The following is a 288358-nucleotide window of genomic DNA, read 5'->3' as shown; positions in this document are numbered from 1 at the left end:
AAATCCTACATCCATAACTAATGCGAGATATCTATATAATAACAGAATCTCATGATTTACAGCTACCGAAAATGTGATGATCATTTTTTACATTCCGAAGCCCTCTCCCGTATCTGCCTCGTCATTTATCACGGCCTAATGTCACGGTATTTTTGGACCATCCATTACATATTAGATCGTATTGACGAGAACTCCTATAGGTATCGTATACACATAGATACATCGTAATTACATACATCCGATAAAACATTTAAAATATTTATAAAAACAGCAATAAATATTCGATTTTTTTTACCGGTGATAGAAATTAATACAGTCCCGTTAGATATTCTACCGCTAAACAGCAATAATTTGTTTTATCCCAAGTTGAATGTTGAGTTAGTCAGTGTAATTACACAAGGCATATAATAATAATTTATAACCCGTTGTTGACGTCTGGCAACACATTGGCCTGGGGATTTTTTAATGATATAGCAAATTGGCCACCTGGTGGTAAGTGGTCACTACCGCCCATAGACTTTATCACTAATGCACCAGCAACCTTGGTAGCTAAGACGTTATGTCCCTCGTGCCTGTAGTTGCACTTTCTCACTTTCGCTTCGGTTTGAGGGGTGAGTGAGTGAGACAACAATAGTAGGTGTTTTTGTTTGCCGATAGAATATATGAATAGTGGGTGATACCTACCCAGACAGGCAAGTAAATATCTTAAAAATATAATTTTTTAATAATATAACTATTCTTTAATAACCAATGGGAAATGGGCTCCAATGAGTCAGGAAACTCTGAATTTTTGACGGACCATATGAGTTAAACGCCGTTGAACTATTTAGGGCTTCAAATGTTTCAACAAAATTAAGAGCAATATTGTTAATATTTCATTATTTAAAAGGAAAAATACAATTAATAAAATAAAAGTGATGAAATTATATTGTCATAGACAAAATTCATTTAAAGCAAACAGTAACGACTTTAACTGTGATACGTTCAACAATGTCATTTCTTTCGAATTACAAATCAGAGATGACATAAAGAGAACAATCATTAACATTGAATTCTTGGAGAAATAATCTGATCCCTCTTGGCACAAATAAAAGCCAGAAAAAAATACATGGCATTCGCGAAACAAAATCTATCAGTTTATCTAATTATTAATAATGTTGTTTTAGGTTACGGCTTTATAAAAAGTCTACTAATATGCCTTCAAAATTAAATTGAGAAAATAATCTGTGCCCTCTCAGCACAAATAAATGCCACAATATATAAATATATGTGTTAAGGCAAGGAAATATACTTTGATTGAGAAAACACTGTATACCGATAAGAGTCATCTATTTATTCGTGATCTACTTACTAAAATTCACCTCAAAATTAACTAGCACATACACCAAAAAGCAATGCTTTTGTTTCCCGGTTTAAAGGATATTTGAGCCAATGTAACTACAGGCACAAGGGACATAACATCTTAGTTCGCAAAGTCGGTGGCGCATAGTCGATATAGGAATTGGTGTCTGATGTCTATTGGTGATGGTGACCAGTTACCTAGTGGTAACCCATTTGGCAGTCGAATACCTAAAAAAAACCATAAAAATATGTTTCAAGATTTTTCGGGATAACATTTGGATACATTTACTCCATTTGAAAATTTTATAAAACGTCACTAAAACTAAATAAAATATAGAACTACATCCCAAGCTAAGCTAGTTCCTCGTTAAAAAAAACCCCACTCTATTACATTAGACCTTTCCCATTCACGAAACAGGCCGTTCTGAATAGACTGTGAAAATCTTTCAGCCTTAAATGGCGTCTATTCTTTAATGCGAGACTTAAAATGAATAGTACCCTTACAATATCATATGAAACGGGGTAATAATGAAATGTTACTTTAAAATAAAAGCGTAGACAACTATTCAAGGTTTATTTTCGGCTTTTTTATTTTAACTTTAACACTGACAATGTTATGTTTAAAATTTCGTGTGTACGCTTCGAATTCAGAATATTTTTTGTGATATAAATAAAAAGGAAAAATGTTTTTATATTTTTTATATAAATTTATTTTAGTTTCGTGTGAACTTAAGACCTGTAAAATAAAGAGTGAATCGCTATTTCGTTCGTTTGGAATGTGTATGTGGATAATTGCTTAAATATTACTTGGAAACTTAGGTTTTTTATAAGTTAAATAAAGAAAATATTGTTTACAAAAATACGTGTATGTTTGATATCAGCAGACTTCAATACAATTTAACCTATCTTCATTAAAATTGGCACGTATATGTATTTTTGATGGATAAGGTTATATTATGCACTTTGTTGTAACTCGGCACTAAATGGCGCTGTAGATTTACTTCTATACCGCTCAGCTGATCGCCATTATTTTTTATCTCGCTGGATAAATGCGTACGGATTTCCTCCCAACACCGGCTGCACCTGAATACCCATTCAGGTACTCCCTTCATCTTTCATGGGAACGTTACGAGATCGCTTGCGCATACTATTTTGCTACGACGACGATTGACCTGTTTTTTGACCTCCACTCGTAGAAAAGTCCTTGGGGTACACAGAACCCCATACTCCCGGCCAAGCTTACGGCGAGGAGAGAATGTGCCCATAAAGCCGACGCCTCTTCCCTGGTCAACTGATTGCCATGACAATTATATATAATGGCAGCCAAGAAAACGTTTACCAGGTTCTGCATCTGGTTGCATAATCTGAATCACTCTGGAATGCCATCAACCTCTGTCAAGTAGTTACCAAATTACTCAGACATAGTCGAGAACGCATTAATGTGTATAGTTATATATTTTAAAGATAATAAAATAACCCAAGCATTGTGTTAATATGAAACAATTTCTTTTGAGAAATTATTTGTAGCTTTATTTTTCTATTCTTTTTCCGAACTTCTTTCATTTAATTATCTTTAACATCATACGATTGGAAACAACCTCAAGAAAACGAGCCCCGAGGGTTACAATCTAAAACACGACTTTACAAAACAAATACTTCTGATGTAATTAATCTGCTTTTTATGAAAGTAGATTTTTATACAGCTAGTAAATTCGAACATTATACATCAGGGTGTGATTTGTGGAATGGGTATAGTAAAAAATTATCGATCGAAAATTGGGCAAAGACCTCCCCTTAAAAAGAAGAGTTGAAGCTAATTCGACCACGTTCCTAAAGTACTGCGAGTGCACGTGTGGTATATTAGCATTCGAGACACCTCCTCGAGGTGTAAATCCACATCTAATAAATTCGCCAACTGATAGTATGTGGTCACCACCGCACAAACACATTTGCTCCGTAAGAAATATTAACCATTCCTTATGTGGCCAATGCGCCACTGCCCTTGGGAACTAAAATGTTATGTTCCTTATTCGCAAGGACACACTGGCTCACTCGAACTTCAATCCGGAACACAACAATAGTATTTCTGTTTGGCGGTTGACTACGTCATGAGTGGATGGACTTAGTACACGCCTATCTAGGGTTTATCTAACCAGACAAGCGTACACAAACGCTTATCTGGCTAGGTAACCCAGACAGACGTGCACAAGTCAAGTAAATCTAAATGTATTTAAAATGAAAAACATTTCGTTCGTAGAACCCCCAACGAACAGTCCAACCAAATTAAGAATTGAATTGAATTTTTAAAAACGAAAATATGAAAAATAAAGTAAACATCATAATTTTGTTAAAATGAAACGTTGAATTGTTTTGTTTTGAAACGTGACGTTATCTAGCGTGACGCGTGTTGGGAGAGGGGCCAAGGAATACAGCAATATATCATTTATGGCGGCCAAATATGGGACAGCAGGTATCGGCTGCGGCTATATTTCTTCTGATATTAAATTGCTTTAAATCACTTTAAAGTTGCTGATAAAACAATTTTGTTCCGAGCGTCACGTGCGAGGGCTGTCGAATGTGCGAAAATGCAAGAACTTTGATAGAATATCTTCGAGTTTAAAACTGCATTACTGGACATTTGAAAATAGAACGTTGCATTTATTAGAAACAAACTAGCTTTATATATACGTAGTCTATTCCAATCGATGAAGGAACGAAAGTAAAAAACAACCTTAGATTTACGTATTCCATGCGATTCGCTAATAGCTTAGCTATATTTTACACTAGACTGTACAAGCAGTTCTTGATTAATATATCTTTATTTATAAAACAACATTATTCCACTTGACTACTTATACTGATTTAACTTTGCTTCCAAAGTTTGGTCGACGTATAAAACGCAATTTTTCGCAAATTCACATCACAGATTATTAAAGCTCACCAATGGTATCTTATCATTAGCATTAGCATTAGCAGCCTGTAAATTTTCCCACTGCTGGACTAAAGGCCTCCGCTCCCTTTGAGGAGAAGGTTTGGAGCATATTCCACCACGCTGCTCCAATGCTTGTCTACTGCGGGTTGGCGGAATACACATGTGGCAGAATTTCGTTGAAATTAGACACATGCAGGTTTCCTCACGATGTTTTCCTTCACCGCCGAGTACGAGATGAATTATAAGCACAAATTAAGCACATGAAAATTCAGTGGTGCCTGCCTGGGTTTGAACCCGAAATCATCGGTTAATATGCACGCGTTCTAACTACTGGGCCATCTCGGCTCATCTTATCTAGTCGGTGTTAAATGATGTTAATTTAGCTCTTGTCTTTTTCCGGTTGGAATAGACTATAGTTAAAAATACACCTTTCTTTTTTCAAATTCTAATATACATAAAAAAAAGATTGGATATTTTATGATATATTTTTATAAAATATATTTCAAACATCAGTTATCGTGTAACTCGCCGGAAACACATAAACACACTCTATTATTAAACGGATTTCAAACAAACATCAAAACACGAACTTTCGCATTTACGATATACAAAAGGTTTTAATTTTTCATTCGTGCAGTACACAATGGTCGTGACAGCTACCTCTCGTATTGGTCAGCGCTATTATATAATGTAATGTCTTATATTCTTACACTTTTCAATCCATAACTAGTAGTAATAGTAATATATTTATTGATATAACTAAATCTAAACACGACTTTTCTCGGCTAAAATAATTAAAACTTAACAAATATTTACATATATTTAATGTGGATAAATTTCCATTGGGTTTACCATACCCCTGCAAGAAATTATTATTTGGAATACACTGAACGCATCCGTAAACGTCAAACATGGCCGCCCGTTGAACTGTCATGTCATTGAATTTTATGGATTTAATATCGAAATATCTCGATTATACGAATTTCGCTTATATATTGTTGTCAACTTAATAATCATTATTTTTTAAAGATCTAACGATCTATTGAATTGTGGATAGGTTTCGATCGGCTCTATCGTCCTGCACGAAATTATTAATATAGATAAAGTTGAAGAGTTTGTATTTAATTAACGAGCTAATCTATGAAACTACAAGTCGGGTTTGAGAAATTCTTTTTGTATTTAATGTCCCAATTCTTGGTTGTTATAAGCTCTTTAACACAACGCTATGTCCCACGGGGGTGGAGCAGGAACCTATAAAGCGGGTTAAGCCGCGATGAGCAGCTATGTATATATGCATATATACCAACGTTTTTTTTTAGTTTTTAGTCGCGTATTTTACGCGCTCAAGTATAGTTAGTCCAATTTAAAAAAAAATTATATATATATATATATATATATATATATATATTTATTGTTCGCACATGCATTGTATCGGACATTTTGTTGCGGTAAAATAAACGGGAAATTTGGCTAGTATTTCAGGATTTTTTTTTAAATCTATCTCTAATAAAATAACATAATAACTGAAAAAGTATTGTATTGAATTTTTCTTTATTGGAACGCAAGCCATAAACATTGTTATGATATAACATTATATTGCAGCCATTAATGAAGTTTCTAATAAACTCGCCTTGATAAAATTTTTCATTCCAGGATATATTTCATCCTAAAAAAGGAGTTCTTAATCAAAACGTATTAACGTATTAAACGAACTCTTTGCACTTATAATTTATCGTAAAAACAAATACCAATATAGTAACTTCATACAATAATTACATTTTTATTGAGATAAAAGTTCCTGAACCGTAAGTTATCTGAGGACGGTGATAAAGCAGTTTAGTTCTCGGCGTCGTATGCAAAATTTGCTGTAAAAATGCAAAGACTATTCGATAGAATATCACGAAGTTATAATATACTATCTTGCCTTTTGCGTAGTCATTGGAAAACTTTTTTTTTTATTTATTTAAACTGACGATGACAAAAATATGTTAAAGTGCATTTTCACTAAAATGATGGGGGATTTTAGGGTTTGAAATTCATCAGAAAGTCACCACTTATTTTTCTGTTGACGTCAAAATTGAAAACACAATTCTCGACATTAGTGGTACGCCCATGATGGTAATTTTTTAAATTATGGATGGCAAAGATATCATAAAAGTCAAGAAATCTCAGATGTTATATAATCTAAAGTTCAAATCAATACAAATCTGAAAAAAATTGCTTAAAATCTGTTCTCGTGTTTCAATTGTTTTTCTGGAAACCATCGGAAATCCAAAATTAACAAAATAAACGACACATATAAATCTAAGGCGAGCGAACCAGACAGATGCAATTCTGATATGAATTTGAAAAAAATCATTAAAAAAAATGTGATCGCGATGAAATTCCGAACATCTTTGCTAATAAATAAGGAGTTTTCTGAAAAACATACTAACATCTAACACATACATTTTATACAAGAAGAATATTCAGAGCGTTTCAGAGAAGATTTAAGTAATTCTTTTTGTTAAAGTATAGTTAGGCGGACAAGTAAACGAGCCACCTAATGGTCACCATCGCCCATGGACAATGTCGCTGTGAGAGATATTAACCATTTCTTTCATCAGCAATGCGCCACCAACCTTGGGAACTATCTTATGTCCCTTGTGCCTGCTACGGTACACTGGCACACTCATCCTTCGTATCTGAGCACAATAATACTGAGAAAGATGAGTGTTAGGTACCTACCCAGATGAGCTTGCACGAAGCCCTATTATCAAGTATATATCAAGTTGTGCTTCGTTTTCAAACGCGTTAAATTTAATCTATTAAAAAACTTCAATTTCGTGTGTTTATTATACAACAAATGGATAACAACTACGAATATTTAAACGTACCATTCAATTCCTTTTTTTTTTTAAATATGCACTCAACAAAGTGACAAGGTAATAATATTATTCCACTTAAGTTACCTTCAATAGCATTAACTCTTCTATAAATATAATGTTTTCTTGTAAACGTTTGCATTTTTAAACACGGCTTTTACATTTAATACGATTACAACGTATATTTTAACATTAAAGTGAACTGGTTGAATTAATGAATGATAAAAGCTCACAAAGCCGTACAATCGGTGCGAGAACTTCAAACTAATAAAAATAACAAAAAAAAAACCTTGACGACTAATTGTGCAATGAAAAGGAAAACTTTTTTTTTTATTGGTAATTTAAATTATTCCAGTCGAAGGTATTTTATCCAAAAATGAATCTCAATGTCGTTCTTATTTTAAACACAAATTATTCTGTTTATTTTTAGCAGACTAAATCAATTTTCGTATCATCAAAACGTTTTTTCTTTTACGAAATAAATACATTTATTGACAATATGCTTGTCAAATGAATTCATTTCACTTATACTGTATTTCATAATAGTTTTAGTAAGAACAAGTTAGTAAGAACAAGATTAAACCGGTTAAATCTGCTTACATCTTGCTTCGTGGTAAGCATGACTTCGTTCGGTATGTTTGAATGGACTGTGTAATAAAAGTATTCTGGAAATTCTCTTTATTTTCAGAACCTGATAATAATATATGTAAAAATAAATAAACAACTAAACTCTTGAACTGATATGACGTCATGGGTTAAGATCTAAAATGATCTGTGGTTGATAAATAATGGGTTTTTAATGTCACTGATGTTTGGAACTTCGGAAGTAAGCTTAGAGAGAGTAATGTTGTATTATAAATAAAGATACATTAATAAAAAAAAACTATTTGTATATTATAGTCACGCTATTAGTACCATAAATTTAGTAAATCTAAGGTTTGTTATTGTTACTCCTTCTACCATTAAATAAAGTGTAGTTGATTCCTATTCTTATGGGGTAGTTAGGAAATTGGGCAAATAAGCTAAGTGGTATGGTGGATGGTGGAATTTTCATCATTATTTACATGACCAATGTTTGATAAACCTTGGAAACTAATGCCTCACTGACCCTTTACACCGGGACACAATAAAACCAAATATATTTGGATGTCATAACGAGTGATACTCAAAGCCCTGCAAAAACCAACCAATAAATTTATCGAACATTATCATCCTCCTGCCCTTATCCCAATTTTACTTGGGGTCGGCGCAGCATGTCTTCTTCTTCCATACTTCTCTGTCAGACGTCATTTCACAAGTAACATTCTTTCTAACCATATCGCCTTTCACACAATCCATCCATCGTTTCTTGGGTCGTCCCCTACCTCTATATCCATCCACATCCATACTCAAAACCTTTCTCAAACATGGTCCTCATACCTCCGCATAACATGCCCATACCAAGACAGCCGGTTTCCAGATAGCTTCTCGTTATTTTAACGAACATTAATCTTTTCAAATATATAATATATCATTTTATAAAAATAATAATTTAATAATTTTTGATGTACAAAATAAACCGTTGTCAATTATTTAAATATCGAATATTATCTGTTGAATTTGAAATCTATTGTTTAGTATAACGTAAATGTGCTTAAGGTTACATTTATAAAAACGAACAGCACACAAAATTGTATTTAAAGCTTGGAGCAATTTTAAATTTATTTTGTGTTTAGGCCTTATTTATCGCTTCAGTTGGAACTAAGTGTATCGTAAAGGGTTAGCTATGAGAACAGACGATTAAAATAAAAGTATATCCATACAAAATATCACGTCACAGATAATATTAAACATCATTTCAATTTTTATTATATTTTAAATGCTTTAAATAGTACAGTTCAAACAGCTTAACGTTTGTAAACAGCTTTATATTGTCATTTGTTATTTAATATTCTATTATTCATTCATTCATTCATTCACTATCGATATTTAAAAGTTTTTTTTTTGTATTCGACCAGCATTGCAAAACAAGGCAAGGCAAGGCAGTAAGCTATTGCTAATACCATATAGTTCAATGGTAACAGAAAATCTAGCTTATCAAAAGTTCTTTACGCTTAATAGGATCAATTCTCACGCGATTTTAGACCTAACGCATTAGCTTTATTGCAACGTGACTGATGTGATAAAGAAGTATATTTAGAAAAGAAAAAAAAAACAATTTGTACAGTTCACAAAAAAGTTTAAACATATAATAAAACTTTTTCAAGCATTAAATTGCGAGTTCGTAAGGAAATTGTCACGTCAGTCTGTCGTGAATCCGACATTCGCTCAAATGTCAACGGGTATTTATTTGTTCGACGAACTACGTATTTTTCCAGTATTTTAAAGATGTCCCTGCTGTATATTCGTAATAAAAAATACAGTCATTTCCTTTCAACCTTTCAACCGTTCAATTTCTATTAACCTTTTTTTTACTAATCAAAAACATATACACCTGAACAAAAAACTTAATTACGTTGAACAGAAGTTTTTAACAACAATAAATTAATTATAATTATTCTCGTGTAACCTAATTAATTAGTTCTGGAGTCATGCGATCTGATACGCGCTTTATATATTTACCGATGATAAAACTTCGTACAAGCAACAATACTTCGTTACAAACACAGACACAAGAAGAAGAACATCTCAATTACATGTTTGTTGGTTCATTGATGATGGAGTGTTTATCAAAAACAAAACATACTTTATTCAAGTAGGCTTTTACAAGGACTTTTGAGTCGTCATTTAACAAACTATATTAATTGAAGCTACCACCGGTTCGGAATGTAGATTCTACCGAGAAAACCGGCAAGTAACTCACTAGTTACTCTTTTTCAACATTTAAAAATACAGTCATGTTAATTAAATACAATTATATATGTATGTAATACTGTAATACAACAAGTATTAGCTCCACGCTTTTTTATCATCTATATAATCTCGTATTGAATAATATTCCTTCTTTACCAATGATTTTTTTACAAATGATCCATTCGTTCGTCCGTCTCGTAAAAATATAAGCGAAATACCACTGACTAAATCATCATAATGAACAGTCACAGCGACAATTCACTTATCGCTGTTTTATGGAACAAAACAAAAACAAACAACTAATTTTAACATTATTTATTTGTTATTTTTCTTTTATATTTTATTTTGTTATTATTGTATGGTTTTAAGTGCTGACAACGAATACAGTTGTACGGATAAATCCAATAGGGTTTTGTTACATCGTTCTTAATACAGTACAATAAAAATAAAATGTATATTCATTTAAAATAAAATAAATCACAAGATCTCCAAAACTCAAGGTCCTATGGACTTGAAAATTAAGCATAGTTACCATTTGTGACATAGACGCTTACTAAGAACGGATATTTTGAAGTATTAACCTCAAAGGAGAGAAGTCGGAGCGGAAACCAAGTATGAATTTTAGTCGTACGAAGTCAGGACGGACAATTTGTTATATATATTAACGGATGTTATTATCTGTTTGAGATAAATAAACTTCGATACGGTTTTCTCGATCACCGTAAAAGTTGGGACGTATATGTATTTTTTTTTGTTTTTCATGTCGTTGGTTTATATACTTTTCTTCCACTTTATTGTAACTCGCCGATAGATGGAGCTGCTCAACTGTACCGTTTAACCGATATGACAATTGGTAAATATACATACATGTGAGCCGCGTTTTATTAAGAATTTTATAAAATGACTTAAGTTATATAAGACGCTCAATTCAAATTAGATCTTATTAACATCACGCAACTATTCGAATATCGCATATTCGAACTTTTGATCTTATAACAAAAACAAATGAACAAAATGTTTCGAAGTAAAACCTCTTTTTGGTTCTCTTTGTGGTGATACTAATGTCTCATTTGAGTACACAGTTCTATACGTTTCTATCAGTTGCGCTCAAGCACAAGTGAATTGCCAACCTGCCCTGCCATAATGAGACGGCAAATTCCACACTACCAGAAAGAGTCCCGGGGATGGGGCAAAGGCTTTACATGCTTACCGAGACAGTGGAATGTAAGCACTACCAAATTCAAGACTCCTGGCTACCACTTAAAATTTCTCAATACAAAACTCCAATAACTCAATATCTGCGTCATTATAAGTGAAAGAACTTGCTTAACTCTGAAATAAATCGATGTTTCTTGCGTTTTCTTATATATAATTTTATATTCATTATAGTTAATGTTTTACACGACGCCCAATGAAATGTATCAAATAAATTTTTCCGCCATGACAAGTATCTGTCAGTATTTATGTTGCCAGATTAAAAAAAGACAATATTATAATTAGTTTTATACAAAGTGACAGTTACTTCTGATACCTCAGATAATAATAATAATTCGTATAATATTTTATATTAAGGATTACATGCTAATGGAGTCTTACGCTTACATAAGTTAATCAAAGCAATAAAACTATTATACAATAAATAATTATCATAGTTAAACTAATTCGGAACCAACCGATAAATAACGAAAGAGACTAAACGACATTTAAAAAAAAAACACTCCACTTTTCCCGACGGTACCCAAGACCGCACGCTTGGCACTCGTTAATGTAATCACGACTTTTCTAATCAGAAGATTAAAGCAATAGGATGCTTATATAACTTTGTAATCATTTCAAACCATACTGCTTTTGCTTGCGTTTTAGTTTTAGGGTTCAATATTTTAAGAACCCTCGTGTTACCGTGACGTATGAATGCATTTGCATTGAATAGCACGTAACACCAGGGACCAGATTTAATAAGATAAGACAGGCAAGGGTGGTTTAACCCACTCAAGAACCCACTGGAACTCGTAGTATTGTATATTCCTTCTGACGCTAAAACGTTTACTTATATGTGACATCTAATGTTTTTATATTTAAGTTTGTACGCGTAAATTTCATACAAAGTTAACCTCGGCTCTCAAACTTAAAGTTGAAATTAACATACTTTATACTATTATAGTTTTTCTCAATTAAAAATAGTTATACTTTGATTAATTTTTTAGTTTTAGTCAGGACAAATGATTTTACAATTACATTATATAGGTTAGCACAAATACTTTTTATAATTTACTCTTTGATTCCATATACAACGATTAAACTTCTATTACGATACGTCTAGCGTTTTCTGAGCGCTTTACTTTGCTTTCGTATTTTAGTATACTTATTAATATATATATTTGTGTAGTGTAGTTAGTTATGACTATAGGCTACCGAATATTAATCAAATACAGATAATCAAATAAAATGCTCAATTGATTCAATACCAAGTTAAACAAAATCATAGATAAAAAATACAATGTACATTTTTGAATATAGCCGATCGCAGACAGATCGGCGAAATTGTATAGTCATATTTATTAAAATTATTACTTCCAAAATCCCAAAAAAAATCACATGGGACTTGTTTACAATTAAAGGTATATTATGCCGGTATTCGCATTCGTAATGTCAGTTCATCGATTCATATTCAGAGATACACGCGTGTGATATGATTATTTGAAAAAAGAACGAGAATGCAATTAACATTTTTTTTTAAATTATATTTTTTTTATTTCCTTTATGACAAAAGAGGTTTTATTATTTTAGGTCCTTAAACAAAATATTAATAAGAGACCGAAGTAACTCGTCTGCGGATATTGCGTTTCAAGCAGTGATCGGATCATTACGTGCCCACCGCGTTACCGTTTTACCACAATAGGGCTTTTAATGTCGAGACCGTTTCTTTAAAAGGCCAAAAAACTTCATTGTTTACTTTCGCTTTTAACACGCCCTTTATATTACCTGAAATGAAATTAATGGATCTATACTATTTCCATTTCTTTATTTTCTCGATGACAGTTCTAATTTGATAGTTGTAGTGTTGTGACCAAATAAGTAATGATATCGATCGCATATATATATTATATTTTGAACAAAGACAAATACAACAAAAACATTCAATTTTTTTTTATTACCTGTCGTTATAAATGTTTCGTTTCATTGTCGAGTACCTGCCTATACCTACTTAGTTTACAACAGCTTCGAAAATTTTAAAGAAGTTAGCATTCATCAATCAAGAATTAATACGTGTAACATCTTGTAATGAAATATAATATTAGTAAATAAATTTGTACAAAGGTATCCGGCAGTAGTTTAGTTTATTATATTTTGTAAAAAAATATCGGGTCTGTTATCGTGTTACGTTTATCGATATAGATCCATCCCTATCAGTTTCTCCGACTCTGGTATAAACTTGTACCTGTGTAAACGTCATATTTTTATAAAAAAATGCATACATTATGTAAAAAAGACGCTCGTTCAAGTTTTCACAGGAGCTGTCATACAGAAAATAAAGAAATGGAAATAGTATAGTAATGAAATTACGTAAGACGTTAAATATCTAAGAATAGTTCATTTATATTGTATGACAATGCCGTGTTTCGCTGTGACAACCCACGAAGTGAGATCTAAAGAAAAAATTAGACCAGAAAATCCAAACAGCGAACACTTAAACCATACAACTATAAATTGTATTTTAAGCCACGCAAATCATTGCTTTGTGTTACATAGAATCGAATTCATTGACAGTTAAATTCATTTATTTAAATATATTATTAATTGACCTATCCTGTTAGCATATAAATTAAAAATATTCATTGGCTTTTTTATGTAATATTTAGGCGGACTAGCAAATGGGCCATCCATCAATAAGCCACTAAACTTGGGAACTAAGATGTCATGTACCTTGACCTGTAGCTACACTCAACTACCCACCACTCACCTACCCTTCAAACCGGAACAGAACAATACAAAGTTAGTGGTAGTGGTAGAATATATAATGAATTAGTGGTACCTTTTTAATAAATTTGCGGGTAAAACATGTGATTTAACCCAAGGTGGCAAGCTTTCTTGTGATTACCTCGAACCTTCATTCATCACTTCACTTCACATGAGAACAACGCGGTGAAATAAATGATATAAACTTTTCCAAAAGGATAGAATACCTGTGTTTAGCACTTTTTGGAGCACTTAACCAACTATTACTTGTGTCAGATTTTAAATCATATTGGGCATTATAAGCATTACGTCTTTATTAAGCTTAAGGTTGTTCAGACGTTCCTAAATCAGTACCATCAATTCTATCTGGTTAAGCACAGGGACAAGGGTCATTACATCTTAGATCCTGTTAGTGAAACCTTGTAGGAAGTGTTTCATATTCCAGTGACAGGTCTGTATGAGATAGTTACTTCATAAAACAAATCAAAAAAATGTTTAAATAAAGATTAATTACTGATACGTTGAATGAATTGATGTGAACGATACATAACACGCGATATGTTGACACACAAGGCGTGTTAGACAGACGGGAACTTGAAGGGTTTCTTTTCAACAGCTTCATTATTAATCCTTTAGAATTTAATAGACCCACTGGTTTAAACTATGTGTTCTCTTTCAGTCAATTTATGATTAATAAAGAGAGAGAGAGAGAGAGACATAATTATCTACTTTTTAAAACTCTATCACTGACTGTTATGGAACGCAGTGTGAACTGGGGTTAAAGAATCATATGATTTAAAAAAAAATCCATATAATACATTAACTTTGATTAAGTCTGATCACAAATAAATATATATTGTGTCAATATTTTTTTTTTTTTTAATGTTGTAATAGTAGACGAAAGTTTTTACGGAAAATAAAAATTAATTTTAACGTATATTTTTTAATTTAGTCAATCGTAAATCTTCAGACGGGGACCTTACTTATTGAACGAAGAAAAACAGAAGCGTTATTCTATAAGAAGAAACTCGAAATTCACCATCACAACATTATTGTAAAATATCAGAAAGTTATAATATGTGACATGAACTATAATTATAAAGGACAAATCAATAGCGTCGGTTTGATATTGTATACAAGAATAGCACTGTTTTACGCATTATCCATACTTACTATAATATTACTTTACTTTACTTAAATAGTTTTACTTTAAATATTTTGTTAAATGACGATTCAAAAGTGCTTGTAAAAACCTACTTGAATAAAGTATATTTTTATTTGATTTGATTTGATTATAAATGCGAAAATAAAATGAATGTCTGTCTGTCTATCTGTTGCCAATTCACGGCGGTTTCGTCGAACCGATTTAATAATTTAGTATAAAGCAACCTGATCGCCAAGGAAGGACATCGGCTACTTTTGATCCCTTACACCTGACGACCAACTCCTGAAACGCAAGTGAAGCCGCGGACTACAACTAGCTGTTAATATTATAGACAACTATGAACAAGATACAAGTATTTAAATACGAAAAACAAATTTTGATATTACGCCTAAAATTAGCCATAATTTCACGAAACCATTACGCAACCCCACACCTCCTCAAATTAAATGTTATGTGAAATTAAATCGTCCATAGCGATGCATTTGGCAACAATATGGCCGACATATTTTTACGTACAAAACTAACACTAGTTCGAGCACACTTGTAATATCTATCTTCCCCTGGTTTTACGAGGCCAAAAAGAGGTTATTTTTGCCGCGAAAATAAATACGCTTTATAAATTTTGCTTTATAAAAATTTCGACGATGCGCCGTGAGTTTGTCTTTCGTTGTTATAAAATGCAAAATCGGTTTACAGCTGTATTCTGGCCTATTTTGAAGTCAGTGCAGTTCGTAGTTTCGTTCGTTTGTTGTATGATGCTTATGTGACTAAGGTTTTTTTTTCCTTAAACTCGAATGGCGTATACGTTGTTTTTATTAGACACATCTTGTCAATACTTGCTATTTAAGGATAGGACATAACAGGACTTCTTAGCATTCCATGGATTCACCGTGTGAAGTGAGGGAGAAAATCTCAGCAGTTCCTTTAACTTTCGACTTGGGTGTTTTTTTATGATATCGGTAGGCGGACGAGTAAATTGGCCACCTTATGGTAAGTGGTCACTACCGCCCATAAACAATGGCGTTGTAAGAAATACAAACCATTCCTTACATCACCAATGCGCCACCAACCTTGGGAACCGAGATGTTACGTCCCTTGTGCCTGTAGTTACACTGGCTCAATCACCCTTCAAACTGGAACACAATAATACTGAGTACTGCTGTTTGGCGGTGTAGGTTTAAGGGTGCCCCATTTAGAATGAGCGTCAACACTCAGCTCAACTGTACGTGTTCCCCTCCCAGCTTGGGCAAATTTGGTAGAAAACTCATAGTGTATCGTTCTATACACTATATTAGATACTAAAACCATCTCCGAAACGCGTTGCAACTTCTTTTATAACATTTATTCACATAAGTTTAGTAATTTTTTTCTTTTAGGTTGACTACATACTTCTTTCACGACGCTAGACGACTTATACGCTAATGACGCTTATTAAGATGTATTCGTGGCCCACGATTAGTTATTCCTTGAATTTCAATATGTTAATACGTAACGGCTACCAGAAAACGTCTCGGTGATAGCATAAGTGTTTAGAAACTGTACTTCTTTTATTTCGAAGTGCAAAAAAATAAGGTCAGACCAGTTGAATGGCATCTTATTTCCATTGAAGTCTGGTTTAATGGCCACCTGACGCTATATATAGAGTATAAATGAAGACGCGACCCGCCCGAGGCATAGTGAACTTCACGTGATAAAATAATGTCAGCTGAGTTCTTTCTCGAGCAAACAAAGCCGAAACTAGTTTTTGGAAAAGTCGCTTTCTTCGTTTTTCAAGGAAATAAGGTTAATAGATTCTTAAAAACAAACAACTTTGTCTATGGTAATACGGGCGACATTTGACAGACGATTTGGCGCCATCGCGGATGACATTTACGGTCGCTGGACAGATTATGAATAATTTTAAATGTAGATAAAAAAGTTAATATGCAATCTTATTAAGAACCGGCAAATAGGACGAGATTTGGGGTATTTTGATACATATTATTATGCAAATGCCGTGCTTAACTAGTTTTAGATAGAAATCCTATTACGGTAAGCACGCACACGTATTTTGGATGTCAAGGCTAGGTCGCAGGTGACCAGTGAAATTTCAGCCTTTGCCACCTTCATAATGGTTGAAACGTGGGTTCTTTTTAAATTGACAAGGTTATAAAGGTGAACAACTAATATATATTTTTAAATACGTTCTCAATTTAACGCCTATGATATTAATACATTCAATAAATTCAGTATTATTCAAAACATTTATCAAGTGGAGAAAAAATTGAAGGATAATTTTTCTGACGTAATCCCTTAAAATATTGAATAGCTCGGGTTCCCAAATCAACTTTCCCGTCGCTTTATTCATACATCTCGCGGGATGAAAACTTTTCATATCTGTTCTAAAAATAGCCTTCAAGATTCTATATAAATCGTCTTTCACCACCCGAACTTTCTTCGTGAAATGTAATCAAATGATTAAAATACTTTACTGCCCTGAAAAAATGTTTCAAATTTTGAAATAATCGTCTTATTTAAGAAGTCACTTATCACAATTCAAATTTCGTAAGAACAATTGCTCATACTGTTAATAAAATTTTGTAATCACCATCTTGAGTCACTGCTTATTACAGGATAAAGGAATAAAAAAAAATATATAGCATTTTATTTTAATGACATTTATATCTCATAAAGAATATAAAAAATACTTAAAATGAGAAATTGTACAATAAATAAAATAGTTAAAAACTGTTAATAATACTTGTATAAAGTTGATAATTAATTTTTACACATTGTACACTTCTAGTACATCTTTATAACATAAAAAATAAATATAAAACCTTATTATAGTTACTGTATAATTCGTTTGGATGAAATTAAATACGAAAAGTGAATTTACACATGGCTGAATTCAATGTACTAACTGAAAAAGACTGAACTCAGACGAGTGTAAACGCATTTAGACTGTTAGACACACTAATTAGACAATCAGATTCTTTACTGCCGCTCTAAACCTGACGCTTTTTTTTAAATTAAGTGCACTGAATTAAGCATGTGTAATCTCCGCTTTTAAAAAACCTTTTTGGTATTATAAGCAAGTCAAATGAGCAAATTAATACGTGATAACAACGTCTTGCTACTTTTTTCAAACTCATTCTAAGTGTCTTATAATTTACGATGTGTTTTAACCTTTACCGTGGGGTCCAATCTATTAATAGTGTAAAACGAAGTCTCTTTCTATTCCTATCTATATCTCTCGCTCTCTTCTTCTAACCTTCCCAAAGGATTTTCATAGATATTTCACCAATAGAAAGACCAATATACGAGGAAAGTTTGTATACATAGCTGATAAATAATCAAAACTAAATAACTGAACTATGACGGTGTTTTTGAACACATCTCGTACTTGGAGATGAAGAAAAATATCATAAAATCATCAGCATTGGAGCAACGTGGTGGAAAAAGCCCCAAACATTAACCAAATGTAAGGAGGCGCAGCTCAATCAAAAGTCAAAGTCAAAGTCAAAAATCTTTATTCAATATAGAAGTGTTTGCACTTGCTTATTGATTGTCAAAAATCTACCACCGGTTCGGAATTTAGCACCTCGGACCTGAGAAGAACCGGCGAAAGAAACTCAGCGGGATATATTTTTTTTCATTTTTTTTAACCATTTTCCATGTAGGTACAATGATAAGTATATATTAGTTGTTTGAAACAGCCTGGAGGCGATCATTTCATTCCCAAGGTGTGCAGTCAACTAAAAAGTCATTAGTGTTGTAATATCCTTTAGCACACAAACGCTCTTTAACGACTCTTTTGAATTTTATAATTGAATAATTTTGAACGTTTTCTGGGATCCTGTTGTAAAAACGTATACATTGCCCCAAAAAAGAGTTACTAACCCTGTGTAATCGGGTACTTGGAGTAACAAGTTTATTCTTGTTCCTAGTGTTAATAGAATGTACGTCACAATTTCTGGGAAAATCATTTATGTTTTTGCGTACATACATAACATTATCAAAAACAAATTGAGAAGCGACAGTCATTATTTTAATTTCTTTAAATTTACCTCTTAACGAATCTTTTGGGACCAGGTTATAAATTGCACGAATAGCCCTCTTCTGCAGTACAAAAATAGTATTAATGTCAGCTGCATTACCCCAGAGTAGGATGCCATACGACATTATACTATGGAAATAACTGAAGTACACAAGGCGTGCCGTATCCACATCAGTCAAAAGTCTAATTTTTTTTACCGCATAGGCTGCAGAGCTAAGTCTATTCGCCAATTTATTTATATGGGGGCCCCATTGGAGCTTAGAGTCTATTGTCATACCAAGGAACTCTGTTGATTCTAAAACATCTAATGCTTCCCCGTTTAAACGTACACTCGTTTTGACACATCTTACATTGGGAGTAGTGAATTTAATACATTTAGTCTTTTTACTATTTAACATTAAATTATTAACACTAAACCAATTTACTATTTCAGAGAGAGTATTGTTCACATCGTCATATATTGAAAGACGTCTTTTTATTTTAAAAATTAAAGAAGTATCATCAGCAAACAATACTATCTCGAGTTTATCACCTAGGAGATGTGGCAGGTCATTTATATAAACAAGGAAGAGAAATGGTCCAAGAATTGATCCTTGAGGGACCCCCACAGTAACTGGAGACCCGGGAGATCTCTTTCCATTTATATCAACCCTCTGAATGCGATTGCTCAGATACGAAATCAGAAGACTGAGTGCAGTGTCCCTAATTCCATAATGACGTAGCTTCCTGACCAAAGTTTCGTGTTGCACACAATCAAAGGCCTTAGATAAATCACAAAATATCCCTAAGGCATCCTGTGACTCCTCCCAGGCCCTGTAAATATTTTTAACGAGCTCAACACCAGCGTCAGTTGTCGAGCGACCCCTTGTAAATCCAAATTGTTTCTTGTGTAGCAACTTGTTATTGTTAAAATGTACTAGCATTTGATTTAGTAATAACTTTTCAAAGATCTTGCTAAGAGTTGGTAGTACAGAGATGGGCCTATAGTTGTTGGGGTCTGATGTACTACCTGATTTAAATATTGGTAATACTCTACTATGTTTCATGAGGTCAGGAAACACGCCACTAAGGACACATTTATTAAATATAGTGACAAGGTAGGGTGCGATTACATCAATTATTGAATTGACTACCTTGACAGAGATCCCCCACAGATCGGCCGTTTTCTTAATATCTAGTGATCTGAAGGAACTTATTACATCACTTACACTTACTGTATTAAATTTAAAGCTAATATTACATTCTTCCACATGGTTTTTTAATAATGATTCAGCAACGGTAGGAGAGGAATTTAATGAGTTAGTTGTCGAAAATGGAATGTCAGCAAAAAATTTTCAAAAACAGTTGCAACATCCCGATCTGAGGAAAATAAATTGTTGTCAATAGATAAGCTAAAGTCGGAGATGTTATTTTTGACTCTTCCAGTTTCACAATTAATAATTTTCCATGTCATTTTAATTTTATCAGGTGCCTCAATCATTTTTTTTTTATATGCAATGATTTAGCTGTATGACATACACGTTTGAATAGTTTAGAGTAGGCACTAACATAACTGATAAATGAAAAAGACCGGTTGTATGATCTTTCACTATAAAGTTCATACAACCTCTGCCTACTCTTGTGAATTCCGACAGTCGCCCAATCATTAAATTTAAGAAAATTCCTAGAATAGACTGTCTTGGAAGTAAATATGGCATTAAATTCTGTTTTAATTAATTTAAAAAAATTGTTATAAAGCTCATTAGAATTATCATTTAATTGTAAATATGAGAGCTTTGCCATGATATTACTTCTGAACTTCTCAATTCGATACAAATTGATTGGAACAAATGTCTGTTTTAAATCCTTCGCATTGTTATTTATTTGCGAATTAAATGAAGCCAACTGTCCACAATGATCAGAACTTAACATATTTATAATACATTTATGATTAGGTACACAGTTGGTAAATATGTTGTCAATACATGTTCCAGTGGATTCAGTGATTCTAGTTGGCTCTAAGAATAAGTTAATGAGGTTATATGAATATAATAATGATCTGAATCTAATACTTGTGCTACAGTTTTCTAATAAATTTATGTTGAAGTCACCACAAATAAAAATATATTTAATTGATCCAGATAATTTCAATAATGCACTTTCCAATATTTTCTCAAATGCTTCATATAACCCGCTAGGAGGTCTGTATACGCATACAACAATGACATGCTCAAGCTCTGCACAGGCTATTTCAATAGTCTGCTCAATAGAAAGGCTCACAACATCCTTACGTTCTTTAAATTTTAGATTTTTGTTAATAAGTATTAATGAGCCACCACGTATAGCTTTTTTTCTATTGAACATACTAGCCATCTGGTGACCACTAAAGTTAAACATAAACTGATAATTTACAAGCCAATGTTCTGTTATACATAAAATATCAATGGCATTACTGTTTATGAATAACTCAATTTCTAAATCTTTTCCTGTCATTCCTTGAATGTTTTGGTGCACCAGGTTTACAAGTTTACTATTATTATTGTTTTGATTATTTCTAATTTTAAGATTTAGGAATTTATCCAAGGTTAAATTACTATTAGGTAAATTAATATTAGTATTAATAATACTTGAGCCAGAGACTATCTCTTTTGTCTTAAAATTCAATTTAAATTACTTTTATCAGTGTTAATATAAATTAAATTGTTATTTTTATTATGCATATGATCCTTGGTAACATTAGGCATAAAATAATTATTGATATTGTAAGCTATTAGGTTACCAATTTGTCTTCTCGATTTTATTGGTAGGTACATAGTACCCTCTGTCAACTTAAATCTATATATGAATTTATTAATGTCAAATAACATAAAATCATTGCTACAATGTCGGGTCAAATTGTATAAAGATACATTTAAGTCATAAATATGTAAATTCTGTGCATCTGTCAAGGTATGTGAATATGGAAATGTACTAATTATAAATTTGCATTTCTTTTGATTTTGAATTTCACATAATAATTTTATATCCTTAATTAGATTATTTTTGTTCAGAGACAAGCTGTCTCCATGCATTAAAATGCATGCAATTTATATGGTTATTTCTTTTATTACTTTAAATAAATAGAATATATTCTTGGACGACTGATATACACACATATAAAATACCATTAAGTAAAGATAAGGTCCAAAATCATTCTTGTCAGTGAAAAATCTAGATGAATAAACATCTCGAATCCAAACGAGTTCTTTGTTCGGTCCTATTGTGAAGTTACGCTAACAATAAGTTGGCGACGCTAAATCAATAACAATTGTTAAGGAGAATTGCGCCATATTGTCCATAATTTGTACTTTCGTTTCGGACATAACGACAAATTGACAGAACGCTTGACGTAAAATAAGTTTCGTGCGCAAAACTAGAGCCAAGAAGGCTTATAAGATTTAAAAATAAAATAACTGAAACTTCATAAATGTAACAAAACAGAGCTGTCGTGGTTTTAGTGGTCTTTTTAATAATTTGACTCAGGACGTGATTACTGAAACAATATCTATCTTCTTTTCTCAAAGCTCAAATCAATGAGTCAGTGAATGAGACGCAAAGTGACAGTTCATACCTATACATCGTGCGGGAAATATCATGATTCAAAGGAAATTTTATGTCGTCTAGAACCCAGGACGGACCACACATTACGCGTGGTGGATAAAATCTGTGTGTTGCACCAATCCGCAATAGAGCAGCGTAGTGGAATAAACTCCTTACCACATATTATTTGATATTCACAGGTTTTTACTTTTTGCTCTAGTTATTAAGCTATGTTCACAATTCAAGCTCAATATATTTCTCCTCAACAAGGCGACTGTTCAGTACCGATCATAGTAATATATTAACAAACAATTGGAATTTCATTTCCAAAATTTATTTCATTCAAGATTCCGTTTTCTACTTTTTGGTAAAAAAAAATAAAAAATTGAATCTCTTAATATTTTTTTTTTTAAGTAATGTGTGCCATTACATAGACAACGGGCATATGGACCTGATGGTATGTGGTCACCACCGCTAGACACTGTAAAAAATATTATCCATTCCTTACATTGTCAATGCGCTACCAATCTTGGGAACTAAGATGTTATCTCCCCTGTACCTGTAGTTACACTGTCTCACTCACCCTTCAATCCGGAATACAGCAATATTGCGTATTGCTGTTTAGCGGTAGAATATCTAATGGTATATTGGTACAATGGTATATGGTGGTAGGGCTTTGCCCAAGACCAGCTGGCACAAAGCCCTACCACCAAGTAAATCAGCTAAAATATCAACTTTATATCTTTAATCTATCTTTAGTCAGAAATATAATTATGTAATATTAGTTTGAGACGTTTCTTTTGTAATGTCTAATTGAAAAACTTACTAAAACAATTTGCATACAACTCATATCAGAAGATACAGGTTTAATAATATATACAAATTTCGAAACCTATGACAGGATTTGTTTTGATTTAATTTCGTTGTAAACTGACGACGTCTGTTCGCACGATTAACATTTGTTTTTTTTAAACAGACATAGCGCTGCTCTCTATATGGTCAGTAACTTTTTACGCTCTCTAAAATGAATTCTTTGTTTAATCATACCAATCTAATAAATTGCAATCAAGAATACTCTTTATTTTTCTGCACATCTACGGCTGGAGCTCTTCAAAATCAGACTATAGCCAATTTTTAATGTGCAGCTATCGTCCCATAATCACTGGGACAAAAATCGGCTTACGCTATTAGTATATAACATAACTGCGCTTCTTATTTTCATTCGCTTTAAATTTTGACAGTTGACGTGACATGTGTAAATTTCACATTATTATAGAAATATGAACAATGTAACATAATAATAATAATAGTTGTTATTATTATTTAATTTATGTAGTAACATGTGTGGTATACGAAACGAGCTAATATGTAGTACCTAGTCTACCATAGAACTAGTGAAGATTAAATTTACTCTCGCTACACGTCTCGTAGCACGTCTACGATTTCGTAGACGTTGACAGCGAGATAGATGTGAGAGGTTCGAGTGTTTAAACGTACATTAGGTCGGTGGCCCACATTCATACAAATATCCGTGAAAAATTTTCATGCAAACATTTTTAGACTACGGCTGAATCTTTGTTCTTTATTTGGTCGCTATGAAAACGTTAAAAATAACGGTATGGTAGCAAAAAATACATTTTAAATGTACCAACATTGTAACGAAAGTTTTTCTCTCTGACGAAATAATAGTTGATTTCTCATACATTTTAAATTTTAATCCTAACTATCATCATCAATGCGAAAGTGAGTTTGTTTGTTTTTTTTCAAAGCTCCTCTTACTCATGATATTTTGAATACACATCAGGGGTACTAAAATAGACATAGGGTATCAAATACTAGAAGGAATACTAGGAAACTAGTATACTATAAACGTAATGAAGTAATTACATATTTCGTTGGTTACAAAAAAGTCAAAAAACATCAAAAGTCATGCCCCAATTCGCTTTAATCAACAAAAACTTGAATTCGTTACCACCCGCCCATGCTGTTAATGGAAGTAAGGTAATTTAATTTGTAATTATTAGCGACTAGCCTACAACTGCTCATGTAAAAGTGCAACATTGTTTCGACAAAAAACTGTACATGTGTGTTTGTATAATGTAAAGCAAATTTATATTAAGATTCGAAACATTATTATACAGCATGGTCTTTAAATCTGTCACGTCACTTATTAAAATAATGATCAGTATCGCTAACGGCTAGTAAAATTATCTATGAGGCGCTTACAGAACACAAGGCAGATTATAATGAAACAAGAAAAGCGAGAACAAAATCAAAAGCTAAGAACAAATTCAAGACAGTGCGATGTGATTCGTCTTTATTGAATACGACAAAAATTCTGTCACTATATTATTAATCATTGAACTTTCTTTTGTTTTATAATGTAAGATGAGACTTAAATTATAAGCTACCATTGATTTGCAACTTACGGACCAGCAGGCGATTGTACTAATAACGGATAGTAAGTCAAACGCAAAAGCAGATATCAGGGTTTCAATTAACGTCAATTAGACAATTTGACTATCTGAAAGTAAATGGATTCCTTTTTAGAACATATTAATTTGGCTTTTGGTATGTGAATAAACTTTGCTCTGCAGATATTGTGTTAATTCTTTTGTACGAGAAAATATCTCTAACAAACTGCAAATCTAAGCTAAAAGTAATGAAATCGTGAAATATTAAAGTTGACAGTTAAATATTTAAGTTTAGTAGTTATACTAATGTTTATTTTTAACTAGCTAATCGTCCCGGATTCGCACGGGTATAATATATGTCTACACATTAGCAGCCCGTAAATGTCCCACTGCTGGGATAAAGGCCTCCTCTCCCTTTGAGGAGAAGGTTTGGAGCATATTCCACCACGCTGCTCCAATGCGGGTTGGCGGAATACACATGTGGCAGAATTTCGTTGAAATTAGACACATGCAGGTTTCCTCACGATGTTTTCCTTCACCGCCGAGCACGAGATGAATTATAAACACAAATTAAGCACTTGAAATTTCAGTGGTGCCTGCCTGGGTGAACCCGAAATCATCGGTTAAGATGCACGCGTTCTAGCCACTGGGCCATCTCGGATCACAAAAAACTTATATTGTAATAAATATAACTTTGCTTGTTTCGTTTTTGCCTGCGTCTAAGGGGACTGAGATATGCTGGTGCTAGGTACATTTTTAAGGAAGGAAGCGAGGGAAGGAATTAGTTTACGTTTTAGAATTTATCATGTTCAGATGGAAAGATGCGGTGGCTTAGTTTTATAATATAGTAAATCCAGGTCTATTTAACAGACTTTTGAACAGGAGGATGTTCTTAATTCGACTGAGTATATATAATTTATCTAGGATTTTTATTTTGATAATTGTTACGTTATTTACCAGTATAGCTCTATGGTGATCTCAATTTCATTTACATTGTTAATTTTTTGTATTGTAAGCTAATTCAAGTGGTAAATTTTTTGAAGCACTTTTTTTAATGTGATTTTAAACTTGACTTGTTTTTTTTTTAATACCTAATTATTTTTTTTAAATTGATGTTATTGACGGTTACAATTTCGAACCAAAAGTCTACCATAACTTCAACTTAATAACAAATGAGGTATTTAAAATCCATGCTCGTCGCTAGCCATATGTACGACCGCGTGCCAAAACCGTGTCTCTATCTTTTAGTACATGTAAGGTCCACTACAAACGGCTGACTGGAGAAAATATATATAATTTTTGTATTCACGGCAGACGATCGAAGACTCTTTGATTCTTCGCGATATTTTCCTTAAAGCCGATCATCATCCATAGGTTCTAAGATAACTAAGCGTTCTTAGTCATTGACTCTACCATTTTCCTTTAAATTAATAATTACGATCTTTACTTCTAAAAGCGAAGTGTTTTTGAGAACTGTCTCTCTCTTGCATCAAAGAACAGATATTAATTATCCCTTTGGTGTTGTGACTGCAAACATCCATTAAAGGCAATAAAAAATACTTTGATTTGCTGTCAAGGAATCCTGTGTTTACACAAACATTTGCACAATATAGTACATTACTATAGTAGGACCTAAGCTGTTGTTTAATCTCCTTTGTATGACTATCTTGACCAAAATTATTAAAAAAAAAAAACACATCACAGCGGACAAAATTAGAACGGTTCGTTGAATAACTTAAACACTAAGTTCCGTGTTATACATATTTCATAAATAAATAAATATTCAACTTCAATAGAATAAAGTATTCATTGTAGTTATCAATTCACATAGTTCAGAGTGGGTATAAATTTCACAACAATAAATCCAAGAGATGTTTTACATTTGGGAATAGTGACATCACTTCCTGCACTAACTTATTTTCTTCTTTGTACTTATATTATTCGTATTGTGACATCGTTTTATTCAAACGCACTCCGAAATCCATTCTATTAAGTCAAAAAAATATTTCCTTTTTTAAATTTAGATTGAGATTTTTTATCGAACTAACATAACAGCAAATCGATGAAGTAAATCATCATTTTAATCTCAGTAGCGGTTCAATTCACATACGAGTAGCTTACGTACATAAGACTCTGAATAATATAGATTTTCATATGAGACACGGGTGAAGATATAATGGTTATAGCACCTCCACATAAAACAGGACGGCAGCGGCTAATGAAAGATGTAACAAAAGGTTGACATTGAATTTTTATAATCTACCGCCTTGCAGTCACGATGTGCAAATTGTCTATTTTAATTCATTATAAAATTGTTCGCGCTTTTATAATGATTTAGTAACAGCCTGTATATAGGCCACTTTTGGGAAAGGCCTGCTTTAATCATGAGGAGGTGCTACGAGATATGTTTGTTTGGGGTTTTTACGTAATTTTAAAATTGGAATGTAAAATCTAGCGCCAAGAACAGTCAGACAAATAGAACATGAATGTGAATAATTAATATTGTATACAAATATATACACAATAAATATAGTGGTTTGTACGTGATATGCGAGATATCTATTTAGTTATATTATAATCTATATCGCGAGATTGTAAGCTATCGAAAAACTGTTAACCGTAACATTTGCTTACAGTGTAACGCAACATTTCGCGATATTCGGTAGATTATATATCTAAATGAATTCCAATTAAAATATACATAAAAAATCCTTAACTATTCTATAAAGTATCGAATTTTTTTACGTAGTCACTATTCCCCAAATTTTCCTATGACATAGATACAATCACCGTAACACAATCAAGGGAAAGGAATAATTATTCACTGAGTAATCGAGATAGATTTAAAATGAAGATATTGATTTCCCCCTGGCTAGTGTCCGTCAGGGAGACAGGCCATGTGCGGACATATTATAGACCACACATTTAAACGCAATGATATAAACTGTCTATCATTCATAAACCAATTGAACGCAACTCCGACTCAATCAAAAAGAGTTCAGACTTAGGACCGACGGTTCTACGTTCTTTCCGACGCTCTAGAATGTAAACACGACCCACTTCGAAACATCGACCTGGTACTGAGAATTATTGCCAGATAACTGCAATGTTTACTGAATTGTGATGATTGATACCAGGGTCTAAGCATCTGCAGCTTTCTAAGCTAGATACTAGACGGATAATTAGATATAACATCATCAGAAAGAGCTCTTTGTCAGGTTTACGTGTTTAACGTAAAATCTAATACGAATGACATAAATTAACCTCGGAATAAAATTCAGATGACTTCATTATTTATAATTTTATATTAGTTGAAGTTTCAAGTGTCCACTCGGACCGACGGCTAATCAATCTTTATAAGGTACAGACACAAATTTAAATACTAATGTCGGCGACACACTACTTGTCTCTACAGATATCATACTGTTTTCAATCCTTATTTTTCACTTGTATGAAAAGGTACTTCGTTATTTATAAAAATTAAATTGGCAAAAAAAGGAATTAATTTTTATCTCAACGTATACAACTTCGCCGTTACATCACTACAAGAATTTTATTACAGTTTGAAAGAAATATCATATCTGAAATATTCTATCTTTAAAAATATAATAAGTATAAATAAATCAGATATTAATAAATATCTAATCACCGTATTGCTTACTTATCCTGTATATTGTTTGAAATTTCATTTTATTTAAATAAATCTTATTTCGAACTTCGCAAATTAATATTTAAAGAAATTTCTTCAACTCTGAAAGAGTCTGAACTTCTTGAATATCGTGGCTAAGGTTTTCAATTAGACTATATGCTGCTGCCCCACTTGATAACATTTTCAAATATAATTTATGATCGAAATATTATTTTTACTTTTAATCTTTATAAATTTAATTATACCTTTCGTTTTTTCTTTAAATTTTAAATAACTTTTTCATATGTATAAATAACATATAAAGGTTTACTACATTAAATTTTTAAAATGTTTCATTGTAATATCTAATATTACTTAATATAAGTAAAATTTCTTTACAAATAGAGATGGTAAAGTGGGTTTAAATTGTCGTAAGACGTTTCACGCAAATTGTCTAACAGTGGTTAAAATTCGGCCATTTTTACTGACAAAATTTATTTTGTGTTCACCTCTGGCACATTCCCTTCCAATTATGTAGGTTTCATACCTACCCACATACTACATACACCCTACATACTAATAAAATAGAGGAAATATTCATTTTTATTTTCACATATTAATACAATTAATTTATAATGTAATAAATGAATTTGAAATTGCCAATTGAGGCATTCGAATCACTTTTTATTCGAACAAATAAAGTACTTCTAAAAAATTTATATGAATGAATCATATCACAAGTGAATGATTACAATCTGTCTAAGATTATGAATCTGTTAAAACAGATAACACAGCGTGTATCAAGATTTTTTTCTCTCGTTATTTATGTTCCGTTATCTTTATTTACTGATGTTTTTTGTGTGTGAACAGTATTTTTGTACGTTACTTTTTTATGACTCGAAAATAAAATAACAATTTTGATGTCTTGACATTATATAAGAACTTTTTACATATTTAATAAAATGGTATTCATTTTTAAAATAGATTTATAAACATTCGAAAAAAAAAATACATTTATGATTTAAAAAACATATTGTTTCACGTTAACTGTTACCGTTGACTGTTTATACTATTTCCATTATATATTTATACGCTATTTTGTTATAGAAGTCAGACATTTCCACAGCGTAACCTTTTCATACAGCTAAAGAGGTTACTGTAAAGAGATAAGCAGTTGATTTGATTAAAAGAGCCTCAGTCAGAGAGGGACGGAAAGATACCCACTTTACTGTTTCCATGTTAACAAAATATCACTGACTGTTTTTATGTGAATTTTATGATATCGAATAATCAATTGACAAACATTTCGAATTTCGAACGTGGAAATGATGACAGATAAAACAAGCCACACACACGTGGACCAAAAAATATTCTAATTTTAACGCATATCGATATTACTTCTTATGTTTCTTGTGATTTCATTTAGGAAAATAAATTCTCATTTATAAAAATACGAGGGTTTATTACACGAATGTGGAAAGCACGTCGACATATTGAAATTTCGAACACATTTCGTTTTATGTACATACCAGTTGTGATCGCGTGGCTGTCAGTGGCGTTGGCCGTTGTCCGCCATTACTTTTTAGAGCACGTGATGAGGAATTGATGTAAACAAATCGCATTAGTGATTATTGGTACGTATGGGGTTGGATCGCGGGGTGGAGGCGCGCGTGCAGGGCGCGGCGCGAGACGCGACTGCCAGATGTAGGGACGCCCGCCCATGACAGCCTTTATCGATTTCAGTACCGAATTAAATAACGATGTTGATGTTGATTAAATTTAATCGAGTTCTTATTTAATCGTTTTGGAAAATATATTGATATGTGTAAATGTAAGTTAAAATTAGTCATCAAAATAATAAATATAAAACTTGGAAAGTAATCAACATAGTAAATTGCGTTTAATATCATTATTAACACACAGTTTTACTGTTATTTTTCACTTTTTACAAACGAATTTAAAACATCAGAAACGTGAATACATCATATAGAGCGCGGCTTCAATATGTATGTAAAGATTATTACAGTACTTCTTGGGCTTCAAGATTCTACTGATAAGAAATCATATACTACATAAGATTTCTTATGGATATATGTTTAAACATAAAATTAGCCTCAGTAAATGTAGGATTTAAGTATTTTGTTTTAAATATAAATAAAAACCACATTGCAAAGATAAAAACTCAATAAAATTCACCTAAGATCACGTTCCGTGTTTTATCTAATCAAAATACAAAAAGTAAGCTATATACTTTATCGATACTCATAATCGAATACACAAATCTCGATTCCGAGTCGATTCAATATAATTCGCACCATGTCATCACTACTGGGCCGCCTGTGTTAACGCATGCGCCGGTCGATTCCACACTCGGTCACTGGGCCGGTGAGACTTTAAAAACAAACAGGCTTTGTCCCTTAGACGGCGAGGCGCCGGTGTGCAATCGGTTAAAAGAGTAATGAGTTTCACACCTGTGGAGTCAGGCTACCTACATGGTAAGACCCTGTGTCAACATGATCAGAAATGAAAACGAGAGTTGGTATTTTCACACCTGTGGATCTACTCGAGAGACAATTTCCGAATATTTGATGTCGGCTCCAAACAGTTGTTTGGGAATATATGAAAACATATGTCAAATATTAAGTATTTATTATTAATAAATTTGTTACGTAATTCATTATCAATTTACACAAACAACTTTGATAAAACGTTGAAATTAAAGACAAGTATTTAACAGACGAAGAAAAATCAACAATCGGTATTCGGCTAAGTTAGAATATTAAAAATTACCAAAATTCTTTTTATTTTAAAATAATCCGATGTAATGATAAAAACCAAATTGATTAAATTACATTTTTCTTTCTTATAAAAATGTAATGTAATGTTCCTAAAATGTAAGTCCTCATACGTTCAGAGAACTCTAGTCAGCTGGAGACTGCTAAATAAGTCGCCTTTAATCACCAGTCAAATTAAAATCCCTATTATCACTAGCTAAGTATCCAATTACCATAAAGACGTCAAGATTAAAAAAGGCGAAGCAAATTAGAACTCATAATATAACAAATCTTTTTTTATTAATTAATGCCAATCTACATTAAGAGACGTGTATAAATGAACAAGGCGGTCTAGCCGATGTAAGATACGTAGCCCGTGACCAACAGACTCAAGAATTGTTGTTCATACATGTTTTATGTGTTTTTAACAACGATTTAAGAGAAAAATAAAAATACATAGAATGAATTTGAAAATCAAACTGTAAAACCAAGCTTACACTAGTCGATAAATATTATTTTATGGAAGGACCTTGTTCAAGCCCGTTTAAGTCGGTACCACACACTCATCGGTTAATTTACCACCAAACAATAATAATATTGTTGTCTTCCGGTTTGATTGGTGAGTAAGACAACAAACTACAAGCACCAGCAATATAATATCTTAGTTCCTAAAGTTGAAGAAGTGTGTCTATAGGCGATGATGACTACTTACCAACAGCAGAGGGGCAATTAGCCCGTCCAAACCACACAATAAAAAAAAGATGTGTACTAAATTGTAATGACACCAACACAAAGAGTATATGTATACAAAATTTCAGCTCCATCTTATTTTTAAGGGTATAATAGGTTCAAGGTTTCCACACATGCATACAGTTCAAGTTACAAGCTTAGATAAATTAGAGATACACATACATTCATACAAAATTTAAGTGAAATATGGAAACATGAGGAACAATAATCTGAAAAAGAAGGGAGCACCAAGGAGAGTCTTGTTTCCAGCAGGATATCAGAAAGTCTACAAGTACAATATTTTTTATTTTTATGAATATTCTACACGTTTACATTGCTGAACTAATCCTATACGCTTGTAGTTTGTTGTGTCTTTGATTGGGTCCTTGAGTGGCTTAGTATAGACCGGGTAGGTGGCATGGTAATCAGAAAAATAATAGAATTATCATTTAACTTGGACAGAGCAGCTAATATATAAATAGGAACTAAGTTGTTCTTCGTGTCGTGTAATAATAAAATCCTCTTTTACATTTATCGCGTCCAAAGAATTCTTTTAACAACTTATAAAGTTATTTAAACCAGTAAGTATTGCCTAATGTCATCAATCGCTCATAGGCAGACAACAGGCTCATTGTAGCAAGGTATGAGAAAAATAAAAAGCCACTGCAGATGCTTTGTCAATGCTGATGTACTAATATTTGGCAAAAAATAAACAATTTTTATCCCTCCTAACAGTGTCCTTCAAAGTATAAATTCTCAGTAACAACCCGATGTTTGGAAGTTGAAAATGTAGACTCTCCAGCCTCGAAAAGCACGTTAAGCAGTCGATCCTGGGCCTGAACTATTTCCGGTCGTATCGGATATGCCGTCCGTCATATCAAAGTGCGGGATTAGAAAGTGCACCTGCTTGCTCTCACACTTGTAAACTATGATATATCCTGCGTAGTACGCTGGTCTCCCTTGAGATTGCCCGCCGTGGTTAAAATAATTATGTTCTAATCAAATCAAATCAAAATATACTTTATTCAAGTAGGCTTTTAGAAGCACTTTTGACCTTCCTAACCTAACATAATAAGATACTGGCAATCTCGTTTCTGTGGAAACCCGTCTGGATAGGTACCAACCACTCAACAGATATTCTACCCCCAAACAGTAGTACCCAGTATTGTTGTAGTCCGGTTTGAAAGTTAAGCTAGACATTTTAAAAAAATATACTAGTTAAAAGGGGGTTATGTCTGATCGTTATTATTTTTAAAAAAAAAATATACTTAAATTTTATGAGTGAATATTCAAATAAATCAACTTCATTGTATATAAACACCACTTGTTTATGTATAAGTATAGGGACTTCGGCTTATCGCTGTAAAGTAGCTGAGCTGATTTGACAACGTTGTAACTCGTGTCGCCTCAACTTCGGGCGTCGTTGAAATGAAAATCGCGGAACTTTGTCGCACCAACTGTAGTGTTTGCGAAAATTTCCCAACAAAAGTTTTATTCGCAAAGCCGGTTAGGTCTGGATTTTTGTATTCACTACTATTTAGTTTCAGTTCCCGATTTTAGTTTTCATCGTCTACAAGTTAGCTTTTATGTACTCGATGAGAGCTTAAATTTTTTGCAGTATAACAATCAATTTTGATACTCAGTTGGGCGTATATTTTGTCCAAGAAACATTAAAATATACTCAATCTTTTGTGCGTGTTGCGTTTACAAACTGATTATTTCTATATTATGATTTTAGTCCAAGTTAACTTACCAGAATCAAGTAAATTGTTAAATAGCCGCAATTGTAAGATAAGATCGACTATATGTACGTATGTACGAGTATACGCCGTCAGAGTAGAGCAACGAATATAAAATTTGAATAATATATATGTACATATAAAAAATTAAATATTTCTCACCAATACCGGTTGAGAAGACCATTAAAACTATGAGCCTTAGGATATATAAAGAAAAGTAAAGAAACTGATACTTGAAACCGGTTAAGAAGATTATTAAGGGTATGTTCCTCGAGATATGTAAAGCAAAGCCTGTCTGGTTGGAAGGCTTGGAGTGAATTCTACCACGCTGCTTCATTGCGGGTTGGTGGATACACACTATTAGACACATTTCAGCTTTCTCGGTTCATTTGCATTTCCAAATTTATCAATACAAGATCATATTACAATTTATACTATATTATGCAACCAACTGACTAAATTAGCCATTCAACGAAATGCCTAGCTAAGTTTAGGTAAATTTAAAAATCGCTCCACGGGTAAGACCGACCATATCACATATAATTAGAGAGTTTACATTAATAAAAAAACGATTTTAAAAAAATACATGCAAATTATCCTAATCTATAAACATAAGATGAATTGGCTAATGTCATTCAGACCGCTCTTTGAACGGCTTACTAAAATGAAAAGGCGTTTCATTGAATGGCTAATTTAACCAATTGACTGCGACACATATATAATAAAAATGCTCGTACTATCCACCCGCCACTATTGAGTGAGGAAAGCGATTTTTAACAATCTCGGCTTAAACAAACCTCAAGATCAAATAATCTGATATTTTACTCCACCTAAGTACCAGCTAAGAGCTACTTGAACAAACAATTAAACTAAAATCAATGCTATAAAGGAAGGTAAGTGAATCGCAGACGTAAAGACAGACTCCAAATAAGTCTATACCTAAAACTTAACAGGTGTTCGATCATCGATTTCATTGTACGATTGTTTAGTGATGAGCTATTAAAACATCGATGAATATTTATTTCTTATAATTTTATTTATATTATTATTGCTAGTGTATAAAATATAAATTACTTATAATGAGTAAATTCTTTAAGTGGGGTGAGATTAAAGGTCAGATCTACATGTACAATATTTTAAGGCTAATTTAAATTAAACGTTTGGAAATATAACGTGTCAGTAAATCGTTTCTGGAAAAGGGATACATGGAGTATTTTAATGCTTTTATAAATCTGTTTTTTTTTTATTTGGATTTTTCATGTTCATATAATGAAAGGGTAACACAAAAAACATTTTTAAAATTAAAAAAATCACCTTCAACCATTTTATACGAAATCTCTCTGGAAAACAGACAATATTAAATAATTTCCCTTACATCCAAATACACAAAGAGGACAAGGACTTCTATAGATATGTTAATATGAAAATCTGTTACATTGTGCCCAATAGCTCGTTAATTGATTCCTTATGTAAGTCACTATCGATATATTCGTTGTCTTGGCTCGCGCCCAACACTACTACCGTTTGTTAATACAAATCTCCATTGTATCTAAACGTCTTTTTTGACGGTCACCTGACCTAAACACCGTTTTAAACTTATTTATTAAAATAAAATTTAAATTTATTTATTTATTAAAATAAACCAATACTGTACAATAGTTGTTCTCCCGCGAAACTTCGCGTATATTAAAATTTTTTTTTAGGAATTCCGAAATCTATTACAGGTTTTGTTTTGATTTCATTTCATTGTAAACTACAAGTCACGAAACTACATTTGGTACCAAAACACCTCTTTTAAATAAAATGTTTTATGTCAAATAGTATATTTAGTACAGTTAGAATATTATCGTTTGTTTTTTCTTATACAGCCGTAGTACCGCTCTCTAACCTATTACCATAAATACGTATAGCTACCTGTGGTAACAAGTTTAAAACGACATATTTATAGCACACAAAACCGCAGATTTCTATGATTTAAAATCCTGATATCTGTTTTAGGAAAACGATTTTTTTTTACACAATAATGTTATCAATTATGTCTTAAATGTGGTTAATCTTATGACTTACCTACGAGACAATAGGTAACTAGTTGGGGGACAGATTATTTGAATCTTTACTGTATGTACGGAGTACAGACTTAGTTCATGCTGTGGGGACTTGTATACTTCCTAAACGACTCCAAACTATACTTCTTCATAGTCCAATGATCTTGAAACTTTTGATTACTATTATCTCTTCCGTTGCTTAAAGTTACTGGATAATTAATTGTTCATACATTATGTTAATAAGTAAATTCGGGGCAAAGCTTAAAAGTTAAAATTCTAAGAGTAAGACAACCAATAGACAATATTTTACAGATAGTTACAAGACTTCAAATATAGAATAGTTGTAAATCAAAAAATATATATTAACTCTCAATTTACAGCGAGCAAGCGTCAATGGAAACAGACTTCAAGACGATCTCGTCAGCCTCTGCCCCGGCCGAAGATTAAAACCGATGCCATTATTGTGGCTTGCAACATGATGGAATGTTGGCTTGCATATTTTTAGGGTCCCTTAAATTATGGACGCTGGCTTTTAATAAATGAAAAAATATTAAAAGAGAAAAAATGTTTTATATTCGGAAAACAACTGATAATTTTTGTTAAGTAAGATTTATTTATTAAATACTTCTACATCTATTTATTTATTTATTATTATCTATATTTGTATCTATTATTTTCTACTGCCTGATGACATAGCCGTGACAGCCGCTGCTCTCCCAAAACGGCGGCCAAAATAATAAAAAAGCATGAAACTCCGAATGGCTAATATACAAAACAACATACATCGCGAAAGAATACAATTTTAGGTAAATATTCGGAATATATTTTTTTTTTTTTATTCAACAAGAAGTAATTGGTTAACATGCCTAACTAACTTTCTTTCTACGCTTTGAATATAGAATTAAATTCATGAACAAAAAGCTAAAAAATATTTCGGTTAAAAAGTAAATCACACGCTACTAAAGTACGTTTACAAATAATATTTATAAAGCTATTGTTAGGAATATAACGATTTGTAAATTGTCTATGTCTAAGTATTTGTACAATAGAGCGCTGTGAGATTCTAGTCTATGGCGGAGGAATCTATAATAATTGTTAGTATATAGTGTAATTAGTAGTTAAACAAGACAATACTTCTAGAGTGATAATGAAAAGTTATAATATCAATTTCACTAAAATAGGTAACAATTGCAAATATAATTGCTTGCAATTCATCAGAATGTCATCAACAAGTATCATACAATTAGGAACATGCCTAACCATTTTTTATTAAAGAGTTAAGATAAATTCAGAAACTTTTATCAACTTGTATTGTTGCTAAACAGTTTCTAATTTAATTTTTGCGTAATGCTATATGTATGCCTTCAGAATATATTTATATATTGGCAATACCTTATCATTAATTGAATTTATGAAGTCAAGACGACAAAGCAATTTTATTTTAAGGTATTAAATATTATGTTTTATAAATTTAATATCAAATAATAACCTAACCTCAACGCGATGCTCAAATTAAACACAATCGATGAGAGAAAGATAGTTTTCCACGAGACTATCGTTAAAGGATACATTTAAAAAGAATAGTTTAAAATCGGCGAACTAAGTAAAACCTTATTGTTGATTTTCTTTTTTTAAACAAAGTCTGTTACGTAACGTAAGTCGTTATCCACCGAATACTTCAATACACAATAGCAATGTTATGAAGATCTTAGTCACCATAAAAGTTCGGTTAAAAATTGAACACTAGAACTGCCAAAAATGTCCGATAGCCCCCTGGAAGTGGTTCGTAGATAAAGCGAGCTAATAGCGTTCTAAATGGGTCCACTATTTTAAAATCGTGTTCGATCAATATAAGTTTTTACTTTTACATTTTCGATTTTATGGTATCCTTGCCAATAATGTTACTGGCGCTAATTCAATACTGGAAGTATTAAAAAAAATAAAAAACGATGTCGTGTGTCGTGGGAGATCTAGCTGGAACAAAGTTATTTTCTCTATATTAAATAACAGACATAATAAAACAAATTAACAACGTTTAAGAATAATTAAATGATAATAAATATAATTGTTATTAAAATATACATATACAATATGATAGAGAGAGAAAGAGATTGAGAGTAAACGCCTGAAGGGTGCATAACGCTTTGTCCTAATGTGATGATTTCTGCCACTGTAAGCCGTAACAGAACTTCGTTCCAAAAAACAAAGTTTTGCGTTAGAATATAACGTCAAACTTGCAACTTATGTTGCCTACTTTTATCCTATTTTATTTTACCGATTTTTACATGGTATAAATTTAAGTCTTGGAAAAAAAATTGTTGCTTTAACAAACCTAATTACGAATACTATTTTCAAAATCAGTTACGTTACGTCAGGTATTATATACAAACTCAAATGACTGAAAAAAGTCTTAACAAATTAACACTCAAATTTCGAATAAAAGTACTTAATTCGACGCATATTTTGGACCGTTACTGTCCATTTGAAAGCAGATTCGTGGTCAATATATAATGTATCCCATATACATAACAAAATTTACCAAATTAACCCATCTATTTTATCTTATCAGTGATCAAAATTTGCTTGCAGTGTTTTCTAGTCGTTTCATCTCTTATCTCTCAAACATTCCATCCAACATAATTTTTATCAGTTGTGAATATTGGAATAATGGAATTCTTGTCTGGAAGAAATGACTAAGCCACGAGACCGTCGCTACACAATTAATTAGTTTCCAGCATGTTTCTATTTATTTTCTTTATTATGGAATAATTAATGTCAAAATAAAATATTACTATTCTATAAGAATGTTTATTTATCAACAAATTATAGTTAAATGCTGAAACCGTGTAAAAGACGAGTGTCATGGAAATAACTACATCTTAACCGAAGATCCTAATTTTAAAGCCAGACAAACACCATTGAGGTTTCATATAATTTATTTGTGCTTATGTTTCATGTCGTGCTTGGGCGTAAAGGCTAATTTGGTGAATAAACTTACATGTAGCAAATTAAATTCCAAATGCCATTAATAGGTTAATGGCATTTTGGTTATGGAGCAGCTGGATACGAAACGTTAACATAAACCTACCAGGGATTTTTACCGGATGCTTCTTAATTTTTAATTTATTATTACTCATACTAGAATTAAATATCAATCAGGGAAGAAATAAAAACATAATGCTTATGATATTTTAGTCGTATTTATTAAAATATACATATACAATATGATAGAGAGAGAGAGATTTTTTTTACACTCATAATATGACTGTCACTTTGATGACTATACAATTCGCCAGTATTTACACTAAAATTCGTCGTATCCATCAAAAATCTATTTTATAACCGATAATAATGCACGCATATACTAAAATCTTTTCCGAAACACGCTGCCTGCTTTACCATTGGTAGGTATTTAAAAACAAACGTCTTCTTATGTATTAGTAAAGTAGTATTTCTTATTACCTTTATTGTTAGATATATATCATATTTTTAAATTAAAAATTGCAAATGTAATAAATCTAATATGTAAATATCACACACTAAATTATAAATAATTGAAAAATATTTTTTACGCTGTCGTGATCTATTTTCATCAACTGTTTTTTTTTTTCTAAGCTCGAGTTTAAAATAACTAAAGCATAATAGAAATAATCCACAGCTTTTTCGTAGAAAAACTCGGCGTCGTTGTCGGTATCAAGTGTCAGTTGGTGGTTCATATACTTTCGACGGTTTTTGTTTTTCATTTTCCTTTTCCTCTCGTTTTGTGTGAGAGTTTCGTTGGCGACAGATAAAAATAACATTTTCATTGTTTTTTTTTTTAACCAGGATTTTAAATATTATCTGTACCGACAGTTTATTTATAGATATTTTATTTTATAGGATTGTATATATGTATAACATTGGGTGACTATTATTTTTTATCGTTCGCGAGGGATCGTGTGAAGAGTTTAATTTTGTTTATCCCGTGGGAACTTATTAATGTCGAACCAGTATCTTTCGTGTAATCATTTAACAAACAAGAGGAACAATTAAATATTACCCAAATTTATATTTTTGGACTCTACATTAAAACGGACGTGTACATTTTTCATATTTTTTTATATTTAAAGTTAATACCAATCCATCATAAACATAGTAATTTTTTTTGGTAACTGCCAAGAATTTTACTTGAAAGACTCTAAGAATACTTAAATTAGTAAAAAAATTATCTCATTACATAGTCTATGTACTCTGTCTCAGAATAAATATCTGACAAAAACGCTTGGATTGAATAATTGATAAATCTCGTGTAGAATTTAACTGGTTGTTGTATATATAAATGAGCCTGAAGAATTATAGCTCCATATTATAGCATATCTCCGATCCCTTGGTTGTTTGCGTAAATATGGCGTAAGGATAGGCTTACAATTATTGGTTTTGTTTTTCGATTCGCCTATATCTGTAGACATGTTGTCCGTTTATTCTATGCATGTTTTTATAAATATATATAAAAAAATTTGGTTAAAATTTATCGCCATCCTAAAAAAAAGGTTAGGAATATATCCATATAGTAAGTATCAAAATTGTCTATGTCCAAATCTAAAATATTTTTCTATAATATTTGACAGTACGCCAGAAGGTTAAGTTAGGGTAGGGTTTATGCCGAAGGACACTAAAGTAATACAGTACAGTGTAAATAGTAAACCAAACATGATCAAGAACTCAATAATGACAAACAAACACATATACCAGAATATGCAGCGTGTATGGGTTCCGGTTTATAATACTATACAAAAAATAGAACGCTTCACAATTGAACCCGCTTTAAATTTAGACTATAAAGGTGACAAGCGTTTCATGTTCTTGTAAAAATAAAAACCATATAAAGAAATATAATTATTTCTACAGAACCTTTTAAATGATATCTTTTTTTTTCGATACATCGCGTAAAGTTTGTTCTTATCCAAATTCATCTGAAAACTCGTTACGCGAGATCAGCGGGCCTGGATTTGTTTTCCGGGCTAAGCCATTTCCTCAATATAATTCCTTATTGCTCCAAATTGAAATTGGTCGAGACTCGTTCAATTTGCTCGAAATTTTCGTAGGTAAAGTTTTGTTTAACTTGTGAAAATGATATGTAAACATACATACATATATAAAACTTTGTTTATAAATAAAACATGATCCTTCTGTTTATATAGAAGTATATTTCACACTGCTGGGCAAAGGTTCTTCTTCTAGTGAGAACATTTTCAAGAATATTCAACGACGCTCCATTATGGGTTAGTGGTAACACATGTGGAAAAATTTCATATGACTCATTTTTCCTCACGTTTTTTTCCTTCAGCGTTAAGTATATATATACCTATACAAGTTAAATAATTGATAGTTGAGGGAGAGCCCGCAGTCTTCGTATCCATTAATGTAAATCAAATCTATATAATAATCCTATATAAAAATAAATCTATATATAAATAAAAAAAAATGTAGATTTTATTCCACATCAATTATTGCTATATGGCAACCCACGATTATAAGTTTTATCCACTCTACCATCACAACTTCATCATCATGATTAATTTGTCTTTTGGAATTTGAGTTTGAATATTTTCCTAATAAAGTGAATTTATAGACATATTTAAAAACAAAGCTATACCTTAATGAACCACTATTTTGTTAATCAATATCGCTCAATACAATTGTGGGTATAAATTGTTTTTCATAACTGATATTACACTGGCTCACTCGTATCGGAATAAGCAATACAAAGCAAGCATTTCACAAGAGAAAAATAGGTAGGTACACATACGGGGATTATACTTAAAGCCACCAGTAAAAGTAAATAGTTTTCAATGGTACTTCGGCTATACGCCAACGAACGACGAACAAAAACGGAATGAAAACGTTTTAAAATAAAAGAAAAACCACCAAATTGTTTCTTTATCAATATAATTAAGCAACAGTAACTCTGGAGAACCCAGAAAACAGTACTGGAAAACCCGTCACACTTTGGAAACTCAGAGACATTCGACAGTCGAAATCCTTGAGCATCTATAAATATAGGCTTGAAAACCTATTATCGGGCAATTTCTAAAACAATATAACTATTTATATTTAATTTGATAGTCTATTATAATGTGTGTATTATTTAAACGTAGAGATATGTGTAGTTTATTATTATATTTAATATAAATGTTCTTATGTATAGCCTATTCCAATGGAAGTAGGAAAAAGGATAAACAAATCTTAGATTTACGTATTACATGCGATTCGCTAATAACTCAGCTATATTATGCACTACTAAGAGTTAATGATTAATATACCTTTATTTATAAAACAATCTGAACCACCTATTTCTAATTTAATTTTACTTGCTTTAAAATTCCGATAACAGTTTCGGCGACGTTCAAAACGCCACTTTTTCGCAAATCCATAGTGAATATCATAGATTAATCAAGCTCTCGACCAATGATATCGTGTCAATTTGCTGTCAAATTTTGTTTCTTTGGCTTTCTTCCTCTAATGGTTGGAATCCAGTATAATAGTTATTATCTCCTCTCTCATATTTAAATGCAATTACCAGGTCTCTTACAAAACTTCATTCACCAAAGATTGTCCGTGAGAGATCGCACCATTTGTTGATTTTTTTTGATCACCCTTATGTTATCAGCTATTTATACGTTGTGCAATAAAGTATTTAAATTAAATAAATAATTAAACTCAACGCGTTAATAAGGCAAAATTTTGATAGAGAAACGTAAGTATGAAAATACTGTACTTAAATTATGTCTGTTATAAATAAAAATGATAGAGCATTTGTAGAGCGATAAAAAACAATTATCGAAGGTTACGCTTATCAAACGACTTTTATACTAGAATGTATTTTTTAATGTAGTCTTTGACGGGCGGCGTAATTGTTGTCTGCGAGGGAAAATAATAAATTAACAACTCAAATTGTATAATTCGTCAAAACAATTTTACTCGAAAATAATTCGTAACATTTACGACGAATTGTATCCGAGATGAAAACGTTCATTTTCACTGTTCATTTTCAAAACGAAGTAACTTTGCTTAATTTTTTTTATAAAGAAAGGTAATTTACTCCGTTGTGAATAAAGTATTTTTAAGAAAACTAATGATTTGTTGACATAATTTTTTTTAAATTATACTTCCCACTTTCAGAACGTCGTTACTTAAACTTATAAAACACGAACAGAATTAATTATAATATCGTCCATACTTATACTATATAGGCATACTAAAATATCCTTCAGAAACCCTAGTTTATGTGTGTATGTATATCATGAGAGCGGATTGAATCAAAAACTTTAGTGCTTTGTAGAAATTACTTACAAATACTACGCAAATTGTTTTGCTAAAACAGTTTTTTAAAAATAATACATATTACATAAAAGAATCATCAAAAAATATTCTAATAAAAAAATCTTGATTGAATTAAATATTTATGTATAAATAAATAATTAATCAATAAATAAATAATTCTGTTGATGATCAATGACGAAGATAACGTAAATAATATTCTTAAAAACCTAAGGCGCGTATAATAATAGTCATAGAATATCTTTATTTAAAATTAAAAGAATTAAAAAGTTAAATATTGATATTTAAACCTCACCACAGATAAAACAGAACTTGAGATATAAATTAACGTAAGAAAAAAAAAATACGTAAAAGTGTCAACAAAATTTAAATACAAATTTCGTTCCTAATCCATTCATTCATTTTCAGCGGGAAAAAACATTTCGCGCTCTCCAGGCACGCGTAATAAAATTAGTCAAGATTTCGAGAGAATTTATGCGTGTTTACGAAGTAAAGTTGTGCTCTCCGGGGCCTGGTGTAACCCGAGCTGATTAATTATTTAGGGCGCGCGTGAAGTCTGTTTTTGTCTTAACTTCAAGTGTCGCAGCGCTGCTTTGTTGAACGAATGGAAACTTGTGCTTCGTTTGACACCGTTAAGATGGTTTTATTATTTCGTTTTGGTAATTAAGACGATGGAAGGCTTTTGTTTTAAAATATTTAAAGTTGAACTACTTTTATAATTATGTTTTTAGAATAATTAATCTATATTATATTTTATAAAATATCTTTAATATTTAGCTAATACTATTGAAAATTATATTTTCAATATAAAAAATGGTAAATGTACTACAAACTCTTTCGACGTTATTCTTTTTTTTTAAATATAATTATGGATAAATAATTAATAGAGATAGTATTTAAAAAATCTACTTCAAGTAATGACTATAATATCATGATGATAAAGGAATATCGATAAAATAATAATAAAACAAGACAATAGGTATAGTTTTAATAGAAAAAATTTACCAAAAAAAAAGTGAGAGTCGTGGTTTGTATCACAGGCAATGTTGTAAACGTCTGGAAACTGGATACAGTTACCATTTATGTTTGGTACATGAAAGGATCATGGACCACGTTGACCTTGAATGGTTTTAATGTTAATAAGTTTACGTCTGACTTTTCATTTGTTATATTTATAGTTTAATTTATTTTTTATTTTGAAAAAAAGATACACAAGTTGCAACAGAAATATTCGAAATCCAAATTATAAAATAAGATTTTTCCAACGATGAGATGTTTACAAACGAAATGTACCAAACATTAATAAATCGTTAAGTATATTACAAAAATACTAAAATCAGACAGAATAACGCCGCTATTGATAATATAAGAAATGTTGTTTATTTTTAATTTTTTTCATTTATTAGGTAGGTGGACGCAAACGCATGGTTAGGCTCACTCAACCTTTAACCGGAACACAACAATACTGAATATTGTGGCTTGTTGTTGTTTTAGTATTGACGGTATTGTTTAGTATTAGCCTATCCAGACGGGGTGCCAAAGCCCTACCACAGAGTAGATACGTGATATTTAAATGTATAAAAAAAATATTACCGATAAACCGATACGACTTAGTACCTTTAAGAAAGGAGCGTATTCCTTCTTTAAAGGCCGGCAATGCACCTGCAAACCCACCGGTGTTGCAGATGTCCATGATATGCGAGAAGTATTTTAGTTAGTGTAATCTTGAAACTATATTCTATAATAAATTTAATTAGATTGGTGCCGTGTAATTTTTCAAACACTCATCTAATGAGGCAAGTGTATAACTACATATAAGTTTTTGATATATATATATATTTTTAAATAATTATGTATTTTAATCCTTAACGGGAGAAAATCTTCGAGTAAGCTTCAAATACTTCTTCCTAACGAGAGAAAAGGTCTTTGTCTATCAGTAGGACTCTAAGGTCCGGCGCACACCTGGCGCAGCGCAGCACAAAGGATTATTTTTGCTAAATAATTATAACGTTAAGGCGAGTTGCATAAACTTTTAGCAATATTATAAACGTTTTATTATATAACTGTAGGTGACATAATAACATTGTTTGTTCATTCATTGAAATGAACTTATTGTCAAAATCAAATTGTACACCAAGACCCAAAGATTTGGTTTGAATGTACTTTTTTAAGAATCGATGTTTTGATTTCGATATTAAAAAATTATATATATAACTATTTCAAATATATAATTGACGTTAACATATTGTTGGGATACACTAATACAAAAATAATTCCATTTTTAATTAAAAAAAGCCGTATTTATTATTCAAATCGAAAACATTTGTACAATTGCAATATATAAAAACGTTTAAGAAATGACAAAATTTTCTATTAAGAATCTCCAACAGAAGTACTTTGAAATTATGTAAATTGTAAAACATTACGCGAAGGCATTTATTTAAAATTACATTTAAAAATATATAATCCCGCAATTAGAAAACTCATAACTGATATTAGTAAATTTGTCATCATTCAATCGTTGAATGATTGAAAAAAAAACACTTTCATTTATAATAAATATATAAATAAAATAAATTTCACCTTTATATAAACCATTATTAAACTTTTATATACATTCAAAAATATTGCAATAAAAAAAGTAAATATAAGTGGTGGTTTACAGCCGCACTTATTTAAGGAGGAGTAAATAACAATAATAATGACTTTTCTTTTAAATTAAAACCATAGTTAGAAATATACATACACTAAAATCATCAAAAATATTACATTTATAGAAAGAAAATAAAATTTAAAGAAATGTATGGTTCACACATCGTTTGTTTTTATGGTATAGGTGGCTAGATGCTACACCAATATTTTGAAAAATGATTACTTATATCGTCAACGATAGGAGGCACAATAGAATGAGTACTGCGTCTTCGTTTTTGCCAGAATGATGCCGTCCTTGCTCTGAGAATGGCAGACAATGATAAAGGAGGAATAAAGACAAATAAAAAACTATAACAATTAATTGTCATAGGCTTATTACGTAATTGGCGTAATGGTACGGGATCCCTTGTAATTTGTGTAATGGTACGGTTTTTTTTATGCCATTGGTTGGCGGACGAGCATATGGGCCACCTGATGGTAAGTGGTCACCACCTCCCATAGACAAAGGCGCTGTAAGAAATATTAACAATTCCTTACATCACCTATGCGCCACCAACCTTGGGAACTAAGGATAATATATTACTAATATTATAGGATGTTGTGTTAAATGACAATTATTACACTTTTTTGGAAATTTCCGAAATATATCTAGATAATAATAATATACATACTTATAGTAAATAATGTTTTAAAATTTATCACCGATATTTGGCAAACTTTTGCGTCTGTCTGACGCTAAAGCCCCATTGGAACGCATTTTCTAGTGGATTGTTTCCTCGCCACCTTACGGGTGAAGCATTTAAGTGTTCGATTGATAAATTAATGCGTTTAAAAAAAAAAAAAACAAATCGGCGCTCACGACACGCTACGTTTATAACTAAGGTTCATTCTATTAGACTTTCCTGCAACTGCAACATAATATATGTACATTTTTAATATACCACATTTTGATATTTAATAGAAAACCAAACCAATAGTTTTTATCACATGCCAAGGGAATTTCGCCGTAATTAAATATAAGAGAAATACGATTTTTATTTAATACCCACAGTAAAGCACTACAAGGACGCTTCGTGTACGATATCCTGTATCGTTTCAATTATTATAATTAGATACATAAGTACATACATAAATCACATCACATAGTAAACTTCAATTGTGTTTACTCAAAGGCATTTCTTATAGTTCACGGTCATAAGTACACGGTCCCTTAATTAATCATATTTATTATCAAGCTGAAAATACAGGAGTAGCTTCGTTTTGACGAGACGCCAAACTTTTCTCGCTACGAAAATTAATTTACGATAGTTGTAACTATAATTGTGAGTTGGTAAAGAAGATGCGGTGATTATCTTATCTAAATTGTATTTTTAACCGGCTAGTTTACAAATTAATCTTAAGATAATACAATAAAAAACAAGGAAATATATTTATCTTACAAAACAGATGGTATGGATCAGTGTCTCTTTGAACTTATTCAAATAACAATATCATATAATTTATTAGTAAGCGGCATTTTCTTTTATATATTTATTATTAAATATATTACGCATAATTTAATGGCCACAATGCAGTATACAAAATTGATGTATATCTCCGTCCTACGTTCGAATGCTGTCTGCTGGTGACTATTTTTTTACTATTTATTACACAACAATTATTACAAGCCAATTCTTCTTTTTTTTCTTTATGAAAAATTTGTTGGTACATATAAAAAACATATATTTTTATAATTAAATATTTCATTTAAATATATTTTTTTTAAATTAAGATGGTTATTTTTATTACTAACAGTATTTAAAACGGGATATTTACCATGTTTTTTATTTTTATTTGGTGGAGCTCGATATTTCGACATTATCTACGAATGTCTTGTTCACGAGACTGACGTTTGCGGGTAGATGTTGACGGCATTAGAAGTGTCCATATCGGACTACCTCCTTTCTCGTACGTTTGCTGCGTAAACACTGGTTACCACTACCACTGGTAGTAGTGTTCTACTGGTTACCACTACCACTGGTGATAATGTCGAAATATCGAGCTCCACCAAATAAAAATAAAAAACATGGTAAATATCCCGTTTTAAATACTGTTAGTAATAAATATAAATTTATTGTAAATTACTGTTTGCACAGTGGTTAGAACGTAAGCATCTTAATCGATGATTGAGGGTTAAGCCCAAGCAAACACCACTGAATTTTCATGTGCCTAATTTGTGTTTATAATTGATCTCCTGCTCGACGGTGAAGGAAAACAGCGTAAGGAAAAGCATACGTCTAATTTCAATGAAAATCTACCACATGTGTAGGGTTGACTGGGTACAGTTGAAACAAAGGACGGTTGAAACAGAGCGAATATATCGTAAACGATTACGCGGAGAGTGAAGGGTTCAAAGGGGAAACGGAGTGAACAGCAGGTCCAAACATGAAGTCAGTGCCAAGCCGGTTCCCACACGTTGTCGTTGTGTGCAGTATGCCACCTGGTTTATTATCACTCAAAAGTAAGGATTTGTATGCCATTTTGCTTTCTCTTGCACGTTGCCTATGGATTGGCGTTAAGCCAATCTCACAATAACACTCTACGCACACTCCCTATCTTTGGTTTTCTTTAGCTGTTGTTCTATGAATGATAGACGCCGAAAGTTCACTGATATCCACTTATTGTTATGTGTCTATTGTACGCATGACGTGTCTACATCATGAGAAATGTAATCATATGTATTTTTTGATTGTCATTTTGTTTTGTTGACCTTTGAACATAAAATAAAATAAGTGTCTAGTACCATGTACAAACTAAATACTCGAAAATACTTACCAACTCTCTGATATAGTCGACGTTTCCTTTTGTTATTATAAAATTTGTAGTTATAATAATAAAAATACGATTTACTACTTTCCTACCTGAATACTACTCTGATATCTACTGACAATCATTGCGTTCTTTCGACTTTTTAAGTCAAATCAAATTATACTTTACTCAAGCAGGCTTTTACAGGCACTATTGAATCATCATTTTGAAGAACTGTTTTAAACGTAAGCTACCAAACATTTATAACAGCGTGGGGTCTTGAAGTGGGAAGTGCGTGCACTTCCGTACCTCTTAAAGTACGTAAATTTTGAATATCCTGCGCCTGAAATCTTTCCGGTCGTGTCAGATTTGCCGTCCCATCAGAGTATGAGAGTGCAACTGTGTTTTCGCACACACATACACTGTAATATCTCCCGCGTAGATCTCCCTTGAGATTGGCCGACGTGACCATAATCTGGCAGAACGACATCATCACCTTCGTCATATAAGTGTTATTCTGGATTATCGTTATTGATGACGAACATTTATATAGTAGAAGATTATTATCTCGATAAGTTACTCATGTTTCATAATGTTAAGGACATTTTAAAAATAAAACAACAATAATATTTTAACCATATATTATACATTATTTTTGAACAATATACCATAAAAGCATTTCCTATACGCTTGCAGATAAAGTTCCGTACACACACTACAGAACAGATCACGTCCAAAACTTCGATTCTAATTCTATGAAAAAAAAAAAAACTGTCAAGTGACATTACAACATGAGAGTATATTACCTAAACAGGCTCAAGCGATATATTGATAAATTGTAAAAAAAAAAATTATAAGGCTGTTGTGGTTATTCCTTGCTTTTTTAAATTTGGAATAAAAAAAAAAAGTGCCTTGCAAGATTTTCTTATTTTACTTTAATCACAAAAAATACGAAATACTTTCACTTAACATAACCTCACAAAATTAATAAACGTTTCGAATTGGATATAAATGATAATTTAATAAGTCACTCGACATTTTTTTTTTTTAATTTACAACTACATAACATCAAAGTGATAGGTTCAAATGTATTATATTTGTAACATTACTTATCTACATTATGTACGAGGTGAATATATTATAGAATACTGGGCTTTTGTTTTAAAATCTCAAATTCATACATAATTACGATTTATATTCTAATAATAAACAAGCCCAGATCTAAAATTCTAAAGGAATGAATGTTACCGATTGACATAAAAGAACGAATGATATTTTCATTCAATGTTAAAATTAAACTTCTTAACGAATAACGAATATCCTAATATATTATAGTATTCTGCGTTTTAAATATTTATTGAATGACAAACTTTATCGATTTGTTAATAAAAATATAAGCTAATTATATTAAAATTGCATTTCTAATATAGCTGTTCGATACAATAAATACAAAAGTTTAAAAAAACAATTCGTCTATTTGGCTGATTTAAAATTGAATACTAAAACAAATTGAACGAATGAAAGAACGAATGGATATTCAATTAAAATCATATATAAAGTTATTGATATTTTTTACATTCTCCACTATTTTAAAATACAATATTCCAATGGCAGAAGTAGAGGCAAATTAAGTGAATTGTCATGACAATTTAGACGAATGGAATATGTGTATCTAAGGTTTGTTCATCTCATTCTTGTTGCCATTGAAATGGACTATTAATAGACGTTATGCAGAAAGTTTTATCGAAACATTACCGAATTTGAGATTCTCTTATATATATATATATAAACATTCATAAGCTTCATATCTATGGCCCCGCAAAAGATACTGATTTTATAAAATTAAACCGAATCAATTAATTAACTTGAGGAATATTAACTTTTGATGTAATTGTGTATTATATACAAAGTAATATATTATGTAACACGCCATTATTGATCTACAATATTCAAAACCACTTGATGAATCCTGAAACAAAATTAATTCATTATTTATCGCGTACTCGACATATATTTTACTAATACAGCAATAGTATTGTTGTGTTCCGGTTTGGAGCGTCTCAATTCCCAAAGTTGGTTGGTGCATCGGCTATGTAAGTAATGGATAATATTTCTTCAAACGCCAACGTTTTATAAATTATATTTTATTTTTAGTTACAAGCGCTGCCGTATGCATAAGAAAAAAGGAAGCCAGACAGTCTGGCGCCGTAACGCGTTACGTAACGAAGCGGTTTGAAATATAAGAAATTATCACTTCAAAAATGACTTAAGAAAGGACGTCAATGAGAAATAAGATATTATATCCCTTGTGCCTTTAATTATACTAGCTGTAGCTCACTCACTTATCAAATCGGAACACAACAACGCAAATAATTGCTGTTAAAATATTAGATTACATTTTATACCTTCCAACTCCCGCAGGTCTAGCAGCGCGTCTCGTACAAACCGGAACGACCAATATAGCGCACCCATTTGATCACGTCGTGGTCCGAATAGTTCAGTTTCGGTTCGAACACCTTCAAGTACCGCACCTGTGACCAAATAAGGGTATGAAATAAGGTTGTAACGGTACAATTGGCAAGTCAAATCACTTGTGTTAATGAAAAAGCAGAAGTAAGTGTTTGTTTGTTACGTTTTCAAGTAACTACTCTAATCAGGGACACAAAAAAGGACAGTCTTCCTAATAAATTGCAAACTTTGTTGATCACCACCAGGCTTTTTCGAAAATTGAAAATATATTTTTTGTTGTGAGAAAACAATAACTGTAAAATATGACATTTAAAAAAAATATCCCACTATTATATTATTTCCGTACTTATGTCTTTGAATACATGATCATAACATAACATAACATCACTTATAACCACTTAAATGCGGCAAACGTTTAAAAAATATATATATATATATATATTACCTTGAATCCCGAAGGAGCGAAGGGTACCTCGAAGCCCATGGAAATGGGAGGGCGAGTCCACTTCTTCTTAGTGTCGGTCTCCAGCAGTTCAATCTCAGCTGACAACTGAGTTTCTTTCATGCCCGCCATGCGTTTGATCCTGGAAGTTTTAGATGAATTTACAAATGACGCAACAATAATATGGATTTAGTTGTGAACAATCACTAATAGTATACTTATTTATCCGTATCAAATAACTTGACATACTTATTTTGCTCACTCACCAAAAAGATATATTTTAAATCAAATTAAATTCAATATTGTACGTTTGAGCACTGTGTATGTAACTCGGTGCTCAATTTTTTATTGTACCAACATATTAATGATAAAGAAAAGAAAGGATTGAGCAATAATTACATTTACTATCTGCCAGTTCTTAACTTTGTGAAAGTTAACCCATTCCCAAGTCTATAACTGTATTAAGCTGGAGTGTTTATAAGAAAGAATTAACCTTTGGCACTGCTAATCTAAAATATATGTATAATTATTGAGCAATCTTATTTATACAAATATTATAAAGTAAATCTGCCAAACTGATGATCTAATTCTTAATTCTTTTTCACAGTCAGAAAGTTACATTATTCCTGAGTGTTATAAGGTATAATATATTAATATTGAGTCTGGTCACTAGTTATGTAAGTAACCATTCTCGGGATCAATCACATCGTAATTCGCATGGTTGATAAATTGATGCTTTAATGAATCCATGTTAATGTCTATGGGAATTGGTGACCAGTGATCACTTATTAGAAGTTTCATATACTTTTATATTAGCTTTTTTATTATCAGCTTTTTATATTAAAAAGAAATCATGCATGAGGTATGCGCAGGTTAGGTCAAAGTTACCAAAATAATGTTTTCTTTTTAATTTTCGTTTGTCTGTCTGTTTGTTCCGGCTAATCTCCGGAACGGGTGGACTGATTTTGATGGGACTTGCACTGATAGATAGCTGATGTAATAAGGAGCAACTTAGGCTACAACAATAACTTTTTTGTTAAATTTAAACACAGACAAAAGCGCGGGCACCGCTAATCGATTATAAGAAAATTGCAGATAAATCATTGTTCCTTACTTCCAAACTATAGCATTCTCCGAAGCCTTATATTTGGCTTTTCCCTTCAAGCAAATGAGCTGAACTCCACTTGTATTCAGTGGCGTTGGGATCTTGACTTCGATCTTCTGACCCAGGAGGGAAGGTTTGAAGTTCGACTTGAGAACAACTTTGACCTCCATTTTAGTTCGTCCAACCTCTCTTACCAGAGGGATGACGCGGAATGGTAGAGAGATGTCTTTGGTGGTACGGTATCTGTAATAACAAATTTAATCATGAAACAGTTTTGTTTTATTTATATACAAATCTCATTGACTTTTAATCAACCTAGCGTTTGTATTAAAACAACAAGGTGGAATAAGCTCCAAAAACCTTTTTATCAAGATTCCTTCCTACTTAGCTATGATTTTTATATAACCAATACCTCTTACCTCATGAGCTCAAACTCTCCATCTGGTGGTATGAAAGAGATGGAATGCTCAGTCTCAAACTTGCTGAGCTTTACGCACTGGTGGAATTGACAGTCATCAATGACCACCACCGGCTTGCCCGAGCGAGCCGGGTCGCTATCCGTGTTGCCGGATATACCACCTGAAGAATAATAGTGAGAAAAGGAAAATGAGATACAAAAAGAATTTGAAGGGTAGTACTCAAGAGGGTTCATGTGTTCAAAATTTGAGGACAAGCATTTGTGATAGATATAATCGTTATAGTCAATGTTGAGGAACGACTCTATTAACTATTAGATTCATAGTACGATATGATATATATATATATATCAAAAGCGAAGCTAAAACTGTAAGGTAAAACATATATCCCAGTATCTGTCAAAGTAGTATTTTCCATTAAATCAGTGAACATTGGATATCATTGTAAATTTTGTATTAAAACAAAAGGATTATCTTTTATTATTATTTGAAAGGAATTTTGTAACTCTGCCTTTGTCATATAATTAATTTCACCCACTCCAAACTAGTATAGCAACATTTATAGACTAATACTTTATAGAGTACTCACCATTACCCTTTCCTTTAGCCTCCATCACAATCTTATCATTGATACCAAACTTGCATTCCGGCATACCCGACAAGTAAGACTTCATCACCACCTTACCAGCGACATGGGCAGAAAGGACTTGCCCTATGTAACAACAAAACAATGTACAATAAACATAGCATAATCATCTCCATCATGTTTTTTACAATATATACAAAAAAATAAGGTTTTCATGCTTGGTGATGCAACAATGGAGGAATGAGGACCATGTTGTGAGGAAGGTCTTAAGCTTGAAGCTCATAAATGTGGATGGATTTAGAGGTAGGGGGTGACCAAAGAAACGATGGAAGGCTTGTGGGAAAGACCCCGCCCAAATAAATCCCCAAATAAAATGTATGAGCTATGTAAATTCCTAATACAAGATAATATTTATTTTGATACATTATGAAATGCTAGATGAAGTACAAGCAAAATGACATTGAAGTACTATTTGATTGTTTTTAAGTATAAAAGGGCAATATACCTTGAGGTGACATTAGCAAATTAACATATTCCAGAACATCAAGGAAAAGTTCATTGCGTCTGTATTTTATGCCTTCACGACGCCAACCTATCTGCCCAGTGACCTGCAAATTGAGTAAACTTGTAATTAATACTCGTAAAATTAAATAAAACTCGCTAAAGCTACAGACTTTTAAATAAACTAGATAGAAAGGAAATTTTACACTGCCTCACTAAAATATATTTTGGAAAAAATTATCCAATGCATCCTCACACAACCTATTCTCCCAGCATCATAGTGTAAATTTCAACTGAATTAAATCACCAATGTGTTTATTAGTCTTTGAAGCATGTATGAACAAAAATGAACATTAATTAAACTAGTATTACTTACCTGTGAAGTAATCTGAGCTTGTTCCTCTTTGGAAGCAGACTTGATACCCTGCTGAGTGATGAAAGTTTTCAGAACACCAGTATCAGAGTTCTGAGGATAACCAAAGTCCAGAATTTCTGAAAAATGTAATATAATTTATATGTATTCTTTTATTTTTATATGAATCATAGTGAATATAGACAAAACATAGATAAGTGATTTATAAAGCTGGGTATTAAGTAACCCTGTGTTTCTGCAAATGCATGTGTTTCTATAAATTTATGTGCATTATTTTATTAATAAATAATGTTTAAATATATAAAAAATGTAAATATATCATGAGATATCAAAATTTGACAAGAAATCATTTATCATTTTATCTAATCAAGATTTGAATATAAAAATAAAGAGCCTTTTATATGTTATCGAATTACTTAAGTAACAAAAAGAAAGCAATATAACGGTTTATCATAGAATTTTGAAGTACCCTTAAGTTTAGTCTTAGCAGATGGAGTAGGGCACATGGAAGATGATCAAACATAGTTTAAAAGGCAACATTCGGTCCATACAGCTCATGATGATGCTCAGTATTTGGTGGAAAAGAAAACAGTATATGGCTAGGATCCCTATCTAGTAGATAGAAAAAAATTAAAAATATATTATTACCATCCAGAAGTTCATAGATGAGGACAAAATTATTTTTGATATTTTCTTCGGAGATTTTACCAAAGTAAGATTGCATTACATCTATGATCTTTAGCAGGAACTCAAACACCATAGCGGCATTAACATTTTGCTTAGTCACTGCAGCCAGCCAGATATTCGCTCTCTTAAAAAAAAAAGCAATATAATTGAATACATAATTTCATGGAAATAGCTTAAAAATTCCAAAGTAATAAAAAAAAAATGACTAGGCAAATACAACAATTTTATTACCACAAGAAAATGTCTTGGCATTGAAACTGATAACTGAGCCAAAAATTATGGTGTCCTTTGCCAAGTTAATAACACTGTATAGTTACTTTAAAATCAATTATATATAATGAAGTACAAATATGTTTATAAGCTTATTTTATATTACCTTGATATGAAAAAAGGACGTGCGAGCGATGTTCGTTACAGGAGAACGAACTTGCTGACGAGCATGGATCACGTTAACTCGGAATGCGTCTACGGCATTCCGCCCTATGTCATCCCTATACACCCTCGATATGAGCACCTCCCCTTTATGATTGTACACGAATAGGCCCCCGATCATATTGACGATAGCCTATTTACTGGAAGAAAGAAAACATATTCACCGTGAAACATATCCTAATTCCTAATTTCAATTGAACAAGCACTTGTGTACGGATAAGTTGATTGTTAATCAATAAAACAGGATATGACCAATAAAATAAAACCGATACAGTTAAAAATAATACTGTATCACTATTGGTAACTCACGTTTCGTTAGGAAGATACATTGATTCTTAAAATGGTTTTATTTTCGCAAAAAATCAGCGTAAGTATTTTAATAATTTCATTTTAGGGCAGTTTCGCAAAATGTTAAAGAATATTAGACGATACTATACCCGCCCCCAAAGTGAAACGTCAATAGCTAGATGCACAGATATTAAATACGTTATGCCAAATAAGACCGCTAAAGACCATTCTTAATAAATAACAAAAATAGAGTTGGGTAAAAATACAATTTATAATAACTTTTTTACAATTTGAAGAAGTTCTAATGCCTCTACGATATTAAAAAAAATGGGGCATAATCTTTGTTATAACACTGATTATTAAAACTTGTAATTTCCTGAACTTCTTTTTACATGACGTATCATTGTCACAAAGAATAAAAATTACGTCCACATCACTAAAACCATAGACAATTAATGAAAGGTAAGGAAAATGTAATTTTGTCAATGGTGTGAGATTTGGGTCGATTATGTCATGGCGGGTTAGATGTTTCGGCACTGGGTTTCGTTGAATTTGTTTTGAATTACGCTGTCAATGATCTCGTTTGGTCAATCGGTGTTTAACACTTACGGTATCTGTATACTGATAATCGTTTCGTAAACATTTCAAATGCTGAAACAATTGCAAATGGGCATTCGCGCGTTCATGCTAATCGCATCCAAAGTATGGAGTTGTTTTTGTTACATGTTTAGAAAGCAATATCGAGCGGTAAATATAAATTTTTAGCGGTTGTTTAGTGAAATTTAATGTATTTACAAGTTTTGTGTCTCACGTGGTGTTTGCTTTTCAGTTGGCTCAATATCAATCTGTCAAATATGAAATATATCCACTATCCCCTGTATCTCGACACAGGCTGAGTAAGTATCTTCAGATTTTATCAATGTCTATTAATAATATGGCCAATCATAGTATGATTTACATCCGTGCAATTTTATCAGGGACATGCTGGACACCTTATCGGTATAGATCCTTGTCTATTTATAGCACTATCTCAAACTCATCTATAATAAACAAAACGTTTTCATTATTGGAAATTTAACGTTTACATCTTAATTTAAACACATGGCCCGCAAATGTTTAACACATGTTTTGTTTAAATTAGTTTTGATGTCTTATAAGATTCATATTAATGCCTAACAACATTCTAGTACATTTCGTAACTCATAATGTTAATGTTCACTTGAATTATGAAAGTTGAAAGCATAAAATATATGTCTTAAATATTATATTTTGCATTGAATACTATACAAAGATAATAATAAATCAAATTGTCTTGTTTTATTTGTGGTGTGTTTTCTCTCATAAGTTAACTTTGACATCCTCAACAGGATATTATATATAATAAACTCCACCACTATAAAAAAAATGTAAGTCCACCTATATTAGATGTATTAAATGTAAATAAGATGTGGTCTACCACAAACGGCTTTGAAAAACCCAACATATGATATTATTATGGCTAATACAAAACATTGTCTTAATACTTTGAAAATAATAAATTATAAGGAAACATTCTTCTAATTTACCACAAAGTTACTTTAACTGTTAATACTAACTTTCAGCTTTGATAATCTGTTCAAAGTCAGATTAATTAATTTTTTATCTGAATGGTCATTGGTTGATCGGAGCCAACAATGCATTCGGGGACCAATGAGTGTCCAGTATTTACTCAGATTAGTCGATCTGCTTATAAAGTTAATCTATTAAATTAACTTAGTATGAAGCTTATAAATAAAAATATTGTTTATGTACTACTTTGGATTGGGCGCAGTGTTCTTGTAATTAAAAGAATCAATAAACCTGTGGATTGATGATCAAATAAACTGTTTATTGGCAAATGTTTAATTAATAATAAAATATTATTATATTCTTGACACTGTAATCTATTGTCAACCTGATATGTGCAGTTTAAACAAATATATATTATAAATTTAAACAAGCAAAGCAAATTATTTAGAATTCAAATATGTCTGTCTTATTTAAAAATATTTTATAAAACTTAATTGATGAAATTGTACTTGGTACTAAAAGGTTCTATGACTATATAAAAATACTCATTAAAATAAATTACACAGCTCAACAAAATATAAATATAACTTAAAATCTTGTTTTTAAAAACTATCTATAAGAATATATTCAACAGTTGATAAACAATTCCCGCTGGTCATTATTATATCTTATCTAAATAAATAACTTTAGATTGAATATGTTTATCAATCACATTGCAGCGTTTAAATTTCAAGATAAATTTCTCTTAACAAAAAACTGATTGTTGTATATGTATACTTTATTCAAAGTTGCAACCATCGTGAGATTACCGAGAAGTACTCGGAAAGTTTATAACAGTAAATTAATTATTGCTGGGTACCATGTGAAACCTAAAAGACACTAATTCAGTTCAAGATCAATCCAATCCAAAAAATGGAGAACTAATTTTTATTTTTCTATTAATATAATTAATTCCAGACTGAATTTAGGATGCTGTAGATAATCTTAACGAAAAGCATGTTTGCTCTCAAAGTCCAATGATAGAGCATTCTGACAATAGGAGAAAGAGATCTGCTTTACATGCTTGCACAGGCACCCGTTGTAGCACTATTAATCTCAAGCTTTTATTCAGAATACATTTTCTCTATCCTCTCATAACTGATTAAGGGATTTAGGGAAGGGAAGGGAGGGAAAGATAGCTTGTAAAGTGATAATGAACATCAATGACCAATAACGCTGTTTGAATCATGTATGTTATTCGCCTTTGCCGATTGTAAATCGATTTAATTAAAAAAAAAATATTTTGAACAGACTGTATAGTATCATGTGCATTAATAATAAATTTGATTGTATCTGGGATTGAAAAGAAAAGTGGGTATTTTGCTTTATTTGAATCTGGTTCTAGAGTCTATGTAAGGTTTCAATATGATTCGCGAAATTATTAAGTCGTCATCAGTTACCAGGTAACTTTTTTGCAAAAGTAACTCCGTCACAAAGAAAGTCTTTGAAATTACCCACTGTCTACAAAAATAAACATTTTTTTCTCTGTACAACTTTCTCCAGCTGGTTTCTGCGAGATTTGTCTACAGTTCCGAAACTTTATTACTTGTTCTCAATAGAAAAGTTTTCACAAATCCAATGTTTATAATATAACACTGTCGTGTCCTTCTTATTTCATAATTAATAATTGGTAGGACTATTTTTCATTTTTAAATTCCGAAGTATATAAGTCATTTGTTTGCAAATTAAATATATCTCCCTAAATTAATGAAAACATCTAATACAATTATAACAATATTTTACTATAAATAACAAGAAAATGCGTACTGCATAAATAAATTTGTATAATGTAATTTCCATGACTACATTACTAACGAGGCGGACACGAAATCGGATTATTTGTTTTGATATCCAACAGATATCGACTTAATATATTTTCTGAGTCGTATCTAGTGTTTCAAATGTTTTCTTGTCGTATTTTTAGGGTTCCGTACCCAAAGGTTCATTAAAAGTCCATTTTACGGACTCTATCACTAAGACTCCGCTGTCCGTCTGCCACCAGGCTGTATTTCGTAAACCCTGATAGTTAGATACTTGTCATTTTCACAAATGGTGTAATTCTGTTGCCGCTGTAATAACAAATACTAAAAAAACAGTATATAATAAATTTTGAAGGGGGCTTACAACAGAGATTATTTTTTTTGCGGTTTTATAGATAATGGCACAGAACCCTTCGTGCGCGAGTCCTACTCGCACTTGGCCGGTTTTTTATTTATTTTATAATAGGAAGGTTAACTGGAATATGAGCCACATAATGGTTTGTGGTCAACACCGCACATAAACATTGGGTAATGCACAGCAAATCTTTGAAACTAATAACTTATGTCCAAACACAAGGGACAATTACACTGACTCACTCACCTTTCAAACCGAAACACAACAATAATAAATATTGCTGTTTCGAGGTAAAATAATCGTTGACTTTATAACTATTATTTATATCAAAGTATAACAAATATTTATATCAATTCCAGGTCTAGTCAAAAGAAAAATGCTGGTCCTAGACTTAGACGAGACGCTCATACACTCGCACCACGACGCGATGTTGCGGCCGACGGTGAAGCCGGGCACGCCTCCGGACTTCGTGCTCAAAGTGACGATAGACAAACACCCAGTCAGATTTTTCGTACATAAACGGCCTCACGTTGATTATTTTTTGGATATAGTGAGTACAATTTATTATATTTCTTGAATATAAACTTACTCACTTACATTAAAGGTGTAAAAAAGTGTGTGATTATATGTTTAAATATGATGAAATAATTATTTATACAGTGGGATCAAGTACATAGAGTAAACGTGACTTGGTTAAGATACGAAACAATTGAATGCGATTAAAAAATTGTACACTCATGTTAACAAAAATACATTTTCGTAAAATAATGTTAATACAATTGATAACTAAAAAAAATTAACTTAGATTTAAATATATTAGATTATTGTAATTAATTACGTCGATTAGCATATTTCGAACAGTAATTAAATGAACATCCAAACTCGTTAGACTATATAGCTCTGCTATATTATGCATCAACAACATTTAATAATTAATCTTTATTTATAATACGACATTATTCCACTCAACCACATATATCCACTTTACATCCATAGCTCCGATAAAAACCTCATCGATATTCAAAAACTCAGTATTCTCACGAAATCACAGATAATATATATCGTGACCAACGATGTCCCCCTGTCATTGGAATCGACTATAAAGAATTATTTTATCATGCTTCAGGTGTCACAGTGGTACGAGTTGGTGGTTTTCACAGCGTCGATGGAGATATACGGTGCTGCGGTCGCGGACAAGCTGGACAATGGACGGGGGATCCTTAGGAGGAGGTTTTATAGGTATTGTGCTACTTCTGTCGTAATGGATTCTAATACAATTTATTTAGTTTCCAATAAGTATTTATCTTACTGTAAATTTATTTCGTCTATCTAAATAATCTTATTTTTATTTATGTATTTACGAATGTTAAAAGAATACGATTTATTTGCATATTAAAATTATTGAATAAATTAAGATACGGAATATTATGGTATGATTGTCTATGCTCATAGATAACGTGACCATACGTACCGTTTTAAGTAGGATAGTCCCGCTTTCTTTTTGGCCCACCTGTAATTGGTAGCCTACAAATATCGTTCACTTTGACAAAAAAGCCCAAAAGAGTTTTATACATACAACAGTTATTCTAATCTTGATTATTTTATCCAATATTATATATTGTAAAAAAATATTTATAATAATATGACATAATCATTTATTTTAAAATAATAATAAATAAAATATTTTTTATAATATGTGATTTTAAAAATAAATGTTAGAATATTATTTAAATAGACAATATCTATGCAACCTTAGAAGTTTTTTTATTGGTTGTAATGTCTGTATGTCTGTATTTACATAATAATATTGTTGAATAAAAAACCTTGTTACTGTAAATAAAATCATCATTTATTTTAAAACGTTTATCATTTACTAAAACGACGTTGAATTATTTAAATTTTCAGACAGCACTGTACGGCAGAACACGGGTCATATACAAAGAACCTGTCGTCGATATGTGACGATCTAAACAGGGTCTTTATCCTAGACAATTCTCCGGGAGCATACCGGGATTTCCCAGGTATAAAGCTTTATTCATGAAATTATTAAAAGTTTTATAGAATTTGAGAAGTTTTTATCTCAAGTACTATATATAACCTGAATATGGTGCCAAGAAGATCGAAGACTACTCACGGGTCGCCTGGTCGACGGGCACTTCGAATGGTCGTCATATCGCTGTAAAAAAAAAAAAATATATCAAACGAGTCGTCACGTCCTGTAGATTGATTTAACTTTCTGTCACCATATCCAGGTGTATATGTAACTAAATTCCCCCGCCCGCCTAACGCATGCCCGCCGCTGACGATGCGCGTGTTGCAGACAACGCCATCCCCATCAAGTCGTGGTTCTCGGACCCGCTGGACGTGGCGCTGCTCAACCTGCTGCCGGCGCTCGACGCGCTGCGCTTCACGCACGACGTGCGCTCCGTGCTGTCGCGCAACCTGCACCTGCACCGCCTGTGGTAGCGACCGCGGTACGTGGCCCCTCCCGTACTGTACTGTACCATTTTCATAAAAAAAGTTATGTCTAATAGTAACTTTTCTTTCTATTTCAGGCGAATACCGGCTTTTGTACAAATGAAGGAGGCCGTGGCGCTTCCGGATCCTATTTATTATTATTTTTTTCACTCGTTAGGTCCTTCAGCGCTTCTATTCAAATATACATATAGATTTAATATAGTTAAATAAAGTTTTTTTTTAAGTTTTGTTTTTAAAATGAAAAGTGATTAGTGTATAATATACCTAGACAGTGTATATTTTAAGTCGACCTACATGTGTGGGAGTGTGGGTAGTTTTTGAAACGCCCATTTATTATCTGTGGAACGCTATGGACTTGGACCTTCATGTGTCTCTTTCGCTCGTACCGTGTAGAGCGAGACGGCTGATTTCTATACCGGATTTTGTTTAAGTGTAGTATGTAGTTATCTTAAGAACCATTACACACGAATGGTTTGTGCTCTCCGTTACTTGAAAGGAATATTTTTTATTATATTTCCTTTCTATGCAAAATTTTATTGCAATCAGATTTTTTTTTTGTCATTTTGTATCAATATTTGTAAATTTTAATACAAAATTATATATTTTAAAACTCGGAGAGAATGTTTTATATAAAAGTTTCGATTGTGTTAAAATAAATAAATGTAATTTAGTTTTTCATAAATTGTATGAAATTTAATTGTTTCCATACAATGATTCGATGACTGTGTGATATTTTGTGAATCAACGTTAAGTACTCAAAAGCCCCACCTATGTTAACGAGTTACAACAGCTAGTGAAACTCACATTGCTATAATAAACATAGAACCAGAACGAAGTATAACTTAATACCTGATTACTTATTTGTTACCTTTTCACAACAAGCACTACTGTAAAATATTTACTAACTTAAAGACCTGTATCAAAACTATCAGATTTACATTCTATATTAGAATGTATTATGTATACTAATTACTTATATACACTTTAATTAACAATACAGTAACTATAATTGGAAATAGTAAAGCTCCTGTTACACTGGCAACAAATAAGAGCTCATTTTAAAGCATGGTACTTATATACGACGACGTTATGTATGTCAGCAATAAAAAATAATTTTGATGTCTTCGTCTATGAACTGTAAAGTATATTTTATGATATTTTTTTCTCATATCACCTGAAAAATAAAAAAAGCGTTTGATTTAGAGAGAATGCCTTAAAGCATATTAAGTATCGTTGGGCTCGAACTATACAGCCACGATTTTCTAAATTTATATGTTTTTTTTTTTTTAATATCTAATAATCATTATATTATATACTTGTGATCATGTTATAATGAACTTTTCAATGCAGTCTGTATTAGTTTTGATATACTATAGTTTACACAAAAGTAACGTTCAATACATCGATAATCTAATTATTATGTATTTTTAAATATAAAGCTATGACGATTGACATAAATTTTGGCGCCAAAAATTTTCAAATGTCGCAAGTGAAAAATATATTTTAAATGAATAATTCAGCTGTCTATGCTTTATTACGAAGTAACAGTACTTAAAAAAAAGCGATGTGAGTTTCAATATAAAAATACTAATACTAGACATCTTTCTCTTTTTATCATAAAAAGTTTCATACCAAACAATATTGAGATGTTACGTTAGTTTCTCATAAGCGAAATTATGAATGTTTGTCGTTTCCTAATTGGTGCAAAACTGAACTTTTTCTATAAATATTGTAAAAAAATATAAATTAATACGATTCGTTTGTATAAAGCAGTCCTATTAAAGGTTTTTTTTTTTAATATTTGGAAAGTAACAGATCATGTCATTGACTTAAGTTATTTTTAAGACAATAGCGCTGTGTAATGTAAAGCTTAGCGTCGCATTGACATGAAGTTTTTAATTTATAATCTGTAAGTCGCTACAATTCACAGGTCATTTTGTATTAAAGTTCCCGAATTCACTGTAATTTGTTCCTTTCATGTTTACTAATTTTCAAAACGTAATAAATGCTACATTTAAATATTTAAAAATATCATTCATCCTTTAATTTTATTAAATGATTTTGTAACTAGGAAATTTTAACGATTTTAATATGTTCGTAAATCAATGTCGCTATCGGCTGTTATTAGATTTTTTTAATGGATATTCAAAAAAAATCTCCCTGAATGTAAAAATAATGTTAAAAATAACAAATTTATTCACATTCAGACATCAATAAATTCGATTCGATTGCACCTACAATACTTTAATACTTTGTTTACTTTCTATCAAGTATCTTGATACTAAATATCTGAACACACGCAAACGTGCTAACTACTGTTCCAGGATTTACCTCAAACGGACGAACGATGTGCGTACAAACTTACATTTTTTTATAATGTACACACATACAAATAATATATGTAGAATTCAAATATCGAACATGCAGTTATTTCCCTTTGCTTTAAATTGAACTAAAATTGTATATATATTAAAACGTAAATGTCAGTGTGACGCTAACAATATGACAATAGTGTAATAATGTGACTTCTATGTACAAAAATACCGAAGCAGTTACAAATTGTATTTACTAATAAACGCTATTCAATATTGCTATTAAATTGCACCTTTATTTAATGCAATTATTATTATATAGTTAATATGATAAGCTATTTTCGACCTTATTTCGAAGGACATAGGGGTAATATTATTTAAGACAGGTTAAGTAAGTGTATGTATAGATTTTTTACAGCGATATTGAAAAGCGTTTTTAGTAAACGTTTAGATGTTTTATCCTTGTTATTTAAAAGCACGATTACGCTAGATTAATGGACTCTGGTTTTTATTGATTGGATTATGTAAAAAATTTATTATCTGTAATAACTGTAAACCGACTACGGATCAAAACAAAAAACTGAGAAACAAATGAGATGTTTTTATCACAATCCACCATATTGGTTTTTTGATGACGTCATGGTTCATAATATAACCGTTCATATACATAAGAAGTAAACATTACCTTACCATCAACAGCAAATATAATAAATAAGGTGAACATTACCGCCTTTCACGCCGTAGTCGGTCGAATATCATCGAAACAGTTTATCGTTGTATTTTGAACTTTAATGTCAAGGCAGAAGTTTCATTTTAAAAGTCCATGACAACTAAATTGTATGTTAAAAATTATGGTTTTCTACTGATCAAGAGGTTTGATACAATTTATAGACTCTGTTTTAATTATATTTGTTAAAATATAAAGAAAAATATTTGATGTAATTGTTCTTTATGTATTATTACTCGTGAAATAACCGAGATCCTGCCTCTATAACTGTTAGAAACTAAATTCTAAATATACTCAAAAAAAACGTTGACCTTTTCAAGTTAAGTCAGATTTTTATAATTTGGAGACCTTATATTGACGAAATACACATTCACAACGAAATTAATTTGAACGATGTTTATTAAACGGAGATAAAAAAATATTGATTGATCGATTTTTTATGAGCAGGCAAAGGACTAAATTACAGTTTTTTTTTTTTTTAAATAGGTTGCAATGTTTTCACATTTATTTTGTGTATGACTAAGACCAATATCAATTTCAACCCTATCATAGAATTTTTTACTCAACTGAAAATAATCGGTATCTTCCTCTAGTATTAAAAATGTAGCACGACACACACGATGAAGATACTTTAATATCTTAAGATATAATATAGTATCCTAAGATATAACCCATTTGAATAAGACATGATATTACTTATATGAATTCTTTGAATTGTCCTGAGGGTCAATTTATAACAGATATATTGCGTTTCCAATTCTATTTAAATGTAACTTCGACCGATCCGCCAACTAAACTTGTTATATGTCGTGTTAGAAGAATAGGAAAACGGTTAGACGGCAACGATTACGTTTAAATGCGATTTCGATAAAGACAAATTGTATGATAGTTTTAATTTCCCTATACTGGCTACTTATATTATTGCTTAATATATATTCTAAGGTGAACAAAACTTCCCAATCAGTTCCAAATCATAATTGAACAATGACATATTTTTTTGACTTTCAATACATTTTCTACCTAAATCACATTGTTTAGACCAACGAAGCATGACGAATAAAGTATTGAAAATTCCTCCTTTAAAGATAATTTTCAGGAGAACCAAAAGTTTTCATATATTATCGTATTTCACCCATTTGTTGTACCTTAAGATACTATGTTTAGTCTGAGGATAATTTAAAATGATTGTAGCCAATAATAAACTACAATATCTACATAGTGTGTAACGTGCCTAATGATATAATTCTCTGTAAATATAAATTTCCTTTAGCATATCAAATGCTACACTGTTGTTAACAGGGTGATTTGTTTACGAAGTGAGATTATTATTATTCTTTCACTATGAACTACCAACAAGAGATGAAACTTTTAATGAAAACGTATAGGTATTATAGTAACAGTAATACAAATGTTTCATATTTACAAGTTGTAAACAATAATAATAAATGCATATAAAAATATCTATTGAAAACATTTTATTCATACAAAATGTAAACGCTTATTACTTATTGACACAACATATAGCACAATAAAAATCTTATTTTTTGAAACTACTTCCAAAATTGTTATAATATTGAGCGGAGTACACATTGTGTACGACACAACATGTATGGCAAGTCGACAATGCTATCATTGTCACTTCACATTTGCTAACAAAGAATAAAATCGACATTATTGCGAGAGTTCCAAGCGATATATTTGCTTACTAAGTTTGAGTAAGGTCAGTTACCTCTGCGGACGGGTGCAATTTTGTCAAAACAATGCGACCAATTTTTATGATTCTTACTGCGATTGTTTTATCAGAAAACTGATACTATTATTATGTTATTTAAAAAAAAGTAGTTACTAGATATTATTAAATTTCAAAATTACAAACAAAGCTGGAATAACTTTTAAGTCTTTTAAGTAGGTAAATTTAATTTAGTGTTCGTATATGCGCGCCATATTGTTTGAAATGAGTCTCACAAATGCGTATGCGCCCAGACATAGGTTTGTGTTATTTAGTGAAGTCTTTAATGTATGGATATTGGAATAATGTCCTACATGTTGTATTGTGCACAATCTATACGCATTTTAATATCGGCGTAACTGTGATCAGTCGTTATGATTAGACACAAATGAAAACTATGTTTTGATGTAGAGGGCAATTTCAGATATTTTATTGTCCTTTAATATAATATTTTTAAAGTATTACTTAACTAAGAAATATGTGTGTAAATTTACACATAAATCTGTATTTTTTTTAAATAATAATATCCAATGGGATCGAGATCTTTGTTCTCGAATTCCATTAAAAATGTAAGTTTATTGTTAGATTCGTCTTATTCGTTAGATATCATTTGGTTGAACATTTTCTAAATAAAATTTAGTTATCTATATTCGTAGTCAAATAAAATATTTGAAATGGTCTCAATGAATTCATGTAATTTTAAGTAGACAATTGAGACATTGCTGCGGCAGTGTGAAGTCTCTTGTATGTTGAAAAATTAAAAAATTGTGTAACAATTTTGTGGTCTCAACTGGTTGTTCAAAGTTCAAAAGCGATTTGTAATATAGAAATATTAAATCGATTAAAAAAAGAACGTGTATTATTGCTTCTCGCTAAAAATTAATTGACATTTAATTCTAATAGGATTTCAGACTTGAAAAAAAAATAGAAAAATAAATCTCAAATAAAATACCAACTTCATCATGAAACGTTTAATTTTCGAATATTTCTTTTTTCAAAAGGTTTTTATTATGTAATCATTTTAACATCAGTTGCATTTTATAAAATCTGGGAGCATTTTACAAATAAATTCGGTTTTTACAAATTAGATAACATTTTTTTTTTATTGTAGGCCAAGATCAGTAACAATATTATAACTATTCGAAACCAATAGCTCCCATAGTCAATAAACACTATTACACTGCATTACATACTTTTTTTTTACTTGTAAGATTTTTATAAAAGAAAGAATAGTGTTCATGTTAAATCAAAGCACATTATAGTTCCATAGCTAAACTTGGTGTCCGTCTGCTAGAGCAAATATTACAACAAACTTATAGCAAATGTTGCAAATCAACTGTGAGCATATTTACATAGTTATTATAGAAAAACATCTCTGTAGACACCTCAAAAATCTTGCACTTTATTTGGACACAACCTACTTTAATCAATATTTTTTGAGTATAGGACTAAATACTTCAATCAAAACTGATATAAATTTTTACAATCATATCACATTCCATCATATCTACTAGTTTACAATTTTAGTAACAGTTTAATGAAGAAAAAATTATTTGTGAGTGTGAAATTTCCATACAGTTTTAAATATGAACTTGAATGACATATCTGTGACATTTACAAACAAATGTTGCCAATGATACATGTATTATGTACAACATGAGTATATCAGAGTAAGATTTAGTAATAATAGGCAATTAAAAAAAAACAATGTTTTATGTTAGACATTAAAATGAGTATTTATTTTAAGCTTTTACATTTTTTTGAACCTAAACATTGTTTTTCTGTATAAATCACAAAGGAACTATCTTTTAACATGAAAATACAAACTGGCATTTGACTCTTGATTTAATTACCAAGCACACAGCAGACTAATGAAAAGTTAATCCAACCAAAATCAAAACAAAATGGAATTAAATGTGGAAACAGAATGAATTCTAGATATTCATCCTTAATATTTCGTGAAGAAAGACTCATGCATGCATAAGTAAAGAATAACTAAAGTACTGGTGTATTAGGAATAAAAAAAATTATAGATATGTATATAAATAGCAAAATTTTGCAGTCCTTATAAACAATACAAAGTCAAAATAATGTCCTTATGTTTCAAAACTCATTGCATTAGTAAAAACAAACAATATTATTTATATTATACATCTATAAAAGACATATCCTACTTTAAACTTCGGTTGCAGTAAAAGATAGACAATAATTGCAATGAACGTTTTTTTATAAATTATGGCCAGACATTTTCTTGGCACTCATTTGCAAATAGTCATATATAGTTACAAATATAATGTGATAGTTATACATACTCGTTACATAAGCTAACAAAAAAAGATTTTTGTATCGTCAAGCTATCTAACAACATCACTGAGTTTCTTATGACAATAATTGTCTTACATAGAAAATCTGGAAGGACAACAGAGTAAAAGTATAAGCCAATATAAATATCACAAATAGCTTTTCTGTTATATAATGTGACTTTTGACATTTTTAAGTCACTAAAATTCATTTTCTATACAGATTCATTATGACACTGTCAAAGGTTTAAAACTTATTTAAAAATACTCTGTCCAAACATGTAACTACAAAACTACCGGGTCTACGTTTAAAGAGGATTTATACTTCAAATTACAACTGTACATGTCCACTGGGGATTTCAGTGGTTTGTCCAAAAGGAAGAATTTTATGAAACCGAAAAGGCTTTCTCTGAGAATGATTTAACATATGCCTCGTGTAGTTTGTTGACAAAATCAGAATCATGTTTCAATAAATAATTAAAAGCCTGCAGTAGCTGATTTCTAGTAAGGGGCTCTGGAGAAGGCTGCATATCATTTCCACTAGTGGCCGTGAACATGGTAGGAGGCATTAGAGCAGGTTTTTGCTGGTTAGCTAAAGTATTAATAATTGGAAAAACTCCACCTACCTCGTCTAACTTACCACCATTATAAGAGCCCACCTGATGCCCAATGTCTTGAGACTGATTTAAATATGATGCTAAAGGTGATGTAGGTTTTGGAGAAGAAATATGCATCAAATTTAGTTCATTTTCTAATGGATTTGGCCCATTGTCAACGCCTTCCAGCTGCTGCATTTTCTTGAGATTTATCCTTTGTTGGCTTTGTTTCTCTATCGGGATTGACTTTAGTTGAAAAGAATTATTTTGCCTCATAGTTGGATCTATAGAAATATTTCCATTTGATGTTTGAGCGTCCTGTGGAGTTACAGAACGCTGTTGTTTCTCAATATGCTCAACTGAATGTGCTGGGTTACTCATCAGCCTCTGCAGCAATAAAGGACCCTCACGAGCGTCAGACGACCTAGGTCCGAAGATTCCCGGTGATGGAAGAGAGGATACTGCAGGCATTTGTGCAGCAGCACCACTTCCTGCTTTTGCAAAGAAATCCATAACACTTTGTGATGCCATGTCGGGTGCTCGTGATGGAGTCAAATCGTTTTTATTAGTCGTCATTCCCTTATTAGTATTAAAATCATCTTGAGCTTTGCTCAACATGCTAAATATGTCGACTGACGCGCTCGGTTTCACCGGTGCTGGGTATACTGGATTCTGGGACATGTCGTTTGGCGCTTTAGTAGAATCCTTTACTATAGAATTCAATTTAGTTGCAACTCTAACGCACTCGTCTTTATCATAAAACCATATGCCGTAAATACGACACTTCGCGTTCCGATATAATAGAAAAGGTTCTTTTAATTGTAATTCAATTCCTTTAGAAACAGGCTCGATTAGATTATTTGTATTTAGTCTGTTCATAATCACCAAACTGTGGTAAGGTTCACCATTTCTACTGTACACAAACAAAGCACCTTCGATGTTCGTTTTCTCCCAATCGTTTTCTTCAAATGTATAAAGTGCAACGTGGGTAGCACTGTCAATTATTTCTCGTGCATATGGATCTGCCCTCTTTAATGCGGCGAAATTCATACGTAGACCGGTGTCAGCCATTTTATACCAACATACACAAATACGTTTTTACACGACGAACGAGCATCACCATTACAGCAAAATGACAAGAAGAACGAACAAATTCGCCATCTTTAATAACGATCCAATAAACGCAATATTTCAATTTTTATTTTTAAATTGATAAAAATATTGCTTAAACTTACTTCGAAGTGTCGGTATTTTTTATTATTGACTTCTAAAAATTATTTTTCTCAATGTCTAATAAACATAAACTTTATTGTAATTTGTAGGTAATAGAAAAAAAACCAATGACTTATTTGTAAGTACGAAATTGTAATACATTTTACACACACACACAGTGCCATATACAATTTTAGCGCTGCCCCTTTATCGAAAGTTATTCAAAGAGTGCATAAGGTCGCAGAAAATTGACTATGCATTGTTTAATTATTCATATTTTGGAAGATTATAAAACATTTTCAACTTTTTTTCTCATTCTTCTAATTTTGCCGCCTTAGACATTAGCCTCGAGTGCCACTAATATAAATACAGCGCTACATACACATTTATTTACGCCATTATAAACCAACTACTACATTATTTATTAATATTTTCACATAAACATTCCGCGTGTAGAACCGATTTAAGATTGTCGTATTTTTATCAGATATTAGTTTTCTCTAATATTTTCTAGTCTCTTTTGTGGTTATAATCTTAATGAAACTATTTCAATTCAATGATTGTGGAAAATTTACGGAAATCAATAATGTTCACTGAAGATATTTGATACGTTAGCTATATGTATCATTATATTTACGACTTTTTAAAAATCATAAAATTACGTTTGATTTATGTCATAATTTTTACTTAGTATGATAAAATTCTGTAACAGATCTTATTTATTCCATCGCTTCTCGAAATCTCTTATACTGGTAATAAAAAAAGTTTGATGATGATCGAAGAGTTTCCATTGCACAGCTACTGCACGACTACTGCATTGTGCATAAGTAAATTCTAATTTTTTTTACATATATAGGTTTTCCTCGCAATATTTTTCTTCAGCAAGCTATTCAAACCAACTAAATACAAGATTAGTTATAAAGACAAATTAAAGACTTAAAAATTCAACGGTGCTTGTTCGAATTTGAACCCAAGATCTTAGGTAAAAATCCACGTAACCAAATTGGCTGATATTATATTTAAATAATATTATATCATTACATACTATAAAACAAAGTAGCTTACCACTGTCTGTCCCTCTGTATGCTTATCTTTAAGATTACAAAACAGTTATTGATGCGTTTTTTTTTAAATATATATATTGATTCAAGAGGAAGGTTTATGTATAATACTTGCACAATCTAGTAGAAAATACTGATAATTTTAGAGGTTTCTAATTGATGTCCTAAATAAACACATTTTTTTACGCTTACATTGCAAACGCTGGCTTAACCTTACGAGATAGATCAAAATAATGTACTGCAGCATCATACACCTTAAAAAGGTCTTCACTTTAAAAAGTCCGATTGTATATGTCTATCTTTCAGGGATAACCCACAATAACCATTTTTTATCCTTTACTTTTTACAGTTTTTACGTGAAATAATGGCTTATTTTTGAAGCGATTTTAAACAATACAGCTTATTCCTTAGACAATACCTAATCCTTCCAAGCAGCAATAATCCTTCTCCAATTAAGTACCTTGAATACATTGTGCATTTAATATAGATAAATATGCCCTTTTACAGCATGTAATTTAAATTAATATTTTCGAAGATATTACACATTTATATATTATGAATTACATTATGGTGTATTTATTCAACATAACTTCGTTGTAATTTTTACCTTACCTTTTAAATGATTTGCCTAAAATTAGAACTAAAAATGCGAAAATTTTTGCCGGAAAAACTTTTTTTAATGAAATCCATACTCATCATTCATAAGTAGAATAGGATAATTTAAACAAAATATTAAATTATTAGTGTTTAGTGAATGTTTCGTATAATAAACTTTAACAGGAGTATCATATGAAAACTGATATAAATTATTATTTGTAGGTTCGAAATATACAAAACGTCATTGTATGGTATGATTGAACTCGTAAATAGATGTAGATTTCATCACTATGTACCCGAGATTGACCTCTTGTCGTTTTGCACTTACCACGTTATTACACTGATACAAGTAACGCTACAATTTCGTTTCTTTTTCATAGAGATGTAGTCATACAATCGATATATTTATGTGATATAAAATGATTAAAATTATGACGTGATTTATTACATCGATTGTCGCGAGCTTTGCTAACTAATCTCGACAATTTTGTACCTAAAGTAATCAATATATTAACTCTATTAAATTTTAAATATAGAGCAATTAAAAAAAACACTTTTGGATATATATTGTAAATATAATACCGTAGTCTATAGTTCAAAACGTAATAATGGTATTTTAACATGTGCTACTTTTATATGTTACTAATTTTTTTGAATCCTCTAAAACTTAAAGAAAGTTATAATAGCGTTATTATAAGAAGATTAAATAAATAATAAATAAACATTAAAGAACATAAATATTTAATAATAAAAGTTGATAAATTTTATCGATATCGACAATACTAAAGAAACTTTACTAAAGTTCCAACCTAACGTCAAACCGAAATGTCATTTTAAAGTTTACGCGTGTTGTGAGTGGTGTTGTATTTAGTTTAAAAAAATAAATACTAAGTTCTTAGAAAATTTACAGTAATTATACTAATAAGAATATCCATATATATTAGTAAAATCAAACTTATCTGATTCATTTAAAATACTTTTATATATCTCGTAAATAATAAATGATATTAACAAAACACGAGGTGTCTATATTGTAAATAAGTGTTTCATTTAAAATTAATTCTAATTTTTGTAAGACATGTCCGAAAAAGTATTGGTGATCGGGAGCGGTGGTCGGGAGCATGCTATTTGTTGGAAACTAGCTCAATCTCAGCTAGTAAAACAAATATATTGTGCGCCCGGTAGTGTCGGTATATCATCAACAAAAGACAACGTTACGAGTGTCGATTTAAATATCAAAGATTACCCTGTAAGTATATATATAATTTTTTTTTTTTTACCAAGTTGGTTGTTGTAAACATACAACATTCTTCTAATAAGAGTTATATGTTATGAGAATTAATAATTCCAGTTTGTTTACAACTTAATTACCAATTTAGAATCTAATAAGTATTACCTTATGTAACACAAATTTTCTTCTACATTTCACTTGTTATTCTATTAAAATATGAACTATACAATTTTTTTTAAAGTGATAATTAAAAAAAAAAAAATACTCTAAATTTAAACTTGTTTATTCGTTATCAGGGTGAGGTTTAACAATGTCAAGTAAAATGTGAATATGTGACATAATAACACTGATTAAACACTCAACTAGTATAGATGTACACAAAAAAAAGACACTAATTATTAAAAAAATATGTTGAATTTCTTATTTCATACATTTTCTTTTCCGTATAGGAAATAATTGTAACTAAATTAAACGAATGTTAAATGTAGTTTCTACATTTTTATATGAATATAACAATATATATATGTAATTAAAATGAAAAAATCAATAAAAAATGTTACAATTTTTTCATTTTTTTGTCTCAAATTTTGTTGTTTGCTGTTTAGTGAGGATAACAAAATTACTAGTTTAGTAAAAAAATCAACAACGAGCTTTTAATACTTTTTCTTTTTTTTTATTGCCAAAAAGAAACTTTATCACAACTGGCTCATACAAGCAACTCAACAATCTAATTCTTGATAACCTTTGCACTAAACTTTCATAGTGACTATTATGTTGCTATGTGGATCGGGCATTACAATTAATGATTACAAATTTATAACACAACAACAAAAATAATTGCCAAAATTCTAAATAGTTTTTATTCTTAAACATAAAGAACAATAAAAAAAAAAGTTACAAAAGATATTCTCGTGCTTAATCTTTTAAAATCCTATTATTAAAAGATGTTGAATATAATTTTAATCTGTACTAATATTATAAATGCGAAAGTAACTATGTATGTTAGTCTGTACCGACTATTTTATGCCTAACACCTGATGACCAACCCTTAAAACATGAACAAAGTCACTGATCACAACTAATAACTAGTATTAAAATGTTTAATTTGTTTGATATTATAGTCTTTGTTTGTACAGTTGCCAGGCTCTTCACAATTTTAATATATCTAATAAGTTAAACATCACTTATTAAACTAAATACATGTTAAAAATATCTTTCCAATTTTTTTTTTCATATAGTTTCTATACAATAAGACCTTCAGAAAGTTTTGGAATGTCAATTTCCTCACAGGCCAAAGATTTAAGGGCTCAATTTTAAGTCAAGTTTAACAAAACTTAACTTTAAGGAAACGGTGAAAAATTAAATTAATTTTATTATTGGCATTTTGATATTGAGCCCAAAATGATAACTGGTATAGTGAAATCGCGATATTATTTGACAGATCGGTTTATTTCGGTGGCAGGTCGCAGGATACGCCTTTACAGGGTTTCAATTTATATTTTATTATTTGCAATAAATACTTATTAAATCTGCATTTAATAAGTATTTATTTAAAACTTACCGAAATTATACAACAAAGCACTAAACTTTGAGCGTTTGAATTCTGGAGAATTATTTGCAGTAATTACAATTTTTTCCTGTTATCGAAATCTACGTCAATAATCGAATAACTGTAATTTTAAAAGTTAATATATTACCATTATATTTGGGAACATGTACATAAGTCTAATTTAGTAGAAGATATAGACTTTTCGGAACAACAGCTGATAAATTTGTATAATTAGTATTGGTTATAAGAAAAAGCATGCAGAAAGTTCGTGAAGTTAATTGGTTATTTATTTTGGTGCACCGAAAAACGGCCGTACGTAATAGATTACTTTTTTCTAGGCTTTGGTAACTTGGTGCAAAGAAAACTCCATCGATTTAGTTGTAGTCGGACCTGAAGATCCTCTAGCAGATGGCATCGTGGATGCGTTAACACCACATGGTATCAAATGCTTCGGTCCCACGAAAGCTGGCGCTGAAATAGAAGCTAATAAGGATTGGTCCAAGAAATTCATGAGCAAATATCAGATTCCTACAGCGAAGTATCAATCGTTTAGTGAAGCGAAGCCTGCGAAGGAATTCATTAATAAGTAAGTTGTTCAACATGAAATGATGTTAACATTTAAAATTAACAGTTAATTTTAAATACATTATTATAATCCGCAATGAGTGACATGAAGAATATTTTAGTGAATTGATAATTTCTTATATAATTTGATTTGGGGTCATAATTTTTTCACTACTATGTTCTATATATGTAGTATTTTCGTAAAAAAAATGCAGGATTGACTTCGGCGATTTTGACGGCCAATTTGGCCATTTCAAAACACCAACTTCCAACAATTGATAAACCCAATGTCAATGGAAATTTAATGATAAACACAAATTAAATACAATATATTACTGAGAAAATGATTATTTAAGACTTTTGTATTCTGTTGTCTTCTAAGTCGCAAATATTATTTTTTATTTTTTTTATTTTAGTGCAAAATTCCCAGCTCTAGTAGTGAAGGCTTCAGGCCTAGCAGCTGGCAAAGGTGTAGTAGTAGCTTCCACCAAGGAAGAAGCATGCAATGCCGTCGATGAAATACTGACCGAAGCGAAATATGGCAAAGCGGGTCAGACCGTGGTCATTGAAGAACTGCTGGAAGGTGAAGAAGTGTCGGTAAGTGTATTGGATGTAGATCAAGAAGAGAGAAGGCCTTTGCCCACTTGTGGAACATTAGCTGCCTGTTACTTTAATGATGGTCATTGATCACGGGCCTTAGATTAATTGAAGTTAATTAACTTCATACGAACTCGATAGCCTTCGCAGCTATGGATATAAAAATATATTTTTAAATTTTCTATGAAAATAATACAACGAAATTTACATATTAGATATACATTGTATGTGTTGCGAAATATTTTTATCTATATTAATATTAAAGTAACTCCGTCTGTCTATTATGCTTTCACGGACAAACCGAATTTGAAGAAGCTGGAACCTCAAGGTAGGACATAGACATACATTTCTATGCTTAAACGCTACGACCGACCTAACGGTCATAGCCGCGGGCAAAAAAATAGTATTTTAAATATTTATCTCTCCGCGGGAGTCCAACGCGCACTTGACCGGTTTTTTTTATTGATATCAAATTACTAAACAAATGTTGTTTATTGCTACATTCATGCGGCACCGTCATGGACTCGATTTACGTAATACATGACTAGGTGTAATGTTTTACGTTAATGTTATAAAAAATGACAGCACGATAGCCGGGGTCGTGTCAATAGCAAAGCTCATTGAACGATGGGGGAGACAAGATAAACTTAAATTAAATTGTAATCACGTAAAGAAATGTCTAAATATATGTATAGAAACGGTTTCAAGAATGGAATATCACAATATTCAAAAGTTTAATTTGTAATTTTATTTCAATGAACCTAGTTTCATGTAATTGCAATTTCTAATACAATGCATTTAATTCATAGTTTTTAAAGTGTAAAAAAGAACCATCGTTTTTAGGATTAGTTGCTTTGTCCGTAAAATCATTTTATGATATCCTTAATTTGTAAAAGTCATGGGTTTTTTAAATAAAAATATACTTTATTCAAGTAGGCTTTTACAAGAAGTTTTGAATCGTCATTTAACACACTATTTATAGTAAAGCTACCACCGGTTCGGAATGTAGATTCTATTAGAAGAACCGACAATAAACTCAGTAGTTACTCTTTTTCAATATCTAAAAATACAGTTATGTTAGTTAAATACAATTATATATGTATGTTATGTCTCCTGCCTGGAAGTCAACAAGTATTAACTCCACGGTTTTTTATCATCTATATAATCTTGTATCGAATAATATGCCTTCTTTACCAATGTATTTTTTACAACCGTTGATTTTGAGACCGTTATATAGCAAATATTATATGAAATAATTAAATATATGATGTAATTAACTAGAAACTGTTATGGATTAACTTCATCAAATTAAGTGTTTAGTGTGTTTAAGAAAACAGTATTATATACATGAGCCCATAAGTTGGACGGGCCTACATAGACCTTTATCACACTTAACAAATTTAGTTTTTTTTTTTAATTTTATTGTATTAACATTCCTAGACAGGGTAATTCAGTTTAAAAAGGCCTTTATTTAACGAGCTGATAATGAAATTATCAGGGTTGCGTTGAGATAATATCTACCAATTATCACGCAGGTCATTGCGTTTGAATAAAGGTTATCAAAGAAAAGTCTTGTACATACTGTAAACTGAATTGATTAAACAAATAATATACACGTCATTGACATCAACTTTACATTTTCTTTGTTTCATGAAAGTATACTCATTATAACTGTTAGGTACTATTTACAATATCAGAGTTCGAAATACCCTTCGGTAGATTTTAAGCATAGTTGGTATATTTACGTATATATACACTACTAGCTGAATCTGCCGCTTTATCCGCACGAAATTTATAAAATACAAACCTCCAACCCCCGTTTTACCCCCTTATATTCGTAGAGTTTCGTAATCCGTCTATATCGTATAAATAAATAAATAAAATAAATGAATATTGGACAACATCACATACATTACTCTGATCCCAATGTAAGTAGCTAAAGCACTTGTGTTATGGAAATCAGAAGTAACGACGGTACCACAAACACCCAGACCCAAGACAACATAGAAAACTAATTAACTTTTTCTACATCGACTCGGCCGGGAATCGAACCCGGGACCTCGGAGTGGCGTACCCATGAAAACCGGTGTACACACTACTCGACCACGGAGGTCGACATCGTATAAAGATCCTACCTGCCAAATTTCAAGTTTGTAGGTGTTACGCTTTACAAACATGAAATTAGGTAGGTAGGATCGTTATATATATAGATTACAACAATATCATTATGTATATCCATTATAAAGTTCTTTATTTAAAAAAAACAATTGCAAACATTGAAATGAAAATTGAAATGTAAAACTTTAACATCAATGGGTCTATTACGGTTAGAGCTTAGCAACTGTTGCTATCAAATATTTGTAGCGGATTGATATCAAATCAAATCAAAAGATTATAAATCAGTATTATGGACCTATGCAGTAGTATTATACTCCATAAAACATATTAATAATTAAACATTTTGTAAATGCCCCAATGCTCGTCATAGAACTCCTCATTTTATACTGTCTTTGTAAATTAAGTCACTATTTTTGTGTGATGTCCTATGCTAATAAGCTCTTTAAATTTATTCATTTCCAATTAGGTACTGGCCTTCACTGATGGTGAAACCGTATCAATGATGCCACCAGCACAAGATCACAAACGCATTGGTGATGGGGACACTGGACCCAATACGGGAGGTATGGGAGCCTACTCCCCCTGTCCTCTGATCACGCCAGAACAGCTAGCTGATGTTAAGGACCAAGTATTGCAACGCGCTGTTGACGGCTTAAAAGCTGAGGGCATCAAATATGTTGGTGAGTTCAAATTAATACTTAAAAACTTTTAATAATACTTTTAACCCTCGGTATTTTTGCGTTATAATATTTTATTAACAAACGCATCAAAATATCTTAGCGATACGTATTCTTACAGAATGGAAAGGCAGATGTTACCATTAAACTAATATACATAAAAATTCTGAAAATTATTGATTTAGCTAATTCATTGCAATTTCTTATCTCAAGTCCAAAGATATTCGTAAGTGTCTGATGGTGACGTAGCGAGGGTTATCATCAAGAAAATATTCCATTGTTTTCGTAAAAAAATCGTAACAATATCTGCAAAATTTTAATCGTGACTTTAATCAGCGTCTCAAAACAGAAAGGTTTGAATCGACGTTTACGTTTCTATATAAATCGGGATGTAAACTGTTTGTTCGGTATCAAAAGCAATTAAAACAGACGTATTTATTACATAGTCGTATATGCAAGATCTAGATCTGTTTTGAAATATTAACTATCATGGCGGCACGAGATACCAATTAAACTTTAGTTATCAAAGGTGACAGACTAACTCAATTTTTAAGTCGTTTTCCCGCCTGTATCTGACATGTGCCTGTCATAAACAACTAGAAATTATTGTTTATCATAAATAAACTGTATAATGTATCTGTGTAAATTATATTGTTATCTTTGATTTAGTGTTTAAAGTTAATTTAATGAAATGATTTTTGCATTATAAATAACTTGATTCTGCCCTCAGCTTCTTCCACTTGTGAGGGTGTCGTGTGGTCGGTATCCTATTTCCTTTATTGTAAATTGATCGGTTGCGTAGTTAACACATGAAAGCGTTACAAATAAAGAAATTTTTGACAATAGTTCAGATTTATTGTTAAATATTTGTTACGCGTATTATATAATACTTTAACTTTTGGATACGTCGATGGTATTCTATTCTTGACTTTGGTCATTATGTATATGTATAAACAAAAAAACAATAACTAGTCGTTTTTTTAATTTAAAATTGTGTATACTTTTTAAATTTTTTTTTGTCAATCATTCATATTTTAGTAAATGTACACTTTTTTGGTAATATTAAAAATATTATAAAAGGGCAACACATTTACAAAATAATTTTCAATGATTTGATTTTAAGTCGCAAATATTCTAATCTTGTTTGTTATCAATATAGATGCTGTGTAAATATTTACTCCAAATACAATGATTATACTACGCCTTTGATCATCTCTTGACCTATCTGATTAATTAATTATTAATATTATTTCAAGCTTATATTTATATAGAAAACTAGCAAACTATGTATTAATATATATATAAATGAGATTTTTCGTGTTATACGTGGCCACATATCGGCGTTATACAATAATTATCATAGTATATTTGATAAATTGATTACAGTGTTACCTGTCGAATTCAGGGCATTGCTCCTTCAATTGTGATAAACTCAAACTCAAATTACTTTATTCAATATAGAAGCATTATACTTACTTATTCATAGTCAAATTAAACACTACCACCGGTTGGGAAAATGAAACACCCTCACCTGAAACCGGCGAAAGAAACTCAGCGGGTCTTTTTTTTGTCAATCTAATTATGTACATATATTGTATATGAATAGAAATAGCCAGGAGGCGATCGTTTCATTCCCAGGGTGTGCTATCATACATAAACTCACTAATTTCATTCCCAAGGTGTGCTATCATACATAAACCTTTCGCACGTAAGCGTTCCTTAACATTTTTTTTTTTAATTTGGCAACAGAAGCATTTTGAACGCTTTCTGGGATCCTGTTGTAAAACCGTATGCATTGCCCCACAAAAGAGTTACGGACTCTATGCAGTCGAGTAACAGGGCATAGTATAAGGGCAGGAGATCATTTAAAATATGTTATAGTGATCATAAATTGTTCATCTAATACCATCAGAAAGACGAATAAAGTTTACCACGACATATATTGGTACTGTTAGGGCGTGGTAATGAAATGCAGTATATTTCAGCACTTCTGTTTAATGATTGAGAGCATAGTTCACTTTTTCATCTTATTTATACACTCGGAATGAACGTTATTACAAATTTTGTTATCAACGTTATACAAGTAACGCCATCTACCTTTACGTTTAACAAACTACAGTGATAGTAATGATTTGCAAACAACGCCATCTATTATTACGGCTACACAACTACATTAGTTAGTATTTTAAGCATTATGAATCACGTTTACAGATATTGACATAATTATCATAAGATACAATATTTTATAATACATAATTGTAGACAATAACTAGTGCAATACGATAGGCGTAATATTAACAGTTAACAGTACATATAATAACTAAATAAATGTTTAAAAATGGCACATCTATTAAGTAATGGTTGTTTTGTTAAATGAAAATCGTATGGATATTTTTTTATCAGTATTATAATTTCTACACATTAGTAACAGCTGATAAAGCTAAATTTAACTTTTTAATTGCTAACATTATTCTCAAGCTAGTTACATCAAACTTCATACGTTTTATACAAGATATTGATAACCACAGTTGTAATTAAGAGACTGATAAATTATGATAGTGGATGAAAAACAAATTCTGTCAACTAAATTAAAGGATTCCACTTAAAATAATACTTTTGTATATGTTTTTAAAGTCGTTATTTGCTTGAACGATTTTATAAATGAGTAATGTTCGAAAAAGTTGCGTCCAACTTGTTTTCTTAAATAAATTGTTGATGTAAGTAAACAGATACTGTTACAATGTCAAGGTCCGCTGTGTTCCGGAGTATGGAATAAATGTTTTTTTTTTTAAGTATCATGATGATTATTATTCTGTGGTACATTTAAAGGTATTCTATTACATTAAGATATCACAGATACGATAAATAAATATATATATATGTATATGGATTTTATGAAGTATTAGCAAATGGGCAAAATATTAACCATTATTAATAAATAATATAACATAACTTTTTTTTTTAATAAATCGAAATATAATCATTTTTCGAAATAAATTACATTGAACGTAAAATTATATAATAGTCCAAGAAGTATCAATTATAGTAATAAACAATGGTCAAATTTCTTAACTTCATTTGTAGGTGTGCTGTACGCTGGCATGATGGTGACCAAAGCTGGGCCCATGACCCTCGAGTTCAATTGCCGTTTTGGAGACCCCGAGACACAAGTTTTGATGTTGCTCTTGGAAACCGATCTGTATCGTATTATGAAGGTGAGCTCCATAACATACAATCAAAATTAAATTATAAATAAAATATACCTAATATTATTGTGGTTTATTTAAATTTTTTTACATAGGCCTGTGTTACCGGTACTCTGAAAGAAGTACCAGTTAAGTGGAACACTAATACATCAGTTGTCGGTGTCGTCATCGCTTCCAAAGGATACCCTGAAACGTCGACGAAGGGCTGCGTCATAAGCGGTGAGTTAGATATAAAAATATAAAAAGTAAATTCGTATAACTTTGATAAAACTATTATACAATACAAGAATATATAGAAGACATATCTTTGCCCGCGGTTGCGCTCGAATGTGAGGCAGGGCGGGTGTTGGGTAGCCGGTGTCAATTTATGAATTCCAAATTTTATCTAAATCCGTTCAAGATAAGCCTCCATCCATCCTTTCAAATGTTTATAATATATGAAAAAAAGTATGTACTGAAATTTTCGTCGGTTCCTCCCGGTACAATGTACATTCCGAACCGGTGGGAGCTTAGCACGCAATGAAACCCACGGGCTCACTGAAATAACCTCGAGGCGGTCGGGACAGGGCTGTCGCAGGTGCCGAAGGAGGGCGTGGTGGTGTTCCACAGCGGCGTGGCGCGCGGCGCCAACGGCTCGCTGGTGACGGCGGGCGGGCGCGTGCTGCTGGTGGCGGCGCGCACCAACTCGCTGCGCAACGCCGCCACGCTGGCCACCAACGTGGCCGCCGGCATCGACTTCCCCGGCGCGCAGTTCCGCAAGGACATCGCCCGCCGGGCCTTCTCCAAGTGAGTGCGCCGCGCCGAGCCGTGGGTCATGGTCCTCGTGTTTGTCGTTTCGCATGCGGATAAAATAATACTACATTATATATTTCCATTTCGCTCATACTCTATGATATTAACTCTTAACTTAATTATTTATCGGTTTGAACATTACTTTACTTTCAATGGGATATACCATGTTTTTTTTTTAAATACAATTAATATATGTTTATGACGCCGCATGTTTTTTTGTTTTGTCCTGTTTCCGTTTGCTCGCTCATGTCTGTCGATTTGTTTCAGTTCTGATTGAAGAACGAATGAATGAGTTACGCACGATACTCGCATTTTTTTTCATTAATATTGTTTGCGTTATCTTTCATTATCTGTACCAGTTCATTTTATTGCAATAAATATGCAATTTTCACATATTTTTTTATTTCATTCCTTTCCTGTGGGTTTAGTACTAAAAATATTGGTCTAATTAATATCTAGAATGCATAAAGATTTTTATTTGTAATCTCTAATTTATTTTAAACTGAAAGACGTAAATTATTAAGAGAGAATAATAAACAGTAACTAAAATTAATACAATATGATTGTATCTTAAACAAAATAGTTTGGTCTCACAATTTAAAGAACATTTGATATAATACATAAATCCAATAAAAATGCTTACTGTGTACAGTGAGTCTGATCTATTAAAATATAACTTCATTCTGACGTCATCTATATAATTTCTTCTAGAATATTCCGTAAAGTTATCATCGAAATACGTCATAAATTTCCAGGGTCAACGGTCTCTCATACCTCGAAAGTGGAGTAGATATCGACGCAGCTGCCAACTTGATCCGTCTCATCGAGCCGCTGGCGACTGGCACTCACCGCCCAGGAGTGCTCGGCCGGCTGGGCTGCTACAGTGGACTGTTCCAGCTCTCCGCTATGGACCCTAGTTTGAAGGACCCCGTTTTAGTTCAAGGGACGGATGGAGTCGGAACTAAACTTAAGGTTAGTTCTATAATCGGTGTCACATGGAATTATTGTTAATTTATACTAAACAAGTACACCAGTGTAACAATTACTTCTTCGTCTTCTGTTAGGGGAAGGCTTGAGGCGTCACCTACACATTGCATTAGTGGATTAAGAAATGTGCAAAGCAGTTACAAAAACAAAGCCCACTTAATATTTTGTATAAATAGACAATCCTCATATATCTAATCACTATAGCTAACATCTACGTAATTTATTATAAATTACGGTGGAAAGGAGTAAAGATTGAGTTCATTGCTAATTCATTTCATCAGAATTAAAATTCTAAACTGTTTAAGTTTGACAATTAACGATATTATATAATAATTATTCAATTTCTATAATAAAATTCCGCAGACATTTTTAACTTTGCCGTTTCATAGATTCGAGTCATTTGTAAAAAATACACTAGTAAAGAAGGAATATTATTCGATACAAGATTATATAGATGATAAAAAAGCGTGGAGTTAATGCTTGTTGACTTCCAGGCAGGAGACAAAACATACATATATAATTGTAATTAACTAACATGACTGTATTTTTACTGAGTTTCTTGCCGTTTCTTCTCGGTAGAATCTAAATTCCGAACCGGTAGTAGCTTTACTTTAAATAGTTTGTTAAATGACGATTCAAAAGTGCTTGTAAATGCCTACTTGAATAAAGTATATTTTGATTTAATTGGGTGTAAGCTTTTCGTATTAAAGTAATTATATTTTTATTGATGTTTGTTGCACAGGTGGCAGAGATTATGCAGAAGTACGACACCATAGGTCAGGACCTGGTGGCCATGTGTGTGAACGACATCCTGTGCGCCGGAGCGGAGCCCTTCGCCTTCCTCGACTACCTGGCGTGCGGGAGACTGCAGCTCACTGTGTCCGCCACCATCGTCAAGGGTATCGCCGACGCTTGCAGTCTGGCGGGCTGCGCTCTACTCGGTCAGTATCCTGATTACGGAACGAGTCACAAGTTCTACTGATCCTGTAAATTATTTGTGTGTCTGTATAGATTATTTCAATCGAAGTAGGAATAAAGATAAATAAACCTTAAATTTACCTTTGGGCACTACTAAGAGTTTATGATTAATGTCTTTATTTAAAATACAACACTATTACACTTAACTACTTATATTCACTTTAATTTTACTTCTAAAATTCCCATAACAGTTTCGTCGACGTTCGAAACGCCATTTTTTCGCAAATCCATAGTGAATATCATAGATTAATCAAACTCGACCAATGATATCGCGTCAATTCGCTGTCAAATGTCGTTCATTTGGCTTTTCTCCTCTTATTTGTTCAATAGTTTCTACATGTCGTAGTTTTTGGGGCCAAATTTAAATTTTCGAATAATTCTTAAATAAGAATTGAATTGGTTTTATCCATGTATGAGTTTAACTCGTCGTACGTACGTGCGGACGCGTTGGTCTGTAATCGATAAGAGCCCGTCCCGCGCACTGCAGGCGGCGAGACGGCGGAGATGCCGTCCATGTACGACGTGGGCAAGTACGACCTGGCGGGCTTCGCGGTGGGCGTGGTGGACAACCTGAAGCAGCTGCCGCGCAGCAAGCACATCCGCGCCGGCGACGCCGTGCTGGCGCTGGCCTCGTCCGGCGCGCACAGCAACGGCTACAGCCTCGTGCAGAAGATCATGGCCGAGACGGGCCACAGGTAGCTGCCGAATAGTTCTTTTATTTTGTCCAGAAACTGTCGTTATCTTATAGCGGAACGATGTGATATTTTGTTTGTTTTTTTTTTTAAAGAATTAGACGTAGAATAGTCAAAGAGAATTTTAACATCGCTGGCAATTATTATATTGCCGCTTACATTGGTAAAACTGTTTTTTGTTTGACGCATATGTCATTAAAGTCGCACTATAGCAATTTGATGGATGTGGCCGCACAACATTCTCTTTAAATCTAATTCTTATCAAATCGATACACTTAAACCTGAAGTCTAAATCTGAATAATAACTGTCAACTGCTGATAATCTATTAAGTAAATGGTACTAGCATTCCTCACTTACCACATCATGATATATATTGATGTAAGTTATCAATATTGTATACGCAAGGGCTTAGTGGACTGTATTCAGATTAATAGAAGGGGGGGGGGAGTTTTTTCTCTCGAAGACACTTGGGAGTGCTCCTTTGGTCTGCACACACTTGAAGAACACGAGCCAAGAGATGGGTGATATTGTTTGTAGATCAGGAGAACGATAATCTTTCGTTACACTTACTGAACATAAAGCGCGGCGCACACACGACGCACGTTGCCACGCGTGGAGGCTAGTACGTCACACGTCAAAATCATACTATGGGCAATTATTAATGTTTCAATAGTAGCCAACACACAACCAGGGCTAGTGTGAGAGCACTCTAGAGGCATGAAAGAACAACAGACAGACAGACAGACAGAGCTACTAATACATTTGTAATATTAGAATAAGAAAATGTTTATTCAGGACAAACATACATTACAAACATAAATAATAAAAAAACAAAAATACAAAACAATAAAAACCATAGGAAATATATACATTAACTCTAAGAAAACAACAAAAAAAAAGAACTAAAAAATTAAAAGAGAATAAAAAAAAAATACCAACAAATTTATATAAATAAACAAACAAAATCTTAACTATTTATTTATTAGCATGGACAATAAGTAACAGTATTTTGACGGTTCATCTATTATTATTTTAGCTTCCACGAAAAAGCTCCCTTCAGTACAACGAACAAGTCGTTCGGTGAAGAGTTTCTCGAGCCGACTGCTATTTACGTAAAAGCACTGCTGCCGGCCATTAAGAAAGACCTCATCAAGGGTTTGGCGCATATCACCGGTGGGGGAATATTGGAGAACATACCGAGAATTTTGCCGCCCGGTATCAAAGTTAAATTGGACGCTACGAAATTTGACATAAAGCCTATTTTTGGATGGCTCCAAGCTAAAGGTATGTGTTTTAAAATATTTCAGTTGGACCTATATATATATTTTTCTATTTTTAAATGGTACAATTGATTTTTTTCTCTTTGTAATAATTAAATTTTATACATTCGCGTGCGTATTATGACGTATACGCGTGTGTGCACGCATTGTGTAACCTGATGTATGGCTACAGTGGTGTGTGTGTGTCAGGTCGCGTGTCGGACTTCGAGATGCTGCGTACATTCAACTGCGGAGTGGGGATGGTGGTGATCGCGGAGCCGCTCTACGTGCCGGAGCTACTGGCAGGGGGACAGTTGAGGGTTGTCGGCACGGTGCAGAACATGGGACGGGAAGGTAAAAGCAAAATCTGTACATTAACAGATATTTACGGAGTTAATTTGACAACCAAATTTAAGTAAATAATTTCCCTGTGATTGTCAAAAATCTACTTCGTTCATTCTTATATTCGATACACTTCAAGACACAATTTTTCTGCCTGACATGAGAAGAATTAAGTATACTTATATAATACCATATTAATACAGCTCTATTTAACTGGACGGGCGTCAATTTTTTTTTCTGTAGTAAAAGTGGCCTGTTGTTAAGTAGTCGCCACCGCTCAGACTTTGGAACTATGAGAAATAGTGACTATCTTTTACATCGCTAAAGAGCCACCAAATTGGCAACTAATATGTTATATGCCTTGTTCCTGTAGTAACGCACAACAATACTAAGCATTCGTGACGAACTGATACAAAGACCTGCCCTTAATACTTTTAACGCATTACCAAACTCCACAGGTGGTCACCAAGTGGTCGTGGACAACTTTAAGCAGGCCATGGAACCGTTAATCGCTCCGTACTTGGCGGACAAGGCAATTCCACACAAGCCTCTCTCGTACAAGGACAGCGGAGTCGATATCGAAGCTGGCGACTCCTTGGTGTCCTTGATCAAACCTCTGGCTAGGTGAGTGGTAGAACATTAATTGATAATCAAATTAAAAAGGAATGTAGGAGAAATAAAAAAATAATAACCTTTAAAAGATCCTGGTAGAACATGCTCCAAACCTTTTCCTTAAGAGGGTAAAATCGGGTAGGTTAGAGCCCGAAAAGGACGTTGTGAGACGTCTGTTATTGTAAGTTCGTTCTAAAAATATAAACTGAAATTTAAAAAAACGACAAATTTTTAGTATTGGGATATTTTATAAAAACGACCACACTTAAATATTTTATAATTTTAAATATTATTCCTTGCCATTCCTGCCGTTTGCTTTCAGATCAACATCGCGTTCAGGGGTGCTGGGCGGTCTCGGTGGTTTCGGAGGTTGCTTCCAACTAAAAGCCGTCGAACAAGATTATAAGGTACGATGTTTTACTTTATTACTATTTTAACATGAGCCATTCATAGACTAATTAGTCATCAGAGTAAACAACTTTAAATGAAATATAAGTTTGACAAATACGCACTGAAAGCGTATATATGTAAATGAAAGAAATGCGATTTGAGCACCGTGGCGTCGCCCGCAGGACCCCGTGCTGGTGCTGGCGGCGGACGGCGTGGGCACGAAGCTGAAGGTGGCGCAGCGCATCAACAAGCACGACACCATCGGCGTGGACCTGGTGGCCATGTGCGTCAACGACATCCTGTGCAACGGCGCCGCGCCGCTCACGTTCCTGGACTACTTCGCGTGCGGCGCGCTGGACGTGGCCGTCGCCAAGAGCGTGGTGGCCGGCGTGGCCGAGGGCTGCCGCCAGGCCTCCGCCGCGCTCATCGGTGCGTGCCCGCCGTCCGCCCGGCCCGCCTCTGAGCCCGCCAGCCGCTAACCGCCCCCCCCTGCCCGCAGGCGGCGAGACGGCGGAGATGCCGGGCATGTACGCGGCCGGCGCCTACGACATCGCGGGCTTCGCGCTGGGCGCCGTGGAGCGCGAGCACGTGCTGCCGCGCATCAACCACGTCTCGGTGAGCGAGGCCTCCGTGTCTATACTACTTTAGGGGTCACACTTCACTGGTGACCGAATACAATCGTAAACGAGGTACAAAATTATCATTATAAAGACGTGGAGTATGACTTTTGTTGAGGCACAATTTAAAGTACTTACACGTGCATTGTAACATCTACGTATTATGCTTTGTGCTTGGGCGGGCTTAGTGCGAGCCCGCCTGGGAAGGTACCATGACATATATCTTGTACTGTTGTGACAAGCAATAATTAATGCAAAACGTTGAAACATAGCTCGTAATAACATATATTTTAATCAAATAAAGGTCGGAGACATTGTAATCGGTCTGTCGTCCAACGGCGTGCACAGCAACGGATTCAGTCTCATACACAGCCTGATGCAAAAGTCGGGTCTCACGCTGGAGGACAAAGCGCCCTTCAGTGTAGAGGGACTCACTTTGGGTAAGTTTTTGGTATAGTTTATTACGTATCGATTACATCAAACAGCTTCAAATTAACAAGTGAATTGCTGAGGCGTGACGACTGTATTCAGAATTTATGTGAACTGTACGTTGAAAATATACTCGATAATATTTTATTTTTCGAATTGATTGGTAAATTGACTATTGAGCTGAGTTGGTAAAGTGGTCATCACCCAGCGTAGACATTAAATCCCAAGTGAGGTGTAACGTTAACAGATAAATTGTCAATAAAGTAATGGGGTCAATTTCGTTCGGTGTCTCAGTAAGTAAAAACCGTGGTTCCAGGCGAGGAGTTAATAAAGCCGACCCGCATCTACGTGAAGAGCGTGCTGCCGGCCCTGCAGCGCGGCGTGGTGAAGGCCGTGGCGCACATCACGGGCGGCGGGCTGCTGGAGAACATCCCGCGCGTCATCCCCGACAACGTGCGCGCGCGCCTCAACGCGCACTGGTGGAACGTGCACCCCGTGAGTGCGCTCCGAACTTGTACTTTTTCACTGCGAATCGCTGATCTGCGGAGTAGCTCTCCTGTTGTTAGATCTGATTAATACTCTTCTACAATGTTAGATCGCCATCAAAGTCAGCACATACATTTATGTTTCTTTAAATGTACCGCATTGTATTTGAAAATCGTCGTTACACCGCGCATCGATTTCTATTGGTATAGAAATAGATAGCATATCGCACATTGAGGTGTTTTTTTTCTAAAAAGTTATTGCAACGTGTGTAGAATAGTATTTCGTTCTCTTTAAAATGGCTATGGAATATTTGAATTCTCCTCCTAATATGTACTTCAAACTCATTCAAGGTGTTCGCTTGGATAGCCGACACGGGGGCGGTGAAGGACGATGAGATGCTTCGTACATTCAATTGCGGTATCGGGATGGTGTTGATCGTGTCGCCGGAGAACCAAGCTGAGGTAAGATAGTCCACTTTACCATCGGTATTATTATTACAGTCAATGGTTTTAATTTTTTTTTTAGTGTAGCACCTTACTTTTTTTAGGGTTATTACGCTAATTGAATTTAAGTTGCTTTAAACGTGTTTTTTTATTATAAAGTACTAGCTGAACTAGTGCGGCTTTACCGCACACAAATCAGCCCCCCATTTTATGCCCTCGGGGCTTTGAGTCCCAGGCTTAAACTATCTCCATATCCACCTAAATCGCTTCAGAGACTTAAGCGCGACGAGGTAGTAACAGAGTTACTCCCGTATTTATGACATAGCGTAGACAGTAAGGTGAATCCTCTCCCAGGTGATGAACATAACGCGCTCGCACGGCGCGCTGGTGATCGGCTCGCTGCAGGCGCGCCCGCCCGGCGGCGCGCGCGTGCTCGTCGACAACTTCGCGTCCGCGCTCGACTTCACGCGCCGCATGCCGCTGCTGCCCATGAGGAAGGTCAGCCCCCAAATTGAGACTCCGTTTACTCGGTACTAGGTACCGCCCACGCATTATATATTCCGCCCAACACGGGCGACGTTACGTCTCAGTTCTCAGCGTCGGTGGACCGTTGGCGATGAATGGTTAATTTTTTTAAGGTGCCATAATCTACGGGCAGTCGTGGCCCATTTGTCCGTTAGCCTACCTACGCAATTAAAAAACAGACACATGCACGTACATATCCGAACGCACCTGAGATGTATTATTTAAAACATTTAGTTTTTTTTGTAAAACACACCCTTCACATAAAAACAGCTACTATTACTACTCACGCTTCACTCGAGGTGTCTGCGAGTTTAGACCAATTTAACAATTTGTCAGGTGGCGGTGCTGGTGTCGGGCACGGGCAGCAACCTGCAGGCGCTGCTGGACAGCACGCGCGAACCGGCGCAGTGCATGTGCGCGGAGGTGGCGCTCGTCGTGAGCAACAAGGCGGACGCGCCCGCGCTGCAGCGCGCGCAGCGGGCCGGCGTGCCCACGCTGGTGACGATATTTCTGCTCTACCGAAAGCTACTACATGATATGCTTCATATTTATCTGATTTCTAAGTTACCCTGTGCCTCGTTTCAGGTGCTCAACCACAAGGACTACGAATCTCGCGAGGATTTCGACCGTGCGATCACCGCGGCGCTCGAGCAGCACAAGATCGACATCGTGTGCCTCGCTGGCTTCATGAGGATACTCTCCGCTGAGTTTGTACAGAAGTAGGTATATCTTAAAAATAAATTAAACATACATAGACAGAGAGCTTATTATCTATGCTAACGAAAATAAAATTGAGATAGTATCTAAATAATAAAATAAATTTTATACGATAAAATAAATAAAAATTTCAATAATATGTCCATAATATTTAAAACTATTTTACGAAGTTATTGCTCAATCACAGTTGCCGAACTATCAAATAACTACTGTAGTTCCATTTAATTCCATAATAGCTGCGTTTGACAAATGTCAACTTAAGTTAAAAACCTTGAAACTTTTAAAATAACGTTTTGCTTCTCAGGTGGAAGGGCCGTCTCATTAACATTCACCCGTCTCTGCTGCCGAGACATCCGGGCCTCCACGCGCAGCGACAGTGCCTGCAGGCCGGCGACCGGGAGTCCGGTTGTACCGTGCACTTCGTCGATGTAAGCCTCCCATTAATTTATGTCAGATTCCTATCTAAAGTTAAAGCAAATGAAACAGCAATAACTACTGATAAAAAAAAATATTGCAAATACATATATCAGTGGTGCAGTTATATTTATACATTTTTCTTAGAAAATTATGGTCACATGTAGGTATAGGAAACCGTAATCATATATTCAAAATAAAATATTCAATATAAAGTAGACAATATACTACAAAGTACAATGTGACATTTTGACCTAATGTTATCGTCATAAGAGTCAGATAGGTTTCATTATTAATATGTATTTGGCACGACAGGAGGGCATGGACACGGGGCCCGTTATAGTGCAGGAGCGCGTGCCCGTGCTGGAGAACGACACGGAGCAGTCGCTGAGCGCGCGCATCCTGGAGGCGGAGCACCGCGCCTACCCGCGCGCGCTGCGCCTCGTCGCCACGGGCCGCGTGCGCCTCGCCGCGCACGGGCTCATCTGGCACACCTAGGCCGACGCAGGCCGAAGCAGGCCGACACACCGACAGCGCTGCTCAACAGACGGCCTCAGGCAAAGTGCATTCGATAATAGTTAACGACATTTCTACAAATTTAATTGTAAATGTAATTTTTGTTCCCACTCCTAGCGCAAACTTTGCACTTAAATTGAATTTAACCATAACATGCAATTGCTCTTTAAAAAAAGAAAAAAGTAGTTCCCTAGCATTTTGTACAAATATATCTGATAACTGTGGGAAATTATTTATATTTTTTTTCTTATATAACTAATTGTATATGACATGTTCCATTCGCCAATCTTGGCTATATGGCATGTCGCAAAAGGGGTTCAAGGTTCATATATTTATTGCTGAGAAATTCATTATTCGATTCCGAACTTTGTCTAGGCCTACTGACTACTGTTTGCTTAACGGAAAACTGAAGATAAAAAGTCAAATCTTTGTTCGCAACTAGACTGAATATACCATATTACAAAATATAATTTCGCTTAATAAATATTTTAAAAATGTTTAACTGGAGCGCCGGATCTAACATTCCTATCGCTTATTTGATAATTATAAGATGGCGCTGATTTTGTGAGATGCATCATACTATCATATCTAGTTAGCTTTTTTAAGTGCCTTGAGATTGTGCGTATTAATTTAAACTTTGGTGCCATTACATTTTCATTTAAATAGGTCTATTAACTCTGTGTAATATGTCATGATGAAGAGTTCTTATGTGGTGTATATAATAATAAAATATATTAAAATTAAATTTTAAATACATGTTAAGTATATTTTTTGTGTCTATTACAATAGACAGCAAAATGTAACGCATTTACGAGTTTGATACAAAATATAATAAATAATAATAATTTTTAAAATTAAATTAAGTTCAATACGATATATATGATTCTGTCTTCCATGTAAAAGCGCCTTTATGATATGTAATAAAAATGATAATTATAAAAAACTCGAATTTTAAACCTCGAATAGTATATTTTTGATGTTATAAACATTGTTTTAGAAATATTTTTCATGTTGAAACTGTTTTATATAGAAATATTTTGTAGACAATATTAAGCTTATGTTAATAAAACAAATAAATCTAAATATTTTTTTATTTCCAAAATAAATAAGACTATTCCTAATTCATGACTATCTATAATATCACAGTGGTCTTTATAATTCTTTTTTATTTTAAACTAGTAATTAAAGAGGAGGGAAATCTATTAAAAAACTGCTTTAACATTTTAATAAGTTGAAATAACTCAATAGGTTATATTTTTTTTATCCCCATCAACTATCAACCTTCTTTTTTTCATTTCCTTTAGGAAAAAGTAAATCACTGAAAGCTTTAAAAAACACACCTAGAATGTCATCACTCTCCTGTCCCGATATACTTGGCATCATCTTTTGTTCCTCAACATGTCCCTTGTTGATCGAATGTGTACCATTCTCCAGTATATCATTGCAAATTTTATCAAACTCAACATGAAACTTTTGTTTATTTATAAGCGGTACAATGAGATTATATGTATTTATTTTATTATTAATAGACTTTGCTAATAATTTATTACTTTCATATATTCTTTGCCACTTTGCAGAGTCTGCTTCATTTAGAGGATATGGTCCTAAGTACATTCGGTCCTTTTTAATTTCTTCTCTTAGTGCTTCAATGTCTTGCTCTATTTCCTTGCTCATTGTTATCCACTCTGGAGTTATTCCATTGTTTATTAAAACCTGTTGAATACAGTTGTTCGTATAAGAGAATTTAAGACAATTGTGAGGATAACTATCCAATGAATTAAAAAAATATCAATGCAATAGTGTTAATCAATTATATGTCAATTGAAATATGAGTTGCCTGAAACTTGTAAATTAAGCAAGCATTAAGTAATTAATTAAGCAAAAACTTTCTAATGGATTTTAACTGATAATCAATCTCCTGCTTTAGAGGTAAAGTAAAATATAGTGAGGAAAATACAATGACAAATTGAACTATGCAACATGCATCCTCCTGTAACCAGAACTGTGGTGAAATATGTTTTAGAATTTAGGCCTTCTGCATATATTGAGAGGAGGAAGGCTTGCTTTAGTGTTAACTACATATTATATTGTTCATTATTACCTCATTCAGTTTATGGGTAGTAAAGTCAACATAGGGATTTCGATTTTGGTCCTTCAAAGGTTTCCCTTTTCCACTTAAATTCTCAAACTCCCCTTTAGACATTGACTCTTGTATAAGATCCTCTACAAGTCTATCAAACCCATACTTGGTTTTAATATCATGTTTTTTCGAAGATCCCTTCTTCATGAGGGTGTTTTCGGATGCTACTGCTTTAGCTATTCTATGCTCCATGACATTGTTTGCGGCTCTTTGGGCTCTTACTTGAGTCCATTGCTTTTCTCTTTGAAAAGGTGTTCCATGACCTACTCCATCGAAGCTTAGATACTGACGGTGCTGTGGTGCTGTATGCTGAAATAAAAGGTTGAGTGGAGTTTTCTTCAATTAGCAATTTGACAAAATTTGTATAAATTCAAATATTATTTATCATTAGAACATTGTTATGTTGTAATTGTTTTATTTTTTATTTTTACTGTGAAACAAATAATAAACCTACTCTGATATCAAAGACCATTTTTTCTATTTCATCAGATTTTGCAGACCCAGTGTTGTGCTTTGAAATAACTCTAAAAGCATTTTCAATTACAACAAACTTTTCAATATCTGCATCAGGTGAATTTGAATCTGGGTGGTATTTTTTTGCAAGTTCGAAAAATGCTTGCTTCACTACATCTTGACTTGAGTTTTGAGGGATATCTAAAACGTTGTAGCTTTCCTGTGTACAAAAACAATAAAACTTTATTAGTAGATATAACACACTTGTCATCACAATCATTTAAAGGCAGTTTGTTAATTTTAAAAGAATATCCAAGTCTAACTAAACAATAAGTAAGGCTGTATTCCATTACTAGTATGAAAACAACATTCATCTTTATATAACTAGCATTATTAAAAAATCGTACTGATGTATAAAAAATGTGATATATTTTTAATAATCATTTACATGGGCACATTTTTTTGTAAATTGGAACAAATATTGAAGTTATTTTATGATAAAGTTACTTTTACACTGTAAAGTTTACAATTCATAATCATAATTAACGCTATACTAATTAATTCACGACGAATATATAGCTCTTTAATCATATCTTACCTCGATCTTTTTTTGGGTTTTAGTCTTTAAAGTGTTTAAAGTTTTTATGTTTATACAGCGAGGCTGAAAACATATAGGTTTGGAACATATAATCGGAAACATAGATTTATTCATTTTTATAATGTAACATATTTTTGTCGTGAGTAAATATTATAGTATTGCGCATCAAAAATAAAGTTATTATTTCATAATCAAATCAATTAATCAAAAATTGAAAACAACGAATTTGACTTTTCGTCATTTTTGATGTTATATGGGCGTTCAAAACTTCAGATTTCAAACTTTAATGTTTTATTCTAACTTCTAGTGACAATTTAAAAAAATAAAAATAATTCTTTTAGATATTAATATTTTTTTACTTTATTTTCTTGTTATATTTGTTATGAAAAGAACTCGTATTGCAAATTGTCGCATATCTATAATCTGTGCCATAAGTGACACATTGAATTCAATTCCTGAACTTAGTCAAATATTACAGGTTTAAGTTTAAGTAGGTACCTACTAGACTACGTAAAATTTCGAATCTGAAATAACCAATTGATGAATTCACCAGCATCATTGTTCAATTGAGCACCAATCATCATAGAGTATATTCTCAACATCCTTCAAATGAATGAATTGAAGCTAGTGATAGAAGAACGGATTTAAAATGACCATTGAGTTAATACCTGATTGTACCGTTTTGGTTATTGAGAAATGAGCATTGAGAACTAACTATCGGTAATTATTGACTAATGAGTTTTTTGATTTGACATTACTCAGAGAGTGGATCAAAAGGTAGTGACATATTTGCGTATTACAATGAATTTCGGTACAGTGTCGTGCAAAAGAAAATAATAAAGGTTTATGAAATTCGCATAAAATATAAGTTAAATTTATTGAGATCATAAAATAAATGTGTTGATAAAATGCCTCTAACATCAGAAGAAATCGCGAACCGCTATCCGATTCATTGGATTGTTTGGAACAACAAGCCCCTAGAATTAACGGCAGCTCTAAATAATAAAAGGGTAAGTACTTAGTTGTCGTAAGTTTTAAATAAAATCTAAAGAACTTCTACTTAAACTATACACCGTTCAATACATATTTTAATTTCAAATGACCGCTTACAATACGAAATATATGAGATTATAAATCTGTACAATATAATATAAGTAAAATTGTTATGAAATCTATAATAATTGTAATATCATAATTTTTTCTAATATTATTGATGTAAACAAAATGTGTAGGTGTAGTACCGTCACATTAAAATAATCTTATTATTTGTGATGAAACCATAAGAGTGTGGTTGATATGGATTAGAACTCAAAACATGCTGCCTAATATTGTGTGGATAGAAAATCCTATTAAAGTCATGCTTACATATTTTTACTACATTGTCAAGATTGCTTTATTAATCATTAATTTACATATTATAAAATCTTTGTTAAAGTAAATATGTTTCCAAAATTTGCAATCTCTTAATTACTTCTTAATATTTTATTCTCACTTATATAATTAAGACTTCTTATATTTGGCGATCAATATGTTTCTAAAAAGACATACTTTATTTAATATTCCGGATCATTCTATTTCTTCTAGTTTATTACTTAGTGTCTAAGTATGAGGATTCAAATATGCATTATTTTTTAAATTGAGTTGCAAGTTTCAAATTCTTGCACTAAAACTTGGTGATAAAATTAAATATAAAAAAAAACTTACATACTTTGAAGATTAGATTAAAATTGAATCATTAAAACTTTTAAATCATAATTTTACAGACTTGTATTAAACGTTACTATTGTTCGGCATGTATATCTTAACAAGATGAACTACCAAAAATCCACAAGTTATATCATTCAAATAAATGACTATAAGGTTATACGGTCCTTTATTGTAAGCTTATTTTATATGCTTATCCTTACTTCTCTTGTTAATAATATACTTAGTTGATTGTATCAAGATGATTCAGTATTATTGTGAATTTATGTGTAAAATATATTGTGATGCAACAGTAAGTATAGTACTTTATTAAAAACATCCCAAAGGAAGTCTCGAGCTACAAGTTTACAGATATACCAGACAGATGGCTATCGTTTGAAAAATGTAAACTTATTCAATATTAGATAATAATCTAATACTATAAAAATAACCAAAATATTTATTGGTACAGTATTCAAAATTCTAAAATAATTAAAAAAAATTTTTTGTAGTAGAATAAAAATGGGTAGAGTTTGACAAATTAAACAAAACAATTCAACAAGGGGGAGTAATTCATATTGCAATTCACTTAGCTTCAATTAGAATAAACACAAGCAAAGAATGAAAAACAAAAACCAATAAATTTGTCATATTCGCTTTAAAACAATCTGAATCATGCATATCAGTTATCAAACACTGTCTAACTATGTATGCTGCTGTATGTATTCGAGATTTTATTGATTTGATAACATTGTTTTTATAGAATCTTGTTTTAAACTGTTATTTTCTTGATTTACAGTATCCACCAGAGGAAATAGAAAAGCGTGATCCTCAAGGCCGAACCCCTCTACTCCTAGCTATTACTTTAGGATACTTAGACGTTGTACAAGTACTCATTGATGGGAATGCCGATGTGAACTGTGAAAAAGATGGATGGACAGGTACGAATTAAAAGCCCATAATTATGATCTAGTAAATGAAATCATACTTTATGCATTACAATATGATGGTAGCTTTGTTAGGATAAAGATCGACAAATCTATCTTATGTCAAAGTCCTGTCTGACCGCAATCTTTGTTCAATGTAGAATTGTTACATTAGCTCATTGAATGTGAGAAATCTACTACAGGTTCAAAGAAATGCCTGAGTCTTGAAAACTTAGCAATTTTCCTTTTTTCTTCAGTAATAACATAATATTTTTATTTCAAATATACTGCATTCTTATGGTGCGGCATGCATTTCTTGTAAAGTTGGTCATTATTGGTCCAGATATATGAAGAAATTAGGACAAAATGTGTCAAGACAATTGAGTTTTACCAGCTTTTTTGTGCTTCATATAAGCATTGTTTAACATCCTCTGTAGGAGATTATTTGAATATTGAAAACATGTTGTTACTCACTATGTCACTTATATATTAACAATAATTGTAATATATGTAAGCGAAATACATATATAACGAAATTCATAAATATTACACTTAATAATCAATAATCAGAATTAAGAAATGGTTACAATATTCTACAGTGTCGTTGGTCTGTCAGGTGGTACGGTTTCCATCCTATCCTGCCTATAGGCCAAACTAAAACAAATACCTAATTAAAATTGAGTAGACTGAAGTATATCTTCTATAGATTGTAGCTTTTGACCGTCAAGGTCGAGATTTAGTGTCGAAAATTAAAGTTGATAAAATGATAAGGTTTATTTATGACGGGGTTTGGTTGTAATATATTTTTAAATCCTTGCAGTATTGTAAACAAGTATATTGCTTATGAAAGAATGTCTTCTTACAGCTGTTCAAGAAGCTACTGCAACTGGTAATCCAGAGTTGCTATCCCTGGTGCTGTCTCGCCGTGACTACCAAAGACACGTTGTCCGATCGAGTGGGATTCCTGATTTACTAAATAAGCTTAGTTTGGCACCAGATTTCTATGTCGAGATGAAATGGGAGTTCACAAGCTGGGGTAATAATTATATATTACAGATTTAATTTAGCCGTTAATGACGTTGCGTAACGCTTCTGCCATCTTTCTGTTACAAAAGATTCAATAATTACATTTTATAATTGTGGATAATTCATTGATTATGATTCTGAAGCAGGTTTCAGGTCTTAAACTGTCTGATTATATAATTATTTACTATTTTAATATTGAATTTATTTTAAAATTCCGTTTCTGCCACATGTATAATTGTATAAATAAGAAAAGATCCTAAAAATAGTACTAGTATTGTCGTCTGGTGCATTATTATTAATGTTATTTTTCCCTGTCTCAAAATAACTAATATTGTAAATGCGATGGATGTTTACATGTTTGTTTTGTTTCCACATCTTAACTACTAAACCTATCATTATGAAATTTTATATGGATATTTCAGGGGTACATTGGGTATTTAACACCTGCGCCCCTCACACCACAACAGAAACCAGTTTTCTGTATATGTGTTGAACAATAGTAGATTTTATTTACTCTGCTTTGAAATTTCTCCTTTCTATTTTCAGTTCCTCTGGTTTCTCGAATGTGTCCATTTGATACATACAAAGTTTACAAACGTGGTGCGAATGTCCGAGTGGATACAACGCTGGTCGGCTTTGAAAATAATCGGTGGCAGAGAGGAGACAGGACCTACATATTTAGAGGACAAGGTATGACAATTATTTTATAAATTTCAAAATATGTTATAAGTGAAAAAGTTATAATTAAAACATGAAATTAAAAGATCTATTCGTTCACGAAGATGCTCCAATTTGTAATAAATTAAAATTAACAAATATAATCTACTTTGTATTTTTTTTGCTGTCCTTACTCTTTCTCGTCTCACGCACACCAAGAAATATTGTAAGCACGGGCGTTATTCACTTATGCAAATGCGCGCCGGTAATGATTTGACGTGGAGGGGTGCGTCTTCGTAAATGAATAGATCTATTCCACTACCAAACTTTAACACAGACATAATTATATCATAGATGTTAATGTTACCGGTTCTTTTCTTCATGCATTGTAAACTATACAGATTATTATTATCATTTTTAAAATAATTTCAAAAAACTTGTTCTATAATGGTGCCAAACTATTTAGTTTTAATTGTATTTTTTTTTCATTGAGCATAAAGTTTGTTATGTTTAATGTAGTCGTATCGTTTCGTGTAGTTTTTTTAATACATATTCTAATATGATTGTATAAGAAAGTACACGAACAGAACATAAATTGGTTAATAATAAATATATTCATTACACGAGTGCTTTAGCTACTTATATTGGGATCAGAGTAATTGTATGTGATGTTGTCCAGCATTTAATTATTTATTATTCATTAAGCTGCATATATTTTATTATCAAATTTGAATTTATTATTCATTAAGCTGCATATCCTTTATTATCAAATTTTAATTACACCTCTCATACAGAGGTTGGTAGGCACTACACATTTGTAGATCAACTTCAGTTCGGGCTTTTTTACATTATTAGGCAGTGTAGACTTTTGGAAGTCGGTATTCATCATCTTTATCCCTTTACAGGTCGGAACGCCAGCCTGGTGGAGTTAGACCACGAGGCGGGGACGTCGTGGTGTGAGTTCCTGGAGTGTGGGGCACGAGAAAACCGCGCTTGGCCCGCCCCCCCTCAACACGTGATCGACCAGCGTCTTAGCGCCCCGATCTCTATCAACTACCTCGACACTGACAAGATCAGCTTCGAGAGGTGAGGGTTTAGATTATTTATATGAAATTAATGGTTCTCCGAGACCCTTCTTAGTAGTTTAAAGTAAATCGTATTTAAAATAAGATTGTGCTCAGAGTGACATAAATCAAGTTCTTTATATTCACGACGTGTACGCTCCGCAGAAACAAGAGCGGCATATGGGGCTGGCGACAGGACAAGAGCGAGATCGTGAACGGGTACGAGTGCAAGGTGTTCGCCGCCAACAACGTGGAGCTGGTCTCCAAGACGCGCTCCGAGCACGTGCCGCGCGGCGAGCGCCGCCAGCACGCGCCGCGCGCGCCGCTCGCCGGCCTGCTCGCGCTCGCCGACGCCGACGACGCGCCCGCGCACGCCGCCGAGCCCGACCACCTGCTCGCCCCCGACCGGGTACGTGGCAGCACGCAGCTATTATAGAGATAAGGATATTTAGAACGCCGAGAAATGGGGGTCCTCCTGGAAGTCCATTGTGGATTAGCGACAAAGTAACTAGTGTGTGTTACTGAACTTCTGCTCACAGAAAACTCCAAAAAGTTTTTATCTAGATGCTAATGAAAATAAATTCTCATCGTTTGTTCTCGATACTTCTAGGACGAACAACCGAAACGAAGGTACCGAGAAGAGCGCCGACCGTCTGTGTCGTGGCAAGAGTACTTTTCCGGGGAGCCGCTGGAGAGAGACATCGGCCGCTCGAGGGAGGTGTCCACTAAGGTGCAGAAATTTAAGGCCACGTTATGGCTGTGCGAAGACTATCCCTTGCAGGTAAAATATATCTTATTTCTTACGAATATTATTGTAATTTCTTCTTATTTTGTTTTATATGCCATTAATTTAATAAATTTCATTCATATTTCACAGCTTCAGGAGCAGATAATGCCTATCCTAGACTTGATGGCGGCAATATCGTCGCCACATTTTGCGAAACTAAAAGATTTCGTTCAGATGCAATTGCCATCTGGTTTCCCTGTGAAAATCGGTAAGACACGCTTAAATGATTCGTTTCTTTTTAAATAACGGTTTTTTTTATAAGTATAGAATACTAAAAGCGCTCGTTCCGGCCGCAGAGATCCCGCTGTTCCACGTGCTGAACGCGCGCATCACGTTCGGCAACATCTTCGCGACGGAGTCGGCCGTGGCGCACGTGCAGAGCGTGCTGGCGGGCGCGCGGCTGGCGTGCGTGCTGGACGACGCGTGCTTCGCCGTGGGCCGCGCCTACCGCGACGCCGCCGCGCCCGACGAGCGCCTGCCCTGCGACGACGACGAGCTGCTGCACTACGCCATACAGCAGAGCCTCATGGAGGCCGGCACGCACGACGATCAGGTGCGCTCCCGTCACGCGTCGCACGTGCAGACATCACGTTTGGCGGTTGAATGAGTCGAATGCCGGTGGGTAAAACTCACCCAGACACCCGGAACGATGCTCTATCACGTCAAAAATCAAGCTTATCGAATATTAAAACTCATCACTCATTGCAGGCGACCTTTTTATTTAACTCAGACACTTAAATAAAAAGGTCGTCCGCATGAGCGACGTTCGGCCTGACGCAGCGCGTGCGCAGGTGGACGTGTGGGAGGCGCTGCGCGGCGCGCGCTGCACGTCGCCGGTGCCGCCGCGCGCGCGCGACCACGCGCTCTTCGCGCACGAGGACGCGCATCTGCAACGGTACGACCTCCGAATTGCATCTAGTTTTTACACAAACGTATTTTTAAAACATCCTTGCCGAGACAAAAAAAATACCTTTACCTTACAAAGCGTTCCAAGTTATTATTATCTTATGCCTTCACGATATTTTCGATTGAATCCGTTTACTTTTATCTACTTTTAAATATCTCAATCTTAGAGATTGCGATTTTTAATTTTATGTTAATTCTCTAAATATATATATTTTATTTATAAATTTATTACAGATGTCGACGATATTAGTTTAGCTTGAACGTATATAATGTGCGCTTCAATTAGGCGTTTAATTTTGTATTACGCTAATTTCGACCATGTTCATTATTTATGTAATATCCGTTTACCATCATCGATGAGTGTTCGTGTGTGCGTGTGTGTGAGTGTGCGTGTGGCTAGCATCCTACCGATTGATAGTTACATACTTGTATGTGATTATTATCCTTCTCATACTAAACCAATAAAAAAATTATTCATTTTACAATTATCAAATTAAAATAAAATAAAAAAAATAATTGACAACCTATTTTATACCAACCAAAATAAATTATTATAAAATCGTATAAAATCAAAGAATTATATTCTTTGCATGACCTATATTAAAAATTGTTCACCGTGCATCCCCGTCCCACTCGCCCACCCCGCTAGAGTAGTCAGCCAGTAACATAGCCAGTGTCGCAGAGCGATAGAGGCGTCGCTGGCGGACGCGCGGCCGGACGCCGACGAGCACGTGGAGGCGAACGAGGGCGAGCACGAGCCCGAGCACGGGCCGGAGCAAGGCGACGAGGACGAGCTGGACGCAGAGCTGCGCGCCGTGCTCGCCATGTCTCTGCGCGAGCACGCCGCGCGCGACCAGCAGCTGGCGGACGAGCAGCGGGCGCTCGACGAGGCGCTCCGGCTTTCGCTACTAGATAAATAAATAGGTGACCGCACTTATAGTACAATAAGTATGATGATTTATATCAAAAATGTTAAGTATTATTGTGGCTATTAAAAGCGGAGGAGATATAGAACAGTTCAGTTATTCTATGTGAGTCCTTCGACTCATAATATTATGATAAATTTGAAAAAATATATGATTGTCAAAAAGAAATATTAAAATTACTGTTGTGGATGAATTTAACTTTTAACATAATTTTTATATCGATCATTATAAGCATTGGTCAAAAACATATTTTGATTGCATATTTTCCATTCTCAGATCTCAAAACGGAAACGTCCACCAAAAGACTTAACGCCTAAGAGTTCGACTGACGACATTTCATGCGACACTCGCTCTTATTCCAAAGATATACCGACTATGAAAGCGACACGGCCGATGTTTGGTGCGTACTTTGTATAGTAAGTGTTTTTATTGCTATTTGATATACGATATTAATACTTAATACATTGTATTAAAGTACATTTTCTCAATGTTCATTAACCATACTTCTGTATACTATAAAATTGCATATATAAATTAGAATATAATATAACATATATAAAAGTATTTGAAAATTTACGGCTTAAATCACGGAATCAAATCCTATTGTATTGTTTTCTTAATTTCCGTTGTAAAATATATAGAAGCGACATTCAATTAGATAGTTTTAATCGCTTTACATTATTTATTTCTAATTTTTTTTTCTGTTAATTATTTTATAAAACAAACGTCCGATAGTAAACTGTGTTTATTTTTGACGTCGCTTTTAAGCGTTTAATTTAAATGATTAGATAAATTAATCTTGTGTTACTTATATAACAAATCCTTCCCGAATAAATGTTATGAAATAATACGATACGTATATTCGATGAATACGTCCAAACTCGGAATCGAAGCTGCGATCCTTTATAATCATTATATATAACTATAAACTATACAAAATAATTATATAAATATACGTTAGTATTGAGAATTTACTGCCCCAATTATACACTGTGTACAATGTATATGTTACTCGTGATTATGGGTTGCCACATCTAAATATTTGCAATTTTTATTTAATTTAATTAATAAATCAAATTATTATATAAAATTGTTTTTTAAATTATAATATAATCTAAAATATAATCTGTTTCTATTATTTAATATGACGTTGATTTTAAAAAGTTTTGAAAGATATGAAATGAGGAAGATTTTTAGAGCGCCCCAAAATATATATGGGGTGTTTTTTGTAAAGCATATGTTATGAGAAAATGCAAAATTAACAAAGTATCTTATACAAAATTAAAATTACTATCAAAATCTGTTCTAATTTTATCTTACCACACATATGATGAGTATTTCGTACTTTATAAATTATTTTGTTTCGTCAAGCCTTATACCTAAGTTGGGATGTGAATTCTACTATTAACTGGTGTAAATCAATCGTTTTCGGTACTCATTTTCTTTTAGAGAAAAGATATCCAGATCACTAATACCGTTTGTTATAATCGGCGTCAGTAAACCTCATTTGATAGCACGATAAAACTATAGAACAACGCCATCTATTAATCACTTATGGCAACTGTACGGAACTTCGTTTCACTTCATTTATATGGTTTAATTAAATATAATATTATGTATTAAACTGATCTCTCGTTTATTAGCAGTTTAAAAAACCTTCTTATTTATTAACTTGAAATATACTTTTGAAACTGTGCGTCTTAGAATTTACAAATTTAATGTTGTGAATTTAACTTATTAATAATTATTTATTTCTAAGATATTTTATTTTTGTATGAAATGATAGTATTGTTATGAACACTTACAAACAAACAATTTTCAATATAAAACTTAAACCTATTTGAATGGATGTACTAATTTATAACTGAAATAAATGTCTTAATTAACCATGTTTAAATGATTCGATGTAACCATTATTAAAAATGATTTTAAAGAACCACTTGTATATCACAATTATACAATTAATGTTAGAAAATATTATACTTAAATAAGTTATTTTTTACAGAAAAAATATATCAAAATGCTTTTTCCCTGTTCGGAAATTCCTTATAAATATTGTGTATAGGTTATATAAATATTATGTACATTTCCTATGTATATGTAAATAACATATTATATGAGAGACGGAGACAGAATCTAATTTGCTTTTTAATCTTGAATCAGTTATGACAAAAAGAGATAAATGTCTCGTTAAACCTCCATTAAACATACTTTACTTCCTATTTGACAGTTAACTCGCAATGAAATGTTTTGTAATAATATCTCTTTCGCTTAAAGTTCTGTTAAAAAAGGACAGAAATAGCTAAGTTATTCAATGTTGGCTACGTATCTATGTCCTGGTGCTAAAAGAGCCAAAGTAAATTTTTGAGTAAACTGTAAACCATTTTGTCATTTGCCAAGTATCTCTGTTATCAAAATTATTACGCAAAAAATCTATTGATTTTGATAATCCCATCCAAATTAGATCACTAGTGTTTGAGAAAATCGCGGATATACAAACATACAGATCGAATAGAGGACCTCCTTTTTTTGATGTCGTTTAAAACGCTTATTTTATAGAACATTGATATCGGATTTTAGCACCAGGTCACAATTTTAATAAGTTAATATGTTTAAATGTTCATAAGAAATATGTGTTTAGTATACAGTATTGTGGAGCACGATCATATATTGTCTAACGTCTCTCAATATGGCATTGTGTATTATAAATTAAATGTTATTCTATGGGCACGTTTTCACTGAACCGTTACTTGCGTATTTTAACGCTCAACGATCTTGTATTAAAAGAATTTAAAATTGATCAACTACCTAATTAAAATTTGTCTATAGAGAATTAATATGGCTATTTGCAATTATGGCTGCTGTCATTCAGTCTAACTACTATCGAAAATAGTCCAGTTTTTTTTAAATCTCGATTTGGCGAATTTTAAATGGGTATTAGGAATATCTCTTGATAGTGTTATTGTGGTTAATTAATGTTAAGTTGTAGTGTCAGAGGTAGCGCCAAGTGTGAACGTGTCAACCCGGTGCTCAATGTATGTGGCGCCATTCCTCAACTGTGATTAAGCTAGTATTCCGCCACATTTTAAGCCCGTTTCAAGTCTGATGTGAACTCACTACACTGCCATCTGTCTGAATATAGATGCACGTTTCGTACAGCGCCATCTATAGATAAAAAAGTTTTAATATACTTCTATAAGTGTGTCATTTGTTTTCGTAATTGTAACTAGATGGCGCTCAATGTATGCCAATGTTATGTGATAGTTTGTTGTAAATGTACAAAATATAGTCAATTCTATGTTGTGACTGTTTGTGTCTTCTAAATAATGTTTTTATATAGTCACAGTAGGAGTTTTATAAAAGAAATATTATTGTTTGAAGCATTTCGCGTTGTATTATCGAAGAGTAAAATAATGTTGTTCACGTCAGATTTAAACAAAGGTTTGGCGCGTATTTACTCTCAACAAATGTGTTTCATTATGTGTTTTCCTCTCCAAATAGTAATACCCAGTGGAATTGTGTAATGAAATATATTTCTGTATATGAACTTTTCTTTGTTGTTTTATTCCCTCGTAACGTAACAAAACAAAGACTTAAATGAGATACTTTTGTGATATCGTATGAAATGGGTACATCAGAGACTGGCTTTCATTTATATATTGTTGTTTATGTAGCAAACTTTCTAATGATTTCCTGTATACCCGAGAGATGGCGCTATTAAAAATTTCAAGTTAATATTTCGACATTAAAAGTCCCACCGCTGACGATTAGAGATTCATTCCTGGCGAATTTACCTAGTAACAGCGCAGTATGGATATGTCGTCTCATTTAGGCAAAATTAAATTAGATTTAAAACATTATATATAATAAAATAATAAAAATTATAACTGTGTTAAGTTAATATAATAAAAGAGTTCTTAATTAAGATATTGGTAAGTGCAAATACATTTTAATATATTTTTATTTTAAATTCTTCACTACTTCATCGTTCCTCCAATTTACATCATCTATTCGAAACTGTCAGGATCGCATCTACGCAACGGCTGGATATTAGTAAATTTTTTTATTAATTTCTGTTTTTTTTTTTTTTTTTTTTCTTGTGGGCAAAATAATTTACTTAACAGTTTATTCTTGTAGCTGTATAAATATCATTTGATATTTTTAATTTATTTAAGAAAGCGTAGTATTTGTATAGCGTCAATAAAACTTCTTTTTCCCAACAGCTCATTTATTTTGTTTTTTTTTTTTTACTGCTGCAGTGACGACACATTGAACGTCATAGTATTTATATCCTTGCTTATTGTTAAAATATTGTTAGTTTGTTTGTTCGTTTAAAATTTGGCACATTGATTGTTGATATCTTGATAGAATATTTAATATAAATATATTGTTTTTGTGCAAAACATACAAAAATTTATCTAAACAAACTCGAGTTAAAGCGAATTATTACAAATCTTTATACTGTATTAATAGCACAAAAAATGTAAGAAATACAAAGCTACAATATTTTGTTTATTATGATGAACAAGTTTTATTTTTAACTAATCCAAATTAGCAGAAAATATATAAATGTTGAGCTCAACTAGTGTTTTTTTTTTAATAAACTTACATCATGTTTTGATCAATTATTCTGTTCAAAATAATTTTTAGTTCACTACTACAAATATACAGCGGTTTATATTTCCTTCTTTAATAATATAACGTTTAGAAATTATTGTGTGTGGCCTTATCGCTTGTGCTGTTTTTATTAGCAGAATCTTCGATCTCGAATTTCAGTTTTTAAACATTTTACTAGATGAAGAACTGCCATATAGTAGTAACAATTTCTTTAGGTAATTTCGTTTAAATTCATTAATAGAAGATAAAAATCCGAAGACAACTGCTCATGAACATTATAAGGGAATATGACATTTAAATGTTAGAATTCTCTGATACAAAAAAAATGGCGGCCAAATTCAAGCACAAACAAGGGGATGAAAGGGTTTTTCAAATATTTTTTCATATAAAAATAAATGAATACACACAATGTTATCTATGTATTTAAAATTTAATTTTCGTTACTTATATACAAATTACAACATTCACTATTATTATAGGTATTAGTTGTCCTATATTTACATATGTAATAGTACACTTTAGAAGCGTAATTTCATTTATTCAAGTCAATAAATTACATCAGGAAACTTTTGGAATACTCACGAACGATAATAATCAACAACCTCATACAAGGACAGACAACTTTAAATTACAACCGGTCATAACTGTAACCCACATTTAAAAAAAGGCTAACAATATTGTGCTAATTCTGTTGTCTTGTACAATCTATATTAATATACCTACTAATTTGACAGGCTTAAAAATATACTGCTTAATATGTCACACGCGTAGGAATAAAATGATTAGCAAGCCTTTTAATACTGGCAAATTATTTAAGTTTAAAAATCGTGTGCAACAGAATCAGCACTAATTACTTGCTTAGTGCTTTTTTATTTTAAAATACAATATAATTTTACGAACAGCGTGAATCGTGATTTTACATATGTAATTCAAAATGGCGGCTAAATGTCAATTAACATAAACAATAATTATCATTTAAACATGTTTACCGTAACAATTCGTATATCGGAATAGAAAAATGGATTTTTACATTACAAAAGTTGATATTGATAAAAATAAATAGTACATACTTATTGTTTCATGATTTAATAGTTGATGGCTGTCTGTCCCCGTTTCATACAATATTGTACTTACTAAGTCTAAAAAATCGATAAAGATTCCCAAGGAAAGCAACGAGAACAATTAAAATCATTGAAAACTTAAAAAATAACGAAATAAATACTGATATTAAAGAAATGACGTTTATATTGCCTGCCTTTACATAATATCTATTAAAATGAAGATCTTAAACGCTATATTTTATCTGTTTTAAACTTTTTATTCGAATTAATTTCTAAACTGCTTAATTTATGAAATAAATTTATTTAATTTTAAGAGATAAAACATGTTATTTATACTGTGAGAACTTGCGATGGTTTGTATTTACATTACAAACAAATAATATTCAACGAGTATCGTCAATATCCAATTTGTAGCAATGTTGGAGCCGAGTTCATGCCTCGTTAGCACTTGTCAGTATCGATTTAGTACCTATTAGGCATCCTGCAACCCGTGGGTTGAACCGTTATGACAAGTGACATCATTAGAGGCATGGTTTTAATTAAATCAAGCAATTCCCACTTCGTTATAAAATTATATATATATATATTTCATCGAAAGTCTGATTAAATTACTTTTATCATATTGATTTTTATTTTATTTAAATTGGTGGCATTTTAAACGGAATCTTATGTTCAATACTCAATGTTCTAAACGAATAGATATTATATAGACGCAGGTAGATATTACATAATATTAAGACACTAACACAGACGTAAGCCGACTGAAATGAGAGCAGATATTTAGCTTATTTTATATATATATAAATATAAGGCTGAGGTTACATGTCACATGCAATGAAAAATATTTGTATATTACCATAATTTTGAAACATTAATGCGAGATTTATTTTACAAAATTATTACATAAAAGTGAACATTCTGACAGTTTATTTATTTACTTACTTACAAAACTTTCTTTACGACAATAACAAAATAATCTAGATTTCAAAGTAAATTATCAGAATGTTTACAATTTAAATTATTAAATTATAATATCTTGGAATTACATAAAGTGAGTGAGCCCAGCCTTATTCCTAATACCTAAGAGTGAAAGAGAGATCGTATTATCATCTCCTGCTCTCATTTTAGTCCGATTCTTGTCACTTTAAGCCCCCAACTCCTGCAGACTGAATCATATAATATTATGGAATAAGACATTTATAAACCTAATGCAATGTAATTGAGTTGAAATTTGTGTGACCATATTTCGATCAGCCTCGTCAGGAGTTGTAAACTTAAAATCTATAAATATCAAGAGCACAGGTGCAGGTTGAGTTTGAAATCATTACATCATTAAGGTTTCATTAAACGCGTGAAAAAATGCATCATTAATTTTAAACAGTGATGTATATTTTAAACATAAGCACTATGAAATACGTGTCGTCTATGATTTATTATAATTAATGCTAAAAACAACGAAGAACGTTCACAAAAAGACAGTCACGGACGAAAGTTCAAAAAATTTAAATTTCAAATTCAATCTGCATTCAACCGCACCCATACATAAATTAAATGCACCGTACCGCCACTTAACTTGTCTAACTACGATATACATACAGTCCATCTGGGATTGCACTCATTTGGAACCATGGCCATATAGAATAGACGACACGACTACCCTCAAAACATTGTAAGTAAAAATGCCATCGATCGATGTGTCTAATTTAAATTAAATTAATATGTTCCAATTATTTTGATCACGAAGAACGTTCGATGTACGAGATAGAGGAAAAAATATTTTTTTGGTAATCGATGCCATTTCTACTTAACTCCAAAACCTACACTAGAGAAAAAATAGCCATATATAATCACAACTTTGAGATAATGTCCGCTATTGCTATCTCCCTCACATTGGTATTGACAGTGAGGTCCGTTCTATATGTCTATGCTCAGAACTACGTGCGCGGACGCACATACAATATAAATATCACAACTAAATAATAAATTATAATTCTATGCACTTTCCGTCACTATACCCGATTTGATGCACCATCTTATAAATTAGGGATATGGTATTTAGAGCGTCATAAATTGTAATTATCCTGTTTAAATGTTGAATATATGATTTATTCACTGTATCAGAGACGCTCGACGAAGGTGGGTTTAAAAAAGCAATTCCGTTCCAGTGGTTTGACGTAAGTGTGAACTAGCCTTTATAGTGAAGTCGTATTATTTTTAAGTAATTTGCTCGCTATTCAAAAAAAATAAAACTGTATTGGGTAATTTGTTACGTGCACTTAAAATGTTCTATTCAATACCAAAAGGCCTTGGTATGAAGTCATTGACTCATGATATAGTTGCAATTAAAAAAACATTAAACCACAATCACTGAAAGTAGAACAACCGTATAAAGTAACACGCTACTGTAATAAAGGTATTCGTAGAAAAAGGTATCCTTTTACACGATATGATGCCAAAAGGAGATTATGTTTCTTTTTTCCATTTTACTTGGCCGAATTAGTATTACTTTTGCCAATCGTTTTTTTTTTTTTTAATTTCTTATGGCCTGTATCCATTGCTTCTATATTGCGACGTATAAATTATCATCGTTATGGATATGTACATACTGAAACTACATACATAATGTTGATATAATTTATCGTATCGTGTAAAACGACAGATATTTTAACCATATTTATCATGTTACAATAAATATCCATTTTTTAATAATAAAAGTATAATAAATACAGCGATGATTAAGCTTATAAAGGCAAGTTACACAGTTCACGCCATGGTGACGACCACGGCAAGGCCACGACACGGGGAGCTAACGACATCGGACGGATCATTTCGTTCACCAATCGGGCGGGGTGCTGCGGGTGATTAGAAACGAACCTTATTTAGTAAAATACGATTTCAATCTGATTGATAAAGCCAGTGATCAATTTTATAAGAGTTTGACGAAAATAATTATAGGTTAAAATTTACTCTTAGACTATATTAAATTGCAACATTAAAATCATAGCCTCTTAAAAATTTGTCAAACGTATGACATACATTTAGAAGTGTCCCGAACCAAAAATATATTCAAAAATAACAACGCTCCTACAGTTGTATTTCATCATGTGCGACAAGTTGACACTAATTGATAGATATTACAACGTCCGTTTGAAAGTTACTGTAATTTTAATATTTTTAACATTTCGAAGCAATAAAAATATACAAAAATTAACACACCCCGAAAATCTAAATACAATAAATAATGTCGGGGAAAGAATTCCATTACAATTAAACTAATCTAGTGTCTTTGAAGTACCAAATGTTTTGGTAATACATTTTGTAAAATCAACTGATTGTCTTTTTTTTTAATTCGTGTCTAATCCCCTCTCATACCGCCGACCCTACCCTTTCCCCTCTTCCCCCTCTCCCCAGCGCTCCCCGCGGCGCTCAGAGCGCGGGCGGTGGCCCGCGCGGCGCCCGCGGTCAGTCGCCCGTAGCGGTCACCGTCGTCCAACTCCATGGGCTGTTGTAGCTTTTTTGGCTGGAAAGAAAAAGGAGATACGTTAGACTAATCTGAATTAAAAAAAAAAGTAATAAAACTGGTAGGTAAATTATGTCAAATTCAATAATAATGTATGATTCAACTTTCCAGTAGATTAGACATTTCTGTTTTAAAATGAGAGACATTTTTTATAATATTGTATATTATAAAATTATAATGAAATATCCGGCAACGATTGATTGATTAGTGAATATAAACCCAAAGGCGGTATTAATGTCTTTTAGCTTATTGTTTAAAGCATTTTCATGATTACATACATTACGCTAAATACATTTTTCATGATTAAACATATTAAGAAAACAACGCAAAAAAATGAAATCTATTGAACATACATAAAAGCTTCTACGTGAATATAGCGTTAATTTCATATTATCTCAAATATTTAACTACAGATCAGAATATTAAACAGCTGTATTGTAGACTCAAAATGAACAAAAGTAAATGCAGTTTAAGTACAATAGAAATAAAGCTTATAATGCTGTATCAGCTCTCATATCAGATCACATAATACATAAATTCTCCTTATTAATATGATCTTTAAATACTAAGCTTTAGAGGTTGAAATGGCTTGACAATATTTTATCTTTAACGTGAAAATGCTTACTATATCAAAACACGACGGTAGACAGTTTAAAGAGAAGTTTGTTTATTTTAGTCTTTTGGCTAATCCTTAAGAGGAACTTAATTTATATTCAGACGGAATACGAAGCCTTTACAGTCTTTTACTGTTGAGATCTAAGTCTATATACAGCCGTAGAAGTTCTATTAAAAACCAGCTTGTTGTTGTGACTTATTAATTAAATATTTATTTTATAATAATTATTATTTATTTTATAATAAAATTCATATAAGAAAATATATTTTGATAATGCACTTTTTAAGGTTTGGAAAGATAATGTTAGGGTATGATGCTATGGTTCTTTAGAATTTTTGGTAGCAATTTTCCGATACAGTTCGCTCAACTATACAAAATCCTTCACGCACGTGCAACGACAAAAGTTTGAACAACTTAATGCGTTTACACGATGCGCAAGAGCATTGAAAACGAACAAAAACAAGCATTATTTAATAATATATTTATAAGATAATAATAATCAGTATAAATTAATGAATATTATAGTTTAAATTAAAGAATATGTTACAATTATTGTATTCATATTTATAATATTTAAATGTATGTTAAGTTTTTTTAATCCAATTGTATGTTAAGTTTAGTTAAATGAATACTTTTTTGTATAAATATTCAGTGAGTGTTGAATAAATTAAAATGACCTTTTACTTCCCGTTTAAATGTTTTTTTTTTTTTTATGATAAAATCGATTTTTGGTCCGGGTTCATCTTTACGTTTCGAGGCCCTTATCTTCAATGTATGTATTTATTGACGTAAGTATTTTCTTTGGTATTTTGAGAATAAATATATCCAGAGTTTCAATCGATTCTAAATTCATTAGCCCAAGAAAGATTGGAGCAAAATTGCAGATAATATCAAAATATAGAAAAATGTTGAAGAAATTTTAATTATCTACAGAAATTTATGGCCGTTCTTAATCATATTATCCGTACGATGAGTGAAATGTTTACAAAAACGCGTTCATCGAGATGAAAAATTATTTGATACTTAAGTATTTCTTTATTATTACGAGAAAGAAATTTAGTTGTGTGAAAAGTAAATAAAATTGTTAACAGGCTTGGATTTAAAATAATAGAAGGTGTTTTTTATTTGGTCCTTTATGGAGCCGGATGTTCCTCCCGTCCTAATCTACTCTACTGGATATAGCAAAACAAAGCACTGCCATTTGGAAAAGTAAAATAAAATAAAATGCAAATAAAAAGGTATATTACTTCAGCGTATTTTTTTCCTTGTCATATAAGACGCGCAGGCGCACACGCGAACTTGACCCACTTTTAGTTATGAATTATTAACCAAATGAATTTCAACGTGCACGCACTGTTTACAACTTTATTTTTTAACGCGATAATTATGGTTGTGGTTTGGTGCTATTGTTAGCGATTACAAGGTTTAATATGTCATTTATTTTTTTTTATATTTCACACATTAACCTCCTTTTTTATATTAGGATTCTTTGATTTATGACTTGATTTGTGATAAGTAATTTATTTTCGCAGCAAAGCAGAATGATAGAATAATCTCCCTCCCTATATATGCAGTATGAATATGAGTATGCAGAGCCGGATTAACCATGTCGGGCCCCTCCCCTAGGCAATTGCACGTTTCAGAGCCTTGACCACTTTTCTACCACGCAATTTTACTAATAATTAAAATATATTTTTACTATTACGAAGAGATTATTAACAAGGAATTTTGTAAAACCTTCCTTTCCAATGTTTGGTTTGATGCGGGGCCCATAAGCTAAGGAGTGTAGTACACTGCCTAATGGATAATCCGGCAATGAGAGTTGTTATTTGCCTAGTATCGTGAGATCTACAGGCTCTAAGTACTTTGAGTATTTAGTTATACATTGTATTTATTTCTGTATTATAATTTTTATGTGCGTTCGACTGTTATTCGTTATTTTAATGCTACCACGTTCTTTCATAAAAAGCGCGTTTGTTGCGCGTAAAAATTACTATTATATTTATAGAAGAATGTTTGAATTGCAGCGCGTTTGGTAGTACTTACGTTTTATTATGTAACGAATGAATACCATTGCGATTCTGTAACGAAGTATCGGCGTTTTTATAGCGATACAAGCACGCGTTTCAATTAACGAACATTCGACTAAGGTATGCCCTTAAAGCGGTATAAAAAAAGAGCGAGTAAAAATGTTAGTAATGATTATAACTTTCCCCAGTAAGTATTTCTATTATAAAAAGTATTTTTTTAATTGGACTTGTTGATCCTTGGATTAACTTGTTCAAACGTTCGATAAATTCTTCAGCGTTATATTATAATAATAGTAAGTTCGCGTGTGTGTAGCCGTAAGAATACTAACAGGTTTAAGTTTTAAAACTCTGTATGCATCGGTATATTTAAAACACTGTATTTAAGTAAATAATAATAATAAAAGAATATCGGGTACGGCAGACAGCAATTTCATAAATTTCTAAATTGAACAGTCCTTTACAGCAAACAGAGACCACAGACTGTACCACATTCATTTTTGTAGCTTCAAGTTGTTACTCAAATATCTTGACCAATAAGCCCTAATTATTTTGGCCCAACATTTATTCAAGCCCATAATTTACGATCGTCAAACAAACAAGCTAGTCACTAGTCGAATTAAAATTACGATAAAAGTATAAATAAGTTATAAAATATTAAAAAAAATACAGACGAATTGATAACCTCCTCCTTTTTGAAGTCGGTTAAAAATCGATACGCACTCAATACCAACGCAATCAATTACGCGGAACGCAACGTCTGTAAATTAGAAAATATCAGTAAAAACTTGAACGCATGTGTGTGTGTTAAGTCAATTTGCTTTTTATTATCTCGAAACGCGAAAAACTAATCATTCGATAGGTGCGATCTCTTTCCAAGTAAACAATTATGTGGAACATCGCCACGTGTTTTGTTGTTTTTATTGAGATGCCTGCTGAGAGATTTTATTATGATTGGAACGCTATTGAATGAGCGCGTTTGACTTTTTAATTAACGTCGCGTTAAAGTAACGTTTAGACATAGGTATGTGGGTAAGAAGGTTAAGATTTTAGTGCTAGGGTTTTGTGCGGGCCTGTCTGTGTAGTACCACCCACTTACAAATTATGTTCTGGTTTGGAGGGTTAGTGAGCCAGTGTTATTAGAAGAGACAACATTAGGGCCTTGAATATCGACGCAACTGTGGTGTAAGAATTGGTTTTCATTAGTTTGTGGGATAAGGTGAACGCTGATAGAACTCCTGTGCTATATATAAAACTTTTAACTATAAAAATTAAGTCTATGAGACCAATTTAAAGTGTGAGTTTTTTATTGAAAGTTGAAAGTATTCATCTGTGAAAAAAAAAACATGTACTAATATATTATACTGCAAAGAAAGAACTCTACCAGCAAGTTATTGGAGATTATTGACCAAATATATGATGTAGCGAAAATACCAACAAAAAATAATTCAAGCGCTATTCGAAAGTTAGTAATGTGAAAATTCAGTACTACGAATCATCGGTGGATTATCTAATTATACGGGCCATGGGGGTGATACAATCAACAAATATTCGGAACAGTTCCATTTGAACGTAACAAACGGTAATTCGTGTTTACATTTTCGCGATAATTGTAGTGGACGCCTTTGTCGTGGTTCGGTTAAATTAGCCTCAATTTAAGGGCCTTCAGATCACGGCCTCGAATCCTCGACGGCTCTAGATTCTCATAGATGGAACGATAATCCGACCCGACTGTAGACAGCTCAGAGGAAGGACCAATGGAGTTACGTGTCTTTCGAGACTTTGGAGTATTTCACTCTAAATTATAACTTGGGACTGTTACCGAGAATTTTATGACAGAGAAACTCAACAGTTTATTGCATGATCATTAACATGAGATTTGATCTCAAACTCTGCAGTGTTGAAAATTAGATACTAGACATGGCAGCTATGATAATGATGACGTCCTCATAACAGGTTGAGCCACTGCGACTATTTTTAAGAGAGACTAGCATATTATACAAAAATTTGTGCCCAAAAACTCTTGTAATACGAATCAGAAACCGGGAAGTCCATCACAGGACCAATACTTTCTACGGCACAGGACTGTAAGCACTGCACATTCCAATACTTTGGATTAATTGTTGGACCACTTCTTAATATTACTACTACTAGAAGCGGTCTAATGTCCTATATGACCCAATAGTGAAAAAAATGTGGGATGATGACTTCATTTATACGCATTATTTCTCTTACGAGTACTACAGGCAGGAGGGACATAAATAAGGAATGGTTAATGTTTTTTACTGCGCGAGTGTCTATGGACGAGGGCGATTTACCTATTCTATATGAAGAAAAAACATTTATTACATTCGAAATAAATTTTGTGTAAAATATTACGGTTCCTAATTTTTCTTTTAAAACACCGAAATCATTTTATGAATGGTATCTTATTACAAAATTTATACATCGATTTTTGTGGTGTGATTTTGTTTTTATTTAACAACGAAAAACAAATAAAGTGTGTAACCGGCAAATAAAATACTACAAAATAAGTTTTATACTACAGTCAAAAAAGTATACAGGTTTTATCTAATTATTTCTAGGAAGGGCTTTGGTACATATCGTATATTCCAATCGAAGACAGAATAAAGATAAACAAACCTTAGATTTACGTATTTCATACGATTTGCTAATAGCAATTGTATTCTCCTAGTGTAGACTAATAGTAACAGTTCTCAGTTGATATGTATTTATTTATATAACAAGACCATTCCACTTGCCTACTCATATCCACTTTAATTTTACTTAAATGTTTTGATAACAGTTTCGTCCACGTTTAAAACGCCATTTCTTCCCAAATCCATAATGAAATCATAGGCTATTCAAGCACGATCAATGCTTCAATTCGATGTCAAATGTTTTTTTAGTTTATATAGCCCTCTTGTTGTTGGAATAGACTGTACCCACCTACTTTTCATTCGCGTAAGATAAGCTAACACCACGTACTGGTTTTTAATTGTTTAACATTTGTAACGCAACCTTCCACGTTTATTTTTATTTCTATTTCTTTTATTTCTCTATTTTAGTTTAAATTATTGTACTTATCATAGCGTTTTAGATATATGTAGGTATATTTATGTAATTTTTGATCAGTTTGTTCGTTTTTAGCTACTTCTTTGTATCCGACTGTTTTGTTTTAAGGAACCTCATTGCGTCTTTATTTAATTTTATTGTAGAGCCTATTTGCGACCGTGTTTTCTCTTTGTTTCATTTTTTCTTACCACCCTAAGGTTGATTGAAAGAGAATGCCTGCTGGCATTATCAACATTTACATAATTGCTATGAATAAGCAAGTGCATAGATGAAACACGTCTATAATATCGTCATGTACTCTTCTTTCTATAGCTATATAGAAAGAAGAAATAAGTCGAAAACAAATGTTTATTTAAGTTACATAGACAATATTTATACCAGAAAGCGTTCAAATTCTCTATGATGCTATATTAACAAAAATGTTTATGTTCACCTTGGGAATGTAAAGATCGTCTTCTGGATATTATTATATTGTAATATGCAAAAAATAACACAACAAGAGAAAAACCTGCAGTATTTTTCGTCGATTCTTTACAAGTCACGGCTTTTTCTCTTCCGAACCAGTGTTTGTTTTTAATTTGAATATCAATAACTAAATGTATTGTTTATATAATGAATATAGGAATTTGAATTTGAACTATTTGCCCCAACAGAATGTTGATTTATTGACATTGATGGTAAATAAAAATGTCTTTTATTTTAAAAATACGTTCATTCGCTTCGTGTACGTGTACCGGATGTGAGCTAATAATCGATGCGCCATAAACGTTAAAGCGGAAGAATCGTGTTTTGTTTTTTTTTTCATTGCAAAATATACCTATATGAATCAATGAATTGTTTAAAATCGTGAAACACTGAAAACTGCAAATAAATTTAACTATAATTATGTTATTGTGTAAGTTTACTATTTACTTTGTAATTACTTACAAGTTATTTAACAAAACGATTCTTTAACAAATTAAAAAAAAAATAAAACTATTTTTGTTTTTTGTTTATATAGTAGACTTAATAGCGTTAGGTTAGCTATTTTAATGTTTGCTAGTTGTTATTTGAATGTTTCTTGAATGTCAAATCAAAGTCATAATCCCTAATAAATAAAAATGACGATTACCAATTGATTGACAAACAGAAAATTTTAGTAAAGCCGCCTAAAGAAACTCACCAATCATACGGGTTACGATTTTCCAATGTTCTTTATAATTTTAATAATAAAACTTTTTGAGTTGGTAATTCATATGATTACAAATTATGATCAAATCGTAAACATTTTTGTGTTTTTCTTTTAAAAATACTGAGTTGGCAGAATTATTACGGCCGAAGACTAAAGTACAAAATCAAAAAAAAAAAAGTGTAGGTACTGTATATAATGTCGTTAGGTCAGTATGTGTTTAAATTAAATTTGACTATGAATATTTATAGTTTTATCTTATGAATACTTATTTTAAATACCGGTAAATGCTAAGTTTCAATATGACCGAGGTCGTATAGCTACAGTGGCATTTCACGTTAATGCCATAACGAGCCCTTCGTCTGGGCTCGGCAAATACCGATCCAACTTAAACACACGTTTCAAATCATCGTCTACTTATTACAAAAGGTCAATAACCTGGATGTTTTGATTTTAACATTGTTTGTATGAATGGTAATGTTATTGTTTTGATTGAAGTGATATAATTTTTCATTCATTTCATTCATTTATTGAATTTGTATTATAATTACGTAAGTTGATTTGTAAACATATTTTATTACTAGCGATGAAAGGTAGAGGTAGTCAAAAATAAAATATACCATTTTTATGTAATAGGTAGGCGGACCGGAAAAAGGGCCACCTGATGTTAAGTGGTCACCGCCGTCTATAGACATTACTTCGCCAAAGCGCCACCAACGTTGGGCACTAAGATGTTATGTCCCTTGTGCCTATAGTAATATAGTTACACTCTTTATTGACAACAGCTTCATCTTACACACCATAAATCATCTTTGTACAAAATAATAATCTTCCCAATGATAGAATACAATCAATAATTATCTAATGAATTTTCGTTCAATGTTATTTGTCAATGTATAAACGCGTTACACGACGAAGGATTAGCATAGTTATAAGCTGTTGGGTAATTTACTGGATTTAGAGAAGTTTGTAATTAAATTAAACTGATAGTAAAGTCTATACAATTAGCTACTCAACAGTTACGACTAAGTCATATTATGATTTGAAATAAGTCATTTCACAACTATTTATCTACGTAGTTGTGAAATGACTTCATAACTGTTGGTAGAACTAAAATGTAATAAGTAATGATTATGCTTTGAGAAAAAATAACCTTATTGCATCTTTCATATATATTTTTTTATATACATACTTATATATTGGTTGCCCGTCAAACAAATGGGCTATCTAAAGGTGTACGAAATTTTAATCATTCCTTACATTAATGTATTTAAATCTCTTAAATAAATTTCGTGTGTATCGTTTGATAGATATACCTGAAGATATATTAGATGCGATTCTGTAAGAACTCACATCGTATCTCACTCGTGAAATATTGACAAACGACTTATGTTGTTATGCAATTTTAATACGTGTATCCTATAAATTTTATAATTACACACTCTGATAATTCAGGCTCTTGCTCCGTGATGAGTGTCCTTCTTACAGAATACCTCTACAGACATCACGTTAACTTGACATCTTTGTCAGCTAATGTTAACCAGATAGATCCGATTCCAACCAGCCAACTCGTGATCTTCAGTCGTATTATTTAGCCACTAGACCAACAAGGCTATTATACATTATATAGTAATCAAGCTTTCATTAAAGTAATTACAATTATAAGTTAATTCTCAGGGAGAAAGTTTTGTTGCGTCGCTCCGTAGTTATTCAGTAATGGTCGGCGACATCCTGCGATTATGTCGAAGTTTACAACATAATAATTTCTATATTAAAGAAATGTCGTTTATATTAAGTTGATATATAATATACAAGTACATGAAGTTAGCTTATATATATCTACACTTAATTCAAATAATTTTAAAGTTTCATACATCTTATTTATTAATAGCGTAATCCCATTTTTGTCCCAGTGATTATGGCACGATGGCTGTATATAAAATATCTCATTTTGAAGAGCTCCAGTCGTTGATGTGCAGAAAATTAAAGAGGATTCTGGATCGCAATTTACTGAATTATTACGATTTAACAAAGAATTAATTTTAGAGAGCGGAAAAACGTTACTTGCCGGTTAGAGAGAGGTACGACGGCTGTGTGAGAAAAAAAAATTAAAACGTAAACATTCTAACTGAACTAATGTAAACTATATGATATTAAAAAAATAATTTAAAAGAGGTTTCATATTTTGGCTCTAAAAGATGAGTGACTGGCAGTTTATAATGAAATGAAATCAAAACAAAACATTCGTTTTTGTCATAGTTCATTATTCGAACTTCCTAAAAATCTTTTGAATAAACGTAAAGTTTCCGAAGGAGCCCACTAGTCATTATTATTATGAAATTGTCCATAACCTTCTAAATCTAAGAGTCTCTTTAGTAATATACTCTTTATGTCCCTTTATGTCGTCTTAACACGAGAAACCAATCATTGTTTTTTATACCGCTTTACAAGTATGATTATTTAAAGTATGTGTTCTTGTTACATTCATGTAAATATTATAACATACATTGAAAATAATTATTAATATTTAACTCAAAAATTATTAAATTTAAATTTGTTTACGTTATATATTTAAACCTAAACTGTTTTACTTGCTTTTATATACTTTTTGGTTTTTTCCCAAGATTTAATTTGTTTTTTATTTAAAAGATGTTATTCAAAGCGACATACGATGAATTTAATCTAAATAATAATAATAAATAAATAAATCGATGAATCTAAATAAAAATAATAAATAATCCTGCGTTTTGGTGCTAAAAGAGTGTATGTCTTTAACCTTAATTTCGGTAAAATAGATTTATCAGAATAGAAACACTGAAATTCCGAAGTCTTTCAACTAATGGTGTAGTCCGTCATCACCATATTATGCAGGTAGGTCATTAGTAGATATTTGGCATGTCAGATAATAATATATATTTTAAATTTAATAAATAATTTCGGCCAGTTATAAGTTTTTTAATAAACCTTTTTACAAAAAATATTGCATAGTTTAATCAACCACAAGAAAATGTACCTATTCGCACGGCACGCACGCAGTCCCATGCCAATTGATCCAATTGCTTCCTGACCCAGGGGTCGAACCCGCTGCCTCGGTGCATCAAATGTCAATCGTCCATTAAAGGTTCGTCCTTTTAATAAAAGCAATTGGATTGTTTCTGAGGTTCAGATGCACAAGATCGTGTCATTTAAAATCAGTTTGAAGAATTTATTTGCTTTAATGTTGTATTATTGATTTTATCAGACTTATCGTTAAGTTAAAAATTATGTAACGTCCTGTAAATATCCCATAGCTGGGCTAAGGCCTCTTCTTAAGGACCTTTGAGATGAAGGTTTTGTGCTTCCCCACTGCTGAGCAGTGTGGGGGGAAAATATTAAATAAATAAATACTGGACATGATCACACATTACTCTGATCCCAATGTAAGTAGCTAAAGCACTTGTTTTTTGAGGAGAAGGTTTGTAGCTGCTCCAACTCCACGCTGCTCCAATGCGGGTTGGTGGAATACACATGTGGCAGAATTTCGTTGAAATTAGACACATGCAGGTTTCCTCACGATGTTTTTCCTTCACCGCCGAGCACGAGATGAATTATAAACACAAATTAAGCACATGAAAATTCAGATGTGCTAGCCTGGGCTTGTATCCGCAATCATATGATAAGATACACTCGTTTAAACCACTCGGCCATCTTGGCTCTTTTTCGTTATGGAAAATTTAATCTTCAAAAATAAAAATGTATCTATTTATGCGTTCTAAACTGCTCATCAGATTATGATGATGGACGCAAACAAGGATTTTTTTCTGTTTTTCATTCATATTAATCCTAATTTTATCTACGGGTAGCTAATATGTGATACAATTTAATGGTATTTAAATTTAGAATATTTGTTGTTATTTTGGAACTCAATACCCTCGTCAAACAAACCCAAGGTACTTCTTTCGACTGCTTGCGGAATTCGTAATACGAATGAATTACGTCGTAGGATGAGGAACTTTATTATTAATTAGTGTTATTTTGACAAACACTGGATTCATAAAAAGCCACTGTTCCCCTGTCTCAGAAAATGTTTCTAGGTGATGCTGATATGAGAAAATGCCGTGTAAGGGACACTCGCCGACCCCGGTAGATTGTCAAGACCGCACACATTTTATTGTAATAAAAGAGTTGTAGGAAAAAAATATAATTTCAATTTTAGATGGACAGGTTCAAGTCATGTTGAAATATAGGATACGATTCTTCTGTAACATAATTACTCCGATGATAAAAGATTATAATAACAGCAGTAGTTGTTAATTTAGGTCCCACGGCTTGCAGTCGACGAACTAATATATATGACTCAAGCCTCGTCCATTTCTTGTCTGTCCGTCCTCAATTTATCATGTTTGTATTTCTTAGTGTGAACACTTTCTTTTCACGATGAAACAAATGAATTCTCATATTTTTTTTCAAAATTAGATCGATGGAATTATTTTTGTTTTTTTTTTAATTGCTTTTTTTTTTAAATAGGCTTAAAATCGGCGAATGTATTGCGTATGTATGTATTGGTATACTAAAGAAAATAATTAATCATTTTGATTAAATCTTTCTTTTCAAATCCAGCTGAAGACAGAAATATGAAATTATTTTTCATACATTATTACAAATATATTCCTGTGTATGATTACGTAAAATATTCTAACCGAAATTAAATGTATCTTTACGAAAATAACCGGTAAAAACCAGTTTCTTTAGAAGATGAAATATTTAATCAAATTACCTTCGAGAAACCCATTCGAGGAGTATGTAATTTTAGATCCCTAATACTCTCTGTATATATATATGTTACGCATTGCCGAGCTTTTATAAGAGTTTCTTTACATACAAAATTCCCAGAATATATGTATATAATGAGCCTTACTAAGCCGTATATGCTATACTGTGTGTTTACATATATACGATTCAAATATTCGTAATTGTATTATGTATCTGATTACGCATGACGTACGAACTTCTTGTACTAAAATGAAACGTATGATGTTTGAAGCTATGATTGTTTAACTACATTTAAGTACTTATGTATGAGTTAAGGAATATTCAAGTTAATTTTAATACTATGACAATATAAAAAAAAAACTTGGTTTTATCGTTTTGCGTTTCATTTAATTTAACAGATTTTTTTTTTTTTTTTGTTAAATTAAGATTGAAAAAAAGAGGTTTGTATTGAACTTAGCCATGTTTATAATGGTTATTATTTTTTACTATTTCCTACATTATTTTGCGATCGCTTCATACACAAAGTGTATAATAAATACATTAATTAAACGTTCCTTGTCAGTCAAATTGTTTTTTTTTTTTCGACACATGTGTGACCTCAATCAATTGTATTATAATCTTAAAGCACAAGTCATATGTATATACCTTGTTGTAGAAAAAAAAGTTATATTATATATTTATTTAACATCGGATTGACAATAATTATTTGAAACTAGTGGGTATCCCGCGTAACTTTGAGTTTATTCAAAAGTTTTTTTTAGGAATTTCGATGACAGATTTTGTTTTGACTTAATTTCATTGGACACTGCAAGTAACTAATTTACATGTCAAATAGTATACATCAGTTCAGTTAGAATTGGAGTTTGTCGATAGCAATTTACTTTAATTTTTTTTTTTCTCTTAAAGCCGTAGTCCCGTTCTATAACCGGCCAGTGCCTTTTTATCTCTTTAAAATTAATTCTTCTAAAATTGTAACAATTTAGTAAATCGCAATCAAAAATACTCTTTATTTTTCTGTACATCTACGGCTGGAGCTCTTCAAAATGGGACGATAAGCGATTTTTTTTGTGCAGCTATCGTCCCATAATCACTGGGATAAAAATGGGCTTACGCTATTAATATCATCCTTATTACGTAGTATAAAACAAAGTCGCTTACCGCTGTCTGTCCCTACGCATGCTTAGATCTTTAAAATTAAACAATGGATTTCGATGCGGTTTTTTTACTACATAGAGTTTTTCTAGAGGAAGGTTTATATGTATAATACGTGCACAATATAGTAGAGAAACACTGATAATTTTAGAGGTTTCTGAAATGATGTCGTAAATAAACACATTTTTTGCGCTGACATTGCCAACGCCGGCTGAACCCTATGATACGAGAGAAATCAAATAATTGACTACAGTATTGTACACCTTAAAAAGGTCTTCAAAAAGAGATGGTATATATCTGTCTCTTAGGGATAGTCCACAACAATAATTTTTTATCCTTTATTGTTTACGAGAAATAATGAATCATTTTCGAAGCTCTTTTTAAGCAATACAACATTAATCCTTATCCAATTAAGTATCTTAAATACATCGTGGATTTAATATAGATCAATATGACCCACTACGGCATGTAATTTATAAATATTTTCAAAGATATTACAGATTTAAAATGCAGGGACATAGCGGTTTGTATTTTCTAATGACAAAAAATCTGTCGACGTTGTAAGACATTCTGTGGTTTTTTTTTTAATATTTTACATTAGCAGCCTATAAATTTCCCACTGTTGGAGTAGAAGCATATTCCACCACGCTACTCCAATGCGGGTTGGTGGAAGGTTGTGTAGTATAGATATTTATTATCAGCATTGCACCCGTGCGAAGCCGGGGCGGGTCGCTAGTATAAGATATTTCATAGTCGTCATTTCTAATATTTTTGTAGATGGTATATGTATTACGTCAACAAAAATGTACACGATATTTAAAAATGTAAATCACTAATAATGTACAATTAATCTGACTATGTCCATTTTTGTAAATTGTTGATTAAATAAAGCGACGTACAAGAAAATTATAGGCGAAGATTAAACGAACTGTTCAAGATAAATGTTTAAATTACGAAATAGTAAATAGTAACGTCTTTATTATATTATCTTCATTTACATTAGTCTTTTACATAATATTATACCCCGTTAACTCTTAAATAACACCATTTCAGCTTTTAGATTACATAGTGCCAACATACGTATACTCAATTCCAACCATAAGAGGAGAAAAGCCAAATAACCAACATTTGACAGCAAATTGACGCGATATGATTGGTCGAGATTAATTTATGATATTCACTATGGATTTCCAAATAAATGGCGTTTTGAACGTCGACGAAACTGTTATCGGAATTTTGGACGTAAAATTAAAGTGGATATAAACTTAAACGTAATAGTGTTGTATTTAGTGTTTCATAGATTCGAGTCATTTGTAAAAAATACATTGGTAAAGAAAGCATATTATTCGATACAAAATTATATAGATGATAAAAAATCGTGGAGTTTATGCTTGTCGACTTCCAGGCAGGAGACATAATATACATATATAATTGTATTTAACTAACATGACTGTATTTTTAGATTTTGAAAAAGAGCAACTACTGAGTTTTTTGCCGATTCTTCTCGATAGAATTTACATTCTGAGCCGGTAGTAGCTTTAAATTAAATAGTTTGTTAAATGACGATTCAAAAGTGCTTGTAAAAGCCTACTTGAATAAAGTATATTTTAATTTTGATTATAAATAAATATATATTAATCATAAACTCTTAGCACAAATAACTGAGTTTCGAAAATCTCATTTAATACGTAAACCTAAGGTTTGTTTATCTTTATTCCTACTTCTATTGGAAAAGGCTATATACAATATTTTTCGACTTGGAGGTAGCAACGACTCCGCGTTACATCATCTTAACTTTATAAACCTATTTCGGTGACTGCTGTTCCCGCTCTCACGTGTACGAGAAACGGATCTTTCAATTTACTTTGTATTAAAAAACAGTACATATAGCTTCTTGTAAATGTTTATGCTACGGAACCATCGGAGCGTTTATTAAAATGGCAGACAGAGTGATTTTTTTTAATCACGAAATGAAAATTAATTAACGTCAGCGCGTCGCCGGGGGATTATTCCGTAAATTGTAAAAATAATTATAATACATATCCCTATATTTTATTTTATTAATTAATATAAAAAATGACAAAGAAAAATTGTGTAGTTTTTTAATTTTATCAGGACGTGGAAAAAATGGAATGTTCGAGAAAAGTCGCAAGGGTGTCGTGGGGTGGGTTGTGTACATTTCGACATCTCGGGGGGTTGGCGTAGTTCCGACTCGGAAACGTTAGTATATTTCGAATGTGTTTTTATCATAAGACGTATGTCGTATAATATTTTATCTGTTGGCAAGGTTTGATGGATCGATGAAGCAGTGCGTGCAATGGTTATGTACTTATAACATTTATTTGTTGCTTTGTATATTATTTATACCATGCAGTTAATTCAGTTCTTCTTTTATTCCAACGATCAGCGTCGCAGCAACGGAATAGGCTCTAAATCTTCTCCTCAAAAGGAGAGGCCTTAGCCCAGCATGGCTCAAAGGTACTGAATTTTCATAATTTATGGTTATAATTTATCTCAAGCTCGGCGGTGAAGAAAATCAGCGTGAAACCTGTATGTATCTAATTTCAATGAAATTCTGCCATACCCACTAATCCGCATTGGAGCAGCGTAGTGAAATAAGCTCCAAACAATCTCCTCAATAGGATCTTAGCCCAGTCGTGGGATGTATACAGTCTTTGTTAAACATATGGTCACATATTAATATTCTTATATAGAGGGAAAGTATACCTATAAATGGCAACAGCGACATATATAACATTGCTAAATAAATATAAATTTTTATCTAAAATCAAAATCTCTATCTCTATCAAAAAAGATCTATCGAAAAATCTTATTGTTTTTTCTAATTTTAATATGAATACTATAATTTATAATGTTTACATGACAATGAGTTAATTCTTTTATTTATTAATTAAAAAAATGATTTAAGCTTCTCGTATTCCATGACATTAATCGATTTTGAAACGATTAATGTCATGGTGGTAGTCGTGGTAGGACTTTACTTGGTGCAAGCCTGTCTGGGTAAGTACCTACTACCCACTCATCAGATAATCTATCGCCTAACAACAGTACTTAGTATTGTTGTGTTCCGGTTTAAGGGTGAGTGAGCCAGTGTAACTACAGGCGCAAGGGATATAACATCTTAGTTCCCAAGGTTGGTTGCGTATGGGCGATGTAAGGAATGGTTTCTTACAGCGCCATTGTCTATGGGCGGTGGTGACCACTTACCATCTAGTATACCTATTATAAAAAAATAATAATTGTATAACAATAATAGGATTAGGAAAAGCGTATTTTAGTATAAAATAAAGATTTAAATTAAGTTCAAATATTAAAAAATAATATTGCACGTTAGGAATGACGATTGTTTTAGCTGTATGTGTGTCTAAGTACATCAACGTTCATTCAACGTTATAAGTCTAGTTATAGCTGTGAAGTGAAGGAGCCGACTAGCCTCGTCGAGTGCTTTTCGTCTGAAACTACTCTTATCGCCACTTCTGTACACCCTCACTAGCTCTTATAATGTCTTCAGAATTTCGGAAGAAATTACGACATTTCTCGACGAATTAGTTGCAAGTTATACGGAGTTACCTTACTACCTTAATATGACCAAATTGAAAATGTGTTATCCGGCTCGTAGGACCAACTTTTCACTACAAACGAACTAATAAGATTTCTTTGAAATTAATTACTTAATTTTATCTTATTAAAAACTATTCACATTGAAAATACTAACAATAATAACTTTGAACTAATAATAGTACTATTAAGTTATTTCTAGAATTATCTAGAAATAACGAATAATGCAGATTATATCTGTTTTAAATGCATAGATTAAAATGTATACTTTCTTGCTTCTAAATTTAAAATTACCTTGAAACAATAAAAAATAGAATACGTTAAACAAAAGACGTAATTATCTGTAAATTACACGATTATGTATAATATACCTAATAATAGTAAATAGATATTCCTATTCAAGAGACTAACCCTATATATATATATACATATAAAGATTTCTTTAATCCACAAAACAACATCACTAGCTATAGTTACTTAGTCGTAAATACAAGTACAGAGATCGCTTTGTATCAATTATTAATAAAGCATTTCCCATAAATTATTTTGATTAAATACGATAAGACACATTTCGTATCGTTTGAAGTTCATAACTGTATTCCGTAATAGGTTTTATTACCCGACTACGCAGCAAATAATGGTAAAGTATTCATATGATTTATGAGTCTTGTTAGTGTGCGATCGTTAATTATAATTATATAATGGAGAAGTTTTACAAAAATTAGGATGATATATAGTTGAAAGCTACGACGCTTGTTAGTTTTTTTTTTGTCTATGGTAACATTGTTAACTTCTATCATTAATAATAAATGTTTTATTTATAGTAATTAACGTTTATAAATTTACGATACGATATATAAGTTGCGCGCGTTTTTCCGTTTTCGAATATGTTTTTTTTTGTCTACAGTGGTTAGTTACTTTTTTTTTTGAGTCGTATCTATAAAAAACTTTTTATATTAAAACTTATTTCATATAAATTTTTTGTTTTTTATGTAAGTTTCAGTTTTGTTTTTAGTAGTCAAGTGTATCTAATAAAATACAGCTTGGTTCGATTTAATTTTCAATACAATTTTATATGGAAATTAACTTAGCATTAGACAGTCTATCTGATATTAATCATAATTGTTAACAAAATAACATATTATATTTTTACTTATTTTCCTTATACTTTTTATAGCCTTTAGAAGTATTTTTCATGAGCAGCGGTAATAGGATTAGAGTCTTGAGTTAATCAGATTTAAAAAATATATAAATAAAAATAATCTGTGACAGTAAGTACGTCCATAATATGCAACGAGCTGGTACGAGTTTTAAGACACCTTATAAAATAAAATCAATTAATAAACGAGAGGAAATACAACGCAAAGGCAAAATATTCGGCCAATTCATTCAACCGTATTTGTTGCGATTCGTCCAGTCGCTGAGTTTGACATTCTGTCTTTTAATTGGTTCACGCTCGTAAAAATACCACATCATTATTGCTTAAATAAATTGACAGTTGACTCATATTTTAATGTAGCGATTTTTTGTTTTTTAATTATTCGAATACTCTTTCAGTATTTGTTATTCTGCCGGAAATAAAACAAAGCGTCGAACACACTGACTAACGATTATTTGCAACTGTATAAAATAATACGATTAAATTTGAACAGGAAATTGATTGTATAAATACAATAAAGGAGCATAGGTAAATTTTCATAGACAATAAGGTTAGTTTTGACAGTGAAAACATAACTTTCATATCTAGAGGCTTTTTAGCGGATGTGCATTTCATTTCTACTCTCTTTCTGTCATGATTGATTTGACATTTGAAAGAGGAAGATAGCATTGTTTTACTAAACGCTTTTAAAACAAAATTTATAGTTAAAGATAAGTATCTAAATAAAATAAGAAAATTTAAAGGCAATATCGCTTAGTGCTAACAATACATGCACTTAGAACAATCATCAATCATACTACAGCTGTGATGTGTTTGTTTGTGTGCATGACGTCCGACACAGAGTGATTGAGAGTCTTCGTTGAGTCACTGATGTACTTTGAATAGCGAATTTATTACTACTATCGTATCGTATTAAATTTACCTTTCAATTGCAGGATTGCCCGTTTTAAATCGGACAGGTTCATGGTTTTCTAAGATACGGTCTTTAATGCATTTATTCGTGTTTCTAGTGTGTGTTCAGTGGCCGAAATTCGGCCATAATCATTGTTCATATTCATGTTAATAAAACAGTTAGTTTTCTTGTAAATAGATGGCGTTAATAGTATCATAAATCGCGCTATAATAATTGTGTTGTTGTGTTAATTATTGTCGTTATAATTAAATGTAAACGCAAATATATCGTCATTCCAAATAAAATAAATTGATTTTATTTATTTAACAATTAATTAATTAAACGTTTTAATTCGTATCATACGTCACCTAGCAATATTTGGTGATTATTTTAAGAAAACATGTACAGTTTATTGCATGTTGCGAAGATGTTTCTTAAATTTTTAATTCTAAATTTATTTTATGTTGTTGTTCACTGAAGCAAGCATTGAAGAAGATAATGTTTTCAAAATCCAGAAGATAATGTTTTAGAGAACAACGAACCTTATTGTATGTAATAAGCTGATACATTGATGTAGATGACCTTCATGAACTTTCTAACAAACATATTCTGTAGAATTATAATCATAAGATGAGTTTTCCGCGAGTGCATAGGCAAATGGATGGGCTGGAAAGGCCTCTCGGGGAGACAAGGTTTGGGGCTGAATCCTCCAAACTGTTCCAGGTTTTGAACAAAGCTTGCAGGTTGAAGAATATATTCAAATAAACTTCAATAGGTTTCCTCACTACGTTTTCCTATTTCTGTTGATTAGTTTATTGATTATTAGTTGGATCGATTTTATTTTTTAATTCAGCTAATAAATGAATAGATATCTGTAGTATACTTTATTATTAATAAAACATAAATTTAATATGAAATTCACCCAAGCTAAGATTTCAATAAATAATTTATTTATCTCCCTTGCATTTGCAATTTCACGTAACACTTAATTTAATTAGGTAGATACATTGATTTCATTGGTTTAAAACGGTATTTTAATGTATAAATTATAATAATTGATTTGATATCATGCGTCTCAAACGTTGCACTTTGAGTCGATGTCGATTCATAAATGTATCCCTAATATAAGAACCCGCAAAGACCTACGTAAGTAGAATTACTTACGTAATTTTTATGTTGAATAAAAACGAAAATATAATTCAACAATATAACCAGCTGGTTGAGATGTTAAGATTAATAAACGTTCTTTACACAAAAAAAAAACAACTTTCGTCACTACACAAAAATAACATTAAACATTTCTAGGTATTGTCTACAAAACAAGAGAATTTTCCCGTAACAAAAAAAAAAGTATAAATTTCATTCGTTACTTAGCAATAATGCCAATTAGAGATATTTTCGTAACGAAAAAATTTGCTAAAGTACGCCCTACGCATAGGGTGGTGCCTCCCTAAAGGGGTGTATACGAGGGGTGGTCCACCCCACCCCACCGATCCCTGTTAGGGCGCGCTCACAGCGTGCAGGCTCTGTGTCAAGACAAAATTTATAATAAGTAGTACGAAAAGTTTAATTTGCTTATTATTATTATTAATTTTGTAATTTAATGCTAACTGTACATTTTAATTGATGTACACTGTACAAGTTTTTGTATCTGTAATCTCGTCCGATTGGAAGTAGTATAGGTACCTTCTCAAAAGCATATTTAAGAAAATGAAGTATTTTGAACGTTAAATTATGTGCCTATATATTTGGGATTGAGACATAAACGTAACGTATACCTAATCTATACATTTTTCGTCTACTGATCCCAAATATATAAAGATATACTACCAAACCGAAGTTATGTAATCCGATTATCTTTGCTAAATAAATAATGTATAGGTGCCATACTTATATACACGCTAGGCTTAATATGCCTATAATATTGTCTAATCTAACCTAACTTTACTTATATAAATATGTTGGTCTTAACGATCGTCAACAATTTCTCTTTCATTTTTACTCATCACCACAGGTGTACTCTTATATCTACATTGCTCGTTATGGTGAGTTTTTTCTATGGGGTTTCATGATTATAAAAAAGTTTAGAACGCTTTTGGGCGGCAGTCTTAGTTCGTCCAAATATGGGGATCAGAAAAAATCGAAACATTCCTAGTGTAGGTAATATTAAAATGCTAATAAAAATTTAATCAAAAATTTACCCGACTGACATTAATATTTATCATAATAAGACAAATAAGATTTTATTAGTCGTAGGCTTTTATTAATAATATCATTTATTATTCGATAAAAAATAATAACAAATACTTCTAAGAATTACTTTCGTGTAGCTCGTTATAATTTATTTTATTTTAAATATTATTATTATTATTATGTACAATAATATTTTGTTAGTTATTAAGAAATAAGTTATTCAGCTGAGTTATTTGATCAAACAACATTAAAATATATAATACTGAAATAATTGGACGCCCTTTTGATATTACTGATTGTAAAACTATATATATTTTAAATATTCTATACGGATGATTAACTATGTTAGTATTTTAATTGGTACTAACCAACTATACCAAACAACATACAGAGTTGGTCCAAATTTTTAATTGGAATTGCAAAAAGATCAGTGGTCCAGTAATTTGACGGGAAAATATCGCTATCTCATTCACATATGTGGTGTGAAAAGAGATAAGAAGACTTTAGAAGGTAATGCATAACCAAAGGAGGCAGTTTTATAGTTTACGGATTATGTAAGAGTTTCAATTTTTTTTATAGATTCTGAAAACTTGCAGCAAACCATTGCTCCCTTTCTAGGTTTTTAGAATCTTCATTATCTTATATAGGTATCAATGTACCTGTTCATTTTATTTCTTTGCGAACACATAATACTTATTTGCCAGAATCGTCAAATTTAAGGTATAGTTATCGATTCAATTGCAATGCAGGTAAAAACCCAAAACATGAGGTAAATACTAGTTTATAAATGAAAAGTGTACAATATTTTTATATGTAAACTGAACGAATGTCCACCTTAAAATAAAATGTCATTTGCAAAGTAAATGTATGCATTTCACGAATTTTTTTTTACGTAAAAAATATACACGGAAAAATATCGCGACACGACATGCAGGAAACTAAAATTAATGATGGCGTACGAATTTTTTTTGAGCTCCAATTCGCTTCTGTCGCAAATTAGTCCGACCTCGCCTTTATAGGTCATATGGTGCTGGAGGAAAATGGCTCTAATGGCTCGTACAGTAAGAACCACATTCTGATGTAGTTTCCGTGTGTGTCATATGTACATCTAAGATCGATAGGAGTTACACACATGTATATAGAATTACACACACTCGTACGCGGAACGCGTTCAGATAGTATTGACATGTGCCAATATATGTAGCGATGTAAAATGGGGCGTTCAATTCAGACAGCTCTATATTTTTTTTAATTATTTTGACGAATATTTTATAAAAGCAATTCATGATTTGTAAATTATTTTTTTAAATTTTTTACCACTTAAGTACATACCTATATAGGCAATATATTAGACTAAAATACGCTATTTAATACAAGAGTAATGGCCCTATAGTCAAAAGTCTCCTCTCCTGTTTAATGAAAAGATTTAGAGCTTACATCACGTGAACTCGGCACGTGTTATCCCGGACTTGAATCTGCAATCTTCGGCTTTGTTCCACCATATTGAAAAACTTAGATTCTTTCATATCCGAATACAGAATTGCGAGTAGATAAAAACAGATGAATCTCGATTTCTTTACACTCTCTTTACCTCGTGGAACAATCGAAAGATCAAGCGGAGGATCTAATGGCGTCACGGGCTTGCTGAATTACGAGAGTGTAACACTGTCAACTTTCTAAATCAGGACTGATATAGACAATTTATTGGCAGAAAAAACTTACTAACTTTTATTTATCTGTTCTGGAATTCGAGCCAAGAATCTCGTAATCTGAAGCGTTGTAAACAAGGCACTAGACCGACGAGGAATTAAGATCATAAATAATTAACTTAGAAAATTATAGGGAAGATTTGTTTCTTGTCCTTAACAGTAGTTACCAAAATGATTTAATTAAACCGATAGATTCATCTATAATTCATAAAAGTAAGCTAAAAGTAACAGTCTGTGAATATCCCACTGCTGGGCTAAGGTCTCCTCTCCTTTGAGGAGAAGGTTCGGAGTTTATCCCCCACGCTGCTCCAATGCAGGTTGGTGGATCCACATGTGGCAGAATTTCATTGATTAAATTTATTTATATCATTGATTAAATTATTATGCAGGTTTCCTCACGTATGTATGAAAAATTAGTCAAATGACAGAATATTTTCCAGCTAGGTTACTTTAAAATATAAACGTAAGTATATCGATTGCGTAAATATCCGCACCGGCGGCCATTTTGTTTCACTTGCCGTCTTTAATGTCTTATCATTAACATTTTATTGGACTATCTGAATATAACTGCAGGAAATGATCGCTGTAAGTCCGTTATGTACTGCGGTATATCCGACCATTATACGACTACGTTATATGTTCTGAAATTTGAAAATATATTCTGAATATTTATTATATTCCTATTTGATCAATAGGTAATAATTTAGTCATGTATAAACAGAAATCAAGACCTTGGTCTTAATCAAGGACGCTTTAGTTAAAACCGACGCCAAAACTGATTAGACATTTGAGAATATTATAATATTATGTTGAAATATCACTTTTTTTTAGTTTATTGCAGGCTCGTTTTATTTTATTCGTTCCAGCTAGGGGTAACTGGTTGTAGACCGTGGCTTCGCGGGTGTCATAGTGGTTTGTCGTCTGGTTTTACGTATAAATCAGTAGTTTATATCTATTTCCTTTCCAAATTCCTTTATACCAAAATCCAGTTCATCAGCTTGGCCGTGGAAGATCAACAAACTTTGGCATTTATAATTTTAGTATAGATGTAAAGTCTAGCTAGGCTGTAAAACAAAACGTCGCCGCTTAAAGAAAGAGTATATATCGCTAATGAGTGTTTTTTTTTTCACACAGAATCCCATTCAATTTTTGGACATCATTAACATCATTTAAAAATTTAATCAAGAAACGAACCCCATAACTACCTCGCTTATTCTACCCTTACTGTTGTTATTTCAACTATTTATTTCATTGAATTCATGCGAGACCACTCTCAGCTTATAAGCTAGTCAATAAAATATTTAATGAATTGAATTCGATATATAAATAATTTACATCATTTAAGAATGTTATTTTATTTTTTTATAAATTATAATGTCTATGGTTTTGAAATCGAAAATGGATCGAATTACAAAAGAACTATTAAAATTGGTTAAATGTCGGCGTAGCTAATGAGCAATATACACGCAAGAAAGGATTGAATTGAATCCTTCTTTTTGAAGAAGTAACTAATGAAAGATAAACCATCAAATATACATGAACATTAAAAACTTATTATAATTAGACACATTCAATATAATACAAAAATATCAAACTCGCAAAAGCCACGGACGCGATAGTCTAGAATCTAGATAAAGACACAATCATATTTAAATAAAAACATGAAAAAAAATTTTTTCATGCACTTTGTCCAATCTGTTATAAAAGAAAAAAAAATAATACATTTATTTAACACTGTCTTAATATCTCCAATATTTCCGGGAGGGCTGGTTCTGGTTCTGGTAGAAATTCTACCAGCAAATCGTGGTTGAATCGTCCTTCATTCACAAGTAATCTTAAATGAAATGAATGTATGTACAAACACACAAACTATCGCATACATTATATTTAATTTTATTAGAAATAAGTTCGATTTTAAAGTTAAGATTATTTATTTTGATTATAATTTATTTATATTATTCAGTTGCTAATTGAATTGAATATAAATTACATTAAATGTAAACAAACCCGAGCTCAAATAAAAACGGTAAATTTAATTAAGGGTCTAACTGTGAAAATAATGATTTGGTAAATTTTAAAGTATGAACAGACAAAAAAGGCTATTTGTACATACAAATTCTTATGGCTAGTATTATAGTGAATGGTGCAATTAAAACGGCTGCAACGCCAGATTTCATTCGAGCATTTAATAGAATTAATAGTGCTTAAGAAATGTTTTGCAAGATAAAATGCCGAGGAAGTTTTTATTTTTATAAGTTTCTATAGTAAAATAAAATGTTGCGTTCATTTTTTTAAATGAGTAAACCTCTTTGGACTCGATGACATTCAAATTTAATGCTTCGTTTTTATAACGTTACCTTTTCTGAAAGAGTTTTCAATCAGTCATGTGCCTATTTGATTTGTACTAATTTCTTTCTTAATTCCTCGTAATTATTTTAACGATGCATAACAGTATTTAGAACGAAGGTCTTTTCGGTCGAGGTTAATCCTCTTCTTTGACTCACTGCGTGTTGCTAGATATACCTACAGTCTAAAATTTTAAAACAAAAGACAGATCACGCGCGTGGATCACTAGCAACTAACGCTATTGCAAATTCACGGTAGTGCTAAATGGCGCGTCTTTCTGTTGATACGTCAAAGGTACTGTCACTTAAAGTACTAATTATACGTATCAACATATTACTACACACACTACTGGGACTTTGTTGTTACACTATGGTTCGCGTGCTCGATCTGCCTCCTGTTATAAAATCCGCGCTTACAATCTAAATTTTTCTGTCAATGTAGGTTTCGTAAATTAAACAATTAAATAACTTTATGGTGCCGTTTGAATCAACTCTTTTCACTAAGAGACATTCTTATTCCATTACATTCGGTTAAGACGTAAAATGCCCAAACGATATAACTGTATCATCGCCTCCACCGGTGACATTAGACATGACGTTAATTTTTCGCGCGGAAAATTGAAATGGCGATTCAACTGTGAAATGCATACTACATATTCTTAAAATCATTTCACGCAGACATGATTTTAGTTTGATCACAAATTAGTTTTTTATGTAAGAGAAGATTTAGCAAAGATGTATATTAAAATAAAATGACAAAAATAAAAATTCAATCAATGTAGTTTTGTTTTAACGTACTTTTTTCTATTTAATAAATAGTACATTGCATTGTAAGGGAATGCAGCTTAACTTAACTGATTTTATGTGAACTTTGCAAAAAAATACCTTTAAATATTAGGTTGTAGTCGTTGACACAAGTCAAACGGCATACTATTTTACTAGGGTGCGTGTATTTTTTTATTTCGACGCGTTCTCAGCTATGATTATCGCTACGTATAAATAATCAAAGATTAAAACGTTTCGTTTCAGGGGAAAACACACCACGATTGAGTCATTCGATCGGTGCTAGCTCGTCTACGCTGAATTCAGACCAATTTAATATCTTAAAAGTATTGACTCGGGACTATTCGTTTATTTTCGTTTATCTGACGCTCAAAGATTAATTTCTATTTATTGTAATGTCTTGAATGAATAAATAGATACAGTGGTTATTACATTTCTGACGACATCGTTTCTAACACATGATAAATTGGATTGTCTTATATCCTGAGATGAGATGAAGTCAGTAATTTGAATTTATAATTCATCTCATAAACGGCGGTGAAGGAAAACAACATGTATCGGACGGAAATGAAAATCCGCAAAATGTTTATCCAACGCGCATTGGAGCAGGTAGGAAAGCCTTTAGCTCAGATTACATTCATAGGCCAGTACGATAATTAAATATTGTTTGGCAAATGTGTAAAAACATAACCCCCAGTTGTAAAATCGCGTAAAGACTACTAAACTAGAACGAAAAAGAAATTAACTTGGACATAAGTCAATCAACTTTCAATAGCTCTTTATACGATATTATGGAACGTAAAACAGATAGTCATGAATAATATAATGAATGCTTGTTATTTACGAGCTTTATATACGCAATATAACGGAAACGGATAACATTTATAATAGCAAGATATGTTATCTGCACAAAGGACGCGGCTGAGCGTGAGCCGAGCTCTCGGACAGGTGGCTGTGATTGTTTAAGAATGGACCATCATTTATATTACTTTTTTTTTTTTTATCTGTTATATAAACTATGGTCTTTTTTAAAGGTATTTATAGTACCTATTTTATTATTCATTGGAAGCTATTTGATTTACTTTAGTGTCAATTGTAAGTTGGTTGGTTTAATAGTTCTATATTTAAGATTCTTTTTTTTTTTAAATTGGTTTATAAGGCAAATGTGCAAATGTTCTAACTATGAAATTGGACGATGTTTATTAATCTATACCCTATAATACTCTAAATAAATGTAGCTTTCCACCAGTGATATTTTTTTTAGAATTTGTAATTCAATTGCGGTGATACCCCTGCATACAATCAATAAAATTTTACCGCTTTATCATATTCGTATAGATTAATATCGTCAACGCGTTAACAGCAATAGGAATTACACTGACCCATTCGCCCATCAAATCCGTACTCAATATCATCTAACAATAACATAAAGACAATTTTGTTTTAAAGACACAAAAATATGTGACTATAATGGGATTTATAACCTTAAATACTTAGATATTATTTATTGTTGGACACAAAGGCGAGATGGCCTAGGAGTGGCACGTTAATTTTGACGATTAATGCGCGTTTAAGCCCGAGTGATCTTGATGCGCTTTTTTGGAAGCAAATCCTGATGACGGAATCCGGAATGAAACTTCTCGACGTAGAAAGGGATATTATTATATTATTAATAATACTATTTTCGTTTTTGATCATTCGAGTGCTAGAAATTGCAAGAAACAAAACATTTATACGATTATTGGCAAAGTTTATCAGTAATTAATATATATATTTTAAGAATAATAGCATTAACCTTTTATATTTCATTTTCGCTTAAAACTTGTGTTGGGAGTGGGGACGACATTAGCCCAAAGGGCAGGATCGATCTTACGACTTTTTATTCTTAAACCATTGCGCTATTGATGATTGACATTAAAAAAAAAGTTAAATATGTATATTCCATAAATATATTCAATTTGTACAATGTATCCCTTCGTAAATTGGAGGATTTGTTTGTGACGGATGTTACAAGCGCTAACAAAACCAATAGTGCATGCATCCCACAATCTCCCGACAAATCCCGTCCGACCCCCCCGGGGATCAGTGCAGGATTTTCCCTCTAACCATTTTTAATTTATATGAAGCATTGAAATTTTATAATGAAAGCATGACGCGCTTAACGTACTTAATATAAGTTTGAATATTCATTTTGCGACATGCATATTATCATTACAAAACGAAATATTTGCATAAAAATTAAACAACATTTTAATACTTGATATACATTAAACAACTTTAATATATCTTCCATTCAATTATGTAAAATAGTTTTATTTAGCCGACATGGCTGAGTCCCTGGAACTTAATCGAATGTTACGTGCCTAGCCGAGTAAGATAAGAGCACGTAAGGAGTAGTGAAATTCTGGCACATAGTGCACAAGCTTCAGTGGAGGGCTTTGTCGAATAAGCTGTAAGCTGCGTTCAGCCTGTCACTTTTCAAATCAAATCAAATGCCTGATGCAATATAGAATCGTTACATTTATTTATTGATCGTCAAATTAAACATTACCGTCGGTTCGAAAAAGAAAACACGCTGACCTGATAAGAACCGGCAAAGAAACTCAGCGGTTCTTTTTTTTATCAATTTGTGATTATTAACACAATAAATTCAATATCAAAAGAAATAACCAGGCGATCGTTTCATTAAACGATTACGCCAGCAATTTTTTTTTTTTCAAAAACTGAGGCAATGTTTACCTAATTATTGTCATATTTGTATGTAAATTTGCAAAACACATCAATTTATTTGTTTTGTATTTGTATAATAAACATCCGTATGAATATAATACGTCTTTATTCTCTATTGAATTTTGACGTAGTAGGTCGTATGCGATAAGATCGACTTTTATAAAACACTTATTGTTACTTGTTTGAACAAGGATTTATTTAAAGTAACAAATCGAAGACGATTATAGCGCGATTTAAAGACCTACCAGCGCCATCTATTAACGAAAACTTTAAGTAATTATTTTATTAAAATAAACATGAACAAATAAATATAAGGAGATTTTTGTTGGTCTGTCTCTAGACATAACCCTTTCCCCTCACTTCATGCGGGAGAAACGTGTACATTTTCCAGTGCCGGGTCCATACCCGGCTAATGGTGCTTGCCCGGGTCTGTGTTCTGGCCATCCAGAACACATATCCCCGGGTACCAAGCGCCACTATAATACGTCTTGTGGTCGAATGTAAGGGAAAAAATTGTAAAATTGTGTACAATGTGTCGGATTTAACACAATGTATCCACTAGCTTTAACTTTTTAGATATTTAAGAGAATGAAACAATAATCTTCATACCCTGCTCAATTTAAGAGGCGTTAACGAATCGATTATTAACGGGCTGTTAGATCTTTTTAAACATCTTTTTTAATATTCATATGAACGAACAGTAATTCTTAATACAGTGAGTAACTACTAAAATCTTAGTTACCAAAGTCGGTGGCATTTTGGTCTTGTAAGAAATTAATATTTCTTACAACGTTGGTCTGTCATAGACATTGGTCGATGCGCAGTGGCGACCACTTACCATCAGGTGGAACAATTGCCCTAACTATATCATAAAAAAATTATCGTTGAAATGTTCCGTAATTTATTTCCCTATAAAAATTCCAGAAGGAACAAAAAAAAAAATTCATACGTTCTTGACGTATCAAAATTTATCGCGTTTTATTTTCAAAATGCCATTCATAAAAATTACAAATGATCTTTATAAATAGCATGTGCGTTTTTTATTATTTATATTATTTTATAAACGACTTACTTAATAAAGAAGTATGAGGCGATTACACCTTTTATTATTAAATATGAACGAATTCATTTTCGTTATTAAAATAATCAATTATAAACGAACTTAGCCCGCTTTAAACACTTTGCTGATGAATTTTATAATTAAAATTAATGTTTCATTTTGTTATAAGTTATAAATTCACAGTGACATTTAAGATATTATATTTTATAAATTATGAATAAAGAAATAAAGCGTGTTTACTTACAACTACATGAAATACAAAAAAATATAAATTACACAGGTGAAAATTATAAGGTACAAGTTTTCGTCAAGTCCCAAAGCAAAAACAACATTTGTCTCCTTTTATATTATAAACGTGAAAGTAACGCTGTTTGTCTGTTGCTCTTTTTTAATATTTGATATTAAGCAAACACCAAGGAAGTAAATAGTCTTTTTTATGCCTAACACCTGACTACAGACCTCTAAAACGCGAACGAAACCGCAGATGACAACTGCTATGGGCGAACACTATTGTATCACTAGTTTCCGCCATCAGCATCGCCTGCGTTTAAGGGGAAGTATATTCAATAAAAAATAGCCTGTAGTATCAAAGGTGATGTAATTTTAAAAGCAAACTAGAAGAAAAGAGTATAGAATTTCATATCTGACCCGTGTCTTACGTTTGAAATTATCCTCAATGCTTAACACGTATCCGAACTACACGATTGTACCCCACCTGCATTCACTACCTAAAACAATAGGAACAACCCATAAATGTCCTACTGTTAGGCAAAGACCTAACGGAAAAGTTTTCGAACTTGGATATCTGATTTGGACTTTAACCACCACATTCCCGCGCAATAATAGAAAAAATCAAAGTTTTTAAAATTAGAATGTGGATGTCAATTGGCGCCAATACTTTTTTTTTTTTTCAATTGTTACGTGTATAGTATGCATATTTTATTCCTTCGAATTTTCAAAAGTAGAATACAAAGTACAAGATAATGCAAATTCGGTCTAAGTCTCCTGTGATTTATAAGCTTTTCGTATTTCGGAACAAAACTCAGTATTAAGTCTGTAGTTCAATGTATGTGTAGGTTTGTGGTAAGGTTCAACGGAACGCGTCAAGGCTGTTGCTAAGTGACTCCATTCGACCCGAGTACTACGAGCTCACTACGTTTTGAGTTTGCTGCATTTTCACCCTAAAAACTATGAAGATAAGGTTCATAGGTCGCTAGTTTGACATTAAAGTGCCAGCTGAATTAATCAAGTGCACTGTTGCTTTTATTTTGCTTTTAAAGATTTTTAATGCACTCAGTTATTTTTTTTGTAGATTTTTAACTCAACATGTGACATATATGAAAAAAGTTTCGTATTTTTTAATCGAGTGCTTGGCTGTATGATGATTGACATCGTTGATAAGGTTTTTAAATATGGAAACGAAAAATTTTACCTCCTAAAATAATATATTTTGATAAGTAACTCAATATATAGAAAAAACAGTATTGTAATCGTAATTATGTATATAATTAAAAATAAAAATCTCATTTCTGGGCTAAGATCTTATATAATTTTGAGGAGAAGGATTGGAGATTAGTTCAGCACGCTGTTCCATTTCGTGTTGGTGAATACACATGTGGCATATTTTCATGATATATTCTTCTAACAACAAGCACGAAATGACGTACTCTTACCACTGTCTATATCGGCTTTAATTGTATATATTATTTATATAACATTTTCGTATCAATTCTCAATGTAAAATATATACAAATAAGCACGCTTCGCTATACTTATTGGATTTATTGTTGACTCCAACAGTAAGCTGAAGTATTAAAGAGCTAAAAGGTTTGTAAATTTTGCGCTGAAAATGTAAACAGAAAAAACTGTAAGAAAATCAGAACACCATGTATATTTTAAACTAAGTTATTTAATAATTATAACTATAATACTTTTTCTATTGGTATCCTTTAAAATATGTCAAATTAAGAATTCCTGTTTTTTAAAGTTGAAATTACCTGCCTTTACTCTGCCATAATATGCATGTATTATTGTCCTCTTGAATCACTCTTTTTGCTGTCGAAAACCGCATTAAAATCGGTTGCTTAGTTTTAAAGATCTTAACGTGCAGATGACGGGAAGCAACTGTGTTTTATACTATGTAGAGATACTTATAATAAGTACACAGACTTTGCAATGTGATAAAAAGTTGGCAATTGTTTGTAATAGACTCAGGATAAGCGTAGATGTTAGTAAATGCAAATTTACAAGTCAACGTACAGTCCCGACCTAAATCCCACTTTAAAATATTGTATATTTCATAATGCAGGGTTAGTGACCTCGCGTGTGACAAACGGCTATTGATCCATGCGATAATATGTACTATTATATTGTAATAAGATCTGAAATCGTTCGTGGTAATATTTAGTGTATTGAAGTACTCAATACAGATGCTTTAAACATTATTGATGTCATTTTATGTTGGCTGTATGTACGGCCTCCTTAACCCGCCTGAACTAACGAGGCCACACTGATGACATAGTCTACGTATTGTGATTTTTTTATTAAAAAAACAGCTGTTACCAAAAAATCCTGTTATATGATTTAAAAAAAATATTATAATAATTTCTAAGAGACTTTTTTTTAAATTTGAATATTCGAATTTAAAATATAATTCATTCCGCGTTCACATTTCACTCCTTTATTTGACATTTAGACAGTCCCGTTGTCTATGGATCTGCGAGATTTAATTATTGGTGAAATGCATAGAGGTTCGACATATCTTTATTCACATTGTTTATTTGCATAAAAAATAATTAAATCAATTATTTCCAGTATTATAAAGTGAGATATATTTTTTTGAATTAACTAAATAGCTACTGCGCTTCGTATATTCGTTCGTTCATGCGTTCCATTCCTTGCCAATTAAAAATAAACATCAGTTAATCTCTAAATCTACTGTCAAAAGTAATAAGATATAGTGAACAACAAAACATTAATTCTATTTAATAATATTACAACTAACAATTATTAGAACTTCAAACGGATGTTTTAAGTTCAGTAACGAGGCAGCTAGTGATTAACTAAACGGTTTTATATATTTTGTTTTTCTTGAAATATGTTTAATATAAATCATACATTAACTACCTAATGTGTAACAGTATATAATTATAATTAGTTTTTTTTTTTCAAATACTGATTTGACATAAAAGTTGATGTCTATGTTTCTTTCTCTTGTCCTTTTCATCCTCCGTGTGTTAGCTCGTCGTAAATTTTACTCTAACTCTTTACTTCTACTTCATTCTATTTGGGCTTAATCAGCCTTCAAACCAAACAAAAGATAACATCAGCGTCTGCCCATGGGCTGAGCCGACCGAATGAGTGGGAATATTTTTGTTTTTAACGACTGCAAAGTGGGCTTAAACTATCTATGGGTAAATATGTCGTAATCGTTTATCGAGTAAAATACCTGACATTTGGTACGAGTTTTATCTTTAATACCATCGAACATGTAATAAATAAATGTTATACTAACAGTGAGAATAAAACAATTTATCATTCTGTCACGTTTTTTTTTTTTTTTAAATATTACAATTTGCAATAAAAGTATTATGGTAAGGTACTTAGGGAAATTAGTTTTTTTTTTGTTATTCATTAATAATTTGAAACACTTTATAATTCATTCTTATAAGGAGACGTTATGCATGTGTTTGTGTTTGTATAATAATATTCGTTAACTAAACTGTTTTATTACATTAAGACATTTTTGACTTTGTTTCGTTAATTCAAATCATTTGTAAAAAATACATTGGTAAAGAAGGCATATTATTCGATACTAGAATATATAGATGATAAAAAAGTGTGAAGTTAATGCTTGTTGACTTCCAGGCAGGATATATAATTGTATTTAACTAACATCGAATATATTTTTAGATGTTGAAAAAGGGTAACTACTAAGTTTCTTGTCGGTACTTCTCGGTAGAATCTACACTCCGAACCTGTGGTAACTTTACTTAATATGGTTTGGTAAATGACGATTCAAAAGTGCTTGTAAAAGCCTACTTGATTAAAGTATATTTTGATTTTTTTTTTTATATTACTTGGTATTAATTAAGTATATTAATTATTGTAAGAGAATTTTTATCGCTTTTTTATAATATATGTGTCAATCACGATAATTAGAAAATGAAATGAATAATTAAAAATGAAAAAGTAACTTTGTTTGTAACCCCGTAACAATTAAACCAATGAACCGATCGTAATGGAATTTGACACAGCAGTGACTTGAATATGGACATAAATATTAGGGGATATACTGAAAAAAAAAAATACTTGGATGGAGATGGGATAAAGAGTTATTTAATAATACAAATTTTAAAATTCGAACAAAACATATATTCTATTATTTATTATAGAGGTTCAATTGTCATATATTAATTTTTTAATCGTTTCTTGAATTTTTCCCCCGTTAGTCTCTCGTACATGAATACTTAATAAGCTTATTAAAATAGTGTCCGGTTCGAAATACCTAAGATCTCACGGTTGGCAACCCACTGACAATGTACATGGGATTATGACTTTTGTGACGTAGTATGGTATGGACTTGTTGGAATGCTTTAAACACATATAAAGCTGTTCAAAGCATTAATTATTATACATACTTAGTTTATATTATTATCTGGTGCATTTTTCCTTAGTATGTATAAGTCTTGTACTTAGTGCTTTGTGCAAACCCTGTGTCTGGGTAGGTACCATACACTTATTAGGAATTCTGCCGCCAAACAGCAATACTTAGCATTGTTTTATTCCGCTTTGAAGGGTGAGTGACACTTAAAGTGCCAATGTCTATTGACGGTGGTGACTTAACATCAGATGGCCAATTCACCCATCCGTCTACATATTACATTAAAAAAAAAGTCAAATAAGCAAATGAATTTGAACCAAATGCCAATTATAAATATATAGAGTTGAAACTCTCCACACGTTTCTGTTTCTAGTGAATGATGACAGTATAAGCTATTTAAATTGTATTCATAAGTACGTGTGTAATGATATGATCATATCTGTTATTATTGACACTGAAATGGTATATAAACTTATTCACATAATAGCCACGGGACCAAGCAATAAAGCTATAAAAATAACACGAGCTATTTCGAATGATATATATTTAAATAAAATGTCAGTTATCTCCATAAAATTACAATTGCTTCGATTCTAAGTTCATTCAATATATACTATCGAACGTTACAGCTAACTTATACCTCAGAATTTGTAGTCGTTTTTTTTATTAATATAATATCTTCAGTTTTTTTTATGGCAATTGATTAGGGTGCAAAGTATTCTGCCAATGCCACGTAAAATGGAGAAGACGCGAGAGACTTTGAAGTAAAAAACTATAAATGTTCTACCAACTGCTTGCAAAATATATTCTTGAGGTTTTGAGCTTCCAAGCTGATCGGTTTAATGCTTTATGCCTTTGATTGATAGTATTAAAAGATATAATAATATGAGATACTAAAATAACATGATTAATACACTATTATAAATAAAAAAAGGTAATACTTATTTTGTTCTACAGAATCTTTAAACAAAATTGACAGAACTAAAATATTATTATCTATATTGTCTTTATAATCTGTGGGTTACGAGTAATAAAAATACCTGCTTTTACGACGTTATCTTGTATCTTATCTTTATTTGTTTAATTTTAATATTCAAGTGTATTCAATAAATGCTATACATTTATTGTATATCCTCTTAAAACGAACGAAAATTTTAATGATATATTATTATTTTTTGCGCTATTTTGATCTCAGGTCCTGTATAATGTGACGTGAGGAATAAAAACCTGTAATTATGCAATTATGTAATAAATATTCTGTACACATTTAAGAAATTTAATTATAAGGTTTTTAAGCATATATGTTGCGTGACCTGTTGACGGAAACCGCACTGCGTCGCGTGGATCATTGCGGTGAAAGAAATTGCGTACCTAATAAAATATTTAACACTTGAACATGGAAATAAATTTATCAACTATATTGCGAGAGTATTTTATAACCATACTTAGAATTCCGTAAAGAGTAACGTCTGTGTGATATTTTTACGATCCGAATCGACTTCGAATCGGATGATTGTGTTTTTATGTACCTAATGTTCATATGTATTGGAAAAACAAATCGGGACCAGAAGAGACCCATATCCAGCAGTGAGAGAGTTTTCATTTATTCTTTTCTTGTTTTCTCCATTGTTTTTTTTATGATTAGTAGCCTGTAAATTTCTCACTTCTGGGCTAAAGGCCTCCTCTCTCTTTGAGGAGAAGGTTTGGAGCATATTCCAACACGACACCGAGCACGAGATAAACACAAATAAACAATTGAAAACACATGAAAATTCAGTGGTGCCTGCCTGGGTTTGAACCCGAAATCATCGGTTAAGATGCACGCGTTCTAACCACTGGCCGACTCAAATTTATTGCTCACAAATATTTTAATAAAATAAAGTAACATTGGAAGATTGCTTGCGTGGTTGTAGCTATGTATAATCAATGTATCAATAAAGTCGCAAACGCAATTCGTTGACCAAAATTTTCTTGTGATCTTTTAAAGATATCACATTTGTGTAAATTAAAGTTAGGAAAGACGACAAAGTAATTATTATTGACACGTTTCGCTGGATTTTCTTATCGTTTTAACTTTTTTAGGAAATTAGTGTTTAACTCCTGCATTTGGTCGTGTTATTTGTATTTTGAGTTAAGTTGTACGAAGCATCCGACATCGTTCAACTGATAAAAAAATAATTGAATCCACGTGAAGTGTGAGCGAGACAGCAAGTAAAGAACTATATAATTATACATCATTTCATACGAAGAACATGAAAGTCATCGTAAAAAATTAAACAGTTGCGGTGACCGCAGAATGTACGCTACATGCGGTTGCGACACATCGCACGGAACCCGTACAAAACTGCTGGTCTGCGGTCGCCGGGCACAGGTCAAAGTGCAAATAGTTGCCACAGTACAATGACAGAATTGAAAGCTACAAATCTCTGTGATGTGAACTTCAAAAGGCTATTTTTGAAGCGTGTTTATTTAGGCATGCAACGGATTTGTACTGAACATTCGCGTTCGTTACTGTTCCTCTCGTGTTTGATTTAAGCTGTTTTAGGTGAGAATAAATAAAATAAAAAAATCCTCTTGCAATAAAAGATACATTAAATCAAAGAGTTATCAATTAATCCATCACAATCAATAGTATTCATTGCATGGTAAACCATATTTTGAAAATAATAAAATTAAAAAAAAAAAATACTAATTTCTATATGTATTTGCAAAGTCAATAAAATTAAATTCAATTTTCTAGTTTAAATTAAGAATAACTAAAAAAATAATAAAAATACTTTTTTTTTTTTTAATAGTAGAATTGAAATTGTTTTAGGTCGTGTTTTTTATACTTGATTCTCGAATATTCGGAATTTTTGTAAGACTTGTATATGGTAGAAATTTTAAATGGAAAAATATTGTGGTTCATAAATATTTAATTAAGAAGACGCCTTAAACAGTATAAGGTGTCTTCATAGTTAGGTGCACGGGCAAATGGATCCCTATTGGTAAATGGTAACACACAATATACTTACTGTGATGCTACTGTAAAAATGTACGAATATTTTAGATTTTTTGAATGTTTTTTATCTTATACGAAAACATTAACTCACGATTAAAATATAAGTATATATTTCTTAATTACATAATAAAAAATGGATTAAATGTAGTATTCTTTTTTATATATTTAACAAAATTGTAGGTGTCGTCAGTAACCGCAAGCCGAATGTGTTGTGGCTGCGATGCATCTCTTTGAATCCGCGTTCTCAGCGGTCTGCGGTCGATGGACAGCGCTTTAAGCTACAAATTCTACTATTGAAGGTATTTAAACGTATAGTTGAAAACTTATGTAATTTCTCGAACGGGTTGTAAATTCTTCAAAGTTTAAACATACTGTAAGAAAATAAGCAAATATGATCAGACTGAAATTCTTTTATTTTAAATATTAATCTTAATTTTTGTTTACGTTATTTTCATCGTAAAAAAAACATTGCTATCAACCAAGCAACATAAACACGCTGCATGAATGAATGAATGGAAACTAAGAAAAATGAATGAAACGATTTTGGCGTAATGCCATTGTAGTAAAGACCTAGATTCTAAACACAATTGGTTCAGACAAACGAGTTTTTGATTCCTGACCCCAATTACTATTTGTTCAATCAGGAATCGATGATCGAAGATGTTCTGTAAAAGTGAATTTAACTGACACATATTACGAATCGGCAATCTGTGCCCTGAAAATACAATTTAGAGCAATTAAATGAATATTTGACAGGAATAACACCTAATTGCGCGGGAAAAACATCGTAATTAAATCGAAATCCATGCAGTTGTTAATATAATCTGTATTTATACAATATATCAAGATATTGTCCCAAATTAATTCTTAACAAAAAAAAAAAGGAATCAGACCATTTCGATAAAACCAATCGTATTTTTGTCTATTGTTAATTACATAGCGCGTAAATAATACGTATATGTATTTGAATATTTGCTGATAACAGGGTCGAGGTTTTGTAACAATTGAAAGGACTGGCATTCGAATATCGATTAATATTAACAATAATCGATTTTAATGACCTAATCACAATTAGGTCCATGGAATTTTATCGATGTTCATAGAATTTTACACCTACACTATAAAGTCATTTATAAGTTATACTAGATTACTTTTTTACAATTATGATCGACTATAAAAAATAAAGCTATAATTTTATTTATATGAAATTGTTTTATTTCGAATAACCGAGTCGTCTGAGAAGTTACGGCGGATATTTCTTCAACAAACTAAAACCGAAGTACGACTCAATTTTAAAACAATAAACTTTTCAAACGTTGTATCTGTCGTTAAACTATAAAACTATACGGCAGAAATGAAATATTTCTCAATAATTTTCACATTGATGGTCTGTCGGTGCACAATGGAGCCGCGCTGTCTGACGCGGTCGTCGACCCCTCCCCCCGCCAGGCAACAATACGATGTTTAAAACCTTTCATATTGCACTAAAGACGTTTTAACTTAGTACTTAAGTGAATGTCACGTTTGGATGCTATTGAGACCTGTATTATGGGAAGAATAATGTAAGGCTATTGAAGAGATTTTTCAGCCATACCATACGTCGTATATGTATGACAAAGGCAGCTTACAGAAATGAATAATTATTAGTTAACATTAATCATGATTGATAAATTATTCATTCAAGGCGGTTGACTGTTTATAAGATGACATAAAATTGTTAAAAAAAAATTTACGACTGCAAATAATATCTTCAAATTTAAATGGGACCAAATTTTATATATTCTAGCGCCAAACAGCTTTACTGAGTATTGTTGTGTTCCGGTTTGACGTGTTAGTGAGCCAGTGTAACTACATGCACAAAGGACATAACATCTCAGTTAACAAGGCTGGTAATATATCGCCATTCCGCTACGAGGAATGGGCGATGATGATCTCTTGCTACCTAATAGCCCATTTGCTTGTAATAAAAAGTTTTGCTGTTTGACGATAGAATATTTGTTGAGTGGGTGGTACCTACTCAGTTGGGCTTACATAAAGCTCTACAATCAAGCGAACATACATAGAGAAACATGTTGATCTTAACAAAAAATCATTCTAACAAAAACTGTAACCATCAGGGAACAATGTATGTGCTGTCCGCACAGCCACTGAATTTTCATGTTCTTCATATGTGTTCAATATTCAACTTATCCTCGGCGGTGAAAGAACATTGAAATGAAGGATCTGAGAAAAAGAAGAAAGGATCGTAAAGCCTGTCGCAAGGTTGAATAGGCTCCAAAACCATCTCTTCAACAGAGAAGGCTATCTGATTACAAGATATTTATGAGCTATTACTTCGAACGGTTATCACCGTTGACTTTGTTTGTATGTTGACTGGGTTATTTGGACTATCGTCCAAATAACCCAGTCAACTCAGTTATAGATAATCCTCAGTAGTGCACGCAAATGTAATAATTCGATCAATTGATTTGTGCGTGTCTTATATAGTGGTAGTATGTCGTGGATTGCAGGCTTTAAGTTCAAGACGCAATATCTACGGCTTTCGATTAGTACACAATAGTAATTGTAATTGAGAATTACGGAGTTAAGCTATAGCAGATAAATAGAGGCTTTATAATCGGTAAAGTACTATAACAATTTAAAAAGATGTGCCGGTGTTACACTTGGAAATTATTAGGAGGATTATAAATAATTTATCTAGGCAGATAAGCTAGTGTCCTTTGCTATGCCTTAATGCCGGAAAAATGTTTAAAGGTTCATGTACTTACAAACATTAAAATTAATTCATTTCATTCCGTCGCTTGTTTTGCTGACTTAAAAAAGAATTTAAAATAATTTATATTATAATACGTATAAATAGAGTAACTGTAATACAATACATATTATTTTTCTTAGTTTTACTTCCCATAAATTATATCGATAAATAATCTTATGTTGAATTAAACTAATAAAAGAAATTTTAAAGATTTCGCGTTAACTGTAAATGGTTGAGTTACTATAACTGTATTTAAAGATTGCGTCCATTAACTATGCGGAGATATGAATTGCGATACAAGATGGAGATAACACGTATTAATGTTTTGAACGGGGAAAAGATCGTAGAGAGATATCACGTGAAGGCTTTCAAAAAGATTATTACAATTGTTAACTTCGTGTAGAATGTAATTTGTAGTTATTAACGTCAAAATTTCAATTTATAATAATTTTAGTTGAGAATATTCCTTATAAATATGAGCGAGGATTAGAAAGGATTGAGCGTGCAACTTTATATTCCACTAGCTGCCTCAGCTTTGCACAGGTAGAATAAGAGTTTACATTAAATGTTTTAATCGTAATATATATAACTGTATTAATTTACACATTTTTTTCCAAATTTGCGTCAATCATCGCCAATTTACACTTGACCTTAATTAATTATACAACTAAACCGTGAAAGTCTCCATTTGCTTCAAATGTGTGAAAATCGTTCTGTATTTTTTCAGTTTATCGCGTTCAGACAGACAAACGGGTAGAGTTTGTTTTATGATATGTAGTGGAGAAGCACCATTTCTTTACGCTGCGCTGCACTACGTAACCTTGAACTGTCTGCATACTTAAAACAAGTCAGACGCATTATAATCTTTATAGCAAATGTTACGTGCTTTAACTTATAATTTTTGTATGTCGTATTGATTAAGTATCTGGTTAATATGAAAATAACTAAGAATACGATTGTTTTTCTTATACAGCCTGAATGAAAGAAACTACTAAACGCATATATATATTAAACTTAAATCAGAAGATGCAGTGCGTTTCTGAGAATTATTTAACATATCATGGTAAAATTATTTTAATAACGCTTCGTAGTTTCACTTGTTTTAAATTTGGACTATTGACGTGACATCAGATTCGCGGTTCAGATAAATGCGTTCAAACAAATAAACTTTCAGCTTGTCTTTATATCTCCTATATATTCCTGTATTTTTATGGTTTTTTCCGTGCTATGTGGGTTTCAGGGTGATTTAGATCACACCAGTTAGGTGGAGCTGCGATCGGTTACCAGGACTTAAAAAAATAAACTTATTTTACTCGCACGAAATCAGGGCGAGCAGCGAGTAATAGTAATACTTGTAATTTTGTAGTGATCATTGCTATGGAATTTTATACATTACATACATTTTTTAGATTAGCAGAACTACAGGTGACGTCATAACGGACCATTAACTAGATAAGGCGTTGTTTTAAGTGATTGCATTATACATAACTAACAAACAAAACAATCTGTTATGTAGATAAATGAACAAGAATAAACAAATGAATGTTTGTCTAAAAATGTTATCTAATTGAACTATTGTGGATTTTTTTACTGGTGGCAGGGCTTTGTGTAAGCTTGATTGGATATAGATGTATTCACTTACGAAGGCGCGCGCATCCACCCTAAATTAATATCGTTAATTTAAGTTAATTTTATGAAATATTGTTTAATTTAACGTTGAGGGGCGTCTTCACCACTCAGTCATAGCGATACTCACTATTGTTGTGTTTAGCTAAAAGAGTGTATGAGTGAATATATATGCACGAGAGACAAAACATCTCAGTTCACAAATTTTTGATGGTTTTTTGATGTTGATGGGAATGGTTAATATTTCTTTCGGCGCCAATGTCTTTTTTCGGGGTGACCATTCAAGTGGTCTATTAGTGTATCCACCTAAGTATCTAAATATAAAAATATACTTTACTCAAGCAGGCTTTTACAAGGACTTTTGAATCGTCTTTTTACAAACTACATGTATGTATACGGAATGTAGATAGCATCCAGTAGAACCGGCAAGAAACTCAGTAGTTACTCTTTTCCAACATTTAAAATACAAAGTTATATTACAATGATGATGATGATGATGATGAACAATAAAAATTTAATAATATTGATACAGCTATGAGAATGTACATCTAGTATCTGATTTCTGAAGATGTTATTTAATTGAAAATAAATTTTCGTGTCATTAAATCTGTCAAAGAATCTCTTATTAGTACATTTTTTTCATGAATCAATCTCTTATGTAAATGTGAATTTTAGTTTAAGAAGAATTAGATATTCGTTGATTTTCATAAAGTTAATTATTGTTCTACTTTTCTCTCTAAACACATTAGCTGTGTAAGTATCGCGTAGCATAGCTATTAGTGGAAACAGTCTCTAATGCAGCACGTACCGAGGCCTAAGACTTAAAAACTAGGTTAATGTGAACTGGAACTAAATTGACGATAACTGTAGATAATTAGTACTCCGCCATTTCACTATGCAATGTCTTGAACGTTTATCTTAAATTATAATTTTATAAAGTTAGTGTAAAATACGGTATCCACATATCACGAAAGTATCTCCTACTAGTACACTGCGTTAGGCAACATTTATAAATAACAATCTTATTTCTTAAATTAAATATAAATATATTAAGAATTATGTCTTAATTAATAACGTGTACGCATTGAAACCTGTAACAGTAGTATTGTTTTTTATAAATCCACTAAAAAAATTATCCACATATATTTTATGAAACAAATGTCAAATGTCTAGAATGTCAAAATTTCAGTTAAATCGCTTTCTGATTTGCATTCGATCGACGATAATGTAGAATATTTTAATTTTTAGTCGATGTTATGTTTTTGTCTTTGGTCTAAAGAATGCTTTTTGAATCAATTGACACTAACGTAATAATCTATATTATAATAATTTAAAATAAAACGGTAGTAATTAAAACACACCTCTTATATTGTATAATCAGAAATACCTATTCTTTTAGAAAATTGTATACATATATTTAAATTATTATCCCCAATAAAATTATTTGTGTATATAGTTTTCAAAATATAAATATAAAAGTATTTCTAAGCAATTTTGACAATGTTATAATGAGTAAGACCCTTTCTCGTAAACTTGTTCAATTGCCGTATCTGATTGCTTTATACTGTACGACCCCTCCCAATGCACTTTGAAACTAAACAGCATTTGCTATCAACGTAACTCTTAATACCTAAAACTTAAAGTATATATTCCTTTAACACGGATACAAACTGATTCGTCGTGTCCTACAAAACTCTCTGCGGACCGGATGTAATTTATATCGATGGAATAAGGTTGCAAATTGCATATCAATGTTAGTAGGTGAATTGTTGTTGCATTCCTGCATGGACGCATTCTTGACGGCTCCGAATCCACATTTTAATTGATAAAAACAGGGGTGAGCCCGTTTTGCTATAAATACACTTGTTAAGGTCGATGAGGGCCCATTGAAATAACTTTATTGACGAAAGACCTGTCAATTTACACATAACCGCGAATGAGTGTAAGCTCTTTTTTTGTAAAGGGATCTTTAGTTATTTTTCAAAAGGTTTCATGGTATTTTCTTTTCATTAAAATATAAATCAATTAAATTATTTAAATTGGAACAATAAATACAAAGGTATTCTAAAGAGAACAAATGATAATACGACACTATCTTTAAATTAATTCATTAATAAATTCGCTAGCTGTAAGCGTTTTTTTAAACGACGTCAAAGACGATTGGTTATATTAACGTCGATTAATTTTTTTTTTTACGATTACATGCGTATTCTATGAACGAATGTACATTTGTTAGGGTACCGGGTAACATCAGCAAACCGGTATCGGGAACCCGTATAGCTAACCTTGACTGCACTGGAATACATGCATTATAAATGCTTCTACGTACAAACACAACTTACATACTAATACATCAGAATATTGCTTGTAACATTAGAGCTTTGAGATTAATCGTTTGAGTTTTTTTTTCTTTTAAGAACACTATTTAATCTGTACATTACACATGTTTCCATTATGAACCGGAGTATAAAACCTTTTTTATCGAAATCAAGATATACATACGAGAAACATAACACCTCGTTCAAAAATCTATAATTAAAAATAAAAATCTCAAACACAAACGCATGTAGTTTGTGGCTAGAATTTCGAATTCAAAATTCGAACACAATTTTTTTTTTTTGAGATATATACGCATGAAAAACTTATTAATAACGTATTGTAATCTTGCAAATGTTAAAAATATTATCCGCTTTTAAATAAATTCGCTATGTTATATTAAATACATCATATAAATTCATCTTAAAATATAAATATTCTATATTATAATGCATCGATATATTTACTTATATGTTATCTATCAAGTTAACGCTTGGGCGGATTTAATTAAATTACGTATTATTAGATTCTATGGTGATGTTGGTAACACGGCACGGCGTTATACATCCAATATGGCGGACAGGAATTTATCAACAAAAATTATATTGGAATATTACGATACGTAGTACATATTACTTTCGTTTTGTGGTTTTGTCGGTGTATTCCAAGACTATTTATTAGGTGCTATAACAAATAACTTAACACAGCTTTCGAATTTCTGACAATAATCAAAGGTTTATTTTTAAATTATGGCAATATTTAATCCTGCTAATAATTTATCACTTTATTGTATTCGAATCGAAACGTTATCGTCGTTTTATCGATCGATATAAATAAGTAGAATTGGCCAACAGAGCATATTTTGTAGCAACAATTAAGCTTTCTTGGTTACATAAAACCTACTAATAGGGACTCACTTACTTCACTTAATTCAGAGCCTAAATTTAAAATTAAGTTAACAAATATACTTAGCTTCTTTTAACTTACTACACTCAACTCATAATTCAGTCCGCATACGTCGACGCGAATATAAAATCGGTCCTGTCAAAATGACACGGGCTAAAAAACATAAAAAATTAGGCCATAAATGCTTTCTTAATACGACTACATTTTCTCTAACCTAATAATTAAGAGACTAAGGAAATAAGGTAGCCTTCCTTATTGACTTTTTTTTGTTAAGATTTCCTAAGTTTTACTACACTTTATAAACTTAGGTCCTGAATTAAAATAGATAATTTCATTGAACTGGAAATTTTATTCAATTAAAAAATAGCTTTGTCTCAATGAATAGCGTCTCAATCGCATATCGCTATTGGTATTGCGTGATGACAGGCATCTATTTTACAGATAAACGAAGTCACTTTAAGCTGAAAACAGGGTCCTTATTTAAATAAACTTACGCTACATTAATTTCGAAATTTCTTATCTTAAGCCTTATGTTAATTATAAATATATTTCACTTAAAAATAAACGTTCAAAACAAATATGCATTAAATTAAAAGTGGTGTTCCAAATATTGTGATTAATTTTGATTTAATTGTAATTTTTTTACAAGTAATGTGGTTTAAGCTATAAAAATGAATAAAGGATTGAATTTGTCTTAACTACATAATTAATATTTATTTTATATAACGCATCATAGAAGCAACCCTTAACAAATTGATTGTAATTAACTCACAAGTTTATTTCTATTTCATCTTTATATTTATTATATAACACTTCTATGTATGTCATTGAACTGCTAAACGGCTGGACTGATTTTGATGATATTTTTTTGTGTTTGTTAAAGAGTAGTGGTGGATTCGGTAGGTGACACTGTGTTTTTTTAAAAAAATGACAGATTGCTAAGGACGCTAAAACTAATTTCATTTCATAAACTGTGTATAGCCTATTCCAATGGAAAGTAGGAAAAAAGATAAACAAACCTTGGATTTACGAGTATTTTCTAAGAGTTTATGATTAATATATATATATATATATATATTTATAATACAAGACGATTATCTACTTATTTCCACTTTAATTTTACTTCCAAAATTCCGATAACAGTTTCGTTGACGTTCAAAATGCATTTTTTTCGCAAATCCATAGTGCATATCATAGATTAATCAAGCTCTCGACCAATGATATCGCGTCAATTGACTATCAAATATTGTTTATTTGCCTGTTTCCCTGTTATGGTAGGAATAAAGTATAGAAACTATGATTAGTTGAACATTTCAAAGAATTATTTATTAAATAAAACTGCTTAATTTAAGATTCCCGTCTACTTCTTTCAGATGTAAATTTCAACCAAGACAATAAGAGAGAAATCATTGTTTAATTCAACACCCGATACATAATCAACGTTCGTATGTACGGCCGGAAATATATTATTATCTTTGTCCAACTTAAACAAAAAATAAAATTAATATGGATTTAATTAAAAAATAATTAATAATAATAACGTTAAATCTGCTGTTCTAAAAAGAACGTATATATTATATTTAATCTGTGCCTTATGACACAATGTTAATAAAACCTTTTATCACTTAAACACGTTCACACCGAGCTGGAAGCGTTCGAAATTCAAAAAAAATCGCTCGTACGGCATGAATGAATCGCGTGTACCGTAGCGACAGTGACCTTGCTGCACCGCCCCCCGCACGCAAATTATTGAACGTCGGGCTCCGCTGCACTTCCGTCGGCAGCCCTTGTTTGTCATTTCGGTGTGTGACTCTATTAATGTTTTTTTGTTACATTGTTATAACCTAAATGCAGTCAAGGAGGTCATCAATTCCACCTTTTTTATTTTATTTTATTTTCACGTATTAATAAATTAACTTTTTACTGCAAAAGGCTGAGATCAGTAACTATTTTTCAAATGGTCAAGTGGACGAATAACATCCTAACGATATATCGTGGGTCCAATCTGCACAAATCATGTATTAACATGTTTCAGAGGATGTGAGCAATGTTAGAAAGGAAAATAAAAAAAATAAAAAATCCTATTTGCATTTTTTTATGAGTAATTCGTGCATGTGTGTGTATATAATTACAAGCCGCAGTAGAGCAGAGCTAAAAAGCTTCTTGAGTAATTATCCTCAGACTGATTTTGTCCAACAATGGAGGTTTTATTTATATTTTACATACGTGTACATTTTAAATTTAAATGTTTCTTTTTTTAATTATTGAGAGGTCTATGGGGACGATATTCTTTACTTATTATAATAAATAATAATACAGCTATTGGATCCCTAGTTATGAACCATCTTCTAAATAACAATTACATTGAATATGACTTCAATTGGTAAAGCCGTTAAGACATTACGGGTTCACATACGGAAAAACGATCGTATTATACGTACGTATAAGTATAAAGATGTTGATTGTTTGGCTTGAATGTCGTTTGATTGGATAGTATGTAATACTCCTGGTATTTATTTAATTATTAAATTAGATTTTATTGAACAAAATATGTATATATTTTTATTAAACAAATATAAGTTTTCTTATCTTATTGGCAAACCAGTTTATTATATTTAACATCAAGTTTTATGACGTCTTATTCGACGATATATGATTTCGAATTCACGAAACTGTACCACAATAAATAATCATTTCGAAGTTTATAAAATTTTCGTTAATTCTATTTTTAGAATGTCAATTTCACGTAAACGATTTTGGGGCGTCATAACTTCGCCTTCCCCTCATACCGAACCGCGCCTGGTAGTATGTATTGTATAGTGATAAACAAAACTTTTTTTTTTTGTTTGAAGGCTAATTATTAATAAGGCTCTGGAACTATTAGTCAAAATTGAAAAAAAAATAATAAAATAAAAAAAAATAATAAAACAAAAATAGGGTACCTATTTTTGAGCAATATTGACTGTTTAAAATCACAGATATTCAACGAGAAAAAAGTCGCGTGGAGCAGCTGATTTATAGTAAAACTACATACTATAAAATGTAATTAATTTTGTTATATTTGGATTGGCGGGAACTTTATTATCGACTTTATTTGTATACGATATTATGTTTTGAAAGCACACTTTCCCGTTATTGGATACGACAATTTTAGAGCACCAACTCTTTATTAAATTTGTACAGTTGAAAAACAATATTGTTTTATGTGATTTTTTTACCATCATTGTGTAGGAATCCAGTTGTATGTTTAAAAATCCATTAAATTTAAGAGAGCGCATGGTTCTTTTCTGACGATTTGCGTGCTTGGTGGTATCGTGTATTTTCCTAGTGTTTGACAGAATATCGGGAGAAGCCGTTGATATATGTACGTACATTCGTCTGTAGTTCATGGATTTAATTTTATAACGTGACAAATGATTTCGATGATATAAGCTGCTATATATTTGTTTATTTATAAAAGGTGCTAAATCACCTTTTATTAACGTCGAAATCGGTTCATTGGTTTATGAGTAATACAGCTTACATTACCACTCCCTGACGTTTGTCCTTCCGTCAGTAATTTTAGTTAAAAAAGATTGACAAAAAGAACGTTTATACATATATTTCTTTGAAAAGTTTTCTAAAAATAATAATGACCGCGTGCACTTTTCTTTCACTTTTTATTGATTAAATTAAATGTAATTTAAAATATATTTTTTAAATACAAGTTTATTTCTTTCACCATCAATGCGTCGCCAATAATGATATCTAGTGTTATTGAAATGACACATTTACCCAGGAAACCAGAAAACAATAAAAAAAATTTACGTTTAAAAAATAAAAATCGCTTAGTGAGTGGTACGATGAAACAGGGCTGTACGAAGTCCAATGTATGCCTGCTTTTGAAATAATTTACGCATTTAATTAAAAAAAAAAAAGAAAAGATGAGACATATGAATTATATTCTTTCAATTTAAAAATGATAATTACAAACAAGAAAATATTCAAAGAATTTATCTTTTTCTCATAATGTCATTTATCACGATATTATCTTTATGTAAGTAACCACTAAAGGAGTATTCGTTGAAAGTATTATGTGAGTGTAATATTTATGTGTGTGTACTGTGTATATTGTTGTAATTCAAATTAATAAAAAAAAAAAAAATTATAATTGTCGTTTTAATGTTAATTAGTAAATTTATTCTTGATAAAATTTACTTCTGAGGACAGACACAGCTGATAGTCGTAGTTAATAGATCCTACTATCCTATTTTAAGAGATGTTTCAAAGAACACGTATCTCGTAACTTAAGAGACTTATCCGGCAAATGGCAGCCTACTTTAAGTACTTAGACTTAACAACCGTCCTAAGCCTTTCCCTAAAACGGCTAAGAGTGCTTGTAATGTCGAAATTCGGTTGAGAACGCGATGAAATTAATCTAATTTCACATCTCTGAGAGACGTTATGAATGTTGGACCAAGTTGCTTTCGGTACGGATGTTGAGCCAAGGACTAGCCATCTGCGCAGGACGTGTTAGTATAAGTAAACTCTCTACCCTCATTCTCATCCAATGTGATGGAAAATCCGATGTGTTTACTTGGTGGTAGAGCTTTGTGCAAGCCCGTCTGTGTAGGTACCACCAACTCCTCAGATATACATATATAACAGCCAAGCAGCAACACTTACTATTGTTGTTATTGATCAAGTGAGCCAGTATAACTACAGTCACAAGGGACATCATTATATATCTAAGGGACATAATCTAATCTCATATAGCATCTTAGTTCCCAAGGTAGGCAGAGCATTGGTGATATAAGAAATAGTTTTTATTATACGTTACATGGTTAATGTTTATGTGCGGTGATGACTACTTACCATCACGTGGCCCATTTGACTGCCCACCACCCCCTATATCATGTACCAAAGGACCAAAGGCTTTCCGTACTTTCCAAGTGCTAAGATTACTACAGCCAGTTTCTCAACAGACAACCCATAACTTTTGATTAAACACACAGCTTGGACCAGACCATTGGTCCAGGACCTCAGAATTTACGGCATTATAAGTTAGCCATTAGACCAACGAGACATCGAGAACGAACGAGTTATCTTTACTAATATTAATCATCGAACATTGCCCGACGTGTTTCGAGAAGGCTTAGTCGACGACGACGTTTGGAGTCTTAACGAATGAACGTAAGCCCATAGCCTTCCAATCATGTCGAGCATCCCTCAATAACTAACGCGACTGAAACCGGATTATTTAATATTGTATTAAATACTTGCGGTTCGTTTAGTATTTCGGTAATATGTAAAAAATTGATGTTGGATTAAATATTTTTTCCCTAAGGAGGGTTCGCCTTTTATCAATGTTTTTATGGATCCTGAATAATGTTTAACCAATACAATATCCTATCGGGTATACGGTTATAAAGTAGCTACGCAACGCAGTTTCACCCGTTTAAAATGAAGACTACTGATGTGACGTCTATCTCGATTCAGAAGCGAGACGTAAGTTATTAATTTAAGACGAGCGAAACTGCGGCAAATTTCTGGTTCACAGATAAAACATGTAACATAAAGAAGTATAACACGACCTCCTTTATTGTTCTAGAATTGATGCGAACACTTAATCCGACGCTAATCTCCTGATGTTCAGAATTAATTTAACTTAACCGCATCGCTAGTCGGATTACAGCGAAATACTTAACTTAATTTCATTTAAACTTAAGACGCCGGGATACCTGGATAAATATAAAACACTTATTTAATATTCTTAATTTATAATAGTATGCGTATTTTTAAATTTCGTTATTCATTTTTTAAATGTTTATCTGATAGGTATTATATAAACGTCGATGAATTGTAATGGATCAGCTCACAGTTGAAGGGAAGCTTCGTGAGAGAACCTGCATCAAGTGATGGAAGTATTTTGACCCACAAACGGTCATGGATAGTGGACAGTAGTGGTGAGTTGTAAGTCTTCTTCATAACATGTGAAAAGGCCATTTCTAGCCGTGGGGCATCAACGATCTTTAACTTGTAATGAATGGTCAACAAAAAAATGCTATTTGTTTTTAAATTTAGCGATTAATTATTAGATACATAGCAATTATAATTATGAAATCATTAAAAGGAAGCTAGTAAAGTGTCGGTCATGAATAAAATAAAACAATTTCAAGAATTTGTTTTATTATTCCATTAAGTACATAACATAATATTGCTATCACTGATTGTAAAGTAAATTCACAAAGCACCAAATACCTACCCATACCACCCACAAGTGGTGGGTGGTATCGATCTATCATTACTTCTTCTTGAAATTTTGAGTATTTAGCTTTATTGGGCAAAGTAAGAATATAAGTAATTTTCTGAATATTTAGATATAGACAGTCGTACAGATTTTCCTGAACCAAAAAAAGACATTGTACTTTTTTTAAAAGTTCCATAGATTTTCTACGTTTTTTTAAATTGAATGCTACTTTTTCGTTTTATACCCGCAAGGCGCTAAACAAGCGAAAGCTTAAATAAATTCAGGTAAGTTTGTCTGGAAAGACAGACGATAGGATTTCGAATTCGGAATAAACTTATTTAGGCGGCATTGTATGTGGATACAATTGTTGGATAACTTTGAACAACAAAGAAATGTTTTTGTGGGGACCAAAGTTATTCGGTTCAAATGACTTAAAGAGCTTCTTAAGATTTTTGAATATAGAATTGAAAACTTCTAAAGTACGGATTTTTTAATATATAAACAAAAACTTCAAAAGTACGTTTGATACCAGTACTCCTTACGTAATCTACAGATCTAATATAACTGTTTTTTTTTTTTTATTAATTCTTACAAATGAAACGGGACTTTTTTTCGGTGAGTAACAAAAATCTTGGGTTTTAAACTTAGGGTTTAGGGTTAGAGAATCACAGTACCGTTATATCAATTGAAACAAAATAGCACTGGTGGCATTGAATTAAGCAAAAAAGAAAAAAAATGAGAAGGAAACGACAAACAATACAGCAGTGCGATGTCCCTAAATGGATATCCACTTACTTTGATATTGAAGTCAGACCTCAAAAATGATTTAATTCGGCCAATCGTCAACAAAACAATTATGAGCTTTAATAAAACAGCGAATCTATCATAATTATTGCATTGATGATCTTTGTGCAAATTTATGTACAGATATGTCTTGCTCTAATTAGCACTGTAAAAACTTAGGACCTTTTTACATAACCTCAGAACTCACTAGATACCAGTCAATGTCCTCAATATACAGAACAGTTGGCAGTTGGCTTTTAATACCACATTTCTATATTTTGTCCTAAGGATACATAAGCGTTGATCTCTATCTGCGCTATATTTGGTGCAGATACCAATAAAGATACCATGTCCTGATATTATCGCGTGTGAGACGTAGTCTTAACTATAATATTGTTTCTTTCATCTAAAATATCCTATTGTATGGAAATAAAGACTTGACGCTGCTTATCTTGAAACGTAGTTCGATCTTTATACATTCCAATTTGATTAGAAAGTTCTTAATTCAAAAATGTATTGATAACAACAGGCGAAGAAATTAAAAACAATTGCGATGTTTAGAATAAGTTCTTTTTTCGAATGTTTCAAAAATGATAAGTGCAATTTATGGCAAATCGATTTGGTGAATGTCAATTTATTTAATCTGTCGATTTACTGAGTTTGATATGTAGTTTTTTTTTAGTAAATTTAATGAAAAATTTAAATAAGCGGCGACATAATTTCAAGAAAACGCCCGTAATTGATATTGTAATGAGAAAAGCGAACACTTAGAATTTTTGAATATATTTCTACCTTGGTTAAACTAAGCACGATATCTTATCTCCATTTTATTAAGAACGGCTTTGTTTGATTGGGATCTGCGACCAATAACAAAGGCAAGCGAAGATCCATTAAATGTACCATTAGTTCTCATGACACTTGAAATTGATTACAATCCTCCATACGTCCTCTCGATCCTGACACGAGCGTCCAACACCGTCGCGCGACGGAACTAGACACGCGCCGATCGATAACGCCTTACAGACAATATATGGAAACTCACGAATTTCCTTCTTGGAAATCAATGTTGAGTATTCGCCCTACATCCGCGATACCCGAGGGATTGCAGCCGCCTGTTTTGAATTTATAAGCGTGCAACAGCTGATCGCACCGTTGCCGCTCCGCCACGCCCCCGCGCCGCGGCGTTGCCGCTCCGCTCGCCGAGCCTCAGAGGCGATCGACCGACCCCCCTCCCTCCTCCCCGAACTAGGTACATTCTACATTTCTCAACGCTCGACTCTGAAATAGTTGGCCCTTTTATAGCTGTGGGAAAGGTTTCAGACAATTTTTGCAATTGTTATTCTGGTATGGACACTTTTAGGTTACCGGGTCTATAATGAATTGTATTACAAATGTCGGATTCGTGTGTTGATTGAACCGTGTAATGTTTGGGTTAGTGGACAGACCTACTTATTGAGGCATAGTTCTAGGGCCAAAGGTTAGGAAGTCTTAGTTTCCAATTTCTCCGGATTGAAATTTTTTAATAGATCGTAAGTCCACGCGATAAAGGCGAGAATATCTGAACTAGAATATAGATATATGCACAGGTAGGTGTGTAGTGTAGCAATAAATGTACTGTATTGATTTCCAACATGAAGCGCGACGGTACGGGTGCCGCTGTAGAGAAATTACGTTTTCACATCTCAACGCTCGTCTGCAGTTTGTTTATCATAGCCTCGGATGCATTATGGCGGATGGCAACAGTAGTTATATCGTGTTAATGGAAAATCTATGAGAGTTCTAGGTTGATACGATACTTTCTAATCTATAGTGTGTTTGTAAACTTCATCAAAATGTCTTTCTTTCGCGAGATCATTATAATTGTATGTACATATATGATTTTAGTTTGAATAAAATCTGTTATTAGCTATAGTAAAATATAATTAATAATAACTATGAAATTTTAAATTATGGAATAACAAAATTTAATTCATTCGAAATTTAAAAATTCTACGAAAAAAATAATTCGAATTGCCAATTACAATTGAAAATATTATTTCTAATGATCAAGTAATTAGTTTAAAAAATTAATCACGATTGTTGTTAAATGTTTGTATTTAATTATTATTTCCTTACATAGTAATTGTTGTCTTTTAAATTAACTCTGAATCTTATAATTATTCTTTGAAATTAACTTTCTAATTTGATTTTGGACTTAATTTAGAACTCAATCAAATTAAAGCACTAGAGAAGAAATTCAAAGATTAAAAGTAAAATTCAAATTTTTAATAAAAAAGTATTATTTTTCTTGATAGTTTTTTTTAAGAACAAGAAGAAAGACACCAATATTGGCGAATGAAGTACACAAATTAAAAATAAATAATTGCAAAAACATGTATTAACTTTAACTGCCTAACATAAAAAAACTGACGCGTTTTTTAATGTTTAATCGTCTCGATTTATACCTATTTGACAACTAGTAGACCCGGTCACGTGTTGCTGTGGTTACGTTAAATGTTAAATTATAATGTATGTTAATATTTAGCTCAAAAACCTTCACTGTAATACGGTGAAAACAACAATCATGTCAATCAGCGGATAATCAGCGGATTTTGCGTGATGCGCATCCAAAAAAAAACAGGGAACCTTTAGTAGATATATAGGTATACCTATAGAAGAAAGATATGAGAATCATTATATTGGTAGCCTCAAATGTATACGCCAATGATATTGCAGTCCGCATATTTTTTAGCCAATCCGGAGCCTTTTATTTGTCTCTTTGTTACTCCATTAAATACTAAAGCATTGCGAACAAGGCGAGCAACTAACCTCGTAAATGCCTGTCAGCTGTCAGACTTATAAACTTTTTTTCCTTTTTTATCTGTGCTCGACTTCTAGGCTTTTGTGGGATAGTTATTGCCTACTGGTACGTCTAAATCTATCTAATAACGTTAATTGGCGAATTATTTATCTATTATTTAAAGTTTTTTGGTACTCATACTCTAATTATACTCACATACTCTTTTATTATATTTTATCATATTGAGCGTAAAAGAGTTGGGAGGCCGTAGGACTAGCGGCTAGGACCGAACCTGTGACTTTCAAATCGGTAGGCTGTACATCATTGAAATATTAAGAATTGAATGAGTGAATGAACGAATGTAGCCATAATCCATAAGCACAGATAATTAATAATATATTAAAAATAACAATGATAAAAGAGCTTGGTGTTGATATTTGTTGACGTTCATAAATATTTTCATGATTATTACTTGTAATTTGTTTTTGATTAAAAAAGACTAACTATTGAGTGTCTCGCCGGTTCTTCTCGGTAGGATCAAAATTCCGAACGGATTAAAATTAACCTTGTATTTGACGATTTATAAGTTCTTCTAAGAGTGTGCTTGAATAAAATATATCTAGATTTCGACTTTTTATTTACTTGTATATTTTGTTTATTCCGGGTTTTGATTTGTTCTGCTCATATAACTAGTTTCGTTATAAATAAAAATGGTCATCATTATAAGTATAATAATAAATAACCGTTAGATCGGTTATATAAATGAAACAATTTGGAAACATTACGGGATTAGAGCTAATATCAATAGTCCGATTAGCATTATAAAAAATATATACAAATATTCATATTAAAAATTTTCAGTTATAATAACTATCAAGAAAAAAAATCAAAAAAGGAATTCCTGCTACGATTTTGTATTTTGTTTTTTTTTTTTTTTTGAATTTACATCGCAAGGCAAACAAACGAAATTTAATCTAAGTTACTTTCATCAACACTGACATTGTAAGAAATGAATTAAAAACGTTACAGTGTCCAAGCGTCACTAATCAAATCATCAGGATGTCATGTCACTTGTGACAATATATAAAAATGGATGCATATGTATTTGTTTGATATTAATAAACATTTGTTTGACCGATCACCAGCACTTGTCGGTAGGACTTTGTGCAAATTAGGCTATGTAGGTACCACCCACTCATCACATACTCAACTACCAAACAAAAATACTCAGTATTGTTATATTCAGGTTTGAAGGGTGAGTGAGCCAGTGTGAACACAGGACATAACATCTTAGTTCCCAAGGTTACGGCGCACATATCTATGGGCGATGGTTACCATCAGATCACCCATTTGCTCGTCCACCTACCTATTTAAAAGGCGCGCCTTGAGTGAATATATCTATAATAATATTATATATTGAATGAGATTTTAAATAATCACTATAAAATATAACATATTCAACGGCAGATGGGAGGCTATCGGCATCGCATCTCTTAATCTGGGCAGGTGCACGTGACATGACACTTACTCGAAAAAAAATGTAATCGCATTTAAAATGTATGAAACGATTTTAATTACAAGCTGTATTTACACACCATTAAGTCAATAAATCGATATTGACGTGTTTTATCGTAGTTATATTAAAAAGAGTTTGAGTATCGTTGTTTTTAAGCACTGTAAGTATATTGTTAAATTTTCCTATAATATAATTTGTACTGTTTACTGGGAATATTATATATAAAAAATACGGATACGATTTTTTTTTCGGATCATCTGCTTGTTTCGGATCGTTTCAGTTACGGATATTATATAATTCAGAAATTGTAAAAGAAAAAATGACTGTTATCAGAATAGTATTATCTGTCTTAGAAAAAAAAAGTATTGAAACAAAATTTTGTGCCAGATTTAAAAAAAAAATGCCTTTTTCTTGACGTATGCTTTTGACATATCCGCCATGTTGGTTTTAATATGACATCAAATATTTAATACATCGCGCGGCTCTAAGACGAAACGACAAATGTCGTATTTGTAAAAATATGACAACTAGTTTAAGAACTATACAAAAATAGACACACGAATATAATCGTACAAAAAAAGAGATTAATATATCGAAGATAGCAGATTAACGATTTAAATGAAAGTATAATATCTATAAATATGTATTATTTTAAGTATGATATACCTGTATATACTCATGTATAATCTTCCCGAATCGTTGCTAAGAGACTTAGGTTTTCTTCTAAATCGGGACGTACGGTTACTGTCTTGTGCGATGCAGTAATTGCTGACACGGCGGTTAATTTCTCTCATTATGATCAAAGAAATTCTAAAGTTATTTTTTACTAAGTTTAGTTTACTTAAGTTCACAACTTCAATAACACGTCTTATTTGGTATTATAATGTGATGTTGTTATGTTCGTAAAAATGTAAAGGGCTTGTAGATATTGGAACGAACATACTTTTACGTGTAATTACGAATGTTATCCGGCAACATAGGGTTATTTATTATTTCGTTGGGCACAGCAATTTTATTTTATATTATTAGCAATTATTAGCAAAATTTCTTGATTTTATATAACTAAAGATTTGGGAATCAACCGATCGGCCTCCAGGCGGTTTCCGATAGAAATACAAATAACTACATTCTAAATACATTTGTTAACAAACGAACAAAATTGTTGGTTCGTTTGTTTTGGTTCTTTGGTAATGCGACACTATCTAGGTGTATAAATAATGTTAGGATATTAATTTATGAATTGATTGATCGATCACCTTTTTAATTTGCACTCCTTTTGCACTATACCGATAGTTATTCCTAGCTAATAACTGTTAGGGAACGAAACTGTAGTTTAATTTCTTCTATACACTATTGAAGCGATTAATTTACAGATTATGATGATGACCGATTTCATCCACGAAGGCAAAGTCGAGAGAAACTAGATAACTTCGCAGGACATATACAGAACCCTTACTTTCACCATGTTAAGCACCACGACCGGAAAGAGTTTTCACGTGCTTCCCGAGATACTGGACAGTAACCAATTCCAACTTCCAGATCCCAGACTATTACTGAGATTTTTTCGATAAAGATACCTATTAACTTTTTATCGGCCTGTTGGGTGTTTGAACATGGATTTCGGGATCTGTGGCCATCTAGCCACTGGTCCAACGAGGCAGTCGTGTTCAGATATACACACTACATTGGAAAGACGACGTTTGCCAAAAAATCTATGATTTTCCGTGCCAACACTATAGTACATAGAGTTTTCATAGCGCGCTTCATTAGCAAAAAAATTGCCTATTTTCGACTTTATTAATAAGGATTGCGCTTGCTACATCTCCTAATTAACCCAAATATTAAAAACTTGCTATTATTAAAGAATAAATTATAAAAAATATAATTATATCCACTTTGGAGTTTAGATAAACAGAAGAGGCGTTTCTTTAAATTTATGTTAAACTTAATACGCTCTTACAATGTATTATTGCTTATAGTTGGCGCTAAGGGAATTCTGAGACCGTATCCGACAAGCCGCAGCGAAACAGCTTTGTGGATCATGTTCTATACCGTTAGCTTGTGTTTTAAATGCAAACTATCGTTCAACGCTAACGTTAGCGACGAATTAGTTGAGATACCATACCATAAACTCAGGGAGTTGCATGTTAAACGCATGCATTCAGTGCATTAAAATCTCATTTAGCACAATATTTAGCCTCAAAACTTATTTTAGAAAAACAGTGCATTGAATGGGTGGCTTTTAATCCTTTACAATTCATTAATATTTATTTTTTTTTCGCTTAAATGACTCTGTGTTTTATATTATTCTGCTTATGTATCCGTTTCTAAGCTATTTATCCGATTGTGACGAAACTCTGGCAAGTCCTTCTGCGTACCCAAAGTGTTAGGGACCAAAAAGAAAACCAAGTATTTTTGTTTGTATATTTCTATTTCTATATTATGTAAATAATTCTACTCGTCAATATTGATTAAGTTTAAAAAAATAATTCTCCAATATGGTAGACATTTTTTTTTTCTTTTGCGATGTCCGTGTCGTTGCTGTATTATTTATGACATTTATATTATTTAAATCTGCCGGCACTTTATTACCAGGCAGAATTATAATCTGAAGTTACCCGTCTATTTGTCTAGTAGTATCTTCAGATGGGTAGCCAGTAAACCTAATATTTTACACATATATTTTACGTAATGAAGGTCCATAATAAAAAAGCATTAAAATTTGGACCATTTAAGGAATGTCTTCTTTTTAATTCGGAATTTAAACTCAGAATTAAAAATATTTACATGAAAACGGTTCACTAAGCTGATTAAAGTATTACAAACAATGGAAAGGCTCAACTTTCCACAGAACAATGATGTTATTGTACATGTGGAACAAATGTATGCACATTTAGTGTTATTATGCTAATCTGGAAAACGATGGGAATCTAATTTGAGTTTATTTATACTAGATGCGGGTGGGACTGAGGGATCAAAGAAATTAAGGCTAATGGAATTTGATTTAACTAAAGTTTTTTTGAGCCGAGATGGCCCAGTGGTTAGAACGCGTACATCTTAACCTGATTTCGGGTTCAAACGCAGGCAGGCATCACTGAATTTTCATGTGCTTAATTTGTGTTTATAATTCATCTCGTGCTCGGCGGTGAAGGAAAATATTGTGAGGAAACCTGCATGTGTCTAATTTCAACGAAATTCTGCCAGATGTGTATTCCACCAACCCGCATTGGAGCAGCGTGGTGGAATATGTTCCAAACCTTCTCCTCAAAAGGAGAGGAGGCCTTAGCCCAGCAGTAGGAAATTTACAGGCTGCTAATGTAATATGTAGTGTAAAAAGATTTATATTATTTATTTCATAGAAATATCAACCATCATTTTTGATTGTCGTCAAAGCGCTTGTTATACTGTTCAAATCGGAATATTTCTTTACTAAGTGTAATGTTCACATGTAAGGTCGATTTACCAATTAGATTAAATAGATATTATATTTAAATATCAGCTCGCTGTGCACACATCGTCTTCACCGCGCGCCCATTTTTATATATATAACTTTCCCGCGCTTTCGTGACGTGTGTCACTCGAGATGACAGATGCATAAATACACAGATAATATATCAAATATAAATCGAATACTAATTTGAACAGTGAAAGTCCCGTCGAAATCAGTTCAGCCGTTCCAGAGATTAGCCGGTACAAACAGACAGAGAGACAGACCAAAATTGTAAAAAATGTTATTTTGGTATATGTACCGTGTATACATACATATCCATTTAGTAAAAATGGGTTATTTTAATATTACAAACAGACACTCCAATTTTATTATATGTATAGATTATAGATGTGTCTATACTAAATTTATTATTACTTTTTGGGGGTGGAATATGTGACGACTGGTGGCCAGAATTCCAATGCCTTACCACCAAGTAAAGATGGATAAAAATAAATCATGAAAATGCTGTGTTTACATAATGTGGTCGTTTGCATAGATCTTGAGGAAATGTATATCGGACGGAGGAAATTCTATGTAACTAACTATAGAAATAGACAGTCTTACCCTCGTGGGATCAGCGTTCGTCTCGTAATGGCGAAATGTAATCATGTTCTGTTGACCGAAATCCAACCAATTTCAAAACGAGTAAATTTTGGAGGAGATATTATAGTTCTTTATATATTATTTATTTGTTAAAGAGGGTTTAACAAATGTTTATCCTCATTGGAAACACAATATTATAGAATGTATTTTAATTTAAAACGGTTCCACCTAACTTCGTTCAGGGTTTATTTTAACCAATCTGTTAGGGTACCACCCATTCATCAGATGATGATGTCGTCCTGACTTGCTCAAGGCATCCGATCCCTAGGGGATAACTATAGTGCACAAGTGTGTGCGCAAATACAGGAGCACTCCCTATTCCCTCACTCTCATAATCCAATGGGACAGCAAAACCGGTACTGCAGGAAAGAGATCCGGTACCAGCGGCCTGTGAGATATTCTACCGCAAAACAGCAATAGTTAGTATTATTGTGTTTCGGCTTGCAGTCAGTGTTGTGAGCCAGTGTAACTAGTGGACAAGGGCATAACATCTTTACTGTCAAGGTTGGCTGGTTGAGCGATGTAAGGAATGGTTAATATTTCTTACAGTGCTATGGGTAGTTTGGTCCGTCAGTCTACCAATATTATAAAAATGGCTATTTTGGCTAAGCTGTACAATGCTCTCCCTAACTATTGAGTAACTACTGAGTTTCTTGCTGGTTCTTTACGGTAGAATCTACTTTCCAAAGCGGTAGTAGTTTTACGTTTAAATCAACACTGTAATTCAAATGCTTTTGTGAGCCTACTTGAAAAAATAATATTTTGGTTTGATTTGACTTCCTTTGATACTGGAATTGCGAGTTACATTTGCCAACATAACAATCTTGGAAAGAATAGCTTCTCTTAGATATAACAGTAGATAAAAGTACGTGCAAATACACTTAAACAGCCCTTGGAGGCATTAATCCGACAAGGATGGATACTGAACACTCCGAGCTTTAGTGAAAATTTAAAAAATAACCCATTATGTGTACAAGTGAGCCGAGTCAGCCGAGATAGACCACTCGGTCAGTGGTTAAAACACATGATGACCGATGCTTGAGGGTTCAAGTTCAGGCTAGTAGCACTAAATCTTCATGTGCTTATAATCGGACTCGGTCTTCGTGGTGAACAACATCGTTAGGAAACCAACATGCGTCTTAATTCTTCCACATATTATATACGAGAAAACAAAAGAATCCGCTGAGTTTCTTTCGCCGGTTCGACTCAGGTCAGGGTATTTGTTTTATAAACCGGCGGTAGTGTTTAATTTGACAGTCAATAAGTAGGTGTAATGCTTCAATATTGAATAAATGAATTTGATTTGACTTAATATGTACCCGTATCGGAGCATCGTGATGGAATTAGATCGAATTCTTGTCCTCAAAGGGATAGGGAGTCCCAGGAGTGGGAATTCTACAGGCTGTTACTGTGAAAATTAATTACTTTTTAAATAATTAATTCCAGTTGAAATTAACATACTGTTGTCCTCGCAAATGTTATATAATTTAAACGTCATATTTTGACGCTGCGACAATTTAAAGGAATTATTCATACTTTGCGGAGAACATGTTGCATTTCCTTTCCTGGAATAACACAAGCTTTACTAAACTAAATTAAAATGCACACGTTCGTACGTGATTGGAATTCACGTTCGTTTAATAAGCGCACAGAAACATTGTGTGTACGACACTTAACGATGTCTTTTTTTTAATTCGTTTTAAAACATATCGATGGTATTTATTTTTTAGACCAATAAAAATAATTTGTAAGCAAAATTCTCGGACTTTTTTTATTATATATTATTTTTTATTTTTTTTTATTTTGACACTGACATATATTTTAACTTCAGTGCTTTATATTTACAGATAAATAATAAAATATATTTTGTTATAAAGATTCAATTAAAGATTGAAAGAGTGACCAAAAAGTGTATTTGTAATACGATTTTACATTAATAGGGAAGTCAGTTTAACTTATCTCGTATCCATACTGGGCCCATATTAGTGGGCAGGCATTTTGTCTGTGTGTACGTATACTAATTGTCATCGTGATTACGAGAAAAGTTTATATACATTTGTTACAAATATGTATGTGACCCAACTTTCACACTGAATGGTAGAACGGTGTCGAAGTATATTAACCACTTAATCAATAATCTCGACCAAATATACCGACAGTCAACATCCATTTTTATATATATAGTAAGAAATAAGCAGCCGAACGATGTAGCCTCTCACTCTAATATTGATTATACGTTCACTTGCCATAGATTTTTCCTTGTTCGTTTTAAAGGCGAATCGAACACGAGATTCGCAGTAAAACTCTTTAGATAAACAATGTTTTGTACCCTTAAAGTGAAATGGTCTTAAAAACACGTGATCGCATTCCAAACTTTAACATAGTTTGAATGATTTATGATACAGAAAAATATTAACATGGATTCTTGAGGTTTTATATACATATACAAACTTTGACCATTTCAGAAATCGTGTTTACTCCTTTAGAATAAGAAATATATAATGGTGCTAAATTTTTACTAAACCAAGTGTTTTTAAGAATCAGTTTGTCTTGCTTACTAAAATTAAAACACATTATTTGCGCTAAAAAATTTGGTTAACGGCGTACCTCGCCTTGAGTAGCGTATGCCTATATTATTATCTTATTAGTACGAAGTAAGTAACAGGGGTAGACATTGAACAGCTGGACTGTTTGACAATGTGGATGTTACATAATTTCATCCGACGCATAAAGGTTTTTTTTTATGTTATAGGGGGCAAACGAGTAGGAGGCTCACCTGATGGAAAGTGATTACCACCGCACATGGACATCTGCAACACCAGGGGGGTTGCTGGTGCGTTGCCGGCCTTTTAGGAAGGAGTACGCTTACGCTTACGCTTTTAGGCTACCTCGCGATGTATTCAGTGCTACTAGTTTGGGTTAGAGCTCTTTTTGTTTTTATGATATAGTAAGAGGGTCGGGCTAATGAGCCACCTGACGGTAAGTGATCACGACAGCCTATAGACATAAGACAAAAATAAAAACCAATCCTAACAACACACTAATGCGCCACCGATCTTGGGAACTAAGATTTTAAGTCCCTTGTGTCTGTAGTTACACTGACTGTAAGTATAAGTATTGCTGTTTGGCGGTAGAATATCTGAGAAGTGGGTGCTACCTATCCAGACGGGCTTGCACAAAACCTTCAAGTAAAATTTTCACTTAAGTTTCACGTGTTTTTGCCACTAGGTCATATAGTAATCTCCCTCACATTCAGCAAAATAGCTTGATATCGTACTGATTTATTAAAATTCCCGTCCTCTTTACACACTTCAATCAAAGGTCGCGTGGTTAAGGCCACAGGTCGTTGAACCGGATGCCTTGCTGTAACCAAACTTTTTACAATGCCGTAACGAACTCGACCCGTTATGCTACTGTTTTTAATCAATTGATTCATGGTTTAATTAACCGACTGTGTAATTAATGTATTTAGTGTAAACATACATTTTATTCTTTTGTTTTATGGGTTATTATAAAATAACATGAACGCTGCTTACGGGTGAATTATGGCTTATGGCTATAGCTATAAGCGAAAGTCGTAAATTATGGCTAATATATATTAATAGTCTTTTTCTTATATAGCATTTTGTGCTCGAAGGTGAAGGAATTATTGTGAGGAAGCCTGCATCTCTGGAATTTGTATACCAACATGTAACACACATGGTACAACATGTATCCAACGCTCATTTAGTTTTAGCATTTCCATTGGAAAAATAATGTTATTTTCTATATTAAAAATGACATAGTAACTCTGTTGCTCTTTCACGGCTAAACCATTCAACAAAATTTAGAAGCAAGCTTGAACTTCACAAGGATTTAGGCTTTTATGTCTAATACCGAACTGTTATATATGTAGTTAAGTAAGCGTTTACGTGTGTGCGTGTGGCTGCGTCCCCGCCGGTGCAACGCTACTATACCTATCACCTTAGCATAAATAACACGAACCCTCAAAACGCGAGCGAAACCGTAGTCAACTACTAGTTTTTCTATAACCCTTTACTGACGTCAATTTATTTGGTTGTCAAATCATTCTTGGCCTGTATTACAAATGAACCAGTTCGATGTAATTGCTTATTGGAATAGAATAATAATTGCTAGTTTATAGGGGTATTCCCGCATTGGTCCTGCTTGGAATACAGGGATGTTCTAAGATTTGTTAGTGACATCAATCGCATTTAAATTTGACACCCGCATCGAAATCATATATTATTAAATATATATTTTTTTAATTATATTTAACGCTACTACCGGTTCAAAGTGCACATTATACACTAATTTAAAAAAGGTGTTTTAATTGATTACAATTAAATCATTATTTATCCTGTAGAAACGAATACTAACCTAACGATTTTTTTAGAATATATTATATGGAATTTTATTGAGTGATACGTCTTGTTTATTAATATTATCTCTTTAACAGGAATTATACTGATACAACATCGTATATATTATGACTTGGAACAAATAATAAGTTTTTTCAATTAAACTGATTTTATAATAAACTACTGCTTATGTGTCTTTATTCGCCCGAATACATACTTAAAGCATTCATTTTGTGGTAATGCTTTGTGCAAGCTCGTGTAGGTACCATCCACGCCGCATATGTTCTACCGCCAAACAGCACTACTCAGTATTGTTGTGTTCCGGTATGAAGGGTGAATGAGCCAGTGTAACTACAGGCACAAGGGACGTAACATCTTAGTTCCCATGGTGGCGCATAGGCGATGTAAGGAATGGTTAATATTTCTTACAGCGCCATTGTCTAAGGGCGATGGTGACCACTTACCATCAGGTGGAACATTTGCTCGTCCGCTAACCTATATCATCAAAAAAAAATTATGCATCGGCAAAGTTAAAATATTTATATAACAAATAAAATTGAAGAAAATCCGTGTGGAAATTTGTTAACTAGATTTCAAACAGCAAAATTTTTGCTCGGAATTTTTAAGCATTTTAAAATTAGTTGAAGGATTCGAAAGCGTTTACGAAACTTTACAGAAAAACTGTTTTCGGACTTTACAGAACGCAGAACAATGCGAGAAAAAACCAATTAATTCCGATTGATTTTTTTACTAATATTCAACTATTCGCACAGTGAAGAGGCGGAGTTTTTCTGGGGTTCATACGTTGAACTCGTAAACACAGACGGATTAAAGCGATTATCTGCAATATTCCTGCATGAAAATCCTATATAATTAGTTGTTAATGTTTCTATAACAAGATATTTAAATTGATTAATTGGCATACTTTTAATATATAAAAAAATGTAAATACAATTTTTTTCAACAATTTGTTATGCGTAGTACTCATGATCTTTGTGAGATTCAGTGTTACAATTAATCAAATATTTCTGTCTAATGCATTTATTAAAACCTTTTTTATGTTTTTCAACGTAATATTGTTGTTTTTTAAAGCTGTTTTTATGAGCCAATAAAAGGCAAAATTACACTTCTAAACTTTTAACTTTTATTAATATTCGAAATCCGAAATTTCTTAGCTTATTAAAGTCCGATAAAAATCCAATTTAACTATAAAACAATTACGATTTACAGTTTCGTGTTAAAACTTTAGGCAAAGAGTAAAACTCTTTGCCAACAAAGGGAACAGACAGACAGACAACACTGAACAACAGACATAGACAACACTGTTCAAAATTCTAAACTCATATATATGTATATATATTAATCACACCTATAGATATAATACGTTTAAAATGAGGACGGTCTTAAATATTGAAAGATAATAAAGAATATAAAATGTTATATATCTTTACGTGTTTATAGGTATTATCATAATTACTACTCGTTTTTGAATGTTTTAATTTTTAACCCTGATCGATTAAATTTAATCGATTAAATTTTTTTTATCATTTAAAAGAAGTAGCGGCTAAACGGCCAGTCGTTTGCCAAAACTGGCGACTTAAATTTTTTCAAGTTGCAGTGGAAGAGTAGTGCTTTTACAAGCACTTATGAATCGTTATTTTTATAGTTAATTAAAGGTGAAGAGCCCACCAGGTCAAAATGTGGTTGCACGAAGATTGAGAAGAAATTCTGGAGTTACTGGCAAATTAGCAGTTAATTAGTCCACGTATATTATTACTCGTTAGTCTAGTGGCTAGTTCATAAGTTTGTATTCAAATGTTATTGATTTTTTTGTTAATAAATTTTCAGTGGCAACCCGAAGGTTTTAATGACGGTGTTTGTACTCCTGCGCCTCAGAAAGTGCGTAAAACCGTTGGTCCTGCGCCGGACCTGATCTAATTGCTTCGGTTTACGGTCCTATTGCATTATGACTGTAGAACTGTGAATTTTTTTGCAATAAAATTTTACTACAAATACGAATATGTTTTAAATTCAACGGCATTTGTTTCAAAGACAAATTCAATAATCTTTATTCAATATCGAAGTGTTACACTTGCTTATTGATAGTCAAAAATCTACCACCGGTTCGGAAATTAACACCTCAGATCTGAGAAGAACGGGCCAAAAAAACTTTTCTTTTTGTTTTTTTTTTTTTTTAATAATTACAATAAATGTATTTTCGTTATTTGAAACAGCCTGGAGGCGATCATCTCATTTCCAAGGTGTGCAATCAACTAAGAAGTCATTAGTGTTTACAAAGTGTAGTGTAGTCCTTTAGCACACAATATTTAAAGACCTTCCTTAATTTAGCTCGACGTTGAACGGGAAACTAAATTAAATCCTATTGTAACTTAATTTTAGTTAAGATGCCATTTTAATTGTTTTCGAAATATGGAACAACTTCTGGCAGAAATAAATTAAATTTTAGTACGGCTTAGTTGTTTTGTTCCAGACTGTTCAACAATGTAGATTGGAACTATACGAGTTCTAGATGCTGAATGTCAATTCATGAAGTTTTCATTTTATATTTTATTTATAATTTTATAACGAATTTCTCGAACAGTTTTTATAATGAGTAAAATCAAAAGTACCCCCACGCTGTTCCAACGTAGGCTTGAGAAACCATGGGAGTTCTCGATGTTCCAACGTAGGCTTGAGAAACCATGGGAGTTCTCGATGCCGAATGTGAATAGTTTTCATTGTAAATTTTATTTATAACATATTTATCGTTTTTATAACAAGTTATAAGTTATGACAGCTGTGATGGCTCACTGATTAGAACGCGTGCATAATTGCTTAACCGATGATTGCGGATTCAAACCCAGCCTAGCACCATTGTATTTTCATGTGCTTAATTTGTGTTTATAAATCACCTCATGTTGTCTTAGATTTTCGCGATTATTACACATTGAAATAAAACTAGTTTTTTAACGGATTTAATCGCGTATATTAATCAGTCTGCCCGTGACCACGAACACTGCAAAGTGCTCGAAACGTCGGGATGTTAAAATAAAATAATTAATATACGCGATTAAATCCGTTAAAAAACTAGTTTTATTTCAAATCACCTCATGCTCGGCGGTGAAGATATCGTCAGGAAACCTACATGTGTTTCAACGAAATTCTGCCACGAGTGCCACCAACCCGCGATGGAGCATCCTGGTGGAATATGCTCCAAACCTTCTCCTCAGAGGGAGAGGAGGCCTTAGCCCAGCCAGCCTTAGTGGGAAATTTACAGACTGTTAAAGTAATGTTTATAAGTTATGCTGGTTCAATGCATTTGACGTACGGAATGGATATTTACCCGACATATACAACCTCATTATAATTACCTGAAACCAAAGCCAGTGTCATATTATAAACACATATTAAGCCCATGCAAAAGCACAATGTTCTGCGCTTGCTTTGTTTCGAACGCGGAATCTTCCTTTAAGATTCACGCGTATTTAATACAAGAGATATTCTAAATTCCTTTTAAAAGACATAACTATGTATTACTGCATATAAAACGTGTTAGTGCTTCCACTGGTGACAGGCCCGTTTAATTTTTCGCCCAGAGAATTGCAGTTCAACGGAGTAATGCGTATAGAATTCTTGCCACCATTCCACGCGGTCATGATTTGTACAGTTGCTATTTTTAATTTTGTTCCGTTTTAAAATTATCGATAATAATTACTTTGTATTGTTCTGTTCCGGTTTGTATGGCGAGTCAGTCAGTGAACTAAGATATTACTTGAAAAAAAACCTCAATTTTTATTGGTCCAACATGGTATGTGAACCAGATGCCCCCTAATAAAACTGTTAGACCATCAAAATAGTACAGGTACTGCTCTAATGAAAGAGATGACAATACTGTTAAGCGAGCAAAATTGGGAAGGCAGCACTGATAGTTTCAAAAACTAGACTTATATAAATATGTGTATTACGTAACCTTGTACATAACGTATACGCATATAGGTACCACATATAGCTACCATTAGACTATTTTATCGCTGGTACTAAACAAATTAATGGCCGTCCGTTAATTGTTGTAATTAAAACGAAACAACCTCGCTGTATAGTTTGTGCGTCGTAGTTTTAAGACTAACTTTTGAATTGTTTCGAGTATTTTACTACTTAGGTGTGAGGTAGTCTATTTCATTTTCTGCACCTCTGACGTGTATGTAAAATGAAAATAATATATAAATATTCGACAACATCACATACATGACTCTGATCCCAATGTAAGTAGCTAAAGCACGTGTGTAATGGAAAATCAGACGTAACGACGATACCACATACACCCAGACCCAAGACAACATAGAAAACTAATGAACTTTTTCTACATCGACTCGAACCCGGGACCTAGGAGGTCGTCAAATTATTAATTATTATTAAAATAAAGCCTTTTGATTACGTGACGATTTCCACCAGTTCACTGTACTGTGAGTCGCGTAAAAGTTCGTTCCAAAAAATATAATATTAAAGACATAAGCTCTTTTATTGCTATGATAGGCACCGCACTGACGGAGATGCTTGACTGGACATAAATTACGCAATATTTCTTACGTTGACAGTGTTTATGTTGAGTGGTTATCAGGGGGCCTTTACTCTGCGTATATATACATATGTACCTTTGTTCTGACCGAGTCTCGGCTTCGGTGGCCAGCTTACAGAACTAGTCAACTGGACATATTATAGGTCAAAAATGTTTGCACAAATACAGGTACATTGTCTGTGCCGTCACCTTCATAATCCGACACGAACCGAGAGGTCAAGGGCAGGACCAATGGCTTTTCGAAGTATCACTGTCAAAGTCTAAATTGGAGCTTATAATTTGTCAGTATTACACTACGCTACTTTAATCGGTTTGACCCGACATTTGAACTCAGAACCTCGAGACCTACAACCATGAGCTAGCCACTAGACTAACAAGACGATTACAATATGCGATGCTTAAACTACTATGACAATGAAATCTATTAATATGTTATTAAGAAGAAAAGCCACTCAGTTTCTGGCCGGTTCTTTGAAATATTTCAAAACTTACATTACAAAACTCACAAAGTGTAATTTGTACAATTTTATCAAGAACAAACTGTGGCAAATTATTTTTATTTATTTATTTCATTCACAATAATAAACGTATACATAATAACGTTATATTAAAGGTGATAAATTCACTCATATGTAAATTAAAGACAAGTAAACACACAGATCACAAGAAACGATCGAGCTTCGCAATAAATATTGAATGTATTTTGCTAGCTGTGCGCGCGGTTTCACTTGCTTGGAATTGTCAAATATCTTTTAAAAACGAACCGAGATGGCCCAGTTGTTAAAACGTGTGCATCTTAACCGATGATTTCGGCTTCAAACCCAGGCAAACACTACTGAATTTCATGTGCTTAATTTGAAATTCTGCATTGGAGCAGCGTGGTGGAATATGCTCCAAACCTTATCCCTAAAGAGAGAGGAGGCCTTAGCCCAGCAATGGGAAATTTACAGGCTGCTAATGTCTAATGTAATCTTTAAAATCTGTCACTGTGTTGTATGCGTGCATAAATAAAAGAAAGAGTACATCCTTTCTTATTTAAAATCTGTAGTAAATTTCATCAAAATACTACGTACTCATTTATACGTTATTATTCATTGAATTAAAAATTGACACGCCGCGTGACCTGATCCAATTAATATATGTTACAATGTTAAGTGTTTAAATAAAATATAAAACAATGAAAGGCAAAAAACATTTACAAAGTCGAGCAAAACAATGAACTTTTAATACTTTTTGCTGTTTATGATATGTAATATTCTCTGCAAAATGTAGACAATTAGAATAAAAAAAAATTAGACTTGTTATATGGGGTTAAGGGCGCATTCTTACGGTTGCTACAAAAAGTTAGTAAAGTAATGTATTTGCATTTAGATATGTAAATGTATATATATAAATGTTGACAAAGAGTAACCACTGAGCCTACCTAACTTGCCGGTTCTTCTCGGTAGAATCTACATTCCGAACCGGTGGTAGCTTTACTTAAGTTCGTTAAATGACGATTCAAAAGTGCTTATAAAAGCCTACTTGAATAAAGTATATTTTGGTTTTTGATTTTATATATGTTAACGTGATTGCATAAAATATCTGGATGAGATGTACGAATTTATGCTTTCGTTTCTGAAATCATTCAACGGTTCAAAAGATACAGTTCTAAATTATTATTTTGTAAGCGTGTTTCATATTTTTCATTAGTTTTCTTTTGTTTATTGTGATTATTTATTTCATTCTTTCTTTTGTTTATTGTGTGAATTATTAACTAGTTATTATTGCAACTAAATAAGTACAATAATAACTAAATCTGTTATATCAATGTTTAGATATTAATTCTGATACTAATAAAATTTACGGGGGAGCACAAAAATCGATATTGATAAGTGTATATGATATCTGCAAGCGACGCAATAGTGTGAATCAATGTGCATCGTAAGTACAAGAAATATTTAAACTATAATAATTATATAAAGCGTAGCTGTTGCAGTGAGATGATTGAAAAACATATTTACGCTAGGCGTTATGAACTAAAACTCTATTACGACCTCAAATAACACTACATATGTAGTCGACAAAAAACGATATTTTTACCCTCAACAAGTTACTCAAAAGTCAGTTTTTATTTTGTTTATGTATCGTTTGTGTTTATTAGAACAATTTTCATTAGATTTGTTTAATTTTTGTGTCAATTTGGATAAATAATATATACTATTTTAAGTATATTATAAATCTTTAATAGAATTCCACGAAGTATACTGACTGATTTTATTTTTTGTGGACAGGAATGGCTGAAAGATTCTCGGGATTTTTATACATTATAATAATCATGGACTTTCATCGTTTGTAAATGCGAATCATTAAACTGAAACTCGAATTCCTTTATTCGATATGATTACTTATTGATAGTGAAATGAAACACAACCACCTGTTCGGAAAAGAAAATACACTGACCTGAGAAGAACCGTCGAAAGAAACTCAGCATTATATTTCTGAAAGTCGGAAACCAAATACCTACGTGTTAATTTTCAAAAACAAACACCATATATAATCGCCTACTAATGCCCTTTATTAAATTCTGGCAAGTATTATTAAATATAAATTAAAATAAAAACTAAAACTGACGTTGTTATATAACACTAAAAAGTATTACATTTTGCTTTACCAACTAATTAACTAAATTTAAAACTCACGTTAATTTGTTTTAACGAATAACACTAATTATAATGTACAGTATTACATGTAAATTGTTTTTGATTAAATAAAAGTAACTACTGATTTTACTGATGGTTCTTCTCGGTGGAATCAACGCTTCGAATACATTGTCACATTTTCAGGTATAAAAAGTATTTCATTTGATATTACAGACTATAAACTGCTAAATTTCATTCAAATCCGTTCAGTCGTTCATTTTTTTTTATTATCATTTATTTTCAAAATACAAAAGATAATACAGCTTAGTTTAACAAGATAAAATGCCACGAAAACCCCTAAAGGGTTTATCTGGGCAAGTTGCCGTTCACAAGTAACAGTAGGTAGATATAACAGTAGTAGCATTATATTACATAAACATTACATAAAGATAATTTTCATACGTATAAGATTTTATGTAAATGTCTAAGTCTGTATAAAAAAAAAAATGGCCCATTCGTTATTGGATAACATTCGAATGTATATTAGTAATTAAACCGTAATTAATAAAATAATTCAATATTATATAGTGAAATGTTTTATCGAAACAGGTATATTAATATCTAAACACGATAATATCTTTAAAAAAAAAACCTATGTTTGTTAAAAGCGTTATCAAGGTTAAATTCGATCATATCAGAGCTAAAGTGACGTAAAACATGTTGTTACAAATTAAACACACTAAAATTAAATTTAATTGAAGTAATTCATTAAGAACGTAATCTGTGTTTAGATTTTTTCATTTAATTAACATATTTATTTTGACGACCTCCGTGGTCGAGTAGTGTGTACACCGGTTTTCATGGGTACGCCACTCTGAGGTCCCGGGTTCGATTCCCGGCCGAGTCGAAGTAGAAAAAAGTTCATTAGTTTTCTATGTTGTCTTGGGTCTGGGTGTCTGTGGTACCGTCGTTACTTCTGATTTCCATAACACAAGTGCTTTAGCTACTTACATTGGGATCAGAGTAATGTATGTGATGTTGTCCAATATTTATTTATTATTATTATTTATTATTTATTGTAATTACTTGGTATTTATTTACTACTAGGCAGGATATATAAGAAAAATAATTCTAATTTACTGTCATAGTCTGTAATTAAAATGGTGGAAAAGAGTACTACTGAGTTTCTTGCCGGTTCGTTTCGGTAGCATCTACTATCTGAACCGGTGGTTGCTTTGAATTTAATTCGACAGTGTAACATGACGATTCAAAAGTGCTTTTGAATAAAGAATATTTTGATTTTGATTTATTTAAATAAGAATTAAACCAACGGAAGCTTTTTAAAAAGAGAACAAGAGTCTTCGAATATTTATTGCAATCGGAATCAATATAATATCAAGTAAAATAGACAGCAGTTTAGTTAATATTTCCTTTACAAATGAGAACAAGTAGGAAAATCGACCTTCATTCTAAATAAATAAAGTTTATTTTCGATAAACGATAAATCAAATCTCACAGCTTGAAAGGAAATCAATGGACAAGACACACGTCCCGGACGCAATCAATGTAGGCTACACAAGGTTGGGTGCGAGCGTGACGTATATATACATTCTATGTGAGCGTGAAAGAGATAGAAACCTGCCAATTTCAGCGAGGTCCCGGATTTTACTGCAGCCTGCAATGTTTAATTAAAACGCAACATGGCTTGTTTATAGAATTTTCTGTAATAAATATGCATACGATGGAGGCATTATAGTCTTTCATTTGTTTCAACAAAATAGTTAATTAAAAGATTAGTTATAAATTAAGAATGGCATAGCTCGACACCTTTACACCCATTCACCGAGCACCTTATGCCCCCTTGAACATACCGTATTTATGAGCTCTTACAAGGCGAAATAAGTCGGGCTAAAACCACCAAGTTGCCACTTGCCTAAAACTGCTTCTATTTACTTCGACATTGGATTGATGAAATATCACGATTTTTTCATAATATTTTTTTAAGCAAAAATCTACTGACCTATATCCATTACTGTCTTTACCATGGGATACACAGGGCACGTGCTCAGAGCCCCCATTGTCAAGGGGGCCCCGAAATAGTTATACTATAAATTTATTTTGTAATTTTACTGGCGGTGCGGCAAACATTGCCATGTGAGATAAATAAAAGGGGCCCCCAAAGGGAAACATACAAAAAAAATACAACAAGGCCGTATATTACATCGTGTCCTAGACTCCCGAATGGGCTAAGACGGCCCTGCTTATATCTATGAAATGCTTTAGTAAATATTCATTAAAAGATAGTTACCACATTTTCAATAGATATATGAACCTACGTAGGTACATATATAATATACTCCCACATATATTAAAATTAGCGAATAAAAACGATATCAATTGATGGAAATAAAATTAAAAAGTTCCGTCTGATTATATTAAAATATAATACCTAAAGCTATAAATTTTTCAAATAATGATTAATATATTCCAATAGCCAATCAGAAGAGATCTTGTAACATTATCTCCTAATAAATATTAAGAAAAACGACGTCAACCAATCAGAGCGCTTCATTGTCTCTGACGTCATTCGGTATTGCTAATATAGTCTAATGAGAATGAAAATAACGAGCTTCGTTATTTAAATACGCTGATTTTTATTAACAAATCGTTGAAAGAAGAAAATGCAAAGATAAATTTGCATAAAACACTCAGGAGTTCCATGCGACTTTGTCTGTGGGAAGAGAAAGATAATAATGCGGCTTATTTCGCTATGTTTAGATTTCCATTTTAGATCCGTTCTGATTTAGGTCTATTTTAGATACGTTTAAAAATATTCAGTACCGAGAATGTCTAATTTTATGTGCGAGAGAGCGTATATTTTTCATTATAGTGAATTTAATACGAATCAATAGATTATTTTATCCAACAGATAATATATTCTTTTAAATATTTATACTAATGTTATAAATGAGAAAGTAACTATCTGTCCGTAGCTCTTTCATGGCCAAACCACTAAAACGATTTAAAAGAAATTTGGTATGAAGCAATCTTGAGCTTCAAGGAAGTACAGACTTATTATGTCTAATTTAGTTTTTTATCTAATACTTGTCGCCCAGCCACTAAAACGCGAGCGAAACCGCGAGCGCCAACTAGTTATCTATAATCGCATCGCTAAAAAACTTTAGCATTTACTTGGTTTGAGTGTAGGTTCGACATGTGCAACTTTCCTCACAATATTGTCTTTTCATACCTACCGTATTTAATATATATTCGGTCAAGCGATCCGCCCCGGCTTCGCACGGGTGCAATGTTATCCCTAAGAGATAGACATATAATAAGACTCTCGAATCACTCTATCAATAAAAAAAACCGCATCAAAATCCGTTGAGTAGTTTTTAAGATCTAAGCATACATAGGGACAGACAGCGAGAAGCGACTTTTTTATACTATGTAGAGACAACCTATCCGAGAGAACATATCATGTCTGTTTATTTTATTTAAATACAAATAAACAACGTGGACTCTTGCGACATCAAAGTGTGTCTATAAACACCGTTTACTTAGCGTGAAACGGTTTGACATTTTTCAAGTAATAGGGCTCAATTGTCTTGACTGACATTTCGTTAAATATACGTTAAACGAAATACTAAAGGTTGTTTCACATCTACTAGCATTTGGCGTGTCCAGCCTGTGACGTCACTCGCTCGCTAATAGCTTACGGCTATTTAGCCAGGGTGTAAACTGAATACAAGATTAGAAAGAATTAATACAAAATTAAAAGCCTACAAAAAAAAACTGCGGTCAAACATAAAAATACGTTTGAATTAAGAATTGTATATACCTCCTTTTTTAAATCGGTTAAAAACTGCTTAGTAGAATTAGTTGATCTGCGTTCGGCGCATATAAATTTAATTAATATAAGGAACTATATTATTTTAATTGGATAATTTACTGTCAGTTTCTTACCAGTTCAGATAGAATCAGCATTCCGAACCTTTCCTTTCAAAATGTATTTTTCCTTCAAATTTTTTTTATTTGTACACGCTAAACTAATGTTCGATTTGCAAAAAAATTTAGCGTTTAACTATTATTTGAGAAAGAGAAAGACATATAGCATCACGCAACGATAAAAAGGGAAGAATAGTCACGTTTAATTCCAATGAAACAAATGACAATTCTAAAGTCCTCTAACTTATAAGAGCCTACTTAAATAAAGTAAAAATATATTTTGATTGTATACGTCGCAAAAATATCGTAAAAGAAGACAAATTACAAATTCACTAATTACATTTGACGATAATTATGTTTTCCTGAAAAACGGACATTTTATTTTAAATTTATATTTGGTGGTCAGAGGAGCAAATGTCCTATTTATTCGTGATTGGTCACCTTTGTTCATCTGGCACGTTTTATCCCTTGTTCCTGTAATTACATTGGCTAATTCATATTTGCAATTAGAACACAACAATACAGTATTGGTGTTTAGCATTAGCGGTGCTGATGTTAATCGTGACTGGTGTATTCACTATAAAATTGCCAGAACTAAGTCTTGCTATGCGTTTTAAGACCAAATATAGCCTTGTAATTAGTTTTGCTTACAGATTATTTACAAGATAATGTCTAGTCTGCTATGTGAGTTGGTCCATTCTATGTGAGCCAACCTCAAATCACATTTTGGCACTATACTTCAATATGCCCTATTCTATAAGCTCTAAAGGTTATAATGACTTTTAAAATGTCAATCTAAATTACTAAGTTGCTAAAGGTATTCTGCAAAGAGTTTTTTATTGTATAAGGTTTTAATTGAACTTAAGTGTCGTTTGAAAAATTCTTAGTCCTTTTTAGACTGATTTATGATGTCATTTAAATTTAATTTACTGAGCTTTTTAAGCTGCCTTTATATGGAGTAATAACTTATGTGAACAGAATAAATAATTACAGATAATTAAAAACATATACGCAAGCATATAATTATTTGATACATTTTTTTTATTTGGTTGTATAATAAACACCATCGGCATATCACAAAAAAGAAGCATAAAATTACACTAATATCGTCGTACAGTGTGATACACCATTACTGGCACTTATAACAATGTTAATAATACTATATTTTATATTCTGGAGCAATTAAAAAAAACCTATTAATATTGATAACATGTCGTATCTGTGTGCTAGTTTTACAAAACAATCGATTCTGTATCAATCGAATAGTCTGACATTTAATTGACATGAAAATATAGACAAGATGGCGACTTCCCATGATACGTCATATTTTATAGGTCACCGTTTAGGAGGCCTGAATAATTTGTGCCTTTATTAGTACTTAGCTTTATACGAACGTCAATGTGGACCTTGAAGTTGAATTTTAAATTAATGTATGAATTTTTTATTATAGAGCACATTGTAAAGCTTTCTTAGGGTGTTTCCATACATAAAAGTATTATTTTTTTCAGGGTTGGATTTATTTTATAATGAATATGTCGGTTATATTATGATTTTAATTTCCGTTAATAATTCCTTTATAAAGTTTATATTAAGTTTACGTTAACACGAAGAGGCAAAGCGTTCAACGTCAGAAGCTAATTAAAAACTAGTGCATAAAATCGTATTTAAATTGTTATTTCATTTTTAATTCAATTTGGGAACACACTGCACTGTCACTAGGGTATACGGGCCACGGTTTTGATTGTCTTTACATATGGAGTCTGTCAAAGCTGAGAACGCGTCGAAAACAATAGTAAACTACTTTTGGCTACTAACTACACACTAGTAAAGTTGACGTTACGCGAGTGTCAAGCGTAGCTGCCACTCACACCAAATTGATAAATTTGGCTCGTTTGTTTAAGTTCGTTTGTGCGACACTTTCCAAATATATAAATAATCTCACTGCCACTAATACAATACTAACACCGCTAATGACACATATTCACAGTCTACAAAAATAAGTAGGAACGTAATCAAAATTGCAAGACTTTGAACCTACATTTAACTTAAAAAAAAAAAAACTAAATTTAAATATATCAATTGCGAAGTCCTATTCCATTCAAACCTTTATATTGCAACATACTTAAATATTCTTTTGCATGACTTACATCGACATAGAAATGACATTTGCTTTACCTGTTCTAGAATATACGATACGTAATTATATAGAATTTATCAAAGAACAAAGAATAGAGAATGAAATCGTAAATACTTAATGGAATCGATATATTGAAATAGGGTTTTGTGAATATTGAAAATGAGGCTAGAACGGACGATAATCCTGTATTTATATCATAACATTAAGGGACTAGAGTCCCGCTACCGCAATGAGGGCAACCACAATTCAGTTTTTTTTTTAAATATTAATATTATAATCTCCTTATACTAACGATATTTAATTCGTTTGATAATAATATTTTTTTAAAAATGTTCTATTCATTTTCAAATTAATTAGAATAATAATCGACCTCTAAGTATATATCTATCCGGCCCTGAATATGAAGATTCACATGAATTACATTACATACATACATATGTACATACATTACATTAGCAGCCTGTAAATTTCCCACTACTGGGCCAAGGCCTCTTCTCCCTTCGAGGAGAAGGTATGGAGCATATTCCACCACGCTGCTCCGATGCGAGTTGGTGGAATACACATGTGGCAGAATTTCGTTGAAATTAAACACATGCAGGTTTCCTCACGATGTTTTCCTACACCGCCGAGCACGAGATGAATTATAAACACAAATTAAGCACATGAAAATTCAATAAAATAAAATAAATAAATAATAAATTAAAATAGCTTGCTTTAATTATACATCAAGTAATACTACTACATTGATTCTAGTATCATTCGTTGTATTATTATATAACTGACCAAATTTACTTAAAGTTCCCGTTCAGTTCAATCGTTAAAACACACAAACTTTTGTTACGAATGTATAATAAAAGTAGGAATTGTCTAAGGGATCATCTTAATGTCTTTGATAAGATCGGATCGTAGGATCTAAACCGGATATCCTTACAGTACGTAATAATTAGTATTAAGATATATATAAAACTAGAGACTTATAATAATAATTAAAATAAAAAAAAAATATATATAAAATAATAAAAAATAATATAATAATAAAAAAATATATAATAAAAAAAAAGTTAACATTGTTAAAGCGCTTTAAATCTTAGTCTATATTATTGTGTTTCCGAGCTTGCCAAACGATGTTTTTTATAAAGCGCTACTTTTTATGAAAATAGTTAATTAGTAGTGATTAAACAAAATAAAAAAAAGTTAAACATGGCACTTAGATTGATAAGTAGATAGAGGAACATATACAAGAAAATGTGTATCATTTTCAGATGGTTTAATTTTTCTGTATAATCACTTGAGAACTCTACAAGCTGTTGTCCTCGTGAGTTAATACGTAAATACAATTATAGAATAGAAAGCCTTTTATTTCTCGCATAAATTAAAGTTAATTACGATTTACATTACAATTATAATATTAAGTAGTAATGTTCATAATTAATCTAGTTATGTTATTTGGATTTATAAATTATAAAATTTAAAATAAGATATTTAAAGTAAGATTTTAAAGATACCAATAATGTATCACGCAACCATACAAGAACCTCTTATGTGAGGACGAAAGCCTCCTCCAGACTTTTATATTTGTCTCTTTCTTTGGCAATTGTCTTCCAATTTTTACCAGTTATATTTATAAATCAAATTAAGATACAATAATGTTTTTTTTTTCCTGTCCAGGCGTATCTTAGCAGATACGGATAAAGGTTCTGATAGAATACTCTGCAACAATCCAACATCGAACAAACATGCTTTTAAATTAGTTAAGAGTAACTTTATCTGATTCTGAGTCTTGTCACATTCCAGATACAATAATTACATCTAAATTTCAGTTAAAATAAGCGAATTAAATCGCTTACAATCCACTTCCATTATGTTCTATTCTCTGTGATTTATATATTAAATATTAACGTTTGTCGTTTCATTGTAATGTCATTAGGTATATAAAGTTCGACGCAGAACATAATGGATATTTAATTTCTGTTACTTACAGTGTTCACTGAAATACGGTTAAAAGCAAACCATTTGTAAAACTATAGTTACTACATAACGTACTATTAGTATATCATACACTATAACAGCCTTTAAATGTTCCACTCAGCTTTGACAGTTTATCAAGACATATAAAAAAATTAATAATAAAAGTAACTGCCTGTACATGCTCTACTGCTGGACTAAGGCCTCCTCTCGAGGAGTTTCCTCCTTTTGAGGAGAAGGTTTGGAGCTAATTCCATACATGCTGCTCTAATTGCTTGTTAGAAATACATATAGCAGAAGTACATTGATATATGTCACCTGCAGGTTTCCTTTTCACGATGGTTTTCTTCACCGCATGAGGTGAATTATAAATCTGAATCAAACACATGGAAATTCAGTGGTGCTTGACTGGGTTGTAACCAGCAATTATCGATTAAGGTAACTGGGCTATCTCGGCTTATATATATCGTAAGCAGAAGCAAAATTATGAGAAAATCAAACAACACTAGTAACGCATTTAAATAAAAATAAAATACTTTGAAGCCTTTTTTCAGTGTTCTATCAAACATAGAATCACAAAACATAGTTATTTATTCAAGTAGGCCCTATTCTAAACTCCAATATAGGTCTTCTAAAAATGTTTTAAACATATCATTGTTATCGTCTATCCATTTAAATTTGACATAATGATCTAGAAATAGTCGAACTAAAAGCTTTATTTAAAATAGATGATCCAAACTTGCTAAAAGTGAAACAGCTTTCAGACAGACCTAAAACATAAATATATTCGTCTATTCCTGTTCGATGGCTATGATTGTCATTCGAGTGATATAAATTGAACGACTTATTTATAAGAAAGTTTATTGGGTCAGACTGGAGAATCAATAGCGGGAAGGAAACGGCCGTCTAAAACTGAATGGCTAAGTTTTGAATTGGGAGAAGTTGATGCACAATGCATTATCGATACCTATTTAGTACAAAGTTAGGAAATAGGACGGTAAGATAACTCTTGCTAGTATTCTAAAAGACTGGAGCTTTGAACGTTGTTGTCGGCAGACATTCTTAAGGAAGAGTATCAATGGCGCAGGACTTATTGTAGTTTATAAGCGTGTGCGCAAAGGAGTACATTTTCTATTCTAAGATGGGTCAAATTTAACATGATCGGAAAAAGTTCAGGCGTAGCTTCACAATCTTTTCGAGATATGAATGTTACTACTGAAAATTTCTAGAATTTTTTTTTCTGGTCCGACGTTGTTTCCAGTATTTCGGGATCTGCAGCCTTTCTATCCACAGGATAGTCCACGAATTCTGTTAAAGTGAGTTTTGTAACAATATATTTATTTATTGCTGGATGTGTTACTTTCAAATAAAAGCAACTTGAATATATTTATAATTCAATTCATGCAGCCTTTGTTGTAGGTAGCGAGTAAATAATAAAAGCAAATAGTGCCAAATGAATATATTTCTTAATGTATACCTTAATAGTCCGTATTAAGTATTGTGTATTATTTAATATTATTACAGAAAACATTATGTAATTGTGACGGAGGTTGTATATTTATTTTAAATTAATATATCGTGTCGATTATTACATTTACATTTATTTATTTCTTATCACAAAAACAAATCGAAAATTGGTTGAATAATTGTTCTTTTTTTAAATCTTCAGACAAAGGCTTAGTATTGTGCATGTTTTTAAAACAAATTTCAACTAACAATAATGGATAGAACAGGACGATATCCTGTTGCATATTTCCTTTAGCAGATAAGCGCGTAGGTACATGACAAACTCATTAGCGTTCTTTGTCCCACCAGAACTTTAATGGAACTTCAACCTACCAACAGCGACACTTAATGCTTGAATTAATTTAACTTTATTGCATTTAAATGACTTTTTTTTATATTTAAATAGTATTCAGTGGTGCTATTCTGTAACACTTCGATATCACTCGTGAAATGTGGGAAACCAACCTAAATAGGTAAATGATTATTTAGTAATGCCAATATTGCATATCACGATCTAATCATCGTTTCACGATCTTGTTCTGCGATGTGTTTCGAGTTTCGACTTTGTTCGTGAAATGTATATCTCCATATATCTTAAAATATTATCTATTACATCTGTTCTTTCATATTTTTTTATACTAATTATTTAAATCGTGAACACAATAATTTCTTGAACTATCAGTTGGGTTCGAAACTTCGAAAAATATTTTCGAATTTAATAGTTAACACACACACATATAAGTATCTATTACTGGCTTGAAGCTGGAGTAAAACTCAGCAAGAAATTTGTACAATAGAATGAGTGAGATTAGAATATTACGCCTTTATCGAACATCAAACACAAAATACATCACTATTATATAACCAAATTCCTCGCAGGCTCGAATGAAAGCACTTTTGAATCGTCATGTAAAACGTTCGGTTCGGCATGTATTCAGCTTCTAACGAGAAGTATCGATAAGAAATGCAATAGTTACTCTATTTGCACAATCAGATTAGGCATTTTAATTAAATTATATAAATTTGCAACGATTATGAGAATCTGTAACTGAAAAAAAAAAATACAATTATGTTTGGTACACTTCAATATAATACGATAGAGTACACGCAAACATAATTTGATACGAAACGAATAGCCTTTATTATTTTTTATTCTTCTGTAAATAAAATACAAGTAGGCGAGAGCAGTGTGGGTGTAAGGGAAAACTTCGCGTTTAAAAAGGATTGTTTTAATGAAAACCTTTTTACTTCGCGTAATCCCAAACGTGACACGACAACCCTGTCTGTTCAACAAATATTATTTTTCTCTTCAAAACATTTTGCCGCGTCATTTTCTACTTTGACCTATCTAGCTGTTTACGTAATTTAAAAAGTAAATATTCAAATCTAATTCCGTCCCCACAACTTTTAACATGTAGAGGTAGTTTTCATTTCCTGGAAATTGAACATATATATATATATTCGATGTTTTGGTATAAAAATGGAATTGATCTAGTTAAGGCATGCGATCGTGATATTAAAATTACAGATTGAAGTATCATAAATAGCTAATACCATTTTTTTTTTAAATATTTATCAAGCAAATGACGTTATTTTGGTATACCTACTTAGTATATTATTTTGCGACATTCGTAAGGTGTTATATTTTCTCTTGCGAAAGCTGTTTTAAAAATAAATTATTAAATAAAAAATATTCTATTCCTTTGGCGAAATCTATATCTATGACTAATTCTATTTAAAACATTTAGTGCTAATAGCAATGTAGCGAATAATAAACACATTTTCACGTTTATTAGTGATAAGAATATTTGCAGAATACGTCTGAAGTCGAATTATTGTGATTAATTTCAATTATTAACGAAATTGCGTGCGTAATCATACTATTTTGCCGTCCATTATTGAAATGCTTTGAATTTTATATACTTTTCGATGTTTGCAACATTGCCAACTTGCTAACTACGGGCTACTACTAAAATTTTACTATCAGAGAAACAAAATAAATATGTTTAGGCTTTATCCGGAATTTAAACCTAACCCCACGTCAGGGCCGGGGCGTAAGTTAAAGAGGCCCTAGGCTAACACTACTTAGGGGCCCACCTAAGACATATCTGTACGTACACTTGAATTAAACTAATTGAATGGGTTTGATTAATTGCAGGACTCGCAGAGCTGCAAACCATACGATATGTTTAATTTAATAAATTTATGGATTGTTTCGTATTATCGTCTATTTTTGACTATGACTTGACGAAGCTGGGGCCCCCTTGAATCCACGGGGCTCTGGGCTGAAGCCCAAAAAGCCATATAGTAGATCTGACCCTTCCTCACGTTATCCTTATAAGCTAGCCACTAGATCGGCGAGGCAGTTTCTCTACACAAATAGATTTTCCGTACAAACTACGTACATATCTATTTATTCACGAAAATGCGTCCATTGTCGTTGCATTAATTTGAGTAACAAAAGCTTAACAAATATTATCTCATTTGTATTATTTTGCTGTCTCTATACAAGATGCACACACATGCACTAAGGCATTTTATAAACACGAGCGTCACTCACTCATACTAATGCAAGTTGATGATAATCATCTAACGTGGAGGGGAGCGTCTTCGTGATTAATAAGATCTGTAATACAAACTGAAAACTCTAAGATTTTACTATTCATTAAATCATAATTGTAAAATTTCTTACGTCGTACAATAAATTAAAATAAGTGAATATCCCTACAATAAAGCGAAATTACTCGTGACAGATATCCATTTTGTTCATTAGTTCGAATTTGTATAACCTAAACGTATGTTATCAATTATTGTATATTTATCGATTAAGCTTTCATATGTAAAATGTATACAATGAAAATAATTTATAAGAAATCGATTTGAAAACATTCAATACTTTCTCATGAAATAATTTTTGAAAATAATTTTAAGTAATGAGAATCGTCTTAGCGCGCGTACAAAGTTGTGAAATAAATATGTTTAATTATATGCTCGTACCTATATATAATATACATTTGTATTTAATAGGAACATAAATTATTCGTATGAGACTGTTATGTAGTTACGACTTCAATGAGATTGCCAACCGGATACAATAACACTTTGTTATTTATGATTAAATGTGAACTTCATATATTTTAATTTACTCGTTTTGTTTATTTAATAAACCAACTGGTCATGTTTGTACTGTAAAGTGAATATTAATGTTCGAACATGTTAATTAACTTTTTCCGATAGTCAACTGTTGAAGCGTTTAAAAATAATCGAAAGTTCTTGTCAGGTTTTTTTTTTTCAATTATGTGTCAATTACTTTTGCTACGCGAACACAGATTATTTCGCAAATGTCACGTAAGATAGAAATGAGGTTTTAATTCATTTGAAACTTCGTAGTAATATTTAAATATCGAGAGCGAATAAGTAAATTTTCGTCTGTAGCTAATTAACTTTATGGTTAAGTTTATAATTTAAATAAATATGAAAAGGATAATGTACTTAAAATTCATTGCACGTAAAAATCTTTGTGCAAATATCTGCATTTATTATTTTTTCCTGTAACGTGTTTGAACGCTATTGTTATGCTAATACAAAATGTATGATTCTTATTTCAAGGAAATATTAAAAAGTATACTATATATGTAGTGGGTAAAAAATTAATAAATCGATTCTTATTCAAATCTGCGTGGAGAAATATAAAGACTTACTTGCCAAACAATGGATGCCATAAATGGAACGATGATGGGTCGTGCGGGTGAGGCGGCATATGCGGTGGCGGCTCTCCCAGTGGAGTGGTGCTTCCGACCTCAGGTTCATCTCGCCGTCGACCCATCGCGGATGTAGGAGTCGTCGACGTGCGCCTCGTAGAAGCCACTCCTGAAGCAGCGGCTGCGGATGGCTCCAGCAAATTGTGTAGCGATTTCACACTAATTCTGGGTCGTGGAGATTCCTGCGATGTCGAACTCCTTTGCTGGCTTTGTGATTCCGACTGCTTTGCCGATTGCAGATAGTTATTGTTGGGATAATATGGTGAACTAGGGCTCTTTTGTTGCTGCGTTCGCGGTGATCTTTGATTCCCCATCATTTGAGGGTTAAAGTAAGGTATTTGCAACCCCGGTAAAGGCATATTCGGCCTGATATTTGAATTCATGCCCGGATACATACCCTGTAAGAAGGGATTGTGCGCCACCGACCGCTGATTGTTATAATTGTGCGCGATCGGACTCGTTCTAGCTGACGAATGAGTTTTGCTTTGATGGTTTTTAGTCGAGTGTACATATGGGTTTTGAACGTCACTCGATTTTGGTAATTCTTTCATCTGATCTGCCACCGATCCCGACTTAGGTCTCTGCGATGTTGAGGCATTCGCGTGTGACATAGCTTCTTGCCACATCGCGAATTGGAGCCGATTATCGTAATCCATCGGGGGCATCATAGGAAATCCTCCTTGACCCATAAAGCGTGACGACGGATTAAACATTTGTGAGAGATCCGGATAATTAGGTCCCGTATAACCGGATGAATTTAAGGCTTTTAAGAAATCCATGTTTTGTGAACATGCCGCCATCGCCTCTAACTGACTGAGATATGGTAACCACAGCATTTGATTTAAAGCAGCAGATGTCGCAGCATCGATTTCGCCGGCGAGAGCGTCCATTGAAGGTATCGGCCTAGGTTGATCCGGTTGCGGGGTGCTCGCTTGTTCTGTATTTGTAGAACTCTTCGACGACGAACTTGGTTTTGATTCCTTTTCTTTCCTCGATATTAGATTTTTTTCATCATTTATTATAATGTTTTCTAGTTGCGCTAATGATATGACAATAATATCAGGATCTTGTAACACAGCCGGATACGAAAACGCTTCTGGGAGTCTCAATTCCGGTCTTTGTATTAGTAAAGCCGGTATTTCTGTGCCGGGTGCCGCGAGAATTTTATTTAATTTATTCTTAGGAACTAATATTGGATCTGGTAAATTATGCTCCGGATTTGATTTTAAAATATGCAATTGTTTTAATGGAGTCATTTCGTCACTGGGTTTATTAACATGCTTATCAGATTTCTTTGCAAGTTGTTCTTCACTACACTTATTAAAAACTTTACTAATTTTTGCCAAGTCTTCTGAAGATTCGCGTCGCAATTTCTTTTCCTGAGGTTCACCAAATTCTTTATTTAGTTTCCTCATTTCATCAGAACAACTCGATACAGTCGGGCTGGCTGATTTTCTGTGTTTACCCAAATTCAAAGGTTCACATTGCTGCTTAGTTATCGTGACTTCCGACGTATACATTTTAGGAGATGGTGATGATAGAAGAGTTTCCAAAAACAAAGTTTGTTTACTTTTTGTCATTGGCATTGTAAATATTTCAGGTGATGATGGCACTGCTGGTATTCCGCTAGGTTGTGGCGATTGCATTGCATCTGACTCCCTTGACGGCGCTCGAGGTATGTCTGTCCTTCGAGGCGACGCATGCGGAGTAGGCAGCCGTCTATGTACAGTTAGATCTTTAGGCTGCTCGTCGCTTTTAACCGATAGATTATCTTCAAGGTTTGACGTTTCCATATCACTGGCGTGTATATGAGGGGTTGTAGCTTTATTCATATTTTTTATGCTTAAATCTGTAGGTACCATTTCTTCATTCACCATCGATTCATCATTGTCTTCTTTTATAAAATCAACATCATCGTGTTCAGGTAGTGCTGGCATCTCCTGTTTGACATCTTCTTCTTGACATCTCTCTGTGGGTTCATCCTCTTGAGCGTGTACATGTTCCAAATGTTGAATGCAATCCATAGATGGATCTTCATTTGGCGTTTCACTGGTCATATTAATTTCACTCTGATCGGGCAACGAATGCATTTGAGTCTCGTCGTACGTTTTCTCATCCGAAAATGTTTCATGTGAACCGGGCATATGTTCTGTGTACACTGTGTCATTTGCTTCGACTTCACTTTCTAGTCTCTTTTCGCTATTATCATCGTAATCTATATGGTTAATTTCATTAACTTCCTGCATTTCAGAAGCTGCTGCTAAAGTTTCCATTGCACTCTCCGTATTATCAGGGGCAAACACTTCTTCTGTCATGTAGTCAGGCTCTACAGTTTGTCTGTGATCTGCTTGGGCAAGATGGTCTCCTATATGATGCAGATGAAGCAGCCCTTGCGCTGCTGTGATACTGCTATGGCCTGGTGATTCAAGCGTTTGTTCCAATCGGTTTATAATATCAGAAACTGGTTCATTACTCAAAAGCATGTGCTCTTCCTCTTCTGTATATTCGCTAGATCCGTGTACTAAATGCGCAAGTTTATCAAGCGCTTGGCCGAGTATTTGGTTATCTTCGCAGCCTTTTTCAACTAATGATTCTAGCAATGTCTCATCGTGTGGACCTCCAAGCTCCGGTAGATAATGAGCTTCACTTATAGTCTCAAACAGATCTTTGTGCGCAACCAATTCATTCGGATACTCCTCCGTACGATCAGGGGGCGCTTTCCTTTCAAAGTACATGGACTCTTCCGCTTGCTTTGGCTCTCCGAGCTCGAAAGACATTACGTCGCGTGCAACCTCTTCGGCTGGTAGAAATGTATAAGGAGCCGGACTTTCTAAATCCAAAAGTCTCTCACTGCGTTGCTGATTAAATTCGAGCTCGGCCACCGCAAGCAGATTGTCAAGCGGTGTCGGCTCCGATGGTGGAGGAGGCGCCCGCGGCACCGCGATGGTGTGCGATGGAATATGGGACTCCAGGTCGGGTTGCAACCACACAGCTGGTTGAGGACGCGCAAGGGACGCAGGGTCCTCGGGCGCACGGACGGCGGGTGAGGCGACAGACCGGGTACGACGACGCGAGCGGTTGCAGCGTCTGCGCCGGCGACGTTCCCGTGGGCCGCGCTGACGAGGCGGCGGCGCTGGGGGTGGGGGTACGCGGATCGAGTTGTAGATCTCGGTGCGCGGGATCACGCGCCAGCCGGATGGGGTTCGCGCTATTCGGATGCGGTTGCGCGGGTCGTAGTCCTCGCAGCGGACCTCCTGCACGGTGCCGTCGAGCTGGCGCGCCCACAGGAACACGGGTCGCAGACGCGGGGGCGGGGGCGCAGACGAGGGCGACAGCGCGGGCGCGGCGCTGCGCGCGCGGCGCCTGGGCGGCGCGAGGAAGGCGCGGGGCGGGGGCGCGCTGCGGCCGCGCGCGGCATCGAGGCGGGCGGCGCGAGGCTCGCCGCCGCCGCCGGGCGCCCGCGGAGACACTCCGGCCGCCGCAAGACACTCTCAGGCGACGACCGCGCGAACGCGGCCCCGAGGCGGACTGGCGGCCGGCGCTCGCCCCGCCCCGCGGCCCGCGCCCGCTCGCCCCGCGCGCCCCGCCCAGCATCGATCCGCGCCGCCTGCACGCCCTGCACCCGCACGTAAACACGCCGCCCGCCACCCCGCGTCGCCCCGCGCCGCGCTGCGTGCCCTCGTTAATCTTAAATCCATATCTGTGCGCCGCGGCGCCGGTCGGAGCGAGAGCCGCCCCCGGCCGGACCCGCGAGCCCTGCCGCTGGACGCACGCTTTATTTTTTATATTTTAAATCCGCGTCGCATATAACCACTATTTCACTATTCTAACTATCGTAACACTTATGTCTCTCTGACCGTCGACCTCTTGTGACATCATGTCGCTTATATTCCATGAGTTCCCCGAACAATAGAGCGTATCTTACGATCGTTACCGAACGTCAGACGCATATTTAAGCGGTGTTCCGTCTGCCGGAACCGCAAGGCTGAGGGTAATTGGCTTCGGTAACGATCTCTAATCCGGGGGCATCGGACCACAGTCTACGCTTTGTGGTCAAACGACAATTTAACGCAAAGCGTATGACAGTGCCTAGTTCGAGTACCTACTGAATTCTAAAGCTTCCATTTTATTTTTATGAGTTACTAAGTAAAACAACCGAAAAAATGCGAGGTACTTATAGTATGTGCATATAACAATTACTATAACAACTATTAACTATCTACAATGGGCTTGAAAATTATATCACATTGAAATCTGTTATACACTTTAATTAAATAACTAGTAACTAGCAAGTTACTAGCTATTAGCTCCTGCTTAATACACATAAATAATTATAGGTGACGTTACTGTAACCTTTCTTTTGATGGAGCAACTTAAACAACTTGGTTATACTTTCCAACGACAGATGGCGTTAGACAATATTGGCGTTAAGCACTCGTCTCATTAATTATTTACAATTAAAAATGTTTTTTTAATAATTTAATTTATTATTATTCTTTGTTGGAGTTTTTAGCTTCGTAATTTATACTTCCTCTTCTCGACACTTGCCAGTTAGTTTTTAGCATTATTATACAATCTATAATGCTTTTAGTGTAATCTCTAAACGCACAATAGGTGTTCGTAGCGGACATTACCATTTATGCAGAAACATGATACTGTTAATATATTTTGGGGAATGTAAAAACATGTACATAAATATATAACACTTTATCAGGAATACATAGTAAACTGAGACATCGTCGTCAAATTAAGCCTGAGATATACAGTCGGTTATTTATATCATGAATATAGATTAAATCCCAGAAAGCTTCTTTATGGGACACTAACATTTGTAGTTATCGTTGATTACAAATTGTATCTTTCATTATTTGCAGTAATATTGCTAATACTCATATCTATAGAATTAAAGAGTTCACAGGATCGGTTGTTTCAACCAATTTATAAAGAAAACAATGGATCAAACAAAGTCTAAAACAAATGACTATAATATTCTATGAATGGAAGATTTATTTGAATTGGCTGTCATGTGTCAAATGTCATTAAGGCTCCTGTTTGAACGGCGCGCTTAGTAAGGTGGCTAGGCGTTTCATTGAAAGGCTAATTTAATCAGTTGACTGCGACTTATATATTTTTTACATATTAGTTTCTATTTTTTAAAGAAATAATTTAAGCATTCACAATCAATGCAAATAGCAATCGATGACTTATCGAAGTATACCGTAGCTTTTTTTAGCTAAAAAATTTACAATTACTTTTTTCATATCCTAGAGTGTGGGGGCGAGATGACTGTTATTAGTGTGGTACTACCACATATTAGTGACCTGATTTATCGATCGGTATGCCCCAAAACAGCATTTTTGGTCACCTGAAATAAACATTTAATTATTACACCTTTGTATGTTCTAAAACTTCTTAAAGTAAATGATTTCAACAATTATTGCTTTCAAAGTATATAGTCATATTCAACGCTATTATTAGTTACATAGATTCTATTATACATTTTACATTAATTTTAGCATTTAGATAACCTGTAGCATGTGGATAATTTTAAATAAGGTCGGCTATAATAGATCACTATGTTAACATGCATACAGCGACATCTATCGAGGTGAATGGTGTTATAATTTTATCCGATTTATTATTTATGCACTTATTCCCAAAAAAAAATCTATCTTTGAAGACTTAAAATCTTATCGTTAAATCTAGCGTTTGTATCGATAATAAATAATCTTTATTTCTGTAATAGTTAGTAAATAATCTTTAAAACAAAGTTCATAAACTTTAGTCGCTTTAAAAAAATTTGAGTATATCTAATACTTTGCAACTCTATGTTCCCCTAAATTTGTTGAATAATGTGTCTTAAACACATCCACTTTTTGGATCCTTCATAATATATCATAAATAACGCATACCTTTTTATTTGTTCCTTAAACTAAAGATTATATAAAAAAAACTACAATTTGGAGATGAATTAAAAATATTTTTATTTGTATATTTTACTTGAATTTAACAGCCTGTAAATGTCCCACTGCTAGTCAAAGGCAAGAAGGTTTGTTGGATTGAATTATATTATATATACATGTATTTATATATTGACTATGTCTTCAGTTTTTTCCTTATCTTTTGTTCTGTATCTACCTTATATCTATGTATTGTTTTTAACAGATATAACGAACCAACTACTATGACTACGGTGGTACCCCACGCCACCATATAATAGTGGTCGATATTACCAATCGGTACGTCCAAAAATAGCGTATCAGTCACCTGAAAAAATAATTATTTAAGCTTTGTTACTCTAAAACTACTTAATCCATAATTTTAACTTAAATTAGAATAGTTTCGATAAATAACATAGATCTATGTAATATTTTTAGCTAAAAAACGGCGAGTGTAAGCATAAAAAATAAATATTTAGGCAGGTACTAAAACATCTACAGAGCGCCATCTATCGAAATAATTGTGAAACTTTGAACAATATTGTAAAACTATTTCCATTTTTTGCATATTCCAGTTTTCCAACATATAATTAATAATTTGTTACAAACCATTACGGCTGGTATTTGTTTCCAAGGACATAACTGTCCTGTTATATCGTTTTTGCATAGATTATTCTCTCGAGTAGCAGTAGGGAAATCGCACACATCAAGCTTTTTGTTTAAACACATTAAATACAATACAGGCGAAGGTATTATATTTCTTACTGTCCTGAAATTAGAATAAAACTTTCAACTAGTTATATTTGGCGAATATTACACATACTGACTCTAGTGTGCAATATGTGCAATATTGACTGTATTTGAATTTATTATCTAAGCATGAACTATTTGTTTTGTTCGTGATGACAACTAATGAAAAAAAGACATTTATGCAGAATTTTATATATGTTTCAATGAGTAGCACAAAAAAGTGAAGTATAAATATTGGGCAAACGAGGCAAGATCAGAAGACTTTTAAGAAGAAAGCATCCATGCTTGAAACTCAAACATGTTAAGCCATGGGATTTGAGAACCTCGAAATTTGTAGAATAATAATAATATTTGTAGTGTAATAAGTGAAAGTAAGTATGTATTTCAATTCTTTGGAAAATCCTTCTACCGGTGATGATGTTCCTGTTAGTGTTCGGAATTTATAATTATATTATTTTTAAAATATAGTTAGTAGTTTGAGGAAATAGGCCAGGTGATTGTTAAGTGAATATTGACCATTTCAGACATATCAATGTGCCGCCAAGGTTTGGAGCTAACATTTTTATGTCCCTAGTGTGTAGTGACACACTCACACTTTAAACTCAAACAAAATTATACAAAGTATTGTTGTTTCGTAGTTGAATATCTAATATGTCGGCGATACACAGTCAGGATTAAACATAGTCTGTTAACTGCCAATATAAGTAATGTGAGAAAATGATTGTATATTATCTCGAATTCAAATTGTGTTGTTTTCAATCATTCCATTAGAGAAATTTGTAAATCTCGTAAAGAAAAAAATGTTATAACGTATTATAAAAATAGGCATAATACAAAAAATGTTGCAGCATAATACATTTACTATATAGCAAGTAACAGTATCTTGATGCATCGGTCAATTAAAAGAATAATATATCAACTTACCCCCCTCCCTTCTTAGCACGATGATATCTTGCATGTATAGGAATGTATATATCTATTTTACCACCCTTTACTACACTAAATAGTTGAACTTTTATAGGACTAGCATTATTGGCAGGCAGTTCTATGTTGACTGGTGTTTGGAATATTGATTCGATCTAGAATTAAAAAAAATAAAACATTAATGTCAAAAATAGAGCTGATAAGTGGTTAAACACTTGAATTTCCACCAAAGAATTTAAGTTCAAATACAATAAAATAAGGCTGGGTTACAAATGCTTAATTTGTACTCATAATTCATTTCATGCTTGGTGGTAAAAAAAATCATTGTGAAGAAACATTCATGTGTATTGACATATCCAACTGAAATGAAGCAGAATTATGGACAAACTTCAAACTTTTTTCTCAGGAGTAGAAGGTTTTGCTCAGTATTGGGACTTGTATTTAAGGGCTGTTACTATTAAAAAGAAAAAACAATGTATAATGTATTTATATTGTTTGTTTTCCTACAGGACTTCAACGGCTGACTCAATGATAAACATGGCTGATTTAATTGAAAGATTTTTCTACTAATTTATTACAAATAATTACAGCTATATTTATTGGTGTTACGATAACTAAAAACATAGGTTAAAACTATTTTTAATATATGATATAATATATCAAGAATTTCTTACTAAATTCTTTGATTTTTTATCTTTAATTTCATCATGGCTTGCATAAACTCCTGCTGGGAGTATTTGCTCTAATCCCGCCACACAGTCTTCATAAATCAATTTTTCGTCTTCATCATCACTTGCAAAATCTATGTAGTAGCTTAGATTCCTGAAACATTTATAAAATATATTTTAAAGAATTTTTTATTAGAATTATTAAATATGTTTAATTTATATAGTGTCAATACGTATAGGCAAAGATGTCTACCACCTAATTATAGGTGGTATTATCAAATCTAATGTATAATATGAATTATATGTATATATGAATTCTGATCATAGTTTATGCTGAGGAACACACAACAAAATCAGCAGTTATTTAATTAAGGTGCATTTTAGTGTAAGTATTTAGCAAATATGTAATTTAAATTTAAAAATACTAGCTGGATAGTGATTATATTACAAAACTGCATTATTTTATCATAAATATCTTTTGTGTATGTATTAAAAGTAGAACTGGACAATTTCATAAGTAGTAATACAAAATGTAAGCAAGATAAGGACAATAAATACAAATGTCCTTTATGAATTTTTATATTAATATTTAACTTTAAGGGCAATATGCCCTTAAAATTAAATAAATAATTTCATTGAAAGCTTAATAAAATGTCTAGTTTTCATGGATGTCGGTAGCGATAGATAATGAATTCGATATTTTCTATACGATATATCAAAATAGGTAGGTACATTATTTCACCTGTGGAATCCTTCATTATGAAGCGTTTGTGTGATTTTAATGTTAAAATTGCAAATTTTACACACTGCTCCGTTTGATAACAATACATAAATAAGTATGCCGAATGTAATGTTCCTGTTTTTCATTTTTAATAAATAAATGTGCATTAATTTTACTTAAAAGATTTTCACAGAAATAAGACTACGAGGATATGTTGCTAATATTTTTACATATTAGTTAACATACTTTAAATACTATTGTAAAGTCTTAACGACTTATAACGCAACAACAAACATGACCAAATCCAAATACATTATAGAAAGTAGAAACGTCAGTCGTTACTGAGAAATGACTGCCGTCAGTTCTCTTGTCAACGTAGGCTTGTGACATGTAATTTGTTGCCGTACCAAAAATATGTATAAACCATAGCAAAACAACTAAAAAAAAAATTTATTACCAAAATATTTCATTGTGATATTTTATAAGAATTCGCAATAACGTAAAACATTTTTATAGTAATAATTTGTTGGTCAGATGAAGTTAATAACACAGGTAAACTGGTAAATAAATAAATATTGTATAATGTATACCTACTAATTTTTCAACCGATGAGTTTTGCTTATATATTTTTTACAGGTTCACGATTCACGCTAATACTAATAGATTGATTTGGAAGTTGGAACTTTTATACTATTTTTCTTAAAGCTTCGGATGAGAGGCCCACAGTTATTATAGCACAGGTTGAGATTGCTTTGTTCGATATTTATATTGGTGTATGTTTTTTGACTGACCCGTAAGGAGTTGTCGTATAGTGCAAGTTTTAAAATAAAACAGTTGAAAAGATAACTTATTAAAAGGAGTCAGACTTCAAAAACATCACCATGAATCTTGATTATGTCGAGGCAAGATACTATTATTTAAATAAAAGTTGTTTAATTTTTTACGTTATTATTTCGTTTTGGTATATTCGATTAAATGAGATTGCAATATCAACTTATAAACACGGGTTCATTTCCTAACTTGTTAAAATGTTGTACCACTTTTTAAGACTGGAAACAGAAGTGATCCCAGTAATTACAGGCCAATTTCAATACTCCTATCTTTAAGTAAAATATTCGAAAAAAAAATCTTAAATAAACTCCTCGTCCATTTTGGTACAAATACTGTTTAATGAAATAGCACTTCTCAAACATATTTACAATGCTTTGTAAAAATCAGAGAATGCTATTTGAGTACCGCTCGTTTAGTATACTTTGGTTAATTTCACAGTATTATGTCATATGGTATATTACTTTGGGGTAATGCTGCAGATATTGAATCTGCTTTTTAATTTTTCAAAAAAAAGCAGTCCTGTCTATTTATTATCTTGGAGCTAAAGACTCTCTTCGGAATTATTTTAACAAAGTAGGAATACTCACTGTTTCGGCACAATATTATGTATATTCCCAGTAACATTGATAACTTTGATGGAATCAGTGATAATCAAAGTATGTGCACGAGAAGTAAGGCTTATAACGCCAAGTTTCCGACTTCGCAAAGTCAATAAATCCCTCTTTGGGCAAGGTATCCGTTTCTATAATAAAATTCCGTTTCCAAATTCAAATCATTTGTAAAAATAAATTGGTAAAGAAGATTAAATCACGAGATTATATAGATGATAAAAAAGTGTGGCAGGGTGTATTATACACATATATAATATAATTGTATTTAACTAACATAACTTTGTATTTTTAAATATTGAATTATTGAGTTTCATGCCTGTTATTCTCGGTAAAATCTGCATTTCGAACCGGCGGTTATAGCTGCGCGGTAGCTTTACTTAATATATTTGTTAAATAACGATTCAAAAGTGCTTGTAAAAGCCTACTTGAATAAAGTATATTTTTTATTTTTTTTATTTTACTGAGAATTTCAGACGGAAATAAACTAATAAATATAATAAAATACCTTTTGAAATGTAGAAATTTATTTCAATAAAAATATCTATATATTATAAAGAAACAAACATATCTTTAAATTACATAATTTTGTGATTCAGAGTTCATTGACCTTTTAAGGTTTTTTTCTGAGAATGTGTTTTTTGTTCAATCTCTATTGAGGATTTACTAAAGTTTTATACGAAGTGTTTAATAATAGAGTCAATTAGCAATTCCAATTCTGTTAATAAGTGAGTCAGATTGCTATACAACGTTATAGGTATCGAGACAAAACGGCGGGTCCACCTTGAGTCGTTCTCGTTGCCGTCATTGATGACGAAGGAAGGATATACAGTGACAATTCTTTGGCAGAATGCCGTATAGTCTCTTTTTTTTTAATGTGTCATTATTATTTACACAAATAATGCAAACACATGAGGATTTGGAGCCTTAAATCGTTAGTATGTTTTATTTATTATTAAAGCTTTTCTATCTTAGATAGTTGACTTATGTTTATATGTAAAATTTATAAAAAGGAAGTAACAACTGCGTTTAGGCTGATTCATATTAATTTTTTTTTTATTAAAAGCAACATGTTGAATTCATTTCGCCCGTTCTTCTTAGGTATTTATTTGAGGTATTTATTTACGAACTAGTACCAGACCTTTCACGATAGATAAGTGGTATGCATATTAAAAAAATGCTTAACATGAGTAACACTAGTTTGTTTTTAACGTTTGAGTGACAAGCACAAATCAGAGAATCGTATTATTTCAAGGTTCAAGTTTTCTACATTTTAGTCTAAATTATTATATGTATATATACTTACATGCGAATGATTGTAGAAAGTTATCGGTAAAATAGGTTATATCATTAAATAGTCCAACCAGACTTTACAAGGCAAAATTAATTTATATATACTCCATGAAATTGACCTCATTTAATAATCAAACAATAAAATATAGGCAACCGGTATCGAGCAAAACAATACACATCAAGTTTTATCAGCCCGTTCCGTACTTAAATAACTTATCGCATCTTGAAGTAACTTACCACTGCCCTAAATTTGAATAAACCACCGGCAATTTGTAACTACAGTTTTTTTGGAATTTGGTAAGGTGCCCCGTGTCAAATAAATTGAACTAAAATTATTGTTATTTTAATTTATATGACTACTGGATCTAGTCACTAACTGTATACGTAATTAATGTACATATGTATATATTTCAACTTATAAATACTAGATGGCTTTATGTCAAATTGTAGACAATTCTAAATCGCGATGGCAAGATTCGCTAATTGTTTGCATATAGCATTTAGGGATTTTTTGAATAAACATGGTTACCAGTGGCACCTATTAGTTTTAGTAGTAAAACATTAGTGTTGTGGAGCATCCTTAGGTTCGACTGAGCTAGTTGTTCACTAACATATGAGATCCTGGATCCTAAGATCTTGGATACAATAACCATCACAAGGTGAATGTTTCATATCATTTAGATTAGTACTTACAGCTTAAATCGTACAAAAATAAACAAAACGCACCAATTTTTAAATTGTAGTATGAGATTTGCAATTAAAAATTTACATCAGTCATGAGAAAGTTCATTTCTGTACGATTAAGCGATTAACGATTACACACCTTTTACGCTGAAAATACATAGGCTACCGATTATACCAAGAAGACGTGGCGAGCGGAGCATTGCACGAAATGATTGTAACGTTTGGAAGCAAGAGCGGGGGAAAGCGATGTAAATACACACATGTAAACCTTCGTTCGCTGCTCGTATGCATTATTAAAAATTGGCATAAGTTATATTAATTAAATATAATTAATAAATTGCAATAACTTCTATGTCAATATTGTAATCCAATCCGATACCCATTAAGCAGAAACAAACTAATATATAAATACTCCTACTAATAAATTAATATAATCGATTTTTAGTGCAGAATGAAATGATGATTGTTAACTATATTTTTATTCATTCATTTAACAGCAATGACGATAGCAAAACATTAAAAATAAATCCTAAATTCTTTTAAAACAAAAATTTTATAGTTCCGTCTGCTATGCAATTAACTTTATTTAAAAAAAAAAAAAAAACAAACAAACAAAGAAGCAATACCAGGTGTACAATATTATTGTTTATTCTTAACTTCCATTTAAAAAAAAAAAATCCGTAATATCTTGATGATTTCAATACTTTTTCATCAAAATTTCTTTTACACAAACATTACTTTTTAAATCATTGCACTCAATTCAAGTTTGAAATTGATTTGAGCCCAAGTTAAAAATAAACAATCTTATCATTTGCTTGAACAACGGGTTATTAATTTATAATTACAGAAATGATAACCGAAATGTGTGGTCACACTACGAATCCAACAAATTGACAATCAAGGAGTGGGTACTGGGTTACCAGTTTACATGCGCGCACGAGAACGACCGCTAGTGTTTGTGATAACTGTACTGTACTCGGTGATTCTGTGACTAACTTTACATTCCTGTGTAAAAACGGTACGTATCTTTTACTCTTTCTATTATATTCGGAGATTTTTATCATTTAGAAGTATATTTTTATTGTGGTTTGCATATTTGTAGTTTATCTAACTGCTTCAACAACGGAAAAAAAATTAGCATAAACATTTGCTGGTAACTGAGAAATTCTTTTGAATGCTGTGTTTCTCATCAACTTATGAATTTTGTCAGACTTTTAACCGTAAATATTGATATTTTAAGTGAGACAAAATGCGTTTCCATAATTTTGAACTTGTTTTTAATCCTAAGCTAATATTCTATCGTCGGATAAGAATAAAAAAAAAAAAAACTTTTTGGTTAAAATTTATGTTGACATACTGCTATCAGCATTTATTGTGAAACTAAGAACACGAAGTTTATTGATGCCCGCATTAAAGAACGCATATACTTTTACCTGATTCATTAAAAGAAAACAGCATAATTTTGAATACATATATACATCTACTTACTCTTTGAGTTATAATTTCTATTTTTATAAAGATATGCTTCAATGAATATACATTGTATATTAATATATTATACAACACATTACGTATATGAATATTTAATTTAAATACGGGTAGAAGTAGATTAAAAAAAAATAATTCTGGTACTCACTATGTCTCAACGTTTTTTTTTAAATGTATTTATATATAAATAAAAAGAATCTAAATATTATTCTACATAACAGACTGCTATACCGAATTTCATTATAACCGTCCACAGTCCAGTCGTTCTAACGCGATTGAGTAACAAACATCCGAACACACGAATGTTCGCATTTATAATATTAAGTAAGATTAAGCGAATTTGTACAACGATCGTCATGAACTTAGTAACTTTTTATGGTAAATGGAAGTGGGTGGTAACGGTTACCCCCATAAGGTCTGGCGATTTCGAAAAAACAAATGAAAATAGGCAATAATTTATAAATTTAAGCTTATTCTATCATCTGTATTAAAACGAAAATGATACTAATTTATTATTAATTGTAGGCATAACAAGGCTAGGCAGAACACCGCGACTCTTACGTCAGTGCATTTTTTTTTAAATTGCAAAGGTGGACTTAATAATGCCAAGAGGCATAAGTTGAATAAAGCTAAAAAAATAAAGGTATATTAATAACTAGCATACAAACAATATTTCAAATAATTATTTCATTAATTAATATCATATACTAGTTTTTACTGAACAGAGCTTTGATTGAGGCTATGTTGACGTTCTTTTGTTTATATTTTGCCATAATAAGTTCTACATTATAAATATAACATCGTAATGATAGTCATCTCTTAATTAAGTTAATTGTTATACTTAACCTTGTAGCCATCCTGTTTCCTTACATTAAATGATTCTATTATCGTAAGTAATAAAGTGCATCTCATAATTATAAGTTAAAACAGTTAATATTTGTTACCGATTAAGATAAACACATCGATTTTTTTTATATCGATAAAAAAATGTTACACTGTTAAAAAGGTTATGTTAAAAACTTCCACAGGCTAGTATTGATGTGTTCCGGTTTGAAGGGTGAGCCAGTGTAACTACAGGCACAAGAGTCATATTATCTTTTCCCATGGTTCCCATGGTTGATGACGCATCAGCGACATAAGCAATAGTTAATATTTCTCACATCGTAAATGTCTATGGTGTCCACTTACTATCAGGCGATCTAACCGCCCGTCCGCCTGCCTAAAAAATAAAAACATATTCTTAAATTAATTTTAATGAAATAAATTCAAAGCGTATAACTACTTAACTGGTTATTCTACTGTATTCTATAAAAATATATATTTATGAAAGCAATAAAAATAATAATAATGAAGCCGTGAAAAAAAATCGTTATATTTATATACGAGTAAAGTAATTGATTTTACTATATTAACATACGCAATAGGATTTAATTAAATAAATAAATATTGGACAACATCACATACATTACTCTGATCCCAATGTAAGTAGCTAAAGCACTTGTGTTATGGAAATCAGAAGTAACGACGGTACCACAAACACCCAGACCCAAGACAACATAGAAAACTAATGATTTTTTCTACATCGACTCGGCCGGGAATCGAACCCGGGACCTCGGAGTGGCGTACCCATGAAAACCAGTGTACACACTACTTGACCACGGAGGTCGTCATATTATATATGCATAGTATAACAATTCTTAAAGGTTAGGACTAGGTAGGTGTAGTAGAACTGATTTATTAGTATTAGTGCAATGTAGATACTTTATATCTCAACTCGCACTACAGTTTCAATTCTGATCATAATAATTTGGACTAGTACCGAGAATGCTAGCATTTCTCTGTTCAATTGCAATTCCGATCGAATAAACCAGTCGTCCTTATTACCAGCTGAGGCAATAACACGGCGTGGGCGCGATATTTTTTACGATTAGACCAAGGTAGGGATTTTGTGAGCCAAGCTTGTACAAGAGAAACCTCATCTCATCAAACTCATCAGTTATTTTAACGCCAAACAGAATCACTTTGTAATGATATCTTGTAAAATGTCAAAAGAGCATACTTTAATATAATATATTTGATTTTGCTATGTTCCGGCACATATGACCTTTTAACTAAGATAATAATTGATATTTTCGTTGTTAAACATCTATTTGCGCGCTTTGGGGGTAAAATCGACTCATGTCTTTACAGCAAATGGTATGACAGTCTTTTTTTAAGCTGTTAGGTTTATGTACATAAGTGTCATCTTACCACTAATTAGCCTATTTATCCGTCTGTCTCCCTACAAAAAAGTTAAATATTACAAATGATTTATATAACTATACAGTATAGAACAAAAGCCTTTTTGATTGGGCGTTGTTGTGTTTAAGCGGAGATAAATCACAAAGAGTTTTAATAATATTTTGATCTGACCCACTCGCTAGACAATAGGCTGTTTTCAAAATGTTTTTTGATACGTACAAGTAGCACATGTTCAGTATGTTACAATAAGATTACGTATCGCCTGCGGCTCGCTCATTGGTTGTCACGTGTTAGGCAAAATAGTCTTATGTCCTTCCTCGTAGTCCAAGCTTGCTTCATACCTCGCACGTGACATTGGCGATATAATCTGTGCCCCCTCGGCACAAATAAAAAAATAAAAAATAAAAAATCGGTTCAGCCGTTTTAGAGATTTCATCAAATTCGGTTCAATAGTTTGGCTGAGACAGACAGACAGAGTTACTTTCGCATTTATAATATTAGTATAGACTAGCTGTGCCCGCGACTTTGTGCGCGTTTGAATTTAACAAAAAAGTTATTGTTGTAGCCTAAGTTACTCCTTATTACATCAGCTTTCTGCCAGTGAAAATCCCGTCAAAATCGGTTCAGCCGTTTTAGAGATTAACCAACAGATATACAAACATAAAACTTTTTGGTATATTTGTGTATCGTGTGTACATACATATGCATTTAATAAAACGCTGTTGTTTTAATATTGCAAACAGACACTCAAATTTTATTAAGTGTATGTATGTGTATATTGCTAAGTGTCAGTATCAAATTCAACGTTTAGTTTAATAAATGCACTCACGTAATTAACTTAGGAACTATTCTAGATTAATACTTTCAACTTACATAACTGTCGCTTTATTAGAGGAATGTGTAATATCGCTATATATTTTTTATGTAATCACATAAATTTAAAATATAATTTCAGGTTAAAGAACTTTATTACTTATAAAGAACCTTACAGTTCATTGAAATAAAACTAGTTTTTTTAACGGATTTAATCGCGTATATTAATTATTTTATTTTAACATCCCGACGTTTCGAGCACTTTGCAGTGTTCGTGGTCACGGGCAGACTAAGGTGACATTTGTCTGTTCGAATTAAAAAGAAATATTATTTACAACTACCGCCAACGATTTCTTAATTGGTATCTTGAGTAGCGTTCCGGTTGCAGTTACTTACAGTTCACTTTACTTTACAATGATATAACTTATAAATAAAGTTTGTTTTAGTGGTAGAATCTGTGGCAGTCTCCACATTGACCAAAAAAATAAAAAAAATAAAAAAATGTAAAAATTAAGTTTAGTTTTAAATATGTGAATGATATTTACTAATTTTATTAATATATATTTTCGCTTATAAATTTTTTTAGTTTCTTTTCATTTTAATATTATTAATGTAAATTTAATTGACGCATAATTGAAAAGGTTAAGTTAAGGTTTGTTTAAAGGTTCATAACCGATAAACAAACGTACTGACCGTCTTGAAAGATAAATTAAACGTGAAAAATAACCTTTATATATAAATTATATTAATTCCAATGTACGTGTTCAAATGTATGTGTACTGATTTTTGTTATGTACCGCAGTCTATTGTCCAGTCCTATCCATCATAGGCCCCTATCGTCTATCTGGTGCGCCACAGTCTAAAATCACCCACTTTCGCATTCAGTAAACTCTAGCTTCTTTAGGATATCGTTTAATGTAGCCGGACTGATGCGTTACGGTGTGTTTGCCCACCTACCATCTGCACACCCCTTGTGTGAATATCCCAATCAAAGAATTGAATAGGGATGTCGGATATATGTACATCCCATTAAACTATGTAAGCGAGGGAAGAGTACGTAAAACACACACCAACACCTACAGTTTTGCACACATGTGCACTTATATAAATAATATTTTGAAGTATGAAAGTGTTATCGCTTAATATATACCTACGTACGCATTTTTAAATCAGAGCATTAACTTCAAACTTGATTTTATTTCCAAACGTACTATATTTTTTTATTTTATCGGAACAATAATTGTTTAAATTCCGTCATTGTTTGTATGAATTGTTTGTTTTGCACGTCCGTAACAAGTATTTTATGAAATTTGTAAACAAATGAATGACACTGATCGTCCGTTCACGATGATCATGTGAGACTGATTTGTATACAACACTGTTGATATTTTCAATATAATTTATACACATGTTAACTAAAATATAATATAGTAATCATAAAAGACTCCTGACTGAATGATTACGTACAAACAACCTAAAGTATTATTTATTTATTGAAATAGTTACATCATACACTTATCACTAAACATTTACAATTTAAGAAAAAAATATACGCCATCTTAGTTCTTTAAAAATGTAAACAACATTGCATTTGATAATACAGAAGGAATTGAAATTCGAATTTACTTTTTCAGTGAAACAATTTTGATATCTTCAACTCAATCCAAATGATTCGTGTAGTGTCAATCATTTTAACCATTGAAAATAAAAATAATTTTTGGATAAGAAAACGCACTGCCGAATTTGCAACTAGTAGTTTTATTTTCTTAATTAAAAAAAATATCAATGTTGAACGAAGGCCTCACCTTCTATTCTATTAACGAGAATTGTTTAGAGGTAAGCAGCCACACAAAGCGGGCTGCAAGGTTGTTCCTTTATATTTATAATATACATACAGAACCGTACACGCACCACGCACTTTCACACACACATACACAAATACTTTTAATTTGGTAGTGTGTGAATGTTATAGGAACATAGAGATACTCTACTCTCTTTAGTGTTTCGACTTAAAGGAGACCTTTTTTTGTAATGTTAACTAAAAGAGTCGTGTCATGGAACGCCCGGTAGGAACGAAGTTGTTTTCGCTGTATAATATTATGTCTTAAATAAGACACAGTGGAACAAATTAAAGTTTGAGAAAATATAAATTACAAGAAATGAAATTGTTATTAAATATCCGTGCAAATAAAATATTTTAAATAGCGTAAAAATAAACCGTATATAATAGAAAGAGACGGGCATAAAGAGTAAGAGGGAGAGAACGCCTGGAACGCGTTTATTACGTGACAATGTCTGCAACATCGTTCTGCTTTAAGCCGCGTAAAAGAACTTCATTCCAAAAACGATTAATTTAGGTAACTGATTACATTGAAGTCAATTAATGATTTTACTGAAGACACCCCCCAACACGGGTGAAGTCGCTGCATGCCGCGATTAATAAATCGCTTTGGTATCGCTTGTGATGTGTTCGACTCTTAGCTGCTAAAGCGTAGTCGGATAATCAGTTTAAACAATAATAAGTTAACTTTAAATTAATAAAGGTTATTTTTTTATTAATGAAACATCTGCTATTACGTAATCAGGGTTGTCAAGTGTAAATGCATAATTATACTTAATTATTTATTAACATGCACGACGTGTTAATAAGTAGACTTGAATTATATTTGCTAGTTTTTAAAGGAGGTCGCCTATCAAGTTTCAAATATTAGATTTGGATTTGAGTTTTTTTTTTAAACGAATTATGATAGACTTATGTTTTATGTTCAACCATTTAAATTCAGTTTGTGACAAAAATCCTTCAAGAACTTGCATACAATCCCTCATCCACTACCTCATTGAAGGGTAAAAAATGTAGCTTATGTTAGCTCACCTCGTGACAAATTTAATCGACATGAAAGGGTAACAAACCGACAGAGTTACTTTCGCATTTATTATATTAGTATCTGTGGCCAAAATTAATGATAATAAATAAAAAAAAAAACCATTTATGACGCTCTGTCATATTCAACATTGTAAAAAAGTAGGTTCGTAGAATTTTATTTCAATTCAGTGAGTGTAGTGCATACTCCTAGCTAAGTTACAAAATAGTCTGTATTAAGAAGTAACAGGCCCGTTCCCCTTTTTCTATGCTACAATTTATAATTTTAAATTTAGTATACGTGTGTGTGTGACAACCATTAGGTGGCTCGCATTTGCTCGTCCGCCTACATACATTATAAAAATATAAAAATATGACATAGGCAGCCCTGCGCATGGCCGCCATTATTTTCATTGTAATGTAAATCATCATCTTTAACAATATATTATGGAAATATAACGTAAATATTGTTTCTTATTATGTACATACAAAATAAGACTTTGTAGCGAAGCTATTAGAGTCGAAAATCGGATTCAACTTTGTTTTAATATTGGGTAATTGTTAGCGCAATTAGTCATTATAATGGTTTGTATTGAATAATAATTAATTTAATTCGACGTAATTTTTTAATAAATAATCGCCGTTACTCTCTTAGTAATTTCTATATTTATACATTTATTACGTTTTGACCGGAATTTTATCTCATGAGAGACCAGCTTGCTACTCAGGACATATTTTAGTGCACAAGTGAGTGCGACACAGGTGTAGGCACTATCTATTCCCTCACTCCCATAATCCTATGGGACAGTAATTCTGATACGACTGGAAATAGCTCAGGTCCAGCTGGCAACTACGGCTGTACTTTCCAAGGTACGGGAGTGTACAACATTTTACCTTCTAGACTCCGGACTGTTACTGAGAATGCCTTTTTATCGGCCCGATCTAGTGTTTGAAACCTTGCGGCTGTATAACTGTATTCATCATTAATAAAGCAGTAGCCTGTCAATGCGTTACTGTCCTTAACGGAGTTTATTTTGCCACGCTATGTCAGTTCTGGTTGTATATGTGACAATTTTGTTGTTGTTGTGGTGACATGAGCTCCAAACATACTTCGCAACACGTCTTTCTGAGCCGTGGAACCTCGGACATGGGATTTACAAGCTGTTACACTTTATGGAAAAACTTCAAGTTATAATGAAAACAAATAGATTCAAAATATTAAAATACGTTGCATAAATCTAACCAGGAAATCATTAATATTTCATTAAGTACAGTTTTTTTATGTGTTTAATTTTTGCACTGTACATTTGCAGACGAATGTACCCGATACACAGATATGGACAAGAAATCCGTTAACGCTCTGATGATCTTTGACTCTAAGTGATTATGTCCTGTTTTGTTTGGGTCCTGTAATTGTAGCTTTATTTTTAATAACAAAATATTAAATTACTTTAAATTAAGTTCAGTTTACTCAATAAAATAAATATATGTTTTTTTGTCTATCATAATAATAACGCCGGATACTCTATTCCAAACATAAAAGCCAAATAAACAGCATTTGACAGCAAATTGACGCGATATCATTGGTCGAGAGCATTGATATAGATCGATGACATTCACTATGGATTTGCGAAAAAAATGACGTTTGAACGTCGACGAAACTGTTTTCGGAATTTTGGAAGTAAAATTAAAATGGAAATAAGTAGTTAAGTGTTGTATTATAAATAAATATATATTAGTCATAAACTCTTAGTAGTGAACAATATAACTGAGTTATTAGAAAATCGCATGAAATACGTAACTTTAAGGTTTGTTTATCTTTTTTCCTACTTCCATTGGAATAGGCATATCATGTAGTATACGCCTCATGCGCAAGTAAGTAGACACTGGCGGGAAACGACATGACATTAGAGAACGGTAGATTTTTGACTATCAATAAGCAAGTGTAACGATATTAAATTTATCGTTAGTTAATAAGTAAAACGTATATGCATTTGCGTGTGTGTGAGCGCGTGTGTAAGTGTGTGTGAGAGAGTATGGGTGTTTCTACTTTACATGTAATGTATTGTATTATTTTTGATCGTTTAGTGTTTGTAATGTATCAATATGAAATTTGCTGAAACCCACATGATAATATTACGGCAACATGTGTTGAGTTATTTAATATCTCAACCAATATTATAAATGGGAAAGTAAAATTATTCAAAACATATAAAATTTATCTAATAATAAAAATATGATGCAATATTTTATACAGATTTTTAACTTTTGACTTTGAGAGCTGAGACTGATGTTACGAGTCTTATCACCAAGAGCCAATATATATTTAAATAAAAAAAAAATATCTCTATAATAGTCGTAAAATACATAGCGTTATAGTTCCTTATAAATAAAGGTATCGACCTCTAGTTGTAAGTGAGAGCACGGATTTGTAGGTCAGGGCACTCCGGAATCGGTCTCATAGCCGCGCCCTCGCGTATTAAATAAACTTAAGGTTGTGTACACAGAGATATAGTAATTATCATCTTAAATATAAAGACTATTATAGAATACATTTCGGTTGCATGGCAAATAACGATTATAATACAGCGATTAAATACAAATTATCAAAAGGTTGTTATGGTATGAGGAAAGTTGAGGAAATGTCAAAAGCGTTACAGAAGTTCGTTCTTCATATTTATATAACATATATATTACTCAATACTCCTACAGAAAAAATTGATATTTTATAGTAAATTGTTATTTTAAGTCATTAGGGTTCCGTACCTTTAAAGAAAAAAGGAACCCTCAAAACACTTGGTTATCTGTCCGTTCGTCAGGGACGCGTAATGGTATACAGTTGAAATAAATACAAAATACTGAGGTCAGCGACCCCAGGAAATAAACAAACCTACAAGTTTACGCAATCAAAAGATATGGCCGTTTATGTCGCATTTCCCATAAATTGGCAAAAGATATCAAAATCCATAGGATACTTCCCATTTAACCTATATGAAAAAATCCACAAAACCACAAATTTGTAGTTACATCAGTGTATTTATGTCTGTCTGGTGGTACGGAACCCTCAGTGCGCGACAACGAATCGCACTTGCCCGGTTTTTTAATACAAAATAAAATATTTCTAAAGACTGCTTACAAAAAACAACATAGCGCTTAATGTTGTCTTAGATTTTCGCGATTATTACACATTGAAATAAAACTAGTTTTTAACGGATTTAATCGCGTATATTAATTATTTTAACATCCCGACGTTTCGAGCACTTTGCAGTGTTCGTGGTCACGGGCAGACAGAAACGTCGGGATGTTAAAATAATTAATATACGCGATTAAATCCGTTAAAAACTAGTTTTATTTCAAACATAGCGCTTGTGAAAGTTTGAAAGTTTACAGATTTGAATGAAATTTGAAACCGACATAACTTATAGGTACCGTAACTTAATACGTAGGATTTACACTTGTAACTCAAATGCAGGCGAAGCCGCGTACGGATGCTAGTTATAAATATAATCGGTCAACTGTCCTATCAGGCTCCCCCTATAGGCCGACATGCCTATAACAGTATATATATACAAAGCAAGCATATAGTGGCTATATGTGTACATATGTGTCGAGATGCCCCAAGTCGAAGTCGTGAATTTTTACCAATGTCGAGGGTTCAAAACAAGCACCACTGAATTTTCACTTGATTTCTCAGGCAGGTGATCAAAAAAGTTCCGGACTACAAGGTTTCAGTGCAGTTCTCTATAGTCTAACAACTTCGATCATCCGACACCGTTTTGCAATAAAAATAGATTACCGCGAGTTAACTGTAATTGACGGAAAAATTAAATTCTATTAATAAAAATTCAGATTATTTGTCATCCCAATGCGACCTCCAACACTATAGAGGTTAAACCAGTTTTTTCAGCAGTTCACCTCACACTATTTACATAACTACGTAATTTAAATATTTATATGTACATAATCTTTATTTGCAATGTTTTTGGTCATAAAAAGGTCGGAAACCTTCAAAGTAGACGTATTAAAATATTTAGCAAATATTTTTTATGGAATATTTCATCTCGTAAGTAATCTTTTATATCATATATATATATTTTCCTAATTTTTTTACATTAGCAGGCTGTAAATTTTCCGCTGCTGGGCTGAAGCCTTCTCTCCCTTTGAGTAGAATTTTTGGAGCATATTCCACCACGCTGCCCCAACGCGGGTTTGGTGGAATACACATGTGGCAGAATTTCGTTGAAATTAGGCACATGCAGGTTTACTTACGATGTCTTCCTTCACCGCCGAGCACGAGATGAATTTTTAAACACAAAATAACACATGAAATTAAGTGGTGCTTGCAGGCAAGTACCCAGGGGTTTGAACCCGAAATCATCGGTTAAGATGCAAGCGTTCTAACCACTGGGCCATCTCGGCTCATATTTTCCTCAGAATTTGTAAAATGTAAAACTTAAGATAGAGGATTCCTGGAATCCCGAGCATCTCAACTAAATTTTCATGTACTTATTGTATATATACACAAATATAGCGTGTGTAAATAATAATAGCGGTCTTAAGAAAATACACTTTACTATCTGTAAAAAATCAATAAAATTATTAAACAATGGAGATAACTTAATTTACCAATTATCGGCGCAAGAGCGGACGCCGTTAGTTATTTTCGCGCGCTCGACTCTCAATTGCCCCGTTCAGGGTAACGGCCGGCAGTTCCTGATCCGTTCAGAAATTCGTCCGCTATACAAATGTATTTATAATTCATTTCGTAATCAGTGAAGGAAAACATCGTGAGGAAAAGTGGTTGTGTCGAAAGAAAACTGCCACACCTGTGTATCCTCTAAACCTCTCCTCAAAAGGAGAACTGTTTTTGCCCAGCTACTACTGGCCTAATCGGGACTAATCGAGTCCCGTCTTCAGCTCAACAATTGCCCAGGTACAATTAAGATAACTTGGTAGGGGGCGTCTCACTGATAGTCCCAGACTTGACCTGAGTATTCGGCGAGGCGTCCGGGTTTCGTGGACCCCTGCAGGCTGGATTAATACCAGCCTGAGTATAACTAGCAAAGAGGTTGTTAGTTTACTACTCCAATAAACTCTGAAGCGTCGCAAGCGTCGCGTCAAAGCAGTATGTTGTGTCTCTTTCATACGTCATTATTACACAGACATATGTTATAATACAGACCACACAAAATTGTATGTCATATTTACTTATAGCTTGCGCGTTAATACCTATACTCATGAAAAAGAAGCAGTAATAAACAATCATTAGATTAACATATTCCATGCGATTCTCTAGTAAATTTGCTACATTATGCACGACAAACAGTTCTTGATTAACATATCTTTATTTATAATACAACACCATTCCACTTAACTACTAAAAACTCCACTTATCACCTTTTATTTAACTTCCAAAGTTCCGAGAGCAACTTTGCCAACATAACGGCAATTATTTTTAGGAACTCATATTGAATGCCATGGATTATTCAAGACCTGGAAAAAACAGTTTATGTTAATTCAATGTCAACAGTTGTTTACTTGTTTTTACTCGTCCTGTGATTGCTTTAGCACTTGAAAGCGATTACTGAGTCGAGTTCCATTAATATCCATCATATAACTTCCGTTTTGATCCGTGATGAATGATAAACCAAGACACTCGACCTCTGTTACAAAATACAACTTACCTTACGTGTTTTCCTGTACAGCGAAATTCACGAATTATAATATATAAAAATATCTTCAAAAAAATTCCTTGTTGGTAATTTTGTGTGAGCCTTATCAACTGGATCTGGTTTTGGGTAAGTACCACTTACCCCATGCATATTATAGTAGTGTCATGTTCGCTTTCACAGTCACAGAAGACTTAACATCTTAGTTCCCAACGCGCATTGAGGATGTAAGGGAACTTACCATTATGTGGTCAATGTGCGAGTTTGTATATCTAATTCAAATTAAAAACTCATTGGTCATGGTTCGAAATGTCGGCGAGGCACTTTGTACATTGGACCATCTCTGTTCTTACACACCATCTTTGGAGAGACGTGTATCCATACGAGTTAATCGTTATAATCAAAAGGATATCATGTTTTTTAACTCATTCCTTCATTTCCGGGAATTCAAGAGAAACATGTTTCCTCTTTGTGACATCAAGGAAAACCGTAAGATATACTGGTAGCAATAAAGTTAAGGTCAGCGTTAAAAGTACATCCCCGCTAGTCATACCTCACGCGAAATATTCTCATGTGTGTGTGCATGCTGCATGCAGTGTTGTCATCAGTAATTTAAACACGCACGCAAAGTTTATATCCCCCTCGTTTTCTATAATGACGCGACAATTCAAATTAAACATTATTTAAAATAAATTTAATGAAAAATGATCATACCTATAAAAGAAATACAATAGAGGTATTCATATTTATTAGTTATTGTATTAAGAAATAAAACTCTTACAACATTCTTCTAACATTTATATTTAAACTAGTTGCCTGCGGCTTCGCTCGCGATGTAGGGTTGTTCGTGAAGTATTAGGCATAAAAAGTAGCCTTTGTCCTTTCTTCGGAATCAAATATGCTTCACAACAATTATAAATTAAATAAGTATAGATGAGTCGAAATGGCCCAGTGGTCAGAACGCGTGCTTCTTAACCGTTGATTTCGGTTTCTAACCCAGGCAAGCACCACTGAATTTTCATGTGCTTAATTTGTGCTTATAACTTATCTCGTGCTCGGCGGTGGAGGAAAACATCGTGAGGAAACCTGCATGTGTCTAATTTCAACGAAATTCTGCCACATGTGTATTCCACCAACCCGCATTGGAGTAGCGCGTCAATTGTTTAACTTAAGCAAATCCAATTTTAGTCGATTGTTGCAAATTTAAATTACTAGTTATGATTTCGTATGCGGAAGTATTGGTGGTAGGTGAGGAAGGTTTTCATCTCGGACTCGGCGGTGAAGACTTTGGATGAAAATCTGCCAAAATATGTGAAATCCACATTTTTTTGAATAGTCTGATAAAGCCCCAAGAAAACTAGGTAACCCTTAGCCCAAGTATAAGACATTTAATTTTAAACTTTAGTTTAATTTTTGCTCAAAAAATGTTTCACCGGATTTAGTCTCGTAACCTTCAATTAACATTCTATAAAATAGTTTATATAGTTTCGTGTCGATGTAATTTTATTTCAATGTAATAAATTCATTTGTTTTGTACAGTTTGTAAGGACGTACGAACTAGGTCGAAATAGTAACTATTGCACTGACGCGACCTCAGTAGGGCTGTGGGAATATTGATATCGGTGTACATAACGGAAAATGAGCCATCTGTAAAGTAAGTTGTCATATCGCTCATAGAAATTAATAAAAATGGAATATAACATCGCCAATGCGCCGTCAAGCTTGGAAACAAAGACTTTATGTATCTTCTGCCTGTAGATCACTGGCTCACTCACCCTTCAAACCGGAACACAAGAATACTAAGTATTGCTGTTTCAAATTAACCTGATGAGTGGGTGGTACCAACTAAGACGCGCATGCACAAAGCCACACCAAGTAAAATTAATAAGAAGATATTATAAATCCCATAATCTGAAAATCTTAAGAAAGTATTTGATAATAACATTTGCTTACTTGGGTGAAAACTTAATACAAAAATAATTAGGTATCTAATAATTATAGATCGTTTCATTTAGATAGGGCACTTAATGTTCGTAATAGGGTCGAGCCCTAAATGAGAAGTGTGCAGTAACTATAATTATTGATAGTCTATAAACAAGATCGAGTAAGTGTATTTGCAATGCTAAGTATATAAATACATAACACCAATGGTCAAATAAACTTGAAGACCAAACAGAAAGATGGAGTCACCTTTGACGATATGACGTACTATGTAGGATCGCCCAATTAAAAAAAATATTTAAGTTTGGTATATTTTTATTTTATATTATACCCTGGCAACCCTATTTGTATAGTGGGACAGTTCAGCAAAAAAAAATTATGCCAATAAAGACACATTCTGTAATCGATTATATACTTATTTTAATTTGGCAACCCTACTCGTGTTGTATGACATAAGGCAATATATATATATACATAATTTAGCAATAGTATAACTTTTCGATAATATGTATCTGGTATTGCAGACATGGATTAGTTACGGTCAAGCGAGTCTGCGCTTTGGAGTTCTATTTGCGTGGCACCTTGTAATCTAATTATTTTTTGTATCAAACCGCCATTTTATTTATTTTTTCTTAGGATCACTAACAGTTATGACAATAGTACAACAACAAAGATACATTATATCAAAACGATGACAATTTTATTTCTAAAATGAAATAGGAATTTTTAATTATTTTATAAGAGCAAAAGTCAATAAATAATAATGATTGCATTGTTTTGTCAATATAATTATGAAATTGAAAGCAAGAAGAAATATAATTAATTATCATTATTGTTACAAATTTAGCAAATCTTCGAATGTCTTTATTATAATTTTTTTTTCTTTTTTGCGAATCCGTAATAAATACCACAGATTATTAAACATGATATATTCAATTCAATGTCAAACGTTGTTTATTTTGAATTACTCTTCTTTTGGTTGACTTAGACTAATAATTGAGTAAATTCCTTTAATACAATAATATTATATTCCTATGACGAATATTCACATGAGAATAAGAAGATGTTAAAAACGGACATTATCGATATATATATAAATGATATCTTTCAGTAAACACATTGAGATAAAAATTAAAAAAATATATATATTAATATGAATATAATATATCATCAAAAATGTATTACTCGATATTAAGGTTTAATCGATTCCAGTTTTCAAACTATTTTTATAAAGTTGAAAGATTTTTTTTTTTTCACAATCTTGGACATGCAAATTAGTTTTAATCAAACTGTTATAATTAACGGCAAGAAAAGATATTTTATATTCAAAAAAAAAAAAAAATAGACCAACGCTTAAAAGAAAAAAACGCCTTCAATTTTTTAAAGATACTGAAAATGCGAGTCATGTGCGCTTGGATGGTAAGGTTAGTCATTTCGAAACTAGAACCGCTTCGAGTCATAAATAAACTGTTAGTAGTTATTGTTTTCCGTTTTGATAGTTAAATGCCGGGAAAGTGTAATTTACTGGCAACACTATGTTGCAATAAAAACGTTATTCTAGATAATAAAATAGGAATATATATTTAAGTACTTCCTAGTTGCGATAAAGGCTTGACATAGAAACAGTTCTAGAAAAACTACTTTTTTTTAAGTCACATGTCCCCTACATGTCTGACAAATGGGCTAAATGGATGATAAATGGTCATGGATTCGATAGTTTTAAATTGATAGTTTTAATTTTAACATGGTGTTTGCTAATTTGTCGAGGGCTTGAAAAATAGTATAGTAGATACTATCGTTCCCGACTTTAAACGCTTTTATTAAAAATATTATTTAATAAAATATAACTAGGAGACGGAGATTTGGCTACCTGCGTCTTTGCCCGCGATTAATTTGTAAAAAAATACCTTTAGCACATAAACCGTTAGTCCCATTTTACTCCCTCGAAGGTTGAATTATAAAAAGAAGCCTTTGTCGCCGCGGGATTCAAACTATCTCCACACCAAATTACATCAAAATCGATCAGCGACGTAAGAGTGAAGAGGTAACAGACAGAGTTACTTTCGCATTTAAAATATACATTTTTAACGTAAGGTTAATATTATAAATGATTATCTACGTCAGTAAGTAGTGACGTGACCTCCGCACGACCAATTACGACTTGTTATCAAAAGCGGCGCTTCTGAAATCGTTCGTCTTAATTGAGACAATATGCGGTTTTTAGGCCACCTGATAGTAAGTGGTCACCGTCGTCCACAAACATTTCGTCGTGACTCACCCTTATATAGCCAGCGCAATGAATTTCGCTTGCGCGATTCAGAGTTGCACAGGTTTATATATAACATCCCTAGCTTAGCTCGCGTAGTATAAAGGTTTACATGAAACGTATATGTATCGTAATAAATGTTTTAACTTTTGGTTTACGCGGTACCAATTTAAAATCACATACACCAAGCCCTACCGCTTGAAGCACTCAGTCCATAAAAATGTGACCATGTGAAAATCCGTTTGGTAGTTTTTGATTTTATCTTGTACAGACAGACGCGGGCGGACTTTGTTTTATATTTATAATATGTAGTAATTGGTGGTTGTTATAACAATCGACAATAATATTATAAATGCAAAAGTTACTCTGTGCCTATCTATTACGTTCACACGGCTAAACACTGAACCGAATTTGATAAAATTTGCTACGAAGCAAGTTTGAAGTCCAAGGAAGGGCCTATTCTGCTTTCTTATGTCCATCTCTGTCTCTATTATCTGACAACTAACCACTAAAACGCAAGCAATCTATAAGATAAATTCAATTTATAGTATCGTGAAAGTAGATGCAATCAGAAGAACGGTCAAGAAAATCAGTAGTCGCTTTTTCAGAAGGAATATATCTATAATTTAATTTTCGAAATGACGATTCAAAGGTCAAACTTCTTTTATACCTAAAACATACGACCAATAACACGCGAGCGAGAACTAGTTTTTTTTTTTAGCATTAGCAGCCCGTAAATGTCCCACTGCTGGGATAAAGGCCTCCTCTCCCTTTGAGGAGAAGGTTTGGAGCATATTCCACCACGCTGCTCCAATGCGGGTTGGCGGAATACACATGTGGCAGAATTTCGTTGAAATTAAAAACATGCAGGTTTCCTCACGATGTTTTCCTTCACCGCCGAGCACGAGATGAATTATAAACACAAATTAAGCACATGAAAATTCAGTGGTGTCCGCCTGCCACGCGTTCTAACCACTGGGCCATCTTGGCTCGTTTTTATATACATACTACTTACATTAAATTAATTGTTTGATTACAGAACTTAGTGTTATTAAAATTTCAATTGCTATTGCTGGTGCCTGCCTGGGTTTGAACTCGAAATCATCGGTTAAGATGCACGCGTTCTAGCCACTGGGCCATCTCGGCTCGAGAACTAGTTAACAATACACAATATGAATTAAATTATTATTGAAATGATATTTAAAAGTAGAACGTAACGAATATTACTTTTATGATAATGAATTGTACAAAATAATCTTATATCTGTATTTTTAACTGAATTTCAATAGCATGTCGGCGACTTACGAGACGAATCGTAAATTTGTATGTGAAAACAAATCTTATTATATTACTTTAAAGTTTAAATTCAAGTGCGAATAATAACAATGGCTTAAAAATATAATGGATCAGGCTTCCGTGTTGAATCGTAATGTTTTAAGAATGTTATAACGTGTTATGTCATCGGTATGCTGTTAATTGAACGATAAAACGTATTTCGAGACTGTTTAAAGCACCTATTAGTATTACCGAAACGTTTAGTACTCAATGTTTAAATCACACAGTGGTGTTTTTGTACAATATTGGTAGACGAACGGACCTTGGGCCATCAGATTTTCACCACTGTGCATAGACATTGCCACCGTTAGTAACATTTTAAACATTCCTTAAATATCGAATGTGTCACCAACCTTGGGAACTAAGATGTTATATCCCTTGTGCCTGTAGCACTGACACACACACCATGTACTGAAGTTTGATGGTCGAATATGTGATGTGTATTTGGTACCTATCTAGACGGTTAGTAAAGGTGCATTCGTCTTCGGTTTACACAAGAAATCGTATAGTATTGTATGTATTGCGTGATATATATAATTTAGTACATTATTTTTAATATTAACCATTCCTTACATCGCCTATGTGCCATCAACCTTGGGAACTAAGATGTTATGTGCCTTTGTCGTTACACTGGCGCACTCACCCTTCAAACCGGAACACAACAATACTGGGTACTGTTGATTGGCGGTAGAATATTTGATGAGTGGATGGTACCCAGACGAGAAGAATATTCTTCAAGAAACCCCAAACGTTGTACCTATTTATAATTGTGTTACTTACGTTTTGTGTGTTTTACGTGACGTCTAACAACTTTAACGACAAAATAAATCATCAATTCAATCAACAAAAATGAATTTACGTCACAGGTTTACGTCAAATATAAATAGAAATGTGAAATGTTTGACTATGAATACGTTATTTCATATAAGAGAGTGCAGTATACTTAATCATTATCATATCTGCGCAGCGACTCGTGACTAATTTCTGACCAGTCAACTAAGATATTCCTACATAAAGAGGTAAATATTATGGAGTAAGTAGCTAAAGCACTTGAGTTATGGAAAATGAGAAGTAACGACGGTACCACAAACACCCAGACCCAAGACAACATAGAAAATTAATGAACTTTTTCTACATCGATTCGGCCGGTAATCGAACCAGATTAGCATACCCCTGAAAACCGATGTACACACTACTCGACCACGGAGGTCGTCATTAAGTAAATAAATTAAGATTAATATTATTTTATCATTATAATCTTATTTTAATTACGGGACACGGCATCCGTTTCTATATAGCCTATTCCAATGGAAGTAGGAAAAAAGATAAACAAACCTTAGATTTACGTATTACGAATTTCATGCGATATAATAACTTGGCAACATTGTGCACTACTATGAGTTTATGATTAATATATCTTTATTTAAAACACAACACTATTAGACTTAACTTTATATTTCCATTTTAATTTTACTTCCGAAATTCCGATAACAGTTTCGTCGACGCTCAAAACGCCATTTTTTCGCAAATCCATAGTTAATATCATAGATTAATCAAGCTCTCGACCAATGATATCGTTTCAATTTGCTGTCACTGTTGTTTATTTGGCATTTCTCCTATTATGGTTGAAATAGAGTATAAAGCTCGACTGCTATTTTTAACTTGGCCTATTAAAAAAATTGAAGCTCATGTGAAAAAAACATTGATAAATAAGGCATATTATGTTTTACAAGGTTATGTTAATGACAAAAAACGTGGACACTAAGTCCACTGTGCACATTGGTTTATTTCTAGACAGGATATATAGAAAAAATAATTATATCTGTTAACTGTTGAGTCTTGTCGGTTCTTCTCGGTAGAATATACTTCCCGTCTTATGGTGACGATTCGAATGCTTCTATGAGCCTAACTTTTCTAACGGCGGTTTTTTCATATCAGCGTCTCTTTCCAAAACGGTGGTAAGTTTTTGCTTTGATTAACAGAACGACTTTTGCATGTAATAAATAAGTTTTGATTAGTATTTGTTTTTTTTGGGCTTTTATTTGTGCCAAAAAGGCACAGATTATTTCGCCAATGTCACGTACGATGAAGAAGACACGATAGAGATTGATCGGTGCGGTTTTATTTAATTTAATCTTGAAGGCATAATAGTAGTAGACGGAATTAAATTAGTATTTATTGTGGTAATATATGTATTATGTCATAGTGGTAGGCGGACCAGGCGTCGACACTGCCAATAGACATTATTTATCAGTAGTATTAACCTTGGGACCTTGATGTTATGTCCCTTGTGTCTGTGCTCACTCACCATACAAATCCGAAGACAAGACTACTTAATAGTACAATATGACATTATATAATATACGATGAGTAGATGGTACCTATCCCGATGGCTTTGTACTACCGAGTAAATAAGTCGTAGCTCAGTGCGATTCTTGTATATATTTATCTCAATATGTCTCGTTTTGAAAGCCTAATTATATCAGTAAGAAGTCGTGGCGGATACTACAATATAAAAATGTAATGTTATTTTTGGTCAAGGTCAATCGAAATGTGACTGCTGTCCCCAAGCAAGGTCAAGCCTTTCCATCCGTTACTTGTAACTAATTAAAGAACGTAAGTACATAATGTACTAAATTATATATATCACGCAATACATACAATACTATACGATTTCTTGTTATAATATAATTTAGTACATTAATGGTTAATAATTATAAAGCGCTATTGTCTATATCTCTCCGCCAATCTATATCATAAAAAAAGTAAAATTTAATAAAACTTCGCTTACAAATGATGTACATATAAAAACGATGTATGTATGTGTGTGTTGTGTGATAATGAATTGTTAATTATCCGATTAGCTTCTTCGCTTCCATTCGCTTTGTTATAAATATTATTCATGAACAGGTTATTAAGTGTACAATTAAATAGCTATAAAAATGATGACGTTTTCAAAACAATGGGTCTTGTGGTGGATCGTGTTATGAGTTTATTCCTTCAGTTACGATGATAACAAGGGCTTAATATGTTAGACAGACAGACTGCAATCATTATTACATGATTAAAAGCATACATTTATCTGCTTTGCGTGGCTCTGATGTTTATATTAATAACTAGGTGAAGCAAAGCCGGGTTGGCTTTGCTAGGGTAAAATAAATAAAAATAAACAAATACGGATTATCATTTCCTTTACATATAATATATACGTTTTATCGAAATTATTATTTGGAACACACTTTCCGAACGCACCCGTAAAAGTCAAAAATGGCCGCCCGTTGAACTGTAACGTCATTGAATTTCATAGTATGGTCATAAATATTCCTATTATACCAATTTTGCGGATATATATGCGATCGACTCAAAAATCATAATTTTTTAACGATCTTTGTTGTTTCGTTTTTATCGGGTCTATCGTTGACCTGCACGAAATTATTTAGGTATTAAGTAAAGGTCATATTTTTTTAATAAGTTACGAAGAAGATATTTTTAAAAGAAAGTAGATCTTAATTACTCGTTGGTCGGGTAGCTATCTTTTAAGACTGTAGATCTAGCCGTACTGTGTTTAAATTTTGGATCGGATTGTTTTTACGTTGACAATTTCTCATTAGCAGCCCAATAATCTACCACACAGTTGGTAATCCCCCCTGAGAATGGACGGTCGACGTGGATTAAATCAGTCAGGGGGACATCATCGTCTAGTTCAAAATGCCGACTAGAAGCCGCCACTTGCAACTATATATTTATTTATTTAAAAGTTTATTGCAAAACACAAAATATATATCGTAGAAAAGGCGTGCTTAACTAAAAGCATGTTAAATAAAGTACTTCCATATCACATATCTCTAATATTTTCACGGAAATGCTGAAGTCTAAGTTGGTAATTCAATCCTCTGTAGCTTAATAAAATAAAAGGTTATTGTCGACTGTAAAACGACAACCATTGGTGCATTTAAAATGTATGTATGTATGTTTGTGTGTCGTAACTCATAACATAACTTCGCGGTTGACAGCGCATTAGAATGCTAGGCACGATGTTTCGAATGATTCTAGTGCTATGTATGTACAAATGGCATAACTTATGGTATTTCTTAGTAAAATAAAAATAATTTATCTGTAGAATAATATAGTTTTATTAATTTTAAATTTAATACAAGACATTAAACTTGGGTAAAACTGCGACTCATAATTATTATATAATAACATTATATTAATTTATAAATATATTAAAATATAAAGAGCGAACTTTAGTCCGATTTCGTTAATGTTCGAATACGAATACTAGCGTCCTTTGTGGTCATTTTATTTCGGTTCTTTTGAAATAAGTTCCTAGTTGTTATATATTCGAGAGCAAAGAAAACTGTTATGTTCTTTAAAAAATCAGCAAGACAAGTTTCATGACGATTTTTTTTTGTTTTAGAGGCATTGGAAAAAAAAAAATCAAAAAAATATTGAAATAATATCTATTTCCGTCTCGCATTTAAAAATTTCGACCGATAATAATTGTTTTAATATTGACGAATAACCAGTGTTTATTCGTTTTTATAAATCAGAAGAAAAAAATTGATTTTAATTGATACTTTTTTAAATAAATCTAAAAAACGTCATATCCCAAAAATGGTTTACTTTTGCATCATGCATATGGGGGTTAAAATTATCGCAAATAATCACCCCTCTTACCTCCTAACGGTAATACGTCGAATTACCAATAACCCTGTATATATAACTCGTGGGAAAAATATAATACGCAACATTTCAGTTTCCATTTACTTTCAAAGACACTTCATCGTTACCCTTCTAAAGGTAAACTGTCAATCAACAACTTTGTAAGTCGGTTTAAATGAACCAATATATCTATATGTGCCGTATTTTCTCTCGTTAGTCTATTTAAAACTAGACATCACGTGACTATGTTATCACTTAATAAGCACAAATTCTTCACGTCTAATCATTTTTTATGGCACAGGTTGACGAGCAACTGTGCCACCTGTTGGTCACCAATGTCCGTAAACATTGGCGCCGTATGAAATTTGAACCATTTCTTTCATAACCAATGCGCCACCAACTTTGGGAACAGATATGTTATGTCTCTTGTATCTGTAGTTGGGCTAGCTCGCTTACCAAACCGAAATACAACAATACCAAGTATTGCTGCTGTATGATGAGTGAGTGATATCTCTCCGTCAAAAAAATTAGGGCTTAGTAATGCCTAACAGAAAACTGAGCCAAAATGTATAAATCCTGTAACAGAAAATACAGCAGGTTTTGGGAAAGGATTTAGGTGGTTGTGGTCATGAAGAGGTGACTGATGTTACTTTCACGATGTTACGTCATCTCTCTCTGTTAGCTGTCATTCTATGGAATGGACTGATCATAGCAGATCAGAGGAAATTCTACTAAAACATACGTTCCCGATTCTATTCAGCGCCAACTTTGACTATTTTACAAAAAATACCTCAGATTAATCGTAACCGAGGACTAATTCTACTTATTTATATCGGTTACAACTGAAGGGTGAGTGAGCCAGTAACTACAGGCACAAGGGACGTAATGAATTAGTTCCCAAGGTTGCTGGCGCATTAGAAATGTAAGGATAGAATAAAATTTCTTACAGCGTCAATGTCTATGGGTAGTGTTGGACCACATAGCATCAGGTAGCACCTTAACCCGTCCGCCAATTTGATAAAAAAAAAAATAGTTTCAAATATTAAGTTAATTTTTGGTCTTCGGTTAGATTCGACTCTGTTTATTAATATTCTTATTATTATTTATAAGTAAATATAATGTATTCGGTTCCCACGATAAGCATTTCTAATAAGTCTTGATATGTTAATTGCAAATGAACGAAGTGATCTTTATCTCAAGTCACACGACTTTTGAGTCATATGACTTTTTGCAATCGACAGTAAAAGTCCTTCGTCGAGTTAAAACTCATAAAAAATATTCATACTTATTCTGGTGAGTTTCCATTCATCTTTTCTTAAAGCATTTTATATTTTTTATGCAAATTCATACTACTGGCGGATTATTTTTTAACGAACCGTGTCGAGAACGATTATTATTATAGGTTTTTTAGTATGTGAGAACTTAGCCGCATACAATGGGAGCAGTTTCTAAGACTTCCTTGTAAGAGCGTTTACAATTATTTCACAGAGACCGAATTTGGATGAATAATTAAAAATTTAAAACGTCTTCGATACATTTCTCTTTAATACAGTTCGTTTCTTGAAGCAGTATTTGTTTCACTCCTGTTTTATATTCAGGCTACCTATCCAAATTAGAGTTGTGTGCATTCTACTCAAAAGGAAATTATTATGAATTATCGAAAGGAATGACAATGATCGAATGTATTCAAATGAATATACAATAGAACGCTGATTATCCGAATTAATCGGGACCGGGGTCGATTCGGATAATCGAAATTTCGGATAATCGAACATACGAGTAGACTGGCAATAAAGAAAAACGACCTGTCGCACGTAGAATAAACTTTACTAAGTTTAACAAACACAGTTCTACAACCATAACAGTTGTTATATCTGGACTCCAAGAACAAAACAAAAAAACCGTCCGAGATGGTATATGTCTATCTGTAAGGGATAACCCACAATAACAAATTTTTATCCTTTTTTTTACGAGAAATAATGGCTTATTTTCGAAGCAATTTTAAGCAATACAGAATTAATCCTTATTCAGTTAAGAATCCTAAATACATTGTGAATTTAATATAGATTAATATGGCCTTTTACAGCATGTAATTTAAATTAATATTTTCGAAGATATTACAGATTTAAAACGCATGGACATAGCGGTTTGTATTGTCTAATGACTGAAAAACTGTGAACGTTGAAAGACATTCTGTAATATATTTAGTATCAGCATTGTACCCGTGCGAACCCGGAGCGGGTCGCTAGTATGCTCTATATCAGTAACTGATTGTAGCTTTATATTTTATTTAATTCGGACAATTTCTATTATTCTTCAAACGTGCTTATAAGAACGTTTTGAATAAATAATATTTTTGTTCTCTTTTTTTAGGTATACGGCCATTATGTTTGTAGGCTTTGATTTTAAATGAGTCAACTGCATAGCGATGTATGAGTCATATTGACGGACACTTAGTAACTTAATTTTAGTTATATGCCAAACGAATATTCATCAATGACGCTAATGAAAAATAATATAAAATAAAATAAATTAAATTAAATTATACAATCCAAAAGATTCTCCTGTCTCATTTTACCCAGGACACTAGACACTTTTACCTGAGTCTTTTGACACAACGTCTTAAGTTTGCTCAGTAATTTCGATTGTAATAATATTTAGTTCTACATAATACGTAGCATTTGTTTGTTTGTACGTTCAACGCTCTCTGCAAAACGCGGAAGTAGTCGGGAGCCGGGCAGAGCGTGGGAAAGGATTTCATAAATATAAATCTACTAACTGTTCACTGTGTACCCGTTTCGTTTGTATTTTATCGCATTTGATTGGTTAATTAAGTTAAATTTGATAAATACCGTATTCCCATTGGCCGTTCGAATAATATCATGGAATCGCAAATGCCGAGTTCTATAGTATCTCTGACGCGTACTACAGATCTAATTAAAAAAATTCAAAGAGATTTAAATTTCGAACAAGATTGCGACGGGTGTGACGTTATAAAATAAAACGTGCCTGACGTTTCCTTCACAGACAAGTTGCTTTTTTATAAAATAGGAAGACGGACGAGCAAATTAGCTACCTGATGGCAAGTGGTCACATCATTAATGCGCCGTCATCCTAGGGAATTCAAGTTATGTCTTGTGTCTCTTGTTTACACACACACACGCACTTACTAATCAAACAGGAACAGCAATATTTATGGCTGTTTGGTAGACTAATATGCGGTGAGTCGGTAGAATCTACCCAGACGGGTTTGCACAGAGCCCTACCAAGTAGTACATCAATTACTCTAAGCAGACACCTAATAGAGTATTAAAAAACTCCTTTATAAAAACTCCATTAATTATTAATTTTAATAAATTCACATTAATTTATGAATTCAACAATTTGTTAATTCTATTTATCGCTGTGCTAAATATAATTATTTTTCGTTAGTGTCGTTGACACATGACAGAGTTATTATTGTGAGAATCTTATGAGGATACTATATTCATTAAATAAACGATATAATAATTAGGCTTCCGCCATACAGCGCATAATAGATTATTTATATATATATCGTCGTTGCGCCTGCAAAAGTCGCTATGTGTTTTTTTCTTATTTTTATATTGTTATGCTGTTTTGTATTAACGATTAAAACGGCATAAAAATCTAAAAATAAAAAAACCCACATAGCGACTTTTGCAGGCGCAACGACGGTATGTAGATAGTGTCGCACTACAAAATAACTAAAGCAAACAAGCCAACTTCATTATCTTAGTGTGAGTGACAGATACTCGCCAAACGTCATACTACTTACTAGTGTACGTATTTTTAGTGACTAACCGTTGGTTACTATTTTTTTTCGTCCCTTTCATGTTTTTGACAGTTTATCTAAGCACATAAATAGTCAAAAACATTTTTATTTTAGTAGAAACAAATAATTTATTCCATATATATTTTTGTAAATACGCGCCATAATTGCCGTCATTTATTCCACAGATAAAAAAAAAATCATAAAAATAATAATAAAATGAGTCTATTAACCAAATCAACATTTGATATATATCTATAAATATTTATTTATAAATAATTACTGTTCGGAAATATAACATTAAGAGATTATTATCAATTGCCTTCAAGTATAGTCAATATTGTTCGATAGAAAATCACTTTTATTATTTGACTTCTAAGCTGACGTTAATGGAAATACTGGAATGGCCGATAACCATCTTTATTCTGCAGGTTAATGGTTGACGATCGCAAGGCGGTCACTAACAAACAACGTTGGTTTGTTATTTAATGTTCTAAATTTAAATAATGACTTTATTTGAATTAGGAATCATTGTTCCAATATATTTACTGTCGAAAATGTTACAATGTTGTTTCATCAATTACTAGTACGAGTTTTACGAGAGAATTTAAAAAAAGTTACCACTACCACTTTCTGCCCTTCAAATTGAAATTTCCAAAAATGTTTTCCTAGAGAGCGTGTACGTCGTGAATGGAGTAACTATGCTTAACTTCAAGTTAATCGGATCTATATATTTTCGGAAATCTCATGATGAGCGAGGCAGTGGCATTTGCGCTTATCCCATCGCGCTAATCCCGAAATAGATCATATATAACCTCAACGTCCTCTCAAATAAAACAATCAATAATTAAAAGTAATATGTTCTATTTCTATCAAACGTACGTTACGTACCAATTGCTTGTTTTTCATTTAAACATATAAAAGACTCTTTAATTTGTTCGCATAATAGCTTTTATTATAATAATACAAGTTAATAGTTTAAGAAAAACAAGTAACCTTGAATCACAGCATGTTTCTTTTGATGTACAAAAGAAAACAATTAATTGCAATTATTATGCAATACAATCAAGGATACATTCGTAACAATTGAGCATTAGAATATTCATCAGTCTTACGTTAAAAGATGGCGGACTGATTACTAACTTTATTTTGTTAGAACTAAACATTATTCTTGTGTTAATGTACTATTTAATTATAGAATATATCTACTTTGTATTCGCTCGTATTTTAGGATTTGATCGTCAAGTATTATTTAGAAAAAGTAGAATATCATATAGCATCACTTTCGGTGCTCACCTGATGGAAAGTGACTACCACCGCCCGTGAACATGTGCAACACTGGGGTGTTTGCAGGCGCTTTAGCCGTGCCAAAGCAACAAAGAGATAGACCGAGTTACTTTGACACTTATAAAATTAGTATATATGCCTTGTTTAACAAAAAAAAAAAAAACAGATAATAACTTTGTGGCGTGCCAGTCATTAGTGGATATGCGTTCGGAAAAAGCTACTCTTTTAGATAAATAATGATACGTCACGAACATGAATCGTTTCTTAATATTAATAATAATTTTAGATACGTAGCTTTGCTGTGCAATCAGGACCATTAAAAAAGTATTTTTTTTTTGTAGGAAAATACTAACACCTTTGTCTCTTAATATTTAAAGAAAATATCAATTAAAATTTACGGCATACAAAACTGAACTATTATAATACTTAGTATATATTTATAAACATATATTTTTCTAGGTATCATATTCTTTAATCGATATATCGCTTATAAAATGGCTGTAAATTTTCCTTAAAAAGTCCAGCCAGGTAAAATGCAGCGTTTTTTGTCCATGATATGTGTCAAGTTAGTCTATGGTCTATGATATAAAATTACTTTTAAAACCATTAACAATATAACATATTTTGTTACAGTTAAAATGGGGGGTATAAAATACCTCGTGCTACTCCACCTGGTCTACATCAGTACCTGCATGGAACAGTTGGATATCATCTATGAATGGAAGCAGTTGGACTTTGAGTTCCAAACCCCAGAGGCTCGGCAGCAGGCAATCGATAGCGGGACATTCATACCAGAGAACAACATGCCTATGGGTCTAGAGATCTATGGTGACAAGCTGTTCATCACCGTTCCTAGATGGAGGAAGGGAGTACCAGCGAGTTTGACTTACGTTAATTTAAAAGGTAAAATTAAAAATATATAATATATAATAAAATATAAATATATATATTAATAGCTTTGTATATATCAAAATTGGTATTACGATTTTGTATAATTCCGTCTAGATAGGTACTTATCACATTTTCTACCGCCAAAAAACAATGCCCGGTATTGTTGTGTTCTGGTTTGAAGGCACTAGTGTAAAGGCACAATGCTCAATGGCTTAACAACCTCTGGAACTAATATGTTAATGGTTATAGCTACACTGGTTCATAAACAATTCGAACTAGAACAGAAAAGATTTTAAATTAACATGGTTATTTTTATTACTACCAGTATTTAAAACGGGATATTTACCATGTTTTTATTTTTATTTGGTGGAGCTCGATATTTCGACATTATCGGCGAATGTCTTGTTCACGAGACTGTGTTTCGCATGAAAATGTTCCGTTTTAAATAATGATGGTAATAGAACAGACAAATACTAAATATTACTGTTTCGCAGTAGAATTAATGACTGTGTACCTAATGCTTGCACAAAGCCCTACAACCAAGACAACTTATCTACCGTTTGAATGGTACATTGGTTAAATATAAATAGTGAGTCGAATCTAACGCAAAGTAACGCCATTAAGGTATAACTTAAGTATTTTAAAGTGTCGTGCTTGAGCATACCGTGCTTGTATTGTAATACTTCGACCCTGGAGTATAATAACAGTGCGAATAGGAAAAATTAAATTATGCGTGTCGCAACCGGCTAATCTATCATCGCAATGCAAGGCACTGATTGCTGAAACCGAGTCGTTCTGTGACATGAGGCTGGTTCAAAGATTTTTGCGGCTCGTAAACTTTTATAAAATATTTTATATACGAGGACTGTCGTAGGATACGAAGTTGCCTTGCTACATCGTATAAATACAAGTAAATATCAATGACATAATATTTATTAAAATTTCCGTGGGAATTAAAACATCAACAATAAATAATTTTGAGTAATATTCTATAAAGCTGTATACGATAGAAAGAGACAGAGAGAAAGGGAAAGAGAGGGAAAGGTCGCCTGGAGGGATATTAAGGGTTTTCTTTACATGACGATTTCTGCCAGTTCACTCTACTGTAAGCCGCGTAATATAACTTGTTTCTAAATAACAGTCTTTATTATTTTAGTCGCTATTAGAGATGCATGTGCCTAAAATTCTACCACATGTGTATTGACCAACCAAATCTAAAAAAAATCTGTCCACGTCGCCGTCTCATACAATGACCGAAAGAACTTATTAGTTACAGAAACAACTAAAGTCCGTGATCATGGTTTGAGACGGTAATTTGTGGTAGGGCTTTATGCAAGCCCGTCTGGGTACGTATCACCGACTCATCAGATATTCTACCGCCAAACAACAGTACTTAGTATTGTTGTGATTCGGTTCGAAGGGTGAGTGAACCAATGTAACTGCAGGCCCAAGAGACATAACATCTTATCTCCCAAGGTTGGTGGTCTATTGGTGATCACTTACCACCAGCTATTTGTGCGCCGGTCTTTTTTTCCGTCAAACTATCTATAACATTAAAAAAGAACAGACTCCTTAACGTGAGTACTTAGATCGTACATATTCTAAGTGCATTACATAATTAGGTACATATCTATTATTCAAACATCCGATTTCGCTTGTCTTACACTAACAATGATTACTTAATATTGTAAATGAAAGTTATAGTGACAATACACGTGCTATCAAACAGTCCATTGTATATTCAATAGTATAGATATCAGAAGAAAAAGACTCAAAATATCTGAGTCAAAAACCGGTCTGAATTCCTTCATAATGACTGCGTTTCGAATAAGGGCGAACCGAAGGAATTAATACGGGGTCACCCCTAAGTTTTATCCTTTTACAAAATCAAGTTTTGCAAATTTAAATAAAATAATTGATAACGATAAATTATGTTTTCTGAATTTCATATAAGGATAGCTAGGCTATAAGTGTAATTGTTTGTCTATCCTTTTTCGGTTCAGATGGTTAGACAGAGTTGGAGATAGTTTAAATGCAAATGGTGTTCACACCTAAAATCTTAGCAGAAACGGCTGAAGTAATTCAAGGGGTACAAGGACTCCATGATTTCAACTATTTTTTGGAAGTGATCGTCGCTTTCACATCTATAGTCTATCTTGCTTGCTATCTATAGTAATTTTTATCTTGGAAAAAACCGTACGGAATCGCATGTAAAAGCTACCGATGTATAAATTTTGTATACATCAGGATAATTATTTATCCCTGCATTCTCTGACAGTATTTTATGAATTTCATCTCTATTTACATTGGATTAGAGTTGAAATCCGTAAATGTATATATTTAGTTAGATGCAATACATAATTCGTCAGCTTAAATAAGCCTCGTTAAGAATATGTCATGAATATGACAGTTTTCGAAGTTCTCTCTCAAATTTCGACACGACGATTGTCGTCTATGATTTCTAATGAACTTGTTCAAACGTCTGTCTTATATAATGCGTTATTGTCATATTTATCGAGTCGGTACTTGAGGTTTATTGTTAAGTTAGCTTCCATGAAGGGATTTTTTTTTATAAAAATTTTGTAGATGTTATTGATCACTTCCTACTTAATAAAAGAAAGACCAGATATAAAAAAAAGTAAATTTCAAAATAAAACGTATCAATATATAATATATCTATGAAAACACGGGACTTTATTTGAGTTTACTGAACCTAACGCAAAAAGGGCCATCAAAAACGTTTAATAAACAAAAAACTTATACTTGAACACCAAATCTATACGAGATCTCCGAAACTATAGGTCACTTAAAAAGGAATTACAATTTTAATTTGAAATTGCAGGTGTGATTGTATGGCTTTTAACCGTACGTAAGCGGAACGGATAGTTAGTACCTACATATGAAGAGAGGAATGTCAGTTCCATAAGGAAACAAATAGTTTTCAATAGCCTTCATGTTAAGTACGTAACACGTAGTAACATACGACCCTTTGCATGTACACTATAGAATACAAATACAAATTCCGTATAAATCATAGGACGAGCATTACTTGTTATTTTCTTAGGAATGTACGACAACGTCTAGCGGAAATACTTGACGTGTCGTCTTCGTATACTTGAAATTTTCTCAGCTTTCGAATGTAGCTAGGCCATACATACATTCGGATATACAAAGAAACGGATATTTTAATAACATTCCGATAATCTACGATACAGATTTATAAGATACGAATGTACTAATGTAATGTTTAATATAAAATTGTTTATGTTTTTTGCAGATAATTCAACGAAATCACCAAAACTGATCCCGTATCCGAGCTGGGCCGCACATTCGATGGGATCTGACGGCAAACCAGAAATCGTATCCCCGTTTAGAATCCGAGCTGATCGATGCGACCGTCTCTGGGTCTTAGATAATGGAAAAATTGGTAACCTCGAAGCCAACACAACGAAGTTCCTACCATCCCTTATCATATATGATTTAAAAACCGACAACCTCCTCAGAAAATATGTTTTCCCAGAAGATCACGTGAAGGAAGATTCAGGATTCGCAAATATCGCCGTCGAGGATATGGACTGTGATAAAACATATGCATACGCTGGTGATGTAGGGAAACCAGGAATAGTCGTTTATTCATGGGAGAAGAACGAATCGTGGAGAATAACTCACCACTACTTCCACCCAGATCCATTGGCTTGTGACTTCAGTGTTAAGGGTCACAACTTCAGCTGGACTGATGCTATATTTGGTCTAGGCTTATCAGCTCCGAATGCAGACAACTTCAGCACACTCTACTTCCATCCGATGGCAAGTTACAATGAATTCGCTGTATCTACTGAATATTTAAGGAACCAATCTGTAGCTGACGCTAATTTCAACGCGTTCAAAATGCTTGGAAGCAGAGGACCAAATGCCCAATCGAGCGCATCTTTCGTGGACCCAAAAACTGGAGTTCTATTCTATTCTCTCGTCAATCTAAACGCGGTAGCCTGCTGGAGGACCACGAACAAGGAATACTTGATGAAGAATCAAGGAAGAATATATATGGATGATGAGAAAATGATCTATCCGACGGACATTAAAGTTGATTACGATGAAAATCTTTGGGTGCTGTCTAATAGAATGCCCATTTGGATGTACAGTCGCTTGGACCCGAACGAAGTCAATTTTAGAGTATTCTCAGCCCCTGTTCTGAACGCTATAAGTCATACTGCATGTGACGTGACGCCGAGGTCTGACATATTGACCAAATATGTCAACAAATTAAAAAATGTTACGAGCAAAATAGCTGCAAAAATTAATCCTAATTCAGGAGCTTCTAGTTTGCAATTCCCGTTGATCGTTTTGCTAAGTTCAATCTTACTTTTATCGGTTTGATTGATATAATTCTTAAATGTATACATTTTGTGTGATTTGTTGTTTATGAGTGAATTATTAGTTAGTAATGATATATAATATTTAAACTGTATGACAAATCAAGACATAAAAAACTAATTAAATGATTTAAACTATAAAATAGTTACAATATAATAAGATTTTTTTTTTAATTTGTGATAATTATCGTTAATATAAAAAGGGATCAAAATTATCTTTGAACATTTTTGCTTATAAAAAGGCAAAGGCTATGTTTCTTTGGGCTTTTTTATATGCTTCAATATGAATAAATCTTTAAACTGTAAACTGACATAAAATATCATATCAATATTTTATTGTAATAAATATTAATGTTTCTACTTTGAAACTTTTTAAGGTGCTAATTATAGATTATTGACGATCGTAAGCTTAGAATATTTAAAAAAAAAACACTTTCTTTATGGTACACGGTACAAAATAATAATACGTTACCCTTTATTTATTGTGATTGTACAGATCTATGTATTAAGTTAAAAATGTACTTACTTGACGTGAACTTCAAGTGATACAAAGTGACTTAGTGTATAAGTGTCATTATATATATATATATATATTTTGTAAATAATTTCGTAAATAGATTAAATGCTTAAAGCTTTATTTGATTTCTTTCATTGAATGAACCTCTCTTAGTTAAGGACGAAATATTTTGTTATGATGGGCTTATATATGTGTTATATTATATATATATATGTATATATATATATTGTATATATACCACAGATATAGAGTTGGCTGGATACCTCATGTTTATTAGATAGTGAAAAAACCGAACTGAGTCATATTTTTATACTTACGATGACGTCACTCCAGACACGCTTAAACATCTTAAAATTAGTATAGCAATTTGACAAACATAATTACTCATCAATGGTAGGTAATACATGCATTGATTTAATATCCTATAAGAGTTTTTACAGTTTATAACGACACAGACTAAAGTAGCTCGTCAAGTTTGTAAATAGTACAAACTTCGATAACGCTTGATCGGGCTTGCGGTGTGCGTATTCCAAATCTGTGATTGGGACAATAAAATAAGTAAAATCATTACGATTTGACACATAATGAAGCTCTAATATAAATTATGTCTATGAATAATCGATTAATAGACAAATTTAGAGTATTTTTTTTATTACGATATTAAATTATCTATTTAAATGAATATATTTTCTTATTTAAGCAGCACTTTCGAATAGTCATGTGCTTAAATATTCACTTTAATACGATCGACACTCGCGTCTACGGCGAAAAAGTGTTTACACCAAATTAAGCATTATATTATTTCCTACGTAAACTAATAAACAAAAACTGTGTCTTTTCGTGTTTAAAACAAATGAATGTGAAAAACAGACATAAGAAGAAAACAATAAATATTGAATAGTCAAGTGTAAAATTTAATTTATATATGTATAGTTACTCTATAAATCAATGAATACTAACTCAACCCTTTTAAAAATCTGTATCGTGTTGTTTTGACTCACTATTAATCGAATTATTACTTTTTTACTATTAATTTTAAATTTATTAATCGACAAAGTTAAAAAAAACCGAATATTAACATGAATATAAAACCGATAAATTACGTTATTTTTTCGAATCGTTTTTGAAACGTTTATCTGAAATGTATTACAATATTATTTACGATTTCAAGTGCGAAGATAATATCAATGAGAAACGGAACGTGACATAAAAATTATGTCTTGTAACACTGACTAACTGCAGGTGAACTTAGTAATAAAAATATTTGAAATTCCAATATTGTAATATTTCTAAATCTTATAACTTTGAATGTTCAAAATGTTAAATGTTATATTACATTTAGTTTTTTTTTATATTCATCAATAGTATAGCGCTTGCATTAAAAATCTTGTGTGCTTAACACGACCGCTAGATGGCAATCTAGGCAATACATAACGCTTCACCTGCTAATAAATACCTATATCTGAAGATAGATGGCGTTGTAAAGTAATATGTATGAAATTAAGCGAACTCAAATCGATTGTAAAATCACAGACAATGTCGTTTCGACTAGGAGTATGTCGTGGAATGCTAAATATTAAAAATAACTCTAGTCTTGTTTAAATTCATATTATATTTCCCAACTTTTTTTATCTATTTTTTAAATATACCTAATTAGGCCAATTTCACACAGAACTAAAATAAAACAGATTAGGCTTTATCAATTACATTTATTTAGGATACTAGATTTTGGTACGGTTTGGTGATAGGGCTTTGTATAAGCCATCCGCCTCTGCCACCACTAGCATCGACTCATATATTCTACAACCAAGAAGCAATACTTAGCATTGTTATATTAAAGGGTGAGTAAGCCAGTGTAAGTGTGCCTATAGCCACAAGTGAGATAAAATCTTAATTCCCGTGATTGGTACCTTATTGGCGATAAAAGGAAAAAAATGTAAAAAGATATATTAATAATCACTATAAAATATCTACATAGTTACATTGTTTTATTTTATATTGTTAAGTTTATAACTCTACAGAGATGTTGTCCGTGCCTTTGGTGTTCTTATTTTAGTATGCTTGCATAATTTTAATACCAGGCAGTATCACAATTTAAATTTGACGATTAATTAGGTATTATTTGTTTATGTTTTTTTTTTTAGTATATACCATCTAGATTATATAGAATTGTGTAATATTATATTATAAATAATTTTAACAGTGATCTTATAAATAAAATATATATAAAAGTCAATATGTTACTATTGAATCTCAGAATTGTTAGAAAACCTGCAAGTTTCTTATTAATTTCTGCCACATTTGCATAAAATGAAATGAAATCAAATCAATTATATTCAAGTAAACTTCACAATGAAGCGTTTTTGAATCATCCAACATGTAAGGCATTCGGCGTGGTGAAACCAGCTTCAAAACTAGAGAAAAGTCCCTATCAGTGGGGCCTTTACAACATGTTATTTGATATTTGTTAAAAAGTCATTCTCTTCTAATACTCAACGTGCTATATATTATATTAAAGCCCTAATTGAGTTAGTTTTATCACCTGCACACCGACTATCGATTGTTTTATGGTCAATATAGTCATAAATATTGATAAGAAGGTAAAAATGCCGAAATAATATTCCTCGTGAAACTTTTGTCAGTGCGAAGTGACTTTTGACTCGGTGATGGCGAAAAATAGAATCGTAATTTAGAATATATTTAGAAAAAATGTCTGTCAAGGTCGAAGAGACGGTACGGTATTTTTTTATCTTAAAAACTAATATTAGATACGAATTGATATACTTTTGTATTGGAATACTAATTAACAATTTCATAATAATTGACGATTCATTTTCATCTATGTATAACAAGCAAAGACGAATTAGTTACTGATATCTGCAATTGTTTGGTAACAATTGAAGAGCTTTAGAATTTTCGATGAAAAAATAATTGAAAATGATGAAAATATGATGATGGTAGGAACACTAGTACATATTTATATATAATATGATATAGATTGGATGATGAGCAAATGGGCCACCGGATGGTAAGTGGTCACCACCTCCTGGTAGATTATTTGTAAACTAGTCTTTTGTTGATAACTATAAATCTATTAGATATAGACAACATTACGACGTATTTATGTTTTGAATATCGACGTAGGTATAAATATATATTTCTTTATCGCTAGTAGACTTAGATCAACATATGGTAGTAACTGATAAGTGCTGTACTGCTCAGTATGATTATGTTATTTAGAACGAATTTCAGCCATGACGACTAACTTCAAACCTTAGCCAATTCCACGCGAGACCTGCACTCTGTATTCACTCCGAGATAAATCAAGGGCTGAACGAATGGTTTTTCGTTTTCCACAAAGCGAGTGTGTAACATACATATTACCCGATTCTGAGCTGTTAAGAATGCACTAAGAAATTTTTGACTATTATATCCAATAATTTTGATCAGTCCGATGCGACTGCAGGGGTATTTTAATTTTTCCGGCTGGATAAACCCTCTTACATGTTTCGTGAAGCGAGGCCGAGTATAAGACTCACCAGTGCCAAGAACGCCTGGTGCGACCCAGCTCAACGGAATATCCATTAAAAAAACCAGCGGTACCCACTCCGCCTTACGAGGGTATCATGGGATCGTTTTCATGCTACCGTGATATCTGCAAGGGGTATTAGCTAGCCGTCAGACTGTTATAGTTTAGTATTACGTTGCTGGTATTAACTGGTTGGTTATATTTTTACATAAAATATCAACACTCTGATAATACGATTCTTGTGTTCTGCCTGAAATAGAAAGTACTGTTATTTCAAGACTGTATTGACTGTACTTAGAATTTAGGATATTTGACAGACCTCTTCTAAAAATTCATTTCATTCAAGGTCGATAACCAACCGCTGGATCTGAAGCAGAAGTGCATTAATTGTTTTAGAGGCCCAAATACATTAAGGACTGTAGTTACCTTGATCTGTGTGGCAGTCGTCGTACAACAGGTAAGATTAATCCAGAAGGCATTTCTGGAGATTTAAGCAAAGTATCATTAGTGCTGGAGCTAGGGCGGCAAAATGATAAAGATTCAAATTCAAGGCGGTGGTGTTTTCCATTAACTTTCCACAAGCACAATTAAAGAGATAGCGAGGTCATAAATCTCTAGAAGATTTTGTGGGTTTAATGAATGATATGTCCAGTGTCTCGAAAGCTTGGTTCGAATCGATACACGTTGTTAGTGTCAAACATCAGTATGTTTGATATATATTCCATTTCTTTTTCAAGATTACAATATGCAGTCTAAAGTTGCATAATCGTCCCATAACGACGTACACGCATTTTGATTTTAATCAGACAATCACATACCCAAGCGTCACCTTCTGCAGAGAGCCGCCTTACAAACATGACAAATTATCGGTAAGTTTTTGTTTTGTTAATTATATTCATAGCATCTAAATTCCAAATCTGATAAATGCAGTGTATAAATAAAATTTCTAAAACTTGGAGACATTTCAACGGGACCTATATAAGGTACTTCTTCTCAAATCCAATAGTTAATAGCATAATTTACGACTATTTGGATTTAATTGTAATAATAAAATAGCCTATTCTCACTGTAGTTTGCAGTGTATGTATGAGAAGATTCACATTGCCAGAATCTTATGGCGTGTGATATCAAATCTATGATTCAGGAGTGAAATAAAGATTGCATGTTCAAAACAATGGTTTATTTCTATAGTATATAATACTAGCTTACTGAAATACAAGCTAAATCGAAATATTAATGGCCTTTGTGCAAGCCCGTTTGGGTAAGTACCACCCACTCATTAGATATTCTACCGCCAAACATCAGTACTTAGCATTGATGTGTTCCGGCTTGAAAGGTGAGTGAGCCAGTGTAACTACAAGCACAAGGCACGTAACATCTTTGGCGCTATTGTCTGTGGGTGATGGTGGGGAGGGTGATGACGCCTTACCACTAGGTGGCCCATTTACTTGTCCGCCAACTGATGCAGTAAAAAAATATATTAGAATATAAGAGGAGTATGTTTATAATATATTTAATTTCAAATAAATATTTAAGGATTATGGACTCTACGCTCACCCACGACTCACTTCAACTTGGAGGAACTTCAATTTTTCTAGCATACCTCTAGACGAGCTATGGGAGGAAATAACGTATGATGCTGACGATTTCTTCGTGCAGTACGGTTTGGATACACAAAGAGACAGTTAGTACATACATGTTAGAACTTTATCTACGCTGTAATTCTTTGTTTTTTGTATTTATTCAAATAGAACACGTGACCATTGGCTTTTTTCAATAAGATTAAGCGATCTCAATTTCTAGACCTTGGTAAAGTCGAAATACTTGGTAAATGTTATTGAAATTTGCTTGTGTTTTTGTACTAATTCAATTAATTATTGTAGATGTTAAACTAACTCCAGTAATGGGCTTCATAACTGGCCGTTGCTACACCGTATCACCGAAGGTGTTAGACATTAAAGCCAGTACAACTCTGAAAAGTGGGTACTCGATAACCTTGCAGCATTTCGCCTCAGATCTGGAGGATCCTATTAGCATTCTTCCACCAGGATATCACGTGCACGTACACTATCTCAGAGAACCATTTACAGGTAAGTGACGCTTAACTGGTGACGAAGTTCTACCAGGATATCTTATTTTTCATGTTGTTCGGTGGATTGGTTTACAAACGAACCAAAAAGTGATAAGTGGTCACCATTGTCTATATACATATATTGATACTCAATAATATTCTAAAGAAGTTGTTCTAAAGAAAAGGGAATTAGAGCAATTATAGACACATAATTTGACCTGGTCATAGTATGTACCTGCTAAAATTTGCAATTACGGTTTTTCTTTTAGAAGTAGAAGTATACAACGGAGGTTTGGTGGACTATTTGTACGTGAATACAGGAGAGAAGGTAGATGTGAAGCTAAAGGTCGATGAGTACATTATGATAAGTGAAGTCCAGGATCCTTGTTCTAATGAAGATAATTATAGCGCCAATGTGGTGAGTTTTTACTATTTTTTATACATCTCACAGCTGAATCTCCGTCAACAAGACCTCGTCCGTACAATTAGGTAGTTTTTCCAAAATTAATGGATATTGATACCTTACCAAGATATCATATTTTACTAACTCATGATAAATTTCAACTCATTTCATTACATTTTCCAAACAAATGAAAATGTTATTAATTGAATATATTTTTTATGAATTCAATAAGTATTAAGTGTTAGTGCGGTATTTCTTCTATATTTGTGTGATGTTCAATAAAAGAGTATCTCCATATGTATCTTTTTAACTAATCGAACCTTTTTAGTGTACAACTCAGCACGTGACGGATGTAGTAGCTGAGAGTGTGGGCTGCTCTGGACCGTGGATGCAAAGTGATCTACCGTATTGTAACAATTTTGAAGACATGAGAAATCTCATTTCGTCTTATGTTAGGTAAGATTATTTATACTTCAGTCGTCATGGGTGAAACCGAGATCATTTAAACCTGATAATGTTTGGATAAGTGACTTACCTTTGGTGTCACTATAAAAAAAGACACAGAGCCGGTTGTAATTTCTTTATGGAACTCACTTTAGGAAATTAAAAATTAAAGAAATTTACTTCAAAAGAAAATGTTAAATAATGTTGAATTAGTATATGATTGCTAATATAGCTTAACTAATTTATAGTTTCTAAATGCTTTATTGGTGGTATGAATTATAAATTCATAGGTTTTGGTCAAAAATAAAATAATATGTAATAAAATCATTTCTGGTGTTGTTTAATTTGGTGATGATTATTCTTATATATATTCTTAGATATATTCTTTCATTGTTGTTAAATCTCTTTTGGGAGCGTGATGTAATGATAAAACAAAATTATGTTCAACAAAGAGGTTTGTTCAGTGAGTGTTTAAATCCATTAAATTTTAGTACGTACCAAAACCACGAATACGAATCTTGTCCTCGATTCTGCCGGTCATATCTTTACAACGCATACGTAACGGACAGACAGAAGCACTATACATGGGATCCTCAAAATTTCGAATTGAAAAATAATGTTGATCGATCGAATTTGCAGACACAGGTATTCCATTATTAAGTTTACTTCCTGTACAATTTTAAATCATTAGTGAAAACAAATATGAGAGACCCATCAAAATTCAAATTTTTTTTTAGAACCATAATAAGAAAAAAGCTAAAAGTTTTCCTTAAATGAAAATGTCATATCATATTTATATTTGTTATCGGACAATCAGACAAATTCAGACTTCATTAACAATTTGCATGTTCTTTCTTTATACTAATAACAGAAATCTTCTGAAAGAAATGTCTTGTCAGTCCTTCTCAGTAGAATCCTTAATCCAAACCAGTAAAGCTTAATGAAGTAAAATGTTCGAATTGATTAAATTTCCCTTTAGTTGTGCTCTTTCCTACCTAATCTTTTAATATGACGTTCATTCCTTCTCATTACTAGTTCATAAAATGTTAAATTGAATACATTGATAATGTCAGTCGTATTTTCATTATTATATCCAAAAATAATTTTCAGATCTACATTCATTTTAACAACATGATGGTATCCGTCTATGAGGAGAGATTTAACTACGATTGGAATCTATTCCTATCAGATCTCGGCGGTAGTATTGTAAGTTGATCAATTATTTCATTTATTAATTTTCGTCACAAGCTTATAACGTACTTATGTCGTCATGAATTGCAGACAGTTGCGTAGCTAGGTGGGCAAAGGTCCCATACCTAGGAAAATAATTGGGCCCTCTTTAACTTATATTGCTTTTCAAACACAAATGAACAATAAAACACTGCAAAAGAGACGTACCTCTATAACTAAATAGACACTGGTGTGCCATAAGGAAGCGTATTAGGTCCTCTACTATTCATAGCGTATATCAATGATTTTCCAACCAAATTCTGCATCGGGAAGTGGTCGCTGTTTGAGTGATAAGACCGCCTATTATATTTCTTTATTGTCTGTATAGTTTGAATTATTTATTGTGGCATATCTGGTGACTGTTGATGCGTTTCGGCAATAGTTTAGAATCATTCATTATCATTTGATTAATCATTCTTTTATACGAACCTATTCTGTCTTATTTGATTGTCAAAAGATTGAATGAAACATTCGATTCAGAGATGTACCAGTGTTCTTTTTTTATTTAACAAATTTTATGTAGCATACATTACGGACAAGAAAAATTCGACACGCAAAACAGATGTTACTTATTTTCATCTCATTCATCTCGTAAATAAAACTGTTTTAACTGTTCAGTTGCATTTGTTTGCAAATAAATCTAACGTTAACATATTTATGTTAACTTTATCCGTCTATATTTACGTAGTCAGTGTTCTTTATACAGGTTTGCCAATTTATTATTTATTATTTTGATTAGAAGGCAGACGAGCAAATGAGTCAACGGATGGTAAGTCCATTTCCGCCCATAGAACTGGTAATAAACTGAATATAGTCATCTAGTAGTAGTACTTGAAGACTTTAATTAAATCTTCATTGTTAATATACTGACTCAGTCACTCATGTGCTTATTTTTTGGTTACAAATATCATGCGAATTTGTGAAGGAAAACATCGTGAGGAAACAAGTGTCAGGTTATGTCACGAGCATATTGTTGTTATAACCGCATTGGTTCCTAATGAGCACATAAACTTTTGTATTGCCTAGTGATGAGTACCTAGGATGGTACCTTTCCAGGTGCGAATCAAATTATATTTGGCGATTCAAATGTATGATATCTATTTGCATTTTTCTATAAATTCAATTTGATTACGTCACTTATTAAAGAGGTTTAGACAACAGCTACTTTGAAGTTAGCAGCTCTTAATTCAATCAACGATTATCTATTTCTAAAAGTATCTGGATGACATTCATTTCATTCGATAGACAGTTATTTAACCCTCTACTAATATTATAACTATTTTCAATTTACATAACATTTTATAAAAGCTTTTATTAAATTATTTTCATATTACAAAGAAACTCTATGTATAGATAAGAATTGAGATACAATTACATTGAATGACGTATTTAAACCCGCACTGAGCGTATTTACGAGCCACCAAAAATGTACAACGTCAAACGATATATTACATTCGGAGGCCGTCGAAGCTGAGGATTATTTTAAATATACACGATCTTCACTCCTCGTCTATTATTCGTATAAATATTAAATATTTAGAAAAGTAAAGTACCTGCCTGTAAATTAACTTTTATTGGGCAAAATCCTACCTTATTGTATATAGAGGTACTTTTATGGATATGAAAGTGGATAATAAATAGATATAATCATCCTCTTTTTTAAATATGGATTTGTGAGTTAGCAATGAGTTTATATATATTAAGCGCATTGACGTAAAAGTCAAGAAACAAATAGAATAATGCAATTTATACTAACAGACCTTTTTGTGCCAAATTAAAAAATATATATATTAACCAATATATTTAAAACTTATACCAGAATATGTAGCGTGGATAATATTTTCGTATATAATATCTTCTCTAGCCTTATTAAATATCGTAGTGCAGTAAAGAGTATTTGTATTGTATTTTATTACCTGCGCTTCGCAGTTATCTGCTTTAAATTCAGTCTAATGACGAAAGCTTTTAAATTCTTGCCATATTAAAAAAAGTTGGAAATATTATATTGCATAAGGTACAAATTATTAATCCAAATAATATGTTATTATGTGCAAGGTACTTTTAGATACGTATGTACATATATTTATTGAATATTTAATTACGCCAGTAGCTGAATGTGATACAGCAGTTGAATTCGCTCAAATATTTTGGCATTTCGCCAACATTTGTTAGACTTTGGGCATGGAAACGAACAGGTCGTTTTTCTAATGACTCATAGGATATTCGTCTATAGGCAAATTTACGGTAAACCATTAGTCTACGTCCAGACCAAGAACGTGTGCTATAAGTGATCTTATTCCTTGATATACAGAGGTCAAGTTAGCTTGATTTCGTGAATTATGTTTAGTATAGCTGAGCTTTACCTTCGTTCAATGAAATATAACATGGCTGTTTAAATATAATTATTTTATTATATCGTCTTCAACTATAAACCGATTTTTTATCAATTTGAAATAAGTTCTACTTGGTGGTAGGGCTTTGTGCAAGCCCGTCTGGGTAGGTACCACCCACTCATCAGATATTCTACCGCCAAACAACAGTATTCAGTATTGTTGTGTTCCGGTTTGAAGGGTGAGTGAGCCAGTGTAACTACTGGCACAAGGGACATAAAATCTTAGTTCCCAAGGTTGGTAGCGCATGGCGATGTAAAGAATGGTTAATTATTTTTTACAGCGCCATTGTCTATTGGCGGTGGTGACCACTTACCATCAGATGGTCCATATGCTCGTTCACCAAACTATACCATAAAAAAAGTAGGCAGATTGATGAGTCACAAGAATATGGCCAGACCATAAACCTTGAGATCTAAGGTGTCCCCTTGTGTCTGTAGTTACGCTGGCTCACGTACCATTCAAACCGGAGCACAACACTTTGCAAGGTCATTTAGAGGATTTTTTATGACTTCTCAAAAAATATATTTTCATGTCTACTGTTCACTTACATCTTCTAAACTGAATGAAGAGTATTTTTTTGTAATAGTAGTGAAAAAAGAAGTAATTACATTAATTTTAATTTTATTGTAATCAATTAATTGCATGCTATTAAAAACTATTTTTAAATACGACGAAGAAACAAAACTTCTCAAGCGAATCTTTGTTAATAAGGCAGCGTTCTGTACGGGTTCACAAAGTAATATTTATACAAGATGACTGTAAACAGTCATGTTTGATTAAATTGAATGTGAAATTACTGGTGTGGAATGTAGATTCTACAGAAAAGATTCGGCAAGAAACTCAGTAAATTATCTTTATCTAAGATGACATCTTTATCTCATAGTCAATGAAATTGTGTACAATAAATGTAATATATTGTAAATCAACGAATTGTATCATGTATTACATATATTTAAGTACATACAGTACAAATATTCCACAATTTTCATAATTATACATCGATATGAATTTTGAATGTACCAGTGTAATAACGCGGCCAGTAATGGCATTACTTACAATTAAATATTTGTCTTGCAATTAAATTCATTTCACTTTAGAATTACATTTAAATTACTAACATAACCTTCATAGGTAAAACTTTTTACTAAAAAAAGCTATGTGTATTTTTTGTTTAAATCTTTTGCTAAAATATTATATCAGGCGCGTTAAATAATGGTGTTCTCAATTTGAAAATCTTAACGAAGAAAAATGGCTGTCACGTCAATTTAGTTACTTCTGATACCAAAGAATATAATATAATGTTACCACTGCTAAACAGTGTTACTCTTTATGGCCACGTTCTGTTGATTATTGAGTCAGTGTAATTAAAGGCATAAGGTACATAACATCTTAGGCAACGGTATTCAATTATTTATAGTTTCTATCATGCCAGTATCTACGGGACACGGTAACAAGTACAATCAGGTTTCCCTGTCTAAAATAAATTTAAAAAAAAAGAAAGTCATTTAAAATAAAATTGTTCCAGGGATTTCTTTTGGGTCTGTCGGTTATCGGATTAATTGACATCATTGGTAATTTATGGATTGACCTGATACGACCTTCAGTTGTCAAGAAGAAGAAGGAGACCAGTGTTCCAGCTTTTCAAACCAATGTAGCCACTATTACAAATAACGAAGAACTGAAAATAGATCAATGGAGACGTTGAGTTTTAAGCACGTAATTAATTTCAATTTTCAATTATATTATTTTGAGCATTCATTACCGTGTATTTTATTTTCCATGTATCTCCTTCTAGTAAAATTACAAAAGATAAATGATTGAAAGTATCCTCAATCAGTATTTCATTGAAATATTTTAATAAAAATCAAAGTTTTACAAACTTTTATTGAATTAGTGTGTGGGTTGAGCTGTCTTGCAACTGAATTTTAAGTCAGTTCCACACAATCCATTGAGCTGAAATTTTTGGGTTCCAGTTATTGGTCAAAATAGGCCAAATTGGCCGTCTTTTAAACCGAATTGGCGATTGCCTTTGCCTATTTGCTCGGTTTCATGAAATTAAATGGCTCATTGAAGCATTATGCTGACGTTTGCACTTTTCATAAAATTTTAACTTTTCTGTGCCTTGTCGGCACAACTAAAAGCCATTAAAATAAGAATCGAATTGAAGATTACCTTAGCTCTTGCAATATCTCTTGCTCAACTTTGGGTTAAGATTAAATGACTTTATTCTACTCAGCTGGTAACAATACAACTGTATAATACTGACTCTTATTACGTCCAAAGAGGTCTCATTCAAAAGTATATTAAATAAAAACTCTTTTGACATCAGAATTAATTTATTTCAAAATATACACTATATATTCATAGCATGATTTCTCATTTGGAAGATTACTCACAGTATGTACTCCGCTTATGTAATTTGTATCGAATTGTTTGCTTTCCTAGATCAGTGGTGCATGCGAAATTTCGTTAATAGATTTATGTTTTTGCGTCAATGCTCGTTATTACTATGTACTTGACTGCTACTTTTCTTGTACTATTTAATCAGTATATAGTTAGAAGTACAGCCAATATAAAATATAGAATATGTACTAGTTTTATCAACAACATAATTTAGTACTATAAACATAAGCATGATCTATTGCTACTCAAAAAAACTCTTGCAAATGACCCCTTCAGCCTTAAGCATCTAGCTGGGTCTCACCATCTGCTCTAGGTTACAGAATTGTGTCAGTCTTCACTCTTCTGCTCAAACTGTCGGTCTTTCGAGATTGCTATTTAAGTCTGCGAATTTTGCAAGCTTTGTCTTTACCTCCGTCTCTTCTTAGAGTTATTTAATTATTGATTTTCCTCCAAAACAACGAGCGCAATTCGCTCCAGCATCGAAAATTTGTGTAAAATATTAGCTCAATCGGTTTATTGGATACTCATACATATCAACAGATGACTTACAATAGGTGAATTAAATAGTAACAAGATAATAATTTGGTGAAATATTATAAAAATAAACTCTGTCTGTTAAGCTTTCACAGCCAAACCACCTAATTTGATAAAATTTGGTATGAAGTGACGTATGACCCCAAGAAAACACTTGACGACCACTCCCTTATACGAGAACGAAGCGGCGGCTACTACTAGTGTATTATAAATGTGAAGGTAACTCTGTGTTTCGCTTTCACGGCCAAACCACTGAAATTTGGTATGAAGAAAGCTTGAACTACAAAGAAGTATTTAAGCATATTATTATACTTGAAACATACGATCGCCTCCCTAAAAAGCGGAAAAACTATTGAAATATAAAATAACCTTGGAATAATTGGCAACGATTTATTAATCATTTCATTTTGATCTAACGAACGAACTACCATCAGATATAGAAATAATTTTAAAGATGGCAAATCAGAGGCGATCGTATGTTTCAAGTATAATAATATGCTTAAATACTTCATTGTAGTTCAAGCTTTCTTTCGATTTAGGCGCAGTACCAACGGCTTCACGTGTTACCAGCAAAATAGAAGCAGTGCAAACCAGACTCCAGACTGCTACTGAGTATTAGAGATTTGCATAAAGTATATATATTGTTATTCAACATAATATTTTAATAATTGCATATAAAAAAGCGTGGTGCGATACATGAATAATTGGTTCAGTACAGACGGAAACATCGCTTGATTTGATACTATGGTGTTATTCTTTTTTATTATAGTCATATTTAATTGCTTGTTAAATCTATCATGAACTACTAATTTTATTTTTAAAAAATCAGAGCGCTTATTTAAATAATAATCATATTATATACAGAAAAAACTTACTTTCATAATGTTAGTTGAGATTTGTTATGTCTGTGGTTAGGATATTTATACTCGTAATCTATTGCACTATGATTTACGACTTCCACATCTGAACTGGATTCAGTTTTTTAGTAGCGAGGAATCAGGCCGCTTTGGGAGTTTGCTAATTATCAATTTTTTGTGTGCATCATTAAACAACTGTCAGGAATCTTAACACAGCATTCATTTTGTTGACTTTATAGCGGAGTCCATAAGGATCTATATTTGGTCCATTTCTCTTCCTCATTTATATAAATGACATGTTTTTTTTTAAATATATTACGACGTGAACAACAATCTCCTGAATGTAGTATACATTGGTATAGTGTTAATATTTACTATTCAAGAGTAAAAAAGACTGACATAACAATGAGTCTCTCGTATTAATAGTTCGGCGGAACGAGTCAATTCTGCATTCTAATTTTCTTAATCGATTTCAAATTAAATCGACTGACATAATGATTACTAGAGTATAATGACTATGACATATTTTGGAATTTATTATATATTATACTAGCTACTCGTCCCGGCTTGCAATGCTGATAGTAAATATACTACAGAATGTCTTGTAACGTTCACAGTTTTTCAATCATTAGACAGAACAAACCGCTATGTCCCTGCGTTTTAAATGTGTAATATCTTCGAAAATATTAATTTAAATTACATACTGTAAAGGGCCATATTGATCTAAACCTCTAAAATGATCATTGTTTCTCTACTATATTGTGCATGTATTATACATACCTTTTGAATCAAATTATCTATTAAAAAAACCACATTAAAGTCCGTTGTGAAATTTTAAAGATCTAAGCATACATAAGACATCGGTAAGCGACTTTGTTTTATACTATGTAAAGATGATTATGTAGACGATATTGATAAGACTTTGGTCATGCAGGAGAAGCCTTTCGTTCAATTTGAAACATTTATTTTTGGATATACGACAGTAAATTTTTGATAATTAATAAGCAAATTAAGTGTGTCTATATTGAAAGAAAAAAGACTTATAATTAGACGTAAATAAAAAAATTACTTAGAGTTATAATCACTGATTTATCATGAAATTCAGAAAAAATCAATAAAATATACAAAAATGAGATTAACATGTATTGTATTTTATTGTTCGTAAAATAAGCAATTTCATACTTAACCTATTTTACCCCCAAATTTGTAGAATATATAATCGGACGTTGCTTAAGCTTTGTATTTAAATTCGACCTTGAAATCTCGAAAATAAGAAACACTTCACGAAATTACCTTCCAAACTGTTTATACTTATGGAAACAACGCTATTTAAATTCACCTAGAATATGATTAAGTGCGAGGTACGATTGAATTGCCTTGGTAAGTGCCTTCTAAATCAATTCGCATACTTCTTGGTATGCTGCGCTAAATTGCATCTCTTGGCAGATGTCGAACGATTATGCCGGTTGCGTCGAGACTAAATACTTGGTTATATTACCAAGCGGAGCGATTTATTCTTTAATTTGAACTCTACTTACATACATACATAGGTACATATCTTTATCTCTAATCAACCAACATCAATAAAGGAGCCAGATCTTAGTTGGCTGAATATTTTTTGTGGGTATGCTACCCGATATCCTCGACTATGAATCTTCGAAATTATTTAAGACTTTTTTATTTAATAAACAATACCCGCCACTATGTTTTCCTAAAGCGGTGAATAGATCTGAAACTTTAATTTGATTTTATTCAGAAATATTATGGAACACAGTTTTTTTTTTTTGTTATCTGTCGGTACATTATTTTTGGGTGTGCATTGAATTTCGTTCTACATTTAAAAAAAGAAGCTTACCGTCCAGTCTAGTCTAGTTGTTACAGTCGACTATGGTAGTAATTACTACAATTGATATCAACAGAGTCTAGCACGTTAAACGTTGAATCCATGTATTTATGAATTAAATTGCCATGCCATGAATTTTGTATGCCAATTAAATAAATAAAACTTGAATTTATTATTGTTACTTAAGGAAATTCTCAATACACAAGTCTAACGAATGTTTAGCACTGGTTTTGTTTTGATTATCGATGTCGGGAAGGTTGGCAAACAAATAAAACTTACGCTCTAAATTATTGGCAATGTAAGAAAATTAATCACACTCAATGGTAATTAGCCTGTCAATAATCGGATTCAATCGGATGCACTGATAGATGAAAATTGGAAGATATGAGTAACTAGAAATTTGACTATGGATTAACTAAAGAGGAAAACATCCCAGAATGTCTTACAAAAATACCCTAAATGGTGAGTCTAAACATGTTATTGGTGTCCGTGATGATAATAGACTAGTTACTGAAGATGAAATATTGGGCGAATCATATATGAATGGATTGCTTTTAGTTTTATCAGTTACAACTGTTTAACATAAAAAAGAAATTGAACGAAAAATAAAAACACAAAATAATTAACCAATGGGATCCGCTCAAGCACCGGATTCCCGACTCTGTATTAGTCACCTGCAAGCCGTGTCGATAACCCAAATTAGTGTCTACCGATGTAGCTGATGTATTAATGAAAATGACTGTACCGTGTACTTTGACTTTTGATTTAGAAATACTTCCTGTCTTGTATAATAATTAAATTTATTCAACTTATTTAGGTGTAGCTCGGCAATCACTCATAGATTCAAGTTATTTGTAAAAAATACATTGGTAAAGAAGGCATATTATTCGATAACAAATTATATAGATGATAAAAAATCGTGGAGTTAATGCTTGTACTTCCAGGCAGGAAACATAACATACATATATAATTGTATTTAACTAACATGACTGTATTTTTAGATGTTGAAAAAGAGTAACTACGAGTTTCTTGCCGGTTCTTCTCGGTAGAAACTACATTCCGAACCGGTAGTAGCTTTACTTTAAATAGTCTGTTAAATGACGATTCAAAGGTAAAAGCCTACTTCAATAAATTATATTTTGATTTTGATTTTGAATAATTATGCTAATTTTTTGTTACCTTTTATGACAATTGTTAAAGATAGCACAGGAAGATATTTAGATATGATTAATGTCCGTTATCTGTATTCCTTTTTATTACCAGGAAAACCCTCAGCTTCGCCAGCGTCCATTCAGCTTGTAACGGAAATCCCGAAAAATATGCCTTTAAGCCTACGTAATGACTATTTGTATTATAGATATAAATTAATTAAAAATTTCGATTGCAGTTTTATTCTGAAATTAAGTATTGGTTGTTTTGATTTTGGTGTCTTGTAATCACGGTCAGACACATCCATTTTATTTATCTGTAAAGATAAATTAAAAATAGTGGACGTCAAAATGTACGTGAGATTTAGTTTGTTATATTTTTTGATGAACTCAACCGATTTTGACGCTATAAAGACAACACATTACCATTAAACACTCCTCATAATAAATGAGGACAGTAACTTAAATAATTTGGTAATTTTTAGTAGATTTGAAGAATACCCCGAAAAGTAAAAATAAGGCTATTATTATTTTTAAATCTACTTTTTAGCTGATCAACCAAACCATATAGAGGCAGCCTGGAAATTTTTTCAGCAATTCATTCCATACCGCAACCGATACCTGTGCAGTGTTGGATAAATATTTGGGTGAGGGAAAATAGATTATTTCTAACGAACTGTGTCGTATTGTAACAATTTAATACAATTCACATACTAAAGCAATTTTTAACATCAACAGTATCTGGAATTGGTGATTGCACCGACGTCCTTTCAGCAACATAATTTCATTATCTAATTTTAAATTATAGCTTAAATGCCCTGTGGTTGACCGATGTATGCAAGTTTAAACCGGGCAAGCTATATTTTTCATGTGCTTATATTGTGCATATAATTAACTGGCGGTGCTTTCGAGGTTCAAAGAAAACTGCCTATGTGCTTACTTACATAGAAGCAGTGCGATGGATTGAGTTACATACCTTATGCTCAATACGGATTTTTAACCCAACGTACCTATATTACCTGCTAATATATCTATGTTTTTCATTACAAAACTATTATTATTTGAGTTTCATCGTCGTTTGCATCTATTTATTACAAATTAATTTCCGTACGGGGAGGGTAAAGTATTACTATACTAAATATTATACAAAATTTGATACAAAGATAGGTCACAGACCTTCAGGTTCGATCAACAGCTGAGGCAATAAGTTAAGGTGTAAAACTATAAATAGAGGATTTTGTATCATTAATCAAGGTATTTTAACTCTCTACTTATTTTGAATAAATAAAAAAATAAAAAAAATACATTGTGAGATATTGACAGTCTTACGATTTTTTTCTGATTCGTTAGCGATTCATCTACGAACTTAAGAGATAAATTATAAACACAAATTAAGCATATGAAAATTCAGCGGTGCTTGCCTGTGTTTGAATCCGACATCATCGGTTAAGATGCACGCCTTCTAACCACCTCCAGCACCTCGGCTCGGATGATTCTTAAAACGATTATAGAAAAATGAAAATATAATTTTTTTTTATATCAGATTTTATACCGCCAAACAGCGATACTTACGAGTAGTATTGTTCAAGTTAACAAACGAATAAGAACATGTTCGTCAATACGCGCCATTTTTTTAATTTGACATTAATTTTGACGTATTACATATTGTTATATAATGACTATTATTACGGAGTAGATAACGTCCATCGATAAATAAGTTCATATATATGTTCCTTTAATTTCAAATATAAATGGAATGTTACAAATATAGAGGATTGTTTACCGTAGAACAAACTCTATCTAGGTAACGGGATTGGTTTATTTTAGGAATAGAGTAAACCAGGAAGCTGTATACGCCAGCATTCCTCAAACCAGGATCATTATTTTGAATTCGAGCTATGAAGGCTCAGATGTGTCCATTTCATTTGGTTTGATATTTTATCTTAGCTCTGTCTCTCTGTCTGTTGCTCTTTCTCTAATGAATCGAAAAGTTAAAATTTGGTATTGTTTGAATCCCGAGGATGGACATAGGCTACTTTATTGTCTAATATCTTAACACTAACGAGCGAGCGAAGCTGCGAGCGACCACAAGTTACGTTATTTATTATTAGATTTATACCCGCATACATACATATAGGTAGGAAGTGCCGAGATGGCCCACACGTGTATTCCACCAACCGGCATTGGAGCAGCGTGGTGGAATATGCCCCAAAGCTTCTCTTCAAAGGGAGAGGACGCCTTGGCCCAGCAGTGAAAAATTTAGAGGCTGTTAATGTTATAGGTAGATGGACGGGTAAAATGGGCCACCTGGTCACCAGCACCCAAAGACATTGGCGCTGTAAGAAATATTAACCATACCTTACATCGCCAATGCGCCACCAACCTTGGGAGCAAAGATGCTATGTCTCTTGTGCCAGTAGCTACACTTATCAGTTTTCCTTCATGCAAAACATTCATATGAATGAGTCAGTGTACGTAAATATGTCAGTTACAAAAATAAAGGATATACGAGTAACATTTTTGATACGAGGAGAATTGGTGACGTATTGAGTGGCTTGAACTTCTTACATTGGCAGTTGCGTTGTACAAAGTTGAATAGTTACGATCAGAACAACGAATACAACAGCTTTCCCAAAACAAAACTGCCTTTGTGATTGTAATCGCACTAGTTGCTAATATCTATTATAACCACAATTATTTGAAATTTCCATCCCCATTTTGAAGAGTCGAATTATTAAAACACAGCTAATTTGTAGCATTTGACGATAGCTGCACATAAAATATCGGTTATGGTCATATTTTGAAAAGCCTTTGATGTGCAGAAAATTAAAGACGATTCTTGATTTCAATTTATAAAACAAAACCTGTCATGGGTTTCGAAACTTGTAAAAATCTTTTTTATAAACGCGGAGTTTTGCCAGCGACCCACTGGTATATATTGGTTACGCTGGACTTTCCATCCACACATAACGTCCTTTTACCAACAGATAATAAAATAATGGGTATATATTTACGAATACATATATGCAAATCTTTTTAACAAATATATTACAGAAGCGTACAAGTAATGTATTATTTTGATATGTTAATAAAATAACAAGTATTAATTGGTACAATATGTTTATACAACATACGTCATGAATGACAAGAAATTTCAATTTCTTAAAATAAATAATAATAAAACAATAAATTAATTACAATAACAATTAAATAATGAATGCAATCATCAAAATTATAAGTTAAATAATTAATAAACTTACGGTAACTCTTACTGGTTTTAAGGTCCTGTTATTATACTTTGAATGTTAAGAATTTTTGGTCGGTATTATATTATTGTTTAATTAAATAGTTTTATTTAATTATAACATTAATAATAGGCCTCATACTCTTGTACTCATATTTTCAATCTGACCACAGTATCGACATTCTACAAGTATCTTCGACAACTTATCGTAAATATTTAAAAAAAAACAGTTTGGAATTTTTTTCTTTCAAACTGAAAATAATTCCGCTATGAAATCATAAATCATAGTATAAATAAACAATCAATTCCCGCGGATTACGGTCTGTATTACGAAACATCGGACTCAGCCCTATCTAATAATAGCAAAGGGCGGACGTAACAGAAACATATTCTTGTATACAGGGGACTACATATTTTCGTTTACAACATGAATCACTATTGCTCGAGCCAAAGTTGCTATTTTCATATCGTCTGATTAATTCTTTATATTTGTGGGATCACTGTCTCCTGTATATGCAAGTTAATTGAATTACAAATTCGATTACATAAACATTACCGAGCTAACTTCTAACAATACTATGATAATGTCACTGTAGATTTACCAGTTATTCTATTTTCAAATATTTCAAAGAAGACAATTGGCACACGACATTTTGGGTCGTAATATAGTCGTAAATATAAAAAAAAAACACCAGAAGACAGAAGACAGAAGCCTATAGTCAACAGCCAAGAATCCAATTACAAATTGTAGTCATCAGTGATCCTAAAATTTAGATCGTGAAATAGATTGTGCTGTAAAACATGTTGGGCACAACTAAAATATAAACAATAGAAGAGTTAAGATCAATCGCAAGGACAACGCGAATTGAGATTTGATTACTTAAGAGAAAAATAAAGGTTAAATATTTTAAGTTACGACGTCTTTTTTAGACGTCTCATGTCCTTATGGCGGTGAGACAAAATATTGTCATTTGGTTAATTTGTTTCCTCGTGATTTGATGGTGAAAGCCTGATGGTGAGGCTAAAAAGACTTATTCTATAAATCAATTCATTCATTCATTCCTTGTGCCTTATTATTGTACTCTATAGTGTCTCCTCATTGAAGGAATAGTTACGTTAATCAACAGACGTATCATTTTAAATAAATCTAAAATATTACCTAAAAACTTGTGTTTTAACTGAAATATAAGAGTACAAATTATGATGTATTCATTCGTATATGGACTCAATAAGTAGTAACATGTGTAGAAAGAAATTTCAGTTCAATTTGGATCCTGTCGTATACTCTATTCGACAATTCTGTAAAATAAGCATTAAATCAAATTCAATAAAGATATTCTTCATTCATGTAGGCTGATAAAAGTAGGCTTAAGGGCGCTATTGCAACGTAATGTACTATTAGATTAAATATAAGGGTACCACCCGTTCGGAAATTACTTTCCGAGAAGAACTGGCAAGAAACTTGTTATCGTCAACAATAATGTCTAAATACAAATATTTATCACAAAACCGTATATAATATAATTACATATATATATTAGACAAACATGTCACGCTGCAAACTTACTATTATGTTGTTTAATTCCTCGCGAAGGTATCAACGATTGTGAATGTTAGGAAAGACATAAAGTACCAAATAATCATTCAAATCGACATTCGCAGTCGTTCAAAATATCGAATGCCAAGAATTCGCTCCCAAGCATTGACCTTGTTGTTGCCTCGAATAAGTAAATTTGGATTTGGTTATTTCCATTTTGAACTGCATTCGTAAATTATACTCACGGTAATTTCATAAATTAAATTCTGTTTAAACGTTTTAATATAATATATTAATTTTTGACTGATAGTGATGGCATTGATGAATGATTAAAGAATTTCGCATTAGCCAATTTAGCTATTTCTAACATTGCCAATTTAATGAACGAAAATTGTAAAATACTGGGTTTAAAAGATTGGGATCCTTAAAATGTCTTCAGGGTTATCGATCAACAAAAGTTTTAGCAGCACTCCTCTCCCTATCCCTGACTTCTCTTCTGATTCGGATTTTGATCCTATTGGACTAGGTGAGTTAGTGAATAGTGCGTGTCACACACTTGTGTATTATAATATCTTGTATCCAAATAGCTGGTCCTTGAGTTTTCTGCCTTGGACAAAATTCCATTAGAAGTCTTCCTGTTGCCCATTTTACAATTACATTGGTTATGAAAATTTCAATTATTTATTTGCCTTCATTTGTAATTCGTAGAAAATTTTAAGCATTATCTCCAGGTTTGCTATGCTGTTCTTTATTTAAAGCTATAATAACACTCAAAGCAATAACCGTGTCCAATGATCCGGTTGGTCGATTATTATAACGTCTCAAACATATTTACATATTTGGTGTTTTAAAATTAAACACATAAGTTTATTCTTGGATGAGACGTTGACGCCACGCCTTACTTACATCGACCTACTATGAATGACTAGTGATTCAAACCTGGAGCTGATCCAGCGAAACCCAAATTGAGCTAAAACTAAAATACTTTGTCGACAAACAGAAATGACTCTTAAGCACGCAATCTATTCGTTTGTTAGCGCTAAAATCCGAATGGGCATTACCGATTTGGATGCGGCTTTCACTGATTTATACTGTAGTAACCTTGGGGTAACATATAGCGTTTGTTTTATTAAAATCGAGATGTTCTGGAAGGAGGGTGATGAGGTTAAAACCTTTTTAAAGAGTTTCAGTGGTGTTTTATCATCCCTTTGCATTTGAAAATAAATATACTATAAATATAAATGAGTCCGGCGCAGATAATATATATATTTAATATGTTATGTTTATACGGTTCCTTCTCATTCCAAAAAAAAGTTCGTTTTCTTTTAAGCGAGTCCAGTGTACACGGCTAGCCTTATGTGGCTTTGTCGCGTGTTCGCAACTGCAAAAAAACTATGTTTTAATCCCCGACGGCACTACGTGTAATATTCATTACGCTGCTAGACAAATACTTATTGGGAACTACAATGCCACGACAAGACTTAGATACACAGATATGTCAACCATATAATACTCCTATTTTTGAGGTTTAAAATCACGCGAACGGAGTCGCCGGCACCAGCTAGTAAATAATAAACGCAACAAAAACCAATACGATAAAAGTGTTGCCACTTTAATTATTAATAATGAATTGACGTATGTATTAAAAAAGAAGACTGGGTATTTGATTTTGCTTGAATTATTTTCTATTTGATTTTGTTGCTTCACTTCAATGTCCCACGCGCTTCGTGAGCTTTTTGATTTATTATCTAAGCTTGTCTTCTAATTAGAAAACCCATTACTATAACGGTATATTATATACCGTTACCTTATGCAAAGTCTAGAATCTAGATGATTCAAACATAAAAAAGCGAAAATACAATTCTCTGATAGGATTCCATTTGTAACAGAAGCATGTCGATGTGTAATTATCACAAAATGCATGATACACGTACATCGCCAAGTTGCTCATCAGACGCGGCCCATGAATGACTCCTTTAAATTCTGGATTCGCTCCAGCTGGATATGTCCATTTCAATGTTCCTATTTATATCTAAACGTGGAAGTCACCTGTGTATTTGCGCTGACCTTAATATATTCAAACGAAAATATCTTATCTGTCTCGAACTGAAGAGAATATTTTATAATGTTATTTGATATTTTAAATTTCAAATTTGATGTAATTTTGTCTCTATTTATTTTAAAGCGATTACGACTTAGAACTGGTACATATTTCCGAATATTTTTTAATTTTATTTTGCATTTTGAGTATCCGAACAAACAATATAAATAGGGAATATGACGTAACCAGAAATAAAACATGGCGGCCTCTTGTCATTTGATTTCGTTTACAGTAAAAAAAAAAACATATTAGCGCTTCGTTTTTAAAAATTATTTAACGAATAATTTATTGTTATTTTATGTGCAGAATATATGAATATATTTAGAAAAATAGAATATTCTAGCAGTAAAAGATTTTATATTCGGTTGAAATAGACAAACAAGTTAAAAAGTGACGTTTTGTTAATACCATGATCGAAAATAACGTTTAAACGCTCACTTGATATTCATCTTTAAACATTTTGAAATAGAGTTCACATTTCAACGAAACATATAGCAATTTGCATGCAATTAAAATCGAACCTTATTTTTATAGTTATAAAATCTAAATTGGCATGTTATTGATGAAAAGTTCGTAAGAATAGATTTGGCAGGCAGCGATCGTGAGGTGCCTATTAGGTTTCTTACGTTTGCCAGCACTGCCTGAGTCATTTGTCGCAAAGATTAGGAATGGTTAACTTCTATTATATCGTAATTCCATTAAAATAATACTTTATTTAAATAAAATCGATACTTATTTAAGTACACTAAAGAATAATCTCGTATATAATTTTGTTTTAAAATAAATTTAAAGTGTTCCAAAATTAAATATATATATTTTTTTATTTAATTCATTAATGGTATAATATAAATAGAGGTGTTATTCATGTCTGGCAGTCGCAGAAAGTTGTCAAAACGATTTTCAGTCTTGTATAGAATATCGTTCGTATAAAACACTGCCAAGTGGAACGATGTCCTGCTAATGAATTAGTAATACTCCGCGTTTAATTAATATTCATATATTTTGACACTACAAAACAAATTCTCGTGTCATCTTCAAAGGGAATGGTTTGATTTTATATGACATCGATAAAGCTTTTGAAACGGCTGCAATAATATAAATATAAAATAAATATTTTTCTTTGCAAAAATACCCGTAACCCATTACTATTTTGTTTTTCGAAAATTGCAGAAATGTTTTTTTCAAGTACATATTGCAATAAAATTTTTACATCAATTTGCTTATCTTTACGGGAACTGTATCAATTACTTAGATTTAATTATGCTGATACTGTTACAAACGTAATCAGTTAATTTTTGTACTGACAGAACTAAAATACTTGCTATCTTGCTTTTAATTTCACACGTGGGAAAGAGATAGCAATAGTTAGTCGTATCAAGTTTCATATTTTGATTCAAATATTATGTTCTTAGAGGCCGAATTTTTATTCGCCAGTTTTCCTTTATTATCTGAATAGTTTATTAAGTTATAGTTAAGGTTTCGTTATTTGGTTTTAATTACCAGTAAAAAAAAAACGATCAGTAGAATTCATTCTATTAAAAATCACAGCGAAATGCGAAACGTCAAATGTCAGAATACGACATTGATTAAAATAGTTGTAAAATTTATAGAATAGGTACACTAATCAAAATTGCGTATCATCGTAAGACGGTCAATTCACGAGTGAGATACGAAATGAAATCTTACAGAATCGCACTGCTGACTTATAAACGTTGTTTAATTAAAAACTAATTTCTCTTTTGCTGTCATAATCTATTTGACATTTAAAAGAAAGAGACAGCGTTGTTTCTAATCACCTGTAAGTATTTATAATAATTAAAGCCGAAATAGATTTTAAATTAAGAATAATAAACCTGTAATTAAAGTGTCAATAATATTTATTAATATTATTTTGTACGAAATACTTCAACGGATCTATGTATATGTTACTGTAAAAGCTCGAACTACGATAAATCTTAAGATTTTCCAGTAAAACCTAAGATTTACCGATTATGAATGGTAAATGTCCACAAAACTTTGGGATTCGAAATTTTACCATCATATTTGGTAAATCTGATTTACATGTTAGGTTAGGTTAGGTTAGAATGGTAAAAGTCCGAAAAATCGTCCCTTTATAATAAATACTTACATTTACCAACTCATGTCGGTAAATCTTAGGTTTTACTGGAAAATCTTAAGATTTACCTTAGTTCGAGCTTTTACAGTAACATATATATTTGAAAACACTTGGAACAGTCATGTATAATTATTGAAATACGTGGGACAGTTAATGCGTTATATAAATACCAGCTTAATGTTTGGCTGTGTGAAATCGAGTTAATTAGGAATAATATCGAATAGGTTTAAATACCACTATCAAATGTAAACGTTACCCGTCGATCTGATGGTAACTGGTCAACTCTATTGTGGTCTGATAGACTTTGTATTAGTGTTAGTTGTTATACTGACTCATTCGCAGATTAACACACCACTTTAATTTTGTGGGATTATGGTAAGTTAAGCCTAATTGTAAGTTGCTTTCGTTCACAGACAGTGACGATAAACAGCTTCTTAAACCACTAATGTAATGCCCTTATCCATGAGATCTAAAATCTTATATCGCTTTAGTTATATTGGATTACTTTTCAAACTGGAACACAGCGATGCAATTTTTTATTCTTTGGCGATAGATTAATTGGTGATATATAGTATCAACCCAGCCGTCTATATTACCCTAAATAAAAGTTAAAGCAACCGTAAAAATACTCGCCGTAGTTGTTTGAAAGAAAAATCTGGTAAGAGAAGATAATTAGGCTTTTTTTTAACTTGCATTATTTAGTAATATGTTTCCTGCAGCCACTAAATATACAATTATACAACGGACTTGAAAAACGTCGTTTCAGTTCCGAAGACGATACATTTTTGTCATAAGCACGACCTGTTTTCACTAGGAACTCCTCAAAATATAACAGATTAAAATGTTTTAGCTATTATTATTTTTTGGACAATTAAGATAAGGATGCATAAATATATGTCGTAATTTTCAGTCTGAGCTGACTCCATGATTCATTCAAGAGTGACAAACCTCAGCCAACGAGATCCGATAAGATCTGGACGGTGGACATTAAAAATCACGAAGCGCCATCGTTGTCAACGAGCAAAACTAGCCCGGTCTAATTCCGTCGAATGCCCTGCCGACTATTTCAGCTGGTCTAAATATATCCACAAAGATCGCTACGCGATGTGGGTCGGGATTCCAATTCGATACAATAGCGGATACGAACGGTGTGACATTTGCATAATCTTTGATGAATTTTAGATTTCTAACATTAGATAGATAACTTTGGAAGTTACTGTTTCTGTTGCACTGACGATGTAAGGAATAGTTAATATGCCTCACAGTGCTAATATTTATGATCAGGTAGTTTTGCCAGTCTGTCTGCCTATTTCGTTTTAAAAAATTCTACTGATGTATTGAAATTGAGTTTATTTAGGGTGGAATTTGAGTGTCCAAATGAAACGTTTCTCACGCAATCTTTCTTCCATTTTCTCAAGTCAGTTGCCCGGGTTTTTTTAACACCTAATAACTATATTTTATTTTAGATTGCTAGTATTATTTCGTAAAAATAGTTTGATAGTCATAATACATGTCCTCCTGTACCAAAATTCTTCTCTTGTTGTTTGGAGTTTATATCATCCGTTACTCTAACTCAGTTTGATGAATACACATTAACTATATCATCACATACAGACAGGTTTCCTTATGTTTCCATATTCTATAATATCACAAATAAATATGGATTAAAAAACCGGCTTTTTTAAACTTAAATGGGACCACGTGGTAAGGTGACACCCACTCCCCAAAGAAAAGACTAATTTTAAAATCGGATTATAAATGACAGGGTAACATGTCTGAGGTAACAAGCGTTATGCTCAAAGTAACAAAATAATTATTTTAATAGAGCTACATACATTATAAATACATTAATATTATCAGAAATTCTTCCGTCAAACAGGAATAGTTATTATTGTTGTGTTCCGTGTTTGGTTTGGTGAGGCAGTGTATCTACGAGCACAAGGGACACAACATCCAAGTTGGCGTAGCATTGGCCATGTAAGGAATGGTCAATATATCTTACAGTACCCATCAGGTGGCCCATTTGCCTGTCCACCGACTTGGTTAAAATATAGTCGCTAAAATATTATTATTATGCATACTAATAGATCGTGCAAATAGTTTTAATTAATAATGATTTAAGTAAAATTTATTAATTTTTAATATCAGTTATTATAAAAAATTATAACAACATTTTTTTTTTTGATAAATATATTATTATTATTGTATTACTAGTTTGTTTTGATAGCACGTACCTAGGGTTTTCATTACATACATGGTACCTTTCCATTTAAATAATTACTGTAACATGACGATTCAAATTGCATACATGATCCTCCTGAAACATGAATAAAGATATATTTTAATTTGATATGATATCTGAAAAGACGTATCCGGTTTAATTAATATGAATATTGCATTTTGCGATGATACTACATAAGTTTTTACTAGATAAACTGTTCAGTTATAATCTTAGTAAATAGTAAATAAGCTAATTTATACTTGTGCTTGTCTACAATAAGCTTTATATTTGGTAAAATTTGTGAAAATAAATTTTGGAACCATTTAAAGCACATGAAAACCAAATATATTCAGACATCATTTCGACCAAGGTAGTCCATCAAGACTATATGTACATAAACAGGATATGCTAGCTATTATGCACAAGGTATGCCTTGGAGCACTCTGGTTTTGATCTAACTCATATTGACGGGACACAATTTTCCAGATTCCAGGCTGCGTCTGAGAATATCTGGACGAAAAGTTTTTAAAGCCACGTCCTAGTATTTGAACTCAGGACACTGAGATCTGCGACCACATAAGCCACTAGACTAAAGATGCACTGATAACAATATCAATCTGTCATCGGATACGCTCACACGAGAACACATAGCCAACATAGTAAATAGCTGATGAATCAGAAGGTCGATTATTCGTAAATAAGATCGTAAATATCTATTATAATATCACATTCCGATATATATAGTTTATCTCTTATGTTATTTGGTTTGAAAATAATATATATAATAGTATGTAACATGTATATATGTATAGTATATACGCTTACAATATTATTGGTTAATTTTTGTTGTAAAAACTTAATTTAAACTTTATTTTACATGTTGACACCATACACTGTGAATGTTATGTACACTTGTAATCGATGAAAATATCAGAAGTTGATTTTCTTTTTTTGGATGTTGTGTAAACCATCAATTAATATGTATATTGTTAGTGTACTTATTAAATAAAATAAAAAAAAAAAAAATTTTAACTGTGTTTTTGAACGATGGTCTTTGGGCACAGTAGACTACTTTTGAGAGGGCCGGAATCGTTGATCACACTTATCAAGTATAAGATTTAGAGACATAATAACTTATCAGTGCTGGGCTAATTCCTCCTTTTACTTTTGAGGACAAAGTGGCAGAATTTGATTAAAATTAGACACAGGTTTCTTAACGATGTTTGCCTTAACTTGCCTGGGTCTGCACGCGTTCCAACTAATGGGGCGATTCGGTTAACATTATTGTAGGTACCGCGTGCTTTTAGCTGGACTTACGTCAAGGTGAATTTTACCGTACCTAAGTAAATTAATTTTTGCTCCCAAACTCCATTGCGTTGCGTAGCTGCGATCCAATTTGATGAATAACTGACCCAATTCAGTTAGCTTAATTATAAGTTAGTAGCCGCGGGTTTGTTCGTCAAGTTTTATGTATTAAAAAGTAGCCTTTGTCCTTTCTTGGGGTTCAAGCTTGCTTTAAACCATCTAATTCGTTTCTGTTGTTTCGTCGTGATAGAGACTAACAAACAGAGAGTAATTTATAATATTAGTATAGATTACAGGCATAAGGGACTTCTTACTTCTTAGAGAAGATGGTTGGCAGCGTGTTGACGGTCTAGTAGTTGCTTAGACATTGTTATGTTGGTTTGCAGTTGATAGTCCAACACGTCTACAATATTCTAGATCTAATTTATTACTGCCAAATATATTCCTGCTTAGCTATTATTTATATTATTTATCCTCACTATTACTTATACTGTACAACATAGATATAGATAAGCGGACGGGTAAATGGACCACTTGATAGTAAGCAATGGTGCCCATAGACATTGGTGCCGAAATTTGAACCATTCCTACCGCCAATACGGCTCCAAACTTGGGAACTAAGATGTTATGCCGCATGCGCCTGTACTAGCTCACTCATCCTGCTAACCGGGATACAGTAATAATAACAGTATTATTACTCTAAATCATTAATGATTTTATATTTTTGTAAACACGTTGAGTGTTATATACATACAGCATGTACATATACTAGTATGTAGCACTTTAATAATTATTTAATTAATAATTTATTTTAAAAATAATAATTTGAATGACAAGTAAAATTGAAATGAAAATTCTTATATTTATATATTTCATAATTGCGGGCAGTGTGTTTTAATTATTTATTAAATATAGATATATATATATATATATATCTATATATATATACAGTACAATAACACTATAAAATAAATTAATATAACAAATATATATAAAATTCAGCTAATTCAAGAAAAGAGCGTACTCTTTCCTGAAAGGCCGGCAACGCACCTTGCAAGCCCCCCGGTGTTGCAGATGTCCATAGGCGGTGGTAGTCACTTTCCATCAGGTGAGCCTCCTGCTCGTTTGCCACCTCTGACATAAAAAAAAAAAATCACACCTATTGAAGAGGCTATTAAAAATTGCTTTAAGAATCGTTTTTATTGTCAGATGGACTGTATAAATACCGAATACGTCTGCTATATAAAACATTGTTGTAAATCATATGTATTGTAAAAATAGTTAATATTATATAATTAATTCCATGTCTCTTTTAGTGATTGCTTTTAAAATAGCGTTAAATATAAAAATGAATCGTAAATTGTTATTTTAGTATTCTAGATAATTGTGAGCGAAAATGGCCCAGTGGTTAGAACGCGTGCATCTTAACCGATGATTTCGGGTTCAAACCCAGGCAGGCACCACTGAATTTTCATGTGCTTAATTTCTGTTTATAATTCATCTCGTGCTCGGCGGTGAAGGAAAACATCGTGAGGAAACCTGCATGTGTATAATTTCAACGAAATTCTGCCACATTTGTATTCCGCCAACCCGCATTGGAGCAGCGTGGTGGGATATGCTCCAAACCTTCTCCTCAAAGGGAGAGGAGGCCTTTAGCCCAGCAGTGGGAAAATTTACAGGCTGCTAATGCTAATGCTAATGCTAAAGATAATTGTGTTATTGTTAAGCTGTCTCGTAACTAAATTAATTAAATGTGAAATTGTTGATACAATTCCATCGACATTTTCAGGCATTCGTAGCCATGTCCTATACAAGAATTTGTGAACAATATATTTAAAATATTTTACGTATAAAATACTATTTGGTAAATCAAGTGAAATTTCAATACAGCATTGCCAATTAGGATACTTAATAAGTATTCTTCTTTAGGCGCAATTATAAGAGATCTTTTTAAAGATACGCTCAGGATGTCATGTAAGCTCTGTGATGAAGTTGCTCGCTAAACCTCCAATTAAGTGTCAAGTTCACACTATATATTAATTTACAACGTTTATTTTATTACTAATTTAAATTGTAAATTTTAAAATTTGTGTGTTAAATTATAGTGGTGGTGAAATAAATAAATTATTTGCATGCAATTAAAACCATTTTAAATTATACCAATGAAGTGGAACTTCTTACGCGAGTACACGCAAGGTTTATTTATTTATGTATAAGACAATTTTAATGTTTTTTGTCATCGAATTCATTGTCAGTATAGTTCAAAGGTGGTTGCATATCAATCTGTCTGTTTAAGATTAGATTTCTTTTGAATATTATCAGGCTAGAATTAGAAGTCTGAAGGAATAGAACAGCAAAATCTTTTCCAAAAAAGTTGATCCATTCTTTTTCAGTTGGGTATGAAAACATATTATTTTTTAAAAAAAAACAATCGGATAGTAAGGTATGAGAGGTATACTTATTGTATCTTATTGCACTTAATATGTTAATATTTACTGTACTAAATATGTTTACTTGGAATTGAAATGTTTTTTATTTTAGAAGTCTCTATTGTATCCGGTGATACAATAGTGATTTCTATATGGCTTAAACACAGGCTTTTTTTAAAGTCAAAATGTAACGAAGGTACCCTTTTATCTAAGATTTTATTACCAAAATCTCTAACTATTAATTCTATTTCATATTAAACTTTGTGTATCTGTAATATCGCTATTTTGGTCTTAAGTATTGCATTTCAATATACATTGTCGTCAGAAGAAAGGTAGAACGCTAAAATGTTAAAATGGTTATTTTGAAAAATTAGTTTTTAAATTAAGTAAATAAATCTTGTTTCCCAATAGTACCATTTTAGCTCTTATGACTTTATTCCTTTACGCTGACGATATGTACTTGTATTGTAATAAGTACTTATATTATGTAAAGCACAAACATTCCAAGGAATACATCATCATTGTCGTTCAAACAAAACAGTGTTCGCCGAACATGAAAAACGTCAAAGTTAACACACAATTTTATTATTTGGCAACGAAAATAAACGCAACGAAGAAACTTTACAATCTAGCGTTCTTGGCAGCTAATCTTGACGCCAGATTTTTGCATTTTATCCAATGGAAATTGATCCAATGAAGTTTGTGAATTCACTTTAAAATTATAGTTGCTAAGAGGCTTTGTAAGGCTTTTATTAATATTGACAACATCGTTGGTCTAGCTACTACCATCTAAAGATGCTCATTCACCAACCAAAAAAACTACTTTCATAATTCCAGTTGGCACTTAAAACCACGTAGTGACATTGACGGTTGTTCTCGGTAGAATTTAATTTCCGAAACTGTGGTACCTTTACATTTAATTCAACACTGTATTTTGCCCGTTTGAAAGTGCCATTCGGAGCTTATTTGAATAAAGAATACTTTATTTTTGTATTTGTTTAAATTGCAATAAAACACAACGTTCCAAAATGTCGATACCCTATATATTGGGGTGCACCAAATATCGAAAAACGGCAATTCAGAAATTAGTTTTCCAAATTTTCAGTAGCAGCCAAGAGGCAAAACGTTGGTAAGTAGAGAGCAAGGAAATGGGGGCTTTTGTAAGTCGCTACCTAGCGCTATATTGCTATGTACATATAACATAACCCCCTTGACAATTATTGACAAAATCTGTGACAATGACCATTTTCATCATTCCCTTGACTCTTATCTCATTTATTCGGGGTCATCGCAACATGTAAACTTCATAGTAATGATTTGTGATAATGTACAAATTCTTGTAATGTTAAATATTACAAGTAATAAATCATATTATACACACGATGGTAATCTTAACATATTTAAATTGGCTAATTAATTTGGCTCAGTCATAATTGCTTCCTTAAGATAGAATGGATAAGCTTCTGATGTAAACAACACGATACTGGAAACATTTAGTATATCTTTGGGTAGTTGGTATCGACGTAAAATAAGAGTACCATTCTATAAATGACCCACAAATGGGCTTCAGACTTTTACTTATTTAAGGAGAGAGTTTAGGCCTTAGTGGGTTCACAATTGCCAGACTTGTATTTTTACACATGCAGGTTTCCTTCTTGGTTTGAATTATTGCATCGCCATATGTAATTGTCACTGGACTATATCAGTTAGACATATAAATACCAGCGTCTATAAAGAGTCTAGATATAATTCTCTACCTCCTTCATCTGGTTAGGTTCAGATCTCAACGGTCAAATTCCGACGTGATTCAGTAATTCTATTGAGTTTTTCTGACACGAAATAGCTCGGAGTTAAGAAGTAAGTAGGGTTATGCTCCTCGCCACGGAATGTACCCTTTATTCTGCACCTGATCACTCTTCAGTCCCGCTGGATTGTCTTTCCATCGGACTATTAGAGGGCACCGAAAGTGTTGGCACATACACTTTTTTTATCTATATTTACTATAATAACTAATAAGGAGTGGTCTTACCTTAGTATCTCAAATGATCACCCTCAACGGATGGTCGTTGAGGGTGAAATTGATCATGATTATATATAGACAGAATTTGTACGATCGTTCCAATTTCATACTGATTATTATGGAATCAATTCTGTTAAAATTGTAATTTCGCTGAAAACACTCACTGGAAAAAAGTGTATGAAGAATATTAAAATAAACCCACTGGAAATGTACAGATCGCTGGCAGATTGTGGCTCGTTAGAGAAAATATATAACTGTATAAAAACACCGAAAATGAAATGAGAGCTATTTTTTTTAAATTAAATTATTTACTATTAGTACATTTATTTTAAAGTGTTTTCATTTATTTTCATTCAGTATAAATTTATATAGTTAAAAAATAACAACCTGTAATTGTTCAATTGCTAGGCTAAGACGCCTTCACCATTGGAAGATCAAAATCTAATTCCATCAGTCGGATGCAATGCGGATATTGCCCTTCATTATTATGCACGACATAAATGAAATACGTATACATTATACATACACTAATGAGCAAATGAAAAGTTAGTATTTCTTAAATGATTATATAGATTTAAAAAAGTGTGCAGTTATTATTCGTAGATTGCATTAGAATAAGTAATAATTCAATAGTCTATGTAACTGTTACCAACTTTTCCCCCACGTGAATTACCTGATACTCGCCAGTGCACCCTGCACTAACCGTCGAAGAGACGGAGAGAGTACCGCTATTTTTTTAGAGGGTATTCCGGTGTGCTAGGGCGCGCTAGGCATCCTGGGCACGGTGGTAACTCAGCGGTACTCTCTTCGGCGGGCGCCACGGGATCGCTTTCGCATGCTATCGTGACGCCCTGACGGTTCAATTCTTAGGAGGGATTCCCCGGGCACTGAGAACCCATGGTATCTTGCTATACGGGTTGCTAGCCAAAAGTTATGTTGCCATTGATGTATGCTAATAACACAACCTCATCAGGTCTTACAATACCCACGAATCGAGACTTGGCTAATCTACATTCTAATGGCAGAATCCAAATGACCTCACATTTTATCAAGTATCTTAAAAGCTCAACATACGAATATGTTTATATTTTACAGGACTGATTAAACACAATAATTGTAAATACTAACATCTTTGTAAATCTAGGTTATTTAAAAGAGAAACTATGCGAGTTTCTTGTCATTTCTCGTTGGAGGCTGCTTTCCGAAACTATGGTAGAGTTAAAATATTTACGATTAAAAATGCTTTGTATAGTTTACTTGGATAAGAAAATCTTTTGATTTGAGTTGATTAAAAGAATATAATTTTGTTAGCTCTTATTGTATTTAATGAGTAAATATTTATAAGAAGTTGGTGGAGCTAATTATATTTGTATCAATTAAATGATTTGAGTAGAACAATTGTTACAAGTAATCAGTATTATTAAACGTACTCAGACCAATCGCATTCCAGAATACTCAAGGAGCATACCGGCTACGTCAAATTGATTGCGTTCCGCGATCAAAAGGCTGCAAGTATTATTGAGATCCACCTGAACTTTAATGGTTGTGCCGGAGACCAGCTGGCGGCTAGCCAGCCGGTTCAGACTTTATGTGTCATACGATCATAGATTAACTGAAGAATGGAATTAAAACTTGATGATTGCCATTGGAAAGTCATTAAGTATGGCGTAAAAGACATTAACTTATATATTTTTCTATATAGAGTAAGTACTACCAAATGAGTAAAATAAACGAGTAAACTTTATTATTTTTAATGAGCGTGACAGCTGCGTTTGGCATTAATCAAACGTCATACGTTTGTGTTTATAATTCGTCTCGTACTCGGCGGTGAAGGACAACATCGCGAGGAAACCTGCATGTGTCTAATTTCAACAAAATTCTGCCACACGTGTATTCCACCGACCCGCATTGGAGCAGGGTGGTAGAATATGCTCCAAACCTTGTACTCAGGAGGCCTTAGCCCAACAGTGGGAAATTTACAGGCTGCTGATGATGATGAAACATCATACTAGGTTACTAATGTGAGTGTACGTAGAGTCCAACGTTTAGCCACTATTTTTTGCAACGTGTTTTCAGCTGTAATAGTCTATTTAGACATATAAATAATCAAGGGCTACTGGCTAACTCTTCTTTAAATACGTCATAGCGATGAAGCGAGTCTGACAATGACGAAGGATGAACTTCCAGTAAAATTAGCATTATTTACGGCAGTTTAACTGTATTTTTTAATGTCTACAAATATGACACAAACGTACGCTGGATTCATTCGAAAGAGAATTTCATTAAGCGAGATTTGACATGAAACGCAATTATTATCATATACTTATACTTAGGGGTAGTTTTATCAGCTATTCTACTGTCAAACGTACATATATAATATTGATGTGTTCCGAATTGAAAGGTGAGTGAGATAATGTTACTGCAGGCACAAGGGACATAACATCTTAGTTATAATTACAATATCAAAAACCGTGATGGGGAAACCCCCAAGATAACCTCCCGCAGATCGTCAAACACTAAAATTTACTTTTGCAAGGTCATATATCCGTAAAGTATGTTCCAACCAGCATTGGAGCAGGGTGATGGAATATTATACAAAACTTTCATCAAAAGGAGATAATGTCAATCTGTTATTTTATTTTAACATTATGCACGAGAAGTGTTTACCATTTGACAGTAATACGTCAGTTGATATCGCAAGTTTCAAAGTATATCGTGCCATTGTTCTATTATACCATTTCTGTTTTGATATACTCTATGATAGTTCATGTATTTTTTTTACAGTCGTTAAGAATTTCTTGGTATATCACATGAACAAAAACTGATGTAAATTGTAACGAAAATAAGATGTACATTAGCTATATTCTTTTATTTATTATAGCAAACCTGTTATTAATAAAATAAATATATTCTAGATAGCGAAGAATTTAATGCCATTTAAAAAATAATCGAAATCAATATTTAAAAAAATACATCTTGGACTGTACGAAGCTCGTAGTATCCAATTAGATTTGGAAGAAAAATGAGCTTATTCATACGCGATTTTATTATTCATACATCAAAATGAAATATGCTATGCTAGAATAACACCAAGGTCAATAAATAAAGCCTTCTTGAAAGATTTTTGTACTTAAGCACTTTTGAATCTTTGAATTTTCAAATTCGGTAAAGAAAAAACGGTCAGATACTTACCCATCCGCGCACGCGTGGTACACACATGAAAAGGGATCAATGGAATTAAAAAAACTTAATAGTTTATAACTATTTACGGATATATGGATATATATATATATATATATATATATATATATATATATGTAAGAAGGCATATTATTCGATACAATACGATTATATTGAGGATAAAAAAGCGTGGAGTTAATGCTTATTGACTTCCAGGCAGGAGACATGACATACTTATATAATTGTATTTAACTAACATGACTGTATTTTTAGATGTTGAGAAAGAGTAACTACTGAGTTTCTTGCCGGTTCCTGTCGGTAGAATCTAGATTCCGAACCGGTGGTAGCTTTACTTTAAATAGTTTGTTAAATGACGATTCAAAAGTGCTTGTATTCAAAATCAAATAAAGTATTATTTGATTTTGATTTTGACTATTCCGCGTCTAAGGGTCAATCAAACAAACCAACGTATAATAACGATATATGTTGTATAAAATAGGATGCCTTTTTTATTAATGTTATTTTTAACAAATTATGAGTTAGAATTACTTTATAAGAATTACTATCCATCATAAATCTATATGTATAGTTTATAACTTCGACTTATATACTTATTGTCGAACGTGACTTCGTTTTATGGATTATTTGTCAGGTATAAAAAAGTAGCCTATATCTTTTCTCGGAGTTCAAACTTGTTTCACACCAAATTTCATCAAAATCAGTTCAGTGGTTTGGACGTGAAAGAGCAACAGACAGACAGTTACTTTTGCATTTATAATATTAGTATAGAAGTATCGATTATTGTTTATTTATTTAACATAGAGTTATGTCATCTATATTCAAATGCGACACGAATAATGAATTTATCTCTCGTTATATTGTGAAAGCAGGGACCGTTTGGGATCACATAAAAATATTGTAATGTTCCGTAGTCTGAAATTATTAATAAACGTCAGCTCACGCACGATACGTTGAAGCGTACATATTATAGGAAAGTATTGGAAGTAAAATAAATAATAATTATGAATAATATAAATAATATATTATTATTTTTTGTAAATAATAATGACGTGTACTGAAAAAATATTAAAGTAATATTAAAAATGAAACTAAGATGTTATATCCCTTGTGCCTTTCGTTACACCGACTCACTCAAACCTGAACTCAACTCATTTATACTAAGTATTGCTGTTTGATCGCAGAATATATTATGATGTCCTCCTGACCGATTTCCAAACACAAGGGAGATCGGACAACTACGCAGGATATGTTATGGTGCTCCGTATTTGTGTATTCTTCATGCTCATAATCCGATGATACTGCAAATTCGACACGAAAAGAGTTATATTATATCGGCCCAACGTGGGACCAGCACCCAGGACCTCGGGTACCTGCAGCCTGGTGAGTAACACGGGCTTGCACTAAACCCTACCAACTAAATAATTAAAATAAATAAAGTATGCTTACAGACACTTTTGCATCATCAATAAAATGATAATTGACAAATTAAAATTAACTTTAATACTACCATAATATCAGATTAATGTATTCTGATTTTATTTTTGAACAAACACCGTCTGCGATATAAAGTAAATGATAAATAGCTACAAAATGTTTTGAACAAGTATTCATTATTAATCCTACATTAAACCCGACCCACATCGTTAAGACCTGTCCCATGACTCATATTTATTTCGCTCCAGAATTCTTGAAATACATCTCAAGATAGCTAAGATGTATCTATAAATAATTTATAATATATTTGAATACTTTTTTAAAACTTGGACTGGAAATAAGCGATAAAAGTGATTTCGGTTAATTTTTCATTTGTATTTTCGTTCCTATCTTGGGATTTTTTTTTTATTTTAAGACGTCTTTGGTAATGGGTGTCTTGATGAGACGTACGAGTGAGAATCAAACCTGTGATTATTATATTAACGAATATTGAAAATGATTTTTAAAATAAACTATACTTATAAAGTATTGAGTTCTCTTTTTTATGCGTATGGTTCGCCTGATGGTAAATTGTCACCACCGCCCATATCTAATGGCGTTGTAAGAAATATTAACAATTCCTCACTTCACCAATGCGCCAACAACCTCAGGAGCTTTGTCTTTGTGAGTTATGTCTCTTGTGCCTGTAGTTGCACTGGTTCTCTCAAACCAGAATACAACAATACTAAATATTTCTGTTCGGCGGTATATAATGATTGGATGGTACCTACAGAGATCGACTTGTACAGAACTCTAACACTATGTAAAAATATAGAATAAATTTAACAGACGAAAATATTTTTCAAATAATAATAATAAAATCATTCCCATTGTATGTCCCACTGCTAATTGAAGAACCCCACTTCTAGGAATATGTATTCCAGATTATTTAACCACGTTTCTATACATATACGTACAGTATTTCCTCGCCTCAAAAAACAATATAAACACGATAAGCATAGTAAAATATTTCTTGTTCGAGTTTGATCTCACCATTTTAAGGTCATTTTCTGTAATAATATTACGAACTACCCTCGACTCGAAACTCGACTACATCAATTCAATTAAATCGTAATCCTACTTAAATTTTATTCATTATCAATAAAAGTCAGTAGGCAAATAAAATAATAGTTAAATTTTTACTTTATTGTCCCATTTGATTCCATTAATTGGAACATATGTTGATTTAACGAACGTGCAAATAGCTTTCGGATTGATTTAATGTTACGTGTGTTATGACAGTATGTAAAAGCGAAATTTGTACGTTAATTCAATTCATTGCAGGGTTGTCGTATATTAAATTCATTTGTAAATTCATATTAAATATACTCAATATGAGTACGTATTAAAATATGTATCCGCTAGATGATATGAGGCTTCGATCCTTTCTCCTAGTGTATGTTATATTTCCTAGCATTAGCATTAGCAGCCTGTAAATTTCCCACTGCTGGGTTAAAGGCCTCCTCTCCCTTGAGGAGAAGGTTTGGAGCATATTCCACCACGCTGCTCCAATGCGGGTTGGTGGAATACACATGTGGCAGAATTTCGTTGAAATTAGACACATGCAGGTTTCCTCACGATGTTTTCCTACACCGCCGAGCACGAGATGAATTATAAACACAAATTAAGCACATGAAAATTCAGTGGTGCCTGCCTGGGTTTGAACCCGAAATCATCGGTTAAGATGAACGCGTTCTAACCACTGGGCCATCATTTTCTACGTTGGTTATATTCGATGTAATGGTATATTTAACAGAATATATTAATCTGAAGATAACATGTTCAATTTCAGGCAAGAATAAGATTTTATACTTAACTGGCTGTTCGTCCTGAATATGTTGTGAAATTTATACAAAAATACCCGCCAAATTGCCCCTTAAAGTTAAAAATTTCTAAAAAAAGTTTTAAAAACGTCCCGAAAGGAGTAACTATGCTAAATTTCAAGCCAATGAGTGTATTTATATAATATATATAGCTATACAGGAGGACTACACATATTTGTCTTTACATAGTAATGATTAATTATAATCATATCAATAAGTTGACATACGTAACCTCGATAATAGAATCATATATGTTGTGAAGCTTTTATAGCATTTGACGAAAATAGGGAACTTGCCTATATTGCAATTAAATATTAGGTTACACGTGTAAAAATCAGTGTCATAATATAATTTGTATGTTTTTTCTTTACGGAGAACCATTGATACGATTGTGATTAAAATTTAGTGAATTGTTCCGTACATTGGAGAGATACCATATATATATTTATTAAAACTAAATTAATAAATAAGTCTTATTGGATTTAGGCTCGGGTTCCATCACAGGACACTAATTATTGTTAAAAAACAGCATTGTAAATCTGTTTATTTGAAAAGAGCAACTATGCGAGTATCTTGCCGTTTCTTCTCGTTGCTGCTTTCCGAAACGGTGATAGTATTTTAATATACAAAAACGTTTCGTTGTGAATAAGATTACTTGAATAAGATTAATTTGATTTGATATATATATATATATATATACAACATATATTTATTGGAATTTGTTGTCCTTTCTAACCATGCGAAGATGGTAGCTTGTATATAATATGCGGTTTCTTCTCGTTGGAAGCTGCTTTCCGAAACAGTACTGGAGTTTTAATATTAACCCTTTAAAATTCATTAATTATAAAATTTACTAGAATAAAATACATTTGATTTGTTTTGATTAAAATTAAAATCATTCCCCAATAATTTCACAAATGAATTCGTAAATTTTTAATCCGTTTTCACCAACATTCATGCTTACTTTTATGAGCCTTTTTTTTTTCTCGCTGGAAAAACGCTTTACGCGCTTCCCCCACGTGATGGTAAGTGGGGGGGTGTGTGGGACTCCCCAGAGCCCTGGCCGCGGAGTGCGCAAAGGTACGCCGGGTTTACCCACTAAAAAACCAGCGGTACCCACTCCGTCTTTCGGCGGGCGCCACGGGATCGCTTACGCATGCTACCGTGACGTTACTTTTATGAGCCTAATTAAATAAAGAATAGGTACTTTGTTTTTGACAATGTTTCTCGATCGCATTCGATAACTTTTAAGCCGCGCACTGCGTTAATCTATAAAGTTACTTAAGAATGACAGACATTGGTATTACTTTATTGATTATCTCCTTAGTACTTTAGTTACGAATATACGTGGGTTATTATGAAATATATTTACATATAACAAATAGATAATTATTAAAATATATTCTAATAATTCTGTGCAAACCTTTTTGGTTAAGTATTTATGCGTATTGTTGTGTTCCGGTTTGAAGAGTGAGTGAGCCAATGTAACTACAGGCTCAAGGGACATAATAGCTTAGCTACCTACATTGGCTATATATATAGACCATTTACCATCAGGTGGACCGTTCGACCATCCGCCTAACACTACATAACGTTCATATTATATTTCTGACTACCTAATATGGCATGCGTTGGTGCATTTTTGTTTTTTTTTTTATTTTGTATGTTCAAGAATACAATTTATTCGGTAAAATGTATAAGTCTTTATTGTATGTGTAAATAAAAAACACAGCATAACTAAATGAATTAAAATTACTTTGTAATATCTACATATTTGCAACACGCGAAAAAGCACAGACTTAATAAGGAAATTAATATCATCAAACGCTTTCCCTTTCTTTATTTAAGTGATGAGTTTACTTTTATAAACGGTACGACAGGTTGTTCCAGTTTCTCAATCATTGGAGATTCTTTTGCTGGTAAACCATGGGTTTTAAATGGGTACTTTTTTAATATTCTATTCGAAACCAACTAGCCATAAATATTTAACATCGGCTTTGTCCTCTAATCTAAGAATGGCTGCAGTTATCATCACACTAAGACATCGGTCGTGTTAAATATAATAATACTATGAATTTCAGTTCACTTGTACACTAATACACAGCCCTGAGGATAAAATATAGACATTAATATTCCAGCGTGACATTAAATGCACTTACACCCGTTTATGTGACATTTCGTGGTCGTCACGTCCTCCAGCGTGTTTACTTCATCGACGTGTCAAATGTAATATCTATTAATTTAAATTTTATAATGAGTCTATGCATTAATTGCCCCATCAACTACTCGTACCAACTTTTCCCTCCCACAATTTTATACAGGTTATTTATTTTTTTTAATTTAACGCGAGAATTTCGTTTAAAAATATTAGTAATTTAAAATAAAAATAATAATAAACATTTATTTATATTTAAGGTTGACATCGATATTTTTTTGACATTACGTTGTTAAATTTATTTTAAAAAGTAGAATCTTTTTTGTATCGGCATAAATAAAACGGAATAAAAACGTATTCTAATTTTAAAATGAAACAAATATTGCGATCGTTCCGAAATACCTTATTGCATCCAAACCAATTTCACTCATATACCACTTTTAGCGAACTGATTAACAGCCAGTTTGTTTTCAATTACGCTATAATCCTATTAAACACGGCCGTTTCGTTTTATAAACATGCCTTTCAGCTCCAGCGACTCCAGCAGTCATCTAACATGCGGTCTTTTCAGGAAAATCAAATTTTTTCAACGTCCAGCGATGCGTTCAGCGAGCGTTCCCGCTCGAGTGAAAGCTAAGCTCGTCTGAAAGTGCTGGCTAGGCTGGCATCCGCCTAAAATGGGGTGATCGGGCGCGGTGGTGTCGTGTTGCGCGTATAAAAAGGAACGGAGCTCCCCGCCGCCGGTCAGAACGGCTTTAAACGTAAGTACGCACGCATGTGTTACCCCGTGCGTCTAGTGTAGTGCATCTTTGACATCGCGAGTGATTCGAGATCGAAAGTGACGTCGACGCCAGCTGGTTTACCGATTGGATTGGATTTTTGCAATTGTGTGCAAGTGGCTCCAAGTGAGGTTCCAGTTGTTTATTGCCTTGGTGGTGGATTGTTGAAAATGCGCTCAGTTCAGTGTGTTGAATGAAAAAAGAATTGATTTATGAAAAGTTCTCAATCAATTGATATATATTTAAAGAAATCGCATCAATAGAATCAAACTTACTAAGTTTTTAAAAATTGATTTGCGATAATTGTAATAAGCACGAATAGTATTTAGATATAAAAGATTATAAATAAATTAATTTGTAGATTATTCAAAAGAAAATAAATTTTTCATTCAGCTTTAATATTAAAGGGAAACCCCGAATTAGAAAGCAATAACAATTAAAGTCATTCAGAACTCTTGAACCAGCAACCATTGCCATAAAAGACAATAAACAACAATCCATGATCGGTCTAAATCCGTTGGCGCCGTT

At 32.4% G+C, this 288358-nt stretch overlaps 10 protein-coding genes across 13 annotated transcripts; 5 read left to right on the top strand and 5 right to left on the bottom strand.

Moving 5' to 3' along the window:
* Positions 1–49400: 49400 nt before the first annotated feature.
* LOC125068382 (AP-2 complex subunit mu) lies at positions 49401–56244 on the bottom strand. The gene is made up of 11 exons (XM_047677480.1): positions 56097–56244; positions 55732–55927; positions 55317–55479; positions 54672–54787; positions 54300–54402; positions 53798–53920; positions 53212–53371; positions 52802–53035; positions 51691–51829; positions 51182–51307; positions 49401–50745 (listed from the first exon to the last, which is right to left on the bottom strand). Exons 2-10 carry the CDS (start codon positions 55906–55908, stop codon positions 51200–51202), a joined length of 1323 nt encoding a protein of 440 aa, XP_047533436.1. The 5' UTR covers positions 55909–55927; positions 56097–56244; the 3' UTR covers positions 49401–50745; positions 51182–51199.
* Positions 56245–56577: 333 nt separating this feature from the next.
* Positions 56578–62818, top strand: LOC125068167 (CTD nuclear envelope phosphatase 1 homolog). The gene is made up of 7 exons (XM_047677207.1): positions 56578–56822; positions 56905–56971; positions 60137–60327; positions 60904–61016; positions 61683–61798; positions 62098–62251; positions 62333–62818. The coding sequence occupies exons 1-6, from the start codon at positions 56724–56726 to the stop codon at positions 62241–62243; spliced, it is 732 nt and encodes a 243-aa protein (XP_047533163.1). The 5' UTR covers positions 56578–56723; the 3' UTR covers positions 62244–62251; positions 62333–62818.
* A 5359-nt stretch (positions 62819–68177) lies between these two features.
* LOC125068258 (mRNA-decapping enzyme 1B) lies at positions 68178–71188 on the bottom strand. The gene has a single exon (XM_047677348.1). It carries the CDS (start codon positions 70988–70990, stop codon positions 69710–69712), a length of 1281 nt encoding a protein of 426 aa, XP_047533304.1. The 5' UTR covers positions 70991–71188; the 3' UTR covers positions 68178–69709.
* A 2519-nt stretch (positions 71189–73707) lies between these two features.
* LOC125068023 (trifunctional purine biosynthetic protein adenosine-3) lies at positions 73708–92936 on the top strand. The gene is made up of 24 exons (XM_047676979.1): positions 73708–74038; positions 75908–76155; positions 76550–76730; positions 79315–79528; positions 82610–82740; positions 82827–82950; positions 83298–83517; positions 84279–84495; positions 85253–85451; positions 85976–86183; positions 87218–87465; positions 87651–87794; positions 88241–88406; positions 88717–88801; positions 88967–89213; positions 89284–89399; positions 89706–89841; positions 90147–90325; positions 90667–90777; positions 91114–91257; positions 91621–91782; positions 91870–92003; positions 92306–92429; positions 92731–92936. The coding sequence occupies exons 1-24, from the start codon at positions 73868–73870 to the stop codon at positions 92911–92913; spliced, it is 4092 nt and encodes a 1363-aa protein (XP_047532935.1). The 5' UTR covers positions 73708–73867; the 3' UTR covers positions 92914–92936.
* A 1072-nt stretch (positions 92937–94008) lies between these two features.
* Positions 94009–96339, bottom strand: LOC125068150 (dnaJ homolog subfamily C member 28). Its single transcript, XM_047677184.1, has 4 exons — positions 96123–96339; positions 95526–95744; positions 95033–95380; positions 94009–94644 (listed from the first exon to the last, which is right to left on the bottom strand). The coding sequence occupies exons 1-4, from the start codon at positions 96234–96236 to the stop codon at positions 94201–94203; spliced, it is 1125 nt and encodes a 374-aa protein (XP_047533140.1). The 5' UTR covers positions 96237–96339; the 3' UTR covers positions 94009–94200.
* A 264-nt stretch (positions 96340–96603) lies between these two features.
* LOC125068330 (ankyrin repeat domain-containing protein 13D) lies at positions 96604–105789 on the top strand. Of its 3 annotated transcripts, none has more exons than XM_047677434.1 (12): positions 96604–97132; positions 98605–98746; positions 99597–99767; positions 100304–100447; positions 101320–101500; positions 101644–101887; positions 102089–102259; positions 102356–102473; positions 102562–102818; positions 103057–103160; positions 103854–104095; positions 104374–105789. In XM_047677434.1, the coding sequence occupies exons 1-11, from the start codon at positions 97031–97033 to the stop codon at positions 104089–104091; spliced, it is 1872 nt and encodes a 623-aa protein (XP_047533390.1). In that variant the 5' UTR covers positions 96604–97030; the 3' UTR covers positions 104092–104095; positions 104374–105789. The 3 variants fall into 3 exon arrangements, with proteins under 3 accessions (XP_047533390.1, XP_047533389.1, XP_047533391.1); XM_047677433.1 differs by having other exon boundaries at positions 103012–103160; XM_047677435.1 differs by lacking the exon at positions 104374–105789 and having other exon boundaries at positions 103012–103160; positions 103406–103953.
* Positions 105790–113088: 7299 nt separating this feature from the next.
* LOC125068322 lies at positions 113089–201896 on the bottom strand. Its single transcript, XM_047677427.1, has 4 exons — positions 201882–201896; positions 201530–201779; positions 197958–201486; positions 113089–113295 (listed from the first exon to the last, which is right to left on the bottom strand). The coding sequence occupies exons 1-4, from the start codon at positions 201894–201896 to the stop codon at positions 113238–113240; spliced, it is 3852 nt and encodes a 1283-aa protein (XP_047533383.1). The 3' UTR covers positions 113089–113237.
* A 2094-nt stretch (positions 201897–203990) lies between these two features.
* LOC125068320 (phosphatidylinositol-glycan biosynthesis class X protein-like) lies at positions 203991–210404 on the bottom strand. Its single transcript, XM_047677425.1, has 6 exons — positions 210363–210404; positions 209989–210077; positions 206305–206452; positions 205631–205785; positions 204566–204725; positions 203991–204284 (listed from the first exon to the last, which is right to left on the bottom strand). The coding sequence occupies exons 1-6, from the start codon at positions 210402–210404 to the stop codon at positions 204114–204116; spliced, it is 765 nt and encodes a 254-aa protein (XP_047533381.1). The 3' UTR covers positions 203991–204113.
* Positions 210405–211344: 940 nt separating this feature from the next.
* Positions 211345–244628, top strand: LOC125068411 (protein yellow). 2 transcript variants are annotated; one of them, XM_047677520.1, is made up of 5 exons: positions 216227–216230; positions 219859–219863; positions 228286–228292; positions 239424–239693; positions 242959–244628. In XM_047677520.1, exons 4-5 carry the CDS (start codon positions 239429–239431, stop codon positions 244056–244058), a joined length of 1365 nt encoding a protein of 454 aa, XP_047533476.1. In that variant the 5' UTR covers positions 216227–216230; positions 219859–219863; positions 228286–228292; positions 239424–239428; the 3' UTR covers positions 244059–244628. The 2 variants fall into 2 exon arrangements, with proteins under 2 accessions (XP_047533475.1, XP_047533476.1); XM_047677519.1 differs by lacking the exons at positions 216227–216230; positions 219859–219863; positions 228286–228292 and adding an exon at positions 211345–211453.
* A 2652-nt stretch (positions 244629–247280) lies between these two features.
* Positions 247281–256346, top strand: LOC125068319 (degenerin-like protein asic-1). The gene is made up of 10 exons (XM_047677424.1): positions 247281–247304; positions 248447–248557; positions 248838–248969; positions 249637–249784; positions 249984–250190; positions 250441–250589; positions 250903–251030; positions 251510–251663; positions 252129–252224; positions 256167–256346. The coding sequence occupies exons 1-10, from the start codon at positions 247281–247283 to the stop codon at positions 256344–256346; spliced, it is 1329 nt and encodes a 442-aa protein (XP_047533380.1).
* The last annotated feature ends 32012 nt before the right edge of the window (positions 256347–288358 follow it).

This window comes from Vanessa atalanta, chromosome 13 (assembly GCF_905147765.1).
Source record: "Vanessa atalanta chromosome 13, ilVanAtal1.2, whole genome shotgun sequence".
In the NCBI taxonomy this organism is placed as follows: domain Eukaryota; kingdom Metazoa; phylum Arthropoda; class Insecta; order Lepidoptera; family Nymphalidae; genus Vanessa; species Vanessa atalanta.
The sequence above is the reverse complement of the archived record's forward strand: the minus strand, read 5'-3'. Positions and strand labels throughout refer to the sequence as shown.

Bases quoted from the DNA above. Each gene is read 5' to 3' on its own strand.
- LOC125068258 (XM_047677348.1), bottom strand. From the start codon at position 70,990: ATGGCTGACACCGGTCTACGTATGAATTTCGCCGCATTAAAGAGGGCA.
- LOC125068382 (XM_047677480.1), bottom strand. From the start codon at position 55,908: ATGATCGGGGGCCTATTCGTGTACAATCATAAAGGGGAGGTGCTCATA. The intron at 53,372-53,797 runs GTGAGTACTCTA...ATTATTCTTCAG, and splicing joins GGCTAAAGGAAAGGGTAATG to GTGGTATATCCGGCAACACG. The intron at 51,830-52,801 runs GTAAGGAACAAT...TAAAACTTCCAG, and splicing joins GAGAATGCTATAGTTTGGAA to GATCAAACGCATGGCGGGCA.
- LOC125068319 (XM_047677424.1), top strand. From the start codon at position 247,281: ATGTCTGTCAAGGTCGAAGAGACG. The intron at 251,031-251,509 runs GTAAGATTATTT...ATTAAATTTTAG, and splicing joins CTCATTTCGTCTTATGTTAG to TACGTACCAAAACCACGAAT. The intron at 251,664-252,128 runs GTATTCCATTAT...AATAATTTTCAG, and splicing joins GATCGAATTTGCAGACACAG to ATCTACATTCATTTTAACAA.
- LOC125068150 (XM_047677184.1), bottom strand. From the start codon at position 96,236: ATGAATAAATCTATGTTTCCGATTATATGTTCCAAACCTATATGTTTT. The intron at 95,381-95,525 runs GTAGGTTTATTA...CTTTTATTTCAG, and splicing joins AAATGGTCTTTGATATCAGA to CATACAGCACCACAGCACCG. The intron at 94,645-95,032 runs GTAATAATGAAC...TGTATTCAACAG, and splicing joins CTACCCATAAACTGAATGAG to GTTTTAATAAACAATGGAAT.
- LOC125068023 (XM_047676979.1), top strand. From the start codon at position 73,868: ATGTCCGAAAAAGTATTGGTGATCGGGAGCGGTGGTCGGGAGCATGCT. The intron at 82,951-83,297 runs GTGAGTTAGATA...CGGTCGGGACAG, and splicing joins GAAGGGCTGCGTCATAAGCG to GGCTGTCGCAGGTGCCGAAG. The intron at 90,326-90,666 runs GTGAGTGCGCTC...AACTCATTCAAG, and splicing joins ACTGGTGGAACGTGCACCCC to GTGTTCGCTTGGATAGCCGA.
- LOC125068322 (XM_047677427.1), bottom strand. The intron at 201,487-201,529 runs GTTCGCGCGGTC...CGGCGGCCGGAG, and splicing joins CCAGTCCGCCTCGGGGCCGC to TGTCTCCGCGGGCGCCCGGC. The intron at 113,296-197,957 runs GTAAGTCTTTAT...TTTTCTTTCCAG, and splicing joins TGGCATCCATTGTTTGGCAA to CCAAAAAAGCTACAACAGCC.
- LOC125068330 (XM_047677433.1), top strand. From the start codon at position 97,031: ATGCCTCTAACATCAGAAGAAATCGCGAACCGCTATCCGATTCATTGG. The intron at 102,474-102,561 runs GTAAGACACGCT...TTCCGGCCGCAG, and splicing joins TGGTTTCCCTGTGAAAATCG to AGATCCCGCTGTTCCACGTG. The intron at 103,161-103,853 runs GTACGACCTCCG...CCAGTGTCGCAG, and splicing joins GAGGACGCGCATCTGCAACG to AGCGATAGAGGCGTCGCTGG.
- LOC125068320 (XM_047677425.1), bottom strand. From the start codon at position 210,404: ATGGTTATTGTATCCAAGATCTTAGGATCCAGGATCTCATAT. The intron at 210,078-210,362 runs GTTAGTGAACAA...CAATAATTTTAG, and splicing joins TAGGATCCAGGATCTCATAT to TTCAATTTATTTGACACGGG. The intron at 205,786-206,304 runs GTAAGAAATTCT...TTTTAATTCTAG, and splicing joins ATAAAAAATCAAAGAATTTA to ATCGAATCAATATTCCAAAC.
- LOC125068167 (XM_047677207.1), top strand. From the start codon at position 56,724: ATGCTGAAACAATTGCAAATGGGCATTCGCGCGTTCATGCTAATCGCA. The intron at 56,972-60,136 runs GTAAGTATCTTC...TATCAATTCCAG, and splicing joins TGTATCTCGACACAGGCTGA to GTCTAGTCAAAAGAAAAATG. The intron at 60,328-60,903 runs GTGAGTACAATT...ATCATGCTTCAG, and splicing joins TTGATTATTTTTTGGATATA to GTGTCACAGTGGTACGAGTT.
- LOC125068411 (XM_047677519.1), top strand. From the start codon at position 239,429: ATGGGGGGTATAAAATACCTCGTGCTACTCCACCTGGTCTACATCAGT. The intron at 239,694-242,958 runs GTAAAATTAAAA...TGTTTTTTGCAG, and splicing joins GACTTACGTTAATTTAAAAG to ATAATTCAACGAAATCACCA.